General features: G+C 35.4%; 23 protein-coding genes, 1 long non-coding RNA gene and 2 pseudogenes across 38 annotated transcripts in view; 9 read left to right on the top strand and 17 right to left on the bottom strand.

Annotated features, from left to right (window-relative positions):
• Positions 1-7,374: 7,374 nt before the first annotated feature.
• LOC147287637 (cycloartenol synthase) lies at positions 7,375-16,246 on the top strand. Its single transcript, XM_086239256.1, has 18 exons — positions 7,375-7,751; positions 8,444-8,629; positions 8,868-8,957; positions 9,208-9,402; positions 9,491-9,575; positions 10,049-10,215; positions 10,574-10,762; positions 11,386-11,499; positions 11,680-11,802; positions 11,882-12,004; positions 12,073-12,171; positions 12,861-12,917; positions 13,056-13,102; positions 13,197-13,340; positions 13,809-13,986; positions 14,450-14,530; positions 14,893-14,976; positions 15,776-16,246. The coding sequence occupies exons 1-18, from the start codon at positions 7,542-7,544 to the stop codon at positions 15,887-15,889; spliced, it is 2,286 nt and encodes a 761-aa protein (XP_086095382.1). The 5' UTR covers positions 7,375-7,541; the 3' UTR covers positions 15,890-16,246.
• A 468-nt stretch (positions 16,247-16,714) lies between these two features.
• Positions 16,715-23,581, bottom strand: LOC147287636 (beta-amyrin synthase-like). The gene is made up of 16 exons (XM_086239257.1): positions 23,381-23,581; positions 21,174-21,359; positions 20,414-20,503; positions 20,089-20,286; positions 19,889-19,973; positions 19,558-19,724; positions 19,288-19,479; positions 19,060-19,173; positions 18,656-18,775; positions 18,438-18,560; positions 18,256-18,354; positions 17,903-17,959; positions 17,629-17,819; positions 17,350-17,527; positions 16,975-17,139; positions 16,715-16,834 (listed from the first exon to the last, which is right to left on the bottom strand). The coding sequence occupies exons 1-16, from the start codon at positions 23,579-23,581 to the stop codon at positions 16,715-16,717; spliced, it is 2,286 nt and encodes a 761-aa protein (XP_086095383.1).
• Positions 23,582-32,836: 9,255 nt separating this feature from the next.
• LOC147287633 (cycloartenol synthase-like) lies at positions 32,837-55,794 on the top strand (annotated as a pseudogene).
• LOC147287635 (cycloartenol synthase-like) lies at positions 35,660-37,082 on the top strand (the record flags this gene model as incomplete). The annotated part of the gene is made up of 5 exons (XM_086239236.1): positions 35,660-35,770; positions 35,850-35,969; positions 36,038-36,136; positions 36,826-36,882; positions 37,047-37,082. Coding segments are annotated over 5 exons (423 nt in total), but the record flags the coding sequence as incomplete, so codon positions are not given.
• LOC147287634 (beta-amyrin synthase-like) lies at positions 37,358-44,168 on the bottom strand. The gene is made up of 16 exons (XM_086239439.1): positions 43,968-44,168; positions 41,782-41,967; positions 41,002-41,091; positions 40,675-40,872; positions 40,475-40,559; positions 40,220-40,386; positions 39,950-40,141; positions 39,722-39,835; positions 39,335-39,454; positions 39,118-39,240; positions 38,935-39,033; positions 38,581-38,637; positions 38,273-38,463; positions 37,994-38,171; positions 37,617-37,781; positions 37,358-37,477 (listed from the first exon to the last, which is right to left on the bottom strand). Exons 1-16 carry the CDS (start codon positions 44,166-44,168, stop codon positions 37,358-37,360), a joined length of 2,286 nt encoding a protein of 761 aa, XP_086095565.1.
• A 399-nt stretch (positions 55,795-56,193) lies between the features above and the next one.
• Positions 56,194-63,028, bottom strand: LOC147287632 (beta-amyrin synthase). Its single transcript, XM_086241930.1, has 16 exons — positions 62,820-63,028; positions 60,743-60,928; positions 59,983-60,072; positions 59,656-59,853; positions 59,456-59,540; positions 59,125-59,291; positions 58,855-59,046; positions 58,627-58,740; positions 58,226-58,345; positions 58,009-58,131; positions 57,825-57,923; positions 57,471-57,527; positions 57,163-57,353; positions 56,884-57,061; positions 56,507-56,671; positions 56,194-56,367 (listed from the first exon to the last, which is right to left on the bottom strand). Exons 1-16 carry the CDS (start codon positions 63,018-63,020, stop codon positions 56,248-56,250), a joined length of 2,286 nt encoding a protein of 761 aa, XP_086098056.1. The 5' UTR covers positions 63,021-63,028; the 3' UTR covers positions 56,194-56,247.
• Positions 63,029-65,791: 2,763 nt separating this feature from the next.
• LOC147287631 (beta-amyrin synthase-like) lies at positions 65,792-71,079 on the bottom strand. Its single transcript, XM_086242494.1, has 18 exons — positions 70,876-71,079; positions 70,071-70,262; positions 69,658-69,747; positions 69,175-69,372; positions 68,991-69,075; positions 68,611-68,777; positions 68,324-68,512; positions 68,103-68,216; positions 67,836-67,955; positions 67,596-67,718; positions 67,398-67,496; positions 67,167-67,223; positions 67,024-67,070; positions 66,792-66,935; positions 66,525-66,702; positions 66,333-66,413; positions 66,124-66,207; positions 65,792-65,973 (listed from the first exon to the last, which is right to left on the bottom strand). The coding sequence occupies exons 1-18, from the start codon at positions 71,077-71,079 to the stop codon at positions 65,854-65,856; spliced, it is 2,292 nt and encodes a 763-aa protein (XP_086098620.1). The 3' UTR covers positions 65,792-65,853.
• A 3,693-nt stretch (positions 71,080-74,772) lies between these two features.
• SRF4 (STRUBBELIG-receptor family 4) lies at positions 74,773-81,206 on the bottom strand. Its single transcript, XM_086239728.1, has 16 exons — positions 81,122-81,206; positions 80,498-80,630; positions 80,302-80,373; positions 80,137-80,202; positions 79,833-79,904; positions 79,682-79,753; positions 79,116-79,187; positions 78,978-79,043; positions 78,740-78,799; positions 78,365-78,660; positions 77,638-77,879; positions 76,957-77,228; positions 76,357-76,477; positions 76,068-76,204; positions 75,813-75,969; positions 74,773-75,410 (listed from the first exon to the last, which is right to left on the bottom strand). The coding sequence occupies exons 1-16, from the start codon at positions 81,204-81,206 to the stop codon at positions 75,231-75,233; spliced, it is 2,103 nt and encodes a 700-aa protein (XP_086095854.1). The 3' UTR covers positions 74,773-75,230.
• A 3,575-nt stretch (positions 81,207-84,781) lies between these two features.
• Positions 84,782-89,234, bottom strand: LOC147287629 (Polyketide cyclase/dehydrase and lipid transport superfamily protein). The gene is made up of 6 exons (XM_086239078.1): positions 88,795-89,234; positions 88,178-88,322; positions 87,149-87,409; positions 86,689-86,770; positions 86,143-86,339; positions 84,782-85,595 (listed from the first exon to the last, which is right to left on the bottom strand). The coding sequence occupies exons 1-6, from the start codon at positions 89,028-89,030 to the stop codon at positions 85,329-85,331; spliced, it is 1,188 nt and encodes a 395-aa protein (XP_086095204.1). The 5' UTR covers positions 89,031-89,234; the 3' UTR covers positions 84,782-85,328.
• Positions 89,235-90,571: 1,337 nt separating this feature from the next.
• On the bottom strand, positions 90,572-97,318 carry ECT5 (evolutionarily conserved C-terminal region 5). 8 transcript variants are annotated; one of them, XM_086239074.1, is made up of 8 exons: positions 97,050-97,318; positions 95,886-96,069; positions 95,588-95,762; positions 95,069-95,145; positions 94,455-94,970; positions 92,543-93,076; positions 92,139-92,351; positions 90,572-91,412 (listed from the first exon to the last, which is right to left on the bottom strand). In XM_086239074.1, exons 2-8 carry the CDS (start codon positions 95,955-95,957, stop codon positions 91,041-91,043), a joined length of 1,959 nt encoding a protein of 652 aa, XP_086095200.1. In that variant the 5' UTR covers positions 95,958-96,069; positions 97,050-97,318; the 3' UTR covers positions 90,572-91,040. The 8 variants fall into 8 exon arrangements, with proteins under 8 accessions (XP_086095200.1, XP_086095195.1, XP_086095196.1 ...); XM_086239069.1 differs by having other exon boundaries at positions 95,886-95,965; XM_086239070.1 differs by having other exon boundaries at positions 95,889-95,965.
• Positions 97,319-98,833: 1,515 nt separating this feature from the next.
• NIAP (Major facilitator superfamily protein) lies at positions 98,834-103,846 on the bottom strand. The gene is given in 7 exon segments (XM_086240611.1): positions 98,834-99,143; positions 99,146-99,361; positions 100,247-100,449; positions 100,554-101,079; positions 101,857-102,094; positions 102,530-102,828; positions 103,532-103,846. Coding segments are annotated over 6 exon segments (1,491 nt in total). The 5' UTR covers positions 102,799-102,828; positions 103,532-103,846; the 3' UTR covers positions 98,834-99,104.
• A 6,799-nt stretch (positions 103,847-110,645) lies between these two features.
• LOC147287626 (uncharacterized) lies at positions 110,646-112,516 on the bottom strand. The gene is made up of 4 exons (XR_015122018.1): positions 112,443-112,516; positions 112,282-112,365; positions 112,063-112,137; positions 110,646-110,720 (listed from the first exon to the last, which is right to left on the bottom strand). It is a non-coding gene; the product is annotated as an uncharacterized LOC147287626 (long non-coding RNA).
• A 3,012-nt stretch (positions 112,517-115,528) lies between these two features.
• LOC147287625 (myb-like HTH transcriptional regulator family protein) lies at positions 115,529-120,707 on the top strand. Of its 2 annotated transcripts, none has more exons than XM_086241935.1 (8): positions 115,529-116,118; positions 116,998-118,048; positions 118,352-118,559; positions 118,747-118,823; positions 118,917-118,956; positions 119,461-119,533; positions 119,623-119,692; positions 120,121-120,707. In XM_086241935.1, the coding sequence occupies exons 2-8, from the start codon at positions 117,461-117,463 to the stop codon at positions 120,439-120,441; spliced, it is 1,377 nt and encodes a 458-aa protein (XP_086098061.1). In that variant the 5' UTR covers positions 115,529-116,118; positions 116,998-117,460; the 3' UTR covers positions 120,442-120,707. The 2 variants fall into 2 exon arrangements, with proteins under 2 accessions (XP_086098061.1, XP_086098062.1); XM_086241936.1 differs by having other exon boundaries at positions 115,530-116,118; positions 117,377-118,048.
• A 2,392-nt stretch (positions 120,708-123,099) lies between these two features.
• On the top strand, positions 123,100-125,011 carry LOC147287624 (hAT transposon superfamily protein). The gene is made up of 2 exons (XM_086240937.1): positions 123,100-124,477; positions 124,656-125,011. Exons 1-2 carry the CDS (start codon positions 123,100-123,102, stop codon positions 125,009-125,011), a joined length of 1,734 nt encoding a protein of 577 aa, XP_086097063.1.
• A 5,116-nt stretch (positions 125,012-130,127) lies between these two features.
• LOC147287623 (ubiquinone biosynthesis protein (Protein of unknown function, DUF547)) lies at positions 130,128-138,078 on the top strand. Of its 2 annotated transcripts, none has more exons than XM_086241180.1 (13): positions 130,128-130,200; positions 131,353-131,503; positions 131,623-131,725; positions 132,675-132,764; positions 133,495-133,608; positions 134,137-134,322; positions 135,053-135,190; positions 135,468-135,973; positions 136,536-136,635; positions 136,740-136,799; positions 136,968-137,060; positions 137,158-137,277; positions 137,381-138,078. In XM_086241180.1, the coding sequence occupies exons 2-13, from the start codon at positions 131,466-131,468 to the stop codon at positions 137,696-137,698; spliced, it is 1,866 nt and encodes a 621-aa protein (XP_086097306.1). In that variant the 5' UTR covers positions 130,128-130,200; positions 131,353-131,465; the 3' UTR covers positions 137,699-138,078. The 2 variants fall into 2 exon arrangements, with proteins under 2 accessions (XP_086097306.1, XP_086097307.1); XM_086241181.1 differs by lacking the exon at positions 130,128-130,200 and adding an exon at positions 130,737-130,823.
• A 1,133-nt stretch (positions 138,079-139,211) lies between these two features.
• Positions 139,212-153,206, top strand: LOC147287622 (uncharacterized; annotated as a pseudogene).
• A 7,642-nt stretch (positions 153,207-160,848) lies between these two features.
• On the bottom strand, positions 160,849-162,396 carry LOC147287621 (HXXXD-type acyl-transferase family protein). The gene is made up of 2 exons (XM_086241938.1): positions 161,938-162,396; positions 160,849-161,829 (listed from the first exon to the last, which is right to left on the bottom strand). Exons 1-2 carry the CDS (start codon positions 162,358-162,360, stop codon positions 160,849-160,851), a joined length of 1,404 nt encoding a protein of 467 aa, XP_086098064.1. The 5' UTR covers positions 162,361-162,396.
• Positions 162,397-164,995: 2,599 nt separating this feature from the next.
• Positions 164,996-166,202, top strand: LOC147287620 (uncharacterized). Its single transcript, XM_086239591.1, is given in 3 exon segments — positions 164,996-165,459; positions 165,461-165,703; positions 166,046-166,202. Coding segments are annotated over 3 exon segments (567 nt in total). The 5' UTR covers positions 164,996-165,291; the 3' UTR covers position 166,202.
• Positions 166,203-166,406: 204 nt separating this feature from the next.
• On the bottom strand, positions 166,407-168,063 carry LOC147287619 (uncharacterized). Of its 2 annotated transcripts, none has more exons than XM_086239593.1 (3): positions 167,402-168,037; positions 167,232-167,276; positions 166,407-166,618 (listed from the first exon to the last, which is right to left on the bottom strand). In XM_086239593.1, exons 1-3 carry the CDS (start codon positions 167,815-167,817, stop codon positions 166,561-166,563), a joined length of 519 nt encoding a protein of 172 aa, XP_086095719.1. In that variant the 5' UTR covers positions 167,818-168,037; the 3' UTR covers positions 166,407-166,560. The 2 variants fall into 2 exon arrangements, with proteins under 2 accessions (XP_086095719.1, XP_086095718.1); XM_086239592.1 differs by lacking the exon at positions 166,407-166,618 and adding an exon at positions 166,640-167,040 and having other exon boundaries at positions 167,402-168,063.
• Positions 168,064-168,471: 408 nt separating this feature from the next.
• On the bottom strand, positions 168,472-173,001 carry HCF173 (high chlorophyll fluorescence phenotype 173). The gene is made up of 13 exons (XM_086239589.1): positions 172,286-173,001; positions 171,967-172,179; positions 171,648-171,852; positions 171,472-171,547; positions 171,200-171,335; positions 171,000-171,104; positions 170,642-170,722; positions 169,847-169,936; positions 169,635-169,700; positions 169,278-169,334; positions 169,048-169,125; positions 168,925-168,972; positions 168,472-168,785 (listed from the first exon to the last, which is right to left on the bottom strand). Exons 1-13 carry the CDS (start codon positions 172,913-172,915, stop codon positions 168,714-168,716), a joined length of 1,857 nt encoding a protein of 618 aa, XP_086095715.1. The 5' UTR covers positions 172,916-173,001; the 3' UTR covers positions 168,472-168,713.
• Positions 173,002-173,991: 990 nt separating this feature from the next.
• On the bottom strand, positions 173,992-185,574 carry LOC147287617 (histone acetyltransferase HAC1-like). The gene is made up of 17 exons (XM_086239185.1): positions 185,107-185,574; positions 184,121-184,432; positions 182,967-183,072; positions 182,407-182,704; positions 181,841-182,329; positions 179,836-181,652; positions 179,008-179,304; positions 178,633-178,911; positions 177,842-177,970; positions 177,557-177,757; positions 177,308-177,450; positions 176,911-177,223; positions 176,342-176,481; positions 176,101-176,179; positions 175,626-176,018; positions 174,795-175,012; positions 173,992-174,675 (listed from the first exon to the last, which is right to left on the bottom strand). The coding sequence occupies exons 2-17, from the start codon at positions 184,315-184,317 to the stop codon at positions 174,561-174,563; spliced, it is 5,214 nt and encodes a 1,737-aa protein (XP_086095311.1). The 5' UTR covers positions 184,318-184,432; positions 185,107-185,574; the 3' UTR covers positions 173,992-174,560.
• Positions 185,575-188,348: 2,774 nt separating this feature from the next.
• On the bottom strand, positions 188,349-192,948 carry LOC147287616 (uncharacterized). Its single transcript, XM_086240156.1, has 11 exons — positions 192,377-192,948; positions 192,180-192,282; positions 191,732-191,855; positions 191,268-191,333; positions 190,882-190,920; positions 190,275-190,355; positions 190,106-190,153; positions 189,929-189,979; positions 189,755-189,823; positions 189,228-189,473; positions 188,349-188,955 (listed from the first exon to the last, which is right to left on the bottom strand). The coding sequence occupies exons 1-11, from the start codon at positions 192,666-192,668 to the stop codon at positions 188,704-188,706; spliced, it is 1,371 nt and encodes a 456-aa protein (XP_086096282.1). The 5' UTR covers positions 192,669-192,948; the 3' UTR covers positions 188,349-188,703.
• Positions 192,949-194,638: 1,690 nt separating this feature from the next.
• Positions 194,639-230,613, bottom strand: LOC147287615 (vacuolar protein sorting-associated protein, putative (DUF1162)). 5 transcript variants are annotated; one of them, XM_086238920.1, is made up of 47 exons: positions 230,307-230,613; positions 229,979-230,056; positions 229,546-229,658; positions 229,178-229,271; positions 227,794-227,831; positions 226,800-226,868; positions 226,383-226,444; positions 224,817-225,024; positions 223,958-224,026; positions 223,793-223,872; positions 223,030-223,179; positions 222,611-222,674; positions 221,726-221,827; positions 221,369-221,566; positions 221,164-221,291; positions 220,353-220,503; positions 219,833-219,928; positions 219,598-219,726; positions 219,025-219,083; positions 218,388-218,490; positions 211,714-211,896; positions 211,509-211,625; positions 210,727-211,007; positions 208,764-210,313; positions 207,555-208,657; positions 205,783-205,911; positions 205,545-205,694; positions 203,672-204,244; positions 203,528-203,599; positions 202,968-203,432; positions 202,647-202,830; positions 201,794-202,562; positions 201,588-201,704; positions 200,343-200,616; positions 199,775-199,888; positions 199,609-199,692; positions 198,979-199,029; positions 198,715-198,894; positions 198,316-198,638; positions 197,896-198,237; positions 197,738-197,801; positions 197,346-197,492; positions 196,475-196,579; positions 196,292-196,402; positions 196,109-196,213; positions 195,962-196,031; positions 194,639-195,809 (listed from the first exon to the last, which is right to left on the bottom strand). In XM_086238920.1, the coding sequence occupies exons 1-47, from the start codon at positions 230,395-230,397 to the stop codon at positions 195,121-195,123; spliced, it is 10,434 nt and encodes a 3,477-aa protein (XP_086095046.1). In that variant the 5' UTR covers positions 230,398-230,613; the 3' UTR covers positions 194,639-195,120. The 5 variants fall into 5 exon arrangements, 4 of the variants coding, with proteins under 4 accessions (XP_086095046.1, XP_086095047.1, XP_086095048.1 ...); XM_086238921.1 differs by having other exon boundaries at positions 219,598-219,699; XM_086238923.1 differs by having other exon boundaries at positions 195,672-195,809; positions 196,132-196,213.
• A 10,658-nt stretch (positions 230,614-241,271) lies between these two features.
• Positions 241,272-242,109, bottom strand: LOC147287614 (knotted 1-binding protein). Its single transcript, XM_086242534.1, has 5 exons — positions 242,066-242,109; positions 241,881-241,969; positions 241,658-241,789; positions 241,489-241,562; positions 241,272-241,407 (listed from the first exon to the last, which is right to left on the bottom strand). Exons 2-5 carry the CDS (start codon positions 241,926-241,928, stop codon positions 241,272-241,274), a joined length of 390 nt encoding a protein of 129 aa, XP_086098660.1. The 5' UTR covers positions 241,929-241,969; positions 242,066-242,109.
• A 4,223-nt stretch (positions 242,110-246,332) lies between these two features.
• LOC147287613 (mannan endo-1,4-beta-mannosidase 4-like) lies at positions 246,333-248,807 on the top strand. Its single transcript, XM_086240935.1, has 5 exons — positions 246,333-246,677; positions 247,128-247,322; positions 247,841-247,963; positions 248,119-248,324; positions 248,420-248,807. The coding sequence occupies exons 1-5, from the start codon at positions 246,333-246,335 to the stop codon at positions 248,805-248,807; spliced, it is 1,257 nt and encodes a 418-aa protein (XP_086097061.1).
• A 14,767-nt stretch (positions 248,808-263,574) lies between these two features.
• Positions 263,575-268,974, bottom strand: part of LOC147287612 (Homeodomain-like transcriptional regulator) — an 8,664-nt gene continuing 3,264 nt past the window's right edge. The window contains exons 9-18 of the mRNA XM_086240171.1: positions 268,915-268,974; positions 268,700-268,831; positions 267,984-268,124; positions 267,377-267,499; positions 266,799-267,257; positions 266,297-266,713; positions 265,582-266,190; positions 264,799-264,903; positions 264,495-264,711; positions 263,575-264,267 (exon numbers count right to left, since the gene is read on the bottom strand). The exon at positions 268,915-268,974 is cut by the window's right edge and continues 27 nt beyond it. Coding sequence (XP_086096297.1) covers positions 264,245-264,267; positions 264,495-264,711; positions 264,799-264,903; positions 265,582-266,190; positions 266,297-266,713; positions 266,799-267,257; positions 267,377-267,499; positions 267,984-268,124; positions 268,700-268,831; positions 268,915-268,974 — 2,286 coding nt within the window. The 3' untranslated portion in view covers positions 263,575-264,244. The remainder of the gene's footprint in view (positions 264,268-264,494; positions 264,712-264,798; positions 264,904-265,581; positions 266,191-266,296; positions 266,714-266,798; positions 267,258-267,376; positions 267,500-267,983; positions 268,125-268,699; positions 268,832-268,914) is intronic.

Here is a 268,974-nt window from a genome sequence, read left to right as displayed (position 1 = left end):
ATGAAGACCATATAATATTTCAATTGGACTACCAAATTTAAATGTAGTTTTTTAGATTAGGTCACAGACATGTTGGCCCTTTTGTTTTAGGCTTTTCCATTTGACATTTTTGTCCTTTGACCCACATATGATGGATGTTAGTTAAAATTTATAAAGTTTTGACAAAATTGTCCTTGAGACTTTTATATTGTCTTAAAAGTTAGCTAATATAGTCTCAACTTCAAATTTAGTTGTGACTGTACGACACTCACAACTTCAAATTTGTGTGACTATCTCACAATTTAGTTGTGATTGTTCGACACTCACAACTTCAAATTTAGTTGTGACTGAACGTCGACAATCACAGCTAAATTGCGAGATAATCACAATTAGGTTGTGACTGAATTGAATTTTTTTAAAGAGACAGTCACAGTCACAGCACGACAGTTCTTGCTGAGCACTTGACAATTGCAGAGCATCTCATCCTAAACACTGCAGATACACATTGCATCTGCATCCTAAAACTTGCATAAGCAAGTTCAAAATATCCTAAAAACTGTAGATGCAACTCTAAAATTAGCCCAAAATACAGATGTAGATGCATCTGCATCTTCAAAAAGTTGCAAATGCTGCAAGAATGCCAAGCGCTCGGCAGCTTTTTTTATGCTGACGGATCCGCGCATGCGGATAGAATGTCCTTTAGCTTAATTTTTTTAGGTGTATTAATTTTCAGTTAAGAACTTGAGGTTTTTGTCCTTAAATTTTTTTGTCCAAGAGAAATTAATAGTTATTGCCACAAAGGTTATCCCTTTATTACAAGTGTCACACACATTTAATGGGTTAGCAAAATATGGTCCTTGGTTGTAGCTAGCTAGTATCCACATGCATGCGTGTACGTGCTTAGAAAAATGATTGAAAGAGAGGATTGAACAACAACATTAACACAAAATAAACACAAGGCTCGTATGAGAGGGACTCAAAGCCAAATAGTTTTTGGTCAAGGTAGGTAGATGAGTCGTCGTGCATGTCTTCTTTGATTTTCTTCACAATTTGCATAGATCTCGTCCATCCATGCACATGGGTTTCATATGAAATAAGTAATTCACAATAATAGATGGTTGACGATCCAAGTACTGGAAAAAAGAAGAAGCATATAAATGTATAGTAGAGAATATATTATAATTGTCCAAATTAATTAATTAACCAAGTGATATGTCTATCACTTGTTGGTTGGACTAATTAATATTCATACCCCATCTTTTATTAATTTCTTAAAGAGTTTGCTCTCTCTCTCTCTCTCTCTCTCTCTCTCTCTCTCTCTCTCTCTCTCTCTCTCTCTCTCTCTCTCTCTCTCTGTGGGTTGGTGATTTAGCAATAATAGAGATTGATATATTCCACACTAGTGTCTGCCTCAGCTACTTATTTTATTTATCATGATAGTGACGCCAAATTGCCAACTACTAGTATGATCGATGATGATTAATGTATGAATATTAATTCAAAGTTTCAAACAACGTGGGCTGTACTTTAGAGTATATACATATATTTGGTCAATAATTAATTTATTTCTTCGTTTACTACTCCCCATTTGTACTCATTCTCGTATACGCAATCGCACATTAAAATATCTACTTAATAGCTAGCATATATATATATGCTCCTTTTTGGACGCTAAAATACTCTTTCATCATTTTGAGCTTTGATTGATGCTTAATTAATTTATACATGTTGTAGAATAGAGATTCCTACATTTGTTGTTATTAGAGCATCTCAAAGAGACTCGATCTTTAAATTTTACTCTTCAAATCCTACTTTATTGACCTAGCTGCGCTATGTGGCAATTTGAAGATTAAAAATTAAAGACATAAAGTTATTCACTTTAATAGACCATTCAAATTTTAAAAAAAAATTTGATTTTAATTATGAACATATTAAATTTTAAATGTTAAACAAATTTTAAATTAATAATAAATTTGATTTGAAGAGCCTAATTCACTTTTCAAATTTAACTAGTTGATCTTAATTGGGTCCCTATTTTGAAAAGTTCATTTGAAGAGTTTGTTGGAGTAAATTTTCCCTACCTGGCACAGCAAATGGAGCATCCAAAACTATTTGTAGAGTCTATTAATTAGAGATGCTCTTATTTTTATTTAATTTCATATTGAGGGATCTGATCATGAATATTGATCTATTGTAGTGAATTATTTAGTACTCCATATGGTGTTATCCATGGGCGGATCTACATTGGGGCACATGGGGAGTCAATTGACCCCATGAACTCGATCTTATTTCTTACCCTAAAAGTTATAAACTTGACCTCATGTTAATTTTTCCAACATATGATTGAGCTCCTTAGTTGGTCTTAGAAAACGGCATCTTGAATATGGGCTAATCCATGGTCTGACATATATATATATATATATATATATGGATCTGTTGGGAAAAGATCGAATCTTAGAGCTAGCATTCATTTTTGGGGTTGGGTTAGGACTTAGGAGGGTCTGTAACGTTGTTTATATCACATTCTACCGAGTATAACTACATGTCGTACTGTTCAGACAACGACATTGCACCATGGCAAAACGATATGGACCACCAACCAAACCTGAATCATGGCATATATATACTGACCTTTGAAATGCCAAGCCCGATCACAAGTCCATATGCCTCGGTGCCTTCGTACACCGATTTGTCCCGGCCTGGAACTTGCTCGAGTACTCCTCTGTGCTCGTCCCCCACACGTAGCACAGAGGAAGGCTGCACTTGCCAGCTCATGATCGATAGGCCTGAATCACAAGGCAGCTCGATCTTAAATCCAAAATTCTTTGGTTAGTAACTTAATTAATAGCAACTCATTAATTGACTGCTTAGACGATTTTTGTGCATCAACAAATGCCTTTTTCTTTTTCTTTTTTTTCTTATTATTGTTAATTCCCCAAGACTTTCATGATAACAAATTAAGAAGGGACGAAAAGCACATAGATTTGGAGAGCACCCTAGTTATATATATATGCTAGGTTCACTAAGGATATATGAATGGCCCTCGAAAATGATTATATCTCCCTAGCTTCATTCTCTCTCAAGTCTCAATTGGTTGAACTGCATGCGTTGATTTACTATAAATATTAAGGACAATATAACAAAACTTCATAACTACTATTGTGATTGTTTGTACATTAATTTCACACACAAAGTCGATTATTTACATTAAGGACAGTCTTCGACTGAAAAAAAATGTATTAACTTACAAGACTCGTACTATTCTAATTGTTTGCACATGCATTTCACACACAATGTGCATATACAAGTAAAAATTACAAGTAACATGGTATTACTCAAATGTAATTCCAATTATTTTGACCAATATTCTTCTATCTATTTCCTTTTAGTTATTAGCAATGTTAGATTTTGGGCATAAAGAGCTCAAGTTTCTAACCAATTGAGCTTGGAGGGTATAAGCCCCTTTGTATGGATTTGGCTCTGAGATGGTCATAAAACTAAAAACTCAATTCCAATGATGGACCACATGAGTATAGGCTAGCTAGTTGTGCAACAAAGGTACGTACAATCTTTGCCTATCTTAGTTAGCAACAACTGCTGCTAGCGCTAACTTTACAACTAGCAAGGTTGACGTCCCAAAATTTAGCTGAGATTATAATCCGCAATATTGAAAGAGAGAAATTCAAACTCTATAAATAAGAGCATCACCCATGGAGGTAACAAATATATAGGTCAAAACTGTCCTTTACTAACTTGTGGCACTTTAATAAGAAAATTTGCTACTTCAAAAATTTGTCACTCCAAAGATAAATAATTAGAGCAAATATTATTTTATTAATTTAGTAAAAGCTACTTTATTGAAATTGATGAAATAATGCAATTATATTTTTTTATTGGTTGAATAGTAAGTGAGCCCCAATTTACTCTAATTTGACATTGGGTCAAATATTTCATGATTTTTCCTTGGATAAAATTTGACAATGAGTTTGTCTCATTCATTGAAATATCATAATCTGACATGACACTACAAATAAAATTTGCCTCATCATTTGCCCCATCCATTGATGATGCTCTTAAGTTAGTGCGATATACAATTGAGATACATTTTTGCTAAGACAAGAGGTGGAGCTACATGTGGGCCTGAGGTCGTTTGATCCCAACTCACATATAGCTTTATACATATTTTAGAAAATTTTAAAAAACATTTATGGTATTTCTAAAATTTTTAGGAAAAAACTATATAATGACCCATCCAGTAAATACATATGAATTTTTGGTCCCTCTATAAATAAATTTTTTGCTCCGTCCTGGCTAAGACTAGATGAAGTAAGCTCAATATGTTCATGAAAAATAAAAACAAAAAAAGTCTCCATCTCAAGTTTCAACCACCTTTCAAATCCAACATGGAGTACTAATTAGATCTATATAGATTGTATTTTCTCCCCAACTTTATTCATAAATTAGTATTGAATTAAACTTGTCAAATAAAAATGTCAGTCGGCCAAGACTGGTTATAGAAATTAAACTCGGCCGTCTCAAATCGGCATTGTTTTATTTCTTGAATTGGCTTCACTCTTTTGTTACATGCAGTAGTCCCATTAAATTACAAACATATTTTTAAAATATATTTTCCTATGTCTCAAATATATGGTTGAGAAAATCTCTTGGTGCACTAATTGAAAGGAGGGAGAGTCGGGCTGTCCATTGAATTTTCTTTCATCTTCTTAATTAAGATTTATTGCCAGCATGCTTGCAGTTGTCCAATTGGAAATCAATGGCCGGAGATTTGGTTGTATAGAAATAGAAAAAAAAAAAATAAAAAGTTATAAAATTTTGTTGTGGGCTCGCCAATATCATCTTCCTAAACTTTTAGAACGTATATGTAAGATATTGAGAAATTAAAGACTATGTTTGAAAATATTAACCGTCCAAAATTTTTTATTTTTCTTCCAGTTTGTTTTTTTTCACCATATTCTATTGTTGTAATTTGACTGACCAGGTGATCACTTATATATTATGTTGTTGTTACAAATTTGATTAGGTAGTTTCGCCGAGCGCTTGGCGATGATTTTTTAAAACAGGCGAGCGCTGCTTTCTTCGCTGAGTTTGGAGGGTATACGTACCCCGATGGGTTCACCACATCCCCTCCTAAATAGGGGTGTCAATTCGTGTTATCGTGTCGTATTCATGTTGTGTCATTTGAGTTCGTGGTCGACAACTGCACGAACCCAAAGGATGTACACTGTCGTGTTCTCGTGTCGTGTCATATTCGTGTACTCTGTAATCATGTTATCGGGTCAAAAATTGTCACCCCTACTCCTAGGGTATAAAATGGCCTTGGTAAGGCGTTAGATTAAGGTTTAGCTCTGGAATTTTGGGAAACCATAACATAAATTTCGACAAACCAGCACCGAGCGCTCGGTGTTGCAAAATTTTACACTATCAAGCGCTCGGCAGTGGTCACCGAGCGCTTGACGTTGGGTGCGAACGTTTGCACATGAATGAGACTAAACTTGTAACTCTCATAATAGAGAGAGTAGTTATTCTTAAGAGGAATGCTAGCTACTTTATATTTTCTACTTTCTCCTTCTAATTTTTTTTTTTTTATAATTTTTATTCGGCAATGTAGTTTCATGATATGAATGTTCTTTTTCTAGATCACTTTTAATTTAAAAATTATATATGTAAAAAATTAACTAAATCGAAAATCGTTTAGTCATATAATTTATCAAATAAATCGACGGTGAATCTAACTGTTACTAAAATCGTCTATTTATTTTATAACAATTACATGACCAAATAATTTTTGATTTGATTGGTTTTTAACATACATGATCTTTTAATGATGATCTAGAAAATTAATAGTTCCATTCACCAAACAACACTGTGGAATAAGAAGATAGAAAGAGAAGATATATAACTAAAATTTCTTTTACTCTCACATCTAAGGTCAAAGTTGGTATTCAATTTTCCCTTTAACCTTTCTGTAACAAAAAAATCTGCAACCAAAACGGTGACATTAATGTCAATAATAATGGTGGCATTAATGTCTTGAATCTTGGTAATATTGGTGAAATGGTAAGGATAAAGATGATCGTAGCGACTCAATAACTCAAATGGTAAGGATGTAGTGACTATCTTGAGTGGCAATGATGCAGTGATATATAATTGGTACGTGGTGTCCTTGTTTTGAATAGGAATTCTATATATATCATTATCCAATTAGACTGCTAGTTGTTAGAGATTAGGTATGAATATTTTAAGAGGAAAGGTAGGAAAGGTAGCAGTATTCTAATGTTATATTTTTAGATAATTTTTTAAAGATCATCTTTCTAAAAGATTAATCAAATCGATAATCATTTAGTCATTTAGTTGTTATCAAATTAATAGACATTCTTCGTAACGAAAAATTATTAGATATAACCGATATACTGCAACATAGTATAACTTATCTAATGTGTGAGAGTATTGTTGGACGACATATTTATATTTGTAAGGTATAATATTAATAACATTTACTTATATTATAACACATAGGTTAATTATACCACATGACAGTATATCGGTTATACATAATAAGTTTTTGTAAGTAATAGCTAATTTACCGTACATTTATTTATTTAATAACAGTTAGATGATTAAATAATTTCTGAATTAGTTAATTTTTTATGGAGATGTGATTTTTAAAGAGTAATCTAAAAAATGAACTATTTCGATTAAAAGACTGCACTACAAAATTGACAGGAGAAAAAAGAAGGCACGAGAAGACAGTTAGGAGTTCTCATAATTTAATTATGAGAGACTTAGAGTCCAATCTATTTTATAAGTCTTTCTTAAACTAAGACCGGTAGAGATTTAGGGTTTTTAATTAAATCATTTTATTTTTCTTTTTTGACGGCTTTATATTAGGTTTTAATTCCGAGATTTTTTCTCGGAGTTAAAACTTAACATGCAGTCTTTACAAAGCTCACTCTACACTCTAGGAAGGGAAAAACCCTTCAAATCGGGGAACGATTTTATTATGAATTAAAATGATTTTTTTATAAATTAAAATGACTTTATTATGAATTAAAATGATTTTTTTATAAATTATTATGAATTAAAAATATTTTCTTATAAATTTTAAAACACCTTCGATCTCCATGTAAAAACTATTTTTTTAAAAAATTTAAACCTAATTATCTCTTTAATTATTCCCACTTTTTAATTCATTGCACCAAATATGACCTTAAAGTTGCATTTATCTTCTGAAGAATAATTATCTATTTTATGCAAATAATAATAATAATAATTGATGCGCTCAAATGGCAAAAAAAGAAAAAGAAAAAGAAAATTGATGCGTTCACATGGACGTGGAGGGAAAACCAAGCTGTTCCGACTGGCAACCACCAAATGCCCAATTTGAAGCTGAAAAACTAATTTTTCTTCTCTTTCTTTCATACTGACCCACAAAACCCACAAAACAAAAAAGGAATTCCCATAAAGAATCAAACTTTCTTGATCATTGATTTTTAAGAAACTCATTCAATCAATAGTTCTTAAAAAATAAAAAGGGGGTCAAAATGTGGAAGCTGAAGATTGGGACAGAGACAGTAGGAGAAGGTGGTGAATGGCTGAAGAGTGTGAACAATCACTTGGGACGCCAAGTGTGGGAGTTCCATCCAGAGCTTGGAACCCCACAAGAGCTTCAACAAATCGAAGATGCCCGCAAGGCTTTCCGAGACAACCGCTTTGAGAGGCAGCACAGCTCTGACCTCCTCATGAGAATTCAGGTAATTACAATTACAAACACCCACTTTCATAAAAGCCTTCAGTTTCTTGAGCTTTGATCTGGGTTTTTCTTTGTTGTTTTAATCCCTTGCTGTTTATTTGTTTGTATGGTTTATCTTGTGACTGCTGAAGCATGGCAATTTAAATCTTAGCTTTTCACAATGCAATGAAGGAAATTAATAGAACTTTGATCTTCACGTTGTGTATAGTAACTGAATGAATATCACTCTGATCTTCTGGATCAACAAATTATGTATACCAGCACTAGTATGCGGTTGAACAATGTGGTCAAATTGCATTGTAATTTTGAACCTTTTTTCTTCCAGATGATCTGTATTTGCAATACCGCATTATCATTATTCCTATGCTGAACTGCAATGCCATCCAACATTTTGCATACAATGGTCAGAGGCTCATATATAATTTTCGTCTTTTCTGTTTCTTGTATTCTCAGCTTTCATATGTAGCATCTGGGTAGATCTATAATAATTTGTTAACGGATGGCTGCTTAAACCGGATAACCATCCTTGCCATTAGTCTCCTCAGTTATGCCTAATTTCTTAATCCCCTGACAATATGAGCAAAGGATTTTAGTTATTTCGGGCCAAATCATATGAGGTTTGAAGTTTGTGTTTTTGGTTGTTTAATTACTATGTTTTCCTTTTCTTATAAATTTTTCGTTCCTGAAATGTAGTTTGCAAAGGAGAATCCTTGTGTTACTAATCTACCACAACTAAAAGTTAAAGATGAAGAAGAGGTGACAGAAGAGGTGGTGACAACCACATTAAGAAGGGCCATCAGTTTTTATTCGACAATCCAGGCACATGATGGTCATTGGCCTGGGGACTATGGGGGTCCCATGTTTCTACTTCCTGGTTTGGTAAGGGAGAAACTTGAAAAACACAATGTGCTTCCATCGATGTTTGTATGAAAACACATAAATTCCATATTTTAAGGCCAAATATGAGAAAATGTTTTGGATTCCCAAAGATGACTGCATAATCATTTTGGAACTTCATGGCCTTTGTCGTAGTGAAATGAATGAAGCGAGATTTTTTAAAGTATTTGGTCCTGTCAGTAGTTTGGTGGCTAAGTGTATGACTTACCAATTGCAACAGGTCATTACACTATCAATTACCGGAGCTCTAAATGCTGTGTTATCAAAAGAGCATCAACAGGAGATGTGCAGATACGTCTATAATCATCAGGCAAGAATGGTTTCTCATGAAATTAATGCTTTTTTGAAAAAGCTTTCCTTTCCACATAGAATTTCATGTTATTTTCTCCTTGTTTAATAATAAAGTAAACAAACTGATATGATTCATATTCACTCTCCTTCTCTTAAAAGCCAATATTGACACATTACTCAAACACAGTGAATTGCTTATACAATGGATGACTTTTTTACAGTTAATGTCGTTACATCTTCGTCCAAAGAACTGATCAGTCTTTTTGCAGAATAAAGATGGGGGGTGGGGTCTACATATTGAGGGCCCAAGTACCATGTTTGGTACTGCACTAAATTATGTTACTTTGAGGTTGCTTGGTGAAGGTGCTGATGATGGACAAGGGGCAATGGAAATAGCACGAAAATGGATATTAGACCATGGTGGCGTGACTACAATTACTTCATGGGGGAAAATGTGGCTTTCAGTATGAATGCTATGTTTATCTTGTTGGATTGTGCCAGTTACGTAATCCTTTAAAAATATTAGTTGACATGCATCTTTGATGGTGATAGGTACTTGGGGCATATGAATGGTCCGGGAATAATCCACTGCCGCCAGAAGTATGGCTATGTCCTTACTCTCTCCCATTACATCCAGGTTACTTATTTATTATTGTTACATTTAAAGTTGATGCTATAGGCTCACTCTAGGCAGGATAAAGACGAATTCAAACTCCTTTCATCAATAAATCTTGATCCCGAAAATAGATCTGCTTTCTTTTCCATTCTGACTATATAAGTGAGGTCCCATTAGCATTGTTAGGGATCTTAATACCTTCTTATGACATGTGAAACATATGAGTATTGCATTTTATTACAAAAATTGGGTGTCACACATGGAATCTCCAGAAAATCTTGATCCATGAGGCATGGCTAATTCTTTTAGAAATGTTGTTAACTGAGTAACCTTCTTATGACATGTGAAACATATGAGTATTGCATTTTATTACAAAAATTGGGTGTCACACATGGAATCTCCAGAAAATGAGGCATGGCTAATTCTTTTAGAAATGTTGTTAACTGAGTAACTTTTACTCTTTGGTTGTCAATTTTCAAATTTTCCACTTATAGGAAGAATGTGGTGTCATTGTCGAATGGTGTATTTGCCCATGTCATATTTGTATGGGAAGAGGTTTGTTGGACCTATCACACCCACAATCCGGTCATTAAGGAAGGAGCTTTATACAGTTCCCTATCATGAAGTTGATTGGAATAAAGCTCGCAATCTCTGTGCAAAGGTTGGTAAGAGACATCTGCCTCTTTATATTCATTCTTCTTTCTCCTGCCCCCCCTGAGTAAAGGATCCCATGTCTTTAAGTTTAATTGCACAACCTTCCATAGAGTAGGAACAGGTGATGCATATGATATTTATTTGCAAGTACATGTATGATTTATGGTTCTAGAATAGGAACAGGTTGGTAAGAGATTGCTTTCCTATAACTCTTCAAATACAAATACAACACATGCGCACTGCATCTGTGTATGTATGTGCATGATCAGTTTTCACCTAGCTGTAATTGTACAGGTAATCTATTATAATAATTCATCACAAATGTTCTTCGGATGCTTACATGGGATGCTTTACAAAATTGTTAGGAAGATCTATACTACCCACACCCAATGGTTCAGGATATTTTGTGGGCATCTCTTCACTATGTATTTGAACCTGTTTTTATGCGTTGGCCTGCAAAACGGTTGAGGGAGAAGGCTTTGCTGACTGTAATGGAGCATATTCACTATGAAGATGAAAATACTCGGTATATATGCATAGGGCCTGTTAACAAGGTAAGCATGGAGATATTTTGATGATGTGTATCATCATCCATATTGTTTTTTGTTTTCTGGTTTATATGTAGTAGAGAGCAATGCGTGAAACTGCAAGTTTAACAGAAGCTTCAGGAAAACATTGTTTTAGTCCATGTTAATTCTCATATTGGTGTAAAAGTAGTTTGTGTGAGATGTTTTTACCACTGACAATTATTATTTACTTTTTCTATTGTTGGGTCCATTGCTTTTGAATGACAATTAATTACAACTTATATCAAGAAAACATCCTCTTTGAGGAATATACCAATATGATCCAAAAATTTATACTTAAAAAAAAAAAACAATATATAATACCCATTGATGTGGTCAGTAACCTACTAACCTGTTACATTATATAGAAAATTTACATTCTAGAACATAAGGAGTACATGGGAAATGAAAGAAAAGAACTAGTAGCCTTCCATCAAATTTGTTATTTTACTTCTTCTTCTTTTTTCATTATTACATGGCTGCCAAAAAATCTCCGGCATCTATCAACATGCCAATGGAGCTGCATAATTGGCATGTTCTTTAGTTTGCAGATTCACTCAGCTGCACTGAATGTTTGGAGCTCTTGATTGTCTATTTCCTAAATGATGCAGGTGTTAAATATGCTTTGTTGTTGGGCGGAGGATCCAAACTCAGAGGCATTTAAATTGCATCTCCCAAGAATCTTTGATTACTTGTGGATTGCTGAAGATGGCATGAAAATGCAGGTCCAGAAATAGCATTGAATTGTCTTGGACTGATTTTAATATTCTCCCTATTTCTTCCCCCCACTCCCTCTCTCACCTCATGCAATCTCATTTTAGTCCTTTGTTGTAAGAGTTTGTTACAAATTTACAACTTTGTGAATATGTTGCTAATTTATTTTTATTTTTTATTCTTTGCTGCAGGGCTACAATGGAAGTCAGTCATGGGATACTTCTTTTGCCATTCAAGCAATCATATCAACTAACCTTGTTGAAGAATATGGACCTACTTTGAGAAAAGCACACGAGTACATAAAAGATTCCCAGGTTTTTGTGGGCAGAAAATCACTGTATCATTTAACATTTATGCTAAGTATCCTTGCTTGACTAGTATCTTGCTTTGAAGGTCTTAGAAGATTGTCCTGGAGATCTAAATTTTTGGTATCGCCACATTTCAAAAGGTGCTTGGCCATTCTCAACAGCAGATCATGGATGGCCTATCTCCGACTGCACAGCGGAAGGACAGAAGGTAGCTTGGGCACTCAACATTTTCACATGCAAATAAATCTTTTTAATAATATATGTTTCTTTGTGCAGGCTGCCTTATTGCTATCAAAACTTCCAACAGAAACAGTTGGGGAATCATTGGATATAAAGCGATTATATGATGCAGTAAATGTTACACTTTCCTTACAGGTAATCATTGGCTATATTGCATTCTGGCTGATATGGGAGTTGGAATCTCAGCCAGGACATGTTGATGGGTTCAGGAAGTTAAAACTAGGCCCATGTTGTAGCAAACCAAAAAAAATATGGGTTGACACCTTAAGAAAAGACATGATAGCTTATAATTAACTTGTGGCCGTAGATAGATTTTAATGCTAGGTTCTTGTGGTTCACTTGTTTGCCAGTTTAAGCCTTTTTGTCTAGGTGTGTAGATTTGTCTTTTGTAGATAATGAGATTTACACTAGACAAATTCCTGGCTGCATAGCAAAATGTTGGGCCGTCAGTCCTGGGCTAGCATTAGCATTGAAAACAAATTGTAATGTGGGTGATATTAAATTCTAATGTTTCTGTAATGTTTCATGATGATAACTTACGACAATATTTTCTGTTTTGTCTACAATAATAATTGGGAGTTCTAGAGAAAATCCATGATAGTGTGGTGAGAACATAAAAGAAAGAAAGTTTACATGTGAATGTTTCTATATGATATATGCACCCATGTGAGTGTTGTGAATGTTAGTTCTGCCAAGCATGTCATGATTCTTATTCAGCAGTTCTTGTGGCTTAATTAGCTGGCAGAATATTTACATATTCCTGCATTTTGGGTTTAGGAGCATTTTACTAATTCCCTAATCTTTTGTTCGTGTAAGCACTGCAGAATGGTGATGGTGGCTTTGCGACATATGAATTGACTAGATCATACCAGTGGTTGGAGGTGAGTATCATTTATGCTCTATTTTTCTTTTCTTTGACTCTTTACCCAATTTCTTCAACATTCTACTCTGTTATTCATATTGATGATGGTACGATATATGTGTGATTTTTTAAATCTATCCAATATAATTATTTTCAGCTAATCAATCCAGCTGAAACTTTTGGTGACATTGTTATTGATTATCCGTAAGATTTCTGCATGTTTCATTTTGAATGTTATACATTTAATCCTATATCATGACAAATGCCTGATGTCATCTTGACTGGAGTGGCAATGCAGATATGTTGAATGCACCTCAGCAGCAATTCAAGCACTTACATTGTTCAAGAAATTATATCCTGGGCATAGGAGGGAAGAAATAGAGAACTGTATTGCTAGTGCTGCAAAGTTCATTGAAAAGATACAAGCAACAGATGGCTCTTGGTTTGTTTTTCAAATTCAATATAATATATAGGGTGAAGGTCTCCTGTTAGACAGTCTAACATGTTACCCTTGTCAAGTAGATAGTGCATATTCAAACATAATTTCATTTGATCAATGATCTTGATAACAGTCTCTCACTATAACATGTTGGACTTTTTGTTAGAGACACTGGCTTCTTTTTTTTATAAAAAATTAATGTATATTGGGAATACCAAATTTTCAGCACTTATAATTTCTTTCATATTCAAACCCCTTTCTTCCTCCATTAGCCCAACAATTAAACTTCTGGGAGTAATGGTAAACTAATAAACTATATTAACGTCAAATAGAATATTAGCCATTGAAACTTTCAAGTTATATCAGTGCCTCATCGTTGCCCAGACACTAACCAATACCCAAGCTTTCACATTTTATTTGCATAATCATTATGAAGTTAGTTGTACTAATTTATGTGAAGATTTATAATAGGTATGGTTCCTGGGGAGTATGCTTCACCTATGCTGGGTGGTTTGGAATTAAGGGGTTGGTTGCTGCTGGAAGGACATACGAAGACTGCTCTAGTATTCGTAAAGCATGTGATTTTTTGTTATCCAAAGAGCTTGCTTCAGGTGGATGGGGAGAAAGTTATCTATCATGTCAGAACAAGGTTTAATGATTCATCAAATTTAAAATATCCTTTTCTTGTGTGGGGCCTGATACCTCTTTTCAACAAATTAGTTGATTTTGTGTGGGTAGAGTACCAATTCCTGAAGAACGTTTGGTAATGAGTATTAGTTTGATTGTGTAATATTTTACATTTGAGATGCTATTTCATTGTGATCTGTCAGTACATGCACTTCTACACAATCTGCAGTTCTCTAAGAATATTAGGGAAAAGAGAGGTCTTTTTTTAACTGCTTGGTCTGGTACCTATAACTATATGATATTAAAAATCTACCATAACACAATTGGAATAGCGCCTGCAGTATTTTTATGGAGTTTTTTTTTTTTTTTTAATGTAGCTGTTGTAACTGATTTGTCGATGTATTGTCTACAAGATGTATGATCTATGTTTGATACTTATAGTATTTGCATGACTCTTATGCCAACTATCTATGTCATTTCAACAGGTGTATTCAAATCTCAAGGACAATAGGCCACATATAGTCAATACTGCATGGGCTATGTTGGCCCTCATTGGTGCTGGGCAGGTACATTTGGATATCAATCGTACTCCTACTTTTTAACTTTTTTGTTGGGGTGCAGTTGGGGGAAGTCATTAGCTCACTAACACTGATAGGAGGGAGAGGGGAAAAGGATAGAAAGAGGGAAAAAAACTTCTTCATTCTCTGATATAAAGGACAGGACTGGGAAAGGAAATTTAACAAACAGTGTAAATTGGAATTTAGGAGAATCTTGACTTGGTGGAATTTTAAATATGTTTCTGGGTGCTACATAATGATTTGCACCAAACATGGGTTTTGGGTGCTTTTATGAATTATCTGAACTTCCATATTTTGTTGCTGACTTTAGTACCTGTACGTTTTTTTTGTTATTTTTCTTGTTTGAAAAGGCTCAGAGAGATCCAACTCCATTGCATCGGGCAGCTATAATACTAATAAATTCTCAGATGGAAAATGGAGATTTTCCTCAAAAGGTAAATCTGGCCACTTATACTCTCTTGACTGTGCCAATTTTTTTATTAGACGCTGCAATTGAACTAAGTTGTCCAAGAAACTACAATTACAGATTAACGTGGCTTTTCTTTGGCCATAGAAATACATTTGCTTCGGTTTATTAGACATGCCAACTGCAATATTCAATACATTTATCAAACATGAAGCAAACTGCACCAAGAAAAATGCATATGTGAAGAACTTAAAAAAAAAAAAAAAAAAAAAAAAAAAAAAGAAAAAACATGATCACCCCTTCACTTTGGGTAGTTTGATGGATTAATATGAAGAATGACATAGCCTTAAGGAATGAAATCATAAATATTGTAATACACGAGGTTCTTTGAAACTGTATACCTTATATTTAGTTAACTTGTCTTTAGGATGATTTTAGACTGCACAGCATAATAAATTCTTAGAAATTACATGTATAGCTTTTCGTGTAATATATAGGTATTAATGCTACTGAAATAGTCAAACAGAAAAGAAAAGAAAAAAAAAACTTGAGTAGACAGGAAGTGTACAATTAAGAAGGCAAGACCTGGGAGGTGTCTTAAGAATACAATATAAAGTTCAATAAAATCAAGAACAAAAGACTATCCCTATCCCTATCCCATATGATACGCAACAGTTGTTTCCTTATGCATTGCACTGTCAGGAAATTAACCTGAAAGGATGATCTCTGCCTTCAACACCATTCCAAAAGTAAATCTCTTTCAGGAATTTAGTAACTGTGATTTTTAATGCTACATGAACTTAGTAATTTGTGTGTTCCCCATACAGGAGGTCATGGGAGTCTTCAACAAGAACTGTATGATCAGCTATTCAGCATACCGAAACATCTTTCCCCTTTGGGCCCTTGGAGAATATCGTTGTCAGGTACTGGAGGCCCTCTGAATGATGTGACGACTGCTTGGTGTTCAATGCTTAGTGCTCCAGATAATGAATTTTTGTTCATTAACCTGTATGAGGCTCCTTGAGCTTGCTTAAATCAGTGTAATTCAATTACTAATGTACTCCCAAACTTTATGTTTAGTAATTTACAAGCATCTTAGATCTCTTCAGAGATTAAAAAAACACTTGAATTTTCTTGATGCATTAGTTGTAAACTTGTAACCCTTTTCAATTGAGATGATTTTCTAACCAAGAATATGTAATAACTCTACAATGTTGCATTTACTTGCTGCCAACTACTCCGTTGTGCTACTCATTGGGTGGAAGGGAATTGAATTTGAATCACTCTTAACCGTTTTCTACTGTTGAGATATTCTGACATATTATGTTGATATATTGTCAATCAAGATTGTGCATTTAAATATAAATTCCGATTGACAAGGGAAGGAGAAAATAACTCGAATATATCATATGTATATGTATTTATGTGTGAGCAACTGATTTTTCCCTTTTGCTTTTAGTTTGCCACTCTTCCCATACGATTGCAATTGGCATGACTTAGAGATGCATATAATCATGCACCAACAATTTTGAAGGAGAAAAATTAGCTAAGTAGGAATAGGAATGAAGGCTTTTCTTATACTTACATTATTCAGAGAAAAGCAATTATCTAAGACATGATCTGTCCAATTTAGGAGGCTGAAGCATTTGTAAACATCCATACATATACTAATGGCCGTTAAAGAAAGAAATGAACAGAAGGTACAACTCCTTTTTATGTTTTATCCTAAATGTTGGATGATTGAGCTACATAATAGAGTAAGTGATTTAGGATTTGGAAGGCAATGAAACTCGACTTCGGTATTCTGCAAGAGCCCAAAGAGGGAAGATGTTTCTATAAGCTGCATAATGCAGCATGCAGTTCCTGTTAAAGACTCCAGTGATTTCCTGCCATAATTCAGTGATTAATGGTTACAAAATATTGCAGGTAAAAATTTAAGCATGCATACAACATGGTATGTTTTTTTTCTGTGTTTGATGCTTTTCACTCATCAAGATGCAAGTCATGTAAAAGCTAAGAAAGAAACCTCTTGGGGAAAATCTCCATTTTCCATCTGCGAATTGATTATCAACTTTGCAGCCTGATCAAGAGGTGTCGGGTCTCTTTCTGCCTGTCCAGAATGAATCAGACCCATCATAGCCCATGCAGTATGTACTAAATTGGATCGGTTTCCTTCGAGAGGAATGTATTTCTGTATCACCCACCAAAGAGAAATATTTTAATTTATGACAACAGGATTAAGAAACTTGAAGCTTATAACATTATCCAGACCTAAGGCCTCATCCAAAAGTGCTAGCTGAAGTTTAACTTTTAATTCATTGGCCTTACTTATGTATCCCATATCTCTCCAGCACATAGCTGATGTGATTCAGGGTATCACAATACTCCTCTCATGGCTTACCTTTTCTGGACATGAAAGATAGCTCTCTCCCCAACCACCATTCTCTCTCTGTGTTGTGAGTAGAAAACTAACTGCTTTGCGCATGGCTGGACAATCGTTGAAAGTCTTGCCAGCAGCTGCCAACCCTCCAATGGCAAACCAGGTACCATATGTGAAGCAAATTCCCCAATTTCCATACCTGTGGAAATGTTTATTATTAACTGAGTTCTTATTCTGCACTAGTTGTTAAGACAAACATGCATTCAAATCATTTGTTTCATTTCCTAGAATAGACTATACCATGAACCATCGTGCTTTTGTATATTTTCAAGGTACTGTGTAGCATTGGTTATGAAATGTTCAATCTCTTTGTTCCTGTGCCCAGGGTATAACTTCATAAATAGAACTAAAGCCTGGATTGCAGATGAAGTGCATTCAACATATTCATACTCAATCATAATGTCCGCGAAGAATTCTGAGGGATTCAACAGCTGGAGGAAATAAAAGAGAGAGAATATATAATCGTCTGAAAGATTTTCACAAGAACATGACTCCAATTTGTTACTATTCTTACTTCTAACCACTCTGCTGCTCCTGTTGGTTCCCAAGCAGCTAAACCACCATTCTTACTCTGCAATTAGTCATAAAATGGAGCTTTTTTATGAGTACAAAGACACAAAAGACCAATGCACTAGAAAAGAGAATGTTAAATTAAATTCTTCAAACTAAAGCAGCCATTGGGAATGGCAACTGTGGGGTGAAAGAATCATGTGAAAACTCTTCCTTTTATTATGTTTTAATGATTGAAACAAGATCCAAATTTGATTACTGCAGGGCAACCACACGCCATTCAAATTCATTCCTATGACTAGAGGTGCAGAATAAGAATAATTGAAGACACTATAATCTTTGCAGGCAAGTGGTCACCTGTAGGGAAAGTAGGACTTTGATAGAATCGTATAACCGCTCAGGTTCCATTTTTTCACCAACTACCTCTGGTGCCATCTTCGACAACAGCAGGCAACACTGTAGAAGGGGTTTACAGTGAGAAACATTGAGATAACACAGGTTAGATAACTCAACTGAAGCATTTTAGAAAAGTTAGTTACCTTTAAACCTTCTGCAGTGCAATCAGAAACTTGCCATCCATGATCTTGATCAGAGAATGTCCATGACCCTTTAGAAATGTGGCGGTACATGCTTTTAAAGTCACCAGATGGATTGTCCTTTACCTTAAAAATTAGAGTGCAAATGAGTCATTAGTCTGAACCAATTAATGGATACACATTTGTATTTACAAAAAATAATAATTGAGTTATATTTGAACCTGAGATTTCTTCATGAAGTCGTGTCCTCTAGCGAGCGTGGGTCCAATTTCATCAGTGAGATTGGTAGCAAGCAAAGCTTGAACGGCAAAACCAGCATCCCACTGCTGACTACCAAAACTCTGCATATCAATCAAATATATCAGTTCATAAGGTTTTTCCTTCTCTTTTATGTGAGGTACACTTCCAATTAATGACCAAAGGAGCAAAACTCTGGCTTAAACTAAATGCATATATGAATACACAAAGCAATTTACAAAAGTGACACCCAACGAATAATTAGGAAATATTTTCATTTTATGTTCAACATTTATAGCTAACAGTAAAAATTTGAAGTGAAAACAGAAGAAGACAAATTCACTGTATAGTGTTTCACTGCTATTGTTTTAACAAAATGTGTACTAACTTGCATCTTCATCCCATCTTCAGCAACCCATAAATAATCTGGGATTCTGGCAAGATGCTTCTTAAAATAGTCCCCATTTGGATCTTCAACCCAACAAGCAAGCATACATAACACCTGTTCAAGTAATGCAAGTAAAATGAGAATCTGGAAAGTAGTAGTCATGTGTAGCCTGAAATAGATGTTCTCCATAGTCCTACATCTTCATCCTTGGTACTGCATTCACATTACCTTTTCCACACATCCAATGGTGATGTATCGGCTGTTCTCATCTTCGTAATGAATATGCTTCATTGTTACTTGAAGAGCCCTTTCTCTGATCAACTTGTTGAAGGGTGGGCGAGTGAGAAAAGGCTCTGTGCATATGTAGAGACTATCCCAAAGGAGATCCTGTATCCAAGGATGAGGGTAGTAGACATCCTCCTGCAATCAATTTAGTGTAATCAGGTTCTGTACATCAAATAATTAACTAATTCAGGCTTCAAATTAAGTGAAACTCACTTTGGCACATTGATGGCGTATTTTCTTCCATTTAATTTCATTGTAAGGTTGAGCATAAAGTTCTTCCCTCAATTGTAGAATGAGAGGTGTGATTGGACCAACAAACCTTTTCCCATATAAATATGACATGGGCATGTACACCATCCGACAATAGCACCACATTTTTGCTGCATTTTCAGGATAAAAGAGATTAAAATGAAGATTACAAACTAATCATAAGGACACTCCTAGCATTGCAGCAATCTTCAATATGGAAGACTTGTATTCTCTGTCAGTGATTGGGGGACCATTTTAAGGATTTCATTCAAGCACAGCAGGGAAGTGTGCTAACCTGGATGCATAGGAAGAAATTTAGGAAGAATCCAAAACTCTGGGGGCATTGGGTTGCTTCCAGACCACTCAAACACACCAAGTATCTACAACAAATTAATTGCAACAATATTCAATATTCATATTGGTTCAAAATACCATATGCATTTTCTTCATGCATGCAACAACTTTGATGTGGGTCTGTGATGAGCATGACCATACCGAAAGCCAAGTCTTTCCCCAAGAGGGTATGTGTGTGACACTACCATGATCAAGAATCCACTTTCTGGCTCTTGCACAAGCATTGTCTTGGCCACCATCAGGTCCTTCACCAAGAATACGCATACAAATGTAGTTGAGAGCTGTGCAGAACATGGTGCTGTGGCCTTCAATGTGTAAACCCCAGCCGCCGTCTTCATTCTGAAACATACAAAATTCAGTAGCATTCTTTATTCTTTATACATTCGTTTAACACATGCTGAAGAATTATGCACAAGTGAATAAATTTTGGTCCTATATGTGTGAGCAAGTACCAAAAAGTACGTACCTGATGACAGTATATGTAACGCAGAATTTCTTTGCGATGCTCTTCAGGGAATACAGTATTAAGATGCCCTGTAATGTACATACACATGACCTGCAAGTTTTGCAGAGGATTTTATAGTTCATTTAGTAATTTTAGCAGAAAAACTGAAATAATTTGCATTAAGCAAGACAATGTTAACAGTATATATAGGTGCAGTTCCACTCTGCCCGGTACAACTGCCCGGTACAATGGTAAGTGATAAGTATGAAATCGGGCTTTGAAGTGTCAAACCCAAGATCTATTAAAACTAAAGCTTTAATGCTATGTTAGACAATCAAAATACCGCAACATTAAACTTAAGTTGATAAGGAATGAGTTAACAATGTATCCCAAACTAATTAATAAAGTCCAACCAATGTGAATACTTAAGCTATTAGGTGAAGACACACCTAATGAGTATATTAAGATTTATTAGACATTTTTTTTCAACCAATAAGGAAATAGGAATCAACACTGATCTATACCCTTTCTACCATGAACAATACCTGGCTCCATATCCCCTGAAAGAGGAATTCCTCCAACCCCATCTCACAATAATCTTGTATTCTTGTATGTACTTTTTTATTTATTCAGAATGAAAGGACAAAAAAAAAAAGACATGCTTTTGTAAGATGGGGTTGGAGGAGCTCCTCCTTCAGAGGATGGAGCCAAGTATTGTTCTTCTACCATGTATAAAGTTCACAATGATAGTAATGATGAGTGTCGAAAGAAAAAAACTCACCAGAGGTGGAAGGAAAAACAATGGGCCAGCATTTTCAGCAGGCCAATGGCCATCACTACCCTGCAAGGCTGAAAAGAAGTGGACAGCCCTTCTCAATGCAGCTATGGCCTTTTCATCTGTGATTTTCTCCCCATCCTCAACCTTTACTGGCGGAATTGTCTGTTTGAACTTCTTCTCTCTTAGGAACTGCAGTTTAGTAAACACAGAAACAATGATACTACCTAGAGGCACTTAATTAAAGTATAAAACTATTTGTATCTCTCTGAAAACATGTTTTTTTCATTAAAATATAGACAAATAAACATAAGTACATAATATACTACAAATAAAATACACCAACTTACACTATATTTTACATTATAAAATAACACCATTGATTTTTTTGTAATCAAGAAATACTTTATTGAAGCAAGCTAAGAAGCCATACAATCAGCTGGAAGTTGGATTCAAGCCATGAATGAGCTGAGCCCACCCAGCTATCATTGAATTTAAAAGGCAAACAAAAATTAAAATTTATTTATAAAAAAATTATAGGTTTTTTTTTTTTTTTTTTTTTTTTTTTTTTTTTTTTTTTTTTTTTTTTTTTTTTTAAGTCTAGTTGAAAAATAAGGCTGATCGATAACTCAGCTTACGTGCCACAGTGCACTCTCAGCTTGGTTCACTTTAATAAAAGAAGTGTGACACGGAACCACCGAGCACTTGACACTGTTCACTATGCGCATAACCAAATAGATATTATATCCATAATAGAGAGAGGTGGAACTCACCTATTTTAAGGCACAATATATGGCAGGTCAGTATATAACATGGGTACGAACAGCCCACGTGGTTTGTACCCATAGGACTAACACAATTAAGTATCGTGATGAAAAGAACTTATTTATTCCTGTGATAGGGACAGGTGGTATCAGAGAGAGAGAGAGAGAGCCAATGAGAGAGGGGGGACACCAAGTGGTATCTCGGGGGATAGGTAAGTTATTTCCTATCGTGACATATTAAATATGAGACAAAAGGCAAACACATTGGAATTAATCGGATTGTGTTGTGGGTCGACATGACACCCATTTTACACCTCTACATTTTTTATTTTTTACATGGAATGGTTTTTAATTTCTATTAAAATAACTAAAATAAAGTGTTAAAAACAAGACAAACATACCAAAATTAAAGGTCAACGCTAGGTATTGACACTTAGGAGGTGTAATCATTTGAGATTCTAATGGATTTTAAAAAAATCTGAAAAATTCATCGAGATATAGGTGTATTTAATTCAGAATTTTAAGAATTCCATAGAAATTCAGGTGTCTACAACTTAATGAAATCCTTTAAAATTCATAAGAGATTGAATACACATGGATTTCTATGGAATCTTTAAAATTCTGAATTGAATTTTGGTGGATTTTGAACTAAAAACAAAGGCTACGAGAATTCTAACATTTCACCCTTAGATTTTGATGGATTCCATGAAATTCCATAAAAATCCATAAAATCCATGAAATATGCATGAGTTGATAAATCCTTTAAATTTATCAAAATCTCAATTGAATACTTAGACCCCCAAAAAATACACTATTGACACTCTTAATTCTCTCTAGCTTCTTTCCGTGAAGGGATATTATTGGGGGGTGGTTAGCTTCAGTTGTGGTGGATTCACGGAACATGAGTGTCATGCAATATGTACTTGTGAAAGTGAAACTTGTGATATATAGACTTTCCTTCATTTTGAGATATTTTTCTTTTGTGACCATATCACCACATCAATTCTACTCCATTTATGCCACCGTTGTTAATCATATTAGGCCCCAATATCTTTTTTCTGAATTTATATTAGAATACAAATGTAGGAATATTGCTTGCATATATCCCACATTTATGACCTACCATTAAAAGGTACATAACTATTGTAGAAATAACACAAACTAATGTTCGGGTTGATGTATGCAAACACATGTGGTTGTTGTTAGGCTGACATGTGAATTGTTTGATCTAATATCATGTAGATCGAAGTTAAAGTATGCATCAAATCCAAAGCTAATTGACAATGAATGAAAATATCCAAATTAACACAAAACTTTACATTCCAGATTGTTGTGTTGGCCACAACTTAAAAATGCATTGGGATTAAGAACAGGGATTGATCAGAGACGTTGATGAATTAATTGAGATGTTTTTAGGGTACGTAGGGTATTAGGTATATATATATACACCTGCAAACGCCAGAGAAGATCACCACTAGGCTTGAGCTGATAGCGGTTGTTGTAGAAAGTGAGACGTGCCTCCTCCACCTCCGCTCTCTCTTCTTCAGTTCCTGCCTGAGGATCAAACTCCCAGGTCTGCCTCCCCACAAACTTGTTTGTGCTGTAGATGTAAGGGTCACTCCCACCATCTGCAACCTTAAGCTTCCACATTTTCAATTTAACACAACAAGCTAGCTAGCTTTAAATTGAACAATTAAGCTGCAGAAACCTCTAGTTTGCTTACATAAATATCCTATTAGCCCCCCAATAATGCTGTGCATGCCGTGAAGTGGTTGACAAGCGAGAGAAGTGGTTGCTGGGAGCATGTGCGGAAGGGCCGGCAGCTGCAGATTGGAGAGAAAGTTGATTAATCAGCTGAAGTGGAAGCTGCATGTGTTCAATTTATTATTCTATGCTAATTTCTCTAGGTTTAGAATAATTCTGTGTTGTTTATGCTCTCCAAGATGGAGGTATAAATAATACAGAGGCTAAATACATAAATTCTACCAACTATGTTATCTTAACAATCCCTATAATTATGTAAATCACACTAATTTCTCTAATATTAATTACAATAGTTGACTTCACACTAACATTCTATACCAAGCCAATAATTAAATAAGTTTCTCATTTTGCAAAACAGCGTTTTTTTTGCCCCACATTATGCCTGTTTTCTATGAGAATTTTAAAGACAAGATTGACCAACTTGTAGAGAAGGTAGCAACTGAGATAAAAAAAAGCTCTCTCCTCCTCTCACAAAGCTCATTAGAGCTGCAAATTAAACATGGCTTTGCCTCTGCAATCGGAACCCAGTCTTGGGGACTTGCCTCAGCCGATTACAGCTTGGACTGCAGCTTGCTATATAGTCCCTCTGAAAGCTACATATATAAATGAAGAACACATTTTAATTACATGGTGAGAATTTGATATACATTAATTGTCTATCTAAGAACATTTATGTAGAGATCTATAGAGCAAATTTGCTCACAACTTTTGAGTCAGGTTCACCATTATTATGTTATCCAACTTGTGCCACATGTTATTCATGCTAAGCTTGTTAACTATTAGCAACAGATACGTACAATTAAGTTCCTCGATCACCAGGTAGTACGTACTGATGAGAGAGAATTAATTTCCCTACAAATGAAAAATATTTTTCCTTCTAATTTTTTCCTTGGACAAAATGTAACCTTAATTAATTTCATCTTCGTTATCAGATTAACATGGTTATCCATCAAAATTGCTCTTTTATTAATTAATGTTTGAAATGGAGAGTCGAAAGAAAGAAATAATATACTAAAAGTACTTTTCTCTTGAGGGCCCGTTTGGCACTGGTTTTAGGAAGTGCTTTTAATTAGTAGCGTTTTTACTGGAAGTGCTTTTGCAAAGAAGCACAAATATATTTTTATAAAAATTCTAAATGGTTCATGTAGAAGCACTTGAAAGTTCTTTCTCAGGTTCTCAAAAAACTCCTTAAAAACATTTTTATAACTTAAAAGTACTTTTATTTATTTTTGCCAAACATTATCAAAAGTGCTTATACTAATCTGAAAATGCTTTTGACATATTTCGTAAGGCGACTAAGGTTTGCACATTTCCTTTTCAAGTACAATATGATCGATGAAAGTTATAAGTTGTGTTTGTATTGTCTATTAATTGTTGGCTGTTGGGCTCTCCATGACTATATGATAGAACAAGCCAGGGGCCTGAGAAAATAGTCCCAAGCCATGACTCTATGATGATATGAATGTACATGTTTTATTTTTTTATTTTTTGAGAATCCTGAATGCACATGCTCTTAGAAGAAAGTTAATTATTTATGGGTGCTAATATTTGAACCCAACTTATTTATTTCTAGCCCTACCATTTCTACACCCGGCCAACTCCAAAATTTAAAACTCAAAAATTATTTACTACACCTAACAACTTTTTCAAAAATATCCTTACTCAAACCCAACTCAATTAGCCACCAATTCCTATTATCTATACTCAACCAAGCACACTCAAATAGTCAAATCTTATGTCATCACCACCCAACACCATCACCATTGAATCTAACACAAACATCACATCCGAACCCAACATTGAATCATGAATTTATGGAGTTGGTTTTAAGTTATTTGTTAAATAATTTTTGTTTGGATTGCAATATTTTGAATCCTAAATGTTTAATCAATAATTTGAACACATTGAGGTTGCTCTTGAACTTATTTTTTCGCAAATCGTTCTGCATTGTGCCGAACATCCTACCAGAGGTTCGGCAGCTACTTACCGAACATGTGCAAAGAAAGTTCGATTAGCATCTACCGAATACCATATTTTAAAAAAAAATTTGGGCGCATTTGGCAACTACCGACCGAACATCCTCCTTCATGTTCGGTAGCAAGTTGCCGAACATGTAACATAACGTTCAGTTGGTCACTGTCGAACGTCATACAACGAGTGCTGAACACGATGCAATTCCAATTTTAAAAAATGAAAGAATTTAAACTCAAAAAAATCATCAACGGCAAAGTTAAATAATACATGTGCCCTAATCCTATGTGGCAAAGTTAAATAATACACACCATTCTTTTGTTTTTTGGTGATTATACACCTCACCATTTATTTTTAATATGAAATTAATATCATATTTATTGAAAGACTGTCTTATCCAACCCAAATCTAATTGTCTTAATTTATACTTAATTTGTTATCTTCTCCATATTGAAAATTTGCAACACACGTTCAGATCACACACAAAATTTTGAACAGCAATATATTCATCTGCTCCCATGGATATTGTTGTTATCTTCTCCACATTTCATTAAAAACTTTAGGATTAATTATCGATTTACCACCCAAAACTGTAACTCAGTCCCACTTTGCCACCTGAAAGTTTTTTTTTGTCTCAGATTACCACCTGTAACTTACATATATACATGTCTCATTTTACCTTGTTCCGTCAATAATTCCGTTAAAAATGATGACCTGGCCATTAATGCTGACGTGGAGCGCTGGATGTGCGCCACGTGTCACATCTTGTTTTGTATTTTCTGATTTTTTGTATTTTCTTAATTTTATAAACTTTGAAAATTAATTAAAAATAGCTCCGAACTTAGAAAAATACACGAAAAATTCCGATTGACTTGTCTTGACTAGTGCTAATTTACTATGGGGTCAAAATGCCAATTTTCTCTCTAAAAATTTCCAGAAAATTTGGAAAGTCCAAATTTATTTCTAGAAAATTAAAATACTCTAGACTTTTTGGAAATTCATAGGATAATCTCCTGAACTCTAAAAAATATGAGGTCTGCACCGTTAGTCTTCTAAAAACTAACAATACCTTTCTCATGAACACTTGCTACCCAAAAGACCTCTCGGTCTTAGAGGAAAATAAATTTCCCTATAAAATGAATTCTAAAAAAATTCTAGAATTTCTGTAAAGTCTCGAAATAATTCTCTAAAATAGGCTTTTGGTAATTTTCAAAATATTTTTGAGAATTTGTCCAAGTGTTTACGAAAATTCTTGAATTTTAATTTTTTAGAAATAAATTTGAACTTTCTAATTTTTTTGGAAAGTTTTAGAGAACAAATTGGTAATTTAACCTTATAGTAAATTAGTGCTAGTCAAGACGAGTCCGTAGGAATTTTCCGTGTATTTTTATGAGTTCGAAGCTATTTTTAATTAATTTTTAAAGTTTATAAAAATAGAAAAATAAAAAAATCCGAAAATAAAAACAAAGATGTGACACGTGGTGCACATCCAGCACGCCACGTCAGCATTAACTGTCATGTCATCATTTTTAACGGAATTGTTGACGGAATAAGGTAAAATGGGACACGGATGTAAGTTACAAGTGGTAATCTGGGATAAAAAATCTTTCAGGTGGCAAAGTGGGAATGAGTTATAATTTTATGTAGTAAATCGATAATTAAGCCAAAACTTTATTTGAAGAGCAAGGTTTAATCAACTCATCAGGAAGAGAAAGGAGACTCCCTTTGAAGAATTGGCTAAACCCATAATCTCAATTCTATCATCACCCATCAATCCAATTAAGATTATTATCAAAACTCATTTTGTCTTCGTTAAAAAAACCTGCAAAAATCAAAAGCTTTCATCTATGATAACCGTGTTGAAGGGTTCAAGGGCAACAAGAATACAAAACGAAAACTTCAATGGAATTAAGATTATGCAGTATTGCTGCTTTTCAATCTAATTCATTAACGGGTCATCGTAAATCCATTCAAATGCAGGGTAGGGTAATATGAGATAAATTCCATTGTTTTCATAGTCATCGGGAAATTCAAAATTATGAACTCCAGAATTATAAAACCATTCAATCTGGAACCATCCACATATGACAAGATCAAAATAGTGAGGGGAGCTTATTAGGGTTCTAAAATTGGGACAAAAATTTCTTAAAGAGATAGAACGTACGTTTATAGGTTTTTTAATTTTTTCATGAAACCTTTTTTAAATCTTTTTTCCTTTTGTAATTTAATTAATGTTTTGTAGAATTTTAAACAAGGTTATATTAGTATTTTTTAAAACTTATGTAGCATATATATATATTATTAGATGTATTAAATGATTTCATTGACATGGAAATTCTATGTCATTAGGGTACTCTAGCATTGCCCTATTTATTACTACTCTATATATTAATGGCATGTGGTAATTAAAACTCAAATATAAAATCAAGCTAAGCTGCCCATCACTGAAGTCATTGCTACATCCTCAAATATAGGAGCCAGCCAATTTTAATATATGACATAATTTTATAAGGTACCAAGAAAAATAAGAAAAACATGGAAGATGCATATTTAAATAATTGAAAACACAAGAACTATATGATACGTACATTTAGGGCTCACCAAATAGCCCAAGGCTCGAAGCCCGCCCGGCCCATTGGGCCCGAAGCCCGATTTGGCCCGACATTTGGGCCGGCCCGGCCCGGCCCGAAAATTTCTTGGGTTGGGCTTGGGCCATCCCCTTGAAGCCCACGGCCCGCCCAAAGCCCGGCCCGAAGCCCAAAGCCCAAAGCCCGTTTAATATCTTCAATAAAAAAAAATATAGGATTTTAGCTATGTTATGAATTGAACTTGAGACCTCATAGAACAAATTTCAACTCTCAACCAACTGAGCTGACTAGTTTATTTGTCTAATTTGTGAATCATAACATATTTAATAGGTTTTTCGTTTGTTTACTCTAATAAATTATTAATATGCTTATTAAGTTATTATATAATTCTATAATATTAGTAAATAGTAATAGTTAAAGTGTAAACTATACTATGTAATACCATAAATAATAAACTTTGAAAATTATATACAACATTACAAATTTACAACTATAATAAAACATAAATGTATATGTATATATACAACTTTTATAATACAACTATAATTAAAGTTATTAAACCATGATTATTCATTAATTTAATAATTTGAACCGTTCATTTTATATGTTGATAGTCAAAGATTATCCTTACAAAAAATCGGCCAAATCGGAATTCATTTACCCATTCGATTATCATTAAAAAAACCATGATCATTCATTAATTCGACCATCGTTACGTCACTTTTACATATAAATACACTTGAAGAGTTGAAGAGTATAATTCTAATAACTTTCTCGTTGAAACCTTATTGTTTTCATAATTGTGAAGACCACAACGTGATTTCAACAATCTGAGCCGTTCATTTTCTATATTCATAGTCAAAGATCATCCTTACAAAAAATCAGCAAAATCAGAACTCATCTACCCATTCGATTATCATTAGAAAAATCACGATCGTTCATAAGTTGGACCACCATTATCTAATTTCTACATTTCCAATTGAACTAATTTTTTGCAGGGATGATCTTTGAGTGAAAAACTAAAAAATGAACGGTTCGGATCATTGAAAACTTGGAAACACGATCGAGATGTGAGCTTCTACATATAAATACACTTGAAGAGTTGAAGAATATAATTCTAATAACTTTCCGGTTGAAACATTGTCGTTTCCATAATTGTGAAGACCACAACGTGATTTTAACAATCTTAGCCGTTCATTTTTTATGTTAATAGTCAAAGATCATCCTTACAAAAAATTGGCTATATCGGAATTCATCTACCCATTCGATTATCATTAGAAAAACCACAATCGTTCATTAATTCGACCACCGTTATGTCACTTTTACATCTCTGATTAAGCTAATTTTTTGCAAGAATTCTCTTTGAGTGGGGAACTAAAACTTGAACGATTCGGATCGTTGAAAACACGATCGATATGTGAACTTCTACATATAAATACACTTTAAGAGTATAATTCTAATAACTTTCCCGTTGAAACCTTGTTGTTTCCATAATTATGAAGACCACAACGTGATTTCAACAATTTGACCCGTTCATTTTCTATGTTCATAGTCAAAGATCATCCGTACAAAAAATCGGCTAAATCGACATTCATCTACCCATTCGATCATCATTAGAAAAACCACGATCGTTCATTAATTCGACCATCATTATGTCACTTTTACATCTCCGATTAAGCTAATTTTTTGCACGAATTATCTTTGAGTGAGGAACTAAAATTTGAACGGTTCGGATCGTTGACAACACAATTGCATCGTTTGTTTATAAAAATATGTAATAAAATATATAATAAAACATATGTACATTTATGTTTTATTATAGTTGTAATGTTATATATAATTTTAAAAGTTTATTATTTATGGTATTACACTATTACTAACATAATAGTATTATAGAATAACTTAATAAGCATATTAATAATTTATTGAAGTAAACAAACGAAAAAGCTATTAAATATGTTATGATTCACAAACTTAACAAAATAAACTGGTCAGCTCAGTTGGTTGAGAGTTGAAGTTTGTTATGTGAGGTCTCATGTTCAAATCACAACATAGCCAAAATCCTATATTTTTTTTTAACATATATATGTGTCTAAGCAGGCTTTGGGCCTATTTGGGCCGCCCGTTTGGGCCTAGCCCGGCCCGGCCCTCCAAGCCCGCAAGCCAAAGCCCGATGGGCGGGCCTTGGGCTTGTGTATTAAAGCCCAAGCCCGGCCCGGCCCGGCCCGAAAGCCCTATTGGGCTTCTATCATTCAAGCCCGAGCCCGGCCCGAACCCGAAAAATTTGGGCCGGGCTAGCCCAGCCCGGCCCATTGCCGACCCCTACGTACATTTAACAAATTGTGCCTCATGATGATCTATGCAATATTTATTGTTTTGCTCAAAGCAGAGGGCATTCGCTAGATGTAAAACATGCATGCAACATAACCTTATCAATATCATGCACAATTAGTATATCCATTGTACGTCACAAAATAAAACATATCCATTGTACGTAGCTACCGGCCAATACCATGCATGCACTCATAATCATTAATATATTCCTCCTGATTTGACTACAAACTCATGGAGAGCTCTTAACAGAGAAATGGTTTATATATGATCCTCAGCAAACCTACCATATATATGTATATCTATATATATATATATACGGAAATTCTATATATATATACATATATACATAGAGAGAGAGAGAGAGAGAGAGAGAGAGAGAGAGAGAGAGAGAGAGAGAGAGAGAGAGAGAGAGAATATGACATGGCATTCCTTCAATATTAGTCATTAACCGGCCAGTAAACGACAGAAAACAGAATATGCATGCATTCCCAAAAAACACAACAAAATATAACAGCACGTGTTGGACATTCTTTAGCTTGATATATGTTGTTGTCTATTTCTTGCTAACTTGCATTTTCAAAATTTAATAGTTGATTAATATGTATCTGCATGTTGAAAATTAATGCACATTATTGAAAAATACTACAAAATTCTAGAGACTTCCTCAAAGTCCATACAAATTAAAGTTAGAATATTCTACATAATTCTACATAAAAGAAGAGTCTAGAATAAGCTTATATAAGAATGTATTAGAATATAATTAAAAGTGTAGTATAGTACTCTAGAACCTACTAATAACATGTGGCTAATAGATGTTCTAGAGAAGTCAAGTAGGTTCATCTACTCTCTATATATATAGCATGTACCCATATCTAAGTGTAAGCAAGAGGCAATACTAAAAGTCACTAGTCCTAAAGTCCTATTGTCCTAGACATCTACATCTCCACTTGTATCCTCCTCTGTTGATCAATAAAAGATACTTTGTTTTATAGTTCAAACACTTCTCATATCAAGCATAGATAGCTAATGTAGATAGCTAATAGAAGCTTACACAAGCCATTAGCTACGAGTGTCCTAAACACCCTCTAAATTTCTAACAGTATCAAAGTTTGAGTACTGGAGTTATAAAAATCCCTATACTTATATTATATGGTTACAGGCCCATTCAAGTGCGAACGTCCACAAACAAGGTTTAAGATTCAAGATTCATGTGAAATTACGAAGTGTATAAATTAATAACTGGGAATTGGGAATGGCCTCCCGCAAGGTCAGAGAAGAGAATGCCTGGATGGGGGTATAGTACTTCTCAGGAAGTTCTGTTTTGGCTTCATTGAATTCAGAAATGACCTTAATTTTCTTTGAGTTCTGCCTGTGTCAATGTGTCATATACTGTGGGAGAAGATTTTGGCTGATAGTAATGTTCATTTTTATCTACTACTTGTGTATCTGATATTCTGATAGATACAATAAGCATACTTTTTTATGGCACTATCCACAAGGATGTGTTATTATTATGCAAAAGCTAGGAGAACAGAAGGGTTGAAGTGGCTTGAAAAGGCCTTTTCATATAGCAGAACATACAGCTCTTTGAGTTTAGAAAGTTTCCCAAACATATCAGTCAGCTGTCCGTTGAGCTTGTTATGACCAAGATTTCTGAAAAACACTATGTGCTTCCATCGATGTTTGTATGAAAACACATAAATTCCATATTTTATGGCCAAATATGAGAAAATGTTTTGGATTCCCAAAGACGACTACATAATCATTTTGGAATTTCATGGCCTTTGTCGTAGTGAAATGAATGAAGCGAGATTTTTTAAAGTATTTGGTCCAGTCAGTAGTTTGGTGGCTAAGTGTATGACTTACCAATTGCAACAGGTCATTACACTATCAATTACCGGAGCTCTAAATGCTGTGTTATCAAAAGAGCATCAACAGAAGATGTCTAGATACGTCTATAATCATCAGGCAAGAATGGTTTCTCATGAAATTAATGCTTTTTTGAAAAAGCATTCCTTTCCACATAGAATTTCATGTTATTTTCTCCTTGTTTAATAATAAAGTAAACAAACTGATATGATTCATATTCACTCTCCTTCTCTTAAAAGCCAATATTGACACATTACTCAAACACAGTGAATTGCTTATACAATGGATGACTTTTTTACAGTTAATGTCGTTACATCTTCGTCCAAAGAACTGACCAGTCTTTTTGCAGAATAAAGATGGGGGGTGGGGTCTACATATTGAGGGCCTAAGTACCATGTTCGGTACTGCACTAAATTATGTTACTTTGAGGTTGCTTGGTGAAGGTTTTGATGATGGACAAGGGGCAATGGAAATAGCACGAAAATGGATATTAGACCATGGTGGCGTGACTACAATTACTTCATGGGGGAAAATGTGGCTTTCAGTATGAATGCTATGTGTATCTTGTTGGATTGTGCCAGTTACGTAATCCTTTAAAAATATTAGTTGACATGCATCTTTGATGGTGATAGGTACTTGGGGCATATGAATGGTCCGGGAATATTCCACTGCCGCCAGAAGTATGGCTATGTCCTTACTCTCTCCCATTACATCCAGGTTACTTATTTATTATTGTTACATTTAAAGGTTATGCTATAGGCTCACTCTAGGCAGGATAAAGACGAATTCAAACTCCTTTAATCAATAAATCTTGATCCCGAAAATAGATCTGCTTTCTTTTCCATTCTGACTATATAAGTGAGGTCCCATTAGCATTGTTAGGGATCTTAATACCTTCTTATGACATGTGAAACATATGAGTATTGCATTTTATTACAAAAATTGGGTGTCACACATGGAATCTCCAGAAAATCTTGATCCATGAGGCATGGCTAGCTAATTCTTTTAGAAATGTTGTTAACTGAGTAACTTTTACTCTTTGGTTGTCAATTTTCAAATTTTCCACTTATAGGAAGAATGTGGTGTCATTGTCGAATGGTGTATTTGCCCATGTCATATTTGTATGGGAAGAGGTTTGTTGGACCTATCACACCCACAATCCCCTATCATGAAGTTGATTGGAATAAAGCTCGCAATCTCTGTGCAAAGGTTGGTAAGAGACATCTGCCTCTTTATATTCATTATTCTTTCTCCTGCCCCCCTGGAGTAAAGGGTCCCATGTCTTTGAGTTTAATTGCACAACCTTCCATAGAGTAGGAAGAGGTGATGCATATGTTCGATATTTATTTGCAAGTACATGTATGATTTATGGTTCTAGAATAGGAACAGGTTGGTGTAAGAGATTGCTTTCCTATAACTCTTCAAATACAAATACAACACATGTGCACTACATATGTGTATGTATGTGCATGATCAGTTTTCACCTAGCTGTAATTGTACAGGTAATCTATTTATAATAGTTCATCACAAATGTTCTTCGGATGCTTACATGGGATGCTTTACAAAATTGTTAGGAAGATCTATACTACCCACACCCAATGGTTCAGGATATTTTGTGGGCATCTCTTCACTATGTATTTGAACCTGTTTTTATGCGTTGGCCAGCAAAACGGTTGAGGGAGAAGGCTTTGCTGACTGCATATTCACTATGCAGATGAAAATACTCGGTATATATGCATAGGGCCTGTTAACAAGGTAAGCATGGAGATATTTTGATGATGTGTATCATCATCCATATTGTTTTTTGTTTTCTGGTTTATATGTAGTAGAGAGCAATGCGTGAAACTGCAAATTTAACAGAAGCTTCAGGAAAACATTGTTTTAGTCCATGTTAATTCTCATATTGGTGTAAAATTAGTTTGTGTGAGATGTTTTTACCACTGACAATTATTATTTACTTTTTCTATTGTTGGGTCCATTGCTTTTGAATGACAATTAATTACAACTTATATCAAGAAAACATCCTCTTTGAGGAATATACCAATATGATCCAAAAATTTATACTAAAAAAAAAAAAACAATATAAAATACCCATTGATGTGGTCAGTAACCTACTAACCTGTTACATTATATAGAAAATTTACATTCTAGAACATAAGGAGTACATGGGAAATGAAAGAAAAGAACTAGAAGCCTTCCATCAAATTTTTTATTTTACTTCTTCTTCTTTTTTCATTATTACATGGCTGCCAAAAGGTCTCCAGCATCTATCAACATGCCAATGGAGTTGCATAATTGGCATTTTCTTTAGTTTGCAGATCCACTCAGATGCACTGAATATATGGAACTCTTGATTGTCTATTTCCTAAATGATGCAGGTGTTAAATATGCTTTGTTGTTGGGCGGAGGATCCAAACTCAGAGGCATTCAAATTGCATCTCCTAAGAATCTTTGATTACTTGTGGATTGCTGAAGATGGCATGAAAATGCAGGTCCAGAAATAGCATTGAATTGTCTTGGACTGATTTTAATATTCTCCCTATTTCTTCCCCCCACTTTTTTTTTCTCACCTCATGCAATCTCATTTTAGTCCTTTGTTGTAAGAGTTTGTTACAAATTTACAACTTTGTGAATATGTTGCTAATTTATTTTTATTTTTTATTCTTTGCTGCAGGGCTACAGTGGAAGTTAGTCATGGTGTTAGAAATTTAGAGGGTGTTTAGAACACTTGTAGCTAATGGCTTGTGTAAGCTTCTATTAGCTATCTATGCTTGATATGAGAAGTGTTTGAACTATAAAACAAAGTATCTTTTATTGATGAACAAAGGAGGATACAAGTGGAGATGTAGATATCTAGGACAATAGGACTTTAGGACTAGTGGCTTTTAGTATTGCCTTTTGCTTACACTTAGATATGGGTACATGCTATATATATAGAGAGTAGATGAACCCTCTTGACTTCTCTAGAACATCTATTAGCCACATGTTTATCATATATTCTAGATAATTCCACAAATTCTTAGACTTCTCTAGTTAAGATAGTTACTAATAGAATTATCTAGAATACTCTTTCTACTTCTCAAGCTATCTTATAGACTTTTAGAATTATGTAGAACTATGTGGAATATTCTAGCTTTAATTTGTATGAGCTTTGAGGAAGTCTCTAGAATTTTGTAGTATTTTCCAATAATGTGCATTAATTTTCAACACATGGGATACTTCTTTTGCCATTCAAGCAATCATATCAACTAACCTTGTTGAAGAATATGGACCTACTTTGAGAAAAGCACACGAGTACATAAAAGATTCCCAGGTTTTTGTGGGCAGAAAATCACTGTATCATTTAACATTTATGCTAAGTATCCTTGCTTGACTAGTATCTTGCTTTGAAGGTCTTAGAAGATTGTCCTGGAGATCTAAATTTTTGGTATGGCATTTCAAAAGGTGCTTGGCCATTCTCAACAGCAGATCATGGATGGCCTATCTCCGACTGCACAGCGGAAGGACTGAAGGTAGCTTGGGCACTCAACATTTTCACATGCAAATAAATCTTTTTAATAATATATGTTTCTTTGTGCAGGCTGCCTTATTGCTATCAAAACTTCCAACAGAAACAGTTGGGAGATCATTGGATATAAAGCGATTATATGATTCAGTAAATGTTACACTTTCCTTACAGGTAATCATTGGCTATATTGCATTCTGGCTGATATGGGAGTTGGAATCTCAGACAGGACATGTTGATGGGTACAGGAGGTTAAAACGAGGCCCATGTTGTAGCAAACCAAAAAAAATATGGGTTGACACCTTAAGAAAAGACATGATAGCTTATAATTAACTTGTGGCCGTAGATAGATTTTAATGCTAGGTTCTTGTGGTTCATTTGTTTGCCAGTTTAAGCCTTTTTGTCTAGGGGTGTAGATTTTTCTTTTGTAGATAATGAGATTTACACTGGACAAATTCCTAGCTGCATAGCAAAATGTTGGGTCGTCAGTCCTGGGCTAGCATTAGCATTGAAAACAAATTGTAATGTGGGTGATATTAACTTCTAATGTTTCTGTAATGTTCCATGATGATAACTTACTACAATATTTTCTGTTTTGTCTACAATAATAATTGGGAGTTCTAGAGAAAATCCATGATAGTGTGGTGAGAACATAAAAGAAAGAAAGTTTACATGTGAATGTTTCTATATGATATATGCACCCATGTGAGTGTTGTGAATGTTAGTTCTGCCAAGTATGTCATGATTCTTATTCAGCAGTTCTTGTGGCTTAATTAGCTAGCAGAATATTTACATATTCCTGCATTTTGGGTTTAGGAGTATTTTACTAATTCCCTAATCTTTTGTTTGTGGAAGCACTGCAGAATGGTGATGGTGGCTTTGCGACATATGAATTGACTAGATCATACCAGTGGTTGGAGGTGAGTATCATTTATGCTCTATTTTTCTTTTCTTTTGACTCTTTACCCAATTTCTTCAACATTCTACTCTGTTATTCATATTGATGATGGTACGATATACTCGAATATATCATATGTATATGTATTTATGTGTGAGCAACTGACTTTTTCCCTTTTGCTTTTAGTTTGCCACCCTTCCCATACGATTGCAATTGGCATGACTTAGAGATGCATATAATCATGCACCAACAATTTTGAAGGAGAAAAATTAGCTAAGTAGGAATACGAATGAAGGCTTTTCTTATACTTACATTATTCAGAGAAAAACAATTATCTAAGACATGATCTGTCCAATTTAGGAGGCTGAAGCATTTGTAAACATCCATACATATACGTACTAATGGCCGTTAAAGAAAGAAATTAACAGAAGGTACAACTCCTTTTTGTGTTTTATCCTAAATGTTGGATGATTGAGCTACATAATAGAGTAAGTGATTTAGGATTTGGAAGGCAATGAAACTCGACTTCGGTATTCTGCAAGAGCCCACAGAGGGAAGATGTTTCTATAAGCTGCATAATGCAGCATGCAGTTCTTCATAAAGACTCCAGTGATTTCCTGCCATAATTTAGTGATTAATGGTTACAAAATATTGCAGGTAAAAATTTAAGCATGCATACAACATGGTATGTTTTTTTCTGTGTTTGATGCATTTCACTCATCAAGATGCAAGTCATGTAAAAGCTAAGAAAGAAACCTGTTGAGGAAAATCTCCATTTTCCATCTGCGAATTGATTATCAACTTTGCAGCACGATCAAGAGGTGTCGGGTCTCTTTCTGCCTGTCCAGAATGAATCAGACCCATCATAGCCCATGCAGTATGTACTAAATTGGATCGGTTTCCTTCGAGAGGAATGTATTTCTGTATCACCCACCATAGAGAAATATTTTAATTTATGTCAACAGGATTAAGAAACTTGAAGCTTAAAACATTATCCAGACCTAAGGCCTCATCCAAAAGTGCTAGCTGAAGTTAACTTCTTAATTCATTGGCCTTACTTATGTATCTCATATCTCTCCAGCACATAGCTGATGTGGGATTCAGGATAGCACAATACTCCTCTAATGTTTTACCTTTTTTGGACATGAAAGATAGCTCTCTCCCCAACCACCATTCTCTCTCTGTGTTGTGAGTAGAAAACTAACTGCTTTGCGCATGGCTGGACAATCGTTGAAAGTCTTGCCAGCAGCTGCCAACCCTCCAATGGCAAACCAGGTACCATATGTGAAGCAAACTCCCCAATTTCCATACCTGTGGAAATGTTTATTATTAACTGAGTTCTTATTCTGCACTAGTTGTTAAGACAAACATGCATTCAAATCATATGTTTCATTTCCTAGAATAGACTATACCATGAACCATCGGGCGTTTGTATATTTTCAAGGTACTGTGTAGCATTGGTTATGAAATGTTCAATCTCTTTGTTCCTGTGCCCAGGGTATAACTTCATAAATAGAACTAAAGCCTGGATTGCAGATGAAGTGCATTCAACATATTCATACTCAATCACAATGTCCGCGAAGAATTCTGTGGGATTCAACAGCTGGAGGAAATAAAAGAGTGAGAATATATAGTATCTGCTAATGATGATTTCGAAAACATTTATAATCGTCTGAAAGATTTTCACAAGAACATGACTCCAATTTGTTACTATTCTTACTTCTAACCACTCTGCTGCTCCTGCTGGTTCCCAAGCGGATAAACCACCATTCTTACTCTGCAATTAGTCATAAAATGGAGCTTTTTTATGAGTGCAAAGACACAAAAGACCAATGCACTAGAAAAGAGAATGTTAAATTAAATTCTTCAAACTAAAGCAGCCATTGGGAATGGCAACTCTGGGGTGAAAGAATCATGTGAAAACTCTTCCTTTTCATTTTGTTTTAATGATTAAAACAAGATCCAAATTTGATTACTGCAGGGCAACCACACGCCATTCAAATTCATTTCTATGACTAGAGGTGCAGAATAAGAATAATTGAAGACACTATAATCTTTGCAGGCAAGTGGTCACCTGTAGGGAAAGTAGGACTTTGATAGAATCGTATAACCGCTCAGGTTCCATTTTTTCACCAACTACCTCTGGTGGCATCTTCGACAACAGCAGGCAACACTGTAGAAGGGGTTTACAGTGAGAAACATTGAGATAACACACAGGTTAGATAACTCAACTGAAGCATTTTACAAAGTGAGTTACCTTTAAACCTTCTGCAGTGCAATCAGAAACTTGCCATCCATGATCTTGATCAGAGAATGTCCATGACCCTTTTGAAATGTGGCGGTACATGCTTTTAAAGTCACCAGATGGATTGTCCTTGACCTTAAAAATTAAGTGCAAATGAGTCATTAGTCTGAACCAATTAATGGATACACATTTGTATTTACAAAAAATAATAATTGAGTTATATTTGAACCTGAGATTTCTTTATGAAGTCGTGTCCTCTAGCGAGCGTGGGTCCAATTTCATCAGTGAGATTGGTAGCAAGCAAAGCTTGAACGGCAAAACCAGCATCCCACTGCTGACTACCAAAACTCTGCAAATCAATCAAATATATCAGTGCATAAGGTTTTTCCTTCTCTTTTATGTGAGGTACACTTCCAATTAATGACCAAAGGAGCAAAACTCTGGCTTAAACTAAATGCATATATGAATACAGTTAACAGTATTCAACAATTAGGAAATATTTTCATTTTATGTTCAACATTTATAGTTAACAGTAAAAATTTGAAGTGAAAACAGAAGGAGACAAATTCACTGTATAGTGTTTCACTGCTATTGTTTTAACAAAATGTGTACTAACTTGCATCTTCATCCCATCTTCAGCAAGCCATAAATAATCTGGGATTCTGGCAAGATGCTTCTTAAAATAGTCCCCATTTGGATCTTCAACCCAACAAGCAAGCATACATAACACCTGTTCAAGTAATGCAAGTAAAATGAGAATCTGGAAAGTTGTAGTCATGTGTAGCCTGAAATAGATGTTCTCCATAGTCCTACATCTTCATCCTTGGTACTGCATTCACATTACCTTTTCCACACATCCAATGGTGATGTATCGGCTGTTCTCATCTTCGTAATGAATATGCTTCATTGTTACTTGAAGAGCCCTTTCTCTGATCAACTTGTTGAAGGGTGGGCGAGTGAGAAAAGGCTCTGTGCATATGTAGAGACTATCCCAAAGGAGATCCTGTATCCAAGGATGAGGGTAGTAGACATCCTCCTGCAATCAATTTAGTGTAATCAGGTTCTGTACATCAAATAATTAACTAATTCAGCCTTCAAATTAAGTGAAACTCACTTTGGCACATTGATGGCGTATTTTCTTCCAATTAATTTCATTGTAAGGTTGAGAATAAAGTTCTTCCCTCAATTGTAGAATGAGAGGTGTGATTGGACCAACAAACCTTTTCCCATATAAATATGACATGGGCATGTACACCATCCGACAATTGCACCACATTTTTGCTGCACTTTCAGGATAAAAGAGATTAAAATGAAGATTACAAACTAATCATAAGGATTTCATTCAAGCACAGCAGGGAAGTGTGCTAACCTGGATGCATAGGAAGAAATTTAGGAAGAATCCAAAACTCTGGGGGCATTGGGTTGCTTCCAGACCACTCAAACACACCAAGTATCTACAACAAATTAATTGCAACAATATTCAATATTCATATTGGTTCAAAATACCCTATGCATTTTCTTCATGCATGCAACAACTTTGATGTGGGTCTGTGATGAGCATGACCATACCGAAAGCCAAGTCTTTCCCCAAGAGGGTATGTTTGTGACACTACCATGATCAAGAATCCACTTTCTGGCTCTTGCACAAGCATTGTCTTGGCCACCATCAGGTCCTTCACCAAGAATACGCATACAAATGTAGTTGAGAGCTGTGCAGAACATGGTGCTGTGGCCTTCAATGTGTAAACCCCAGCCGCCGTCTTCATTCTGAAACATACAAAATTCAGTAGCATTCTTTATTCTTTATACATTAGTTTAACACATGCTGAAGAATTATATGCACAAGTGAATAAATTTTGGTCCTATTTGTGTGAGCAAGTACCAAAAAGTACGTACCTGATGACAGTACATGTAACGCAGAATTTCTTTGCGATGCTCTTCAGGGAATACAGTATTAAGATGCCCTGTAATGTACATACACATGACCTGCAAGTTTTGCAGAGGATTTTATAGTTCATTTAGTAATTTTAGCAGAAAAACTGAAATAATTTGCATTAAGCAAGACAATGTTAACAGTATATATAGGTGCAGTTCCACTCTGCCCGGTACAACTGCCCGGTACAATGATAAGTGATAAGTATGAAATCGGGCTTTGAAGTGTCAAACCCAAGATCTATTAAAACTAAAGCTTTAATGCTATGTTAGACAATCAAAATACCGCAACATTAAACTCAAGTTGATAAGGAATTATTTAACAATGTATCCCAAACTAATTAATAAAGTCCAACCAATGTGAATACTTAAGCTATTAGGTGAAGACACACCTAATGAGTATATTAAGATTTATTAGACAATTTTTTTCAACCAATAAGGAAATAGGAATCAACACTGATCTATACCCTTTCTACCATGAACATGCAATAACTGGCTCCATATCCCCTAAAAGAGGAGCTCCTCCAACCCCATCTCACAATAATCTTGTATTCTTGTATGTACATTTTTATTTATTCAGAATGAAAATAAAAAAAAAAAAAAAAAAAAAAGACATGCTTTTGTAAGATGGGGTTGGAGGAGCTCCTCCTTCAGAGGATGGAGCCAAGTATTGTTCTTCTACCATGTATAATGTATAAAGTTCACAATGATAGTAATGATGAGTGTCGAAAGAAAAAAACTCACCAGAGGTGGAAGGAAAAACAATGGGCCAGCATTTTCAGCAGGCCAATGGCCATCACTACCCTGCAAGGCTGAAAAGAAGTGGACAGCCCTTCTCAATGCGGCTATGGCCTTTTCATCTGTGATTGTCTCCCCATCCTCAACCTTTACTGGCGGAATTGTCTGTTTGAACTTCTTCTCTCTTAGGAACTGCAGTTTAGTAAACACAGAAACAATGATACTAGAGGCACTTAATTAAACTACAAAACTATTTGTATCTATCTGAAAACATGTTTTTTTCATTAAAATATAGACAAATAAACAGAAGTACATAATATACTATAAATAAAATACACCAACTTACACTATATATTACATTATAAAATAACACCATTGATTTTGTTTTTTGTTTTAATGTAGAAATACTTTATTGAAGCAAGCTAAGAAGCCATACAATCAACTAGAAGTTGGATTCAAGCCATGAATGAGCTGAGCCCACCCAGCTATCATTGAATTTGAAAGGCAAACAAAAATTAAAATTTATTTATAAAAAAATTATAGGTTTTTTTTTTTTTTTTTTTAACTCCAGTTGAAAAATAAGACTGATCGATAACTCAGCTCACATGCCACGGTGCACTCTCAGCCTGGTTCACTTTAATAAAATGAGCGTGACACGAAACCACCGAGCACTTAGCACTGTTCACTCTGCGCATAACCAAATAGATATTATATCCATAATAGAGAGAGGTGGAACCCACCTATTTTAAGGCACAATATATGTCAGGTCAGTATATAACATGGGTACGAACAGCCCACGTGGTTTGTACCCATAGGACTAACACAGTTAAGTATCGTGATCAAAAGAACTTATTTATTCCTGTGATAGAGACAAGTGGTATCAGAGAGAGAGAGAGAGAGAGAGAGAGAGAGAGCCAATGAGAGAGGGGGGACATCAAGTGGTATCTCGAGGGATAGGTAAGTTATTTCCTATCGTGACATATTAAATATGAGACAAAAGGCAAACACATTGGAATTAATCGGATTGTGTTGTGGGTCGACATGACACCCATTTTACACCTCTACATTTTTTATTTTTTACATGGAATGGTTTTTAATTTCCATTAAAATAAGTAAAATAAAGTGTTAAAAACAAGACAAACATACCAAAATTAAAGGTCAACGCTAGCTATTGACACTTAAGAGGTGTATTCAATTGAGATTCTAATGGATTTTAAAAAAATCTGAAAAATTCATCGAGATATAGGTGTATTCAATTCAGAATTTTAAGAATTCCATAGAAATTTAGGTGTCTACAACTTAATGAAATCCTTTAAATTCATAAGAGATTGAATACACATGGATTTCTATGAAATCTTTAAAATTCTGAATTGAATTTTGGTGGATTTTGAACTAAAAACAAAGGCTACGAGAATTCTAACATTTCCCCCTTAGATTTTGATGGATTCCATGAAATTGCATAAGAATCCATAAAATCCATGAAATATGCATGAGTTGATAAATCCTTGAAATTTATCAAAATCTCAATTGAATACTTAGACCCCCAAAAAATACACTATTGACACTCTTAATTCTCTCTAGCTTCTTTCCGTGAGGGATATTACTGGGGGGTGGTTAGCGTCACTTGTGGTGGATTCACGGAACATGAGTGTCATGCAATATGTACTTGTGAAAGTGAAACTTGTGATATATAGACTTTCCTTCATTTTGAGATATTTTTATTTTGTGACCATATCACCACATCAATTCTACTCCATTTATGCCACCGTTGTTAATCATATTAGGCCCCAATATCTTTTTTCTGAATTTATATTAGAATACAAATGTAGGAATATTGCTTGCATATATCCCACATTTATGACCTACTATTAAAAGGTACATAACTATTGTAGAAATAACACAAACTAATGTTCGGGTTGATGTATGCAAACACATGTGGTTGTTGTTAGGCTGACATGTGAATTGTTTGATCTAATATCATGTAGATCGAAGTTAAAGTATGCATCAAATCCAAAGCTAATTGACAATGAATGAAAATATCCAAATTAACACAAAACTTTACATTCCAGATTGTTGTGTTGGCCACAACTTAAAAATGCATTGGGATTAAGAACAGGGATTGATCAGAGACGTTGATGAATTAATTGAGATGTTTTTAGGGTACGTAGGGTATTAGGTATATATATATACACCTGCAAACGCCAGAGAAGATCACCACTAGGCTTGAGCTGATAGCGGTTGTTGTAGAAAGTGAGACGTGCCTCCTCCACCTCCGCTCTCTCTTCTTCAGTTCCTGCCTGAGGATCAAACTCCCAGGTCTGCCTCCCCACAAACTTGTTTGTGCTGTAGATGTAAGGGTCACTCCCACCATCTGCAACCTTAAGCTTCCACATTTTCAATTTAACACAACAAGCTAGCTAGCTTTAAATTGAACAATTAAGCTAGTTTGCTTAATAAATATCCTATTAGCCCCCCAATGCTGTACATGCCGTGAAGTGGTTGACAAGCGAGAGAAGTGGTTGCTGGGAGCATGTGCGGAAGGGCCGGCAGCTGCAGATTGGAGAGAAAGTTGATTAATCAGCTCATGAAGTGGAAGCTGCATGTGTTCAATTTATTATTCTATGCTAATTTCTCTAGGTTTAGAATAATTCTGTGTTTTTTATTCTCTCCAAGATGGAGGTATAAATAATACAGAGGCTAAATACAGAAAAAGAAAACTTACAATGTCAACTATGCTATAAATTCTACCAATCATGTTATCTTAACAATCCCTATAATTATGTAAATCACTCTAATTTCTCTAATATTAATTACAATAGTTGACTTCACACTAACATTCTATACCAAGCTAATAATTAAATAAGTTTCTCATTTCGCAAAACAGCGTTTTTTTTCCCCCACATTATGCCTGTTTTCTATGAGAATTTTGAAGACAAGATTGACCCACTTGTAGAGAAGGTAGCTACTGTGATAAAAAAAGCTTTCTCCTCCTCTCACAAAGCTCATTAGAGCTGCGAATTAAACCTGGTTTTGCCTCTACAATCGAAACCCAGTCTTGGGGACTTGCCTCAGCCGATTACCTGTCCGCTTCTTAAAAAATTTTGCCGCCACTTCGCGTCGCCAGGCCCCACCTGACTAGCACCCCTCAATTTCAATTCCTGGATCCGTCCCTGATTAATATTGTATAGAGATTCGAAAGGTGTGGATTGGACTGCAGCTCGCTATATAGTCCCTCTGAAAGCTACATATATAAAGGAAGAACAAATTTTAATTGCATGGTGAGAATTTGATATACATTAATTGTCTATCTAAGAACATTTATGTAGAGATCTATAGAGCAAATTTGCTCACAACTTTTGAGTCAGGTTCACCATTATTATGTTATCCAACTTGTGCCACATGTTATCCATGCTAAGCTTGTTAACTATTAGCAACAGATACGTACAATTAAGTTCCTCACCAGGTAGTACGTACTGATGAGAGAGAATTAATTTCCCTACAAATTAATGAAAAATATTTTTCCTTCTAATTTTTTCCTTCGACAAAATGTAACCTTAATTAATTTCATCTTTCGTTATCAGATTAACACGGTTATCCATCAAAATTGCTCTTTTATTAATTAATGTTTGAAATGGAGAGTCGAAATAAAGAAAGAAAGAATATACTAAAAGTACTTTTCTCTTGAGGCCCGTTTGGAACTGGTTTTAGGAAGCGCTTTTAATTAGTAGCGTTTTTACTGGAAGTGCTTTTGCAAAGAAGCACAAACATATTTTTATAAAAATTTTAAATGGTTCATGTAAAAGCACTTGAAAGTTCTTCCTCAAGTTCTCAAAAAACTCCTTAAAAGTACTTTTATTTATTTTTGCCAAACATTATCAAAAGTGCTTCTACTAATCTGAAAATGCTTTTGACATATTTTGTAAGGCGATTAAGGTTTGCACATTTCCTTTTCAAGTACAATATGATCGATGAAAGTTGTAAGTTGTGTTTGTATTGTCTATTAATTGTTGGCCGTTGGCCTCTCCTTGACTATATGATAGAATAAGCCAGGGGCCTGAGAAAATAGTCCCAAGCCATGACTCTATGATGATATGAATGTACATGTTTTTTTTTTTTCTTTTTGAGAATCCTGAATGCACATGCTTTTAGAAGAAAGTTAATTATTTATGGGTGCTAATATTTGAACCCAACTTATTTATTTCTAGCCCTACCATTTCTACACCCAACTCCAAAATTTAAAACTCAAAAATTATTTACTACACCTAACAACTTTTTCAAAAATATCCTTACTCAAACACAACTCAATTAGCCATCTATTCCTATTATCTATACTCAACTAACCACACTCAAATAGTCAAATCCTATGCCATCACCACCCAGCACCATCACCATTGAATCTAACACCAATATCACATCCGAACCCAACATTGAATCATGAATTTATGGAGTTGGTTTTAAGTTATTTGTTAAATAATCTGTGCTTGGATTGCCATATTTTGAATCCTAAATGTTTAATCGATAATTTGAACACATTGGGGTTGCTCTTGAACTTATTTTTTCGCAAATCGTTCGACACTGTGCCGAACATATATCCTACTAGAGGTTCGGCAGCTACTTTCCGAACATGTGCAAGAAAGTTCGGTTAGCATCTACCGAATACCATTTTTAAAAAAAAAAATTGGGCCCATTTGGCAACTACCGACCGAACATCCTCCTTCATGTTTGGTAGTGAGTTGCCGAACATGTAACATAACGTTCAGTTGGTCACTGTTGAACGTCATACAACGAGTGCCGAACACGATGCAATTCCAATTTTAAAAAATGAAAGAATTTAAACTGAAAAAAATCATCAACATACTTCATTTAGATATTTCCAAACCACAATTAATTTGAGTATCAATTTGTCAATATTACACTTGTTTGCACCAAAGAAGGATAATTTAGAGAGTATATTTTAGTGAGCTAGCTTAGAGTTTTTGGTTAGAGAGCTAATTAAGTGGAGAGATGATGTTGGGCATAGGTTTCATTGAATTTTTTTAAATTAAATTTCAATGGTCCTTATTGATCAATTTACGTAAGGGTACAAAGAATTGAAAATTGAATTTTCATTAAAGTGTTAGCTTAGAAATGAATTTATTGGAGCTAAATAAGAGCACCCATTATTTATTAGGGAAAGATTTTGTGCCCTAATAGGGCACAAAATACATGTACCCTAATCTTATGTGGCAAAGTTAAATAATACACATCATTCTTTTGTTTTTTGGTGATTATACACCTCACCATTTATTTTTAATATGAAATTAATATCATATTTATTGAAAGACTGTCTTATCCAACCCAAATCTAATTGTCTTAATTTATACTTAATTTGTTATCTTCTCCGTACTGAAAATTTGCAACACACGTTCAGATCACACACAAAATTCTGAACAGCAATATATTCATCTGCTCCCATGGATATTGCTATTATCTTCTCCACTTTTCATTAAAAACTTTATTTAAAGAGCAAGGTTTAATCAACTCATCTGGAAGAGAAAGGAGACTCCCTTTGAAGAATTAGCTAAACCCATAATCTCAATTCTATCATCACCCATCAATCCAATTAAGATTATTATCGAAACTCATTTTGTCTTCGTTAAAAAAACCTGCAAAAATCAAAAGCTTTCATCTATGATAACCGTGTTGAAGGGTTCAAGGGCAACAAGAATACAAAAGGAAAACTTCAATGGAATTAAGATTATGCAGTATTGCTGCTTTCCAATCTAATTCATTAACGGGTCATCGTAAATCCATTCAAATGCAGGGTAGGGTAATATGAGATAAATTCCATTGTTTTCATAGTTATCTAGAACTTCAAAATTATGAACGCCAAAATTATAAAACTATTCGATCTGGAACCATCCACATATGACAAGATCAAAATAGTGAGGGGAGCTTTTTAGGGTTCTAAAATTGGGACAAAAATTTCTTAAAGAGATAGAACGTACATTTATAGGTTTTTTAATTTTGTCATGAAACCTTTTTTAAATCTTTTTTCCTTTTGTAATTTAATTAATGTTTTGTAGAATTTTAAACCAGGTTATATTAGTATTTTTAAAAATTTATGTGGCATAGATTATTAGATGTATTAAATGATTTAATTGACATGGAAATTCTATGTCATTAGAGCACGTGCCCTAATTAGGGCACTCTAGCATTGCCCTATTTATTACTACTCTATATATTAATGGCATGTGGTAATTAAAACTCAAATATAAAATCAAGCTAAGCTGCCCATCACTGAAGTCATTGCTACATCCTCAAATATAGGAGCCAGCCAATTTTAATATATGACATAATTTTATAAGGTAACAAGAAAAATAAGCTAAGAAAAACATGGAAGATGCATATTTAAATAATTGAAAACACAAGAACTATATGATACGTACATTTAACAAATTGTGCCTCATGATGATATGTGCAATATTTATTGTTTTGCTCAAAGCAGAGGGCATTCGCTAGATGTAAAACATGCATGCAACATAACCTTATCAATATCATGCACAATTAGTATATCCATTGTACGTCACAAAAAAAAAAACATATCCATTGTACGTCAGAAAAATTTGGGCCGGGCTAGCCCAGCCCGGCCCATTGCCGACCCCTACGTACATTTAACAAATTGTGCCTCATGATGATATGTGCAATATTTATTGTTTTGCTCAAAGCAGAGGGCATTCGCTAGATGTAAAACATGCATGCAACATAACCTTATCAATATCATGCACAATTAGTATATCCATTGTACGTACCGATTAATCACAACAAAAAAAAAAAAAAAAAACATATCCATTGTAGCTACCGGCCAATGCCATGCATGCACTCATAATCATTAATATATTCCTCCTGATTTGACTACAAACTCATGGAGAGCTCTTAACAGAGAAATGGTTTATATATGATCGATCCTCAGCAAACATACCATATATATGTATATCTATATATATATATATATATACATAGAGAGAGAGAGAGAGAGAGAATATGACATGGCATTCCTTCAATATTAGTCATTAACCGACCAGTAAACGACAGAAAACAGAATATGCATGCATTCCCAAAAAACACAACAAAATATAACAGCAGGTGTTGGACATTCTTTAACTTGATATATGTTGTTGTCTATTTCTTACTAACTTGCATTTTCAAAATTTAATAGTTGATTAATATGTATCAAAGTTTGAGTACTGGAGTTATAAAAATCCCTATATTATATGGTTGCAGGCCCATTCAAGTGCGAACATCCACAAACAAGGTTTAAGATTCAAGACTCATGTGAAATTACGAAGTGTATAAATTAATAACTGGGAATTGGGAATGGCCTCCCGCAAGGTCAGAGAAGAGAATGCCTGGATGGGGGTATAGTACTTCTCAGGAAGTTCTGTTTTGGCTTCATTGAGTTCAGAAATGACCTTAATTTTCTTCGAGTTCTGCCTGTGTCAATGTGTCATATACTGTGGGAGAAGATTTTGGCTGATAGTAATGTTCATTTTTATCTACTACTTGTGTATCTGATATTCTGATAGATACAATAAGCATACTTTTTTTATGGCACTATCCACAAGGATGTCTTATTATTATGCAAAAGCTAGGAGAACAGAAGGGTTGAAGTGTCTTGAAAAGGCCTTTTCATTTAGCAGAACATACAGCTCTTTGAGTTTAGAAAGTTTCCCAAACATATCAGTCAGCTGTCCGTTGAGCTTGTTATGACCAAGATTTCTGAAAAACACTATGTGCTTCCATCGATGTTTGTATGAAAACACATAAATTCCATATTTTATGGCCAAATATGAGAAAATATTTTGGATTCCCAAAGATGACTGCATAATCATTTTGGAATTTCATGGCCTTTGTCGTAGTGAAATGAATGAATCGAGATTTTTAAAGTATTTGGTGGCTAAGTGTATGACTTACCAATTGCAACAGGTCATTACACTATCAATTACCGGAGCTCTAAATGCTGTGTTATCAAAAGAGCATCAACAGGAGATGTGCAGATACGTCTATAATCATCAGGCAAGAAGCGTTTCTCATGAAATTAATGCTTTTTTGAAAAAGCATTCCTTTCCACATAGAATTTCATGTTATTTTCTCCTTGTTTAATAATAAAGTAAACAAACTGATCGATATGATTCATATTCACTCTCCTTCTCTTAAAAGCCAATATTGACAAATTACTCAAACACAGTGAATTGCTTATACGATGGATGACTTTTTTACAGTTAATGTCGTTACATCTTCGTCCAAAGAACTGATCAGTCTTTTTGCAGAATAAAGATGGGCCGGGTCTACATATTGAGGGCCCAAGTACCATGTTTGGTACTGCACTAAATTATGTTACTTTGAGGTTGCTTGGTGAAGGTGCTGATGATGGACAAGGGGCAATGGAAATAGCACGAAAATGGATATTAGACCATGGTGGCGTGACTACAATTACTTCATGGGGGAAAATGTGGCTTTCAGTATGAATGCTATGTTTATCTTGTTGGATTGTGCCAGTTACGTAATCCTTTAAAAATATTAGTTGACATGCATCTTTGATGGTGATAGGTGATAGAATTAGAGCATCCAACCCAAAACCAATTGGCAATGAGTGGAGAGGCCCAAGACTTATAAGCACATATGCTAAGCCTTAGTTTTCCGATGTGGGACATTGCTCCACATTACTCTCAACACGCCCCCGCACGTGTGGCAAGATTTTTGAGCCTTACACGTGAACAAATTGTATTGGGTGACGTGGGAGCACGTGTTGGCGCCGTTGAGCCTTACACGCGAATAACCAAGCTCTGATACCATGATAGAATTAGAGCATCCAACCAAAAACCAATTGGCAATGGGTGGAGAGGCCCAAGACTTATAAGCACATATGCTAAACTCTAGTTTTCCGATGTGGGACATTGCTCCACATTACTCTCAACACGCCCCTGCACGTGTGGCGATATTTTGAGCCTTACACGTGAATAAATTGTATTGGGTGACGTGGGAGCACGTGTGGCCGTTGGGCCTTACACGCGGATAACCTGGCTCTGATACCATGATAGAATTAGAGCATCCAACCCAAAACCAATTTTATCATGATACCATGATATTTATTTGCAAGTACATGTATGATTTATGGTTCTAGAATAGGAACAGGTTGGTGTAAGAGATTGCTTTCCTATAACTCTTCAAATACAAATACTACACATGTGCACTACATATGTGTATGTATGTGCATGATCAGTTTTCACCTAGCTGTAATTGTACAGGTAATCTATTTATAATAGTTCATCACAAATGTTCTTCGGATGCTTACATGGGATGCTTTACAAAATTGTTAGGAAGATCTATACTACCCACACCCAATGGTTCAGGATATTTTGTGGGCATCTCTTCACTATGTATTTGAACCTGTTTTTATGCGTTGGCCTGCAAAACGATTGAGGGAGAAGGCTTTGCTGACTGTAATGGAGCATATTCACTATGAAGATGAAAATACTCGGTATATATGCATAGGGCCTGTTAACAAGGTAAGCATGGAGATATTTTGATGATGTGTATCATCATCCATATTGTTTTTTGTTTTCTGGTTTATATGTAGTAGAGAGCAATGCGTGAAACTGCAAGTTTAACAGAAGCTTCAGGAAAACATTGTTTTAGTCCATGTTAATTCTCATATTGGTGTAAAATTAGTTTGTGTGAGATGTTTTTACCACTGACAACTATTATTTACTTTTTCTATTGTTGGGTCCATTGCTTTTGAATGACAATTAATCACAACTTATATCAAGAAAACATCCTCTTTGAGGAATATACCCATATGATCCAAAAATTTAAACTTAAAAAAAAAAACAATATAAAATACCCATTGATGTGGTCAGTAACCTACTAACCTGTTACATTATATAGAAAATTTACATTCTAGAACATAAGGAGTACATGGGAAATGAAAGAAAAGAACTAGTAGCCTTCCATCAAATTTTTTATTTTACTTCTTCTTCTTTTTTCATTATTACAAGGCTGCCAAAAGATCTCCAGCATGTATCAACATGCCAATGGAGTTGCATAATTGGCATTTTCTTTAGTTTGCAGATTCACTCAGATGCACTCCCTCTTTCTCACCTCATGCAATCTCATTTTAGTCCTTTGTGGTAAGAGTTTGTTACAAATTTACAACTTTGTGAATATGTTGCTAATTTATTTTTATTTTTTATTCTTTGCTGCAGCGCTACAATGGAAGTCAATCATGGGATACTTCTTTTGCCATTCAAGCATTCATATCAACTAACCTTGTTGAAGAATATGGACCTACTTTGAGAAAAGCACACGAGTACATAAAAGATTCCCAGGTTTTTGTGGGCAGAAAATCACTGTATCATTTAACATTTATGCTAAGTATCCTTGCTTGACTAGTATCTTGCTTTGAAGGTCTTAGAAGATTGTCCTGGAGATCTAAATTTTTGGTATCGCCACATTTCAAAAGGTGCTTGGCCATTCTCAACAGCAGATCATGGATGGCCTATCTCCGACTGCACAGCGGAAGGACTGAAGGTAGCTTGGGCACTCAACATTTTCACATGCAAATAAATCTTTTTAATAATATATGTTTCTTTGTGCAGGCTGCCTTATTGCTATCAAAACTTCCAACAGAAACAGTTGGGGAATCATTGGATATAAAGCGATTATATGATGCAGTAAATGTTACACTTTCCTTACAGGTAATCATTGGCTATATTGCATTCTGGCTGATATGGGAGTTGGAATCTCAGCCAGGACATGTTGATGGGTTCAGGAAGTTAAAACTAGGCCCATGTTGTAGCAAACCAAAAAAAATATGGGTTGACACCTTAAGAAAAGACATGATAGCTTATAATTAACTTGTGGCCGTAGATAGATTTTAATGCTAGGTTCTTGTGGTTCACTTGTTTGCCAGTTTAAGCCTTTTTGTCTAGGTGTGTAGATTTGTCTTTTGTAGATAATGAGATTTACACTGGACAAATTCCTGGCTGCATGGCAAAATGTTGGGCCGTCAGTCCTGGGCTAGCATTAGCATTGAAAACAAATTGTAATGTGGGTGGTATTAACTTCTAATGTTTCTGTAATGTTTCATGATGATAACTTACTACAATATTTTCTGTTTTGTCTACAATAATAATTGGGAGTTCTAGAGAAAATCCATGATAGTGTGGTGAGAACATAAAAGAAAGAAAGTTTACATGTGAATGTTTCTATATGATATATGCACCCATGTGAGTGTTCTGAATGTTAGTTCTGCCAAGCATGTCATGATTCTTATTCAGCAGTTCTTGTGGCTTAAGTAGCTGGCAGAATATTTACATATTCCTGCATTTTGGGTTTAGGAGTATTTTACTAATTCCCTAATCTTTTGTTTGTGGAAGCACTGCAGAATGGTGATGGTGGCTTTGCGACATATGAATTGACTAGATCATACCAGTGGTTGGAGGTGAGTATCATTTATGCTCTATTTTTCTTTTCTTTGACTTTTTACCCAATTTCTTCAACATTCTACTCTGTTATACATATTGATGATGGTATGATATATGTGTGATTTTTTAAATCTATCCTATATTCTTTTTTTCAGCTAATCAATCCAGCTGAAACTTTTGGTGACATTGTTATTGATTATCCGTAAGATTTCTGCACGTTTCATTTTGAATGTTATACATTTAATCCTATATCATGACAAATGCCTGATGTCATCTTGACTGGAGTGGCAATGCAGATATGTTGAATTCACCTCAGCAGCAATTCAAGCACATACATTGTTCAAGAAATTATATCCTGGGCATAGGAGGGAAGAAATAGAGAACTGTATTGCTAGTGCTGCAAAGTTCATTGAAAAGATACAAGCAACAGATGGCTCTTGGTTTATTTTTCAAATTCAATATAATATATAGGGTGAAGGTCTCCTGTTAGACAGTGTTCGTATGATGAATCATTTGGGTATAACGACAAGTCACACAAGGCTTAACAACATGTCGTATGGGTCTAGGCCCAAAAGCTAAGCCCCTCCTAGGCATCGACTTCCTAGGCCCAAAGGCTAAGCCCTTCCCGGGCTCCTAGCCCCTGACCTCCTAGGCTTCGGCCTCCTAGGCTCCGGCCTCCTAGGCCTTGACCTCCTAGGCTCCGACCTCATAGGCTCCGGCCCCCTAAGCTCCGGCCTCCTAGGCCTTGACCTCCCAGGATCCAGCCTCATAGGCTCCGGCCCCCTAGGTCCTGACCTCCTAGGTTCCGGCCTCCCAAGCTCAAGCCTCCTGGGCCCCAACCCGTGTCAACTCACTCGGATCCTCGAGACAGGTGACATGTGGCGCTCTTACAATGCGAGTCATTACAAGGGACACGTGTCATCACCGGATTGGTTGACACTCTTCCAAAAGTACTATAAAAGAGGTACTTTCTTGTCACAAAAGGACAATTCAATCAATATTATACTATTCACTCACTCTGCTCACAGATTCTCTGAACACTGACTTGAGCGTCGGAGGAGCTTCAGCCAGTACCACACCGGTGCCCTTCCCGCTCACTTTTGTATACTTGCGCAGGGTGCATTGGATATTATTCTTTCTCCACTATTCACTAGTCGAACCCAGCTACCTGTTCCTACCCCACTTCGACGTGTCATCCACTCAGTGGTGGGTCAACGGGTTCACGTGGTTTGACTCGACGTTGACTGCTTTACCATTTTTCAGCATCAACAGACAGTCTAACATGTTACTCTTGTCAAGTAGATACTGCATATTAAAACATAATTTCATCTGATCAATGATCTTGATAACAGTCTGACACTATAACATGTTGGACTTTTTGTTGGAGACACTGGCTTCTTTTTTTTTGTTATCCAAAGAGCTTGCTTCAGGTGGATGGGGAGAAAGTTATCTATCATGTCAGAACAAGGTTTAATGATTCATCAAATTTAAAATATCCTTTTCTTGTGTGGGGCCTGATACCTCTTTTCAACAAATTAGTTGATTTTGTGTGGGTAGAGTACCAATTCCTGAAGAACGTTTGGTAATGAGTATTAGTTTGATTGTGTAATATTTTACATTTGAGATGCTATTTCATTGTGATCTGTCAGTACATGCACTTCTACACAATCTGCAGTTCTCTAAGAATATTAGGGAAAAGAGAGGTCTTTTTTTAACTGCTTGGTCTGGTACCTATAACTATATGATATTAAAAATCTACCATAACACAATTGGAATAGCGCCTGCAGTATTTTTATGGAGTTTTTTTTTTTTTTTTAATGTAGCTGTTGTAACTGATTTGTCGATGTATTGTCTACAAGATGTATGATCTATGTTTGATACTTATAGTATTTGCATGACTCTTATGCCAACTATCTATGTCATTTCAACAGGTGTATTCAAATCTCAAGGACAATAGGCCACATATAGTCAATACTGCATGGGCTATGTTGGCCCTCATTGGTGCTGGGCAGGTACATTTGGATATCAATCGTACTCCTACTTTTTAACTTTTTTGTTGGGGTGCAGTTGGGGGAAGTCATTAGCTCACTAACACTGATAGGAGGGAGAGGGGAAAAGGATAGAAAGAGGGAAAAAAACTTCTTCATTCTCTGATATAAAGGACAGGACTGGGAAAGGAAATTTAACAAACAGTGTAAATTGGAATTTAGGAGAATCTTGACTTGGTGGAATTTTAAATATGTTTCTGGGTGCTACATAATGATTTGCACCAAACATGGGTTTTGGGTGCTTTTATGAATTATCTGAACTTCCATATTTTGTTGCTGACTTTAGTACCTGTACGTTTTTTTTGTTATTTTTCTTGTTTGAAAAGGCTCAGAGAGATCCAACTCCATTGCATCGGGCAGCTATAATACTAATAAATTCTCAGATGGAAAATGGAGATTTTCCTCAAAAGGTAAATCTGGCCACTTATACTGCATGGGCTATGTTGGCCTTCATTGGTGCTGGGCAGGTACATTTGGATATACTGTCAATACGGTTGATATTCTGACATATTATGTTGATATACTGTCAATCAAGATTGTGCATTTAAATATAATTTCTGATTGACAAGGGAAAGAGAAAATAACTGGAATATATCATATGTATATGTATTTATGTGTGAGCAACCGATTTTTCCCTTTTGCTTTTAGTTTGCCACCCTTCCCATACGATTGCAATTGGCATGACTTAGAGATGCATATAATCATGCACCAACAATTTTGAAGGAGAAAAATTAGCTGAGTAGGAATACGAATGAAGGCTTTTCTTATACTTACATTATTCAGAGAAAAACAATTATCTAAGACATGATCTGTCCAATTTAGGAGGCTGAAGCATTTGTAAACATCCATACATATACGTACTAATGGCCGTTAAAGAAAGAAATTAACAGAAGGTACAACTCCTTTTTATGTTTTATCCTAAATGTTGGATGATTGAGCTACATAATAGAGTAAGTGATTTAGGATTTGGAAGGCAATGAAACTCGACTTCGGTATTCTGCAAGAGCCCACAGAGGGAAGATGTTTCTATAAGCTGCATAATGCAGCATGCAGTTCTTCATAAAGACTCCAGTGATTTCCTGCCATAATTCAGTGATTAATGGTTACAAAATATTGCAGGTAAAAATTTAAGCATGCATACAACATGGTATGTTTTTTTCTGTGTTTGATGCATTTCACTCATCAAGATGCAAGTCATGTAAAAACTAAGAAAGAAACCTCTTGGGGAAAATCTCCATTTTCCATCTGCGAATTGATTATCAACTTTGCAGCACGATCAAGAGGTGTCGGGTCTCTTTCTGCCTGTCCAGAATGAATCAGACCCATCATAGCCCATGCAGTATGTACTAAATTGGATCGGTTTCCTTCGAGAGGAATGTATTTCTGCATCACCCACCATAGAGAAATATTTTAATTTATGACAACAGGATTAAGAAACTTGAAGCTTATAACATTATCCAGACCTAAGGCCTCATCCAAAAGTGCTAGCTGAAGTTAACTTTTTAATTCATTGGCCTTACTTATGTATCTCATATCTCTCCAGCACATAGCTGATGTGGGATTCAGGATATCACAATACTCCTCTCATGTTTTACCTTTTCTGGACATGAAAGATAGCTCTCTCCCCAACCACCATTCTCTCTCTGTGTTGTGAGTAGAAAACTAACTGCTTTGCGCATGGCTGGACAATCGTTGAAAGTCTTGCCAGCAGCTGCCAACCCTCCAATGGCAAACCAGGTACCATATGTGAAGCAAACTCCCCAATTTCCATACCTGTGGAAATGTTTATTATTAACTGAGTTCTTATTCTGCACTAGTTGTTAAGACAAACATGCATTCAAATCAAATGTTTCATTTCCTAAAATAGACTATACCATGAACCATCGGCCATTTGTATATTTTCAAGGTACTGTGTAGCATTGGTTATGAAATGTTCAATCTCTTTCTTCCTGTGCCCAGGGTATAACTTCATAAATAGAACTAAAGCCTGGATTGCAGATGAAGTGCATTCAACATATTCATACTCAATCACAATGTCCGCGAAGAATTCTGAGGGATTCAACAGCTGGAGGAAATAAAAGAGAGAGAACATATAGTATCTGCTAATGATGATTACGAAAACATTTATAATCGTCTGAAAGATTTTCACAAGAACATGACTCCAATTTGTTACTATTCTTACTTCTAACCACTCTGCTGCTCCTGCTGGTTCCCAAGGGGCTAAACCACCATTCTTACTCTGCAATTAGTCATAAAATGGAGCTTTTTTATGAGTACAAAGACACAAAAGACCAATGCACTAGAAAAGAGAATGTTAAATTAAATTCTTCAAACTAAAGCAGCCATTGGGAATGGCAACTGTGGGGTGAAAGAATCATGTGAAAGCTCTTCCTTTTCATTATGTTTTAATGATTGAAACAAGATCCAAATTTGATTACTGCAGGGCAACCACACGCCATTCAAATTCATTCCTATGACTAGAGGTGCAGAATAAGAATAATTGAAGACACTATAATCTTTGCAGGCAAGTGGTCACCTGTAGGGAAAGTAGGACTTTGATAGAATCGTATAACCGCTCAGGTTCCATTTTTTCACCAACTACCTCTGGTGGCATCTTCGACAACAGCAGGCAACACTGTAGAAGGGGTTTACAGTGAGAAACATTGAGATAACACAGAGGTTAGATAACTCAACTGAAGCATTTTAGAAAAGTTAGTTACCTTTAAACCTTCTGCAGTGCAATCAGAAACTTGCCATCCATGATCTTGATCAGAGAATGTCCATGACCCTTTAGAAATGTGGCGGTACATGCTTTTAAAGTCACCAGATGGATTGTCCTTGACCTTAAAAATTAAGTGCAAATGAGTCATTAGTCTGAACCAATTAATGGATACACATTTGTATTTACAAAAAATAATAATTGAGTTATATTTCAACCTGAGATTTCTTTATGAAGTCGTGTCCTCTAGCGAGCGTGGGTCCAATTTCATCAGTGAGATTGGTAGCAAGTAAAGCTTGAACGGCAAAACCAGCATCCCACTGCTGACTACCAAAACTCTGCATATCAATCAAATATATGAGTTCATAAGGTTTTTCCTTCTCTTTTATGTGAGGTACACTTCCAATTAATGACCAAAGGAGCAAAACTCTGGCTTAACCTAAATGCACATATGAATACACAAAGCAATTTACAAAAGTGACACCCTACGAATAATTAGGAAATATTTTCATTTTATGTTCAACATTTATAGTTAACAGTAAAAATTTGAAGTGAAAACAGGAGACAAATTCACTGTATAGTGTTTCACTGCTATTGTTTTAACAAAATGTGTACTAACTTGCATCTTCATCCCATCTTCAGCAACCCATAAATAATCTGGGATTCTGGCAAGATGCTTCTTAAAATAGTCCCCGTTTGGATCTTCAACCCAACAAGCAAGCATACATAACACCTGTTCAAGTAATGCAAACAAAATGAGAATCTGAAAAGTACTAGTCATTTGTAGCCTGAAATAGATGTTCTCCATTGTCCTACATCTTCATCCTTGGTACTGCATTCACATTACCTTTTCCACACATCCAATGGTGATGTATCGGCTGTTCTCATCTTCGTAATGAATATGCTTCATTGTTACTTGAAGAGCCCTTTCTCTGATCAACTTGTTGAAGGGTGGGCGAGTGAGAAAAGGCTCTGTGCATATGTAGAGACTATCCCAAAGGAGATCCTGTATCCAAGGATGAGGGTAGTAGACATCCTCCTGCAATCAATTTAGTGTAATCAGGTTCTGTACATCAAATAATTAACTAATTCAGCCTTCAAATTAAGTGAAACTCACTTTGGCACATTGATGGCGTATTTTCTTCCAATTAATTTCATTGTAAGGTTGAGCATAAAGTTCTTCCCTCAATTGTAGAATGAGAGGTGTGATTGGACCAACAAACCTTTTCCCATATAAATATGACATGGGCATGTACACCATCCGACAATAGCACCACATTTTTGCTGCATTTTCAGGATAAAAGAGATTAAAATGAAGATTACAAACTAATCATAAGGACACTCCTAGCATTGCAGCAATCTTCAATATGGAAGACTTGTATTCTCTGGCAGTGATTGGGGGACCATTTTAAGGATTTCATTCAAGCACAGCAGGGAAGTGTGCTAACCTGGATGCATAGGAAGAAATTTAGGAAGAATCCAAAACTCTGGGGGCATTGGGTTGCTTCCAGACCACTCAAACACACCAAGTATCTACAACAAATTAATTGCAACAATATTCAATATTCATATTGGTTCAAAATACCATATGCATTTTCTTCATGCATGCAACAACTTTGATGTGGGTCTGTGATGAGCATGACCATACCGAAAGCCAAGTCTTTCCCCAAGAGGGTATGTGTGTGACACTACCATGATCAAGAATCCACTTTCTGGCTCTTGCACAAGCATTGTCTTGGCCACCATCAGGTCCTTCACCAAGAATACGCATACAAATGTAGTTGAGAGCTGTGCAGAACATGGTGCTGTGGCCTTCAATGTGTAAACCCCAGCCGCCGTCTTCATTCTGAAACATACAAAATTCAGTAGCATGCTTTATTCTTTATACATTCGTTTAACACATGCTGAAGAATTATATGCACAAGTGAATAAATTTTGGTCCTATATGTGTGAGCAAGTACCAAAAAGTACGTACCTGATGACAGTATATGTAACGCAGAATTTCTTTGCGATGCTCTTCAGGGAATACAGTATTAAGATGCCCTGTAATGTACATACACATGACCTGCAAGTTTTGCAGAGGATTTTATAGTTCATTTAGTAATTTTAGCAGAAAAACTGAAATAATTTGCATTAAGCAAGACAATGTTAACAGTATATATAGGTGCAGTTCCACTCTGCCCGGTACAACTGCCCGGTACAATGATAAGTGATAAGTATGAAATCGGGCTTTGAAGTGTTAAACCCAAGATCTATTAAAACTAAAGCTTTAATGCTATGTTTGACAATCAAAATACCGCAACATTAAACTTCAGTTGATAAGGAATGAGTTAACAATGTATCCCAAACTAATTAATAAAGTCCAACCAATGTGAATACTTAAGCTATTAGGTGAAGACACACCTAATGAGTATATTAAGATTTATTAGACAATTTTTTTCAACCAATAAGGAAGTAGGAATCAACACTGATCTATACCCTTTCTACCATGAACAATACCTGGCTCCATATCCCCTGAAAGAGGAATTCCTCCAACCCCATCTCACAATAATCTTGTATTCTTGTATGTACTTTTTTATTTATTCAGAATGAAAAGACAAAAAAAAAAAGACATGCTTTTGTAAGATGGGGTTGGAGGAGCTCCTCCTTCAGAGGATGGAGCCAAGTATTGTTCTTCTACCATGTATAAAGTTCACAATGATAGTAATGATGAGTGTCGAAAGAAAAAAACTCACCAGAGGTGGAAGGAAAAACAATGGGCCAGCATTTTCAGCAGGCCAATGGCCATCACTACCCTGCAAGGCTGAAAAGAAGTGGACAGCCCTTCTCAATGCAGCTATGGCCTTTTCATCTGTGATTTTCTCCCCATCCTCAACCTTTACTGGCGGAATTGTCTGTTTGAACTTCTTCTCTCTTAGGAACTGCAGTTTAGTAAACACAGAAACAATGATACTACCTAGAGGCACTTAATTAAAGTATAAAACTATTTGTATCTCTCTGAAAACATGTTTTTTTCATTAAAATATAGACAAATAAACATAAGTACATAATATACTACAAATAAAATACACCAACTTACACTATATTTTACATTACAAAATAACACCATTGATTTTTTTTTTAATCAAGAAATACTTTATTGAAGCAAGCTAAGAAGCCATACAATCAGCTGGAAGTTGGATTCAAGCCATGAATGAGCTGAGCCCACCCAGCTATCATTGAATATAAAAGGCAAACAAAAATTATAGGTTTTTTTTTTTTTAAGTCCAGTTGAAAAAAAAGGTTGATTGATAACCCAGCTCACGCGCCACAATGCACTCTTAGCCTGGTCCACCTTGATGAAATGAGCGCGACACGGAACCCACCGAGCGCTTGGCACTGTTCACCATGCACATAACCAAATAGATATTATATCTATAATATAGGTGGAACCCACCTATTTTAAGGAACAATATATGTCAGATCAGTATATAACATGGGTACAAACAGCCCACATGGTTTGTACCCATAGGACTAACACAATTAAGTATCGTGACGAAAAGAACTTACTTGTTCCTGTGATAGGGACAGGTGATATCATAGAGAGAGAGAGAGAAAAAAAAAGCCAATGACGAGACAAAAGGCAAACACATTGGAATTCATCGGATTGTGTTGTGGGTCGACATGACACCCATTTTACACCTCTACATTTTTTTATTTTTTACATGGAATGGTTTTTAATTTCCATTAAAAGTAAAATAAAATGCTAAAAACAAGACAAACATACCAAAATTAAAGGTCAACGCTAACTATTGACACTTAGAAGGTGTATTCAATTGAGATTCTAATGGATTTTAAAAGAATTTGAAAAATTCATAAAGATATAGGTGTATTCAATTCAGAATTTTAAGGATTCCATAGAAATTCAGGTGTCTACAACTTAATGAAATCTTTTAAAATTCATGATAGATTGAATACACATGGATTTCTATAAAATCTTTAAAATTCTAAATTGAATTTTGGTGGATTTTGAACTAAAAACAAAGGCTACAAGAATTCCAACATTTCCCCCTTACATTTTGATGGATTTCATGAAATTCCATAAGAATCCATAAAATCCATGAAATATGCATGAGTTGATAAATCCTTTAAATTTATCAAAATCTCAAATGAATACTTAAACCCCCAAAAAATACACTATTGACACTCTTAATTCTCTCTAGCTTCTTTCCGTGAAGGGATATTATTGGGGGGTGGTTAGCGTCAGTTGTGGTGGATTCACGGAACATGAGTGTCATGCAATATGTACTTGTGAAAGTGAAACTTGTGGTATATAGACTTTCCTTCATTTTGAGATATTTTTCTTTTGTGACCATATCACCACATCAATTCTACTCCATTTGTGCCACCGTTGTTAATCATATTAGGCCCCAATATCTTTTTTCTGAATTTATATTAGACTACAAATGTAGGAATATTGCTTGCATATATCCCACATTTATAACCTACCATTAAAAGGTACATAACTATTGTAGAAATAACGCGAACTAATGTTTGGGTGATGTATACAAACACATGTGGTTGTTGTTAGGCTGATGTGAATTGTTTGATCTGATATCATGTAGATCAAAGTTAAAGTATGCATCAAATCCAAAGCTAATTGACAATGAATGAAAATATCCAAATTAACGCAAAACTTTACATTCCAGATCGATGTGTTGGCCACAACTTAAACATGCATTGGGATTAAGAACAGGGATTGATCAGAGAGTTGATGAATTAATTGAGATGTTTTTAGGGTAGGGTATTAGCCTATTAGGTATATATATATACCTGCAAACGCCAGAGAAGATCACCACTAGGCTTGAGCTGATAGCGGTTGTTGTAGAAAGTGAGACGTGCCTCCTCCACCTCCGCTCTCTCTTCTTCAGTTCCTGCCTGAGGATCAAACTCCCAGGTCTGCCTCCCCACAAACTTGTTTGTGCTGTAGATGTAAGGGTCACTCCCACCATCTGCAACCTTAAGCTTCCACATTTTCAATTTAACACAACAAGCTAGCTAGCTTTAAATTGAACAATTAAGCTGCAGAAACCTCTAGTTGAACAACAAATAATTAATATTGCATAGAGATTCGAAAGGTGTGGATTGGACTGCAGCTTGCTATATAGTCCCTCTGAAAGCTACATATATAAAGGAAGAACACATTTTAATTGCATGGTGAGAATTTGATATACATTAATTGTCTATCTAAGAATATTTATGTACAGATCTATAGAGCAAATTTGCTCACAACTTTTGAGTCAGGTTCACCATTATTATGTTATCCAACTTGTGCCACATGTTCTCCATGCTAAGCTTGTTAACTATTAGCAACAGATACGTACAATTAAGTTCCTCACCAGGTAGGACTGATGAGAGAGAATTAATTTCCCTATAAATGAAAAATATTTTTCCTTCGACAAAATGTAACCTTAATTAATTTCATCTTTCGTTATCAGGTTAACACGGTTATCCATCAAAATTGCTCTTTTATTAATTAATGTTGGAAATGGAGAGTCGAAAGAAAGAAAGAATATACTAAAAGTACTTTTCTCTTGAGGATCATATATAATATGGGAAAAGAAAGTTAAAATGGGTTGCCGACATATTTTGTAAGGCGATTAAGGCTTGCACATTTTCTTTTCAAGTACAATATGATCGATGAAAGTTGTAAGTTGTGTTTGTATTGTCTATTAATTGTTGGCCGTTGGCCTTTCCATGACTATATGATAGAATAAGCCAGGGGCCTGAGAAAATAGTCCCAAGCCATGACTCTATGATGATATGAATGTACATGTTTTTTTTTTTTTTTTTTTTTTGAGAATCCTGAATGCACATGCTTTTAGAAGAAAGTTAATTATTTATGGGTGCTAATATTTGAACCCAACTTATTTATTTCTAGCCCTACCATTTCTACACCCAACTCCAAAATTTAAAACTCAAAAATTATTCACTACACCTAACAACTTTTTCAAAAATATCCTTACTCAAACCCAACTCAATTAGCCACCTATATATTCCTATTATATATACTCAACCATCCACACTCAAATAGTCAAATCCTATGCCATCACCACCCAACACCATCACCATTGAATCTAACACCAATATCACATCCAAACCCAACGTACATTGAATCATGAATTTATGGATCGAGTTGGTTTTAAGTTAATTGTTAAATAATCTGTGTTTGCATTGCAATATTTTGAATCCTAGATGTTTAATCGATAATTTGAACACATTGGGGTTGCTCTTGAACTTATTTTTTCACAAATCGTTCGGCATTGTGCCGAACATCCTACTAGAGGTTCGGCAACTACTTACCGAACATGTGCAAGAAAGTTGGATTAGCATCTACTGAACACCATTTTTAAAAATAAAAAATTTGGGCGCATTTGGCAACTACTGACCGAACATCCTCCTTCATGTTTGGTAGCGAGTTGCCAAACATGTAACATAGCATTCGGTTGGTCACTGTCAAACGTCATACAACGAGTGCCGAACACGATGCGATTCCAATTTTTAAAAATGAGAAAATTTAAACTCGAAAAAATCATCAACATACTTCATTTTATATCCAACCCAAATTTAATTGTCTTAATTTATATTTAATTTGTTATCTTCTCCGTATTGAAAATTTGCAACACACGTTCAGATCACACACAAAATTCTGAACAGCAATATATTCATCTTCTCCCATGGATATTGCTGTTATCTTCTCCACATTTTATTAAAAACTTTATTTGAAGAGCAAGGTTTGATCAACTCATCAGGAAGAGAAAGGAGACTCCCTTTGAAGAATTGGCTAAACCCATAATCTCAATTCTATCATCACGTACCCATCAATCCAATTAAGATCATTATCAAAACTCATTTTGTCTTCGTTAAAAAAACCTGCAAAAATCAAAAGCTTTCATCTATGATAACCGTGTTGAAGGGTTCAAGGGCAACAAGAATACAAAACGAAAACTTCAATGGAATTAAGATTATGCAGTATTGCTGCTTTTCAATCTAATTCATTAACGGGTCATCGTAAATCCATTCAAATGCAGGGTAGGGTAATATGAGATAAATTCAATTGTTTTCATAGTTATCTGGAACTTCAAAATTATAAAACTGTTCGATCTGGAACCATCCACATATGACAAGATCAAAATAGTGAGGGGAGCTTTTTAGGGTTCTAAAATTGGGGCAAAAATTTCTTAAAGAAATGAACGTACGTTTATAGGTTTTTTAATTTTGTCATGATTGTATGGTTGAGATATGGTTAGCTTCTGCATTTCCTGAGTTACTGACGAACTGTTGGTTTGAACATTGAGTCACCATTAATTAGGATTCAAGACTCATGTGAAATTACAAAGTGTATAAATTAGTAACTGGGAATTGGGAATGGCCTCCTGCAAGGTCAGAAAAGAGAATGCCTGGATGGGGGGGGTATACTTCTCAGGAAGTACCGTTTTGGCTTCATTGAGTGAAGAAATGACCTTAATTTTCTTTGACTTCTGCCTGTGTCAATGTGTCATATACTGTGGGAGAAGATTTTGGCTGATAGTAATGTTCATTTTATATCCTACTTGTGTATCTGATATTCTGATAGATACAATAAGCATACATTTTTTATGGCACTATCCACAAGGATGTCTTATTATTATGCAAAAGCTAGGAGAACAGAAGGGTTGAAGTGCCTTGAAAAGGCCTTTTCATATAGTACTATTACAAATAAAATTTACACAGACCATTTGGCTATTGATTAACCTTTACTTTCTCTTTTATTTCATTTGGCTCCAAGCATATGACCATGTTTCTACATACATCTGAATCCACACAATTACACAGAGAGAGGAAATGAAACCACATTACGGTATTCTGCAAGAGCCCAAATTGGGAAAATATTCCTGTAGGCTGCGTAGTGTAACATGGCAGTTTTCATGAAAACTCCCATCACTTCCTGTCATGAGGAGAAGAGAGTAAAGATGAGTAACATGCGGCTTGTACTTAGTAAGTGAACACTAAAAATCAGAAATTCAAGCATTGAAAAAATACGATATCCGTTTCTATTTTCCCCTGCTGCACAATATATATTGTTTAAGAATTGTACCTGTTGAGGGAAATCGCCACTTTCCAGTTGAGAATTGATCAACAGCTTTGCAGCCCGGTGAATAGGCGTAGGATCTCTCTCAAACTATTACCCGAAATTGAAAAACAAAAATCAATTTGAAAATTTAGCACGGTGAATAGGAGTAAGGGAATGTGTACAAGTAAAAGAACTGGGGAAGTGGCACATAGATGTATAAATCATGTACTAACCTGTCCACCATGAATTAAACCCATTAATCCCATTGCAGTGTGCACCAGATTCGACCGGTCTCCTTCAAGAGGTGTATAGATCTGTATAACCAATTAATACCCAATAATAAATTTGAGATGGAGTTTATTCTGATCAAGAGAGCTACAATATCATATACACTTTCATTTACCAATGAATCTAAGAACATGTACCTTGTTTGTACAAGAAAGGCTGCTCTCTCCCCAACCACCATCATCTCTCTGTGTATTGAGTAAAAATTCAACTCCTCTGCATACAGCCTCACAGTTATAGTAAGTTTTCCCAGCGGCCTCTAACCCTCTAATTCCAAACCATGTTCCATACATGAAACAGATTCCCCAGTGTCCATACCTGTGAAAATGCTTGTCCATTTAGTTTATTTCACCAAGTACACAAACATAAATACATGTTACACAAAATTTTATTCATGGCCAATATACCATGAGCCATCAGGCTTTTGTGTGTGTTCAATGAACATTGCAGCATTTGTGATGAAATTATCGATCTCGTTCTTTCTATGGCCAGGGTATAACTTCCTAAACAAAGCTAATGCCTGGATTGAAGACGAGGTGCACTCTGTATAGCTGCATGACTCTTATGTTAGTCTTCAAGGAATGTAGTACTCTACAGAATAAAGAATTACAGAATGGAGTGTGGGGTCAAGAATTTTACTCGTATTCAATGACGACATCCTCCATAAATTCTACAGGGTTGAGCCACTTGAGGAGAATAATTGAATATAGGCATGTCAGGATACATAACAAAACAGTGGAATTTAAAAATATTTGGTCATGTATAAGATTTTCTTGATCTACCTCCAACCATTTTGGGGCTCCTGTTGGCTCCCAGGCTGATACACCACCATTTGGACTCTGATTCAAATCATGCAATTGAGTTTATTAGTACCACGATGTACTTCTGATATAATAAGTACTAAGGAGAAAATACAAATAAGTGAGTTTCTTCATTTCAGGGATCAATATGAAAACTTCCCCAATTAAAAAGATGTGCTAGAAGACAAACTGGTAATACAATCTAATCCTCACCTGCAGAGAAAGTATGACATTGACAGCATCATAAAAACGCTCAGGTTCCATCTGTTCACCAACTAGTTGTGGTGGCATCATTGATAACAATAGGCAACACTGTGCAATATAACAATGGTAATGCTGTAAGCAATATATAATTGTTAAGGATAAGGCTCAACCCTCAACTTCTGAAAGCATATGAGTCAAAATAAGTACCTCCAGAGCTTCTGCAGTACAGTCAGAAACTTGCCATCCATGGTCTCGATCAGAGAAAGTCCATGCTCCTTTAGAAATGTGACGAAAATGGGCTGAAAAGTCACCACAAGGATTTTCCCTAACCTAGAACATTACGAGTGTATAAATATTTTAGCTGATTGAAAAATGTAGAAGGAGAAAATAAGACGCTTCATGAACAAAGTATATAGTAAACATAGGAGTACAGAAAATAAAAGAAACCTGAGATTTCTTCAGGTAATCATGTCCTTTCTTAAGTACAGATCCAAGTTCATCGCTGAGATTTCCAGCAATCAGAGCTTGAATAGAAAGACTAGCATCCCACGCCTGACTACCAAAACTCTGCATATGAATAGAAGTATCTCAGACAAAAAATAAAAAATAAAAAATAGAAAGTATCAAAATCAGTACTTTGGTGGCCCAAGTAGCACTTCCAACCAATTTGAACTTAAAACCTGAACATACAGTCGGGGGAAATAGTTATAAAACCTGTGTTGTTATTCCATCTTCTGCCACCCATATGTAATCTGCAACCCTTGCAAGATGCTTCTTATAAGATTCCCCATTCGGATCTTCAGCCCAGCAAGCAAGCATATTTAATGGCTGCCGTATTCAAATGACAGCACGTTACCAAAAACAGCATACATATCTAGCTTCAACAGATTATATATACATTCCGCCTTACTTTCCTGAACTAATAATCTGATTACCTTTTCGACACCTCCAATTGTAATGTATCGACTGTTCTCATCTTCATAATGAATATGTTCAATCGTTTGTTTTAGAGCCTTCTCTCTCAACCTTTTGAAGGGCCAGCGAGCAAGAAGAGGCTCACAAATTGTGTAAAGACTATCCCACATGACACATTGTAACTTACCATGGGGATAGTAGTTATCCTCCTGCATTGAAAATATGCATGACATAAAGTTTTCAATAACATTAAAATGCTGCACTATTATATGAATCAAAATTAAAGGTGCAAACCATGTAAACTCACCTTTGCACACAGATGGCGCACCTTGCTCCACTGAATTTTACTGTAAGGTTCATTATAGATTTCTTCTCTCAATTCTAGAATGAGAGGTGTGATGGGGCCAACAAATCTTTTCCCAAACAAATACGACATAGGCAAGTAAGTCAACCGACAATAACACAACAAATTTGCTGCAAATATAAAGTATTAATTAGAATGAGAAATTTAAGAACCATAGAAACTTGTATCTAAGTATTCTACATCTAAAGAAGGGAAAGAAAAACATCTACTTGTAACCCAGGCTACAAAAGAGATAGCCACTTCCAAGTCAAGTTACAATCTTTTCATCGAACATAAAATGGACTAATTTTCAAAGTTCAAGCAGTAAAACAAATTGTGCAAACCTGGATGAAAAGGGAGAAAAGATGGATAGGCCCAAAACTCTGGGGGCATAGGGTGGCTTCCCTCCCAATCATACACACCAAGTATCTGCCATAGAAGACAAATTTAATCATCTGAGACAGACTGCAATAAGTACTCTAGTGAGAATAAGATTACTATCTGAGTTAATACTAAAAGTGGTCATACTGCCATCCAAGTCTTTCCCCAAGATGATGAATGTGTGGCACCACCATGATCAAGAATCCACTTCCGTGCCCTTGCGCAAGCGTTGTCTAGACCCCCATCGGCTCCTTCTCCAAGTAGACGCATACAAATGTAGTTGAGAAGTGTACAAAACATCATACTAGGAGCCTGAATGTCTAATCCCCACCCACCATCTTTGTTCTGCAATGTACAAAATTCTATACGCTCAATTGGAGAAAGTGGCCAGATTAGAGCCATGTGCAATCCCACATGGAGAAAATAAGGAGTTGTCTACCTATTGGTATATAAAGAAAGAAACTACACACTAATACCCCGGCATTTCGGTAAAACCCCATACCCGGCCGTTTGGAGGTGTGGTAGCTAGAGTGAGGGAATACCACACAACAATAAGCTTTATAATCTAGAAAACAGAAACAGAAGTAGATGTTCATCTAATGAAATACATATCACACATAAGCATATTACCTGGTGATTATATATGTACCTAAGCATTTCCTTACAATGCTCTGCAGAGAAAGCAATATTAAGATGCCCTGTAATGTACAGGCCCATGACCTGCATTTTGTGGGAAAAAAGAAAAACAAAATGGTGAAAATTAGTTTTAAAATCTAATTTGCTCCAAAACCCAGATGTTAATATGATTGTTTAGTACTTTGGTTTTGGCAATTTGACAAAAGCATATTACTTTTATGGTGAAAATCAGTATACAAATCCAATTGCTCCAAAACCCAGGTTTACCAATTTCATCTACAGCATGATTTTGCTATTTAGAGTAAATTATATATGATTGTTTGGTACTTTGTTTTTTGCAATTTGGAAAAAGCAAGTTAATTTTACATGTTCTTGCATATATTGTGGGAATGAAGAGTAGTGCTCACCGTGGGAGGAACGTAAAACATAGGGCCAGCAATTAGAGCAGGCCAATGGCCATGGGGTGATTGCAAGGCAGACCAGAAGGTAGAAGCCCTTCTGAATGCAGCTGTGGCCTTTTCATATCTACAATATTCCTCATCACCATCCTCTACCTTCACATGGGGAATTGCTTGTTTGAAGTTTTTCTCTCTTAGAAGCTAAAGAATATGGTAATTGAAAAAAAAAAACAAAACTTAAATTGTGTCCAGTAACCACTAACAAGAACATAATCATGCTGTTAATCACAAACTGTAAATATGTTTTCCCAGAGGAGTTATGTTTACTATATAGGACCATTAAATTTTTTAATGTATCGAGGGAAACTAAATAGTGTTATGATTACTGTATAGAATTATCAAATAATATTTTGCACTTTCCTACCTATTAGGCTATTACCAATTTATTTTGGATTAAATCCTTAAATTACTTTTGTGATATTAAAGTTAAATGAATGGTTAATGAATAGTTAAATGGTTCTTTATCTGTATTTCTTTTTTATGTTATGATGAGTATTTACTCATGTGGGACCGTATCATCAGTTATTACAAAGATGGTTCCGTATGATCAACTAAAATAGTCTCAATAGTCAATAGTAATATACTATCATCTCATACGAGAAAAGATTACATGTAACGGGTGTCTACATTTTTTCTTTCATAATAAATAATCATATGACTAATATATATGAAGAGATGTTGGAAGAATGTAGTTGTATATATCCGTTACATGCAAGTTTTTCTCTATATTATATATATAGTTGATTGTACGAACCTGCATTCTGCAGAGGAGGTCACTGCAAGCCTTTTGCTGGTGACGATTGTTGTAAAAATGTTGACGTGCCTCTTCAACCTGGGCTCGCTCCTCAGGTGTGCCTGCATGAGGGTCAAACTCCCATGTCTGTCTTCCCACAAAGTCGTTTGTGCTGAACAAGTAAGGGTTCTTTGCACCTTCAGCTCCAAACTTAAGCTTCCACATTATTTAGTCAATCTTAATTTGATGATCTTCAGCAGTGACTAGACTACTTGTGAACTTAGAGATGGTTGTGAACTTGTGATCTAGTATAAGAACCCTCCCATATATATAGTACATGGCCGACCCATAAAGGCCATAAGCGTTAATTAAGCCATGCATTGCATGGCCAATTGGCGATGGTGACATAATATGTCTTTAAAATCAAACTTAAATTTTAGCTAGGGACAAAGTGGTGTGGTGTTGCTAGTATGGTAACAACAAGAAAGAAAAATATGCTCGTATAAACAAAATGTGTTAGTGAAAGCTTTGTCAAATAAGGGAAGGCCAAGAGTTTTAGAGATTTGTTTGTAGATTGTTAAATGAAGATAAATTTTAGGATTCATTTGTCAAATTTGATAGTGGTAGATTCTAAGTTCAAAACATTCAATATTCTCTCACTACAATTCAATTATATGACACGTACTATATTTTGATTAAGTAATTTTTTTGGGGGCACACAATAAGTAATTGTATTTATTAAAAGTTGAATAATTAGTGTGACTGACATGGTGCTACTGTCCTGGTAATGGTCCAATATAATTAAAAATTTAATGGTTTGTTGACTTTAGGTACTAAATTATAATGTTTTTTCATTTTAACTATTAAAATATTTATATCATCTCATTTTAGATACTAAATTTTAGTTTGAGATACCAACTTTAAAAAATATAGTTATCAAGGCTTAAACTTTAATGTTTAGTTTATGAGTTATACGACTTCATTCCTCAAACCTAAATCAAAAACATTAAACCTTTACAAATTTTGAATTTTTATAAATTTGAAACAGTCACAACTGTTTAACAAACCAATTTGTAACATAATTCAAAATGTCTTACTCTAGGTTAGTACCTAAACTAAAAAAAATTAGTGTCTTACTAATTTGCTGAAAAACTATTGATATTTGATATTTAATCCTAATTTTTTTAAAAATTTAAAGGTAGTGAACAAAATTGAACTAAAGACTAAATGTGATTCTACATTGGGTCATTGGGACAAAAGGGGCTATGGCCCCTGCCAAACTTTTCAGCTAGTAGCTCACAATAAGTTACATTCCATTATTTCCTTGTATGTTATCAAGTCAGGTGGAGGCTGTGGAGCTAGTGTCATGATAATGGTCCAATATAATTAAAAATTTAATGTTGGTGAACAAAAAACTAAAGACTAGCTGCGGTTCTACATTGGGACCAAAGGGGCTATAGCCCTTGCCAAAGTTTTGGTTGATGAGTTCAGATAGTCATAATGGTCCAATATAATTAAAATTTAAGGTTGGTGAACAAAATTGAACTAAAGAACAGCTACGGTTCTACATTGGGACCAAATGGTTATATATAGCCCTTGCCAAAGTTTTGAAAAAAGAGTTCAGCTCACAATAAGTTACAATCCATTTTTTTTTATATTTTATATGAAGGAAAAAGTTTCTTGTGTTATATTATTATCAAGTCAAACCGTGGATCTCCTAAAAACTTATTGTCTACATTGGATGCTTGAAATGTTCATTGTTAAATAACCACCGTGTTCTAAAAACTTAAGTTATCATATGAATTGGAGAATGGAGGATTCGCCTCCTGCAAACAAGGCTTTGATACCATGTTGGACAACCATTATGCCTCAAAAGCTTGAGTTGTCAAGGAATGGGCTAACAATGTATATCAAGCTAACATTTACATCAATGTCGAATAGTCATGATTGTATGGTTGAGATATGGTTATTCTGCATTTCATGAGTTACTGACTAATTGTTGGTTTGAACATTGAGTCACCATTTAGGATTCAAGACTCATGTGAAATTACAAAGTGTATAAATTAATAACTGGGAATTGGGAAGAGTTATTTACACTTACACCCTTTGAGATTTATCGTTTTTTCACATACACCTCTAGGATTTCAAACATTACATATACATCCCCTGAGGTTTCAAAACTGTTGCATATAACCTCCTACAGTGAGACGAAAAATGATGAGAAAGTATGCAAAAAAGCATGTCAAGGGGTGGAATGGCCTAATAAGATTATTCAAGGTGTAAGGTCCAACCTCAATACAAATATTTTCCTATTTATTTCTTTATTGTTTTCTCTTGCAGGGGGTTATATGCAACAGTTTTGAAACCTCATGAGATATATGTGTAATTTTTGAAACTCCAAGAAGTGTATGCAAAAAGACATGTTAAGTGGTGAAATGGCCTAATAAGATTATTCAACGTGTAAGGTCTAACCTCAATACAAATATTTTCTTATTTGTTTATTTATTGTTTTCTCTTGCAGGGGGTTATATGCAACAGTTTTAAAACCTCATGAGGTATATGTGTAATTTTTGAAACCTCAAGAGGTGTATGTGAAAAGACGATAAACCACAGAAGGTGTAAATGTAAATAACTCAATTGAGAATGGCCTCTTGCAAGGTCAGAGAAGAGAATGCCTGGATGGGGGTATATATACTTCTCAGGAAGTTCTTTTTGGCTTCATTGAGTGAAGAAATGACCTTAATTTTCTTTGAGTTCTGCCTGTAATGTGTCTGTGGGAGAAGATTTTGGCTGATAGTAATGTTCATTTTTGTCTACTACTTGTGTATCTGTTAGTTGATGCGGTTGTAATCTGTGTCCAAGAGCATTTCTTCTTCAAGACTCCTGAAGCCAAAAATGAATAGCACCTTTGCAGCTTGTTGTCAAAGATGTTCAGGACAAAGCAACTTAAAGGATTTAGGATCAGGAATTCCTCTGTAATAGGTGGTGAACAGTTTGTAATAGTTAGGTTGAGCAATTTGGATTAGTCTTATGTTTACCCTTGGTTGCTGCTATAGCAAGCTTGCGGCCTGTGTTTGTCTCTAGCTTCAGGAGTCCAAATTGAATATAGGCATGTCAGGAATCAGGATACATAATAAAACAGTGGTTATTTTAATTTTCTAGAAATAAATTTGGACTTCTCAAATTTTCTGAAAATTTTTAGAGGGAAAATTTGTATTTTGACCCCATAGTAAATTAGTACTAGTCAATACGAATCCGTAGAAATTTTCTGTATACTTTTCTGAGTTCGGAGCTATTTTTAATTAATTTTCAAAGTTTATAAAAATAGAAAAATAAAAAATAAGAAAATACAAGAAAAAAAATGTGACACATGGCGCACATCCAGCGCGCCACGTCAGCAATAACGGCCAAGTCAGCATTTTTAACGGAATTGTTGACAGAACTAGGTAAAATGGAATACGGATGTAAGTTACAGGTGAAAATTTAGGACAAAAAATCTTTCAGGTGACAATATGAGAATGAGCTACAGTTTTAGATAGTAAATCCATAATTAAACCTAATTTTTATTCATAAAAAAAGCAGGTTATCCCCAGCTCTTAACAGTTTGCTAACAAGCTCATTAAAAGGTTAGCTAGAAGGCTCACCATAGATACAATAAGCACACTTTGTTTATGGCACTATCCGCAAGGATGTCTTATTATATAAGCTAATAAGGTTATTAGGATAGGTCATTACCTACCATGCCTAGTCTGAATTAAATCTTTATTCAGAAACAAATTCTCAGCCGAAACAGAGTCAATTTTACCTCAATTCAGTACAAAAAATGGACAAATAACAAATTGAATTGGAGTTTTGCCCATCTCAATATCTCATTCCTCAAAAACAAAAACAAAAAAGTTATCCCATTCCTCAAACTATACTAGAACTGTGAAAATAACAAGTTGGTTGTCCAACAAAAATACAAAAGATTTTTGGATAGTTGTTTAATTAAAGTTTATCAATATTCAATGATTTGAGCTTTGAGCTAATTAGCCAGGACTCAGTTGGGGACAAAACCAAGTGTACAGACTTCCTAAATCACTCCCAACATGTTTTCTTCTGTGTTTTGTTGAGGTGCATATAACCACAATGCAGCTGCATGATCGTGAAGTAATACTTTCCTGAAATTGCCTTGTACTCTCACATCATCACCATCAATTTCCACAAAACCATTTTCCTCAAACCTGCTTCTGTCCTACAATGAACAAGACTACCTTCAAACTATAGGGCCCGGAGTTCATTAGATTTTGAGAAAACATGCATTTAGGAAATGACTGAATCTGTCTGTCTGTGTGTCTCTCATGCTTATAACATGATCTTCAAAATGCAAATCATCATCAAAAGTCATAATCACTCGCCCGACGAGAAGCTCCACCATCTCTCATGCTGCTCACAGCACTAGAGTGACGAGAAGCTCCAAGACCAAGATCCTCTCTCATGTTCATTGTAGATTGCTGAACTAACCGCACCAATGACTGCACCACCTCTGACATAGGTGGCCGGAATCCAGGCTCCGCCTAATAGATAAAAAGGATAATTAATTAATTAACATCCCGGCATAGTTAAGTGAAATTATTAGTCAAGAGCCACCTTGTCTATTTCCCAATACTACAAAAGAGTAAGTGAATAGGTGCACTTCTAAGTTCTAACCAATATTGCAGAAGAAGCTTTCTTGAATACTTCCTATGAAATTATTGATAATCAAAGTTCTAGATGCCCAAATTCAAGCTTGGCCAGGGCCTGCAGGGCATCTAATCCTCAATATATGCCTCAAAAAATGATGAGAACACTAAATGGAAGCTATGAAAGAGCATGTTAAGTCTTTACTTTCCTATATCGGTCTATGTGTTAAGTGTTTGTGTGCATTGTGCCTTTGCAAAGGAGTCGTCAGAGGTGATTGGAAAGTGTGTAGTTCTCACCTGAACACAGAGGGCAATGATATCAGCAAACCGAGAGACTGACTTGGGAGGGTACAGTCCACGCAGAGCAGGGTCCACCATATTTGACAATGCATCAAGATCATGGAGCTGTGGGGTTGCCCATCGGACAAGGCACTGCTCTGACGGTGGTTTTGAACTAGAGAAAGCAAGGAGCAAAACTGGCTAAGAATTGCATGAAAAGCTTAGTGAATAAGGAAAAATAAGAATGAGAAGTGAGACACCAGTGTAACACACCTGTCAACAGGCATACGACCTGTCAATAATTCCAACATGACTACCCCAAAACTGTAAACATCACTCTTCTGTGTATAGGCTGATGGCTTTGTGCATTCTGGAGCATTGTATCCCATCCCAAGGTTTTGGCTAGTACGCTGAGAAGAAACCAAAGCAAAAACTTCTCATCATCAATAAAAAAATGCTAATCTCTAGCTCTTTAGAAGCAAAAGGTAGTTATTTTGAAAAAAGCAAGTAGGCAATCCTAGAAGCACAAAGATGCATTGAGTTTCAATAGACAGTAACTAACCTGATGAAAGGTTGCCAAGCCATAATCGGAGAGACGAGGATTGAGTTCAATGTCAAGCAAAATATTAGATGATTTGATGTTCTTGTGAACTGCGGATGGAGAGCAAACCTCGTGGAGGTACCTGAAAACAGTTTACAAAGAGTTGAATTATAATGATTAAAAGAATTCATGGTAAACCAAAATCGTTAATTGCTTCTTTGAAAGCATGGTTAAGATAAATATAAAAATCATGTCAGAGTTACACAATTATACTAACCAACTTGGAATTTCAGTGATCATACAGATTGCTAAGCATATGGGCTTATAGTAATTCGGAGGTCCACATTATAAACATGGACAAATATATACATATATATAAAGGTGCATTCAAAATAGGGACTCAAACATATTCACATTTGTATGGATAATTGCTATCATGATGCAGAAAATTCAAATATGAAACAGTGTGCCTATGCACTCTGGCTACATGAGACACACAAACAATCAAACATGGACAAAGAGAACCCAGACCAAGTACATGATAAACAATTATTGGCTAGTAGGAAATTAAGGAAATTAAGAATGTATCAGCAATTCCAAGAGTAGTATATATTCACTTACTCGATAGCCCGGGCAGTGCCCAATGCAATTCTGACTCTTGTGTTCCAAGTTAGGGGATTACTGTAGTCATCTGACATGTGTAAGAATGCATGAAGTGAGCCATTCCTGAAGTACTCGTAAATTAAGATATTGTGCCCATGTTCTGAACAATAACCAACAAGTTCAGCAATGTTGGGATGGCGAATCTTGGAGATATTTAAAACAATGTCAGAAAATTCTTGTGGTGGTGAGCCTTGAAAAAGTGAGGAGTCGATCTTTTTAACAGCCAAAACCTGATATGCATATGGCGTAGAATTATAAGTAAAATTTGAGAGGTACTTTTAATAAGAGAGGATTATCTCTAATTACACTTAATCAAAAAACTGAGCACAACCAAGTCATAATATCAGCAATTACCAATTATATCCAATCACAAGAATGCAATGGAAATCACAATGAGACGGCCGATATAAATTCAATTAAAAGAATTTAAGGAAAATAATTGTAATAAATGGCAATGAAGTATGGATGAAAAGTGGGAGCCAGGATTCATTTTAAAAAATCACATGTATTGGCATAGATGGTAATTTGTAAAAGTTATGTGTTAATGTACTTACATAAACTATAGGTTTATGCTACAAATTATAACATGAACCAATACAAGGTGGCAAGTAGAAACTATATAGTTTAAACAAAATATACCTTCCCATCTTCATATTTAGCCCTATATACACGTCCAATGCAGCCCTGCCCAAGAAGGCGAGCTGATGCAAAGTTACCAGTAGCAATCTGCAAATCTGCCAAAGAGTAAGCTGTAGCTTTTACAGAGGTGCTTCTTCTGGCAAAGGATTGCAAACGGCCAGAAAGCGACTTAAGACCCATTGATGGAGATTTTTGAATAGGCTTTATGTCAATTGAAATGGCTGAATCCATAGGCTTCATGTCTGCCACCAGCATATCATGTAGTTAGTTGAGAGTGGTCCAACATTTACCATACTCAGAATGAGGCAAGGAATTTCAATAAGACAGTCATAGTAGAAAGTTGATAAAAAATCATAAAGTGACAGATATCAAATGGCCAGCCAATACAATATTTTGACTGCATGACCAATGGGGCAGGAACTTAGGCTTGGTGGCAAGCAATAATATAAGTGGAAAGTTCGTCACAGAAACATTTAGTTAAGTATATCTACAGTAGCTAACATACATTGTACCTTAAATGAATAACATATATTTCATTACGAGACAATTCTAGTAATAAGAGTATAACATCATTATAACGACTTCAAGTAAAAATAATTTGCAAAAAGAAAGTCCAAATAAGAGTATGTATGTAAAACTTTATCAGAAACCTATAACCAAAGACATTTTGAAGACAATTCTAGTAATATTTTCCACCAAAAAAAAAATTCTGATTGAAGAGAGCTACCTTTGTAGTCAGAATTCAAGTCTTTAGTTAATTCCTTAGATGAATAGGCAGAAAAGGATTTACGCTGGTTAAGCCTGTCATCTTCAAGGAGATGTGAACTAGATTTAGATTTTCTTCTTGAAGAAAGAGCAATCACAATTGCAAGCAGCAACAATACACCGAGAGCTATCCCAGCTATGGTTAATCCTCTGCCTACAGAAGACTTCCCAGCCTCTGATTTGGCAGACTCTCGCCTACGACGTGCACCAGGGGGAGAAGGTGGAGCTGGCCCAGAAGACCAAGAATTTCCTCCAGTTCTTCAGATAGATAATCAAAAAGTCAGAAACAAATTCTTAAGCACTGCATCCTTACTTGATAATTGAAAAGGATACTCACTTTGCTATACCCTTCAAATCCTCAGGGACCCAGCCAGTAAAGTGGTTGTTTTCAACATTCCTGCCAGCATAGTAATGAATCATTGTGTGAAAACATATTACTAAGTGTAGCAGGTACATATGGAAATAAATTTTTTTTAAATTCATGACAAAGGTTTTAATAAAAATTTAGTAGTATTTTACATTTTAATATATGAACCACCATTCATAGAATAAAATCTATCACAAAATATACTTACAATTCCTCAACAGGAGTGTACACAAGGACATTTATTGAACCAGTAAATTGATTGTTCTGCAGATACCTGCATGAAGACATAAAGGAGTTAGCAACAAGGAACCTTGAATATATTGATTTAGATTCAATTGTTTCTTACAATTTTTTGAGGCTTGAGAGCTTTCCAAAACTCTGAGGCAAGTTGCCAGTCATTGAGTTGTAAGATAGATCCCTGTACATCATTTCATGATATCATGAGTTGGTCAATTTAAGTTAAATATAGCAGCACAACTCTCTGTCATATTTAAATACAGAATACAAGAAGGAAAAGATAACTATCGAATCCAAATAACATTTCTACTGGTCATATTCTCAATAACTTTCAGGAAAAAAATTCAAAAGCTATTAGTTTCCTCTTCTTTTTATTTTTGGTAAGCATAGCATTCCCAAAGCTTAAGAGGGGAATCAGGGTAATGGACAGTAGAAGCCCATACACTAAAAGTTCAAGAGGAGTTTTAAGTTTGTAATTTGTATTATAGGGAGAGACAGAAGCACACATGAAAACTTGGTGCTACCATTCTGGGCATAAGCCAGTTTAGTTAAAACTAGACTCAAGACCCTAGCTTCAAATAATTTATTAAAAAGAAAATGTACATTTGTAAAAGAAACACACAAAAAAAAAAAAAAGAATAATAAGGCCTTTAATGAAACATTAGCAGAACATACAGCTCTTTGAGTTTAGAAAGTTTCCCAAACATATCAGTCAGCTGTCCGTTGAGCTTGTTATGACCAAGATTTCTGCATAAACCCACAAATTTTTGAGAACTGGGAGTGACTTCTGAGAAGATTATGCTAACACAGGAACAGTCCTACTTACAGAGTTTCCAGGTCAGACATCTGAGACATTGAATATGGCACGGTATTTGATAAGCCATTTCGAGAAAGATCTCTGCACATCAAGGTCATGAGATTAGTATTAACAATAATGGAAATCAAGTGAAATCTAATTATAGGATAAAGCCATTGTAACAAATTTGTTAAGAGATAATAAGACCACACTTCTTAAGAGATAATAAATTTTTAATCTGCAGAGTGTATTAAAGTTACACACACACACACACACACACACACACATGGACACACAATGTTATATAATATGAAATGTTTGTCCGTGGACTTACATGTACTTTGCATTAGGAGGCAGCTGATATGGTATATCACCGTTGAGGTTGTTCTTGCTTAAATCACTGTACTATGTCAAAAAAATGAATGGCGTTCAGGTTATGTGCTTTGAGAAGAACACATAATAAAAATAAAAATGCCTATTCTAATGAACTGGGGCTCACAAGTGGGTGACAGATGTTAAGCTTGAAAGCTGGTAGCCCATTGATCCACTGAGCCCAAGGTCAGACAAGTCTCTGCAAAAGTTTTAACAGAAAATAGATGGAACTCGTAAGTTTTAGACATATAAATCTTGTCAAATATTGAACTGTTAGCTCTCTTCACCATAGATTTGGATAATGCAAAAGAAATGAGAAATACATTTCTGTTACAGATGAGCCTGAGCATTTGATCCCTTTCCAGGAATCACCACAAGGGTCACCGCCACTTGATTTCCAACCGCTTAGTTTTGAACGAGGGTTTAAGCTGTTGTACATCACATTAAGGGCAGAGACTGCAATATACAGTAAAACATCAAAAAATTGATATAGAAAATATAAAAGCAACTTATTTTTTCATAGAAGGAAATAAACAAAATTGATAATCTAGATAGACTTCAGTTAGAGGCTTCTTTTGTTTCTTGACAATAGCCCCAAAGCCATGGGTTAGGCACTTTTTTGTTTCTTTTCAATTGATCATATGAGGAAGATCTCTCAAGGTTCTTTTGCCCAATAATGTTGCAATTTTGTTCATCTACTAAGAAATGCAGACTTAACATATGGTTCAAATAGATTTTTTTTGTTCCCAACTTTTTCAATATGAACCAGAAATTCTCATTGGATAGCAAATGGGTGATCCTATTTCCTCATAGATTCATTCACATATTCTTTATATGCTATACCTGCCAATATTCTGAACCCTCATAAAAACATTGAAACTACAATAAAAAGCTAAATACAAGAAACCACATATATTAGACTAGAAAGTTAGATTAGATATGCATACCATCTTGGGAATTGGTCTTGGAATATACACAGGTGGTGAAGAATCCAAACAAAACAACCCACAACACCAGAATGTTGTGGAACATCCTTTCCCTCACAGAAAGAGAAGAGAACCCCAGAAAGTGAAAAAGTGATATGGGTTTTGATCCAGGAAAAGAAGAAGAGGATTTGCGATGATGATTGAAGAAAATCTTGATTAACCCATGAGAAGAAGCATCCTAAACTTTATATTTGTGGGTTTTTTCTCTTTAATTTTTTGGTGAATGTTGTTGTTAGCTGGGTTTCTTGGGTCGTTTTCCGACAGAATTTTTGAGTTGGCTAAAATTAGAGAGAAGAGGAAGAGCAAGGCATTGAGAATGTAGAGTTGAAATTGGTTGACAAGGACAGCATTTTGCAACAGTCTGAGCGAAACGTGAGGACAAAATGAGAGCCTCCCGAGCCCCAACGTTTTCCGGACTCTCTCAACTTCGCGCCTCTTTCAACTGTTTTTCAAAGGGCCGCGCTGGATACCCTTTTGGAATTCAGTAGTGCTAGATATACCACATTTTTATACCATAATTTCATACCACCTTATGTGGCAACTTACATGGCATTCATACATTGGATACTAAAAAATAAAAAGAAAAACTCTGTCCAATAAAGTAATGACACGTGAGATGGTATAAGAATGTGGTATAAGAAATGTGGTAAGTATAGCATTATTCTTTGGAATTCCATCAATGCACTCCATTTCAAGAAAAAATTCGACCCTTGTACACAACTATGGCCCCCCATCTCTCACAACAAAAATTTTCTTGTATACATATTCTACTACTTTCTAACATCCAACCTCTCACGTGCTAATCACTTGATAAGCTGTTTTAATTTTAACTTTTAAGCATGTGGTTAATTTTATTTTTATTTTTTTTGGCCACTTAAGCATGTGGTTAATTAATTCTTATAATAAATGATCACTTAATTAACACGTAGCATAACGACTTAATTAAAAAAATTATTGGGTATAACTCATACATTGTTATGTGGTGTAATCAATCAAATGCATAAGGGTATTATTGGACGATATATTTACAGTTGTAGAATATAATATTAATAACATTCATTCATATTATAATACATAGATTAGTTATATCACGTAGCAGTATATCAGTTATACAAAATAATTTCAAAAAAAAAAACATTATATATGATACCGGTCATTGTACGTGACAATTTATTTTATATATATATATATATATATACAAGAATGTTCTAAAACTAATTGGTTAGCAAGTCAATACAAAGCTAACCATCATGTTAGGCCCACCGCAAAATGTAATCTCAAAATCTGAACCGTTCATTTTTTAAGCCCTACTTCAAAGAGTATCTCTGTAAAAAATCTCCAAAATCGGAATTCATTTAGTCATTTGATTATGATAACAATTATTTATATGCTTTTATCGAAAACAGTGATCATCTATTTATTTTATCACAATTAAATGACTAAATTATTTATGATGTAGTTGAATTTTTGCAATGATAATCTTTGAAGTAGAGCCTAAAAAATGGACGGTTCGGATTATGAGATTAGTTATGTGGTGGGCCCAAAAGTATGGTTAATTTCATATTAATTTGTTAACCAGTTAGTTTTAGATCATTCATCATTATATATATAGGAAAATTTTCAAGTAAGGATGTCCTTACTTTAAGAAAAGTAAGAACATCCTCTTTGGGCCTACAATTCAATGATCGGAACCGTCTATATTTTAGAGCATCATTCAAAGATCACCCTGGCAAAAAATCAGCCAGATTGAAAACTGTTTAGCCAATTTATTATAGCAAACATTATTTCAATTTTATCTGACGGACTGTATTTGTCTACACAATTTAGATGACCAAACAATCACTAATTTAACTAATTTTTTACAAAGATGACCCTTGAGAAGGAACCTAAAAAATGAATGATTCTAAACATCGAACCGCATTTCCAAATGTTACACAGAGAAGATGTTATGTGCCGGTCATCCAGTTTTTAGCTAAAGGCCGATCATCCAACACAAAGCTTTTTCGTATATATATATATACACACACACACATATATATACAGGGACCTTCCAATAAGGAACCTCTTATTTAGTGTTAAATGAAGGATCCTCATGTGGGGCCCACACGGATCGTTTTGTGTCGATTGGAACCGTCTATTTTTTACATCTCAATTGATAGATCATTATGGTAAAAAATCAGTCAAATCAGAGATCGTTAAGATATCTAATTTGGATCAAACAAATGGACGAACAACAAGTTCGTCTATAAACACATAAACTTTGACCGCTTAATCAAACGGGTAAATGGTTTCCGATTTAGCTGATTTTTTGCATGGATGATTTATCAATGGAGATCTAAAAAATAGACGGTACAGATCAACACAAAACGATCTGTGTGGGCTCCACAAGGGGATCTCTCATTTAACACTAAATGAGGGATCCCTTTTTGGAAGGTCTCTATATATATATATATATATATATATATATAGTTTTTCTCTAGGGCGGATGCCCGCAATTTTTTTTTGCAGATTTCCAGCGCCGAGCGCTTGGCACCGCTTCCTCCACCAATTTTTTAGGGTACTTTCATGACAATTCACCTCATACCCTCTTAGGGTGTATAATAGGGTTTGTAAAGGCAGCATGTTAGGTTTTAACTCTGGGATTTTCGCCTAAAATCTTGGAGTTAAAACCTAACATAAAGTCGACAAATTACAGTGCCGAGCGCTCGGGAGAAGAAGAAAATGGCACTGCCGAGTGCTCAGCGCTGGAAATCGGTGAAAAAAAATTGCGGACGTCTACCCTAGAGAAGGATTGTACACACACACACACACATATATATATTGACATTAGAAGTCATAAAGCAGCCTAGAAATTGACCTATTGAAGAAAATTGGGGTAACCATTATAAGTGATGTTATTAGCAGTTTTAGTTAAAGAAAAGTGAAACTATTTTTCAGGTTTAAGTTTACGAAAGTTCGAGCTTAATAACAAAATAGAAAATGCTATTTATACCAATTTTTTTCATTTTTTAAACGTTCGTTAGTATATCCAAGATTGTTTTACCAGCATAAAAGCACAAATGTAAAATATTTCACATGTAAGAAGAGAAAAGAAAATTTCTAATCGTTACAAAGAAAAGGCATATGCCTTTAATCCATTTCAGTTGGAAATTTTTTTAAAACAATCAAGTTATAGACTCTTTAAAAACTTTTAGCATCCCTACATGAAGAAGATTCGAGCACCACTTGAGAGAAGAAGTTTGAGCACTACTAGATAAATATTTGAGAACTACAAGATAAAAGTTTGAGCACCACATAAGAGAGGTTCGAGCACCACTCGAGAGAGGTTTGACCACTACGCTATGGTAATATTGTTCGATTGAATAAACGAGTCTTCAATGGGTGCCAAAAAGAAAAGAATTAGTTTTCAAAAATTCCTTTTCAATTCCATGAGAGGGAAAGAATTTTAACAGTAACAAGAAGGTTTGGTTGAACATATAAGAATTCATCGATGACACCTCCTCCCCCTTAAAACCAGGGGCGGAGACTTGAGTCCCTTGGTTTAATTTCCGGTGGATGAGTGTTTGATTTACCAAGAAAACCTAGAAGGATTTGAATTTATGAGGCTATCGACACACATCCTCAAGGTAATAATTAATACACAAAATGAAGGATATAAGTATAGTACACACATACAGAAAAATATCATGGCCCAAACGCCTTACCCTCGACAGTTCTGAGAGCTTCTAATGCAGCTTTGAGTTTACTGCAGAAGGCCGTCATCATACAGGAGTAATGAATTCTTCAGCCCAAGTGCAGCTACACAACCTTGTACTCTGTATCCCAAAATTCAAATAATGACTCATCGGGACTATAACATAAAAAAGTATATCAGAATCAACAAGCTTTTCCAATTCATCAGTGCGCAACCCTTGGTACCCTTACAATATAAATGTGGTAAGGGAATATATATTTACACAATTCGGAAGGCATGATTCACAGAAAATCTTTAAGGATTTACCCCCTCTTCCCCCCCAACCCTTCTCTTTCCTTCTTTTCAAAAACAGGAGACACTTCTCACTTCAAAGAAGAACATGGTAGTCAGACTTTATGGTAGACGTCCGTCATCAATAATTTATACAAGCAAACTCTACTAGTCCCTCCAAAATTAGTTGTGATGCCAACGAAGTCATGCACCTGAACTTTGACTTGATGAATCACCACGCTTATTCAGTTTGGTCAAGATGTATGCCATGGCAACCTTAGCACCCAGGCTAGAGTGACCACGATACAGGCAGGCCACACCACCAAGAAGCAGCAAGCCATTAGCTAGCAATTTCTTTGATGGTGTTCTTGACAATTTCTTCCCCCCATCAGTAGTCGGTCTATGAACAGCAGTTACTCCAGCGTTTGCTTGAGAGGTCATTCCATCTGTGGCATCTAATCCATGGGGAACCTATGTGGAGGAGAAGTATGAAGAAGATTACATATGTTACAATCTCTGCAACTAAAAGAAACCATGCATGAATAAACCAAAACTATAGATATGATTCGGACATTTCCTTTGAAATCCTTCTAGTTACTGCCTAACCAGGCTGCACAACACTACAAAATTGTACTAATATATGCTCCGGATGTAAAAGAACCTTGTCTAGGTCAACCCAAGTTTAGTCAGCACTCAAAATGCACAAGGTTGGTTAGAGCTTTAAGTTTAAAAAATAAAAAACATGAAATCCTTACGAAACAGCACAATATGGCATGATTTAGGAACCATGATGCTTACAGAGCTGTGCCCAGAAACCTAACCATCACATGGAACTTGTTTATTGCATAAGACCAAGAGAGTTCAACTGCCTCAAGGTCCTCAACTAAATCTCTAGAAAAATTAATGCATGGTTACAAACATAGCCAAGTACCTTGAGAATTGGAGAAATTCTTTACATGACAACCAAGGTATATAAACATTTAAACAATATTACTATATAGAAGAAAATTGTCCTCACCTTTTTAATCAAAGTGACAGCAGTAGCTCCAGAACTTGATTGATGACAGCTGATTCTAGAATATTTGCGTAGTGCACTATCCATCTTACAAACATAACTCCATATGCCCTTAGAAAAAACCAGTTTTGCCATCTCCACATTTAAACCAGCATCTTCTTGGTGAAACATTCTGATCTCACAGGCATTTCTACCAGGTACTGTAATAGATGATTAAAAATCACAAAACTAAACAGTTTCTGTTTCTTATTTTAATAGATAAAATACTACGTTTACAGATTTCATGCTGTCTGCTAAAATGTCAACCAAACAATACATGAAGCGGTGCTTAAACAGAAGGAAATCATTGCTTTATCCACCACCAATACATGAAGCAAAACTATAATGATCCTTGTTAGAATATTTGCTTAATTAAGCATATGCTTTGTTCAGAGTAGACCTAATAGTTCACAGTATGAGTTTCTGAACAAACCTGGAAGCAGCTCAAATTGGGACTAACTGATTTATAAAGACAAATAAATTATGAAGAGTGATTAGTTGGGAACTTGCCTTTTCTGATTTGCCAACCAGATCTGAAAATACTAACACGCACATACTTCTTCTGACGTTGTGCCAAAGGATGTTCACATTCCTGTCATCACCAAAAATTGAAAAACAAAATATCAGGGGACTGATAAAAAGAGGCAGATAAGTTCTAAAAGGATTAAGAACATCAAAAGCCAAGACAAATATGGTCTACTAACTAATAAACATATGGTCTTATGTCACTATGGCTCTTGTTAAGCAAGTTGAGAAGCATCCAATATGGTGAATAATAGTTCTACAACCTCTGCTAGCTACCAGACTAAAGCTTTGGACATTTTGAATGAATGGTGGGAAAAAGGGAAATTAAGATAGTTTGAAAGAACAAAAGATAAGCACAAAAGATTGCAGAAGTCCATTGGGAGACGTTTGGGATTAAAATTGCAGAAGTAATTTAGGTGTAAAAAGTTTTGTTGCCATCAGTTACCTTGATAAAACAGTAAAATGTTTTATTTTTCCCCTCCCACAATCTCCAAGCTAATACATATTCTCTCTGTGTCAATAGTGGAAACTTTTTTATTGTCCGGCCAACTTCAACCCCATTAGTTTTGTCCACCTGTAACTGCTCATGCTCAATCAGCATCTTGTCCCATTGTTTTCTGTAATCATTGTCCATGTAGAAGTCTCTCAGCATCTCAGGAGAGCAATTCTCAAACATTGTCACACTCAAGTATGTCACAGGACCATCCTGAAACATAGATACATGAACTCAATTTCATAACCTTAATTTTCCAAAACCAGTAGAGTAAAACAGGGAAACAAGTATTTGTGTGACCAAAGGATTCTAAACCAAGAGGTAGATGCCTCAGGCAATCTTGGGGTAACAAACTCATGCAACAGAAATACACAAGAATCATATTTTGACTTATTTTTAAAAATTGGAAAAATAAAAAACTGGTTTTAGTGAAGCGTAGAAAAAATTAAAAATAAAATGAAGAAGAAAAGTATCACGCCTAATTACAAGAAAAATAGAAACATATAAGTTACCTAGAACAGATAGTTAAAGTCCTTGATCTATCCTTGGCCAAAAAAAAAAAAAAAAAGTCCTTAATCTATCACTTTTACGTGTTTGTTAATGGGTAAAGAAAGTTTATCTAGTTGGGTAGGTGGGTAGGTGGCTTCATGCATGTCTGTATTTGTGTGTTTTGGCTCATGTCTGTATTTGGGTGTTTCGGCTCACGTCTGTGTGTATGCATGGCATACAAAAGAAGCTCTACTGAGGGCCTCTAAGATTGAACGCTAAAAAGTAAAGTCTCCTAAACTGTATAAAAAAACTAACCTAGGATGATAATGAGTTTATGTCTAATGTGAACAAAAAGCTGGAACTGGTTCAACTTGACGTGCCTATGACAAACATCCAACAAACTTAAATCATCTATAATTGAAAGGGTAAGCAGAGCAATACATAATCAATTCAAAGAATCTGAATCCCACACAGGAGTACAAGATGAATGACCTTAGGCTTGCAGCATTTAGCATTGTAGGATAGAAGATCATTTCTCTTGTTTATGACATTTTCCCATTTCTCATTCTGACCAATCTTCTCATCCAAATTTTCGATAAGAAACTTCAAGTCTGCATCCGTTACCATTTCCGAGATTCTGCAGAAGTAAACAGAACCAAAACTTAAGCAATACAATAGCAAGGAGATATCACAGCTGATCCCACAACATACAAATTTAACAAAATTTAATCCCGAAAACCAAAGTTCTACTAATTTTTCACCATATTGGAGAAGAACAACAAAAACCCAATTGGATTTGAGGTAAACCCATTTAACAAAAAGAAGAAATTTGACCAATTAATCATCTAATATCTTATAACTCGTTGAATTTGAGAAGTTAATATAGAGAAATAATATCGTAAACATTGAATCCAATAACAATAATGTAGATAATGGTATAAACTCAATTGAATTATTAAAAAAACCCCATAATGAAAAAAAAAATAAATAAATAAAACCCAATTAGCAAATATCTCAGATTTTAACCCATAAAGCACCAAACTTGAGAAAAATAAAAGGAACCCAATTGAAGATAGACAAACCCTAGGAGGAAAATTTAAAAAATTGACCTGAATTGCGGACTTCCAGAACCAGAAGTGGTGGGACCAGAATCAGAGACACCAACCGAAGAAGAGTTGGAGGAAGACGATTTCCTAACGAAGAACCTCTTGGCGCAGTGCCAACCCAAGACAAAAAGCACAGCAACGACAGTAGCCAACCCGCCATAAACGTTTTCCCGCCAAAATTTCTCCGACGATCCTCGGAATATACCATGAAACCTGCTCAAATCCATGATTTTCATCATCTCTGTTCCTTTTTTCTATTGTTCTCTTGGTTCACAAATCCACTTTCACCAACGCAAAGTCATAGACTCATGTGCAGCTCTGAGGCTGTGTCTCTGTTTGTATGTAATGTGCAGCTTTGGGTTTGTGCTTTGCGAAGAACTAAAGGCATCGAAGTCGCCGAGGGAAACTGTCGGTTGGATACCATCCTCTGCGCGCAGCTTGAATTTCTGTTACTGTGTGGAAGAGTATTATCTTTATTTTTGGGTTGTAGGGGTAATACAGTCTTTTGCTTTTGTTGGTACTTGGTGTCCATAACCTTGCTTGACACGTGGCAGTCTTTTCAGGCCATATTGTGCAAGTGCTTGCAATCCCATTAATATTTTGGCTAAGATCTACAATCTTAGACACATCCATGAGGGTTTTAAATTTAAAAAAAAAAATCAATTTGTTTAAAATTCTAATAAGTTGATTCTAAACTACAATTTAAGTTGACTATAATCTACAATTTAACTTGATGGGAGCGGATCCGTACATTCTATTTTTGACACAAGTTTTCAATTGGGCCCCCTTCATATATAATTTCAACGATCCGAACCATCTATTGTTTAAGTTTCCATTAAAAATTATCCTTGTAAAAAATTAAGTAAATTGAAAATCATTTACTTACAAAGAATAAATGGTCAACAAAATAAACACTTAAAATGTTGACCATTTAATCTTATATGATAAATAGTTTCCGATTTACCTAATTTTTTGTAAAAATAATTTTTTAATAGAGACTTAAAAAATAGACAATTCGAATTGTTGAAATCATATATGAAATGGACCCTATTGAAAATTAGTGTCAAAAATAGAATGTCATGGATCATTTTCCTAAGATGATTTTGATCTATTACATAAGATTTAATGAGTGGTTAATTTTTGTTTGTAATTTGTAATTATAGATTTGGAAAAACATAGTACTTCACAGCCTCACCATTCATCTTGTATATACATGTTGACAAAAGCATTTGAGTGATGCTCAAGAAATTAGTCCTCAATCACAGAAAGACCACACCCTTGATGTGAACCAGATTTTCTCACCTCTATTTAGAAACCACAAATGGGATTGAATGTTATCACTGTCATGGATGGATAAGGATAGGAAGATATGCATAAATTAAATTCTCATGGACTCGCACAGAAAAGACAACCCTGCCCATACAGATGCAAACCCACCTATCTACAGTCTTGAGAAAACTTTCATACCCCTGTTATGGTGACGTGGAGTCACACTTGCGAAAGAGGAGGAAGAAGAGAGAAGTTTTTCTCGCACAGTTTATAGTGACAGAAAAAGAAGAGGTATGACATATAACATACTTGACGGTTCCCAAATAACCTAAGGATTAGAAATGTATTTGCATAGCATACGTATCCCTACCATAAGCTTTTCCTAAAAAGAAAGGGAAAAAGCATGATCATGAACTGAGTCATGTTCCAGTCACATGTGTCATGTTATGTAAGTTGGGATCAGAGATTATGCTCTCATTCGATCACTGAAAGAGAGGCCATAGTTTTGAAATGAAAGAAAAGTCTCTTTTGGAATTGTAGAAGCAAATATGCTACAAAGGCAACTACAAGAGAGGCAGTATTCCTTGCAAATGATGAAATTAATCACTCAATCATGAACAGGCATAACATGGGAGTTTTTCTCCTTTTAAGGTCTTTATGTTGCATACTTTTTATTAAACTGCCTGCAAAGATGGGGAACTTTAAAAAGGCAAAACGTCAGCCAATATCTTCAAGAAAACTACTCACTCAAAATGCAAATCTTATGGAACTAATGACTACAATTGAAAAGTAGCACCCAGGACGCATATGATACATGAAGCCCATCATCGGCTTCGTAGAACTGGTAAAACCCCTTTCATTCAGATACTGATGCACCCTTTTATGAATACTGAGACATCAGCAACCTAATCACAAGTTAATCAAAAACTGAAAGTAGTATTGAAGTTTGTGTCACGTACAATCCAAGCATTCATGTCTTCCTAACTGGTCTGAGCAGAAGACACGGATGCTGGCATTGTATCTTCAAGTTTTACCCTGGTGCCTATGGATCCATCAGAAGCAGGAGTAGTTCTTTCAGAAAGGGTAGCTTCTTTACTGCCTTCATCCAAGCGGACAACTTGAGCAAAACTCTTAGACATGTGCTTGATGAAATCAGTGGGTATTTGAACAGTACTTCTGTGCTCATTTTCACCAACTACACCTACAGCAATCAGGCTGGCTTGCTGTCTGGCCTTCCGTTCTTGCATTGCTTTCTGTCGGTCTTCATAAAAGTCAAAATCATCTACAATGGACATATCTGTTTCATACTTCTTGAAGATATTCAACATCTCAATTCCCTGCTCCAATTTAACCTACACATACGGAAGCAAAACTAGGGTTGTAAGCAAAGCTACTAGACTTACCAAAAAACGGTGTTCTTAAAGATTTTTAAAATACAACTTCAATTTCTTTTTTTTTTTTCATAAATTTTATAATGAATAGCATAGATCGCATGATAAGCAGTACAATAAACCTCAGTACAATCATCTCCTTCACATACGACAAGTAGAACTTCTAGGGGCGAAACAGGAAAAATAAAAAAGGACAAAGGCTACAAATATTCAAAATCAAAGGCTTATGGTTTATAAGACCTGGGAATCACAATTTGATTTTATATTAAATAAGAAAAAGGAGGAGGAAAACAACATGAAGATTCAGACTCCAGGACCTCATTAGTTAAACAAAAAACACCTTCAGTACATCTCAGTTAGAATTTTCAGAGGGATTTGAGAGATAAGAAAAGTATTAGCATTTTGGTTAGCACTGATGTAACTGTGCAAAGAAAACCAAGAACTTTCCCAGCAAAGATAACATCTACCTAATTCACCACACTGAATAGTCCATACCTGGCCAATGACACAAAGATCAGCGACTGCAATTGATTCAATGTATAGCAGCTCAGCCAAGCTACTGTAAGTATTTGGTAAGCAAACTAAATACCTAGCTTTCCCCTGGGTTATGACTATTTGTGGAAAAAAAGAACTACGTTCATTATTAATTCCTATATTATAAAAACAGGGTTTATCACAAATTGTTACCTCTTGAGTATCCCGACTGTTGGTTACAGGCTTGTTGTCATTATTTTCAAGAACAATGTGACGAAACTGACTATTCGGGACGTCTTTAATCATATGCCACTTAACAGGGAACTGCCCACTCCATTTGTCTTGCTGCCAGTAATCCACACTCTTGTCAAAATCAACAGGTCCAACCATTTCTGCCACCCCACAGAACTGAGCACTAGCATTCACCTGAGAATTATTAAGTATAATCGTATATGAAGAAACTGGCAGCAAGGCTGGAAAAAAAAAAAAGAATGGAAAAAAGGTAGGGACAAAGAAATAGGAAAATAAGAAATCATCTAGCATATATTACTTATCTTATGAGCATAATATTTTTACACCAAAAAGATCATACATTTACAGAAAAGTTCATATCTTACCGAAAAGAAGAGAAAAATTGGGCAGCTATCATGCTTCTCCTTAACTTCACGATATGCAGCATCTAACTTTCTGTTCCCATTTGGCGTGCTAGCCCAGACACCGTATTTGATACTCTTGTGGACATTATCTTCACTGTAAGATTTGATAATAAAGAACTTAGCATCTTTGTACTCTGTTACAAAATCTGTCCGGTTGTATGATTCATCATGGACCTTGGTTGTAGAAGTGTTAAGTTTTGTGTTCTCCACAGAGCTGTCAGCAATGATTTGACTCTTTGGCTTCGAGGCCCTTGGTCCTCGGTTCTGCTCACAAAGAATATCAAGGGGGGCACTGCAACTGCATATAGGACCACCGCCCCTTACATGCCGCTTGCTATTTTCTAACGATAGAAAGCCCCGACTGTTAGCTCCAAAACTTGAAAAAGATGCATTTCCAAGGCTAGAGCCCTGATTAAAACCACTGGGCATGTAGCCTCGGTTATAAGAGTTTGAACCAGATCCAAAACCGTACAACGATCTCTGTTGTTGAGAAGCCTGAAGAAAATTAACTAAATCAGCATTTTACTAAAATCAATGAGTATAATTAATTTCAGCAAGTTTCAGATTATGATGTCAGTGACAATCAACTCACATCACTTGCATTTATAGGCTGACATCATTGCCAAGGTAGTGCATTCATAAAAGATTAGCCAAAGTTGCATCACACCAAAGATGGAAGATGACCTTGACCTAAGGGTTACACCTGACCTCCAATAATGGTAGATACTCATAGTTATTCAAATCCAACAATTTACTCACTATAGATCTTTATCCAGATCAATAAATTATACTGCATTCTTCAATGCCAGTGATATATATATATATATATATGCAGGACTTGATTTGGATATCATTGAATCCCAGGACTGAATTTGAGTCATGGCTTACAATATTTCACTAGTAAATATTGCAATAAATTTTCCATGCAGAGACAGAACTATAAAAATGAAGATTCTAGTCATGGCCCCTTTCAAACAACAATATTCAATAACCATGGATTTACAGAAAAGTGGAAAGCAGCTTTAGGAAACTGTTAAAAGGAGGGGGGGGGGGGGGAGAGAGAGAGAGAGAGAGAGAGAGAGAGAGAGAGTAAATATTTAACCCACAAAAAAATTTCCAATACTTCCTATGAAGAATTATGGATTTTGTACCATGCATTGAAAGCACAGAAAATAGGAAAAAATTTACCACGATTTATAAGAAATTCTCTGTTAACTTTTAAGATTAACTCTTGAGAGGAAGGCTTACCTAACCCCCTTACCATACTTCTTTGAGAACAAATTATTCAGAGCTTTAGACCAAGAATGTTTTGAAGAACAGACTAAAACTATCATGGTGAAGCACATTTTGAGCCGAGTCAGTCAATACAACTCCATTCTAATCAGCTTAATCAGGTTACATGCCTAGGTTGCATGCAATCCTAATACAACCTTTGGCTTCTGCATCCTTTTGCAATTCTAATACAATATTAATTTTTGAATCATCCATAAATTCCTATGACTCCTAGATGGTCATGGAACTCATCAAATAAGTTAATTTTATGCTCCCTAGGTTTGCTAGTTCTGAAGCACTTGCTCCAACATTCTGGTTTGCTTTCAAAGTGAACAAGCACGAGGATACAGTCAAATTCTATCACGTGACATGAAACCCCAAAATTCATATGTAAATTTTATGATAGATTTCATATAATATTATGGACTAAAACATTTTGTGCCCAAAATACTATACAAGTTATACCTTCCTCCAAACTTTGATGGAAAAAAAGAAACCAGAAATCATATCCAAAAACATTGTTGCAAGAAGAGTGAAGAACAAAACCAATGAGATTCCAAAAGAACATCATTAGAAGAAATGCACAGGAATGAGAACAAACCATTCCAACATTCTGCCCAAATGACCCAAGTGGGCCAATTGGCTGCGGGGAAGCTGCTGGTGATAAAGGATTCAAAGACCTCTGTCTGTCTGAGGGTTTTGACCAGTCTGACCAAAGTCCTCCAGATCTCAATCCGTCAAATCCTTGCTGCAAATCATGAAAACCATGACTACCCAGATTTCCATGAAAACTGCCTCTACCAAAGGATCCCACTGGAGTATAACCAGGCCTTGGTCCAAAAAGCATGCTGTCACCTTGTTGGTCAATACCAACTAAGGTGGTGAGCTCTGGTTGCGAAACTGGAGTTGGTGAAGTAATATATGGCATGCTATGATGACCTAGTTGCTGATAATAAGGCGGTCCAGAAAATGGAAATTGCTGGTGGGAATATAACTGAGCATCTCCACCTACGGAAGGCAAAGGTGTTGTAACTGGGGAGTAAGGCCCGTATGGCATTTGCGGATTGTAGCCATATCCAGAATGAAATACAAGAGAAGGATTCTCATTGTAGACACCCTAATCAAGATTCAATATTAAAGCAAATTACAATAAGTTAACAAGAAGAAGCAACTTTTATATGTTAATGGAAGAAATATATATAAATAAATACTCACGGGAGAACCTATCTCCAATCCTTCAGCATTGAGGTATGGAGGATATTCGTCCCACTCACCAATTCCATTTTCATAACCTACATCACAGATGATAAAAGTGTTCTATGCTTACCTTCAATATCACACAAAAAATAATATTTACCTTCTATTAGTGATAACAACAAAAGACAACCAAAAAGGACTATAATAACAAAAAAAAAGTTTCTCTAAATGACATATGTCACAAATTACCATTGTCTCTTTAAACAGTTTTAGTTAAAATAGCGATTTATGAATCCTAGGTCAGCTACAAATGTTTAAAAATCTGGAATTTACATTCCAACCTCACAAATGAATGTAAAAGAGATTTTGATTGGATTACTATACAAACACAAAGGGATCAATTCCTTCCTGGTGTAGCTGAATCACTGTATGTTGAGAAGGCCAACAAACAGTGAAGTGCATTTTCAGACACAATCCAGCTGTGAATGGTCCATTTCCATGACCATGAATCCAGACCCAAAGTAATAAAAGACTAACCTCTATAGTAGAAGGTCTGAGCCTGAGGGGAATAGACATTAGGTGGGAAAACAGTGTGATCTCCACCTGAACCAAAAGGACCCAATTGACCTGCTGCGTCTCTTGGATGACCTATTGTGGCAGCATCCTGAGAAGGATTAGGAGAAATTGACCCCTCATTTTTTGCTACATGAGGCTGATAACAGATAAACAAAGGAAAGTTGTCATGCACAGGAGGGAGAAAAGAAAAAAAGAATTGAAAAACTAAAATATATAGAAACTGCAATGGATCAGAAGAGGATTGTAGTGAATCCACAACTACCTGCTCCTTCATGTTATCTGGTTCAGCAGGTTTCTCTTCTGCATCCATGATCAGTATGCTCAGTGACATAGTAGAGTCTTAGAAACACAGGCAGTACAAATTATTGACCAACCAAAGCAAAATTCGGGGATAGGAAAACTTGAAGCTATGAATATGTGCGCACATATCCACGCGTGCACACCTATGCACACATGATAAATAGAAGTACATGAATATATTTCATAGTCATGTCTACATTAAAAGGTTTCTACTTTAGTTATAAAAGAATACAAAATTATGAGCTAGCCAACTCATTAGCAATAAAATGATGTAGCCAGAAACGGGCTTGATAGATATAAAGGTCTCAACTTCTGAAAAAGCTTCCACAGATATGACCCTGACCTCTCTCAACCATGTAATCAAAGGCCTCATTTTCTTTCTTAATTCATCCTATAAATCTTCTCTCTATATGATCCAATGTTGAACTTCCCAATTCATCCACCTCATACTACTCCAAAAACAAAATCTTTACTTTACACTTGCCTCTCCCGAGTCCCCAGTAAACCAGACCATTATAATACACATGCAAAGACCACGATAATGAAAAATGGAGGCAGTAGGATTAGCAAAAGCCCAAAGCTCTATCACCTATATAATTCTAGTTCAACATATGATCCAACATATCAATAGGAAATGGCCTCAAAGGCAACCAAACAAGAAATGGAAAATGGAACAACGAAAGCTTGCAACAATTCCTATCACCTAACAATACCCAGATCAAGATGCCTGCCTGCAACCCAGATCTCCAAGTTTAGACACTCCTCAGCCTGCCTGCAACCCAGATCAAGGTGCAGTTCTACTGACAAAGCCAGCCATAGATGCCAGACAAACTTCACACTACAAAAGCACTACATCCCCAATTCTCCAATAAAAATACAAATTTTCGCAACTAATTCCATAAGAAACAATCAAAATTCCTCCAATTCATAGACTTCACAGAGAAATCACAACAGAATAAAAGAAACCCATTCAAGGAAAAAAAAAAAAAAAAAACCCAACAAACTAAACACAGATTAAACATCATCAAAATTAAGAGGCCCAATAAGGAGGAGAGAAAAACAAGCAAACAGAAGGAAAAAAAATAAGGTCTTTTATGATATGGGTTTATCGGTATTGACGTACCAGAGGTACGATCTGGACCCTGCGGTTGGTTTGCCGCCATGAATCTGAAGAAGTAAAGATCTTCAATTTTCAAAGAGACTACCCGCACGAGAATCTAAGCAAAGACAGAGTATCTGCATCTACCTATAATCTATATGTGTACCCATCTCACCCTTTATACCAAATATAACATAACATTATTATTATTATTATTAAGAAGCAATTATATCTATAACTTACACACAGAATATATTTATTTTGCAGAAACAAGAGCTCTCTTGCTCTGCCTTTTGTATCCCACAAAATAAAGCAATTTCATTTTCATTTCATTTATATTGTTGCTTTTTTATTTATTAAAATTGTAAAATTGTGGTGAAGGACAAGTGGACAACAGAACAGTGGGGTACCCAGAAAGAGAAATGTGCACATGTAATCATGCATGCTGATTTTCTGAGTGACTTTCACTTCTGTGGGGGTTGTTTGGTCAGAAAAATGTATGGTAATTGGTAAAGTAATAAATTAACAATAAATAGGTTTCTTTTTCTTTTTTTTACTTTTTTTTTTTTTAATGTTGGCTGGTTCTTCTGAGTTTGCGGTTAATTGTTTTATGAGTTTTCAGTTTCGAATGCAACACACTGTAGTATTGTACCAGCCAGCTGCTGCACGTGTGGGTTAGAGGGTGGGTACTGGGTGAGACCTTTGGTTCTGAGTTCAGTTCTTGGGTCTCAGGTCACGGGCCAACCTGGTAAACTAGAAAGTATAAACTCTATCCGAATTAAAAAAAAAAAAAAAGTTAATTATAGATACCACCCCAAATTATATCATGTTTTAGAATTTGCTCTTCAGATTAAAATTTGTGACGCTTACCAGTTACCACCCCAGTTGACTTATGGGATATACAAGGGAAGGCCATGTTCGTAGGTAACAAAAAGTTTGATGCTTTGTTAAAAATATTGGACAAACTTATTGATGCAACCAAAGACACAGAAAGAGTACTCTTGAAGGTCCCTGATTTTGACCTTGAGGGTCTGACAAACTGTTGGTTGAGCAGACAGTGACAGATATGATTAAAATTTCTAAGGATGGCTTATGGCAACTGAAGACACTTTTCAGTTTTCAGCATTCAAACTGAATAATTAACAATTTTGGACCAACATGTTCATTCAATATGTATTCTGTGTATCAATATAATGGTAATCTGTTCCATGATATATGCTTCTTCTTTTTCTTTTTCTTTTTCCAATAAGTGCTATATTTGTTCTCTCTTTCATCACTGCTGTGCTGAGTATTACATGTCTCTCTTAGTATTGGATTCAATTTGGTGTCATTTTTGGACAAAGGAATGCTGTGGGGAACAATAGTTGAAAACTCTCACTTGCAAAGTACATCATAAGTTCATAGCTCTTACAATTCCAGTGTGTGGAAAATAATGGGAATTTCTCATCAACTTACGAGGCATTGAAGATGTTAAAATGGTTTTGATAATATTTTTAGAAGTGTATCAGATATCAGAAGCTGTATGACAAATGCACTCAAGCCTTCTAATATGGACAAATACTTCATGTTTTGGACTGAAAAGGGGTAGCAGGAACTGAAAATTCTTCAATATTTGTGGTTCAACTGAACAAATCCTCTTCCTATGCACTCCCCCAGCCTAAAGAAACCATCTTCATTTTTGGTCTCCAAATTCTAGACAGGCCAAAAGGAAGATGATGCTCTGTTTAAAATACAGGTTATCTAAACAAAAAGATGCAGCCAAAGGCAGAGAGAGCAGTATTGGTACACACAGAAGTTGCAACAGAATATCCACTAAATCTTAAAAAGTAGGCATTCATCTGCACGACCTTTCAGTTTTAACTTAGAAATACATGTAAATCACTTTAAGATCTTAGGAACATTCTTTCAAAAAAATAATAAAAATAAAGAAGAAGAAGACTACTTGTGCTGCTGAATATTCACAAGCTGCATTTGGTAACGAACAAGAGAAGCCCTGCCTAATTCTTGTTGTCCTTCATGTTTACCAAAAGGACAGTGTATAAAACTGGGGCAAAGCCCCACTCACTGTATGTGATATATTCACACAAATGCAATTACTGGCTTTGATTTTTTGGATCTGATACACTATCGCTCAATTCACAGCCCTTGGTTTCAAATGGGAAGAGCAATACACAAATCCCTGAAAGGAAAATTACAATCTCAAACAGCAGAATGGCTGCTGTTTGATGACATCCATGAACCAAAGCTACTGCCACAAGTGGACATACCATTCCACCAATTCTTCCCATTGAGCTTGCAACTCCAACACCAGTTGTTCGGACCTCAGTCGGGTATATCTACAGTTCAAACAACAGAAATAAAGATCAACACTCGGAACTAATTGTAAATGATCTTCATGGACAAGGACAAAAATCCATACGAGCAGAATAATAAGAATGTGAATCTTCAAACAAGATTCTAATTCTACCCAAAATCATTTTCTTAGTTACAGGGTTCTTTCAGATGCTAAACAATGAGTTGATTTTGTGTTATTACTACAGTTACGTTGATTTATTTAAATGTGTCATTTGTGTTATCACTAAAGTTATGTTGGTTTATTTAAATGTGAGGTTATATGCATGATCTTAAGGCCAAACCAGAAATCTGAGTGCATTTGTTAGTTAAATAGTCTACTCCAAAGTAAATCTAAACAAAAAGTAGTAATTTTAAATGCACATGGCGGATGCGTGTGCCACCTTCACCTCTCTCCGTCTCTGGCTGATGTGTGTGTATAGATTTTCAGTACAGTACCCTAAACATTATAAGCACTCCCACAATATCACCATTACAAAGAATATAATAGTTGAACATTAAAATCAAACTAGTTAAAATTCAATTAACCAGGTGAGCTTTATATATTTTACAAATTTTATATGCTTTCATGTCAACCAAAGCAATATAATCATTCTAGAGTCAATTTGTGCAATTGGTTCCAATTCCATGCCTTTCAAACATAACTCTCATGTAAAGGTATTGGCAAACATAGAAATCTTAACTATCACAAAAAAGAGCCCAAGCATTGTATAACAAAAAAAAACCAACTAATAAAAACTCTCAGATCATCTTGCATTGAAGAAAAACATGGTCTTGCACACTTTTTCCATATTTTCATCTTTGTGAGATGCTGAAAAATCATTTTCATGTCATTGCCTCTTAAGAGGATATATGCATTCACAATTTACCTCTGGAGCATATATATAGACTATTGTGAAGGTCGCTGTGATGCATATGCGAGCTCCAAACAGAAGGCTAGTTGTCAAACCCGCAGGCTGATGGATTACCAATGGGAGTAGGAAAATGCAACACAGGAAGAACATGGCTGACATCGAAATCTTACGACCCAATCTATCCACCATGGCAGCAGATACAATGAGCCCAGGTATCTCTTCATTCCAACCAAAGTTAAATGTCACTCAACCATTTTTAAGCAGAAAGGAAAAAAATTTAAAATTAAATAATTATAATACTGAAATAAGTAGATAAATTTACCTGCAAAACTAGCAATAAAAACATTTCTATAGCTAATATCACGCGATTCTTCTGACTGTAAATCAGTTGGCATGCATTTACTATGTCCATTCAACTCAGAGGTTAGAAGCACCAGGCCATAATATGAAAAAGCATTCCCAAAGAATACTACCCATAAGAGCAAGGTAGACCTGACTAATTTTGGGGAAAGAAGCATTAAAAGTGAAGAGATGGGGCCCATATTAGAATCCATCTCCTTAGGAGTCATAACTTCATTTTTTCTTGGCGAGAGCAATTGTGTATCTTCTGATGGATTCATCATTTCAGATGACCCAATTTTGAAATCAGAAACAAGAATTCCCGGAGGGAGTTTTGTTCCATTCAGTCTTGCTACTTTCTCCAAGACATTGAGTGCCTCAGTTGTTCGACCTTTTAAGCATAAATACCTTGGTGATTCAGGTGCTACCCAATAGAAAATAAGGAGAAGTGATGAAGGGAGTGAAGACAGTGCAAGTAGCCACCTCCAACCCAGTGTTGGCATGACAAACTGCAAAGAACACAATGTGAAGGCACAAATATAATCACACATATTGTCACTACAATCCCAAAACAAGGGGAAATTATAATTATCTGCAGTTGAACAAGTAATTTGAATTTAAGGAAAGCTATCTGCTTATAAAAATTTTCTGCAATTAGTTATATATCCAACTAACTAATCATTAAAAAATAGGAAATCTACGACCCAATGACTCAACTGGCTTATTATGCAAAAGTTAAGGAATGACCACAGAACCAATGACTACTTTAGTTTGTTGTGTTCATTGTATAAATTTTATTCCAAATGTTCAGGAATTTTGTATTCAAGGTAAGCATTTTTTTTGCCTGAATATGCAAATAAAGTTACAAAAAGGGTCAGACCCTCCAGTAAACATCTCCCACTCATCGGTAAAGCTATATATAGTATCAACCTCACTTGATTTCTGCAGAGTTATGATGCCAATAACAATATCTACCAACTTTCTTTAGACTGCCAAAATAGCTAATCCAACTATAAAGAAAACCACGAATGCTACATTCAGTTTAGAAGAGACAGAAGATTAACTATTAAATAAATGATAATATGTTATTTTTTCAAACTTAGATCAACTTTGTCTGCTTGTTCAAGTCACTTAACACAGTCATTAAAAACTAGTTAGTGTTAATGCCAAAATTCCTTCCACTATATAAAGATCAAAATATAAGAAAACCAGAAAGCTGCGAAATCACAATGTCATAAAATTGGTGTAAACACAATCAAATATAGATAAGGTACTACAAAACATACCCATGCAAGTGAAGCCTCGAAAATTGTTCCAACAGTCCAAAAAGCTGAAAAAACAACCATCCAGATGCCTCTGTTAGGAGCAGGAATGAACTCCAGAAACCAGGACGAGAGTACAGGGCCACCTCCCAAACCAACACCAACCAAGCAACGAAGAATAATCAATGATGTATAATTAGGGGAAAAAGCACTCAGAAAACCAGCAACAGAAGTTATCGTGGCTGTAATGAGGAATCCTTTCCTGAAGGAACAGAAGTGTACCAACAAACAAAAGAACCAGTATAATTGTTAAGTTGTGGAAAATGGGTGCATTCAAAATCACAGTACACCTTATACAAGAAAAATAAACTATCAAATGTGTATCCCATGAAGAATAGCAAAAGAAAAACAACAGTTACTACAAAATGTGAGGGTTAAAACCAAAATGCCATTTGAACTGCAGTTAAAACCATGTTGCAGAATGACTTTATATAGTCAATTGAAACATGTCTATAGAATCATCTAAGGTATTGTGACATAAGAGAAGCACCTTAAGTAAATCTAATATAATGATAAAGACATGATATTAGCAGGCACCTTTTTTACCCCAACATATTAGACAGCATCTCCAAAATGATTCAGACTGTTCAATTTAAGCACAGATAAGAAAAATAAAAAGACGAAAAAAAGGGCCCACCTACGCCCGTGTTTATCTGAAACTATGCCCCATGAGTATGCTCCAACTAGCATTCCAGCAAAAACCACACTGGTTATGAGACTTTCTTGTTGAGAAGAAAGACCCCAAGCAGACTGAACCGCTGGTCCTACAAAAGAGAGTAGCATCATCTCCATTGCTTCTGAGACCCAACCCATGCCAGCATAAGCAAGCACAAGATATTGGAAATTTCCAAACCCCATGGCCACAAGAGCCTCGTCGACAGTATATTCCGGGCTTCCATCTCCCATCTACAGGTCTGACACGACAATTTCACCTAACTAGAATCACACAGAGAATTCTTAGTGCCATATAATGTAAGAGAAAGGGTAGTTTCCCATGAAACACTTCAAAAATTTACATCTTCTAAGTCACTTATTCATGGGCCACATACAGTTTCAGCCAGTACTAAAATTCCAAAACCGTGATATCTACTGGGACATAGTGGATAACACATACATGGAGAAAGCAATTGCAAAGACAACCAAATATACTAAGTTGACCGTAAGGAAACATGGACAAGCTGATGATGTTGAAGCAGAACATCAAGAAATGTGTTAAAACTTGTTGCATAAAGTAAGTCACTCCGATTGCATAAGGTTTTGAGCTTAATTACTTTTTTGACCGTTACCATTATTTGGGAACACAGAAACTCAAATCAATTCCACAAGATTGAAGCTTTTGAATCCCAAAAATGAGGAATTCTACTTACTCAAATGTATCGTAAACAAGTTTCTGAAGCTGAACTCTAACTTTCCTCAGTAGACTCTCACTTACCTTTCTTATATACTTTCTTTTTCGGAAAAAAGATTGATTATTTTGCAAGGGGTCATTGAGAATAAAATGAAATGTCAAGAAATGGATGCCCAATTTACCAAATGGTATATTGGTATTATATATATAGACAGATCCAATGAATCCCAAAATTGTGGAACAAGAGTAAAGAAAAGCAAATGGGCAATCGCTATTAAAAGAAAAACCAACCTGCAAATTAGAGAGAAAGCTCTTCTAGTTGCTGTTGTTGTTGGGATTAGGATTTGGGAATTGGGAGATGAGAAAGTAATGAAAGTCAAAATCTTGAGGAAGTGACCTCTGTTCTGAATAAGCTAAAAATCCAAGATTTCTTAGTTTTTTTTTTTTAGTTTTGTCTGAGATTCTGAAAAAGAATGATTTGAGCAATATTCAAAGCACAAAATTCGCATGAAGAAATGACCAAAAGATGAATCTTTCGTGCATTCACGGTATCTTGGTTTTCTGTTGGGGGTTTGACGTCTTCTACGGCTTCCCGCTTCCTTGTAACCCAACTCTCTCTCTCTCTCTCTCTCGACTTTTTTACCACATTATAAATTTATAATGACCATTATTGTCTTAATGCATGACTTATGGTTTAAAGCTCCATATTTATTAGCATTAGTCTGAATTAGGGGTGTGTTTCGGCCGGATCGCATCGGAAATAGGGTGTTCCAATTCCAATCCAAAAAATTTTGGAATGAAATTTATGTTCCAATTTCCATTCCAAAAAATCGGAATTTCAACATCCCATTCCGATTCGGAATTTTCAGATTTCTCAGAATTTTCGGAATATAACATTTTCGAAACTTTCGGATAAAATTTAAAATTTTCGAATAAAAAATCAGAATTTTCACATTTTCATAATATTTTTTAGAACATGTTTGGATTTTTTCTTAGAATAATGATGAAATTAACAAACAAACAAAAATTAAAAGACAATAGATTATGATGCATTTCAATATTTATATTAAAATGTAATTAAAATATATGTCTAATTTAAAAATAAAATTCAAAATATTAATTTAAATAACATTTAGAACCATACCATCTCATACCATTACCATAAAAAAAATCTTGAAAAGAAGGAAAAAAAAAAAGAAAGAAAGATGCAATTTAGCAAGTTTTTCATTGCTAGATTATGTATGTTAAGAAATAAATTATGTATGATATATATTGTGTATGTTTAATGGTATATATTATATATCATAACATACATATTATATAAGAGAAATAAATGTCACTATGAATGTATAATAGGCTTAATAGCACATATCTTAGAGGTGGGGGATTAATCTTTGGAGCTCATCCAACATTGTTAGAATAAATGTCATTAGTAGATACATGTTACTCACATATATATATCATGTTTGAAATTTTGAAAATAATAAGCTTAAATATTTAGTAATTAGTAATTACAATTGGTAGGATATTCTAGTTGGAATAACTGTAGAATTGCTCCATATCTTCAATTCCCCTCCCTAATAAAAAAAAATAGTAATTACATGTACGGAAAATGTGGGTGCATGTTTGTGTTACCAACTTACCATTTATGTTATTATGATACACATATATTTATAATGTACATATGTTTATATTAATAGTATTAGTCATCTTTTTTAAAATATATGTTATATGTATCATACTAAATAAATGATAAAATATATAATATGGAATAAATTGGCATAATTTTGAAAATATTGGATCGGAATGCCTTCGGAACATTTCGAAATTTTTTGGATCGGAATTCGGATCGGAATCGGAATTTACATAAACATTCCAATTCCAATCCAATTTTTTTCGGAATTTTCGGATTTCGGCATTTTCGGATTCGGCAATTTCGGATTCGGAATAAAATTGAAAATTTTCGGATATGAATCGGTCGGATTCGGATTTTCCAATCCAAATCACACCCCTAGTCTGAATGCATGACGCCTGGTTTAAAGCTCAATATTTATTAGCATTAATTTAAAATGTTTTGATCAATCCACCCACCGAAGTTTCTCTCATCTACCACAAATTTTGTTGCATTGTTTTTGTAATTGAGTCCTAAGGATGATGGATATGGGTGCATTAATGCATTTGGATTTAGATTTGGTTGAAATATAGTTTGGATTTTCTTTCTAGAGTCTATTTGAACATAATGACATTCAAAATTCAGTCTATTCATGAACCATTTTAAAAAATGAATGATTTTAAATACTTGAGAAATTTTAATATTATAGCACATTACAACTTGCACTTTTAAATTTGACTTGAATCATAAGTTGGTGCCTATTTTTTTCAATTTTTTTAAATTGCATTCTCTCTTTTAAAATTTATGACAATATGACTCCTCTATTATAAATTATTAAGTGATGATGTGACAAGACCGAGCTACTATGTTGGAGGCCCTACTTTTGCTCATGAGGCAGCCATGTCAATACTACTGAGTGATTTTATATATTTTTAATTAATTTTTTAAATATTTTTTATCTACATGTGCCGCTAACAAGCTGCTATGCAGAGGGTCCCCAAACATATCATGTCAAAAAAGTGGGTTATAAACTTATAAACTTATGAACTTATAATCTTGTCCCGTGATCACTTAACAATTTACATGACATCACACAAATAGAGGGGCCACAATCTCATAAATTTTAAACATAAAGCTACAATTTGAAAGAATTAAACATATAAGAACTAACTTGTGAATTGAGTCCAACCTTGAAGTTTTAAGTTGTAATTTGCTTTCAATGTTTTTGTTTAAGTTGGGTTTTTCTTTTTGGTAAGGATTAAGTTGGGCTTTGTTATACTTCCCAGCCTTCTCCCTTTTTTAAAAGAATCATTTGCCTCTTTGCCAAAATATAGGCCCAAGATGCATGCATACCTGAAATATTTAGATTGAGATCCACCACACATCCACCACACGCCACAGGAAAAGCTAGGAGACAGTGACAGAGTGACTGCTGATCCTATAATGGCCTTTCCCAATCTCCATGAGCTAAAACTATACATGCTAAGCTAGTAGCTACCCCTCTTGCCTAAACTAATTTCCTCATCGCATCTAACCTTTTGTTCTTTCACTATATATTAATTAAAAATTTTCTTCTACCCCTCACTAATCTAGTAATCTGTGTGGATATGTACCTCTCAACTTTGCCATATCCATAAAAAGCATTCAAGTCATAAACCCTTTACATCAACAATTAATTAAATCCTAGCCGCCACCCCACTCTTTTCTCTCTCCTTAACTCTATCTCTCTCAACTCAATATTTCCAGGGGTGGGGGCAGTGACTCATGTGTTCCTTGCAGGCCAGCCGCTCCTACCCCCACCTCTCCTTTCTCCTTATCTTTTTCTTTTACTGTTTTGATTGGTACTATGAGATCTCTTCTCCTTCTTTGTGAAAGCTTTTTCATCACTCTATGTGAGAGTTTTTTCAATTCAATAGAGGAGCAGCTTCTCTGATTGCTCTAGTTTGGTCTATTTGTGTCATTGTGCGTGATCTATCCGTTATACGACGGCGGATCCTATTTTAGCGATGCTTAGTTGCTCTCTAGAAATCTTTCTTCCAGTTTGTCTCTGGTTCTTGTCATAAGGAGTTAGGATGTTACTTTATTCGCTGGTACTGGTTCTGCCGGTTATTACTACCCAATCCGCCACCTTAATCTATTATCAGACTCGATTTAGAAATGTTAGTTAGATTGTGGAACCAAACACGACTAGTTCACTAATTTCCATGGTGCCTCGTTGGCTCCATTTAGCGGCTATAATGTCTGTTCGATGCCGACGTTACGAGATCACGCCATTAGTCTAAAAAGTTGTAAGTGTTTAGCTTATTTGCTCTATTATTATAAGGCTTCCTACCATAACTTTGTATTTTCTATGTCTTTTTGGCTATTTTAATGCAATGTTATTGCTTTCTAAAAAAACTTTGCCATATCCATGCCATTAGTCTAATGTTAATGATGTTAGGAGACTACAACAATATAAAAAAATTACTCTAAGTACTACTCATTTAATTCTTGAAGATATTTATGCATGAAATGAAACATGAGTGCTCTATTCACACTCTCCGCATCACTCTCATATTCATGTTGGAGATTTAATGGGAAGTTCAGAGTTGTGTACAATAAAGTGTCTCGCATTTAATACATTATGTGACTAATACATGACCAATTCTCTAAGACACATGTTGAATATATTCACCCCAATAAGTTGTTATGTATTTATCACTCCCTATTGCACATTCTAAATTCAAACATGAAAACTCAAACTTGTCATATGATCTATTTGAAATTTTGAAGTATGTGATATTGGCAATATAGTCCTATATAAGCTTAGTTGTTATTCTATTTATATGATAACCAAGTTGGTGTATCATATATGTTTGACAATCTCGGCCACCAGCACCACTCAGTGGTAATGCAGGCAGTGGGCACTACTAATGAAGAACAAAAATAATTGCATGCAACAGCCAAAATGTAAGGTCTATTCATGCATATGTCATATCTACTAATGCATGCCTGCCAACTGGCTAGACCTCTAATTACATTGGACCCATTAATAAGTTGAAAAGTGGAATCTGAATGAACCAATATTCATGCAACTTGATTATTTCAATTTGGTGGTTTTTGCTTGGCTGACCGTAATTTCAAGTGGCTTGTCTTCTTTATCGAACTGATTCACACCCAAATGATGGATTAAGGACATTGCTGTAAACACTACAAGAAAAATGTCGATAGATATCAGTCGTGGACTGATATCTATTTGGGTAGCCGTCTGATATAGGGCGTCGTGATATCTAATGTATGGTATTTTAGATATCAGTTTTAAACTGATATGTAAACATTGTTTATTATATCATTTTTCTTTTTCAACCTGATATCCTAAATAAAAAATAGATATCCAATTTGATATTATTTATGATATCTATAAAATCCAAGTACCAACAGAATTGGTCAATAGATATCGTATTGGATACTAATACTGACATATAACTCGATATCAATATCAGGTTTGAGGTAGAATATGATATAAAATTATAGTATCAATATCAGGTCTATAGTAGAATCTGATATATATAATCTTGATATCAATATCAGGTATGGAATAGGTTCTGATATCTAAATATTGTTTTTATATCAGATCTGAGAAAGAACCTGATATCAAAGCGTTATAAAATATCAATTATTAGTCTAAAACTGATATCGTTTAGTATGTCGATTTCACAAAAGAAAATTGGAATACAACTTGCTATATCAGTTTTTTTTCACCTAAAAAATGATATGAATACATAAATTTGAGCCTGTACATAAATTTGTGCAGCCATAAAATCTTCCATGCATTCTCATTCCATATATTTCAATAATCACCAATAACAATATTCAAAGCTGCCTACATGTACATAATCACCAATAACAATACAAATATCCAACAAGATAACCATATATATATTTTTTGTTTTGTAGAGGTCTAAACATACCATGCCACCAGCCTAATAACTAAGGCAATATTGCCTAAACCCTGCTTGTTAATTAAGACCTTTACAAAACCAAAACAATGTACCAAACGCTGCCCACATGTACAAAATAACATGACAGCACCTAGCCTAATTAATCTGCAAATCAGCACTATGTCTAGCTAGCTAGCTAGTTCTATCTTCAATTCTGCCATCCTTTACAAAATAGTCATGGCAGCATGTATGATCTAATTCAAAGCACCAAATCTTCAATCTTCTTCCATGCTTTACAAAAAATGAGCATGCACGACAGCTTTCTTCTATCCACAAAAAAGGCAAAATGCACACCACCTACCAATTAACTTGTCGGTCTAAAGATAATTGTTCAGAAAATCTCCCCATTCCACACGCAACTCATCTATTTGATCTTGTGTGTATCCGCTTCGCTTGGTCTTCATATTGGACCACTGAAAACATCAAAGGAACATATATTCTTTAATTTAATCACAAATTCATTGATCTCATAAGTTCTATATACTGAATACATGCATGCCTTATTAATCTCAATTTTCAACTAAACATGCATATGCATAAAGAATAAAAGCAAGTCAGAGTAGTTGAATGGACAATAGCAGCACTAGAAAATGAGTTGATAGTGATGAATCTATACCCAATGTTGTACATACAAAATAAAAAAGTTGATAGTGATGAATATATATATATATATATATAAAGGTTTTGACCAAGGTAAAAATGTTGATTGGAAGCATAAGAAATGGAAATAAACTAAGCTTCACCTAATCAGTTAATTCAATTGATTAATATATAACATATTATCTAAAGTACATGACACTCTAATCAAACATGTGTATTCTGGAGGAACAAATGAGGAAAACAAATTCATGGGATAAGTGGCTAAAAAAATTAAAATAAGCATAAAATTCATCATAAAGTTAAAACAAAAAATTTAAATCACCTAATGAGGTATGTGGAACAAATCGAAGGTTCTTAGGCTTTAGTGAAATATAAAAGATATGCAGGTCATGTACTACAGGCTAGCTGTCGTGTCATACCTGAGAGATGCAGCCACCAAGTCCCATGCCCTCAAAGAATTGATGGAATATATATATAGCACTACTACAAAATAACTCATCTACAAAATAGATATATAAAACAATAAATTGAAATTGTACATTCCCTATAATACAATAATTGTATTTATAATTTCATTGTGAAAATACACTTAAGCATTAGGAATTATCAAGCTACTAACTATACAACAAAAATTATACTAGAATTGCAACAAATTCTAAAACCAAAGAGTTATACTTATTAATTAGAATAAAACCAAGTTGTATATCAAGTGCCAAGTAGGCCTTAAATAATAAGAAACTTGACAATTGACACTTAGAAACTTTACTTTTCCTTAGCATCTCCAAACAAAGCCCTTTGAGAGTCAAAAACTCCTTATCACATCTATCTGCATAGACATAAACAAATACTAAGTTAAATGCTAAGTTAAATATTAAGTATCACATTTATCACATTAGCTCAAAACAGTTTAAGGCTGACTGGTTATCACATTTATCTGCATAGATTAAACAAATACTAAGTTAAAAACAATCTTTAGTGTATCAAGCATCTAGAATAGCATCAATGTATGAACTTCAAGTTACAAGAAGTCACATTGTCAAAATTACAGAAAAATCTTTTGAGATTTAGTCACATATAGCAATTTACAACACCAAAGATTCCACCACAAAGGGCTTAATGTCTCACTAAGTCATTTCCAAAACTCATTAGATGTATAAGAACCCAAAAAAGATAAAAATAAAAATTAAGGGACTCTTACTGTAAGGTAATAAGTCTCAGTTGGCAAGGTATAAACTCTTTTTGGATGCACCCTCTGCTGCTTTTTGGGGTCTATTTCCTTCCCAAAATTCTTACCAGAATATAAAGGAAAAAGAAAATAGTGTTATCTAAAACATGCAATTGGAGCCACTGATAATGAGTACAATGAAAAAGAAAATAGAGTTCAAATGTGGAAAAAGTTGAAAGAATGGACAAGGTTTCAACATGGGTCATATTCAAATCCAAGGTTCTCAACTGCTCTTTATTTGGGAACTGAGCATTTTGCCTTTATATCTCATTTTCATATCATATTAATTATAGCATTAGTACTACAAAGCCATTAGTGCTTCAAGATTACATCACATGCCATAATCCAGTATTAGCTAGCTAGAACCACAAATAAAGTAGAGGAATATCCAATGTACAAGCACTCACCAAATCTGAATTTAAAAAAAAAAAAATTTATATCCGCAGCCACAAAAGAGAGGTGCATGATATTATTGTCACTTGTTTATTATGTTAATCCACAAGTATTAAATTGTGGATGGGGAATGATTGTAACAATAGGCAAAAGATCATTAGTACTTAAAAGTCTGTCAATTCTATTCAATATAAAATAAGATTTTATTTTATTTTTGCAATTTATTTTTTGCTGCTACAATAAAATAAGATTTGATTCTAGGGAGAAGTGTCTTTCTAACTATACAAGAAGGTGGAGGTGCCAATTTTCTAAGTCATTGCTTCAGAGTCAAAGTTATGAAGGAATCTTTTTTATGCAGATGAGGAAAATAGGAAATTCAAACAATTTGGACCCCACTAAAAAAGTTTTATCATTCATACCATTTAACAAAACCATAGGTTTTTGAAAGTTGAAGTCAATGATAACACACATGATTCCCCTGCTACTTAATAGATTGGGCATTAAAATGGTCATCAATTTTATCAGTGCTTTTGTTATCATAAAGAATCTATCCTGAGTAGGTGGAATGAGTATCAGAAATTGTAAAAGTATCAGGTGGAATGAGTATCAATTTTTCCAAAAAGCAGCAGATGAAACATTATGCGAATCAGAAAGAAACTTTTACTGTAAGTTAATAAGTCTCAGTTGGAAACTCTTACTCTTACATTATACGAATTAGAAGGAAAAGGTAAAAGATATGAAATAAGGTTGTCCATAACATTTTGGCCTGACCTAAAAGCATCCGACTTTACCCAAGTTCTCAGTTTCTTCATCTGAAGATGAAGAAATGGTCCAACCCACTTCTAATATCTCTCTCTCTCTCTCTCTCTCTCTCTCTCTCTCACTCTCCACTATCAAAGGCGTGACCTTGAGCTTGTCAATTTGAGAATAAGTGCTGGGCGACATGATTCAATGAAAGGAAAGAGAACAACTTGAATGCAACAAACAACCAGGATGATGGGAAGAGACTCACCGCAAGAAAACGAGAATCGGAGGGAAGAATATTAGCCAATTTCCTCAGATTGGTTGAAACCCCCTTGTGAGCAAACTAATTTACCCAAAAATTCAGAAAACATAAACCAGCACAAATACAACTAAATCACAAACCAAATGCTCAATCAAACTAAATCAAAAAATCCAGAAACCAACTAAATGAATTGGGGAAAAAATTAAAAACATGATAAACACTTACCATAACCTGTCGAGAGGATCTTCAAGCGGCAGCGGCGACGGCAAGAGAGAGGCTGGGGTGCAACTGGTCAGGTGAGAAGTGTGTCTGCGAAGGGAGAGGCTGAGAGTCAGAGGGTGAGAGAGAGACAGAGAAGTGAGAGTGACAGAGACAGACGAACTCACTAGGAAGTCTGGGAGTGGCGACAACGACGGCGACGGCAGGTGTGTGAGGCTGAGCTGAGAGAGTTTTTGCGACTGCGACTTGCGACTTGCGACTTTGCGAGAGACAGACAGACAGAGAAGTGAGAACTGACCTAGGTTTTAATTTTTTAGTATATATAGAATTTGTATTTAAGTGTTTGGAGCTAGGTTAAGTCGAAAAAAAATCATTACATATCAGGTATGTTTGGGTGTTAGGACAAGAAAATTATAAATGGTATGTTAAGATATCAGTTGATAGTTTAGATTGATGTCTTTATAAATTCTTAGAAAAAAGGAAATATTATATATCAGTTGAAAAAAACCATGTGATATCTAATAGAGTTTAGAAATCAGCTAAAAAATTAACTGATATTATAATTTTTACAATATCAGTCAATTTCAAATCTGATATAAAATTGGTGATATCTATTGACAATTTTGTTGTAGTGAAATGGAATTTTGACTAGAACACTTTTGTAGAAAACGTATGTTTATGTATTAATTTTCTTTTCTTATCCCGGAGAAACTGGAGTGAAATTTGAGATTCTTCTAATATTGTACACAGAAATAGCACAATACTATATTATGGATATAAAATTACTATTTTCACATTTTACATACAAGACACATGAATTGGTAAGCAAAAGTGTGCACAATCTTCTTCTATAAACAAAAAATGTGCCAAAATATTACCTCATGACTAGATTTTATGTTGGAGATGATTAGGCCAATATCACACCGGTGTTTCCTAAATTCAATAACTCTTCGTCCTAGTAAAAAATTCATATCAACTGTGAGATTAATGAACTTTCATAACATGTTTTATTGGTAAATGCAATTTTGAACTAGTCATTGAAGTTTTTTTTCTCAACCCTTATATTGTTTTGCATATAAAAGACGAAAAAATTACAAATAAAAAATAAATTGTGTATTTTTTAGAAGGCACATTTTTTAAATTCGGTATGGGTCGCTATATATATGATTTCTAGATCAACTGCACTCTTATAAATGCACTTTTTATATGAAATTTTAGTGTTGTAAAACATGATTATGTGTTGTCTCTTTCTTTATTTGAAAGCAACATGGGATTTATATTAGCTAGATAAAGAAAGAGAAAGGGACTAATTAATGTTTAAAAATATGACACTTGGTTGATCGAGAATATGGCGATTTGTCCCATTAATTGTTGAAGCGGTATAGAATGAATCAATGATATCGGCAATCGAGGAAAAGCCTAACCAGCTGGATTAGATTAGGATAGGAATTAGTCAATTAGATTAGATTACTTGCTGTTAAAAAAAAAAAAAAGAACAAAAAAATCTGCAAACTTAATTCCGTATACAACATGTTGATTAGGCTTCCTTTAAGATTAGGATAGGAATTAGTCAATTAGATTAGATTACTTGCTGTTTTTTTAAAAAAAAAGAACAAAAAAATCTGCAAACTTAATTCCGTATACAACTAACAGCATGTTGATTAGGTTTCCTTTTAAAGCTACCAAAAACCGTAGCTTCCTTAGAAACCAAGGTTTTCCGGAATTATACCCAAAAATATATAAAAGTAAAATGCTATACGATTACAGCCTATACGGCTATACTTTAATACTTACTGATTTTTTTTCTTTCCAACTTAAGTGTCATATACTCTTATTAGATTCTTAAGATCATAAAAAATTAAGAATGAAAAATGTAGACTCTGTCAAATAAAATTAAAAGGTTTGTATGTTCGTATATATATGCCCAAGACTTAATAGCCTATCCATATATAAACCATTAAATGGAATTAATATAATAGACACAAACAAAAGAAGCAATAAACAAATCAATTACCATAAAAAGGTTGAGTATGATATGATTGAATTTGTAGACTATGGGGTTGGGGCTGAAGAAACAAGAGAAGTCCATTAATTAACCAAGTTGCTTGTGTTTTTCTTTTCGAGATCATAGCATATCAGATTAGTATGAGAGACCCACTTGCTTCTTTTTAGCTATTACTGTTACACTCATCATAAAACTTGTTTACTATATATTCTATATATGTCGCGTTTACTAATTAACATGAAATGACTAGAAAATCAGAATGGGAGAGAAGAAATTGAAGTAGGGATAAACCATTTTCATTAAATTGTTTACTAATTATCTAAAATTAGAATGAAAATGAAGTTGATTTCCACTCATATATTTCTTAATGATCATGAATCGGAATAAACTAAAAAGTTGAGGATTGTCAAAAACATTTATATTCTTAATGGGTATTTTAGGTTATTAGAAATTTAGAAATGTTTGAGAGTAATTTTAGACTTTTTAATATGAAACTATGAAACTATGAAACTATGAGTCTATGAGTCTAGGTGAAATGAGAATCAATACTAAGTCTTCTTCAAGGAGTGTGATTGATGAAAAAAAAGAGTGTGATTCTTGATTTTGGAATAGGCTCCACTTATTTTTTGATTAAGTAAACACATGATTGATTAGAGTTGAATGAGAATAACTCGTATCATTTAACTCTCATTCCCTATAACATGATTGATTAGAGTAGAATAGGAATGACTCATATTCATTCAACTTTCAAGCTCGGCCACTTTTTTTTTAAAGGCGGGAACCTTTCTCAATTAAAAAGCCTATCTAGAAAGCGATGAGTTAAAGATGGAATAAGTCTCAAGATGATAAGCGGGGGAAAAAGTAAAATAATGACCTAAATGTTGTTCACAAAATGATGTAATAACATTTTATTACTCATTACGTGTGAGTTCGTATATTAGTACGGCACTCGTGCTAGTCTAGCTTGTATATTTGATCATGTGGTGTTTATATCGGCCCCATTTTACAATTTTTTAATCCAATATAAAACCCACACACATTGGAATTCACTTACACGTAGGTAGGCGATTGTACTTAGCATCTGCCTTGTTCATAATTTGTAATAATAATGGAGCAAACTAGGAAAGAAGCGGGGTCGGCAGGTCCCAATACAAAGCAACTTTTAAAGAAATTTTGTCAAAGAAAAAAAAGGAGATTAAGTCGTGGAATTGATTATGATTATGTATTCTATATTTCTATTAGACAATTAGTGCTTCTGTAATAATTACAAAAATGGAATGATCAAAGGTGACTAAATGAGCGAGCTCGCAACTCTCAGAATTGCTAGTGGGGCAATGACAAACAAGAAACAACCCACTTGCTACATCTGACAAATGAAAGGCCAGCTGAATTAAAAACCCAACTTCCATTGGCGCGTGCACTCACCTCCCCTCAAAGGACGCGTGACCCAAGACTGCAATCGTCATCATCTTGTCCTCTATTGAGTCCCCTGGTTGCTCACATAACTCAAACTCAATCATTTGCCCGCAGCCAAAGCCAAAGAGCAGAGGAAAGCCTAAGGCCATTAGCCACCCTACAGGCTACAGCTTAAGCTTGCATTTACAGAGATAACACTCCAGACCCAGTTGCCTGTGACCCAAGATTTATCAGATTTGGTTCATAACTTGTTACTATAGGTCTATAACATTGTATTTAGTTATTTACAATGTTAACTTTGCTTTGCCTGGTGAGACATTAATGACCTGTCTGTCTCTCTCTGTGACTGTGAGTCATCATTTCATTTTGCTCTGTTGTAGACTCTTTGCAAGTACAAGATATCTCTCTCTTTCAAGTCTCAGGTCTGTCTTTTTATCTTTATCTTTCTCTATTATATAATTAAGCTGGGATTTCATTTATTTTCTGCTTCCTTTATATGTATGTCTGTGTGTTTTATATGTATTCGATCTTTCTCTTTTTTTCTGCAAGACTTTCCATGTGGGTATCTTTTCTAAGTTGGGTTTTAATCAATTTTGTTATCAATTTTTTATTAATTTGGTGGCTTCTATCCAAATTAGTGATTGCTTTTCTTTTTCTGTGGTGAATCATTTGGCTTTTGTCTAATAATAATATGAAGGAAGATTTTCAAATTATTAACAGCTATTTCCATGTTATACTGTTTTCTTTCTTTGATTTTTGATAAGTTTTTCATTTTTTTTTTCTTGATGAATTAAAAATAATTGAGAAATCAGTACTCATCAGCAACTCAATTGTTGAAGGGTGTAGGGCTCCTACTTGTTAAGATGATTTTCAAAATAACTAATAGAGTGAACTGTTAAATGCAAAAGGGTATTTATCCCTTTTGACTGTTTAACCTTCTTTAAGTGACTAAAGCAGAATCTTTAGTTCAGCTCATATGGAGGAGGATCCTATTGTTGGGTTTGGCTTATTAAGAATTTAGAGCATTGTAAATGGGACTCTTTAAGTTGTTTTTAGGAAAATTTAATTAACAGATGGGGTGATCATTTTTCAATAAATTATCTGCTCCATAATCTTGTACATTGCCTTTCAATTGATTATTAAGGTGTTCATGAGCAGTTTTCTGTTTTTGCTATTTTAGGAAGCTGGATTTATTTTGTGTGTCAATCAATGTCTGGATTGATTTTATTTGTTTATAATTTTCCCATATCGTTACTAGATCCCACAATTCTGATCACCTGTGTTGGTGGTCTCTTTTGCAGATCTTCTACCTTAGAAGATGGTCTTCCATGTGGGAAGATTAGGCTCTATGTGTCTCCTTATACAGCTTACTTGGTGTGCTGGATTTGACGTAGTTCCTTTGGCCTCCAAGTTGTGGGTCTAATTTCTCCCTCAAATTAAATTTAACAGAGTTACTGGTTCGGGGTTTCCCATTAATGAAATAACAATCACCCTGTAGATTAAGTTCAAGAGAACTTTTATTCTGGAAATGTAGCTTCTTGTTTCTACCGATTCTTTGAGTGGAACTTGAACTTAGATGAAACTTAAACCTTGCTTGCAAGGTCTTTGTTGTTATGCAACCATATCTCGTTCTTGCTCATCTCATTGATGCCTTAATTCTAATTGTGTATCTCAATCTAGATATATAAATTTCCACCAGCAGAAGTCCAAGTTGTGGTATATTGCACCACCTATTGATGAAGGTTGGGCATTTCATCTACAATCATGAGTCACCATGGTATCATTTCTGTAACACAAAGTGAGAGTAACACAGGAGCCACACAGTCATACTGTACTTCCCTATCCCCAATACATGATTTCTTGGGTAGTGAATCAGAAGGCAGGAGTTCAGTGGCCGGTGAATGTTCATCTGCACGCCTGTCACCTTTCATACGGACAGAATCTCTTAGCTCTTCTACTAATATGCGAGCATCTACTGTTCAACGTTCCAAGAACACATTTTCTCGTTCTTCTGTTTTCTGTACCAGTTTGTATCAGTCATCTTCATCGAACTCTGAAACCTCTCGGCAGCTTGGAAATCTGCCATTTCTTCCGCATCCTCCAACATACAGCCAGTCCATTTCTGCTGTTGATTCCAAATCGCCATTGCTTTTAAGTGAGGAAATGAGCAATCAATATGATGACGAACAATCAGAGGATCTCATGAAAGACTTTCTTAATTTGCATGGAGACACCTCTCATGGTAGCTTTCATGGTGATGCTCTAGCACTTACAGAGCAATTGGATTTACAGTTTTTGTCAGATCAACTTGACATAGATATCACGGACCATGGAGAAAATCCCAGGCTTGATGTAAGTACAATGTATTCATCATTAGTTACATTATGTTCACATACAATTTGCTAGAAGAATTATAGATATTGCTGGTTTTTCTTGGGATTATGATGGGGTAAAATCCACAATGGTATGAGAACCAAATGTATGGCATTCAAACCAATTATTTGTTTACTGTCGTTTTGCAATATTCATGTGATCCTTCAGAAGAATGGATGAATTATAAATGGCTGTTTTTCAGTCAAATTTCAAATTTCTTAGGGATAATTTTCTTGTCACACACTTACTGGTACTTTGCATTCCATTATGTTGTTTGTATAGGAAATATATGAAATTCCTCAAGCCTCCCCAAAACCGGCTATAGGATTGACATGTAGTAAGAGTTGTCACATGACAACATCACCTGTTGATGCTCTTTCAAGTCACCCCTCTCCTGGGCCTTCCCCTGCACATAGACCAAGAATGCGATGGACGCCTGAGCTCCATGAGAGTTTTGTAGAGGCTGTTAACAAGCTTGATGGGGCTGAAAGTAAATATTACCCTTCTATTCCACTGCAAACTGGGGTTTAGTTCCCTTTCAATTGGAGTCCTAGTTTTATAAGTTAGTCTGTTAATAATCACAAATTTTATCAGTTAATCAAGTTAACCATAAATAATTTTGGAATATAAAAGTTATTTGAATATTAAAAAGCTCACTAGTTTACTTTGAAATGTAGAGGCCACTCCAAAAGGTGTATTAAAGGCTATGAATGTTGAGGGCTTAACCATTTATCATGTGAAAAGCCACTTACAGGTATTCATCTTTAATCTATCTGGTGATTTAAGAATACATGTTGTACTATTGGTAGCTATCTGAGCCAATATTGTTATTTTCATGTCAATGCAGAAATACCGACTTGCAAAGTATATGCCAGAGAAAAAAGAAGGTAAGGAACAGATGGGGTGAAAATACAATCATGCTTATGGTCATCCATACAATCAATCATCTTTATGAAAATCTTAAATTTTGTCGATTTTGTATTCTAAACTATTGAGCTCCATTTTACAAGTACAATTTCTCCGTTTTACAAGTACAATTTATTTGTTGGTTTTCTGCAACCTGAGAACTGAACAAACCTGCCCTGATATGAATATGCAGTTGGTTTGGAACTTTGTTCTTTGAAGGGCACAGTTTTACTTTTACCTTAGCTTAAGTGAATTAGAAACTGATCGGTTGATAGTCTTAGTTTGGGGTGTCAATTAGACCAAACTATGATAGATCCAAATGTTTATCCATCTTGCTTCATGGCTATTCATGTGTATCAAATGTCACTACAAAGTTTGACAGAATGATTATCTCAGCTAAATAGAAGATTAGATCTGCTTGACAATTATGGCAGTTGAATATTCTTACAAATTCTTGACTGGCACTTCTTCCTTTTACTCTTTAGATAAGAAGGCATCTAGCTCTGAAGAAAAGAAAGCACCTTCAAGCGGCAATGAGGGTGATGGACGAAGAAAAGGGTCAGTGTTGCATTCAATATATTTATTTTTTCTCGATAAATAACATTTATATCTTGTTTTGTTTGTTGAAACTTTCTGTCTTGTCTTAGGAACTTTCATATCACTGAAGCTCTGCGCATGCAAATGGAGGTTCAGAAACAATTGCATGAGCAGCTTGAGGTGAGATTGTGCTACCACTTTTTTTTTTTTTTAATTTCTAAAAGAAAATTGAATTAGAAACCAAAAAAACCAAAAAAAAAAAAAAATTGAATCACATAGGAAGAAGCTATAGTAACCTACCTTAGGAAAATGCTATTTGTACCCTTCTCTCTCTCTCTCTCTCTCTCTCTCTCTCTCTCACACACACACACACACACACCCACCTCAAACAAAAATAAAAAACCCCTAGAAAACCAGAAAAGCACTTTATGTTTTGTGCCAATAGTTTTGGTTGTGTACACAACTACACATGTCATTGACATAAACATAGATCCCACTTGATTCTTCCTTTTTCCTTTTGGCTGCATTTTGTTTTATGGTAATTCAGAAATTGAGCCATTAACCAATTCTTTGGTTTCAATCTTCTCTGATTCAATATCCCTGTGTAGGTTCAAAGGACCCTTCAGCTTCGCATAGAGGAGCATGCAAAGTACTTGCAGAAGATTTTGGAGGAACAACAGAAAGCCGGCAGTGCCTTGCTTTCTCCACAAGCCTTGTCATCTCTGACGACTAATTCCATTCAAGAGTCTGAACAACAGCCTTCTCCATCAGCTGGTGTATCACCACCACAACTGGCTGAGTCCAACTCATCATCACCTCTATCACTAAAGCATAAAGCAGTAGACAGTAGTGGCTCTGAGTCACAAGCATGCGCCAAAAAGCTCCGCTCTGAAGAGAAACCAGATGAGCCTGTAGTTGAAAATCCCTAGCAATAACAACTAGTATTATCCCACTACTGTAAAGTCCATTGTTTGTATGATCATGTATAGAACTTCCCAGCTTTTGTAGGTAAACTAGTAATTGAATTGAGATTTGCTTATCTCTTGACAGATAGTAGTTTGAATGAAAGAGAAAATTAGCTATTCCAAAGATTTGTGTACTGTCAGTGGACTACTTGTCCACTGCTATTGTAACTTGTTTTTCAGTTCATGTTTAATAAATTGTTATGTTTCCTATCTCAATAAAATAAAATAAAAACCAGATATTCTTGTTCAATCATTCCATTACTCACAGCGCCTACTTGGTCAATTTTTGTCTGAATGTCCCCTTTAAAATGTATTCCTTAATATGCTTAATTTTTTCAACTTCTTGTTTAAGAATCCCATATGTTACATGTGGTTTTGAATGTCTTATATATTTGATTTGGAGATAAAGCAGAGTTGAAGACTCGAAGAAACTTCTATAACAATAAACAGACATCCATGTAGAGGTGTCGAAAGGGCCGTGATGTCGGCTATACCCATTTAAGTTGGGCCTATTCATTTTTTCATAATTTGTTTTTAGTAACTCATTCAATAATCGTATTTGTGCTGATATACCAAGAAATTTGAATTTGTTTTTTGGTACACACCGATATTGAAAAGCCCAAATCCCAATTTTAGGTCTCAAGTGAAGGATTAATCTTGTAAAAAATTAGGTAAATGGTTTCCCATTTACCTAAAAAGATTAAATGATCAACAAAATAAATATTTAAAATATTAATCATTTAATTTTATATAGTAAATAATTTTTTATTTATCTAATTTTTTACAAAAATAATTTCTTAATGAAAACCTATAAAATAAAGGCTTTTTAGCAATATACTCACCTGAACTTTGACTCGATTTGCATGTTACTACCTAAATTAAAAATTGAAGCAAGTTGCCCCCTGAATTAAATTTGGTTTGCAAGTTATCACCTCCATCCAAATTCTCATGAGTTTTTTTGGCCTTTTCATAGACAAGAACTTGGGTGGGGAAGCTTTTGCCACCTCACCATGCTGAGTGGCAAGGCCCAATCAATTACAAGTGGCCACATGTACAACTATTTTTTTATTTCTCTTTTCCTATTTTTACAAACTTTGAAAATTAATTAAAAATAGTTCCAGACTCAGAAAAATACACGGAAAATTCTTACGGACTCATCTTGACTAATAGTAATTTACTATGGAGTCAAATTATCAATTTGCTCTCTGAGAGTTTCCAGAAAATTTAAAAAGTCCAAATTTATTTCTAAAAAATTAAAATACTCTGGATTCTTTAAAAATTCATAGAATAATTTCCCGAACTCCTAAAAATACAAAGTCTACACCGTTGGTCTTCTAAAAACTAACACTACCTTTCTCGTAAATACTTGCTACCCTAATAACACTACCTTTCATAAAAATTAACATTTCGGAGGTTGAATTTATTTTCCTCTAAGACCTCTCTGTTTACAAAATTTAATTCAGGAGGTAACTTGCTTCAATTTTTAATTTAGATGGTAACATGCAAATCGAGTCAAAATTCATGTGGGTATCTTGCTAAAAAACCTAAAATAAATGATTCGGATCTTTAAAATCTTATATGAAGTAAACCCAATTAAAAGTTTGTGTAAAAAATATGATATCATGATTCTTCTCCATAGAAATTTCTATGTAATCCATTTATTGTATCTTTCTCTCTTATAACCTGCTGAGAAATAGACACATAAACGGTGTGGGTCACAGCCTCACAGGCAGTACATTGCCGTGGGTCATAAGTAGCACATCAGCGCGTGAGGTACAAAGGACACAAGGACAAATGCATAGAGCGCGTGTCGTTGAAGCCCAAAAGCCGTTGTCTACCAACCAAAATTGTCCATTTCCAATTCCATTCTCTAAGTATAAACAACGAGACTGAGCACAGAGCACCTTTCTGAGTTCTCTCTGCCTCTCTTGCAGCTCCACCTTCATACTTCACATTTTCTGGTTTCTCTCTCACACTTTTTGTCTGTCCCTCTCTGCCACTCCAACCAAAGACCTACTGGACTTTGGCTGTTACAAAAACCCAACAAGGGTACAAAGGGATCCGCACCTTCACTCTTCACATTGTAAAGCCAAAGATATGGTGGTTTCTTTCTCTGTTTCTGCGTTTTTTTTTCTATTTTTTACAAAGTATAGAGATGTATTTATGTATGTGTGTGTGTATCATGCATGTGGTCACATTGAGTGCCATTTTTGTTCATGCTTACTATATACTGGTATTCTAGATAAAAAAAAAAAAAAAAATTGGGTTCCTAGTTCATTGTGTTCTGAAGTTCTTAGAGAGAGAAAGAAAATGAATAACAAAGAGGATACTGAAAATATGAGTTTGTTTATTCCTCCTTTGGTGGCTAAGTAGTGGGAAAAATGAACTCTTTTCTGTTGTAAACTTTTTTATTAGTCTAATTATTTGCTTGTTGACTTTCATCAGTTATATCATATATGTATGATTAAAATTAAAGCTAGACTTCATGAATGTGTTTGATGAAAGTGCACAGTGAACATAAAGTTAGAGACTTTGTGGAAATTTGTAGGCCTAGCTTTCTGTTACACTTCATGCACACATTGGACATTTTCAGGGTTTCTTGAATCATTTGAAAAGAGAAAAATGGATGCTAGTGGAGCCATCAATGCTGGTTCTCAGAATGGAAGCCAAAAAGATGTTGACTCTGTGTTGGCAGACACTCCACAAAGAGGAGGGGATAAGGAAACGCAGGCAGATTTAATATCTAGGAGATGCATCGGTAGATTCTTTTATGAAATGGACTTAGAATTTACTGCTGCAAATTCTTCTAGCTTCAAAAGAATGATAAATTCAATTCTTGGTCCTGGTCATGTGGACTACAAGATCCCCAGCTGTGAAGAGCTCAAAGGTTGGATCCTTCAAGATGAAGTGAAGGAGATACAAGAATATGTGCAAAAGATTAAAAATTCGTGGGCTGCTACTGGATGTAGCATCTTGTTGGATGGATGGATTGATGAAAAGGGTCGAAACCTTGTTAATTTTTTGGTCAATTGCCCTCAAGGTCCAATTTATCTTTGTAGCCATGATATTTCATCTTTCATTGGTAATATTGATGCCATATATTCACTTTTGGAGGAAATTATGAAGGATGTTGGGGTTGACAATGTGATTCAGATTGTAGCAGATTCTACAACAGGCTGGGCCGGTGCGGTGGGTAAGCAATTTATCAATAGGTGCAAAGGAGTATTTTGGGCTGTGAGTGCATCTCACTGCATTGAGCTGATGTTAGAGAAGATTGGGATGATTGGCTCCAATAGAGAAATATTAGACAAAGCCAAGACTATTACTAAGTTCATTCATGGACATGCAACAGTTTTGGAGCTTTTGAAGAAACATACTGTTGGCCGTGACCTAATTAAGCCCTCCAAGATAAGGTCAGCAATGCCCTTTATGACTTTAGAGAATATTGTATCAGAAAAGCAGAAATTAAAAGACATGTTTTCCTCATCCCAGTGGAACATGTCATTCTGGGCTTCAAGAGCAGAGGGCAAGAAGGTAGTGGATTTGGTGGAGGATCACTCTTTCTGGACTGGAGCTCAGATGGTCTTGAAAGCATCTATGCCGCTGGTCCGCGTTCTTAATTTGATCTTTGAAGCTGATAAGCCACTTGTGGGGTACATATATGAAACCATGGATCAAGTGAAGGAGACCATTAAAGAAGAACTGAAAAGTAAAAAATCCCAGTACATGCCTATCTGGAAAGCTATTGATGAGATTTGGGACAATCATCTCCATAGCCCTCTCCATGGGGCTGGTTATTATCTTAATCCAAGTCTCTTCTATTCAAGTGATTTCTATGGTGATGATGAGGTTGCCTTTGGCCTTTTGTGCTGTATTGTACAAATGGTGCAGAATCAGCCAAGTCAAGATTTAATATCCCGTCAATTCGAGGAGTATAGACATGCTAGAGGTAGTTTTAAGGAGGGTAGTTCCATTAGCCGAAGAACAAACATTCCTCCAGGTAAAATAATATATACAAATAAATGGTTAAGAAAACTCTTGCATGTTTTCTTATTCTGTTACAATTAGGCATTATAGAGTTTTCTTATTCTGTTACAATTAGGCATTAAGTCCTAATTGTAACTAAATTATGTTCAAAAACCAAGATTTCAAACTAAATTATGTTAAATTGGCTGCAGCTATGTGGTGGTCTTGTTATGGAAAACAGTATCCTGAAATGCAGAGGTTTGCCATTCGAATTTTGAGCCAGAACTGTGATGGTGCTTCAAAATATGGGCTCAAACGGACTCTGGCTGAGAAGCTTCTTACAAATGGAAGGAATCCTATTGAGCAACAACGGTTGAGCGATCTGGCATTTGTTCATTATAATTTGCAATTGCAGCAGTTTTGCTCAGGTGTGAAGAGTGGCATTGTGACAGAGGATATTGATCCAATGGATGATTGGATCATTGATGAAGCACCAGATATTGTGTCCCGAAATGCTATCAGTGAGGAAGGACCTTCCAGATTTGGAGCAAAGACAGAGCCCATGTAAGATACTAAAAAAGGTGAGTGAAAATTGGACAGGATAGGATTAAAACCAGGACATCTTTTGTGTGAATTTTCTCTCCTTTAATGTATGCTTTGGTAGGATGTATGGTTATGTATCAGCAACAAGATGTGTAAAATCTTCTTAGCAACTTACAAAGTCCTGATCTAACTCAAGTTTGTTGCGAGTTTGGGAAGGGGATGGTGTCAACGTAAAGCCTTCCTCCTATTGCCATCATTAAACAGTGTAGTGTTTATGATGCCAAAGGAAAAAATAAATAAAGTTGTCAATGATAGCATGAGTTTGTGCTGTGCTGTTTATGACCACAAATTTGATCACCCGCTTTGAATTGAGTGGTATCTTTGGTTGCATTTATTTAGACATGCGTATGGGAATGAGTCTACTGGTAAAACCTGTCCTGTCTTAATAAAAAATGAATGATTTTGTTTATTTACTAATATATTGTAAGAATGAACATACTAAAAATTTGCAAAAAGAAAGAAAATAAAACACATGGATAGTGTTGGTTGGCTTCACAGATTCTGAATATTTGGAAAGGAAGGGAGCATCTCCAAATTGGTACTGAATTGGATGTTTTCCTTCCAAATTTGGTACTCCCGGCAAAACACAAACGGAGATTTAAAACTTTTACAGTGCCAAAAATTGGACCAAACATAGGATTAGAAATAAAAACGGTACTTGGGGTATCATTTGGGTTGAAGTGGGCTCCTGCAGCTGCTGCTCTTCATGTGGGCAACGTTTGGCTTGTGGACATGTCACGTGCACACGTGGAGCAGCACGTCACGTTGGTAAACATGGGCACGAGGGTCAGCATGCTCACGTGGGTTAACACGGGCACAAGGGTTAGCACGCTCACATGGGTTAACACGGGCACGTGGGTTAGTACGCTTACGTGGGTTAATACGGGCACGTGGGTTAGTATGCTTATGTGGGTTAATACGGGCACGTGGGTCAATACGAGCATGTAGATCAGTACACTCACATGGGTGCGCAACGGTTTTTTTTTTTTTTTTTTTTTTTAAGCAATTACAGTTTTTGGTACCCCAATTCCCAAATACAACCTCCCTATTTGACCACCCAAAAAAAAAAATTAGTATTTGTACTATTTTGAGGTCCAATTGTCTAAATGGAATTCCAAATATAGAATTAGTATCTCAAATAGGGGGAGGAGCTCCCCATTGGAGATGTTAACATATTACTAACATATATAGTACAACAAATTATTCGTTTTTCCATTTATGATGAGTTGATGACAACGACAACATTCGTATTAGTCTTATTTCAATTGTTTTTCTTTGGGCAAAAAAAAAAAGAGAGTCCTTCTACTTGTACAACTCGGACAGTGAGTGATGCCTTACCAAAACTACTTTGTCTCTTTCTAGTGCCAATATGACGTACACCATGGATGTACCAAAATCACACGTGTTTTGGCATTTGACACATACATGTGTTGAGCACACTTTTTTTTGGTCAATGTTGAACAGTTAACACACACTTGATAAAGCATTTATGAAGGCTTATGATATTATATATAGGGTCCCACACTCCCACTTCCCACATATGGACAAGAGGCTTTAAGAGCTGAACATATTAATGATTAATCCCTTCAGCATATACAACTATTTTCACACTGCAAGCAAATGCCCCATGCATCTCTTCGAGGGAGCAGATATGATCATATTGGCACATTGCATGGCCGCCATTTGTCAAATAATAAGCAAACTACTTTAAGGCATTTCACATGCATACAAGGAGAGTGGGTGAGACCATTTTCGTGACTTGGTCCAATTAAGTAATGTAAACTCTCAAGGTTAGCCCAATTGATGAGAAGGTGAGAAATATAATTAGGATTGGGACAAGTCATGGATTCAATAACATGGAAATGGAATATTCTACTAGAAAATAAAAGAAAAATGAGCTCATGCCTAAGCAAGACATGAACACATTTAATGCATAACACCAGTTTAGCACATACATGAGATGGGCTTCGCCCCAAAGGACACATCATTGTACACATCCTGGGGCTTGAGTCTCCATTAATGGACACATCATTGTACACTTATTAAATGAATTAGTAAGAACACAATACCATTTTCTATTTGAACCCTTCAAAACATTATTTCATGATTTATTAGCAAGTAATGGTAATATCATTTTCCGATGATGATACTTTTCCTATTTTATTACATCTATGAGTCATCGTTGTTAGTATGTTAGGCATACTTAGGGCTACCAACATATTCGATCTCTTTTTCTTTTCTGATTTGGGTGGGGAAAAATTTGAATTTGAGACCTATTTAATTTTGTAGATAGACTTGTTAATATGTCGTATTTTAGCGTGTTCGTGTTGTGTTGCTCATTATATAGACTTTTTAATTTTTCTCAAACATTCCATTTTAACCTCTTTTTAATTTTTCTCAAACATTCTATTTTAACCTGAAATAAATCTAAACAAACTTAGAAACTAAAACTAAAAAAAAAAATGAAAAAAAAAGAGTGGACACAATAGCCAGCTCCCTCCCCACCCCACCACCAGTGACCCCACTGCGCACCTCCTCTCTATCTTTCTCCCTCTCTGTGTGTTTCCCTCTCTTTCTTTTCTTCCCTTTCTCTCATACTTGTATTGTACTTCATTGGTGTTGACGTACGATGTATCGAGTCGTTGGTGTGGGATCAGGGGCTACTAACCACCATATATATATATATATATATTTTTAAGGTTTATCTAATCTTGTTTAAGGATGAAGTTTTTTCTTTTAGGTTTAATGATGAAGTTGATATTTTTGAAATATGAAGTATAATGACTCAACTAGTTGTCTAGTTGTTAGTATAGAATCACTCTTCAACTAGTTGTTGATATTTTTCCCAAAAAAAAAAAAAAAAACCAATAGTGGAAACAAATTAAAAAAAGGGTTAAATACATTTTTGGTCCACGAACTTTGGGGTGTGTCTCAATTTGGTCCGCTAATTTTAAAACGTTACAAAAATGCCCACAAATTATTCAATTTGTCTCAATTGAGGAAAACCGTTAACTTCCATCCACAATGCTAACGGAATATTCTCCCTCTCCTTTCTCCCACACGTCTCTCTGCTCTCTCACTCACGCCCTCGGATGGACCGGCGATTTCGCCTCCATCCAGCCATCAACATTGATAAAACCAGTCTCGTTCTCTCCCTCTTCCTCTCCTCTTTCTCCCCCAGTGCTCTGATGCCCGAAATCCAACCAATAGAAAAACCCAGCCTCGTTCTCTCCCTCTTCCTCTCATCTTTCTCCCCTAATGCTCTGCTCAGCTCGAAACCCAGCCAAGAGAAAAACCCAGACCCGAGTCTGATTGTCAACTTAGGCCGAGATCAGTACAGACACCTCAAAAAAACTGGAAATCACAAAACAATACAAAATCAACGTCTCCAACACCACTACTTGCAGCGGTGGCCGTGAGACCCAAACTGAATTTTCAAGAATTCTCAACAATTGGCCAAAACCACTTTAACAGAACTGAAGAACACAAAGAGGGGAATCAATTCCATTCCTGGGTCGACGAAAACGGTCGCCGGAAAAGCCAGAAACGGCGACGGAGCCGCCGCGGCTTCTTGGTGTCGATTCGCAAGCTTTGGTGGTCTGATGGGGAAACTGAGGCCACCCTCGTGCTCAGAGTGACGAGAGGAAGCCTTTGAGGGTGGTGGGAGGTTGCGACGCCGCCGGAATCACGAAGTCAATGCCGAAGTTGACCATCGGAGCACGAGGGTGGCCGTGAGACCCAAACTGATTTTTCAAAAATTCTCAACAATTGGCCAAAACCACTTTAACAGAACTGAAGAACACAAAGAGGGGAATCAATTCCATACCTGGGTCGACGAAAAAGGTCGCCGGAAAAGCCAGAAACGGCAACGGAGCCGCCGCGGCTCCTTGGCGTCGATTCGCAGGCTCTAGTGGTCTGATGAGGAAACTGAGGCCATCCTCGTGCTCAGAGTGACAAGAGGAAGCCTTTGAGGGTGGTGGGAGGTTGCGACACCGCCGGAGTTGACTATCGGACTCGGGGGTGGGTTTTTTCTTGGCTGGGTTTCGGGCTGATCGGAGCACTAGGGGAGAAAGAGAAGAGGAAGAGGGAGAGAACGGGACCGGTTTCGTCACCGTTGATGGTCGGACAACGGCGAAATCGCCGGTCAACCCGTCGGCGGCGTGAGTGACAGAGACGAGAGAACAGAGAGACATGTGGGAGAGAAGAGAAAAAAACCATTCCGTTAGTTTTGTAGATGGAAACTAACGTTTTTCCTTAATTGAGACGGAATGGATAATTCATGGTCATTTTTGTAACATTTTAAAATTAATGGACCAAATTGAGACACACCCTAAAGTTCATGGACCAAAAATGCATTTAACCCTTAAAAAAAAGAGTGGTTACAAACTTACAAATAGAATCACTCTTCAAGTAAATTACCTTATCTGTCCCTGCCTTTTCTCATATTCCTCGTGCTGTGCTAACTGTGATGAAATATCAAATAAATGCTTACTTCACACATTTCCAGAAACAGAGTGCGATTTCACTATAGAGCTCAGATACCCATATACTATAATCAGCATGGTTTTCTGGCAAATGGGTTTTTTCTTTTCTCCTCGTAATTTCAAATTTCAAACCCAATTCTGAAAATGCGACCTTATGTGTTTGTCTCTATGCAAAACCCATTTTCCACAACAAAATTTAAATCAAGTATCATTTTTCGGCCTCACTAAGCTCTGTGCATAAACAGACAGAAAACAAACGACCATGAAAATTACCCATTTATTTTATTTGAATATGTGACTGCTAGTCAAAGGCAGGTGGTCCATTTTAGTCTTTAGCTGTTTGGAAGTAGCTCTGTATTCTCCAAACTACTTGTTTCTTTGTTTACACAAAAATCCTTCTTATTACTTACCGAGTCTTAGCTGCTCAGCCGCATCTTTGTCAATTTTTAGCAAACAAGATTTGAATTTCAGGAGGGAGAGTATGGATGATGTAACACTGCTGTGAGTGACACTCTACCCAGTTGACGTTTTAGAGAGAGAGAGAGAGAGAGAGAGAGAGAGAGAGAGAGAGAGAGAGAGAGAGAGAGAGAGAAGCATTTGAGGTCGAAGTTGGGGTCTTTTCAGGTTCTTCGTGCACTCTCTCAAGAAGCAGAACATCTTTGGCTATTTGGTGAGTCTTCCAATAGGTTCTAGTTTTGCCCCTTTCTGCTTTTCGACTTCTTTTTCTTCTAGCAAGTAACAAGTTTTAGCAAACCTTTTTATTTCTGGAGGGCTTTTTACTATTTTCACCTTAAACTACAGCTTTCTTCAAATACCCATTTGAACCAAAGAGGGGTTAGCATCTGAAAAACGGGCCTGCATGGTCTTGTTTTGTTGTGCTTGTGATCTTATTAAAGATTCAGAAAAATATGGATCTTTTATTTTCCTGGGTCAGGTTGTTTTCAGTGTTAAAAATGAAGGGAGGGGTCTTTTGGGTAATAGGGACCACTGAGATCCGTCTTTTGGATTGTATCTTCTGCCTCTTGTTTGTTTGAGTAATTTTGTTCATCATGTCGTATAGATTGGAGCTTTTGCAAAGCAAAACCCCTTTGCCTTTTTTGACTTGCACTTTTGAAAGCACAGAGATAGAACCAGTGCTCTTCTCAGTCAGGTTATGATATGTGTGAAAGCTCACTGGATCTCTTTGAGGGCATCTATCAGAAATCAATTTTTTTAATCCCAAAAAGAAGAAGAAATGGGGCAAAAGCAACCACTTCCTCTATCACCATATGAACTTTAGAAGACTTTCTGGGGGTAGGTTTGTAGATATTATTAACTCACAATGGAAAATACTTTTGACTTGCACAAGGGTTAGGGAGGTGCCCCACCTTAGCGTTTTACTCTAATCTAATCATTCTGCCCTTTTCCTTTTGGAGATATCATATCCTCATAAGCTTCGCAATTCACTGCTTTTTGATCAGCTCTAAATTTCATGGAATGTAAAATGTCATTCATTACCATATGATGGAGGTGCAGAAGGTTGTTTGCCAAATTCTCTTTCAAGATTTTAGTTGGTTGTGTCTTAATTTAAAACAGAACTTTGGGCTCCCCAATCTGTCCTGATTATATTTGTATGGTTGTGTTGAAAATGACTGGTAGCTGTGCATTCATGAGTTTGTTTGTCCTTATATGGGTTCACAGGTGTACAGTGCTTTTCCGAATTATACATCTCACTAGGCTTGTCTCCAAGCTCCACTAAGATATTAGATCATAATACATCTTGAAATTTCTCATTTTAACATGCAAAAGAGCCAGATGTTTTACATTTGAAGTGGGTTTGCAGGATTTGTGATGCTTGTTTGTACGTGAGCATAGCTTCTAGTACCAGAAGCCAAGCTGTTTTGAGGATGGTGTGATGTGCTTTATGTGATAAACGCCAAATCCCATGATCGCAGGATGTGTGACTCACCAATTGTGCAAACTGCCTTGAGCCAGTAAGGGTGCATTGTTGTTCTTTGTAGTTACTCTTCCTTTTTTTACATATATGGAGTGGATCTCTGAGCTATCTCCTTCATAATGCTTTCTTCTTTTTTCTTTCATTGCATTTCTACAGAAGTGATTCTCTTTGTAAGTATTCGCATTCTAGCTTCACTTATAATTCAGAAATTCAGTCAGATGTTGCCAAAGAACTTCAGAGCGATGACTCATTTTCAAAGGTAAGAATTGGTGGGCTTATCTTCCTTGTGGATTATAAACTTGATGTGTATATTGTAGTAAGCTGAGACGTTTTAAAAAATTATATTTATTGAATTATATTGTTCTTCTTCTTTTGCTTTTCCTCCTCGTCTTCCTTTTGGATCTCTCGTCCATGGTTGAAGTCAGTTGCTTCATATTCATGTTTCTGCTTGTAAGGTTAATTTTTTGATCTTTGTCAATTCTGTGAATTCAAAATACAATGATAATAGTAATTTTAAGTTTTTAACATAAATCCCCTTATTTTGAGAGGATTTGGAAATCCGAGGCCCCTTCTATTGAAATATACCTCAACTTAAACATGATGAGGTATGGCTTGTGGGACCCACTCCGCATTGTAATTCGATGATCGAAGCCGTCTATTTTTAAGTTTATATACAAGGATCATTCTTGCAAAAAATTAGATAAATAGGAAATCGTTTAACCATTTGATTAAAGGGTCATCATTTCAAGTGTTAATGGAATTCATATATTCGTCTATTTATTCTATCACAATTAGATGTCTTAATGGTTTCCGATTTACTTAATTTTTTGTAAGGATGATCCTTGTATAGAGACTTAGAAAATAGACGGCTTTAATCATCAAATTACAATGCAGAGTGGGTTCCACAAGCCATACCTCATCATGTTTAAGATGTGATATACCCCAACGGAAGGAGCCTCTTGGAAATCCTCACTATTTAAGGAGTTGGTAGAATTGAAATATTTATTAAATTGAGGAATTCATTTGGGTTAAAGCACACTCTAGGATAATGTTTGCTGATTGTGGATTCTGGTTAGTTTGGTTCAAATTGATAACTACATAACATTTTATTGACACTTTATTTGGTATAAATCTTAGGTGTTCTTTTATTTATGTAGTGGTCAAAGTACAGTTCAATAGGTAAATTTGATAATTTGTTTAATATTTAGGTGAGCAATCCTGCTGAAGGTATTGGAAGACTTGGATTGTGCATTAACAGCAGTGATACTTACCCTTACAGATTCCAGCTTGAAAAGGATGTAAGCTTTCGTCCTACCTATAAGTAACAAGCATTATTTGTCTCTGTATTACTATTCTTTATGCATCTTCTCTGGGGTTCAGTTAGAAAGTTTAGGGATTATAGTACTTATCAAAGAATTGATTTTATCCTTAAATAAGAGTTGTGAGTTAGGAGCCATTTGTATAACATTATCAACCAGAGGGAGAATGCTATAGAATTTTCAGTTTGCGTCCTGGATGTTTAATTCATCCATATGAACTTGGATTGTAGGACCATGTTCTCTATGTCTGTTTTCAAATCCATGGATTTCTTTTTTGTTGCAGTAGATAGCATCTTTAAAAATTTTGCTAAATTCCTCATTTAGATTAAGCTAGGTAGCATGCCATAGTTCCAGTGGCATGCTAAAGGGATTTTTCACAGAAATTAGATCTCCCCAAGTGTCTTTGCCACTGAGGATTAGTGGTAAGTTGCGAAGGTGGGGACCTGCAAAGTTGTGCCAGATTTGGACTTGGATTATGCTAGAAAGTTTAAATCTGGTGAATCTTACTGGCTTTTAGTAATGATGCCATTAACGCATTTGTTAGCTTGGTATATTTAAAATATGCTAGGTAGGATATGATTGCTGGACTTCTCTATATTGATTGGCATTTTAAGCATTTGTTTCCATAGAGCTAGTGAGCACCTCATTGTTCAAATCTCTTCAACAGTGTCATAGTTGCAATTCACCAATGGAACTGCTTCTACTATAGGTACAAAGATTGCAACAGCAGCTGCGAGAAGAAATAGAGCTACATGCTATTCTGGAAAATGCAATCGAGAAAAATCCTATTAAATTCTCCAGTCCGACACGCCTTCCTTACTATGTATGTTACCTTTATGCTGTGTTGTTCTTTTTATTTTCAGTATTTAGCTTTATCTGTTGATAAATCATCAGCTGAAGGCAACATCAAACTTATATACTATACCAGGACGTAGTTTGTGATGTGGGATTCTACATTCCACCACACTATGTTGGACTCCGTCCTTACAGATCCACATGCACCTTGTTGGTCGGTTAGTGGTTGGTTCTCACAAATTGTTCCAGCCTAGTCATGGCTCTAATACCCCAAGCTTATCCGGAAAGCAAATGCTATTGAGAAGAGACAACATCAAACTCATATACCACACTAGGGTATATTTTGTGTCATTGTGTGGGAATGGGATTCTACACCAAATGTTTGAAATATTTTAACCCATTATTTTGTTTGTTTTATAAGTTGACTTAATACTGAGAACTAGAGTTACATGAACCTATGTGTTTGTTTTCTTTTGCGCTTGAATGGTTTAACCATTGGCCAGGTTTCAAATTGGGATTTTAGGTTGTGATGAAGTCTTCTGTCTCATTTGTACAGGCTCAAGAGCTCCTAAACAATATTGCTGCACTGGAGCTTACAGTTTCAAAACTTGAACAGGAGTTGGTTGCTTTGCATTTCCAACTTAGCCAAGAAAGAAATGAACGAAGGCTTGCAGAATATCGTCTGAGGCATCCATCTCCTCAGTCAATGTCTCCTCAATCCTCTGACATTATGAAACTACCGGTATATTATCTTTTGTTATTCACATACAAGTTCTTTCTGAATATATATTTTCCCTTGTTTTTAACATCTTTTGATTTGTCCTAAATTGTTCCAAGACTGTCTAATTTCTTGAAAGAAATAGAGTAAAAATGTTGATCATGTTATTATTGATGTTGTTGCTACTGTTCTTTGTGCTTGTGAATAATTGCTTTGCAGCTGTCATATTATTTCTGATTACTTTGCAAGATTTACTGTTGCTTTTTCCTTCCTAGAGCTGAAAATATCTTTAGCTAATGCTATGAAATTGGCATGTAAGATACTGAAGTACAGATAACATTCCAAGTTGAGATCAGCTGCCAAAGTTTCAAAGTAACATTGATCGAGTCAAAAGATTTATATTCAAATTTTGGAAGATAAAATGATATTAAATAGTCAAAGGTGGAATCATTTCCAACTCCTGAAATGTAACTTTGAGAAGGTCAACTCTGTGGGTCATTCACATGTTAATCTTTTTGTGTGCTAGGGAGTTCTATTGAAAAAACCTAATGGGGTGATTTAACACCCATGAGCAGCTCATTATTTCAGGCATAACTGAATATGTTCTTTTAAATAATAAGTATGTGGTTTGTCAAGATAGGATTTGTGCTGCAATATTGCTACCAGCTGGTAAACAGTAGTAATAAGTGATGCCATAACATCTTTTATTTGTCACATTCCTTCCATTATATTTAACTGCTTTCACTTTATCCAGATTTCATCTTCTTTGAGGTGTTCAGAGCAGTCCAGTCCTGAAATGCATCATTCCTCTGAAGATGGCTCATGCCAGGAGCCAAAAGATCAACTATTAGAACCTAGTGGTGAAACATCTTCTCTACAGTCTGTAGCTGAGGTATCTGTTAGTATTTCATGATCACAGAAAAAATTGTAGTCTGTATGCTTATTCATTCTATTTTTGGTTAATGAATAAGCATATACTCATTTCTGTCTCTCTGTACTCTCTCTCTCCTTCTCTGTCTCTCTGTCTCTCTCTCACCCTCCCTCCCTCCCTCTCTCTCCCTCTATTTCTTCCTCTCTCTCTCTCTCTGTTGATTATATGTGAAGTTATGTTCACAGAGCTTAAATGGTAAACCCATGGCATAACATTTTCCTGTGATTCTTTGTATCAGAATGCAGTGGACTCGGTTGCTATTTTCCATGATATGAAAATGTCTAAGAAGATGGATCCTAAATCTTTTCAACCTTCTGAGTTCAGGAAGCTTCCAAAAGGGATGCCCCCCAAGGGCCTCTGGGATCATCCTAATCAACTATCAGAGGAGATGGTTAGATGTATGAAAAATATATTCATATCTTTGGCTGATTCAGCTGTACCATCAAAATCATTGGCACAAGAGAGCCACTGCTCACCTCTGTCACCACGAGGACATCTTTCCAATTCTTCATGGTGGTCATCATCTGAAAGGTCGATGATTTCATCATGGGTGCAGAGCCCACAGGTTGATGTACAGAGTAACTCTGAAGTATTAGCCTTAGAGAATGCCTGTGATCCCTACAGAGTTCGTGGGAAACTGAGTTGGGCGGACATAGGGAACTATGGATTAGCAACTGAAGTTTCTTGGATGTCAGTTGGGAAGAAGCAATTAGAATATGCTGCAGGGGCACTGAGGAGGTTCAGGTAAAATTTTATTCAACTCGTATGTTTTGAGTTTTTCTCATCTTCTCTTTGGCAGACTATACTAAACATTATGATGCTTATTATCCACTATTCTGAAAAATATAAAATATACTACAAATGGTCCTGATTTTGAAATGCCCTGAGAAATCTGCAGGCTTTACCTTTAGCTCGTTGTTGCTTTTTTTATCCCTCCACTTGGATAAAGTATTAATTCGAAGCATACCCAAGTTAGTGATAGATCCCACATAATTCTCCAAAGAGTTGATACGTAACTATGAATTCACAAAGATGTCAATTCACAATTCCAAAATAGCTCTCTTGCATTTGCTTTAAACTAATTGTTTCCGGAAACTATAATGTCGATTAAGGTCCCCCCATTCTAACTCACTTGAGTGGGCATCTGAGTCTCTCATAATGTGGATAGGTCAGACAAGTATAAACAATTGTAGAAGTTTTGAACCATAATCTTTGTCTTGGAATGCCTAAATTGTTGTTTGAATGTAGAGCTGATCAGGAAAGTTCTTTTTTCCTTTTTCTCTTCGAAAACTTTTTGTGAGCACAGAGTACTTGTTGAGCAACTGGCGAAGGTGAACCCTATCCATTTGAGTTGCAATGAGAGGCTTGCTTTCTGGATTAACTTGTATAATGCCCTGATTATGCATGTAAGTTTCCTCTATTTTCTTACGTGTGTAGTATGTGTTGCTTTGGTAAACTTTTCAAAGCATGCATACAAAAATCGTGGAGTTATTTATGTCTCTGTGAACAGGCTTACTTGGCTTATGGAGTCCCTAGAAGTGATTTGAAGCTCTTCTCTTTGATGCAAAAGGTCTGATCTCTTAGATAATTCTTCTCTGTAATTTGTATTTATCAAGGTCCAGATGACAGTCGAAAAATTATGCCAAGTTTTGTTATGTCATTGGATCTACAACTCAACAAAGACTTACTGGCTTTCATGCTTGGAGTGTATTCATTGGTGAGAATTCTACTTTTGCAGGCAGCTTATACTGTTGGGGGACATTCTTTCAGTGCAGCTGCTATTGAGTATGTGATTCTGAAGATGAAACCGCCACTCCATAGACCACAAATTGTATGAACTTTGCATAATGATCTCAATGAATTAACTTTTACTTTATTCCCTTAATATACTTCATTCCCTAACTGACATTTATAGTGAAAAATATCAGGCTTTGCTTCTTGCCCTTCACAAGCTGAGGGTCTCAGATGAGCAACGGAAGTCTGCAATCGATGCGCATGAACCCCTCGTAACCTTTGCTTTAAGCTGTGGAATGTACTCTTCACCAGCGGTAATTACTACAGTTCTGCAATGTGCTTAGGGATTGTTTAATTTGTATTCTCTTGAAAGTTGAACTGTATCTTGCATGTTTGACATGAAATAAATAAATGCAGGTAAGGATCTACACTGCTAAAAACGTGAGGGAAGAGCTTCAGGAAGCACAGCGTGATTTTGTTCGAGCTTCAGTTGGGGTTAGCGGCAAGGGGAGGTTGTTGGTGCCAAAAATGCTGCACTGCTTTGCCAAAGGCTTTGTGGATGATTCAAACTTGGCTGTATGGATATCACATTACCTTCCACCCCACCAAGCTGCATTTGTTGAACAATGCATATCACAGAGGCGACAAAGTCTGCTAGGTTCACGTAACTGTGGCATTCTGCCATTTGATTCACACTTCCGTTACCTATTTCTGCCCAACAAAATTCCATCATGATAATGCCTGGTTATACACTCCTAAAGACCTCGGATTAGTCAGTTCAGTTAGGGTCTTTCACCTCATAGACCTCTTATACTCCTCACGGGTGTTGTACATTTTGTTCATGGATAACAAGAGTTCAGGTACACGGTGCTTGTAGGCGACTGATGTGTATACAAGCTGTATTGAACAAATGTCGAATAAGAGTCGACCATAATTGTCTTTTGACTAGTGATTGCTTAAATGTAATATGCCCGGTTCCCACATTACACATCATAAGCCTCGAGGAATTTTGGTTGTTCCAAGTTCTTGTAAAGTTTAGTTTTGAATCCCATTAACATGGATCTGTTGTTTGACAATGTGCTGCATAAATAGGATGATGCCTGCCTATGATTTAATCTCTGATAGCACTGTATGTTTCTTACTTAGCCATGTATTATTACATGACAGGTAGTATTTGTCCATCTTATAGTTAAGTTCCTCCATTCGTCCTTAAGCAGAGGTTTAATCCCAAGTCTCTGCAACATAAAGTGATTTTACCATATAGGCTAGCTGGAACCAGCGTACCATCAAAACTAGGAATAAGAAGAAACCAATCATCAAGTTCAACTGTTCAAGTGGGGCAAAAACATTCTATTTATTAAGTATGTGGTTTATCACCAAGCCACCCTTCAAAGAATGATGGCTTAATTAATAGTGGTGCATTATGGCTTTGAAACTGTCTCCTTCAGATTTGATAGGCCACATTTTATTTAAGAGAGGCCATTTTCGTACTTCTTTTTTCTTCAATTGCACTCCTTTTAATATTTTCAATGTACTTTTATATATATTTTTATTTGTATTTTCAAATCTACTCTTTATAACTTGAAACATTTTACCCAAAGGTGTTTGGTAAAATAATTAAAAGTGTTTATTTTCAAAATTGGAGTAAAAATAAACTGTTTTGGGGGGTTTCAAATAAGTAGATGGGAGTTTGCTTTCACATCAGGTTTTTCTCATAACTGTTTTAATTCACATCAATACCATATGTGAGACTAGAGATCACTCCTTCAACATATTTTGGTCTACAGCCTTGGGTTGGACCCATTGGTGCTTGGTATTTGTTGCTTTGGACCCAAATATGGTCCATGGATTTGGGATTGCATTGGAGATGGCCGTATAACACCTTTGAATCTTACACTCATTTAACATGACTTACTCTTTCTCTTTCCAATGGCTCCTTCACAAAATGTATCTATTTGTTGACAACATTTTAATCAAAAAGAAAATACTAGTAAGGATATTATTTTAATAGGGTAATTTAATTCAATAAGTTTTTTTTAGCCTTCCCTCCCAAATAAGCTTTTTTGACCCTTTTACATTTGTTCGGACTAAAATACCCCTTATATATTATATGTAGACCGCATATTTGACAACGTACTAGACTAGAAATTCGACCAGTTGCTTCTTCTCTTCCAGCGACTGCGCATTCGACAACTAGAATAGAAATTCGACAATCTGATTCTCCTTTTCTGGCGATGATTGTACGGCGATGACGGCTGCAACTGATCAAAAAATGAAGAAGAAGACAAAGGTTGAAGAAGACGAGGAAGAGCAAGAAAAGGTTGTTCAAGTTCAAGCAGGGGGTTCTAGGTTTTCGAATCTGGACGACAATTTTTTTTCAAGGCAAAATAACCCATTTAGAGCAAACACCCAGATTTGAGAAAAAAAACGTAATCGATGCGTTGTCGACAAGACGAGGAGAAGGCACCACCTCGAACAACGATTGCTGGAGCTTTGCCTTGCCTTGAGTTCGATTGGATTGGCGGGAGAGAGGGAGAGAGAGGCCTTTACTCTCTGCAACGACACAAGTAAAAGATGCTTATTTTAGATTTGGGTTGAGAGAGAAGGGGAGAGAGAGAAAGAGAGGAGTTGATCGGTTGTTGGCTGGTGAAGGAGGTGGGAGGGTTTGGGTGGTGGTCCGACGAAGTAGCTGTTGCAGGAACACGACCGTCCGAGTTTCGAAGGCGAAGAGAAGAAGGTGGAATTTCTGGTCTACATATGATATATATAAGGGGTATTTTTGTTCGAACAAATGTAAAAGGGTTAAAAAAAAACTTCTTTGGGAGAGAAGGGTCAAAAAAACTTATTGTATATTAAAAATGGTTATTGAATTAAATTACCCATTTTAATAAGATACTTACCATACTATAGAAGTCTTTCTCTTTATGCTCTTTTAAAATTGTAAATAATGGTCACAGACTCACAGTTTACAAGTTATGACAAGGATCAATTAAGAGATGATTGACTACCGAAGCTAATATATCAGAAGTTGTATATGACTGATGTACTTGTTTTGTGTGCTAGACATACTGCATAAATATTTCATTTACCAAATTATCAAAGCTATATATGAAAAATGTACGTCCTACTAAGCCAAGCCTTTATCACTATACTTTTATAAACAATGACAAGTAATTTTCTAATCCAATTAAAACTATTAAAAGTGGAGTAATTACTTCAAACAAAATCATACTTTGACTCACAAGTCACAAACGCAACCCTGTCCTCCAGATGGAGATTGAAAGTTGGCACAAACATTGAAAGTTATTTGACCCCACAGTTTAGACCACACCACCTCCACCAGTGTGCATGCCTGTTTCATTCTTCACTACAGTATATATAATTGTAAAATCATGAAAAGTTTTTCACAAATTGTAAATTCTCAAAAATATACATTCAGAGATTGTTGATTTATTTGCACAAACCATTACATTTTACACTAAAAAGGGATATTTCTCAATAAGAACATGCATGTGATTAGGTTGAGTCGAGATGTTAGACGTGAACCGAATCCCATGCTATCTGGCTTGTTATTAATGGCCACAAATTTTGTATTATATGGTAATCCCGCTTAGTTATACTAGTCTCGCAGCACCACCGACCCTCAAACAGTCAAACAGTCAAACTAGTCAATGGATGGACACGTTACATCAAAAGAAGACCTAACCTTATTGAGAAATATCTCTTTTTAGTGTAAAATGTAATGGTTTGTGCAAACAAATCAACAATCTCTGAATCTATATTTTTGAGAAATTACAATTAATTTGTGAAAAACTTATATATATATATATTAAGAACATGCATGTGATTAGGTTGAGTCGAGATGTTAGACGTGAACCTAATCCCATGCTATCTCAAATGCATATTTCTAAATCTGGCTTGTTATTAATGGCCACAAATTTTGTATTATATGGTAATCCCACTTAGTTATACTAGTCTCGCAGCACCACCGACCCTCAAACAGTCAAACTAGTCATTTGATGGACACGTTACATCAAAAGAAGACCTAACCTTATTGAGAAATATCCCTTTTTAGTGTAAAATGTAATGGTTTTTGCAAACAAATATACAATCTCTGAATGTATATATATATTTTTATTACAGGGAAGGTGGGGTTCGAACTTGAGTGTGTAGAGGGGAGCTTTTGTCCTCGACCATATATGTTAGACGTCTAACATACGATATATATATATAATTCGTATGCGGTTAACTACGACGTTGATAACAGTGGAAATCGAATATCAAGTCTTACCTATACAGCCAGGGGCTGATCCAATTCAGGACTAGGGGGCTCAAGCCCCCATTCACTTACAAAAAAAAATTTTGTATATATTTATTAAATGACAACAAAGTCCCCTCTAATAAATGACCAAAAGCCCCATGTATTGTAAACAAAAAAAGCATTATTGATCGTTCTTTTGAAAGAAAGAACGAGAGAGACAGAGTCACATACTCTGAGTGTGAGAGAGAGAGAGAGAGAGAGAGAGAGAAAAAAAAAAAAAAGAGAGAGAGAGTCAGAAGACTACCTCGGCGGTAGCGACTAGCGAGGGCTTGGGTGCAGAGAGGGCTTGAAGGCTTTGATGAGTGGTTGAGCTATAACATGGTTGTATACATAAATAATGATATCTTGGAGGAGATTGATAATGATACAATCATGAAAACATTTCAAAAGATGAAAACTCGTAGAGGCTAATTATAAATGTACGTATGAAGTATGAACTTTATAAATAAAATATTGAATTTTTGTGGTAATTGTAATGCTATATATTTTTTATTATCTTTGTTATTTTTATCTTTTAAAAAGATTATTTAGAAGCCCCCCTGGACTAATTTCCTAAATCCGCCGTTGTGTACAGTGATACTGTAAATTAAATTTTGTGTACTTTTCATACAAAGATATATTGATCCATAATCGCTAGATTTTTTAAGCTTTAATTTTTGAATTTTGGGTTATCATATAAACCTTTAGAGTTAAATTTTAAAGAGCGATTCTACAATGAAATCAAAATGTGGAAGAAAAAAAGTAGATACCCTTACATCTAGTAGTTGAAATACTAAAGTGTCCATCGATTGGTCTTCCTATAGATTGATCGGTGAGGTTATCTACATTGTTGATAGCCGCTTTAGATCATATTTTCTATGTATATATATGTATATACATATGCAGGGTGCTCAAATATTATTTGGTATATACATAGAAGAGATGATCCAAAGATACTATCAACAATCCAAATAACCTTGCCGATATCGATCCATGAGGGAGGCAGATCGGTTGATAAATATGTTAGTATAATTAAGTTTACAAAAAAGTAACCACCGTTTACCACACGGTGTCATCTTATAATTAATTCGAACTGTCTATTTTTCAATTAAAAACCTACTAAAGATGATTCTTGCAAAAAAAAAAAAAAAAACACAACCAAATCGGAAACCATTTGATGATTATCTAACTGTGATCCAATTTTATATACATACAATATATAGGAAAAACTTCAAAAGAGGGATCCCTTTTGATCATAGTCAAATGAGATTGATGCGAGCTTCCATGCAATCCCTTAAATATGCTGACAAATCAAAAACCATTAGGACATTTAATTGTAACAAATAAATAAACAAACACAATATTTCCGATAAATATTGAAATGATCACCACTTGATAATTACGGGCCTTTTATTTGTCTATATATATTTGTGCCAGAAATGATCCATGATCGAATTAAAACTTAAAAAAAGTATACAATCTTGGTCATCAAAATGAAAAGCGGAGTGAGCCAATTTTTCTATTGTTTTCTTAGACCGAAACATAATTGAGAGGCTGTTGATTAATTTGTTTGTTCAAAAAAGGCTATTCTTCACCAGTACTGTGAGGTCGTTTTTTAACCTAACGTGACTATCCATTAATTATTCGTTATGGTACCAAACTATTCGTTATTAGTTTATTGCTAGTAGTGGTCCAGGGATAGTACCAAACTACTATAATCTTGTATTGATGAAACCGAACTATATATTGGCAGGTATATATCTTAGGCTTGCAGTTGACACATGATTTGCAGCTAGGTAATGTCAATGTCATACTGGAAATATGGACTTAGCCAATGTGGTCAGAAGGGTCAATGAACCCTCCCCCTCCTTTATTGTTCACATTTGGTCTTCCAAAATTGATTTTTGAGATAGCCTGTTTCTGCATGTGAACATGATACCCCTAGCTAATAACATGTACGTGACTGTACGTATAGGTTCACGTCTGAACTTGACATATATGTTCCTAATAACATGTGACTTGTTCATCTGTCTTTTTTATTTTCTTCTTTTTTGTTAAATATTTTTTTGGTGAAATTATTCATTGATAATGAATCATCAATATATTATGGTGGAGAAATTTTGGTATTTGTTAAAAAGGTCCTTTAGATGTGCTTCCATTTTCTCAATCAGTAGTGTTACATATACCACATTTTTATATCATAATTTCATACCACTTTATGTGGCAACTTACATGTCATTTATACGTTGGATACTAAAAAATAAAAATAAAAACCCAAAAAGGAAAAGAAAAAGTTTGTCCAATAAAGTAATGACACGTCAGATGGTATAAAAATGTGGTATAAAAATGTGGTAAGTATAGCATTATTCTTTCTCAATACCACATTTTAGAATAGGCCCATCAGCTAGTCAGCCTAGTCTAACGTTTTTAGATTTTGTTTTTTTTTGTTTTTCTGATGTCAGATAATAGTTTGGGTATGTATTAATTTGTTGATATTTACGGAATATGTCATGCCCCCTTATTAGGTAATCAAATACGTTTATTAAGTTTGTTTGTAAAACTCGTAGAATTACAACACCCTAAAATCAGGCCTAAAATTGTACAGAACCCGTATAATTAGCAAAACCCCCTAAATCTTGCGATTGCAAGAATCAACTAGTACTCCCATAGTAGACGAGTGAATTTATGGTAACTACATGTTTATTACGGCATCTACAATTGGGAAAGTGAAGTTGCAATTATGAGTTAGAACATCAAATTTTATGGGTTTTGAGGTTTGATACGGTGGAGATTTCTGGGTCGTGCATTTGACACCTACAGTGGATTTTTGTGTTTGATAACCTATGGCTAAGATACTTGATATATATGTTTGCAGGAGAAAAGTTGTTTGAAATTCTTAAGTTGGTTTTATCCCCACCATTTTTGACAATTTTTTTATTATTACTATTTGGTCTGTCACCACATGTACTACTATCCTATACCCCATATATTCCATAATTTTTGGCAAAAATTTGTTACCCACAGTTCATGTAAATAAAAATGTGTTACCTACATGCAGTTCAGTCAATGATAGCACCCTCCATTGACTTTTAAAAAATTGCAAGCTAGTTGAACTTGTGCAATTATTAACCTAAAGAATAGGTGAGGATGAAAGTTTAATGATGTTTGCAAAATATAAATGACGTTTCTTCTTAATATCTGAACGTTGGTCGTAATACACACTACAAAAAAAGATTAAGCTTAGGCCCCAAGTAAGAATTTGTTGCCTAATGTTTTGGGTGACGAAATCACGCTCAAATTTCGTCGCACTAGACCTTAAATAGGGGTTACCTTGGGAGACGAATTTTGTTTGTCTCCCCTGGTTGCTTTGGGCGACGAATTTGGTTTGTCTCCCAAAGATACTTTAGGCGACGAACCATGATTTCGTCGCCCAAAGCTACCTTGGGAGACAAATTTGGTTAGTCTCCCAAGATAGCAAATTCATCTCCTAAGGTAGATTTGAGCCACGACGGCATCATGATTTCATTGCCTAAAGTACCTTTGGGAGACGAACCAAATTCATCTCCCAAAGTTTTTTATTATTTTTATTTTTTATTATTTTTAAGCTTTTTATCCAAAACTATATAACTCAATTTTATATTTATATTCAAGCTTTGCTAAGACATCTAACTTCTTAATATTGATTTTAGTTCCTACAACTTAGTCTTTGAGAGAGATCATCTATGACATTTAATAAAGGTATAAAACTAGAGATGTGAATATTCTTGTAGATAAATTGATTTATTTAGGTTGTAGAGAGCTGAAAAAATAATAGATATGGAGAGAAAAATAAATCTGAAAAAATAGAGGAATAGATGGAGATAGAAAGCAAAAGAGAGAGTGAAGTGAACGAAATCCAATGGAAAATCTAAATGAAGAGAGGGGTATTATAAAAATATTATATGATTTTTCTATTCTCTATTGTTTGAATCATAAATGAGCATTTAGATGAGAGAGAGAGAGAGAGAGAGAGAGAGAGAGAGAGAGAGAGAGAGAGAGATGTGGAATGTGGAAGAGAAGGATAGGTGACGGAGGGTGAGTGGGTATTTGCCATTAGTAAAGTTTAAAGAGTTCAGAAAAAAAAAATTAAAACTCAAAATCATTGTGCACCCTTGGATCCAAGGAATAAAATTTCGAGTTTCGAGGAAATTTCGACGAAAATTTCGAAGATTTTTAAATTTCGACAGAAATTAGACGGAAACGATGGAAATTACTATCAAAATACGGAAATTTTGAATAAAACTTTACCATATGTTTATTTAACATATTATCTACTATATTGATAAAAAATATTGAAGAAACCAAATTATATAGTAGGTTTCATGTGATATAAGATGAATATAATGCGCGCTGAAGACAAATACTGTTAAAAAAATAGTTCACTAATTAATAATTACATAAATTTGATTGAACAAACATCTCAGAGTTTGTGTAATTTATTTTCCAGTTTTTCATAAATGAAAAGAACTTTTGAGAGCTTTGGATTATTATTATTTGTGTTTGTTTTAGTTCCATTATTACTTACATTGGGAATTTCAAAGACGAAATTCTTTGAAGGGGGATGGATTGTGAGACTCCTTTGAAGTTGAAGGGGGTAGATTGTGAAACCCCGTATTTTTTCAAGTTTTATTTTGAAAAATATTTTAAATATTTTAAAAATTTATTTGAGAAATAAAATATTTTAGGTTAATTCTATAACTTTTGTTTTAAATTCGTTTGACCCGTTCTTTGCCCTTTTGAACTATTGGGCTTTTGACTTCGATTAGTACGTAAATTGTTGAAAAGGTCTCGAACACCCGAATATGTGAGCTCAAACTATGTATTAATCGAAACTACGATTTGAGATATATGAGCATTTGAAATAATTAATGGACATTTTCGTAAATTTATAAACATGAATTTTAAAAACCCAAAATCAAATTGTTTATGTTAATTTCTCTCTCCACATTATCAATGCACGCAACCCACACTACCCACCCTGATCTCATTCTCTCTTCTCTCTCCTCCCTTTTTTTTTTTTTCCTTCTCCCTTCTCTTTTTTTTTCTTCCTTTCTCTCATTTCCTCTATCAGTAACTCCATCCCCCACCTACACCGACCACTAGCCCACCAGCCCACTATCTCTCTCTCTCTCTCTCTCTCTCTCTCTCTCACAGTATCTTCATCCCTTCAGCTGCGCCGACCACCAGCCCACCCTCATCTCTTTCTCCCAGCTCTCGCCCTCTGTCGTCGCCCCCTGCCGCCGAAACCCACCAAAACCCAGCCCCTCCTTTCTTCCTCCACATCTTCAGCTCCTCCCAAATCCCAACCTCCCCAAAACCCAAAATTCCCACCCAACCGAAAATTTTGACGAAATTTTGAGAATTTCGGTGAAATCATCGAAATCCAGACGAAATTTTGTTGGTTTAGTGTTACAATTTTCATACCTCAAAAAATTGAAAATTTCGGGGAAATTTCGCTGAAATTTACGAAACTTAAATCCTTGCTTGGATCCAATTATATATATAATTTATAATACAAATGTTATTTGCATCCATATAAGAAGTGCAATAGGACAATGTTATTTACATTTATTCAAAAAAGTGAGAGTGTGGAAAAGGGAGCGTTTAATATTTTTGTCTTAAAAAATGATAATACAGTTTTATATATCGAACTTGTAGTTGGTCTAGATACGAAAATGAGGTTAGTGTTGTCACCAAGTTGGTGGGCAGTTGGGCACATCCCTTTCAGTCATGGTCTTTGTAATTGTAGCTAACCAGAGTGCTGAGTGCAGCTAAGCTTCATCATGGTGAGATCAAACTTTAACTATAAAGTTGTTGAAACCTCGATAAGAACTATGACATATAGGAAACGTAGGACGCTTAATTAATGTTTTATACTTTGATTTGATATAGATTTAGCTACAATCGCATAAGCTGGGTCCACTTGTGTGACCAAGTCAAGTGTTGAACCTTGTATATAAGAGTCGGCCCCACATTCTAATGTTTTGGAACAAATAGTCAATGGTAGTGTATTATTGTTACTATGGCCAGCACTATACCCTTCTCAAATAGTCAAAGGGAAGGTTTCTTCTATTTGGCCGATTGATATGTTATTATTTGCAACGATATATGATCACGTGACTTGATGTTATTGTCATATTTGCATAGAATAATAGTAAAAATTAGTTATGCTGCTGTTTAATCTTTCTCTTTTAAATTTGAACAAGGATAAAATAAAATAGGGAGTAGAGTGTCTTAATATTGGTGCTATAATTGTGCCCTAATGGCATAATATTGTCACCTACGTTTTTACAAAGACTATTTTAACCTTTTCTAAAATCTTGCAAACTAAATTTAGATTAAAAAAAAAAAAAACTAAAAATGTTTCGACCAAAAAAATTCCACCCGCAAAACTTTTGAACCCTAACATCCTCTCCAACCAAATCTACTATATTGGAAGGAATCTTTTCAACTCATTCACTATTTTTATTAAGGTAAGAGCTATATGGCTGATTATCAAATCACACAACATGCACCAATCTCACACAATATAAAAAGACAATTTCCTTCAATTTTAGGGATTAGGAGAAGACGAAGGGTCATTTTAGGACAGAGAAGTAATGAGAGGAATTAAATTGATTTGTACTATATATAAGATTTAGGTTGGATAAAATAGTCTTTTAACAATAATGATATTAATATTATGAGATAATGTGTGCAAAATAATTTTGCCACATCAGATATTATGGCACATAAATCTTGTGCCCTATTAGGGCACAAAATCTTTTCCCAAATAAAATTCTAACTCTTATATGCTCCTCAACTCGCATTGATCACTAATTTAGCAACATTCAATTATTTGTTTTTTGGCCAGGAGCAACATTCAATTATTAGTCATATATATATATATATATATATATATGAGCAGAATGTATCCAAATCATCAAAATTATAAGATAGTGATTGGTCTAGAGTTGTTAAGCTGATTCATTGTGTATATTTAATTAAAAGTTTCTGTTGGCCTCCCTCAACCACATTAGCAACCAAAAATCCTCACACCTTACAACTTAATTTAGGGACCACTGTTTTGTTGTTTCCTTTTCTGTCACTGCAGAAAATTTTGCTTCACCCTTTTGAAACAAAAAAAAAAAAGGGTTATATGGGTTGTAAAATATGGGTTTGGTAGAGGTGAACTTAAGTAGATGTGTTAGTTAATAATGTATTTATGGGACTGGTCTAATTCAAATGTGAAATGTCATACCAACTGCAATAGGTTATAGGGGCATGGATAAGATATTCATATATAGGTGAGCTACTTATAGCCCCTCCCAACACGTACCATTCATCTTATAATTGGGTATTAGTAATTAAATTGCTCAGTAGGTAGTACTTACTAGCTTCTTGGTTGATATCTTAATATACATGGAAAAAGAAAGCCTATCTATATGTGGTAAAGGTCAACTACTTTGTACTACTATTACATATATATCAAATATTTGTTGAGTATCTCTAACACACTAGCCAGTAAAATTAAGGGTTGGTGATGTGATCATTAATTAAATCCCTTCTGATACCTAATCCCTTTCTACAGATTTTGTTAATGATTAGTTTGTTTGGAAGATTGTTTTTCTTTAGATTTTCACTGTCCTTAATTAATTACCTTTCTCTTTTCAGTACGTAAATCAATTAACAATATCGATAAATATCACATTAATTAGGTCTATATTTAACCACTTTTAGAAAACCTTTCTAGCTAGGTTACTTAGTTAATAATAACAAATTAACAATGCATATGGCACTTTGAAAAAAATTCAACTGGCTGCATGCATGCATGTTAAAAAAAATTCATCTGATAAAACGGCCACCAACCATGAATGTCTCTAAAATAACCGACATTTTTAATTTACAACCAACATTTAGTGGGTAATTTTACCATGAATGTCGAAAATAGACATTTTTTTCATTAGCCCTATATATTACAGCACATGAGTGTAAACAAAAAATGTTTACAATATGATCATGTATAATATTCTAAAACTTATTACAGTACAATTAAGTTGAACAACCTTAAATTTGAGGATATATGTATATATTTTTATTAATTATTATCCTTATAATAAAATTTTAATTGAGATTTGAAGGCATAGATCATAAAGTAATTTTTTTTTTTCTATATCACCGTAACATCACGTGATGTGTTGATATAATAATTTCGTAGCACATACGACAGAAAAAAAATAGATATCGACAAAAGAAAAGTCTGTTACAATTTCTTTACATTATTACATATATGTACTTTAATTGAACGTATGATGGAAGAATGTGAATGAAAGATATAACATCATACATTCATACCATACATTAAACCATCGGAAAAATGTTTGGAACAGTAGAATTAAAAAGTTACATACACACACTGCATTTACTAGCCATATGGTAAACCGTAAACAACATCTCTAGTAGAGGAATAAGACCAATATATCCCTACAATAATGCAATAATTAGTTAGTTTTGCATCAACTAGTTATTAGTCAATATACATAGTAGTATTCTCTTTTTTCATTTGTTAGATGATTTCACTTTATTAAATTAAGATATGTGAGTAAACAAAAAAATAAATTCATAACACCTTTTTAGTATATTAATTTAGAATTACGTACATTCATTCATTTATAACTTTCACATTTATAATAAATACCTGAAATAAGTGAAAACAAATACAACAGAGAATCAAAGTCCACGTACTATATATATATATATATATATATATATATATATATCACCACCCGTATAGATGACTAATTAAAACTCCTTAAACATTAAGCAAGCGAAAAGCTTGGATAATATATTGGCTAACATATTAACCATATTGCATGCAAATGAATCAAGTAGTCACCATATTTCCAAGTTGAGATCAGCTGCCAAAGTTTCAAAGTAACATTGATCGAGTCAAAAGATTTATATTCAAATTTTGGAAGATAAAATGATTAAATAGTCAAAGGTGGAATCATTTCCAACTACTGAAATGTAACTTTGAGAAGGTCAACTCTATGGGTCATTCACATATTAATCTTTTTGTGTGCTAGGGAGTTCTATTGAAAAAACCTAATGGGGTGATTTAACACCCATGAGCAGCTCATTATTTCGAGGCATAACTGAATATGTTCTTTTAAATAATAAGTATGTGGTTTGTCAAGATAGGATTTGTGCTGCAATATTGCTACCAGCTGGTAAACAATAGTAATAAGTGATGCCATAACATCTTTTATTTGTCACATTCCTTCCATTATATTTAACTTCTTTCACTTTATCCAGGTTTCATCTTCTTTGAGGTGTTCAGAGCAGTCCAGTCCTGAAATGCATCATTCCTCTGAAGATGGCTCATGCCAGGAGCCAAAAGATCAACTATCAGAACCTAGTGGTGAAGCATCTTCTCTACAGTCCGTAGCTGAGGTATCTGTTAGTATTTCATGATCACAGAAAAAATTGTAGTCTATATGCTTATTCATTCTATTTTTGGTTAATGATGTACTCTCTCTCTCCCTCTCTGTCTCTCTCTCACCCTCCCTCCCTCCCTCTCTCTCCCTCTATTTCTTCCTCTCTCTCTCTCTCTGTTGATTATATGTGAAGTTATGTTCACAGAGCTTAAATGGTAAACCCATGGCATAACATTTTCCTGTGATTCTTTGTATCAGAATGCAGTGGACTCGGTTGCTATTTTCCATGATATGAAAATGTCTAAGAAGATGGATCCTAAATCTTTTCAACCTTCTGAGTTCAGGAAGCTTCCAAAAGGGATGCCCCCCAAGGGCCTCTGGGATCATCCTAATCAACTATCAGAGGAGATGGTTAGATGTATGAAAAATATATTCATATCTTTGGCTGATTCAGCTGTACCATCAAAATCATTGGCACAAGAGAGCCACTGCTCACCTCTATCACCACGAGGACATCTTTCCAATTCTTCATGGTGGTCATCATCTGAAAGGTCGATGATTTCATCATGGGTGCAGAGCCCACAGGTTGATGTACAGAGTAACTCTGAAGTATTAGCCTTAGAGAATGCCTGTGATCCCTACAGAGTTCGTGGGAAACTGAGTTGGGCGGACATAGGGAACTATGGATTAGCAACTGAAGTTTCTTGGATGTCAGTTGGGAAGAAGCAATTAGAATATGCTGCTGGGGCACTGAGGAGGTTCAGGTAAAATTTTATTCAACTCGTATGTTTTGAGTTTTTCTCATCTTCTCTTTGGCAGACTATACTAAACATTATGATGCTTATTATCCACTATTCTGAAAAATATAAAATATACTACAAATGGTCCTGATTTTGAAATGCCCTGAGAAATCTGCAGGCTTTACCTTTAGCTCGTTGTTGCTTTTTTTATCCCTCCACTTGGATAAAGTATTAATTCGAAGCATACCCAAGTTATTGATAGATCCCACATAATTCTCAAAAGAGTTGATACGTAACTATGAAGTCACAAAGATGTCAATTCACAATTCCAAAATAGCTCTCTTGCATTTGCTTTAAACTAATTGTTTCCGGAAACTATAATGTCGATTAAGGTCCCCCCATTCTAACTCACTTGAGTGGGCATCTGAGTCTCTCATAATGTAGATAGGTCAGACAAGTATAAACAATTGTAGAAGTTTTGAACCATAATCTTTGTCTTGGAATGCCTAACTTGTTGTTTGAATGTAGAGCTGATCAGGAAAGTTCTTTTTTCCTTTTTCTCTTCGAAAACTTTTTGTGAGCACAGAGTACTTGTCGAGCAACTGGCGAAGGTGAACCCTATCCATTTGAGTTGCAATGAGAGGCTTGCTTTCTGGATTAACTTGTATAATGCCCTGATTATGCATGTAAGTTTCCTCTATTTTCTTACGCGTGTAGTATGTGTTGCTTTGGTAAATTTTTCAAAGCATGCATACAAAAATCGTGGAGTTTATATGTCTCTGTGAACAGGCTTACTTGGCTTATGGAGTCCCTAGAAGTGATTTGAAGCTCTTCTCTTTGATGCAAAAGGTCTGATCTCTTAGATAATTCTTCTCTGTAATTTTGTATTTATCAAGGTCCAGATGACAGTGGAAAAATTATGCCAAGTTTTGTTATGTCATTGGATCTACAACTCAACAAAGACTTACTGGCTTTCATGCTTGGAGTGTATTCATTGGTGAGAATTCTACTTTTGCAGGCAGCTTATACTGTTGGGGGACATTCTTTCAGTGCAGCTGCTATTGAGTATGTGATTCTGAAGATGAAACCGCCACTCCATAGACCACAAATTGTATGAACTTTGCATAATGATCTCAATGATTTAACTTTTACTTTATTCCCTTAATATACTTCATTCCCTAACTGACATTTATAGTGAAAAATATCAGGCTTTGCTTCTTGCCCTTCACAAGCTGAGGGTCTCAGATGAGCAACGGAAGTCTGCAATCGATGTGCATGAACCCCCCGTAACCTTTGCTTTAAGCTGTGGAATGTACTCTTCACCAGCGGTAATTACTACAGTTCTGCAATGTGCTTAGGGATTGTTTAATTTGTATTCTCTTGAAAGTTGAACTGTATCTTGCATGTTTGACATGAAATAAATAAATGCAGGTAAGGATCTACACTGCTAAAACGTGAGGGAAGAGCTTCAGGAAGCACAGCGTGATTTTGTTCGAGCTTCAGTTGGGGTTAGCGGCAAGGGGAGGTTGTTGGTGCCAAAAATGCTGCACTGCTTTGCCAAAGGCTTTGTGGATGATTCAAACTTGGCTGTATGGATATCACATTACCTTTTACCCCACCAAGCTGCATTTGTTGAACAATGCATATCACAGAGGCGACAAAGTCTGCTAGGTTCACGTAACTGTGGCATTCTGCCATTTGATTCGCGCTTCCGTTACCTATTTCTGCCCAACAAAATTCCATCATGATAATGCCTGGTTATACACTCCTAAATACCTCGGATTAGTCAGTTCAGTTAGGGTCTTTCACCTCATAGACCTCTTATACCCCTCACGGGTGTTGTACATTTTGTATCATGGATAACAAGAGTTCAGGTACACAGTGCTTGTAGGCGACTGATGTGTATACAAGCTGTATTGAACAAATGTCGAATAAGAGTCGACCATAATTGTCTTTCGACTAGTGATTGCTTAAATGTAATATGCCCGGTTTCCACATTACACATCATAAGCCTCGAGGAATTTTGGTTGTTCAAGTTCTTGTAAAGTTTAGTTTTGAATCCAGTAACATGGAGCTGTTGTTTGACAATGTGCTGCATAAATAGGATGATGCCTGCCTATGATTTAATCTCTGATAGCACTGTATGTTTCTTACATGACAGGTAGTATTTGTCCATCTTATAGTTAAGTTCCTCCATTCGTCCTTAAGCAGAGGTTTAATCCCAAGTCTCTGCAACATAAAGTGATTTTACCATATAGGCTAGCTGGAACCAGCGTACCATCAAAAGTAGGAATAAGAAGAAACCAATCATCAAGTTCAACTGTTCAAGTGGGGCAAAAACATTCTATTTATTAAGTATGTGGTTTATCACCAAGCCACCCTTCAAAGAATGATGGCTTAATTAATAGTGGTGCATTATGGCTTTGAAACTGTCTCCTTCAGATTTGATGGGCCACATTTTATTTAAGGGTTGCGATTTTTGCACTTTTTTTTTTTCTCCAGTCGCACTCCTTTTAATATTTTCAATGTACTTTTATATATTTTTTTATTTGTATTTTCAAATCTACTCTTTATAACTTTGAACTTTAAAATATTTTAATTCTTAAACTCTTTCAATATCTCACTACACTCAACGTACGTCTCTCAATTTTACATTTATATTCAAGCTTTTCTAAGACATGTAACTTCTTAATATTGATTTTAGTACCTACAACTTAGTCTTTGAGAGAGATCATCTATGACATTTAATAAAGGTATAAAACTAGAGATGTGAATATTCTTGTAGATAAATTGATTTATTTAGGTTGTAGAGAGCTGAAAAAATAATAGATATGGAGAGACAAATAAATCTGAAAAAATAGAGGAATAGATGGAGATAGAAAGCAAAAGAGAGAGTGAAGTGAACGAATTCCAATGGAAAATCTAAATGAAGAGAGGGGTATTATATTATATGATTTTTCTATTCTCTATTGTTTGGATCATAAATGAGCATTTAGATGAGAGAGTGAGAGAAAGACAGAGAAGAGAGAGAGAGAGAGAGAGAGAGAGAGAGAGAGAGAGAGAGAGAGAGAGAGAGAGAGAGAGAGAGAGAGAGAGAGAGAGAGAGAGAGATATGTGGAATGCGGAAGAGGAGGATAGGTGACGGATGGTGAGCGGGTATTTGCCATTAGTAAAGTTTAAAGAGTTCAGAAAAAAAAAAAGTTAAAACTCAAAAATCATTGTGCACCCTTGGAATATATATATATATATATCGGAATCCATTGGATGCAATATTAGATGTGTGTTGCTTTATAATTAAGACCATAACTAGTTTAATAGAGAAAAACTGATCAGGGAAGCTTCACATGGGAATAATATTGCTAAGAAGAGGATAAGGAAGCCAAAACATAGGAATTAAAATATTATGAAATTCAAGAGTCATGAAGGGTAGATTTGGAAATTTAAATAATAAAAATAAATAGAAATAATTAAAAAAATAAGAAAGAGTGCAAATAGAAAAAAGATGAGTACAAAAATCACCTCCCTTTATTTAATTCATTATACTGGATTATTTAAAAGCTCGGATAATTATCCACAAATCCCAAAGAGTTTACGATATAAAGGCCTAGAGCCCAATTGACATTCATAGTAGCCATAAAATGGCTTGCAAATTCAAATTTAAATCTAAACTGTCTCGACAGTTAAGCCGTGAGAGGTTATCCCCCAATTTTTCAGAGATAAACTACTCCAAGTTCATGGTATAAAGCTCGGAAGAAGTCATAACATCAAGGTAAGGATTAAAAACCTGAGTAATAGTCAATTTCCATAAAGATGAAATCTAACTTAAGCATCAGAGTCCCTATGAGGAGTAACCTCATAGAGGATGCTTAGAACTCAATTGTTCATAGTTGCAGGAAGTACAAGGAAGCTAAAAGCGGTTAATATGCAAATCTCTGACTTGTCAACCAAGTGCAAATTCGAGCCTCATCAAGATTCTATTGATTAGGTGGATTAGTATTTTAATGTATGGTTTATATTTAGTCTATTAACATAACTTAATCAGATATTTTGTAAGAGAAGAGACTATCATCATATGTATGGGATAATATTCTCTAACCATACAATTAGGCAATATATGAATACAAGATACTTATGTTGTCATACCATGAATATGAATAGTTGACTATGTTAATTTTTGCCTCTATATATAATTTAGATTCAATATGACAAAAGAATATTATACTAAACGAATGTTATTTGCATCCATATAAGAAGTGCAATAGGACAATGTTATTTACATTTCTTCAAAAAAGTGAGAGAGTGGAAAAGGGCGCGTTTAATATTTTTCTCTTAAAAAATGATAATACAGTTTTATATATCGAACTTGTAGTTGGTCTAGATAGGAAAATGAGGTTAGTGTTGTCACCAAGTTGGTGGGCAGTTGGGCACATCCCTTTCAGTCATGGTCTTTGTAATTGTAGCAAACCAGAGTGCTGCGTACGGCTAAGCTTCATCATGGTGACATCAAACTTTCGCTATAAAGTTGTTGAAACCTCGATAATAACTATGACATATAGGAAACGTAGGACGCTTAAAGGGAGTGTATTCAATTAAGATTTTAATGGACTTTTGTAGAGTTTTTAAAAGTCATTGACTTTGATAGAGTTGATGGATTTTTTATGACTTTCATAAACTCCATACAGACTTTGACAGAATTCTATTTAGAGTTTTCCTGACTTTTCTCATAGATTTTGAAGGATTTTTATAGACTTCTAATAACTTTGATATAATTTTTTATTATTTATTTTAGGATTTTTCCAATATGTTTTTTATTTTTTTGTCCTCCGTGAGTGAGTGGAATGGAGATGAGCTTCAAGACCAAGATGCATGTGTTATAAATTGTCCTAATATTGCAAACAATGTAAAAAGTTGGGGCTAGAATTGTAGGGACCAAAATTATTTTGTTCCATAATTTATTATAAGTGTTCTGAATTTTATGTTGTTATGTTGTTAGACTGTCAAATATTGTGTTTTAACGAGTTGTTAGAATTTGTCTAATTGAATTGACAGGTTGAGAACATTATATGATGTGGTAGGAACATTATTTCTCAAATTATGAATATATAATCTTGTGATTTTGTTGAGTACTTAAAAACTGTGAAGTGGTTGGTTTGAATATCTTGCTGTTACATTGCATTGTGGCAACGCTGTTGGTTCCAACCCAGGATGAGGAGTCAATTAAATATAAGAGAGAAAGAAAATTAATATAAGAAGATATAGTAATTAGAAAAAAATAAATTAAGAGGTGGGTGAAAAAATAAGATTAAGGGGTTTAGCATCACTCTTTAAAAAATAAATAAATACCATTTTTTTAATAGCTTTTTAATATTTGAAATCTTTTGAAATCTGCAGGGGGGACGTTGGAGAATTATTGACTTTGATATAACATAATTTACACTACAAAGTCCATGAAAGTCTTTTAAAGTCTATCATTTAATAAAGTCAATGACTTTTTGAATACCATGTCACTTTTATAGACTCTTTAAAAGTTTTAATTGAATACCATAGACTTTTTAAAAATATTGATTGAATACCACCAGACTTTTATAAACTCTTTAAAAGTTTTGATTGAATACCATCAGATTTTTAATTCCACCAAAGTCATTTAAAATCCTAATTGAATACACCCTACTTAATTAATGTTTTATACTTTGATTTGATATAGATTTAGCTAGCTACAATCGCATAAGCTGGGTCCACTTGTGTGACCAAGTCAAGTGTTGAACCTTGTATATAAGAGTCGGCCCCACATTCTAATGTTTTGGAACAAATAGTCAATGGCAGTGTATTATTGTTCCTATGGCCAGCACTATACCCTTCTCAAATAGTCAAAGGTAAAGTTTCTTCTCTTTGGCCGATTGATATGTTATTATTTGCAACGATATATGATCACGTGACGTGATGTTATTGTCATATTTGCATAGAATAATAGTAAAAATTAGTTATGCTGCTGTTTAATCTTTCTCTTTTAAATTTGAACAAGGATAAAATAAAATAGGGAGTAGAGTGTCTTAATAATTGGTGCCATAATTGTGCCTTAATGGCATAATATTGCCACTTAGGTTTTTACAAAGACTATTTTAACCTTTTATAACATCTTGCAAATTAAATTTAGATTAAAAAAAAAAAACTAAAAATGTTTCAACCAAAAAAATTCCACCCGCAAAACCTTTGAACCTTAACATCCTCTCCAACCAAATCTACTATATTGGAAGGAATCTTTTCAACTCATTCACTATTTTTATTAAAGTAAGAGCTATGGCTGATTATCAAATCACACAACATGCACAAATCTCACACAATATAAAAAGACAATTTCCTTCAATTTTAGGGATTAGGAGAAGACGAAGGCTGATTTTAGGACTGAGTAGTAATGAGAGGAATTAAATTGATTTGTGCTATAAGATTTAAGTTGGATAGAATAGTCTTTTCACAATAATGATATTAATATGATGAGATAATGTGTGCAAAATAATTTTGCCACATCAGATATTATGGCACATAAATTTTGTGCCCTATTAGGGCACAAAATCTTTTTCCAAATAAAATTCTAACTCTTATATGCTCCTCAACTCGCATTGACCACTAATTTAGCAACATTCAATTATTTGTTTTTTGGCCAGGAGCAACATTCAATTATTAGTCATATATATATATATATATCAGTAATGATTACTCGCTTATTATAAAGCGGAGAATTCTCCGCTCACCTAACCACTCAGCAATGAATTTCAATGATCGGAACCGTCTATATTTTAGAGCATCATTCAAAGATCATCCTTGCAAAAAAATCAGTCAAATCGGAAACTGTTTATCCAATATATTACTGTCAACATTATTTCAACCTTATCTGACGAACTGTATTTGTCTGCAAAGTTTGGAGGACCAAACAATTATTGATTTGACTGATTTTTTTTATAGGGACGACCCTTAAAGATGGACTTAAAAAATGGACGGTCCCGATCATTGAATTCTCCGCTCTGTGGTGAGCGATTGATTATTTCTGTGTGTGTGTATATATATATGAGTAGAATGTATCCAAATCATCAAAATTATAAGATAGTGATTGGTCTAGAGTTGTTAAGCTGATTCATTGTGTATATTTAATTAAAAGTTTCTGTTGGCCTCCCTCAACCACATTAGCAACCAAAATCCTCACACTTTACAACTTAATTTAGGGACCACCGTTTTGTTGTTTCCTTTTCTGCCACTGCAGGAAATTTTGCTTCACCCTTTTGAAACAAAAAAATGGGTTATATGGGTTGTAAAATATGGGTTTGGTAGAGGTGAACTTAAGTAGATGTGTTAATTAATAATGTATTAATTTATGGGGCTGGTCTAATTAAAATGTGAAATGTCATACCAACTGCAATAGGTTATAGGGACATGGTAGGTGAGCTACTTATAGCCCCTCCCAACCCCATTCATCTTATAATTGGGTATTAGTAATTAAATTGCTCAGTAGCTAGTACTTACTTCTTGGTTGATATCTTAATATATATGGAAAAAGAAAGCCTATCTATATATGGTAAAGGTCAATTACTTTGTTTTACTATTACATATATATCAAATATTTGTTGAGTATATCTAACATACTAGCCAGAAAACATTAAGGGTTGGTGATGTGATAATTAATTAAATCCCTTCTGATACGTAATCCCTTTCTACAGATTTTGTTAATGATTAGTTTGTTTGGAAGATTGTTTTTCTTTAGATTTTCACTGTCATTAATTACCTTTCTCTTTCAATACGTAAATCAATTAACAATATCGATAAAGATCACATTAGTGTTGAAATGATTGTCTGCCGTTAATGGCGAGAGTCAACGTTTGTCATTAATTGAGGTTAATTGTCTAATATGTTGTAAAATTAGATGTTTAAAATTATGCATTTGCAATTAAATTAGATTTGTAATTAAGACAGATTAATTGACTTTGTGTAAGAGCTTTAAGTTTCTCCTATATAAACCTCCATAAGGAGAAGAATAATAACAAAAAATTACCCCAAAACATTTGTTTTGACAATTAGGTCTATATTTAACGATTTTTAGAAAACCTTTCTAGCTTGGTTACTTAGTTAATAATTACAAATAAACAATGCATATAGCACTTTGAATAAAATTCAACTGGCTGCATGCATGCATGTTAAAAAAAAATTCATCTGATAAAACGTCCACCAACCATGAATGTCTCTAAAATAACCGACATTTTTAATTAACAACCAACATTTAGTGGGTAATTTTACCATGAATGTCTAAAATAGAAATTTTTATCATTAACCCTATATATTACAGACATGTGTGTAATTAAACAAAAAATGTTTACAATATGATCATGTATAATATTCTAAAACTTATTACAGTACAATTAAGTTGAACAACCTTAAATTTGAGGATATATGTATATATTCTTATTAATTATTATCCTTATAATAAAATTTTAATTGAGATTTGAAGGCATAGATCATAAAGTAATTTTTTTTTTTTCTATATTGTCGTAACATCACGTGATATATTGATATAATAATTTTATAGCACATATGACAAAAAAAAAATAGATATTGACAAAAGAAAAGTATAACTCTTACAATTTCTTTACATTATTACATATACGTACTTTAATTGAACGTATGATGGAAGAGTGTGAGTGAAAGATATAACATCATACATTCATACCATACATTAAACCATCGGAAAAATGATTGGAACAGTAGAATTAAAAAGTTACGTACACACACTTCATTTACTAGCCATATGGTAAACCGTAAACAACATCTATAGTAGAGGAATAACACCAATATATCCCTACAATAATGCAATAATTAGTTAGTTTTGCATCAACTAGTTATTAGTCAATATACATAGTAGTATTCTTTTTTGTTTTCATTTGTTAGATGATTTCACTATATTATATTAAGATATGTGAGTAAACAAAAAAATAAATTCATAACACTTTTTTAGTATATTAATTTAGAATTACGTACATTCATTCATTTATAACTTTCACATTTATTAATAAATACCTGAAATAAGTGAAAACAACATACAACAGAGAATCAAAGTCCACGTACTATATATCACCACCCATATAGATGACTAATTAAAACTCCTTAAACATTAAGCAAGCGAAAAGGTTGGATAATATATTGGCTAACATATTAACCATATTGCATGCAAATGAATCAAGTAGTCACCATATTTGCATGCTTTTGGTACAAGACTACATATACACTGCAACATTAATGCTAGCTGTTGGTAATTAAGGGATACATAATGACATAGCTAGATGCATTATACATGCATGGTAACCTAATATTGATGAAAGAGAAGTTCAATCAAATTTAACTTGCTAATTAACTAAGATAATTAAAAGTCAAAGGCCTGAACACATGAGGAGCCTCTTTCTCCATGAACTCCATCTGCCGCTTCCAAATGTGCATGTACACAACCCAGTCACCGTTCCCGGCTGGACTCGGCATTGGCATCACGTACCCGCAGCTTCCGCCCCACGGGAAATGGTACGATCCGAACACTGGTGGGCCCCACCCGAAATCCACCTTGGAGACCGGGAACCGCTGCCCGGACGACACCACGAAGGCGGGGCCTTCCTCGCAGTAAATCTTGGCCACTGCGGGCACCGGCCGGTGGGCCTCCACCCAATCTATCAACCCTAAGAAATGCTCCTTCGTCACTGCATCTTCCAAAAACTCATGCACCTCATCCGCCACCCAATTCAGTGGCTTCTCAATTAAGTCTTCGATTTTGTTCCCACCAAATGGAATAGACAACACATTTCCAAAGTAATTCGCCATTAATGTCTCTTTTTGCACCTTATTATTATTATTTTCACCATCGCTTAGTCTTTTGCGACCATCAACCACAATTCCCATTTTGCAATATTGTTTGTTCACATTGCTAGTGGTACCACATTTTGCAACCATTTTCCACAAAAAGGCACAAAAGGACTCGAGCTTGGTCCTTTTGGTGGTACCACTGCACCCATTGGAGGCAAGTTGTTGGAGCTTGAGGAGTTGGTCGGATGCGACATGGTATATGCGGCTGATCATGAGATCATCATCATGATGATCATTGTGTTTGGGGGGTGGTGGCAGAGCTGTGATGGGGATGTACATGTCGTTGAGGGAGGGGTGGATGTGGCCGGGACGGCGAGGGTTGAGCAGAGAACGGCGGAAGGATGGGAGGAGAGTGAGTGGTGTTTTTGAGTGGGCCAGCTCGGCCCATGAGACCAGAAACATGTTGGCCGAGTAGGCATCGGCTATGCGATGGTCGAACGTGCATGCCACCATCATGCCTCCACACTTGAACTCAGTTGCCTGCAGTTTAGTTTGTAAATTATAAATTTCATATTAGTATTAAGATGATGATATATCATAAATGACATGGTGAGATGATGAGCTATATATAGAGATCGATCGACAGACCTGGACCGCAAGCACCCCATGCTTCTTGTTGGGCACCAATTTTCCCTCTATGCTCTGATCTGGGTTGTAGAGGTTGAGGTCCTTGAGCTCAACATCTGCAAAGGCCTCAACAAAATCAACCCCACGGTTGTTGCACAGAATCTCAGGCTCCCCAACAGAGTTCTGCACCACCTCACCCGAGAAGGCATAGAAGGACACCAGGGCTTGGGCCATGGCCTTCTTCAGAACCCCAACCTGGGCCCAAAAGCCCATGTTCTGCTGCTGCTGCTGCTGATCATTCTTGTAGCAAAAGAAGACCCCAACATCCAATGGAGGCAGAAGCAGGTCGAGGTTGGAGAGTGGCAGCCAATGCTGCTGTAGTGGCAGAGCTGCAGCCACCACCTCTTGCTTCCTTGTAGTCACCTTGAACTCTCCTGCAACCATCTTTGATTAACTTATTTTTTTTTTCTTTAATTCTAATTAATATTCAGTTTAATTTTTACTACAACAACAAGATAGCCAAGAGGCAATAATTGTGAGTGATGAAATTAATGTGTGGTCGTTCTTGCAGGTTTGTGAACAGAAGATCTAGGCAGTGGATTTATAAGCAGAAGTTGGAGAGTGAAATGATGTATTACTCAACAACCCTCCAAATCTTACTAACTTTTTAGGAGTAAAAAAAAAGAAGGGGCTGGAGGCTTTTGGTGAAGCAAGCTAGAATTAAAAAATGGTACATGTTTCAGTCTTTCAGAGTCAACAACAATGACAAAGCAGCCAATGGGTATTATCTAAAAGAAGATTAAAAATTAGTAATAAGAAAAATGAATATAATAAGGGTTTCGGTTTAAAAAATGAATACAATGACAAAAGCAATTGTTTTTTTTTTTTCTCAATAAAATGGATTTCTATCTTGGTAAAAAATGTTGCAATTCCTACTCCACTCTTCGCAGCAATGGTGGGACTTTTTATTGCATACACTAATATTTTAGCCTTTTTTATAGGATTAGTGATCACGATTTACAAAGTTTTTTTATAGGATCTGCTCTCTCTCCTTTTTGCAACCAAATGTATTAATAGAAATGGATAGCACACATCTTAAGTAACCATTAGTGTTGCTTCATCTTTGTGATTTTCATCAGTTAATTAATTAGTAATTGATATATAGAGCAATCAATAATTAAAATTCTTAATTGTCATCTGCACATTTTTCTCGAAAGGGCATCAAGGGATAAACAATATATACATGGGATATACTTTAGTTTCGATGTCAACAGAGCAACAAATAATTGCCAAAGTACCATGTCTTTATCGCACCTAAGATACCAAGAAATACTTTACGTACCAACAATCAAAAGCTTCAACAACAATATTGAAAACATTCATGTCAATTGCTCATAAAATAATCAAAGAATCAAACAACTCTTTTTCCTCTAAACATGAATTCGTAGAGACCAAACAAGGTAAACAATACAGCAGGACATACCAATTTACCACTCTAATTAAATTGTATCAAGAAAGGTAGGTTAGAAACCAAATGCGATTCTTAGTGTTTTTTTTTTTTTTGGATTTGGGGGAGGGAGGATTAAATTTACGTGCAGAGTAAGTAATTCTACGGCCCTTCCAATTGGGCTACTCAATAATTGCAAATACGATCCTTAGTGTTGAAATTCCATCAATTGAGTCTTATATCTTCGCTTGATGTATAAAACGTACGTGTACATGTGGTATGATGTGTAAAACGTGGTCTATTGGTTTTTCATGTAATTTTACCACGTTGCTAATGGTCCAATCATGCATGTGTATATGTTATTTGATTTTATGTATAAAATGTGGTGTAAAACTTTGATAAAGAGATTGTGTATATTTTATCAAATACAAGATCATGTATATATATATACATGAAAGAAAGCCAAGCAGACGAGAGGAAGTCAACAATCACAACCACTCACCATACTTAGAACCCCTAACCTACAAAGCCTATACTTGCTTGTATGGACTAACAATCACTACAACTCATACTCAGGACTTACAACCACTACAACCCTTACTTTTTTTTTTGGCCAAGATAAGACTTACAACCACTACAACCCATACTTAGGTGTTAGGTAGTAACCACTAAACAGAGGTAACATAGTTTGACTATTTTAACATGTGGTCTAATAGTTTTTGATGTAATTTTATCACCTTAATTGCCACTTGCCAATATACTCCAAACGTGTACATGTTATTAAAAAATGTCCAATAGTTTTGTCTTCTTTTCGAAAAGTAAATATTGTATTGAAGTATTGAACCATCAGACTCGCAAAGCCCATAAGCAGCTTTCCACAAGGCAGCAGACTTTAAAAGTTTTCAGGTTCAAATCTGATGGACCTCTTTTCTGGTCCAAATCTCATGGACCAGGTAGACTTTGATATCTATGTGATCTTGTAATGCAATATTTGGAACAAAGTGTACGAAGGGACATAAAGGACACCAATGAGTGTTTGGAAAGCCTGTAGAAACTTGAGCACACAAACATGTATTTTCTGGATTGAGTTGTGAGGCTTGCAGTTGCGGCTATATATATAGGTTGGGACTTTTTATCTTTCCTTTTTATCATTGTTTATTAATAATTAGAAAGTCTTTGCATGCATGGTTTGTGTGATTATATGTAATTGTATGACTTCGATAGAAATTGATCGAGTCTTGAGTAGAGAGAGCCATGAGTGTTGCTAGCAGACTTGTGAGAATTGAGCAAGAAATTAATACATGAGGTGGAAAACGAGAAGCTTCAACAAGAGCAAATGCTGGGTGCGTTTTGGGAACATATGCCTGATATCGAAACAGAAAGAGGAGGCTGCTCCAAGAACAACAAGAGCTTCTTGTAAGGGCTGTCACCTTCAGTGTAGTACTCATGCATTGGACTATTGGAGAGGCTAGGAGAAATTAATTAACATGTGCTTAGAAACAAAGAAGCATTTGAAAATTTTAATAATTAACTAATTAATTCGATTAAATATAGATGGGGGACAAAGATTAGCAGCTAGCATAGCATCATGTAGAAGCTTATGTGTTAATGGATGTGGTGGTGTTTATCCAAGTAAGGCCACAGACGTCAAAATGGGAGGTGTTACAGACAAGGCATAAGGGACACGTGTTAGCATCAAGGGATCAGAGAAAGCATGCAACCCAACCTCATCTCAGCCAGTCAGCCTCATGTGTAAGAATGGTACTAGCTATATATGTCTTCCAGTGTCTTCTAGAGACATGTCAAATTGATTAAGAGAGATTTGGCTCTACTTCTAATTACCAAAGACGTACAACACAATCACCATCAAAAGCCACAAGCTCTCTCAGCATATTGAAGCAAAAGAAGAGATAGACAAAACCCAATAAATGGGAGAGAAGGGAAACACAAGCAGCTCTTCAAAGGGTACTACTACAGATGATGATGGTGAAGTGGGTCAAGGAGAGTTGTACTCCCCAGCTCATGCCATCAAAGTGAGAAACAAAGCAAACCCAAAAGCAGAAACAAAGCAAGAATCGTCATCATCATCATATATCACTGGTGGAAAGCTCAAACATAAGGAGGAACTTCAACTTGGGGGCCATAAAGGATAGGCTGTTGGAGAAGCTGACTGCTGCTGCTGTTCCTGCAAATGCTTTGGACAACGCACGCCACTTCTTGGAGGGCGTGGTCAAGGATGTGACCCTGGCTGCGCAGGGTCTCACCAAGGATGCCCTACACAAGATCAGGACTCATCTTGTTGACATACTACCCTCCCTCCCTCCAGCCATCACTAAAAAGGTCTCTATCCCCTCTTAATTACCTTCTTCCAGTTATGCATGCTTTTTTTTATAACCAGTAAAATTCATAGGTCACTCCTTCATTCATTACATTAGTACAAAGTTTTAAGGTAAACTTAATTCTATACATGCACTCACTCGAAAACCACCAAAGGTAGGTGGAGTTCGAATTTGGGACATCTGAATTATGAGTTATGTACGTGTTATGTTGTCAAACTGTAAATCTGAATCATTGACTAATGAACTTACGATCCTATCTGGTAAATATGTGACATGTTTACATAACCGTCCTGAGAAAAAAAATGAGAAGTTATCAGTGAACTTTGATTTCAAATGATGACAGATGGTGGATGAGGCAGAGAAAGAAGCTAACAATGGAGATCATGGGAGAAGAGAAGATGAGAGTAACGACGAAGAAGGAGATCAAAGTGGTAGTGGACGTGGAAGGGTCCCCCATGCCTCACCTCCTTCCTCATTGCTTTATGCATCAAGGCTCTAATTAATAATTAGCTCTCTCTGTCCATGTTTACTTGTGATTCCACTCCAACTCTCTTGTGACAAATTTCAAGGGCATAAAAGTAGTAGTGCATGTTCTATTTATATCAAAATATGATGTGATCCACTGCATTACATGACTCGCATCAATCATATGAGAACACATATATACTTATATATTCCACACTATCCGTTTACTTCCTTGGAAGTGGAAATTAATCAATTTTAAATTTACAATATTTGATTGAACATGCATAAATTCTTATCCCAAAAAAAAAAGGAAAAGTTATTTTTCTTTTTTCCTTAACGAGGAATAAATTCATCTAAAGGCTATACAATTGCTGCAAAACTTGATGGTTTTAATTAAGGCCCATCGTCACCATCTCCAATCAAATTACAAATGTCTGAGCACTCCACCAAACTGCAAAAGATCAAATTTCACAGAGAATTAGACTGAAAGACTATGGGTTTGAGAATTTATAGTTCCACTTTACATCACAGACAAATTATATTAACAATGTGAGGATACTAATACTATGCCACAGAAGAAAAGAGAACTAAGAGAAGTGGTGCTTCTAAGGTGACATTTGGGATAAGAACATTTTAAAGTTTGTGGTATATGTAGAACATTTGCATATACAAGGAAAATTCAATGGTTGTGTGAATGGTTTGGACTGATAGTAGGACAATCATCAACTTGGCTTTGTATAGGAGCCTAATGTTTCAATGATATGGCATATCTAACCTGCCTCTTTACTTCTTCTCTTTAGCTTACAGTTGTCATCATAAAGTTGCAGTAGAACATACATATGCTTAGAGCTAATCCCTTTGAAGTCAGACAAGCTATTGCACAAGCAGATTGAACACACAAACATGTTAAAGTAATGCATTGCACAAGCAGATTGAACATACAGACATATTAAAGTGATGCAAGCTAATGCTAATACTAATACTAACAGGATAGTATATAATTGATTGCCAAACATTAGTAGTAGCAGAAGCAGAGGTCAAATTAAAGAGGAACATGTATGTACCAGTATTGACGGCTTCTAAATCCTTGCTTGAAAACAACTATAGGTCTGCACAATGAGAACATCAAACACACAATATCACTCCCAAAATGTAATAATATGTAGCATATGTATTGAAAAGCCAGCAGAAAAGTGACATGGTAGTTGAACCAACACTAAGAATCAATCTTTACCTTCTGACATTAAAAGGGCCTTCACCAGGTGAGCCATCACCACCCCGGATGCAAGTGGTGACACACTTGATTGTGCAAGACTCTGCTTTTCTTGACTTGGGTCGTTGAATCCTTGCTTTCTTGCAGTCCTTAGGCAAAGCACACTCACCCGAGAGCGTCTGGGGTATGTTGGCTAGAGTCTCAGCACCTTGTTGATCAGGAGCTTCAATGGCACCTGCTGCTGAAGCTAGCACTGCAGCAGCTGCAAGCAAGCCTGATGCAGTTGCCAGGATGCTTCTGCTTCTGCTTTTGCTGCTGCTGCTGGCTCTGGTAAGATGGCTTCTGGTGCTTCTGATGATGATGATGCCATTGGGATTATTGTGTACTGGGAATGAGATTCTATTAAGAAGGATTGGATTTGAGCCATAAATTAGCATTCTTGTGCTGTGATTTCTTAAAACAGTGCTGGTGGGTTCATTTCAAGCAAAAGAGAGGCTTCTCTCAGATTTTTCCTTATCCCTTTACATGTGATATGGGGTCCTTGGACAAGAGTCGTTTCTCTCTGAGCTGGTCTACGTGTCAGCTGTGGTGGCCTCAAATTGTAAGTTTATGTGAAAGAGGGAGAGAGAAGAAGTACCTCTGAGTGCTGACTCAGTGGTTCCGAATCCAAGTAAGCATCCAAGGGAGATCATTCTGAATCTCTGATGCTTGTGTTTTTTGTTTTGTTCAATTTGGTTGCTTGCGTTCTAGTTTGGGATTGGGGTATTTGTACCGCTTTGATTCTAGGCTTAATTGCAATAACACCCACTTGAAATTTAGCACATCTTCTTCAGCCATATTTTTGGTATTTGAGAGGTCTGCTTTTGCTTGTGCTTTTGCAAGCACCCATGTTAATCAATACTAAACCTAAGATTGATTGTTTGAGTGATTGTGTTTTCGAATTCATCTTAAGCCCTTCTTTTTGCTGAGGTATTTGATCACCAATTGCATTTGCAGGCTGCAGGGGATATGATTACGTATTGTAACTGCAAAGTCATCCCTGTTTTTTTTTTTTTTTCCTACCTTTAGTGTTGTCACTCTCAAATCAGAAATTGAGTTTTCTAAGCATGTAATTGTATTGCTTGTTATTTACACTTTGACCCAATTTGTGACAATAAAAATTCATGCCCAACCAGGCATCTACATATGAATTTACATAAAGAAAACATTCAAATGAGCTATATGAAGGACAATTGCGTATCTGGGTTGAGAAGATACAAAGATAAACTCCATATGTAGCTTTACAAATGTACTCTTATATATCTGACGATTAGATCATCCATGCTCAGGATGATCAGGTATTCTTCTCTAGAACAGAGAGTGCTGGTGTCAAATAGTTGTTGGCTTTGTCAGGCAAATGTGCTACCTGCAGAGGATTCCAAGTGGTTACAAGCTTATATATGAAAAAGATGTGTTTTTCTTTTTGACAAATAGAAACTATTGTTTGATTTTATTTTGTTTTTTTGAGAAGTATTGATTGATTTTTCTTAGTCCTTACTACTTACCAGCTCATAAAGTTCCTTCCCTTGATCAGCAACGTATTCATAACATACCTGGACAGATACAACATTACTTCAGCTTTATGTCACATGAAAGTAATATTAAATGCAAAATAAATTGTTACCCACATCAAAGCTTTTGTTCCTTGCAGTTGAATCATGCAATGCCTTCACACAGATATCAGCTACATCAGCACAGCTGATCCCCTGAATTCAGAGATAGCAGTTGAAATTGGAAGTTCAATAATGTTATTTATAAGCCAAAAAATAATTCTTCTTTTTTTTTTTGTGTGGTGAAAATGGATTCAAGAATTGATTTCAAGAAATAGAAAGGCTTTTTAACATTCGATCATTCTAACCTGAGAAATCCTATTTCCTTGATCAAATATGAGAGCACGTTGTCCACCTGGTTCTTCCTGCATAAACCAAACATCACAACTGACTTGTTACATGTTTTTACTTTATTAAATGCGCAAAAAGTTCTAATGCATACAAGGTAATTCCTCATTTATAACTACACAGACTTAAAATTCAAAACTCAAGAAATTTAGCATGCATGGGAAAAGAATTTAAGGGTGTTACATTCTGATGCACAAAGGGATTGGAGACAACAGATGATATCATTTAGCATTGCCAAATGATTATGATATTATTTTCCAAGTACCCAAATCCCTACTTAAGTTACTAAGTCGTGACTTTTAGCGTAAGTGCTCCACCTTTAGGGGACCAGGACGGATGATTGTGTATCCAAGCCCCGATTTTCGCAATTTCTCTTCCCCAGCCTGAAGAAATTTCAACAGTAAAAGCATTAACTAAGTTAGAAATTGTATTTGACCAAAAAAGAAAGTTAGAAATTGTAAAAGACACACACACACACACACACAAAATAACCTGGTCACCAGTCAAAGTGAAAGAGAAAAGAACTAACCCTCTTGGCTTTAAGAACCTGCTCCCTTCTAGTAGGTTCTATTCCTGATCCCGTACATGAAACTAAAATGAAGTCTGTTTCTTGCCCAGTCTACAAAACATTCCATTACCACATTCATTTGAGGCTGCAAATATATGTATGCAAACCTTTTTACTGTATAAAACTCGTACAAGTCATTATGCACCTCCTTTACTATCCTTATGTTAACACAAATCAAACACACTCTGTTCCATCTCATTTATGCAGAATAACACATCAAATATAATTTTCAAGCAAACCAATGATGAAGAATGCTCCATAATAACAATTATTGAACTTCAAGGTCAGCACCTCAGTCGTAATAGATATGTTAATGCACTTTTTTCATCCCAGAATAATTTCAGAAGTTAACTATCACAAATTCATAAATGACTCAGTTTGAAAAGTTTCCTCAAAACTTGGACCTTCAGAAAATGGGTTCATTGGAAGAACGATCCATTTTGTAAAAGGTTTAACATTGGGTTTACAACTACATTGATCAAGACAATAGCTCTTATAATGAAAAAGTGAAATCCGGGCACCATTAGTAAACATCTCATGGATATTTAAGTGATTATAAGTTCTCTGTATATGCCATCAGTCGCTACGATACGGGAAATGGTTAAGCAATGAATTTAGCATTAAGAATTTCCAGTAAATAATGCATAACTCTTTTAAGTGACTTCAGCATATAGAAATTTCCTTTACAGAAGACATGTTAGAGAGAGAGCATAATTTGATAGAACAATCTGCGGTAACACCAATAAAAAGACTTACTGGTAAAGCTTTTATGTATTCTAGTATAAGCTTAAAGCTTCTCGGGTCTTGCTTAACTCCTGTACGTGTTTCAACAGCTTTCTGTGCCAAGAATAATAAATGGATTTAGCAAAAAGTGGAAATGTATTTCATCAACCTGATGGAAAATATGGATTTACCTTGCCTTTAGATTTGTGGATTTAGAGTAAGAGATTTGGTTAAGAATACCAAATGTGAGATTATACTCTAACATTATAGAAGAAAAGTAAATGCAAGTAGAAATCGAATATTCATTTGTGTTCTAATTCTCTGAAACAACGCAGTAAGGGAAAAACATATGAAACAAATTTCTTATCTTACAAGCAGGAAATGGACAAACCTGTCTTCTGGGCTCAAAACGTATGGTTAATGTATGTACAAGGAATGGGTCTAATGGAGGATCATCTGGTTTCACTGGGCGGAAGGAGGAAAATGGTACTCTGACCTGCCAATTACAGATAGGTATTTGAATAGTACCAATATATTGCAACCATTTCCAAAAAGAAACACAGATACACAAAGAGAGAAAAGGGTCCTTACCCTACAAAATCCTGCTTTTGTGCTAAATCTTGAAAAATATAATTTACTTTGAGTTGTATCTGCTGTCGGACCAGCTTCAAGAATTAATATGTAAGACCTTCCATTCCCACCAACAGAAAGAACTAGACCTTCATACCTACACATTGAAAATTTAGGTCATGGAAGTCTGATAACCCTTTGTAGTTTGGGCAATGGATGTTTCTATAAAGAATCTATCATAGCCATTAGCCAGCTTCTAATAAGCTTCCATTTGAGAATCAAATTTTGAATACCTGTCAAGAGTGCGACCCAAAGGAAGTGAAATCTTTTTTGACAGTTCAACATACCCTCCCCTGGTGAAAACATATCCTACAATGGAGAAAGAAACAGAGTCAGTTACAAGGCCTTATAATTTTTCGAGTGAACTTAATTTATGTTAGATACCAAACGCCCACTGGAGTTGTTTTACCTTCGAAAACAGCATCTCCAGTCCAAGTGAACTCAAACTTAGCATCCATTCCTCCATCATACTTAGAGGCAACCACGTCCTGGAAATAAGTCCCCTGACGAACTTCCCATCCATCCACCGAATCCTCAGACTTGAACTTTGCGATCGTAAGCTTGCTCTTGCTACTTTTCCCTGCTCGTAATTGCGCCATTTTGTTGTTATAGTCCTGCACTTCACACACTCCTCAGCTTCACCCAAGCAAAACTCTCTAAGGGCCAAACTCAAATCCACCATGAACCAATCCAAGAGCTTAAACATGTAACCAAGATATGGGTTTTACCTGAAATGCTTTGGTGATGTTGTAGACCCCTCGGTTATCAACCCTGTAGAGGTCCCCAGATATAGTAGACCGCGCAGTAGCACAATAGATGATCTTGTTGCAGCCTTGTACGGCAGCGTTTAGAGTTGCAGGATCACCCACATCCCCAATCACAATCTCCACCGACCTCGGCAACATGTCCACCACTTCCTGGTCCGCCTTCCTCACCAGAGCCTAATTCATCACCACAACAACCAAACCCATTACACATAACAAAACCCAAAACCCAAATAAACAAAACAAAGCCTCAAATTCCAAAGAATTGAACGAAATGAAAAACCTTGACCGTGTAGCCTCTGAGCATGAGCTTGCGGACGACAATCCGGCCGATGCTGGACGTGGCGCCGACGACCAAAACGGTGGTGTTTTGGGCGCCGGGGATGACGAACTCGCACATGGGACCTTCCTTGATGAGAAGGGCGTCGAGGGCGTCTCTTTCGTCGGCTCGGCTGGTCCTGGAGATCTGTCCGAGCCCGGAGAACTTGCGCCACACTTCATCGAACAGCTGGCGTGACCTCCGGCCCAGCCCGACCGGATTCACGTCTTCGAGGTCCAACCCCCTCTGCTGCTTTTTCTGCAGCTGATCTTCCTCTTCTTCTACCTCACTGTTGACAACAACAATAGGATCAGCTAATTTGGGTTTGGTTTTGGTTTTGTTGCTGTTGGTGGTGGTGGTGACATTGTTGGTTTCACTGTCCGGGGAATTAGCGCCGGAGGCCCTCGGAATCAGTGAGTGGGATGAGCGAGTTCTGGTGGTGATGGTCAGGTTGTGGGAATTGGGGTTTGGGATTGGGAGAGAAATGCGTCTCCAACATCTTTGGCTGCACCACTGGTAATGGTACGTGATGTTAGTATTACTGCAGCTGCTGCTGCTGCTGCTGCTAATAGTAATGGCTTTAGCTGCGGTCATGATGATGCTTTTAGCGCCAACAAAACAAACACAACCAACGAGCCGTTTTTATACATCATTTATCAGAACCTGGCTTTTCCATGCTTATTATTATTATTATTCTATTTTGCAATTGGAATTTCGATAATTCTGTTTTCAATCTTTTGTTAAATAAATAAATAAAAAAAGTTGTGGTAAATGGAAGATGAATGGTGGGTGTTGGTGTTTGACAATTGACCTATCAAAATCAGAGACAAGGATGGAGATTCCAGCACATACCACATCCACAAAGACATAATTTTGAGGTTTGAAAGATGGAGAGAGTCATGAGACAAAACGTGCCACGTAGAGGTTCCTTTTTCCTTTCATTTGTTGACAAGACAGAAACATCATTTACAGAGACATCATTTACTACCTAGAGATGTCATTCCTATGAGAATTGAGATGGGAAATTTTGTGAAATAACCCCTCTTAATACCAAACTTACTTTTTTGACTCCTTCAAAAGTAATTTGTTTTTTACTTTTGGACCAAAACAACAGCCACCATAAATCAAATAAATAGATAAAATTATTATTATATAAAAGATTACAACTCACAAAGATAAAATATATCCGAACATTCACAAAAAAGAACATTTCAATATATCCAAAAATCCATAAAAAAGATTAAGATTTGAGAATATGGGACTGGTGTGGTTGAGCAAGATGTTGCGAAACTTAAGCCATGGCGATCTGGATGGCAAAATTCAACTTGGTATGGCTATCGTAGTAGTAAATTTGGATTTTGAAAACTTAGATCTTAGGATAGGAAGAGAAGAATAAATTTTTTATTTTGGGAACTTAGATCTTAGGATATGAGAAGAAGAATAAAATTTTGATTTTGGTTGTAGATTATGACTTTTATATATATACATATAGAGAGAGAGGGTTTAGGGTTTAGGGAGAGAGAGAGAGAGAGAGAGAGAGAGAGAGAGAGAGAGAGAGAGAGAGAGAGAGAGAGAGAGAGAGAGATTGACTGATTGATTCAGGCTTTCTGGCAACAATTAACAATCAATTTGATATCTGCCATCAATGACGAAAATGAACTGGGACAGTATTGAAGAAGCTAACTTATTCCTTCCATTAATATAAGAACGCAATCTACAAAAAGGGTCGACATATAGAGAGGGGAAAAAAACAGGGATCTGACACTAACCTCCTTCCCACATTTCTTTGTAAGAAACCATTTAGATAAATTAGAACAATTATAGGTACACTTGCCACTTAAAAATGGCATTTGACAGATTACAAGAGGATAAAATCAAAGAATCACCAAATCAGGCCAGACCGAGACACACATCAGTACTCCTACTTCACTCCAGCAGGGGGCATGGTTAGCAGCTGTTGAAGAGGGCAGGTAAGCTCTGGTTGATAAACTTCACCCGTCTTCCTCTCTTTGGGGTTGATTGAGTCGTGGAGATAAGAACTAAAGAATTGTTCCCTAGAAAGTGAATATAAACCAATATGCTGAACCGTAAAATGCTTATCCCCTTCTAACCATCATTGCGCCACTTTTGCTGTCACCGCCTGGTTCCCAGTAGTGTGTTGGCGGAGCAGCAGAAAACTATTGTCCCCGTCCAAAGGTTCTCTTTCTCCAAAATATCCATTTATATATTTACAATTTGGTCACCCAGAATTATTGTTCAGCTCGGCAGCTCTCTGTCTCATCATCTCCATCACAGCAGCTCTTCGCCGTGAATCAGACTGCTGCTGCAGCCTCCTTAAATGCTCCTTTAAATCTCTGAAAAAAATAAGCATTCATTTAGTATTGTATAACCCTCAAAAAAGGGGGGGGGGGGGGGGGAGAGGAATTTTAAGAGAGTTGAAAGCTCATAATAGAAAAAACTTAAACCCACAAACCTGCACCGTGGCACATGACACTCAGATTCTTTGCAAGCTCGAGCATGAAGTTGAAGGAGATACCACATTTTCTTACAGAGAACACAACCTCCAGATGCACGAACTTTGCATTGAATTCCATGGCGGAAAAGCCCCTTGACCTTACGGCAATTGGGGTACTGACATTGTGCAGAACGACATTGTGATGCATGCACCAGAAGATCAAGCATTTTCCTAAGCTGCAACATTGAAAAACAATGTTACTTATACGAATTCAAACTCTCCAGGTTGCATTGTCATCCAACCCTTTCCTCCACTATTACATCCATGTTCGGTGTGTTTAAGAAAGACTAATGAAATTATTATTAAAAAAACAAAAACCATAATTGTCTTAAAAGTCATTTTGTTAATGATATCCTAGAGAAGCTAGAGATAACTAATTAACTCTAATGTAAATGAAGACTGACGAAAGATGCAGGAAAGTTTCAAAACACAAAACTCATACATACAAATACAACAAGGAGAAAATATAACCCACAAAATTAGCAGAGGCACTCAAACAGAGAATCGCATCATTTTGGTTACATGAACTCATGTCTTGTAAATGGGACTCAATTCTTCCATGTTGGTTTAACTGATGCCAACATCTAATTGTTTTTGTTTTTTATCCCCTCATCAAATAATTGTTGTTACAAAACAAACACACACAAACGAAAGCTTTAAATTAACATTTATCCTGTCTACATGTAATCATTGGCCTACAAAGGGGACATTTTTACTATAGTATTGTGTAATTTGACAACTTCTAATGACACAAAAATCTTTAATTATGAAAACACAAACATAAAGCACCTGCAAAACTCGCATTTGCCTAGCTTCTTTGTTCTGTGCATCACGGTCAGCAATGGATGGATGATTTGTCAATTTATGATGATGATCAACACCCCCTTCCTTCTGATAACAATTATTGCAAACATCATATTCAGGGCAAACTTCACAACGCCAACCTTGACCTGTTTCAATGTCGAGATGACATATATTGCATGTTGTCACAAATGCAGGAGCAGTAGGGTTATGAAGATGGTAAAGGACCATCATGGAGGAATGTTTAGCCCGCCGTAAAGTATCATACTGATAATGATTCCCTTGACAGAGACTGAGAAACGCCTGTCTGGTGTCAAAGAATTCACTCTCAAGTATCTCATCTTTGTCCTTTGTATCAGCAGGTACATCAGTAATTTCAAACTGCATACAAATGTATTGAGTATTAAAATTTGGGACAAAGAAAAAATAAGATAAGAAACTTGCAGAGCCATGAGATACATACAGGGCGTAGTTCATGTTTTTCCCTATGATTGATTGGGTGCCTCTCTCTTTCTTCCCGTTTCTGCTCTGTTTCATAACACCTTTGGTCCCATATAAAATAAATAGAACAAATCAAGTTAGTAAAGTCATATATGAGCAAGAAGGCATTTGCATGTGTTAAAAAGAGTTATACAAACAAAATTTATACTTTTGTTAAGGTGTTCAAGGGAATACAGAACAATTCAAGACTTTAGAAAACTTACTTATCACAAAGCTGAAAATTTCTGCATTGGCTGCAAGCCCAACGGTTTCCCGATACCATTAGTATACAACAGTGAGAACACGAGTGCTGCAAATGAACCATGATGAAATCTTCCTTCATAGGGCAAATGGTTTCACCAAGCTGGGGAAAAATAAATACACAGGTCAGCGAAAAAAAGAGAGAAATTATCTCAAAAGAATTTTTTTAATATTATTAGAAGTTTCATTAAAAAATAAAGTCCCTCAAAAATCACATCTTATTCAACAGATTTTATATATTAACTTTTTTTATTAGATTTCATATATTACTTTATTCTATGAAGATTACATAAAATATTTCTTTTTATAAGAAGATTTCATCCACTAATCTTTTTGTAAGAAGATTTCATACAATAATCTTTTCGTAAGAAGATTTCATAGATTAATTTATGCAGAAGAGCCATGAAAGCTAATAGCAATTAAAAATCTAAAACCTAAGTTTATTACATGTCAGGACTCTGAATATCTGATAGCAAAAGCTAAACTCACTAAAGGAAACTATTGAGGTGAAAGATCAGGGTTATAAAATTACTTTGTGCATTAGTAGCAGATCCTTTGACGCGTTACCAGAGAGATCAGTCTGGCCAGATGCCTTTAGAGCCCTTTTTGTTATAGTCTTTTTGGTTGATCCTTTCTTATTCTGTTTTCTCCCATCCTCCTCTTGACGCATCTGATAAATCAAATCCTCGGCAGCACCAGGCCAGTAGTCACCATCAAAATAGGGCAGCCTAGCTGCAGTGACTTTAGCCTTACATTCACCAGAAGTTACAAAAAAATGATCGTACAGATTAGTGAGATCAACCACAATGCTTTCCTTGGAAGCTTTCCTAAGCATCGCCAAATACCTGAAACAAAACAGTGACATCAGAACCAGGATACTTGATGCTAGTAATAATTGCAAAACAATTCACAAAGTTTTATAGGCTCACCATTCACGAAGCTTATCAGATTTTGGTGTTTTCTGAATTTCTGGATGACAATACAAAATGTAATCTTCACCCTTCAAAGGCGGACAAGCCCATATGTAGCAGCTTGCAAACCCTCGTTTCTTGCAATAATCAAGGTACCCAATCTGGAAAGGGAATCATGAACTAAGGCCAGCAGCTCCAAGAGAAGATTTAAACAAAAGAAAACAGAGATGACATGAATAACAAGATCAATAAAAGCCAAAAACTCACCAGAATTTCATGATAAACATACGTGCGGAGAGCCTCTCCAGTCACTGCTTTAACCTCAGGCCTGAAATACTTGACAGAATCCAAATACGATAGATAAACACGGCGCTGATTTGGAAATTGGCATTCGGCACCAAATTCTTGAACATACATGCCGAAAAGGCATACTTCAACGCCTTCAATTTTCTGAAACAATAATACAACCTAAAAGGAAAAACATTTAATTAGCATAATACAATACTAGTGTAACCCATTTTATTATCAACCAAGTCTTGAATATCATCCTACCTTAGATTTATATGGGAACTCCGTTGGATAATTTTCTTCCTGAAAAATTTCAAGAAACCGCTGCTTTACTTCCAATTTTTTGTCCACTGATGAAACAACTCTGATTACAAGTGATTCCGCTCCAGGGACCTAGTAGCAACAGTTATATAAAAATTAGCCAACAACACACGCAAACAGTGGGAGACTAAATTCACAAATCAGAATAACACTTTGTTTCAAAAAGCTCACAACAATGACTAAACGCCCAATGCATAGATTAGCAGCACACAAAGCAGAAATAAAGTAACTAAATCAATCACAGATATACATATTGAAAAGGAAAATCCAAAAGCTCAAGGAAGTAGACCCAAGTAGTCTAAAGCTTTGAGTGAGGTCCAAACAGAGTTTTTGATTACCAGTCAAACTACAATCACCAGCCATGATCACCTGTGTGGTTAAAATGGACAAGGACCACATAAGCTACAATCAATTACTTGATTAATTCCTGAATGGAATTCCTTCAGATTCTTATCGTAATTTATCCTAACATTATATTATCTGCAAAATGTTGGCAGTAGAGCCTGAATACACATCTTGCAAATATATGCTGATATTAGGATCAGCCATCTTAACTGTGCAGTCTGAAAGTTTTAAGGGGAGGGGAGTCTAACTAGTTCTGACTGTAAATATAGACTAGCTGGTTCAGCAATATTATTAGCAAAAGGCAAAAAAAAATAATAATAAAAAAAAAAAACCAACATGTGTTGCATCATCCTATAGCATTTCAAATAACACAATATTATATTAATCACCTCATCATAACTTTTTCCTTGCTGTCTCGCCCTTTCTTGTCTTTCCACCTTCAGTTTCCTAAATAACCGTTGTTCTATGTGGTCGCTCAGTATTGTCCTTGGCAAATCTTTGGCACCCAGAACAGCACTCTGTGGTAAAGGCTTACGCTCTCCCCTTTCAACCTCTTGTATATAGCAATTAGGGCAAGTGTATTCAGCTTGCCCACCATCATTTCTTCGGCCATTAAACAAAGCACAAATTTGATGTTGCCAAGCTTCGCATTTGTCACATTGGACCCACTGTATATACGCATGGGAGGTAAAAAGCATAAGAATGCCTGTCTAGTAACAATCAAACTATGGAACCAAAAAAAAGTTCCAGCAAATAGAACATACCCATTCTTCAGTCTCCTCATCATTTTTCTTCTTCTCTAGCCTTGCCTTTGGAATGGCAGTCCCATCAACGACTATAGTCTCTCCACGAGCCTCGTTATGGCATGGAATACAGAAATAGTGTCGTGTGTCACCAGCCCCCATTGTATAATACATTGCATTGCGCTTGATACGAGCACCGCAAGGTGAGCAGTATATAGGTGGCGGTTCAAACGTAAGCTTCTCAACTGCACACAATTGACAGGAGTTCTCACTCATTGCATGCTCCATTGCTTGATTCTTCTCTGCCTTGGCTTTGCTCTGTTAAAAGATAAGAAATAAATTATATTCCAAGTCAACATCTAGTGGAGTGTTCCAAATAGAGAATAGCTGTTTCCTCAGAAATTGTACATGCAAACAATGATAAAAGCCAGCAATAAGAGAACTGTCAGAAATATACGTTATCACTTATCATCAGGTAATAAAGCAAATATACTTAAGCAATTCACTTTTACTTAAAATAAAGCAGCCCAATCATAAATTTCAATTCGCATGTCAACTCTAAAAATTTGAACAGTAAGTAAATTAGATGCCCTTCATGCTATGTTTGTAAACATTTCCAAAGACCACCCAAGAAAAAAATATATATGATTAACCTTGCACCAAAAATAATGAAAAGGAACTTTCAACGCATCATATTTAAGAAAATAACAGTAAAAATGATGATGCCCATGCCACAGAAAAATACACACTCCAAGAAAGCTGAGCAACAGACCAAGCATGAAGAAATTCCCTAAACATCATACAGAAATTTAACAGAGAAGTAGAGATGAGAAGGAGTAAGCGACTAACCTGGCCAACCCACTGCCTGAGACCTGTTATGTGCGCCCTAACTTGCTCCGGAGTGAACAGCTCAGTCAGTGACACCCCCTTTATTTTAGGCTTCCCAGACTTCGTTCCAGCTGCATTTTCCACAGTCTGTGTAGCATTTTCTTGTTTAGCTGGATCAGTTTCTTTCTCAAGTTTTATGTTTTCTTGCTTAGCCAAACCAGCAGGCTCATTATATGGGACAGGTTGACCATCCTGCCTCTGATTACAGCTATCCTCAACACTATCTTTCATCTCATCAAGATTCCCTTGTGCAGAACTTGAAGGAACTTCCATTTTCACTTCCTTAAACTCAGATTTAATTGGCATAGAAATCTCACCATGTTGGTAATCCTGAATCTGTATATCCTGGGATACATGGGGTTCCCTAATTGCAGAATTTGTTACTGGAGAACTTACACTATCAGGAACAACAGACTGAGAAGACTGTTCTATCTTCATGCGCTTCATAGAAGGTTGTCGATCTTCAGAACTTTCAACAACCGGAGGAGTCTTTGAAATCAATCTAGCAGAGGTGTCTCCGCTATCATAGGCTTTACAAGATCCATTCATTGAGTTCGGCAAACCAGAATCAGGAACTGGATGGTTGCGTGCCTTATTCCTATGTGCATGTAGATAATTATTCACAGGAACACAAACAGGACACTTGCGGTCCTTGCAGTGCTTGTGATGATAAAGCAATATCCTGCTTTGAAGACAACGAGGAAATCGGCATTGAGGTGAATTGCATTTGTCAATGTGTTTCACTAATTTTTGAACAGTTACACAATGAATTTCTCGACATTTCCCTTCAGGAGCTTCGCACCGACGAGCATGGCACAAGAACAAAATCCATCTTTGTTGATTTAAGAACTGTCGATCCCGATTTCCATAAGCAGATCTAGAAGCAGCACTCACTGGATTTGGGGGACGAGAAGTGCTTCTAGGTGCAATGGTTTGACCAACATTAGATCCTTCTGAAGATAAATTATTACACTGGGCTTCATCTTGCACCGATATCCGCTGACGGAAATCTTCTTGCACATGCTGCTCATGTGACATGTTGACCTGTCTGTGACTCCCATCTTGCGACTGAGAATGCCATTGACCCTGTACTACTGATTCTGGAGCTCCAACAGAAAGAGAGTTGAAATCATTTTGAGACTCTGCCATCAATTGGTGAGGATGTAACATTTGTTGCATTTGTTGAGAAGTTTGGGACAATGAAGAGGAGATATCATGCTGACCGGATGGGATATGCTGAGCATTCCTTAAACGATCTTCAGCAGAGTGATGATGAAATTGGTTGTGCATCTCTGATATTTGGAACTGTTCTGTACCTTGTGAGTGCATAACTTCATTATGGTGGTCCACATCACGCTTTGCTTGACTGCTTATATCAGATGTCATCTGAGACTGACCAAAAGCATCATTGTTTAACAGATGCTGGGGCTGCTGATTTTGCTGCTTCTGTTGGCGTTGCTGATGAAGTAATTGCTGCTGCTGTTGAAACTGATTAGGTTGCTGTTGATGAGAATGGAGGATATTGTCTTTGGAAGATAGTGGAGTTTGGAAATTCATCTTTTCCAATTGATCAATTTGTTGAGGCTTTACATGGACACCTTGTTGTGCACTGTGCATATTCGACTGATTACTTATAAGCGGAGAGTTGGTCTTGGATATAGGTGTCAAGCTGACTGAATTCAAACTCTGAGAATTCATCATTGACCCAACAGGCGTTGCAGCACCATAGTAATTCCCAGACCCAAAAGAATCAGCATTATTCATTCCATAGCTATCACCTGGAAAATAAATGATTCAGTGGCCAAACAATTATTGTTGTCATGATAAACTTTTCAAATGGAATACAGAGTAACCTGCAATTGAATAGATGAAGGGAAGATTATGATTTATGCATCCATACTAGACAAATATGCACGTGCACATTCACACAAAGAAGGCGAGAGGGAGGAAGGGGGAGAGAGCATACCTTGCATTACTGGTCTCTGATGTTGATCAAAGTGCTGTTGTAATGGTTTGGAGGAGTTAGCATAAGGTGTTGACGTCAGATAGCCCTCAGAAGTTCCAGATTCATTAACCAGTGGTAAATTGTTCCCAATCAATCCCAAGCCACCATTTATAGCCCCATTCGCCAAGCCATAAGATTTCTGCTGCAAGCTAGACCTTATTCCACTACCCATTTGGCTGCCAAGGTTATGGAGTATGCGGCTGTTTTGACCACCAATATGCTGCTTTTGCTGTTGTGGCTGTGTTGCCATTGAAGTATCAACAGTAGAGAACCCACCACCATTATTAGAAGATTCCAAATTCACGTAAGACTGATTACTATTACTGTTAAACCCAGGAGTAGGAATCATTTGGCTAGCAATTCTTTGCACACCACCCATTGATGACATGTTCCCTCCAGAACCAATGGAGAAACTGGCAGGAGACTGCTGATATCCATTAGACATAGAACCTGCAAAAGCAGATTTTGTAACAGTGGTTTGAAGAAGATTAAATAATTTAGAGAAGAGATGATAAGACCTGGTTTACCATCAGATCTATTGAATGAACCTCCATGTAAGCCACCAGCTGGCAACAGGTTTCCTGTGTTGACTGAAGTAGGTGCTATGCTAGAACTTCCGCTAGTAGTGATCATAGGAGCATCCATAGAGGTGACCATCATATTTGAATTCCCACTGTGTGACATACCAGGGGTCGGTATCATCGTACCAACAGGAGAGGAAGAATTAACAAGCTGAGGATACTGTTGGTTCTGATTATTCGGAGGTGGACGCTTAATCAAATTATGCATACGACTCTCTAATGTTTCCAGGTTCATATAGTCCTCCTGAAATAGGATTTCCAAAAATCACAATCATAAGGCTAAGATGAAAATTTCTTTTATACAAAACAAGAAAAAGATCAGATAAGAACATTATTAGAATATACAAATGAAACTTTCAATAGCTGTCCAGAATGCAAAAGGTTAATCAGCTACCCATGACTTCAGAAATAATGTCAAATATAAACACAGAAACAAAAAAAAAACCTAGCCATTTACAATAAGACTGAGAAAAGTGAGAAACAAAATGAAAATGAAAATGAAAAACCTTTGTTTGAGCAGTTTTCAATAAACCCTCCTCCAAGCGTTTAACAATATCCCTAAACCTTCTTTCATCCATTGGCGGCCGATGCCGCTGTTGTATAATATGAGAGCTGGAAAGCAGGACAGTATCGTCAGTTCTCAGGTAAACAATTGCTTAATCATCAAAAGCAAAATCCTATATTCTAATCAACAAAAGTACAAGCTAGATTAACACAACTATATAATGTTAAAAAAGAAGTGAGACAAACTACAAAAAGGGAAAAGAAAAGGAAAAGTTCATTGATTGATTTTCCCTTCCAAATAAATTAATTGATAGTGCCTTATTGGGTCCACTTGGTTCTGAAGCAATAAAGAAACAAATGTAATATTCAATGTTTAGAAATCGCAAATTTTTGTAAATAACAAGCCTATGACCATCACAAAACTCAGAAAAATTCTACACTGAAACAGGAGGGGGGGGGGGGAGGAGAGAGAGAGAGAGAGAGAGAGAGATCTCAAAGACAAGACATCTAATGCTGGATAATACCATATTTTGCACTAATAGAATTCATCTGTAGTTTGAGGGAACTGAATCTCATGAGACATAAAGGATACCACACAAACATGAACTGGAAATCCACTTCAAATGCCAAAGAAAAAAAGTACATGTGACTTGAAATCCCCATAGAAGGCTTAAATAAGGCTCCCATGAGACGTATACAAAATAGCTTCTGTTTCTTATCCAAAAAAATTTAACAATGAAAGGCCTCATCAAATTTGCAATATAGGAGCACACTTAAGTCCTTGAGGCAATAGTTAGAAGGGCATCCACAGAAAAGAAAAAAATTCGTACTGAAGTGTACAGAAGAGAAATAGTATATGTGGTTAGATCGACATGAAATGATATAGTCAAATATATCTTATGGTCTTGCAAATATCAACTCTGAGATCCTCACAACAAATGTCATTTGTTTGGGTATGGGAACACATGCCATTTAATTCCATACTACTGTAAGTAATATTAATTGTGCATGGTAACAATTACTAAGGAAAAATAGCAAAGTTCCATCCAAATAAAAAGGACAAAGAACAAAATATTCAGCTAACACATACTAACAAACAGCTCACTATCCAAAAAAAAAAAATAATGATAATAACACCGAAGGAAATACATCTTACATCTTCTCTTGCATAAATGTACGTGCTCTGACAAGCTCAGGGTCCATATGGGACATAGCACGAGGCGGCCCCCCTAAATTTTGCATTTGGGGAGGAAGGGCATTGCCATTATGTTGGGGGAGCACAGGCAACTGAGTCCCTGCCTGATTGGGCACCTGCCCTGATATCTGTCCTGACATATGTGCCTGCACATTCATCTTCTTTATCCTTCACCACGCTGACTCTAACTACCAAGTACCGCATAACTTAAAAACGAAATCTTTAGAATTGCACCTCCGACTCATGCTTTATCCATCATAAACTCCCACCATACTGCATATAAAGTGACGAAACAAACAAATCATATAAATCATTCAACTAAAACACAGTCATGAGTCTCATTTTGTGGGAGAAATAGCACAAAAAGTAAACAAATTAGTAGCGGCAAAAAATAAACAGAATTATCATAACAAAATGAGCAAATTGCAGTATCAATAAGAATCCATTGAAATTTCCAAGTGAATTAAGGAGAATCTGTTGCATTTTCCACAGAAAGTTACTATTTGGGGGTTTTAGTACCCCGAAAACTAAGTAAAATTTCAATTGGGAAAGTGAGAGTACAATGGGAAACAATACATGAAAAATGTGAAGCAAATTATTATATCAATAACAAAGCTTTGAAATCAATATTGAATTAAGGAGAATCAAATGCAATTTTCAGATAAAGGTTGAGAATTTTGTACAATTACAATGAGATGTAATAGAGCAGTCAAAATTTAAGCTGGAGCTAAAGCATAAAACAATCAATCAGCAAAGAGGAAAATTGGGGCAAAGCAGATCGTAATCTAACCCCATGCAATCGTAAGGGATAATCATATAATTCAATAATTCACAAAACAAGCTGGAATTCGTTTCTAATTTATAAAACAATAATCCAGTAAGTAACCCTAAGATACGGGAATCGAATTGAATCGAAAAAATGAAAGAAACCCTAGCGGTAAACGAACCTGAAATAACGATCGGAGCTCCGAATTGATAGAGGGCTTCGAAAAGGCGCGACCTGTATCAGCGATGACGAAGACGACGATCGACGATTGCGAGAAACAAAGAGAGAACGCCAAAGACCGATTGATAGTGAGAGAGAGAGAGAGAGAGAGAGAGAGAGAGAGAGCTGGGTTCGCACCGTCCCCAAATTATCTCCCGCACGTGCAAATTGACACGCAGCACAAAAGGGGGTCGAAATCGAAGACGAAGAAAGAGGAAGAAGAAGAGGGTCCGCGACCGTGAGAGAGTCGAATTATTTCGGGCTTCGGTTTTGGGGCTCAAATCTCAATTGCTCAATTTGGGATTAATTTGCAGCGAAATTATAATTGATTTTTTTTTTTTTATGTTTTATTTGTTTATGATTTTAATTACGAAATTATTTTTTGCTATTTTATTTACCAGGCAGCAAGGAGAGTAAGCACCAAAATAATTGACAGCGGAAATTAATAATACAAACGGGGACGACAGGAGACGCAGATAGATTATAAATAGATAGAAAGAGAGAGAGAAGATCAGTGTTTCGGAAGTCCACACCCAAAACAAGCCTACCAATTTACATAAGTGCCCCTGGAATTTAGCCGTAATTTCACATGCAGTGTGTATTATCCTCTCTTTTTTCTGCTATTTCTCCAATTTTATCAGTACATTATATATCTATGTTTTTCTTATAGAATATTCTTAAGAGTTAATAATATATAGGAGTGAAAACGACAAGTTCATGAGGTTAACCAAAGTGAAGAGGAAGATGGAGTCATCATTAGCATTAAAATATGTCGGGTCTTGTTCGAAATGCAGGACAGTACTGCACGAGATAAGATTATATTTTATAAATATAATAGGACAAGTTAAGACAGACTAGTTTTACGGTGGACTACCCTTAAGCAAGAGACAAAAATCCTTAATTATTTGGGACTATAGTCCCAAACACAGTTTTGTCCCAAATTCGTGGACTACGTTTAAGCAGGAGATATAAATTCTTAATTATTTGGGACTACAGTCCTAAACACAGTCTTGTCCAAAATTCTTAATAAGTCTACCAAACATAAGATAAGGGACTACTGTCTTTTTTAATTACTTAGTCATGTCCAGTCTCGTCCTCCAAACGAGGCCTCAAGGGTTCGATTCCTTTCAATGTAACAAAAATAATAGAATTAACGATAAAAATATGTTATTTGCCCTAGCATTTTCTCCCAACTATTTTTTCTCAACTTATATGATCAAGTTTAATAAAAATTAATTGGGACAATAAGCATTTTCCTTAACAATATACATGAGAAATACATTCACATGTATTCAATATACTATACTCAATATGGGTTGCATTCAATCCTCAAAAAAAGAGGATTTAATTAAGTATCAAGGAGTCAAAGAATTTAAGCCAAAATACCAAATGAAAGTAGATCATTTTTTTTCATTCCCAAATAAGTGCATATTTTACCTGAATCTTCTTCTATAATAATACGAAACACCAATATTATTGGGATAGATACACGAATCACTTTAAATACAATAAGTTGAGTGTGAGGATTGGTTAGAATGGAGAGAAGAAAAAAAGGTATTGCACTTAAAACTTTGCAAAAAAAAAAAAATTATAAAACAAACTGGTTAGTAAGTTAATACGACGCTAACCACTTATTTGGGCTCACCACATGATATAATTTCATAACCCGAATTGTTCTTTTTTTAGGCCTCACTTCAAAGATCATCTTTGTAAAAAATCTCATAAATCAAAAGTTTTTTAACCATTTGATTAAAATAACAACTATTGATATGCTTTTGTCAAAATATAGTGTTCGTCTATTTATTTAATCATAGTTAGATGACTAAATAATTTTTTATTTGATTGATTTTTTGCAATAATAATCTTTGAAGTGTGACCTAAAAATGAACTGTTCGAATTCTGAAATTACTCATGTGGTGTACCCAAAAAAGTTATTAGTTTCGTATTAACTTACTAACTAGTTAACTTTAGAACGCTTCTCTATATTTATATATTTTTATATTTTTATATTTAGACATTTTATTTTGTACTAGTCTTATATTATATTTGTCGTACTCTTTTTATATCCTATATCATATTTGTACTATCCTTATTTCATTTTGTATGCTTCTTATCTCATATTCATACCATTCTTATATATCATATTTGTACATTTGGGCATTTCATTTTGCCATAATTTGTATCTTTAGTCATTTCATTATGTACCTTTAGCAATTTCATTAATTTTGTACCTTTAATCATTTCATTAATTTTGTACCGTTCTTATTTCATATTTGTACATTCAACCATTTCATTTTGTACAATTTTTAATCGTTTTTGTACCTTTTTCATATATTTTTTTCCCTTCGAAAATTAAAGTGCCATTTTTGTGATGTTCTAAATAATATAGACATGGATTGTTATTTATTCAAAGTGCGTATTAGAGTTCAGATTTGTCCTTTGGGACACTATAGGGCATTTTGATGCTGAATTTACTTTCCTACAAATATACTTATTATATGTCATTAGAAACCAAACATCTCAAGGTCAAAGATGGAAATATTGTACAGTATGTCATATAAACACTAACTATTAGATCGGACAACTTCAGTTTTAAACAGATTATGTTTGTCCGATATACAAGCTCGTCTAATAATTAGACCAAGTCTCGAAGATGTCAATGCATACTAGACCTTATGATGCCATGCCAACACTAAATCTACCATGGTTTAATTCCTCATTTAATAAAACCATCTTAATTAAGTTTGATAAAACTATTCCTTTGGATTTGGAAGTGTCTATTCAAACCCTCTAATCGAACTTTGAGATTGCTTATTAAATCCTTGACAGAAAATCCATACAAACTTAATTAAACAAAATATTGACTTGGATTTTATTTTATTGTTGATCCAAAATTACAACATTCCCAAACTTGTCAATTGCTTTTGGTTCATTTTTATACATCTGCTGCTCAATGAGCATACCAAGCAATTGAAATATAAAGGGGGAGTGTCATTTTTGGACCCTCCCAAATACAGTGCTGCAATGAGTATGAAAGTGTTATTTGAACTCTATATTTTTAGTAATCATGACGATCTTTTAAAAGATGACAACACTTTTCTTATTATGTCCTCTTTCAGATCAACATCCAAAGAAAAAATTTCTATTTTTGGAACCAAATTTTCTTTTTTCAAAATAGAAACCCTGAGAGTCAGTCTCACCATCTTGAGACAGTAACTAAGTGGCTATATTAATAGAGAAGTTACCATAATTAGCTGAATGCCAAATGAATTGGTAATGAACTTTACATGGGAAAGGGATGGGAAGAAGAATACAATTTTAACAAACATTAACAGAAGGAAAATACAATACATCCACCCTCCTCCCCTTCCATTAATGCCCTTTAACCTCCAGTCAAAATTCCAAGGCATGCCTCCATAGATACCCATATCCAAGAGAAGGTTAATGCAACTACACAATTTCCCCACGTCTCCCTCTGTATCTTCCAAATAGCTAACTGGACCTCTTTCCAGTGAGTTGCCTTTCCATATTGGAGGACGAACCACCAGGGGTCAGTAAATCAATTATATGTTGTAGGTCGAGGTTTAGGTGGTATATAAAAAGAATTCCCACAGTCTATTGGAGTGTGCATCAATGGGTTCCATCTATCAAATATTAATCGGCCCCCTCGGCCAATTCTTCCACGGAATTTGTAAGGTGGTGTGGATACTCCATTTTTCATTGAAGAATCTGATGGTGGTACAATGCCTGCAGCTGCCAACTTTTCTGGAACTAGAGGTCTTGTAAATAACAAAACTGGCTCAAGGGGATCCTACATGAAGCCCATGTTGTTGTTCAGATTCACTGGTGAAACTCATATTTTAAAAAAACCAAAAGGATGCATAAATAATGTACAACTTAAATTTAATTGGGTACAACTCCCAAACATTTTATATGGTATCCTACTCGATATTGAATTCATGAAAGTGGAAAACTTCAGCAATTACTTCATGGTTATATCTACTTACTGAAGGAGAGGAAATAAGAAAGGGGGAGTAATGGTAAAGGGGAAAGGTAGTCTGATTCACAAGAACAAAAAAGTACCATTTTATGAAGCCACCCTTGTGGTGCATGCCGCCGCCTGAACTCTTGCTTCATGGTTCCTGTAGGAACCATAACCATATTGGAGTCAACTAAAGGCGGATTCTGTATTGCAGGTGGTCGTGTGCGGGGCCGACTGTTTGCAACGTCATCTGAATCAACAAATTCCTCCTCACTTGAGCCAAACTTGCAAGATACAGGTGGAAATCCAGGCAGGGCCAAGCTATCTTCCAGGAGCTCAGTTTCATGCTGAAAACGCATAAGCCATACACTAATCAGCAACAGATCTTAAATTAAACCATTATGAATTACATTGCCCAGAAAATTTACATACAACCACCCAAAAAATTACTTTCCCAAATATCAAGTTCATGCATACATGTGTATGACACAGGAATAACAATCTCTAGGCAATGGACCCAGAATAACAAACACTTGCAGCAACGAACCAGAATTATGAGAGGCAACAGAAACTATTGGAGCACTGCTGTAGGTAAAGAAACCAAAGAGAACAATATGCATATGCATACCTTGTACTTCATTTGGATTATTTGAAGACTAACTTCAGTTTCCATGACTTCTCTCTTTTTCTCTTCTCTCTGCATACAATTACACAGAAGCAATCAGCAGCGGTGAGGACAAGATTAATCAACATTTGAATATAACACCACTCAAGAAAACTTTTTCCACTTCAATAATAGCACCTTGATTAAAGCCTCCAATATGGTCTTGGCTTGGTCCAGGTTGCGCCTAACCTGAGAATATTCAATTCCAAAAGAATGCTAGTGATTATGAACATCAAATATAACATGTATGAAATGAAAACATTTCTAATACAATAAATATAAGAATCAGAAAAATAAGAAATTTGAAGCACAAACCTGGCGAAGCTTTTCAAATGACTGCACATTGTTTTCCCTTCTTTGCATCTAAAAACAAGACGAGCAATAAAAAATATATGTTTGCATACATGTTAATAAACAAAACATTTAACCAAAAGACTGTTCACCCAAGGAAAAAAGAAAACATAAAAACATGTTTACCACCTACCCTTCTTGTGTGCAGTCTGTGGGTTTTCTCCCTTGGCCTAAAGACATTGTATGGGTTGGTGTCATTAACCGGAGGAGGAGGCTGTACAAAAAATGTAGATGAGAATTGAGATGTTAAATTTTAACATGACGAAGATGATCTCCAAGCACATATAGATATTAAAACACAACATCCAATTTTTCTCAGCATCCAGAAAACAGAATATGGCAATGGGATCAAAACCCTCCCCATATAAGTTTTATAGAGTACTTAAAACATTAACTACTTGCTAATAGGATTATTTAGCTGCATAGATTAATCATGTATCTCTCCAGAAAGTCTTGACTGCGTTAGAGAGCCAGCACAACATCTATAGTCACTATGCTTGATATAAAATTAGTATCATAACCAAATGGCAGAAGGAATAAAATAAGTTCAACTATAGGAAATCAAATTAGGCACTCTAGACGAACTTCAGTGTTTCTAAATGACCAAGACCAATTAGATTATGATTAATGACATTACACATCTGTAACATCTGACTTTACAGGACTCAAGTCTAAATTCCCAAATTGTTGTTCATAAAAGCAATCACAATATAAGCAGATAATCAAGTGATTAAACTAACCTGCAAACGCCGTAAAATAGGCTTCTGCCATTGTTCACGCTGCCAAGATTGGATGACAAGAATAAGTATTCATAACAAAAATTCACAAGAAAAATAATTAGCCTAAAACTGAAGTCATTAAGTATTATGCAATTCAGTGTAGACTAGCTGCCTGAAATTCAAGTCACTTATTGGGATCATTAGGTTCCAAGGGTCCATTGAACAGTATCTTTTCAGTGTTAACTAATAAATTAAAATATTACAGATACTCGTTCAACAATTTCAATAATCCTCCAAATCCAAAAAATAACACAAATTGAAGGCAATTCAACAGTTCTAGTTGATTAATTCATTCCCAAGAATGAAAAAATATCCTTTAACCTCTCAAGATTGTATATATTACTCACCTTCTCTCTCCAATAATTATAAACAGGTTGGAGAACAGCACATCTGAGGAACTGAGCTTGTAGAGCCTACATTAAAAGGAGTCAAAATTCAACTCAATATACCTTTGAGAAATGATTCAACAAGGCCACAAATTGAAAAATAAGCATGAAAAATGTAAAAATAATAGATCTCTTAAGTGTAGGAAAATATAACTTCTATCTTTAATAAAAGAAGACCAGAAACTATCTTTCTGACTTAAAAAAAAAAAAAAAAAGCTTCTTCATACGCAGAGAGAATGGAGACCTTTTCTGCTTAGGAACATGAAATATGTACCTCATGTCTCATATAGTAAGACCTAACAAGAGAACCAATTTGCAAATATAAATGAACATCACAACCATTGAGATATAGCTAATTAATGCAAAAAAGAAATATTAACAACTAGCATTGATACTGGTCAACAAAATAGAAAAACACACATCACCTCAAGAGCAACATCAAGTTGCAGAAGTACAGGGATTGGGGATGCAAGAGTAGGAGTTATAACTCCTGCTCTTTCCCGAGCCTTATGATCCAAAACCTCCAACTTAAATATAAGACTCTCAAGCCTGCACGTATAAGAACACCTTGATGATCAGCTTATTATTAACAGAAGATGGAGAAAATTACATTAAAATCATAAGATAGTAAGTTTTTTGAAAGTGGGAAGCGGCAAAATTGAAGGTTGAATGGTTGGTTGGTTGTCTACATATTCCACAGCATGAATTCTTTGCCACCACGTAACTAGGACTATCAACTTACAGCCTAAATGCATCAGATGAATTATAATGAAAGAGTTCTATTGTGTAAATTACTAGCTAAAACAGTGTGGAGAAGGGTTCTCTTGTATTTTGCAAAGACATGGATTATTATAGGTTTGAAAAAATGATTACTTGTCAGGTGCAAGAATCTTCCTCTCTTTGTTGAACTCGTAGAGCCAGTCCTCGTCCTCATTGTCTAGGTCATACTCCACAAACTCTCCGAGCTCGGCCCGAGCTGCAAAAAATGGCAAAACACAGAGCCTCAGCACAACAAATGAACAAGAGAATTAGAGCTATGCTTATGCATGGAGTGTGGAAGTCAGAGGAACCTCCTCTCGCGCGGAGATACGAAGTGGGTTGAGCAAAAGTGCGGGAATAATCTCTCTCATAAGTGTCAACAACAACAAACTGAGGAGTGGGTATTTCGGGGGCGAGTTTCTTGGTGGGGGTTGGGTGGTGCACCTCGGTTTCGGCGGCAGCGGCATCGGCGGCGAGTCGCAGCAGCTGGGAATTGCGAGTCGAGGTCGGGGTGTCATCGTCTTCGAAGTCTTTGACAGACTTGACAATGGGGAGCTTCTTGTGAATGTCGAGAGGGCGAGGCCTAAATGAAAGCCTACTCATCTCTGCTTCTGCTCATGTCTCTTCTTCAATCCCCTTTTTCCGAACAAAAGCAAAATTAGGGCTTAATAAGGGTTTGCTTCAGAGGGAATTTCACGCGCGAATTGGACACAGAGGATTGAATTGGGAATTAGGGTTGGGTTTTGATTGTTCAAGAATCAAGAATTGGGATCAATCGAGCACTAATGTGTCTCCTCCGAGAGATGCAGAGACAGAGAAAAGCCAGAAAGGGTTCAAATGGTGTTGTGGTGTTGGAGACGAAGAGTACAGAGAGAGACCAGCATGGGTTGGATCCAAATGGGTTGAGCTTGACCCGACAGCTTGCATATTTAGGTGATATTAGGCTTGACCCGAAACACCAAACCATTTATGATTATGGCCCCAAATTTTATTTAAACGGGCCCTATATATATATGGTTAATTACACTTTGCACCTTTTAAGTTTGACATTTTTATGATGAGTGGTGCTATTTTGATCATGTTAAACTACTGAGTTAATCACCTTATTTTAAAATTCTAATTTTATCCTTAAAACAAAAAATTTCAATTTTATTTATCGGCTCATTCGATAGTTATTTACCAAAATATTTGTGGTTATTCGACAGTTATCTATTGAACATTGGTGGATTATTCGGTGGATAACTACCAAATGAAAATGAAAAAAAGTATTCGACAGTTATTTACCGAAATATTTGTATTTATTCGACATTTATTTGCCGAACATTGTTGGATGTTTTGGTTGATAACTACCGATATTAAGATGGTCAACTCAGCAGCTGAGGGTGGTCTGCATAACCTCACTCTTTTATAATACATTCTAATCTTCAAAACTCTACATTACCAGAGTTCTATTGACAATATTGATGAATTTATTTGCTTGAGGTTCAGATGAGATTTCCTTTCTTCGCTATGTATCTTATACTTTTGGATTTTAATTGATATATAATATATATATTGATTTAATGTGATGAAGCTATTTTAATTAGGCCAGTGCTATTCCGACCACCCTAAATTGCTGAGTTGACCACCCTATTTCAAAATTTCAACTTTACCCTTAAAATAAAAAATTTTAATTTTGTTCGTTGGGTCATTCGACAGTTATCTACCGAAATATTTATGGTTATTCAACAGTTATCTGCTGAATATTGGTTGATTATTCGGTGGATAACTACCGAATAGAAATGAAAAAGATATTCGACAGTTATCTATTGAAATATTTGTATTTATTCGACACTTATCTGCCGAACATTGGTGGATGTTTCGGTAGATGACCACCGAATGGATCTGAGTGATTTTATCATGTTTTTACAATAAATGGTAAAATAAGAAAAAAGTTGAAAAAAATATGTTAGGGTGGTTAACTCAGCAGTTAAGAGTGGTCTGCATAGCCTCACTCTTTTAATTATTACCATTTCATGATTGCATGCATCCTAATAATCAAGGTCGATGATTGTAGATTTGCTATTGCAGAGTAGGCTGGTTTCCTTTGGATCTGGAGTCAGATTCATCTTCAATCTTCATCATCTTGTAATGTCAACCTTACGATCAGCTCTCAAGTTGAGGATAGCCACTCTTTTCCACAGTCAGTTACTGCCTGAGTCACATGATGAGACTTTTCCACACTTTTCCACACTTTTCCACATAGGCCATTTACTTACATACAGAAGTTCATAAAGATATGCTCCTTAATCCTGGATATTCCCTTAGATGATCTTAATGATAATTTTCTTTTGTTCATTTAATAATTTGACTAACAACTGCAGCCAATAGAAATAGATTGGTTTCTTGGAATTCATTAGCAATCAAACCGATGTTGCCAAAAAAATAAAAATAATAAACCGGATTAGGCACTGACAAAAAATCTCTAATGCCAATTGCCAAGCCCCACACTTCTTGCAAATCCCAGGATTATAAGAGCAGTTTTCTTCTTTACACATTCAAGAGTGGTTGTGGGACCGCCTGAACAGGTGATAAGACAAATAACAACTTTGTTTGTGCCTTTACAATATACATTAAAATGCTTCAGTAACCACAAAAAATTTACAAGTAAAACAATTATTAACAGGAATTTCCCAAATTAGGAAATGAAAAACTAACCTACATTTCTTTCTATACTGTACAATATAGTTTTTGGCTTCAGTACAAGTTACCTATCATCTACTACAAGAATTGGTACTCCAAGCCAACATTCTATTCTGTACGACTATGACATAAAAATAAGAGAAGGTTTGTTTCTGGCATTGCTAATGCTGCTTTTCTGTCGGGGGAGTTTAAAAGAAAATTGCATCGGACAAGTCACCGGTTTCTCTCTCCTTTTACCACGCTTCTGAAGAAATTTGATACTTTAACTGTAATAAAGAAGCTCGGTTCTAGACCTAGTTGATATTTTGCTCCATTGCAAAAAAGTGAGAAACTGGTCCTTCAAAAAAGTGTATAATTATGCTCCACCTCTGACCTATTTGATGTTACTTCGATGCAGAAGATACCTATAACCCCAACCTTGCTCTTTTCCCAATTCAATTGTAGACAACAAAATCTGTAACAAGTTCTCCGCATCTTCTTTGCGTGCCAGTTCCAAGTTCGTCTGAATGAGTGGAACAGTAGGATTGTTCCAACGCACTGCCCCTGTTCCACTGCTTCTTTTAGCTTGCTGGTTTTGCCGCAAAGGGGTATCTGAACTGCTTCCGACTATATGTACTACTCCTTGATCACAGTCAGCATGTATCACACTCTCCAAACGAATTTCAGAATCAATTACCCACTCCAGATCAGCAGGAACACCTCGAAATTCAGGCTTACCTAAGTCCACCAAACTTGAACAGCTTACAATCAATACAAGTCTCTCTGTAATGATGACAAATTTACCAGGTTGTCTAAGTTCCTTGCACATAACTAAAATCTCATCCTTGAGCCTCAAACAATCATCTGCCTCAACAAGCACTGATGTTCCAACAGCTTCACCCCAAGTGTATGGTCTTAAGGGAAGTTCCCTGCTTAGAGGCCTTGGAAGACGGACCCTAAAGCGCTGTTGTCCCATTTGATAGAGTCTACTTCGGTTTCTGATACTCTGTGCGGTTTTTCCAGTAACTTCAAGAATACTAGCAGCCGGTTTTGCCACAAGTCCTGTTATACCTAAAGCTATGCCTGCACCACAGATATGGAAAGCATGAAGATCAATAGCCAAGCAACCAACACTAACCATCTGTGTTTGATAACATCTTTTATCCATGAGCTGCAGATGAAAATGAAGGCAAAGGAGATTATGTTAATATTACTGCATCCCAGTATTGGATTACCTGAAAGGACACCAGGAAGACCATGTTTCTCAGCTCCTTTAATTGGTGATTGAAGAAGACCTGTGAGTCCCTGAAATCAACAAAGCGAAAACAATTGAATATACCAAAGCATCTAAAAAACTAATGCACAAACTAATGCACACTTACCTCAAATACTTCATTTATCACACCTTTGGAGTGAGATGCTATACCAATCGGTTGCTGTTCCACTCCTGAAACAGCCTGGTCATCAAATGTAAATGCCACAATGCCCTACAAATAAAAATCCAATGAATATTAACAAAGAAACTAATCTATGGACCACATGAATGTTGTTAGGCATGCAGTTACCTTGTGTGCAGCTTTGCTGAACTGAGTGGCAGCATCACTTATGGCATAGACAGTATTACTTAAAAGACTAGTGGTGCCTTGTGCCATGCCAGTAATTAGTCCAGTGGGGCTCTAGCAAAGAATATAAAATAATTATACCGCTCAAAAAAATTAAGTTAAAAAAAGAAAAAGAAAAAGACTTACCTGAAAAATGCTCCTAGCAGGCACTGACAAGAAATCTCTAATGCCAAGCCCCACACTCCTTGCAAATCCCATGGGATTGCCTATAACACCAGCAGAACCAAACACCTGAAAATTAAGCAATTTTAGGGTGATAAGAGGATTGTGAAACATCATAATGTAATGTAGAAATTTTTATCAATTAACTTTTTGATTGAGGTAAGACAACAGATTCCTTACAGCACTCATATAAAAGGAAATCTATTTAGAAAATTCAGTGCAGGATGATCAATGTAACATTTAGACTGAGGAATCCAAACCCCAAAAAGCAGCAGTCCTCACATTAGACAGAAAATTTTACACAGGATGATTGATGAGCTCGCAAGGCTAGATTACAGGCCTGATCTTTTTAAAGACTAGCTAAATGTGCTCTATATTGAGGAAAAAAAATCAAGAAAAAGAATGCTAAGTGTCTACTCTAAAGTGCCAAAATACTGGACCTAGTAGAAGCTGAACAGATGTTTAATTATGCATACAGTTGTACACATAAGTCATTATATTTATATGAGCTCCAGTATATCTTTGAAGCACGAATGCAACGAGCAGGTGTAAGTTAAAGATATCCCAATTGTAAGGCTAGTAACAAAATTAGTTGAGCACTCAGTTTTACTTTTTTGCTTAAAAAAATAAAAAAGATTGATAACTCAAATTATCATGGCTCGTACATTTATGGAAATACAACCTCGCAATGAGAGTGAAATTTACCATTGTCAACTGAATATTTAGCTTGCTCCAACTATGGCTTAACTAATCAACTGTGACTAACAGAAAAAAAAAAACTACTCACTATTAACAAGTGTCTCAAGAAAGCCTAGTAGGTAAGTTTAACATTTACCTTATACATCTCATGAAGAAGTTGCCGAGTATAATGCCTTACAAGGATCTCTTGAAGAGACTCCAAGCTAGCAATTTGATGTGCAATTGTCAACTGCTTTAGATGAATCCGCGCACCCTCAACATCAGCAAGAGCCATTAAACCTCTCTGTCATAAATTATTATTGTAAGTATGAAATAGTAAACAAATCGAATTGTATGTTTTTGGACACATGATAGCGTGGGTTCCTGTGGATGTGGGTGTTTGTTGTGTCTGCGTACGATGCATTGTATGTGTGTGTGTGCCTATGTCTGTGATTGAATGCATGTACACAGTTCCAGACAATCTAATGTTTTGAAACTCTATGCAATTATTGTATTTAACGCCTCTCTTAGGAGAACACTTATACTTACATGGATAACAGATTCACCTGTTGTAAGAATCCCATTCCTAAGAATCCACGGAGCACTGGAAAAGCTGTGCAGAGAAAATTCCTAGCATGTTAAGTGGAAAAATTCAAGATAAAAACTAAAATCGCAGATGCATTTCTACTTATGGATTACCAAGTCACCTTAAGGTAAACTTGATGGGGCACAAATCAAACACTTCTACATAGATCTTTTTCTGTCTTCTAGCCAAAAGGTAAATTTGCTGCCAAGGAGCTCCAATTGGAACTATTGAAGGTAGAGAGAGTCTGGGCTTGTGGTTTTCATTAAACAAAGGAACATTCATCAAATGAAGTTGGTTCTCTGTTGCAAAGGAATCCATTAAACCAGTATCATTGATATGAGAGCGCAGGAAAGGGTCTGATAATGGCAAGACCCTACTCTGGAACCTAGAAGATACATTTTTGATGAATCCAAACAGGCTTAATATCAATTCTTGCTCAAGCTCAAGGGAGAAATCTGCAACTCTGCAAGCATTGAACAGAAAAAAATAAGCACTGAAAATTATTAAACAATTAAACTGTTATAAATGCAGCAATGCACACCTTAAGCTTATATATTCAAATGAAACCAATGAGACATCTTTCTTCCTCCACTTTGATACAGCTAGGTAGAATACAGGTTCAAAAGAGCTGTGAGAAGTCCTTTGCAGTATTCTTTCACTTCTTGGTTTCGTGACACCATCCTTAGTCACATGGCTAGCTGGATTGCTTCTGTAATCACAATCAAAAGACAATATAACAGGATATGGGGAAGATCGCAGCTGATTATCAATTTGCAATGATGCAATTTGAAAGGAAAGCTTTTGTTGATCCAAACTCTGCACCAGATCAAATGAAATGTTCTTTGCACAGGCAAAAACCAATTCCTACAAAAGAAATAGTAGATTAGCAAAGTTTGACAAAGCTCCATGGAACCTGAGTAGAAGATACAATTTGACCTACCTGTGGGTGAATATTGATCATGGAGATACCAATGTGTTCAATAACAACTGAAATTCTTTCCATGAAACCAATAAAGTTTTCCTGTTGCTGGTCATGTTTCCTTTTCTCTTTTAAGTGAGGGACACTTGAATTCTTCATGTCATTCAAAATATGGTAACTTGAATCAATAACATGGAGGACCTGCAAGGAAGGAATGCGATTAGTAAACTAATAAGGATAAGTGACATATAATTCGCTGAATGTGCCAAGGTATAAGAAATGAACCTTTGTTGCTCCCTCAGCATGGATGGATAAATGCAATGTTCTCTCAGGTTTCTGATGACAAAAATTAGCACCAATTAACAACCAAATGGGATGTTTGTGGTATCTTAAGGTGTGTGTGTGTGTGTGTGTGCGTGCGGATGGATTTTTTTTTTTATGAGAAACAAATTTTATTAAAACAACAAACAAAAATACAAAAGATAAGGATAGTGGACAAGATATCCACCTATATTAACAACACAACAAACCACCCCAACTTCACTGGTAAATTCAAGGAAAAGATGGATAAAGAGAAAAAAAAAAAAAAAGGGACGGATAAGATGTCCATTCATACTTAAACATGCGAACCAGCAATAACAAGAATACCTTAGAACGCCTTTGTGATCAGTTAAACTCTCAGCCGATCAAGATGAATTAAACTAGGGGATATGCTTAGTAATTATTTGTAAACAGGCTTCAAAAGTGAATTAACCTGTGTTATGTTATACAAATTTTACTGGGGTTGGAGCATACAAAGTAAAAGTGAGGAAATTTTTAAACCAACTGTTCTCAAACCACTGATTTAATAGTGTTACATTACAAAACTTTAATTTTATATATATAAAAAAAACTTAATTGAGAAGAAGTAACTACCTCAGAAGATGATGGTAATTGCACTGGACTGTACTCTTTTACATCATCAAGAGCATATGACCCTAAAACACGCTTGCCAGGTACCTTACAGTACCCAAAAAAAAATTCCATCAGTAAACACAAAAAACTATCCAGTGTTAATTAACACAAGAAAAAAGGGCTGTACCTCCACAGTGAGACGATGTGGATAGCATGGTTCATCCCAGGCATAAGGACAAGATGTGTAAGAGTGAACAATAGTTTCAAAAGTTTCACACCTTTGTTGGTAGATCCTTAGCCTCTACAAAGTGGCAAGAAGTACCACAAACAATTTAGTCAGTCAATGGCATGATAAGGTTAAGATGCAAAAGGGAGTTACCTAAATTTAGAATGCATGCTTCACTTGACTGTAGGAATTTTTTCTTTTTTATTTTATTTTGGAGAAGAAACAAATTGAAGGGAAGAAGATTCACAACAATGCATGTCGAAATTTGCATATAGGCCCACACTAAATGTGAAAGCAAGCAAAAGATTGCCTTAAACCAGATAATTAACAACTACTATTAGAAAATAATACACTGCTGGCTATACTTGAGAGAGAGAGACTAAGGAACTAAATGAAAAGGAAGCCACTTTGAAAAGGATCACAAGAACAAAGAAAAGTAAAACTCAACAAAGAATGCAACTCAAAGAGCTATGCCAACTATTTTGGGATGTAACCTAGTTTCCCAATAAAATAAAATGTTATTACCAACCTCGTTAGAAAAATTATCAACTCTGTAGGGCATATACCCAGTCTCATCATCTGATATGAGAATCAAGTTTGTCCCAGAATTTCCATGGAAGTTTCCAACAATCTTTTCATCTCCCATGGAGACATCAGCATTCTGCACTTCAACCCGTATCATATTTAATGAACCAGAGAGATAATTCCGCATTTTCACTTGAGTATCACCAAGATGATCTGGTAAAAAGCCACCTGACCATTGCCATCCAGGTTCATTATACCGAATGGAAACCAGTAACTCCCTGCAAAAGGTTGAAACATGAACAAAGCAAGCGAGAGGGAAGAAAAAGAAGGCTAAGAAATAATATGAATAAAAGAAATCTCCAAGAAGTAGTGAAAAATAAGTGGACAAAATGGCTAGGAATATTCCTTGATTAGTTTAAGAAAAAAGTTGTTGCAGTGATGCCAATTTCTTTTTTTCCTTTTAAAGAAAAACAGAACTATATTAAATACAGAAATAATCAAGTACAAACACAACCAGTGGAAAAGACGTCCACTCCACTCCAAACAATACAGAAAAATCCTAAGCTAAAGGTTTCCTAATCATTACACCAAACCATCCAACATCTAACAGACAAAAAAAAAAAAAATTGCATTGGAGTTGCTCTCAGTACAAAAAATCCAGCCCAGTCAAGATGAATAACACTAAAGGGAGCATCCCTAAAGATTCTAAGGCGGTACGTCAAAAATTGTATTATTCCCGATAATAAAATGTTTTAAAATTTGTGTATAGAATTGGAAAGGCAACTCATCTACTCAAAATTTCAAAGATGTCATATATCAAGAACATATATCTTAGTTAAAGTTGAAATGGCCAAACCAAATTGAAAACTTAATCTTAATTCACAAATCTAGAGTCAGAGAGAGAATAAAAGAAGGTAAACATGTGTGGGAAATAACATGAAAAGAAAAAAAAAATCCTACGCTCATTAAATGAGAGATTTTAAAAGTTACTACGCAGAAATAAGATCCTGCACAGGTAACTCCCCCAAAAGTTAAAAAAAATAACAGAAGCCAGAAAATTCTTGTCACACTTCATTTCACTTCCAGGATGTGCAGAAAAACAGTTCAAGTTTCCGAAAAAAGTAACTTCTTAGACAATAACATACTTTGTTTTCACTTCTTAAGAGTGAAGAAAACTATTTATATTTTTAATTTTGAATGTGAGCATGCATTCAACTTAAAAACAAACTGAAGATGGTTCAGCATGTACCTGGCTGTATCCATCCAGTGAAGATGAGAATGTTCTCCTATGCCCAAATGAAAAACAAAATCAGTTCCTTTTTGCTTATAACACAAGTCCTTGCTGCATGCATTGCTGATGATGTACCTGTAAAATTAAGAAATTTTGATAAGATACAGAAATAGACTAATAAGCATATGAATTTGAGCATTGATTGCTGATATTATTATTGTTACCTGGGCTGGAAAGTGATGGCACTTGTCCTCCCAGCAAATGGTGCAGCAACTGCGCTAGACGTTACAGACATCATGAATGCTGCATTTGATGATGGTTGAGGAACAAGGACAGTAGTTGAACCGCTAGGTGGAACAAGGGAAAACGGACTTGACCATAGAGAATTTGGCATCTTTTCTGTTACATATTCAGGCAGACACCTGCTCGCTCTAACCATAACTTCACTAGCAGAGGAAATGGGATTAGGAGAGAACATGCATGCCCTAACTCTTCCACGCTCATAACCATTATAGTTGGAATCTTTTAAGGTCAACTGACTGCTTGAACTTGACCTTTTTTGTGAACTGTAAGAAAGAGAATTTTGACGGTCTAAATCACTCTTGCTTGGAAGCTCATGAAAATTTGCTTCAGATTTCGATGAGTTCAAAGGTTTGCTAAGAAATGTTTCTTTGTGTGGATTAGCATTCTCTCTAATTGAGACAATGTGAATTCTTGAGGAAGAACTCCCCAGATTATGTGACTCTGTAGCATGGGGATTATGGCTAGAAGATACCAGACCGAGACCAATTTTTTTGTCCTGAAGTAGTACTTGTTCAGCCATATCATAACAAGAAGGAACAATGCAGCTTACTCCTTTCATATCACTGGTAGATTCTGAAATGTAGAGAGGAAAACCAGTGCAATTATATAACAGAAAGGGAACAAAAATAAAGAGTTCCCTAGCACCTGAAAATGCATCCATCACCTTTTCCACAGTAACATATATTGGACCTAAAACAAAGTAACACCATATCATCAACAATTCACCAGCATAAAGTTACTTTCAACAAAAAAAATAACCAGTATATGAATTACCACTCGATGAGTCTGTATCAAAGGACACAATTTCAGATAGTGAAAACTTCGCCCCACTAAACTTAGCCATTTTACAGAATGTTTCGGTACGCGGGAAATTTAAAATTGCTGGTTTGAAGCCATGCATATTGATCTCCAATCTCAGGTGATGAGAAGGATCAACATTATGAAAGGAAGTTTCCACCTAGGGGCAAAAAAAAACAGAAGATAAATAAAACCCTCTTGAAAAATGGTATAAACCTTTATAAGGATGGAGAACAACAGAAGGTATCACATTATTCAGTTAAAAACAGATCTACTTAGCAATATCAAATTACAAACCTCTGAAAGAAATGCAGTCCGAGTAATCCCACCACTTTCTATTGTCAATGTCAGTGCCTTAGGAAGGTAGTTATTCACCACTAAAGGGATACTAAGGGTCACTTGGTGAACAAACTGCTTCTTTGACTCCTCTAACTTGTGCAAAACTTGATCCCGACTTATAACTGTTTGCTTTAAAGTACTCTTGAGATGCGGAGAAAAACTCTTCCTTGACCTAACAGATGAAGGTAAGCTGATATTTCTAACTGAAATGCAACATCGAAAGGGATCACTATTTGGATGAGCTGGATAGCAAACAAAGGACTTAAGAAATCCAATTTTACTCTCCTGCGAAAGCAGGTTCGAGAGGTTATAAACTTCACTCCAGAGATAAGAATCTCCAGTTGGACGCCATCTAATCCTACCAGCTTCAGCCAAATGTAGAGGCAGTGGTAACTCTTGGCCAGGGTAAATTGGATCTAAGATCTGAAAAAGTAAAATGCATACGACATTGTTAATTATATATCATGAAAAGAACAAAATATCATGTCATAAAAAAAAAAAAAGTTTTTTGCACCTACCATTGGGGACACACCAAATGGAATATCAAATCTAAGTTCCAATGGCATTGAAGTTGCATTTGAAAGCATAACCTGAACATATGAAGCGTAAGGGACATACGATAAACATATAATCATATATCATAAATTTAGTTGGTGCAATACCGTTGAGTATAATCGTATTAACTTGCTGTAACGCTGCACTGAAACATCAAACACAACAGGAACAACAAAACCACCAGTGGTATTTGTTCTATTATTTTCCACATTGTCATCGTAAGCCATAGAACAATCCACGTCCAAGTAGGAAAGTCCTACAAGATCCATTGAAATAGGACCAGAAGGTGCTGATGTTCCATCAAATTGAATGGTAATATACTGATGATGAACCCCATTTGCCTTCTGTTCAAAAAGTCTCTCGGAAAAGTGTGCTGGCTTAACATGAATAAGTTGTTCCTCGGGAGTATCGTTGATATATATTGGAATAGAAGTACCTGGTTGCACATATTTTCTATTCTTCATTTCTGAGACGGAATACTCATCAGGATTAATTGGGCCTTGATAGATGTGATATATTAGAGGCAGAGATGTCAAATTTTGAAGTACATAAGGAGCATATTTTCCTTCATATTTATATTCAGCATATGGAGAATTTAATAATTTTTGGCTTTCAGGAAAATCAATTGGACCCATCAGAACCCAAGCATCCTTAATCATCTCAAATGTCCTGAAAACACACTGTAAGGAACAATAATGAGATGTGTTACAAATTTTACAATTTATTAAAACCAATGTATATATATATATATTTTTTTTTATGAGAAACAGAAACCTTTCATTACACAGACACCAATGTAATTTTTTTTTTTTTTTATGAGAAAGCATAAATTCAGTACATAAAAAATAGCAAAGTCACTAAAATGTTTGTAATTTCCAGATTTGTTCCACATGTCAATATAATTCTTGCATGGTTTCAAAGGTAAAGGGAGTCTAAAGTTGAATTCATTTTTAATTAGGACCATTGCTTTTAGGGTTGCAGTTGTTTTAATGTGTGGAGGCAAAACTGGAATCTAAAACGAGGGATCCCTGTTTTAATGAGTGGAGGCAGAACTGAATCTAAAACGAGGGATCCCTCTTTTAAAAAAAAGAAACAAACGCATGTGAAGCCCACCTCCAATGTGATCCAATAATCTGAACCGTCTAAGGTCTTCATTCAAGAACCATCCATGCTATAAATCAGCCAAATCATAAATCATTTAATCATCTAATTTTGATCAAATAAATAGACAATGAGATGATCACGATTATAATCAAATTGTTAAATGATATCCAATTTGGCCGATAATTCTTAAAGGAGGAAACTAAACTATTGACAGTTTGGATCACTGTACCACATTGGGGTGGGTCTCAAAAATGTATATATATGGAATCATGGTACCTGCATGAATTTTCTATGGCATGTTTATACAGCGGGCACAAATGCATTTCAAGGCAGTATTTGAGAGGAATACAATTCCATAACTAACAACAAAACCAACAATGGAAATGATAGCCATAATCAAAATTGATGACGTGAGATCACTTTTTCAATTTTCCAGAGGTAGGTGTATGATGTACCAATTTTTTTCAACAGTACATGCATAGGCCACCATTTGCATTCTTTCCAATGTGTCTTCTGGTTGTGCAATTAATAAGAATGTGATTTGCGTTCAAATTATATGAAACGAAGAGTGCTCTGTTCACACAATAATGCCCACATAAAATGTTTAAGACTTTTAGTTGTGCAATTAATAAGAATGTGATTTGCGTTCAAATTATATGAAACGAAGAGTGCTCTGTTCACGCAATAATGCCCACATAAAATGTTTAAGACTTTTAGTTGTGCAATTAATAAGAATGTGATTTGCGTTCAAATTATATGAAACGAAGAGTGCTCTGTTCACGCAATAATGCCCTCATAAAATGTTTAAGACTTTTAGTTGACATGTACTGCAAATTAAAGGATATAACAGGCTAAGGGATTTAATGAAGTTCAAACCTCTATAAGGGATTCAGTGAAGTTCACATTAAGGTGCGCAGTTGATTTGAGATGGATATCCGTCAAAATGGAGCTGTTGAGACTCATCTCTTGTTTTCTAATCACATTAACCTCAAACTGCCAAGGCTCAATAAATGGCTCCCAGAAGACCTTCAGTCATTAAAGCAGATACAGGAAGCTATTAGAATATCATTTGTACTGAAATAGGTGTGGAAGTAATGGTTTGTTGATAATATACCTTGTGAATGTTATTGTAATTCACTTGAATGTCACCAGAGACTGAACCTTCGAGGTTCTTTTGAGTTACATTAACATGCAGGAGGATGTTCCTCATAAGAATTTGAAACAGGGGTCCACTACAACTCCACTACATCAAAGGCAAACAGGAATCATCAGCATGGCAAGCCTCATACATTTAGAAGACAGATTAAGAGCCCACCATTATATACTGGGTAATCAATAATATAAAATAAAAAAGTCAAGGAAAAAAAAATTCAAAGTCCGTAGTCAATGTATAAAAGAGGACTGACAAAAGTTCAAAAATAAAAGCTAGATTGATATTATCCTAGATGCATGATTCCTTATTTAATAATAAGAATGACCCCATACACAAGTTATTGAAAGTAAATGAAATATAGTTAAAAAATGCTAATAAAAAAGTTAAATCAAGATGCACCTACATGAATAGATTTTTCATTATCTTGGTCAGACACCCATATGAATAGTTAAGTATCAAATATTCGAAATTACCAATATACAACCAATTGACAGAAAATAATATGCTTCAAGAAATAATCAAGGAGCCTACTATTTTGTTTATGCATTACGAAGAAAATTGGACACCAAAATCACAGCCACAGGGGATCATGGGCCTTGACTACACATTTATTGAATAAGCTCAATTGAATTTTGGTTAAATAGACAAATTAACATATAGTTTCTCTCTAGAAGACTTTTAAATCACTTTATAAGGGTCAAAGGTATTGTAACATAAAGTTGCAGATCACTTTATTAGGTTTCATAATGTATATGTGTCCGAAAAACTCTTTCCATGGCTGTAAAAAATATATCCAGAAACTTCATACTAAGCATCATTTTATGAGCTTGAATGAAAAATATATCCAGAAACTTCATACATACTTCTCCCCCTTGTAGTGTTGAATGCAATTAAGAGAAGCTTTAAAAAATAACCTTAATTAGGTTTCATAGTACTAGATCTTAAGCAATTGAATTGCATATGTGAAATTCAAACAGAAAAGTTTATTTTAAGGAGACATAATAAATCAAAATTAAGAGAGAGAGAGAGAGAGAGAGAGAGAGGGTTTAAAAGTCAAGGAAAAAAAAATTCAAAGTCCGTAGTCAATGTATAAAAGAGGACTGACAAAAGTTCAAAAATAAAAGCTAGATTGATATTATCCTAGATGCATGATTCCTTATTTAATAATAAGAATGACCCCATACACAAGTTATTGAAAGTAAATGAAATATAGTTAAAAAAATGATTCCTTATTTAATAATAAGAATGACCCCATACACAAGTTATTGAAAGTAAATGAAATATAGTTAAAAAATGCTAATAAAAGAGTTAAATCAAGATGCACCTACATGAATAGATTTTTCATTATCTTGGTCAGACACCCATATGAATAGTTAAGTATCAAATATTCGAAATTACCAATATACAACCAATTGACAGAAAATAATATGCTTCAAGAAATAATCTACTATTTTGTTTATGCATTACGAAGAAAATTGGACACCAAAATCACAGCCACAGGGGATCATGGGCCTTGACTACACATTTATTGAATAAGCTCAATTGAATTTTGGTTAAATAGACAAATTAACATATAGTTTCTCTCTAGAAGACTTTTAAATCACTTTATAAGGGTCAAAGGTATTGTAACATAAAGTTGCAGATCACTTTATTAGGTTTTTTAATGGAATGAAAATTAATTGATATAGCTTCAAAACCTAAGGTCACATGAAAATAATGAGTTCGCTACATACCCTTCCATCACTTAGCAGAAAAGAAACCTTTCTTAGTTGGACTTTAAAAACAAGTCCACCATACGAAAATTGAGAAGGCCCTCCTTCAGTTGCATTGAATGGTACACCATGCAAAAAGTAGAGAATGCTATGTGAAATCCATATGTCTAAATAATCACATTGAACATCCACTTCAGCATGCAGAAGCTCCATCTGTTTATCATTAATCTCAGCTTCCAAAAAAACCTGACATATCTGAAAAAGAGGCCAAGATCGAACACTTTCATCCTCACTTAGCAATAGCATGCCATTCAGTTTTTCCATGTTAGACTTCACTTTCACATTTCGTCCATCAACAACAAGTTCACTACTTTTACTGTGCAAAGAAACTGCAAGGGATCTAAAGTTTTTTCCCTTATCTGTGTCAGATGAATCATTTGGATGGCCCTCTCCATGACCTTCATCTACCTGATATTCCCCCCAAGCTCCATCACCAATCCAGACAGGAAAGTGAAATGTAACACAAATATTTTCTGACCTCACAATCAGAACATCAGCCTCCTGCTTTATGTTGTCAGGCTCACTCATGGATAATTGTCCAGGATAAGATTTGAAAAAGTCAATAGCCTCAGTCCAGTAAGACAAATGTAACCATACATCAACAGAAGGAAAAGAAATCCATAGTTCATTTTCACCGTGATTTTCTTTTGAAAGAGAAAAATCAAGAACTGATGAGGTTGGGCACGTGGACTTGCATCTTGCTAATACAACAGAATTAGGCAATGAATATAATCCTAGGGAAGAGAAACTAAGAGCTACACTTAAGAGAATGTCATTTTTCAATGATATAGAACACATAAATTGCATTTCAGCCTTAGCAATGGGTTCTTTTGAGTCTCTTCTGCAGCGATTCAACTGGATCGACAATGAATTGAAATAGCATCTAACTTCTGTAAGCGTAATGCTTGAAACAACAGGTGAAACTACATTATTCCGTTCTAGGCCCCTCTTTATCTGAAGAAACTGTAGAACATCAGATTTGAAACATTTAGATAGATCAGAAACCAAGGAAAATCGATTTACGACATCGATTAGTCCCTCAAATCCATAAAAAACTTGAACATCTGTAAAGAAGAAGAGAATTGGTCAATAACTTCATAATGCCACATAATAAGAAAATAGTGAAATGATTTTGGTTTAAAACTCGAATACGAAAGATGAAACTCTCACCCTCAGCCATAAGTTGACAGTTTGCAATCCTCGCCATGATACATGTGGTTGAGAGAGAACTTTTACTTGAGGATTCATTTTCGCAAGGTATCCTCACCCAAACATCAGCACATATGGGTGCAATTAACAGAATATCTTGATCAAACTTTAAGCAACTATATCCATCATCCTTCAAAGACAGGAATGATAGAAACAAGTCTCGTCCAAATAAATTTAAACAGTGATTTCTTTTGGCAAGTTTATGTTCAGGAACCCAACATTCAGGAGGAATGTCCTTTGCTACATTATTTAAACTGCTGCTCTGAATAAAACTACAATACAACTGCTGAAGTTCAGTCTTTAGAAATTGACCCTCATTGCTTTCCACAGGCAAAATCAAAGTCGAGTCCAGTATCTCAATCTTATATACAAAGGAACACTCATTTCTAGTTTCAGTGTATTCATGCCCTATGGTGACAGGCTGCTCATTTGAATCTGAGCTCCAATCAGACATCGAAAAATAACCAATTATTATGGCCAGATATTCAGGAGGTAAAATTAAATATACATGCTGAACACTGAAGCATATTTCAAAACGAGAACTCAATCCCCTACAGTTTTCTTTTCTCACACGTATATTTACAATAGGAGATAAACTCGGCAGTGAGGGTCCCCACAGAAACTCCTGTAAGTTCTGTGACCACCAAGATGAAGTGAGAACTAATCCCTCTGTAGAAATCAATATATCGAAGCAGTTTTCAGAAATGAATACAGAAGAGTTAGACGTAGGCAGGGTAACCATTCCAATGGTGCTTGAAGAATCATGAAAATGTACTCTGATTCCACAGAGATTTAAATCAACAATAAACATACTACTAGTGTCAGCAGAACTCCCAGACACAACAGATGTGGACTTTAACGGTGGGGCATGAAAATTTTTAGATACCTTCTTTGTGCTGAATTGTGGACTGATGATTCTGCTGTCCCTTAAACTGAAATACTTTCTCCACTCATGACTGGCATAAAGCAAAGAACTTTCAAGGCTACCAAGGGAACCAACATTGCATAGCGTAACAAAAGGAAAACAATCCAAAGGTATGCTTGCGTGCTCAGAGGACCCGGTTTCTAAAAAGTTAGAGAAACCAAACCTTTGAAACCCAAAACCAGAAACCTTTTTTGGATTCCCAGCATCCACAGATGAGCTAAAGGAGCTCGTACCATGATCATGTGCACCATATGTAGATAGTTTATCAAAAAATGCAATCAGAAGCCTGATCACATATGGGTAGCAATGGAAATCAGTGTTATTCAAGCATATTCTACATTTTTGTTGAACTGACTCCTTTTTAGAAGATTCATACTGAAAAATAAAGCATGCTTCATTGTTTACAATGCTTTTGGCGAAATCATCACTTCTGTTGCTAATATCATGTTGATGTAAAGCACTAGTAGAGGATTGATTTCCGGATGAATACAGAATATGGATATCACTTTCACCAGTCAAAGGAGAAGTGGAGATGCTCAACGCTTTGATAAAGATCCAGCACTCTTCAAATTCTGCAAGAGCATAGCTGCATTTTGAACAACGGAGCATCAAGTTCATTTTTCAGAGCAAAGGGTTAGTCATACAATTTTATAAAAGTAAATATGCAATCTGAATCCTCAAATCTTTGGGCCACTGATATTAACTGCTTTCAATTAAAGGGGTATAGACATTATAATAATAATAAAAAAATTATACATACTGCAATTTCTATGGAATGGGTGCTACAAGCAAGCACCATTTTTTTTATAAACATAAGATTTATTTACCAAAAAGAAAGAAAACAACAAATTGTAAAATGGTCTGGCACCTCTGACATGCAATTTTGCTACATGTTCATGGAATGAATGAGTGGTAAAAAGTGCAGGTGTGTGTACGAGTGCATATGCATATAGGCAAGTCGACGTGTATGCACTAATACAAATAAAAAAAATAAAATACCTGATATCCAATTGCCGGAAAGCAAGCATGATAGATGAGATATTTTCTTTCTCATTTTCAAGTGCTACTTGAAAGCTGACCGTCTCCAGTTTGAAATGGGTAGAGAAACCGAAAACAGGAGTCCTTGATCCATTTGATGTAACATTAAGTGAATTACTAGTTTCCAAGGATAGAGATTCAGACTTCGATTGCAGATTACCCAGATACACAATCAATCCCAGAATTGCACCATATATAGATGGAGAAAAGTGTGCATGAAGGGATGATACAATGATATATACCTGGAATCAAAAGAAAAAAAACAACCAAACTAAAACATAAATGTTATTCCTGTATAGGAAATTACACTAGAAAAAAAAAATAGAACAGTTTCTTGATGCTAAGAAGTCTACCAATTGATAAACTTAGTCAGTTTACCAGTGCTTTCAAAAGCTAAAACTATTAGGATGTGAACCAACAATGATTTCATATTCAATTTCTCCCACTCACATGTGGGCCATTTCCCACCACTGGAGAACTCAACAAGTGGATTCAAGTTATATTGGGAAGTTGCAATAAGAGGATTCAAATTTAGGATCTCTTGCTCTGATACCTTATGATAGGTTTGTGGGTCCACACTATTCCCAAAATGTGGAATTCCATTATAAAAAACCCACAATAAGGTTCTCAATAATTAAAAAAATATGAAGTGCAATGGTAATACTTCTGAATGTCAATCAAGACAGAATGAAGTTTTATTTTTTCAAAATAAAAAAAAAACAGTTATTTTCTACTGTACATACCTCCAACTGTTTCAACATTGATTCATCTGCAATCAAGCAATGTGCCAAGGAGATGGAAGCACTAAGTTTCTCCAAGATAGGGATTGGAAAAGAATGAGAAGGCCCAGATATCTTCATCTGCACAATAGCATTATTAGCACTAATTTGATCCTAAGAAATCTAACAGAAAATGAAACGAGTACAGAGTATCTAACTAGAACCTGACCTCGAAATCATTTAACTTGACCTCAAAGCGATTGTAGAGATCTTGAAGTTGGAAGGGCAGATCAAGATTACAATTGGAAACTGAAGTTAAGAAGTTCTTCAGAGTATATGATTGCTCATCACCTGATGGATGAGATCCCAGATCACATCTAGTCATAAAAAGAAGAGACCCTACTTCAAATACCTGTCAAAAATTGCATTGGAAAAGAGACATGACAAAAATTAAAGAACTTCAGTTTACTCTAAGACATCATTAAGCAATAAATTGGTTTTTTCAAATTTTAGTTAAATAAATAATATCAACGATGGAGGAATTATTCTCACAAAGCACATACAATAATGAAAAATACACACCAAGTACTTGTATTGCAACTTCTTGCAAGTGGAAGACTATTTGGGTATTGGGCCAATAGAAAAGTGATCACCCTTTGGCAGTGTGCAGTATTGGCAGAGAGAGAGAGAGGGAGAGAGAGAGAGGCCAATACAATATTCAGGAGCAAATATTTATGACAGGACTTGTATTTGTCTCATCCCAAAATGTCCAGATGCAGAAGAGTTGTGGAATTTAGACCAAGCAGATTGATTTCAATTTTGTATGACATTATCTCAAAGGTATTATCTTAAAGATAGCGGGATTTGTTAGGTGATGCAATTTCAGCTTCACAAGGGGATTTTCAAGGTGAGACAAATTATAGATCGGTGTTGATGGCTAATGAATAGGTGGAGAAAGTGAAGAAAATGAAGATAGAAGGGTTGCTTTTCGAGATTGAGTTTGAGAAGTTGTATATCATGTGGAGGGAAAAATGTTAGTTAGCGTGTATTAGTTAGCGTGTATTAGCTGTAATTAGTTGTCAATTAGCAATAAGTTAGCAGTTTTAATTGTATAGTTGACTTACCATCTTTGGTATTTGTATCCTGTATAAATACACACAGTATAATGAAGATTATTCATTCAGCCTAATTATAATTCTCAATTTGGTATCAGAGCCGATGGCTAAAGAATTTTCTTCCGCTGCCTAATCTCTATTCTTGCTGAAAGCAAACCCTAAATTCTACAAAATACTTAGAAAATACAAATACTAGTATTTTCTGTACCTACATTCATCTGCCCAGAAGACGACGACGACCAGCAGACGCCGACGCCACCCAGAAGTTGGCGACGCTGCTGCCCAGAAGACGACGACCAGCTGACGACGACGCCGCCCAGACGACGACGACGCCGCCCAGACGACGACGACGCAGCCCAGATAACGACGCCGCCGCCATCCAGGAACGCCGTCGATCCTTCCTGCTTGCAGCGCCGTCGTTCCTTCCTGCTTGCAGCGCCGCCGATCCTTCCACGGTTCTTTCTGACGCCGATCCTTTGTTCCAACAAGTGGTTTTTGTTCTCTGCTTATAACAGAACCCAGATTGCACAGGGTCCAGAAGTTGTTTCTGCGTGGCTGGTTTTGTGATTTCTGCTTTTAAATCAGTGACTTTTGTAACTTCTGTTTTTCACCCTTCTGGTTAACAGAATTAAGCATATCTGATATGTCTGACGGAAAAATGACTCCTGACAGCAAGATGCCAACTGCTGTGACCATTCAGGATAATTCCTCTCAAATCCATATGAAATTGGATGGTACAAATTATCGTGTTTGGTCTAAAATTCTAGAGATGCATATTGCAGGTAGAAAAAAGAAAGGCTATATTACTGGAAGGAAAGTTGCGCCTGCTGTTGATGATTCGGCCTATGATGAATGGGAAGCTGAGGATGCTATGGTAAAATCATGGCTTATTAATTCCATGACACCTAACCTTATGTCTCATTTTGTTCAGTGTGGAACATCAAAGGAGGTTTGGGATGCTGTTAAGAGGAGCTATTTGGATGTCTCTGATTCTTCTCAAGTTTATGAACTGATGAAGAAAACTTTTCAGCTACGTCAAGATGGTCGGACTCTCACAGAATACTACAATGAGATGAACTCCATTTTTATGGAGTTAGATTATCGAAGGCCTAATGACATGGAGTGTACGGCTGATATTGAAAAGCAAAGGAAGCGCATCGCCGAAGATAGAGTTTATATGTTCCTTGCAGGTCTTGATTACAGTTTGGATCAAGTTAGCAGTCGGGTTTTGGCAACTTCTCCTTTGCCCAGCCTGGAAGAGACATACTCACTGGTTCGTCGTGAAGCACAACGACGGGTTACAATGGGAACTGAAGTTTCTTCTGAGGCATCAGCCTTGGTAGTCCAGAAGGGTAGCCTTCGGTCAGCCTCACCTCCTGCTCCTACTTATGGTTCATCTGACCCTCTTACTCGTCGCTGCACTCACTGCAATGGTACCAGACATACCGTCGACGTTTGCTGGAAGAAGCATGGCTACCCGGAGTGGTATAAGCTGAAGCAAGCTGAGAGGAAGAACAAGAAATCTTCTCAGGCTGCCCTTGCTGACACATCTCCTTCTTCTGCTTCTCATGTCTCACGAGTGTCTTCTCAAGGAGGTAATTTTGGTTTAGCCTTTATTTCTTCTGCTAATAACACTTGGGTTATTGATTCAGGGGCTACTGATCATATGACTAGTAATTCTTCCTTGTTTGATTCTCTAATATCTCCACCTGTTAAGTCTGTTCAGGTTGCTGATGGGACTCCCATGCCAGTTACAGGGGCCGGGAATGTCTCACTTTCTCCCACGTTCTCCATGTCTTCTGTCTTACTTGCACCTACTCTCTCTAATAACCTTCTTTCTATTAGCCAGCTTACCAAGCGTCTCAACTGTTCTGTAACCTTTCATTCTACTCATTGTGTGTTTCAGGACAATCTCACGAAGACGACGATTGGCATTGGTAAGGAGAGAAGAGGTCTGTACTACTTGGAGGGGGCCACGGCATTGCAATCCAAATCTAGTCGCGGCTTTCACGTAGAGAGAGAGAGAGAGGTCTGATAGGGAAAAAATTCTTTTATGGCATTGTCGTTTAGGTCATTCTTCATTTGCCTACTTAGAACGTTTATTTCCTAAGTTGTTTTGCAATGTTTCTATTTCTAGCTTAAGATGTGAACAATGCATTTATGCTAAAAATCATCGTGTTCCTTTCAAACTCAGTTCCAATAAAAGTTCGAAACCTTTTTCTTGTGTTTATACTGATGTTTGGGGTCCTTTTTCTACCCCGTCTGCTTCGGGTCATAAATACTTTGTTTCATTTATTGATGACTGCACTAGGGTAAGCTGGGTGTATTTGCTAAAGTCTAAGAGTGACGTTATCCATGTTATTCCTCAATTTTACAAAATGATTGTCACACAGTTTCATACTCAGGTTCAGGTTTTTCATTCTGATAATGGTCGTGAATTTGTGAATCAGTCTCTTGCTGATTTCTTCAAACTCCATGGCATCCTTCACCAGACAACGTGTGCCTACACACCACAACAGAACGGTATAGCAGAACGTAAGAACCGGCATCTCCTAGAGGTAGCTAGGGCCTTATGTTTTACTATGCATGTTCCTAAACGTTTCTGGGCAGATGCTATCATGACTGCTGTTTTTCTTATCAATCGAATGCCTGCCCGTATCATTGACTACCAAACTCCTTTGAGGATGTTATCACGGTTCCACTCTATTCCTTCTACCCTTAATCTTTGTCCTAAGATTTTTGGTTGTGTGTGTTATGTTCATGTTCATTCTCTTCATAGGGATAAGCTTGATCCACGTGCTATTCGGTGTGTCTTTCTTGGATACTCTAATTCCCAAAAGGGATATAAGTGTTTTCATCCCCCTACGGGCAAATACTATGTATCTATGGACGTTCAATTCTGTGAACGAGTGTCTTATTTTTCTGGGGATGTGTCTTTGATTCCTCTTCCGGGGGAGATTAATAGTAAGGAAGAGGAACAGTTATGGTTGGCAGAAAAAAGATTGTGGATTTCAGGTAAGGGGGAGGATTCAGCTACTTTGGGTGAGGGGGAGATTTCTAATACCCCAAATCTTATGGAGACTGAATCCGAACCTGAAGAAGGTAGGGGTGAAAGGCCAGCACAGTTGTTCCAAAAACACTATACAAGAAGGAACAAAGATGCTACTGCCGTGCCTCCTTCTGATTCCAGTACTTCTCTTGATGATACTACCATGCCATCGAATGACTCTTCCAAGATTAATTCTGAGGTACATGTCTCTTCTCCTATAACCTTTGATAATGATTTGGACTCTAATCCTATAGTTTCAGATTCTTCTTATTTGGATCCTACCACTGTAGCTTCAGATTCTACTGACTTGAATTTACAAGTCGGTGGTCAGGGTAGGAAATATCCTCTCGTGATCGTAAAGAACCTGATAGGTTTGGTTTTTCCAAGTCATCTTCTAATGTCATTTATCCAATGTCTGATTTCATCTCATATCATCGGTTGTCTAAATCTCATCTAGCTTTTGCCCTTCAGTTGTCTTCTGTGTCTGTTCCTAGTCATTTTCAGGAAGCCCTTGGAGACCCCAAGTGGAAGAATGCTATGGTAGAGGAGATGGAGGCTCTCCAGAAGAACTCTACTTGGGAGATGGTCGAGTTACCTCGAGAAAAGAAGACAGTAGGGTGTAAGTGGGTATTTACGGTGAAGTATAAGTCAAATGGGACAGTGGACAGGTACAAGGCTAGACTAGTAGCCAAGGGTTACACCCAGACTTATGGGATTGACTATCAAGAGACCTTTGCCCCTGTAGCCAAGATGAACACTGTTAGGGTCATACTCTCTCTTGCAGTTAATCTGGACTGGCCGCTACGACAGTTTGATGTGAAGAATGCATTTCTTCATGGTGATCTGGTAGAGGAGGTGTATATGGATCCTCCTCCAGGATTTACACCAAAAGGAGGTAAAGTATGCAAGCTGAAGAAGGCGTTGTATGGATTGAAGCAGTCGCCGAGGGCTTGGTTTGGCAGGTTTAGCTACTCAATGAGAAAGTATGGCTTTAGGCAAGCTTTGGCAGATCACACTCTGTTCTATAAAAGGGATGGTGATAACATTACCTTGCTTATTGTTTATGTTGATGATATGATTGTTACAGGCAGTGACATACGTGAGATAGAGAAGCTTCGGAGCTATCTGGCCAGGGAGTTTGAAATGAAAGACTTGGGAGTTCTAAAATACTTCTTGGGCATTGAAGTATCTCGATCCAAGCAAGGAATTTTTCTCTCTCAACGGAAGTATGTATTAGATATCTTGGCCGAAACTGGTAACTCTGCCTGCGAACCTGTGGATACTCCAATTGAGGTGAACCATGGTCTAGCTGTCTACGCTCATCAGGTTCCAACGAACAAGGAGAGGTATCAGAGGTTAGTAGGGAAGTTGATCTATCTAGCTCATACTAGACCTGACATATCATATGCAGTTAGTGTTGTGAGTCAATTTATGCATAATCCGAGTGATAGACATATGGATGCAGTGAATCGTGTTTTGGCTTATCTGAAATCCTCTCCAGGTAAAGGTGTTATGTTCTCCAGGCATGGTCACCTAGATATTGTGGGATATACTGATTCTGACTTTGCTGGATCCAAATTGGATAGAAAGTCTACTTCTGGGTATGTGTCATTTGTTGGGGGCAACTTGGTAACTTGGAGGAGTAAGAAACAGAAGGTGGTATCTTTATCTAGTGCAGAAGCTGAATACCGTGCCCTTCATCATGCGACTACTGAGCTTGCTTGGCTCAAAATTCTCTTGGATGAACTCAGGTATGGTCCCCAAAAACCGATGGTGCTCTTTTGTGATAACACAGCGGCTATTGAAATTGCTAATAATCCGGTGCAGCATGATCGAACCAAGCACATTGAGCTTGACAGAAACTACATCAAGGATAATTTAGATTCTGGTGTGATTGAGGTTCCTTATATTAGGAGTGCGGATCAGCTGGCTGATATGATGACTCATGCCGTGACTAGTGGTTCTTTCCATACATCGCTATCCAAGTTGGGCATGTGCGATATTTATGCACCAACTTGAGGGGGAGAGTTAGCGTGTATTAGCTGTAATTAGTTGTCAATTAGCAATAAGTTAGCAGTTTTAATTGTATAGTTGACTTACCATCTTTGGTATTTGTATCCTGTATAAATACACACAGTATAATGAAGATTATTCATTCAGCCTAATTATAATTCTCAATTATGTTGATGTGGTGGCCGTGTTTTGGCTGCTAATCTACTCACTTGCCAAGGCTCACTTTTTTTTTTTTTTATGAGAAACAAAACTTTGAGCAAACAGAAGAAAGAGAACAAAACAGTGGACAAGGAGGTGGAGGTGGAGGTGTGATGTGGCTGTGTTTTGGGTAGCGTGGCTTGAGAGAAATAAGAGGATTTTTTTACAGCTTCAGGGAAGAGGAAGTGGAGAAAATGTGGGATAACTTCAATCCTGGTCCTCCTTGTGGAAATCGATTTTTTTAGAGTTCAGGGATATACCATTTTTTGTTATACATGCATCTCGAGGGGACTCTATAAAGGATGGGCTGCTATAGTAATGGAATATATATGCTTTGATTGGTAGCTTGTTAGTTTCACTGTCAGATGGCACCTTGTCCTCTGTAACCTTGTGTAAATTATGTTTGTACTTCTCATTTTGTTAATAAAATCCCGTTTCTCATAAAAAAAAAATACAACAATCATAAAAAAAAAATGTCAAAAAGCAAAAAAAAAGATTTTTTGTAACGTGTTAAATCAAGTGAATTACCAAGTTATGCTGCTTGGATAATGCATCTCTCCAAGGAAAATTTATGATAATATTGAAGATACTAACATCCCACACCACTTTCCTATGACTTGATACAATGTATCTGCAAATAATAACATTTATATAACAGGTTATAAGGGAATTCAAAGGATTTATATAACAGAATATAAGGGAATTAAAAGATTTTATATAACAGAACATAAGGATATTCAAAAAAAAATTTATAATATTTATCCCGTTGCTGTGGGATGTAAGGGCATTGAAACACATAGGCAAATTTTTGTGTCGCTCTCGTTCAAGGCTTAGGTTTTTGGCCAAATCCCTTAACCCTGACCAAAACCCTAAACCTTAAAAGAGTTTCTACACCCTGAAGTCATCAAACTTGTTGGGGAAAACTTTAAAAATGGCTAAACCTGCAAAAATAGCAATGTTGCAGAAAAAATACATGGGCGTTCAAATGCCCTTGCATGGCATTCAAACACTCAAGCATCCTGCAGCAACGAGATCCCACACTTGAAGTGGCTGAGGGTATAATATATATCAGTTTGTATAAATATAGACAACATCATACACGTCAATAATTCTTATAGGGAGAGAAAAGCAATGGAACACTGCAACTAGCAACAAGAAAACTTACTCAGCTTTTGATAACAGTCGACTATTGACATTTTCTATACCATTTAGCGACAAGAGGACCTGCAGCAGGTCATATTTCAAATGTCAGGAATGGAAATGAGAATCCTTAGTCACTTATAAATGTGGAGAGGGAAGCAGTTCCTCAAGCATTGTGAATAAAATATTTCGGACTTGAATCATTTTTCCTTGAGAAATGCAAAACAGAGAACATTGCTAAAATGGTATGTTCTATATTTATTGCCAATTTATACTGCGGTCAGGTTTATTATTTTTGTCCGGAGATAGTTATCATGTGTACTAATTTTCAAATATATATCATGTGATAATAACTATCAAAAGCAAATAAAGCAGGGCATAAAACAAACCTCCAAATGTCAACAAGAAAAAAAATTTGGAAAAAAATTGGGAATTCAAATTTAGAATCAACTGATGCACGAAGGATAGAAAAAATAAATTTTAAAAGAGAGAGCGAGAGAGATGTAAATCAAATCTCAACAGAGTTAATCATAATTATGCAAGGAAAGGGCACCAAAAAACAAAACAGAGAGAAACAAATGTATATATCAATTCTTACCCGTCCATGCTGACTTTCAAAGGATTTTAAAACTCCAAAAAAATCCATCAAATTTACAAAAAATTCTGCATCAATAGTAACTTCCAATGGTTGAAGCATGCCCTGAGTAGATGTGTTGCCATAGAGCAACTGTCAATAGAAAACTTCCAGACTAATGATAATCACCAAATTATATCCAAGAGAGGACTGTTAAATAACCTAATTGATATCTCAGAGAAATAGATGGTAACAGTACCTTAATGGACAATTCAACCTCAAGGTTTGGTGACACATCCACTTGCAATCTACACGAAGGGTGCTCATTGTCCAGTATGTTCTTCTCAGTAGTAGGCTGAAAAGAAAATGGTCAATCACAGGAACTGTCCTCTATAAGACTGCCTAATAGAAGAACTATGGTACAAGGAACAGTATCCCAGCACTCATGTGTCAAGAGAGGCCATTCAGGCACGTGGTTAATTGGTTTGAAACAGTATCCCAACACCCATGAGTAGTAAAAATTCTGAAGTTAAACTGCATCGAACTTTGCATTTCTTTGTAACTTAGCATGTTGCCCAAGTATAAAAGACCAATGGAAAGGCGAGTTGAATGGGCTTGATCATCTACATAAGTTTTACGAAATCACTTAAGACCTAATATAAATCATTTACTCCCCAAAAGACGTAGAGTCCAATAATAGAGAATGTCTGCAAAGTTTCCACACAAAAAATAATAAATAAACTCATAGAAAAGAGCAAATGAAAAAATAAAATACAAACCCTTTTCATATGCAGAATGACTTTCTTGCTACAAGGATAAATTATCTCCCCTGAGTTGACAATGGCAACAATGGTTGCAGACTCCTCCCAAAATTTACACTCTATGTTCACCCCATTCAACACCAACTCAGCAATTTCTTGGTCATACTTCCTGACAAATTAACCATACAGTACCTAAAGTGTGTGAACGATAAAAGTAATAATACCACAAAAAAGAGAAAAGCAACACAACTAATGCACTTTTTGTTTAGTAGGATTGAAACCATCATCTACAGAGACAGATATTTTTTGAAGAGACAACTACAGACAGATGAAATATCTTTTACATAAACAACTAATGCAAAAAGTAAACCGTTTGACTAGCAAAATATTTCATACTGAATAAAACTTTTTTTTTTTTTTTGAAAAGGAACAGATACTTCATAATGCCAATTGTTATCATACTGTCAATCGCACATTATCAATGGTTCGAATTCATAGTCTGGCAACATCTCATGTCAAACCATCTGGCAAGAGAACATTTTCCAACACTATTAAGGATATTACTAGTTAAGCTTACCTACTATTTTTTAGTTCACCAATCAAGATACAAGGTTTTTTTTTTCATATAAGAATCAAGATACCAGTTTTCAGTTTAAGGTTACATATAACACTAAGGTTAATTTAGTTCTTACCAACAATGAAAGACACATGCAGAAATAGCATCCAACTCAACGCCAAACTCAAACAGCCATATCTTTGACCAGTTAGTAATTTAGTATTGTTCTTTAGGCAGATAAAGTACTGAAAAAGTGAAAATAGGCTCTCATACATGTTACGCAGTATTGCAGAAATCCGATGAATGCTAAACTGGAGTGCACATATATCGGTCTTATCATTTGTAGGAGCATCCCCATTAGATAAAATTGGAGGATTGAACTTTGTCGCCTCATATATATCCTGTACATGTAATAAAAGAAGGTATTTAATTTCTAGTGACAACAATGTTTTCAGCTACCTAATTAGATAAGAGATACCTTAATAACTTCATCAGATACGACACCAGAAAATTGACCCGAATCATCTGTTCCTCCAGCACCAAGCATGCCAAGGGATAGCCAGTTCAGCCATCCACGGGGTTTGCCCACTGGGCGCTCGTCATTAGGTAGTTTCTCCACAGCAATACTGGCACCATCTTTTTTTAAGTTCGAAGTTGAAGAGTTCAACAAAAACTCCTGCAGGCACATACGATGTGGATAAAAAAAACTAAATTACAGACAGGAAAATCTGTCCTTAGTTAATCACAAATTTGACTCTAGGAGAAGCTAGATGTAATGGAATATGATATAATATGCTGATATGTGTCATAGCCTACACATGAATACTACTCATACCTGCAGCTCACATTCGGCAGCAGACCTGTAACTTAAAATATCATCTATATCTAATTCTTTCTCCATTTGTTCCAATTCCCATCGAGTACTTTCATCAATTGTCTGATAACGGAAAACATAATTTGTCACTAACAAGTAAGAAACCAACCTTTAAATTGAATGTCACACTACAATGATTAAAAAGAAGATAATGCAAATACAGAACCGGTACAAATTTAACATCAACCATGTCCAGAAGAACATGGCCTGAAAATGAAACAAAAGGAAAAGAAACAAAAAAGCATTTCAATGTGCAGGATACTAATATTGCTTCAATTTCAAGATTTCTATGCATAGGACATACAAACTGAGATTTCAAATAAAATCTTATTAGATTTCATTACTTTTTTACATAAATATAGTACCAAGGGAGACAAAAAGGAGAAAGTTCAACTATCATATGTAACTACAAAAATCACACTTTTACACAACCAGCCTTAAATTGAAGTTTATCTGTCATGTAATAATTCCAGTTATCTTTTTTCAACAATGTCATTGTCCAGGTTAACCATAAGCACTCCAAGGGTAAGAACTCAAATTCTCATTAATCTCTTAGGCCCTCATGAACTTAAATTCAACTTTACAGACCTCTAATGTAATTATCCTTCAGGTTTGAGCTGGATCCCTTGATACCATCAGAGTAGACAAATTGTTTCAACAAAGACAACATCATTTCACCACACTTCCTTTACAGTGTAACAAGATAACCCATAATTCTTTGATAAATAATCATACCAGCAATAACTAGAGACATTCACACATTTGCATGTTCATTGAGAGCCATGACCAACATTATCAAACCATATACAAGACTGCAAGTGTGTGTGCAACAAGTACAACAATCACCTGATCATGGCGAAGAAAAGCCAGCTTAGTCTTATACAGGTTAACATACTTCCGACAAGAACTTCTGCAATCAGGAATTTATATTACACTGTTAAAGCAAGCAAAACTACCTGGAAAATGACCATCATGTAACTTTACATAAGATAACACCTTTTATTTTATAAGAAACAGGAACTTTATTCATGAAATATATATAGGACTTTTCTATAGGACTTTTCAGATGTGCGACATTGCACATCAGCACACAATTCTGACTTCCTCGAGGAGACAGTGACGGCGAAAATTTGGACAAAATTCAGTATATGTATATCAAATATGAAAAAATTGTGTAACTAAAAAACCAAACAGAATATAAGTTTACTTCTTGATGTTGCACTTTGTATGAAAGAGGGTAAAATCTAAACAGAAACTGAGCTTACAGTCTCTGTCCAAAGTATCTCCATGAGGTTTTCTTTAATCTCTTATGAACATCTGATAGGACAGATTCTTGCGCATAACGCCACCACAATATTTGCCAACCCTTCATTTTTTTTGATAACGGACTACACCAGGGACGATAACGCCCATACCTTCACAATTCAATCACCAGAGATCAATTAAAAGCCACTTGAGATTTTACTGATGCTTGCAAGTTTCAAGTTTCAACCAAGAATGCCTCACCTGAGTATAAGTGTTATAACAACAACAACAATAACACCAACAATGGTATCATGACGGTGAGAAAGCAAGGCAAGAAAAATATAGAACAAGTCACACACAAAGAACATTCTTTTCTTTTATAGATAGGAGTCATAAACTATCAATTCTTGTACACACATTTTTTGATAAGAAACAAACTTTCATTAATTAAAGATGAAAGTTACAAGCAGAGGACATGGAGTCCACTAATCACAAAGTCTAAAACTAATAACGATAAAACGTCAAAGGATTACAATAAAGCAGCCAAAATAAAAAATAGGCTACAACACAACAGTATTCCAATGAAAAAAGGATAGCCTGAAAAGAATAATCTCTAAATTCCAAAGATATCGACACCCAACATTTCAGTTTATAAATCACACAAAATTTCAGTTTTTAGTTGATGGTGAATAGACAACAGCAGAATTTCTTACAAAATTTCAGTTTATCAACGACAATGATCATAAATATAATAGCTAAAATTGTTATGAACAAAAAACTTACTTATTTCTCAATTCACATGTGCACAAATAATCTGACAAAATTAAGATCTGTTGCAACTGAACCTCATTTAAAGACAACACCTGACATGCACATCATGAAGACAGATGAGAAGCTAGTAAACCAACTGAACTGAAATAATATACACCTTAGAAACAATTTACCAACCAAACCAGTTATCTCAGCAGTGATAGAGTACTGTGGATTATTGTTATCAAGCTCTCCAGATCTGTTGACCTATATTAAGAGCATGTATCTCAAATTCAGTATACAGGAAAAAATCTACAACTATGAACATCTGTTATACAATTACCAATTTTATTTTGAGTAATTAGAGACAAAAATGAGGTTTCTTTTCTTTTTTATAAGAAAAATGCGGTTTCTTTTGAACTAAAATATAAGACAGATCACCATTCAAGAGGACTCTCTCCCACAGACACAAATACATGCACACACATGCAGACAATGCAATAAAAAAATAACTTACCAAAGCATAGAGTGAAAGCAATAATGAAGCACAAATGAAACTTCAGATCATGCTATCCAAAGCTTCTCAAAGGTCAAAATTCCTTTTTTAAAAAGAAACATATTTTATTGGTCAAAATATCAATCTATTAAGAACAATGAGTGCCATGGAGTTTCATCTCTAATTCTCTATTATATACTTTCCAGGATTTGAAAAAATTTGGTAGTTGATAAAAATGCATTCATTTCTGATTGTTTGGAGATGGAGGTTGGTGGTTCTTCTTGCATTCCTATATTTCAGAGCCTACAATTGGGAATTCATGTTGGTGGAGGAATTTTTTAAGGTTTTATTTGGGATGAAAACAAGAACTTCTTGAATAACCAACCTTACATTCCAAGGACCAAATGCATAAAAAAGAAATGAAATGCTGTCAAAAATCATAAACAAACCTAAGAACAAGAAAATTATTGCACAACCCAAAGAGAGAGAGAGAGCTCATGAAATACAACTGCAACTCCAATGATACAAAAACGAAAAAGAAAAAAAAAATGACTTGCATACCGAAAGTGACATGGAAACATCACATGGTGACAATATAGAGTCATATTTTTCCCCTTCGGATCTTGTATCATGCCATAATTTTGAGTCCCCACCATTGTTCATGGTCATCAATTCCATCTCTCCGTGAAATGTACCACAATAAAACTCCAAACCCATAATCTCCACAATTTTGTTAACCCGGCCCCCTCTTCCCCTTGCAACTGATGACCTGAGATATTAGAGGATGATAAAATTAAAAGCCAAATGGCAGTACAAGTTTACAACTAACTAACCATATATCATATGAACATAACAGGTCCAGACTCCACAGACATATCCTTTTTTTCAAAAGAAACAAATTTTTTACTATACATCTCAAAAGAGTACAAAACTGTGGACAAGGAGTCCACCTCAAGAGTACAATACAGATCTGAACTGCAAATATCAAACCCGAGCTACACAAATAACATCTAACAAACAGCTGCATTCCAATCTGAAAGAATAGAGGAAAAGATAATTCCTGAAATTCTACAGAATCTGACACCCACAGTGAGGACCAGAAACTGACTCTATCCCTGCATTCTTCCACCACAACCCTACAAAAAACTCGAATACTCCTCTATCTCTGTATCCAAATACCCAAAATATCTTTTGTTCTATCAAGGACCAAAAAGAGTACTCAACAAGAGATAAAAACAAAACAATAATAAACACACAAAGGCAGTGGCAGGTAATTGGACGCAACCCATGTATACAAGAAATATAACCAGTAACATAAAGATACAAGGAAAACCTAAAGGAAGTACAAACTTTATCACACATACCCAATATCAATCACTCAACCAGGACCCCAACAATCCACGCTTACTATTCACGCCACATCCAACCCACATACATACCCCATGATGACCCCCATAACCCAAAACACAAGCTCATAGTCCACAGTTCACTACCACCACCTATGCCCACAAACTCACCTACTTGGCACCATCAATTGAAGTTTTTGTTGTCAAATCACAGCCATTTTCTAAGGCATTAACATCATTCACACGTAGGTAACCCCCACTCAAACTATCGATATCCCTTCTTTTTATATGTCAAAGCTTCAACAGATTTATACAAATTTTATATAAAGAAAAAAAAAGGACCTAAAGTCTGTATACTACTGAACATGAAGACGTAAAAAATGTCGAACTCAGTCAATTCCAGCATCTCTTTTCTTCTAATTTTCTTCATTCTGCAACTTTGGCAGTTTCATCAAAGGAAGACACAAATGGAAATTCAGTAAATTAAGATTTGTTTTGCACATGTTAACAGAAAACCATCCAAGCATTGTATAAATCAGTCACATGCCAGACTTTGTTCATATAAGTTGAAAGGGATTGAAAAGAGGGGTTGCAACTATGAAATTCCAGCTAACATTATTGCAGTTAAAAACAGTGTGGGCCAAATATATACAAAAAAACACCAATGAAGAGTCCATATGCCTTTTCAGAGACTCTCCAGAGAACCAATGTAACATCCATAAAGGAGAACCTAAGAAAAATAATCAAAACTACCATTATACCAGAAGAAACTGTGAATTACCCAAAAGGATTTTGCTTCATTATCCTCAAGCTGGATAACTTTAAACCGAATACAGTATACGCCTGGGAAACAATTAGCAAGAATGAAAAGTTAGGCTTTGTTATTCAAGAAAAATAGTTGTGCAGATAAGAAAGCAACTTTAAATACTAAATACTATCCGCATCTTAGCAAACAGCAAAAGAGCTGAAGGTTTTTCAATAAACTTTTACTCATAAAAAAATAATGAATTACAAATACATAATTTCTTTTTGATAGGAAATACAAATAAAGGAAAAAGATAAAATATGACAACAAAATCAACACCAAAAACCAGTAATAAAATATCGTTAAAAAAAAAAACCATTAATAAGATAAAGTACAGCTTGTTGCGGCAAAAATAATAAAATTAACAAGGTCTATAACATAGAAAAAATTTACCGAGTCACTCAGCTTGTCAAGGTACAAGACATGAAAATCTCTGATTGACACTTGGATGTTGTCAAGAACCTAGGGGGTAAAGGAATGAACATTAGTGGTTTTCAGTTACTGAAATTCAGTACAGATCACAAATCCTGAAAATCAAAGAATGTCTTCCGCAGTACTGAAATAGACCTTTAAACTCTCTCTTTCAAAAGTGTTTGTGGAATAATAAAGAAAATATGATACCATTTCTGCAGATTGTTTTAGTGATAATGTAGGCACCATTTCATTCCAACCTTACAGGAAGATTTGGAAATCAAAAGCCTCACCCAAGGTGAACGTTCTAGCTTGGATTGTAGTACACAGAAGAGCTAACACCTGAAATTTAATCCAAAGGAGGCCCTACGTGTGTCTTTCTCCACACTGGTGTATGTTATGTAAAAAAAGGAGGGGGGGGAGTATGATCATGTGTTTCTTTTCTGTCCTGTTGCTCTAAAGTTGTGGCAGAGATTACTTTTGGAGGTTGGGGCTAGTAACATAATTCCTGGGGATTTCTTTGCTTTGCTTAGTGAACAGCATAGAGTGTTGGGGAAAGGAAAGAAAGCTAAAGTCTCATAGGGTTGTATGATGCTAGTGGTCTTTTGGGTTTTGTGGTTGGAAAGAAACCAAAGAATCCTTCAAGAATATAAGGGGGCAGGAGTGGAGAAGCTTAGGAAGAAAGTCAGACTTTGGGCAGCTCTTTTGGCTTCAGTCACAGAAGAATTTAAGGACCTTTATTTTTCTACTATTTATCTAGATTGGAGGGCTGTTGCGTATTAATTTTAGTTAGGATGCTCTGTATTCTTTCTTTAATAATGTTTTTGAAGCTCAGCAGATATGTTTAGGTGGACTTCTGTTCCACTGTTTGCACTCTTTTGTTTCCTCCTAAATAAAATTTGTGTTTCTATATAAAAATACCAAAAAATCAATCAATTTGAGACAAGAGCAATGACTGATCACAAGGTGATGTCACCTTTGCAGTAATATATGATATAAGCCCAGCCTGATTTTCTGCAGAAAAAAGAAAAGAAAAATAATACATTACACCTCCTCTCAAAAACTAGAACTAACATCAATACTAAGAGAACTACATTGACAAGAATGAAACAAAGGCAATCTGGCATAGACAGCGAATCAGTGCCCATGAAATGTTGCCAATAATGTACATTGGTGTAATTTTTTCCTAAATAATATTATTTTCATCATCGGTCTTGTTTGATATATCTCAATGAATTTTTTTCAGAAATGCAAATTTTTATGTGAACGGAATGTAGAATGAAATTTATGGCCCAGAATAAAAATGAAAGTTATGATATTTTAAATTTTGGGAAAATATAGTAGTAATTATATTAAATACTTTGACAATTATAATGGCATTAGTGACATTTTTTAAATAATTTATAGTCAACCCGTAAAAATAGACAGATAAATCATTAAACGAGGGACCTAATCCAAAAGAAAAAAAGTTATTGAACTTATTCTAATTATTCTTATAGGCTAAGGACCCTGATTTAAAAATCCCTTTTCTCTCCCTTTCCCTTTTACAGTTGTTCATTCTGCTTCTTTCTGTGTTGTTGGAATTTCCCACACTGTTCCATCAGCTGAAAGCATCCCCTTAAAGCCTGTGCCTCACCCTCATCCAGTTTTACATCTTTTCCAAACTTTAACCCACATGTCTAAAAGAACCTCTACTCAGCCCATTCAAAACCAACCTTTGCCTTATAGCCCAACCTGGTCCATGGTCCAAACCTAATCAATCTCAAGACCCTAACCCTTTCCTACACATTAGAAGACTCTAAATTCCTAGCTTTTCTAACCTTAGTCCACCAAATAAGCACTCTGTGCTAAATCACAGGGCAATTACTCTAAGCTTGGGCAGATTCTAAAATGGCATAAAGAAAACAACTTCCATAACAATTAAATAGATGTCTCCCAGTGGAAAGGCAAGGTTATATACTTTAGGTGTGTGCACAAAAATACTAAAGCCAAAAAAAAGTGTTTCTGCCTCCAATTCGGAATGATTCTTGGAATACTAAAAGTATTTAGAAAAATGAAAAATGGGAAAGAAAAAGAAAAAGTAATCGGAAGTTCAGAATATTATTTAGTAAACAAAGCTCTTTGTTCATTCCGTAATTCTCTTGTAAGCCAACCCCACCCCCCAAAAAAAACCCTCCCACTTAGAATTCTGCAATAAGGACCCTTCATTTCCTTGGTAAAATCTTCACACAGCTAATAACTCTAAGCCAATATATAGTGCACGCATACAAATGAGTATATTTTCTCCACAGAAAAGAAAAGATCATATATATAGGAGCTGATCATTGTTGCCTCATGTAAGTGGAATTTTAAAAGCTTACCGCAAACACGCCTTGACAGTTTTGCCAGCTCTGCTGCAGCAAGTTTGGCTCTTTTGCCAGCAAACTCTCGCCTCTCAACTTCATCCAAACTCCACTACAACAGATAAAAATAATTTAAGAATAAAGTTTCTAATGAAATTATCCCTTTCCAGATACTTTATTAATTGCTCCATTCTGCAATTTACATGATATAGGATACCGTTATTATCTGTAAAACCAATTTGGGGCTCATGATTAATTCTATTTTTTTCAATGTTTCATAAGTCGTATGATCTATTTTCTTTTTCCCGATATATATCAAAGGCTTCTAATTGTCAAATCCAAATGCATTTTCTTTTCACACAAACACATCTGAGATTGAGATTTACCTCTTGATCATCCCGCTGGGATGCACAAAGAAAGACATTTTCTAAAATAACTACAATGGGGTCCCAACCAAGGCTTTTCCATGGAATTTTGATGCTTAACTTTCCAACCCGACCTATCAACAAAATCCATGATTAGATGTAGTTAGACAACAATAAACACATGATCAAAAACTAAACTCCTATATGTAACACGAAAACTAGGTAGTCAAATTTAACAGAAAAAGAAAGCAATAGAATCAAGAAAACACAAGTGCCAGCGACAGTGACATTTTTTGACATTCATTTCTCGTGTCGAATGAATTTAAGTTCAATACTCAGACCACAAATCACTGGTTCATTTGGATACAAATTAACAAACAAGAAAATTCGCAACGTCCCACATGGAAGAACTTTTAACAATAACAATGCTAGAAACAAGAGGAGGCCAAAATACCATGCTTTAGAGCAAAAGGCAGCTGGAGATAATCAAAGGCTTCAAGACTTAGCTCCACATTTTCCAAGAACACTTCCTCTGCATGACAATAAATGAAATTCAACTTCAACACCAATCTTTTAAAACCCAATACCTAGGCCAAATTATCTATGCTAAATTTTACCAAACCTGCTTGTGTGTGTGATGCCCGTGTAATTTTCAAGTGGGCAATGCATAGAAAAACAGCACAATTCAATCAATGATCAGAAAACAAACATGAAACAAATACCAAATAAACAAAAATTAAGTACGGAAAGAAAAGTTGGGTTTGTGTCAGTGTGTGATATACCATTCCAAAGTGTGATGTTAAGCTTCTGAAAATCTTTGACGTAGCGACCTAGGTAACCCTCAAGCACCTGACGAAAAACTCTATCGAACATTGCCTCTTATGCCCTCTCCCGCTTCTCGCTCACGCACCCATTAGAATTGCGATTAGAACTCGCAGTGACTAGTAGACTGAGAGCAAGAGGACGAATATCGACTGAGAAGCGTTGATAAAGAGGAAGAGAGATGAGAGAGGCTTCGCGCAGAGCCTACCAGAGAGAAATTTCAGAAGGAGATGAAGAAGAAAGAAGAAGAAGCGAGCACCGCCGAAGTTGGTTGCATACGATAGCGCCAACCCGACAAACCGAAAAATAGAGCATTCGAGTCACCTGCGGCCTAGGGATGGCAACCGGGTGGGTTTGGGGCGGTTTGCCAATACCATACCCACCCGCCCTACCGGGTAATTGGGTCCCATTGAGAGTATTCGAAATCCTTATTATTTTTTAAAAAATAATTTTTTTATTAATAACATACTAAATTAATATAAATATATAATATAATAAATGAAATACATTAAAATTCATCATATTATATTACAATAACACTAAATCATAAAGATAACACTATTAAATTTTAAAGACATGCAACAAAAATTAAGATAATAAATTAAAATATAATTATATAATATAATTATATAATATAATATTTTTATTAAACAGGTATACTGAGTGGGCGGGGACGGGGATGGGGATGATATTACCATACCCGCTTAATAGGGGCGGGTCCCCACGGGGATTTTTGGGGGCGGGAAATTTTGTCATCCTTACACCTGCCCAACCCATTTATTACTTCTTCTTTTTTTTTCCAACGGACTATTCATTACAAAATTTGATAACTACCGAAATTAAAAAAATAAAATAAGAAATAAAAATTTTTCAAGCACAAAATAAAAAGTTAATGATTTTAACACCCAGTTTTGGGCATGGGCTTCCTTTGCAGCTCTAGTGGTTTTGTTGTTTTCTACTTCGGCCTAGTTTCCTCTTTGCCGGCCCATTTAATTTTCTTCCAGTCCACTGTTTTTTTTTCAAATGCCATTTTTACCCTTATTGTTATAAATCGTTATATTTGAATGTCGCGCTGCGATCATAGTTGCTCTGTGTCTTTGCTCGATCAACTGAGCTTGGTTTACTCGATCGATCAAGCTTTTTCTACTCGATCTGGTATGGTTTTTTTTTTCTCTCTCTCTCTCTCTCTTTATCTCTATCTTTATCTCTCTCTTTCTTTCTCTTTCTCTCTCGGTTTGTGCTTCATCTGGTATGGTTTTTGTATTGTTGTTTGATTTCAATTTCTGTATTTTTAGAATTTTAGATTGATTGAAGATTTTAGATTCAAAATCTGTTTGTTTTTTGCTCTCTGTCTCTCGGTTTGTGCTTCATCTGGTATTGTTTTTGTATTGTTGTTTGATTTCGATTTTTGTATCTTTGGAATTTTACATAGATTGAAGATTTTTACGTTCAGAATCTGTTTTTTTATTTTTTTATTTATGATTTTAGGGTGTGGCTTTTGTTTTATTTTTTCATTGTGATGTTATTGTTATGAGAATTGGTATTGTTTGAATTGTTATTGTTATTGTTACTGTATGTGATTAACTTTTTAGTTTTGCTTTTTTTTTTTGGTTTTTTAGGTATCACGAATTCAAATCTTGTTGCGAAGGTTATTTACTCTTCTTAGATTGTGGTTTTGCCACTGTCTGTTAGTTGGAGTTTTTGTGATTTGTGCAATTCGATTTGCTTAAAGTTTAGTATGTTGAAGATTAGTTCATTTGTGTTTAAATATGTTCTTGGTGGTCAATCTAGATGTGTATTGGCAGTTAATCAGGACTTGAAGATGTTGTTTTGTCATTATTCAATTGTCAAATAGTTGATATTTTTGTTACTAACAGTGGTTCTAGTAGCAAATCTTTGTGTTCTGCTGATAGTGGTGGGATTTCTTCTAGTGATTCATCAATTGTTGAAAATGATTATCTAGGGTGTTATAAGGCTGAGGAGGAGAAGGTTTATTTGACCAAGGCTTGGGAAGGGTATATTGAAGGTGTTGGTCAAAGAGTTGAAGGTGGTGTCATCGAGTTTAGGGAGAAGTTGTGCAAGTATGCTATTGAGATGAGTTTTAAGTTTGTGTATATTAAAAATGAAAAAACTTGTGTGTATGCTGAGTGCTTTAAGAAGCTTTCTGATGGTTGTCAGTGGCATGTAAAGGCGTATCTCTGTAGAGTCAATGGTTCTTTGTACATTAGGCATTTGGATAATGTTCACACATGTCGTGGTGTGATTCGGGAAACAAAGTCTGAAAGATTGGTTTCTCGTGTTGTGAAAAGTATTATCGTTGATGATATTAGGTTTAATCCTAGGAAAAGGCCAATTGATATTGTGAAAGACATTAAAAATAGCTATGGTTTAGATGTGTCATATCGTACTGCCTGGTATGCTAAAGAGTTGGCAAAAGATGTTGTTTATGGTGATGACAAGGAGTCGTACAAGCAACTTGTTTGGTATTTGAAATCTTTGGTATTGAGTAATGATGGTACTGATGCGAAATTGCAAGTGGATGGTGAGACACAACGTTTTCAAAAGCTATTTATCTATTTTGGTGCTTGCAAGAAAGGATTCATGGCATGTAGATCGATGCTTTTTCTTGATGGTACTTTTTTGAAAAACAAGTTCAAGGGGTAATTGCTTGCTGGAAAGAACCGAAATTAAGGTAATTTATTTGCTTTTAATGTGATTGTATTTTGTGAATTTGGTTTGTTTTCATTTTGATTTGAAGTGTTAAAACTGTCTGATTTAATTGCTACTGTCAGTTAGTAGCTTTCTTATAATGCTTTGTTTTTGCAGGTTTCTATCCTCTTACCTTTGGAATTGTGGATTCGGAGACTGAAGATAATTGGACATGGTTCATGGAAAGGTTGGCTGATGTTTTGGTTCCTCAAAAGCGGATAGTTACTTTCATTACTAATCGAAATGTTGGTCTCATCAACGCTATTGCTACTGTTTTTCCAGGTTGGCCTCACAGTTTTTATTTTCAGCATTTGAAACGTAACCTTGCAAATAGGTATCCGACAATGCACAATAAGTATATGCGTGAAAGAGTTTTATATTTGTTCATGTGTTGTGCTAATTTGTGAGATTCTAATTGTTACTACTAGCCAGTAACAATTAGAATCTTACGTATTTGGCTACCTCTAACAAGCCCACTTACTCCACTTTTCAGTCTTAAGAATCCTCACTCTTTTCTCTCAGTAACAATTCAAGTGTTATACTGTTTTTAAGTCTAACTCAATGCCTCAGTCTCTAAATCAAAAAAAATGTGCAATACATAGGCAGTGTCAATATATAGGCAGTGAACATATCTAATTTGTGAGATTCTAATTGTTACTACTAGCCAGTAATAATTAGACTCCCACGTATTTGTTATTGAAAAATCTGCATAGGCAGTGCCAATATCTAATTTGTGAGATTCTAATTGTTACTACTAGGCAGTAACAATTAGAATCCCATGTATTTGACATTAGGGAATATTACATAAACATACGCAATTTAACCAGACAATGGCATATATTATCAAGCAACCCAATAGTACTTGGTAGTCAGTAGCTTCTTCTTCTTCTTCTTTGACAATGGTGGTCAGTAGTTATTAGGGTTTCCTTTCTCTTTGCCCAGATCTCTTGTCGAGAATGAGTCTGAAAAATCATTAAAAAGCAACCGTTCAATAAATATCGAAATGAGTTTATGACTATTAGTAGATATTGATAATAATGTCTTTCATTGAAATGGGTCTAGGGTTTTCGATCAAAATTGTTTTTGGTACTCGGTTCAATACATAATGTTTTGTAGAAGAAATTGTACCTGGAAGTTAGTAGCTATTGAGGTAGAAATTGGGTGTTGCTTCTTCTTCTTCCTCAACAATGGTGGTCAGTAGCTACTAGGTTTTGTTTCTTTTTGCTTGAATCTCTCGTTCAGAATAGGTTTGTGGTTTTTTATTCTACAAGGCAATCGAAGACGGTTTTTGTTCTGGATGTTTTTGATTCCAGAAGGCTCTTTGATTCGTTAGTTTTTTATAATCATCTGCTAATATCGTTTAAAGAGGTTTTAAGAGGTTAATTGCAATTATGGCAATTAACGGATAGTTAAAGGACCCGGTGGCAGGAGCCGTAAATTTGCTGCTTTTTAATGGTTTTTGTTACGACTCTTCCGGGCCATTTTAAAAGTTGGCCGCGTTAGTACCGCATTTTTGCAACTGGGCCGCACAATCATTGTTATTTTATAATTGGGCTTTAAAAACAACCCCAAAATAAATAATGGCCCAATAGGGCCTGTATAGTTTTAACCCAAAAAATAGCTTATTTTGACTTCAATTTTGAAATAAACAGTTTCTAACAACAAACCCCACCATAATTCATGGCTTGGGTTTATTTTTTTCTGTCATAAGAATGATTGCATGACTTAGTTGATGAATGTTGAGAATCTTGAAGATTTAATATAACATTGATTAGGCATATATATATGAGTGAGGCTATGCAAACCACCCTCAGCTACTAAGTTGACCACCCTAACATATTTTGTCAAACTTTTTACTTATTTTACCCTTTATTACAAAAACATGATGAAATTACCCAAATCCGTTCGGTGGTTGTCTACTGAAACATCCACCAATGTTCGGTAGATAAGTGTCGAATAAACACAAACATTTCGACAGATAACTGTCGAATATCTTTTTCATTTCCATTTAGTGGTTATCCACCGAATAATCCACCAATGTTCAGCAGATAATTGTCGAATAACTATAAATATTTCGGTAAATAACTGTCGAATGACTCGACGAACAAAATTAAAATTTTTTGTTTTAAGGGTAAAATTGAAAAAAATTTTAATTTTGAAATAGGGTGGTCAACTCAGCAGTTTAGGGTGGTCGAAATAGAACTGGCCTATATATATATATATATATATATATACCGAAAAATATTAGCAATCTGAATATGAGGAATGCTAGTTGCCTACTTTTTTAAGCATTGTCTTTGTGTCTTTTCTATTAGGGAAAATTATAACAAGAGAACTTCAATTATACTTATATTTTCAGTTGAGGATTCCGTTTTCACTTTGATTCAATCAATAACTATAATTAAATGTTAGCCTCAATCAAAGAATTTTTGTCAACATTTTTGTTAAAAATTAATCATGTACCAAGCACATGACCAATTTTAAAGGTAAAAAATGTCTATTAATTGCTCTAAAAAATAATTAAAAAAATCAATCTAAATAATTATAAAAATAAGACTAAACTAATTAAACAAATAAAACTAAAATAATTTTAAAAAATCAAACATACTAACTAATAAACTAAACTAAACTAATTCAAATAATAATAATAAACTAAAATAATTAATTTAAAATGAAAAATAATTAAACTAAACAAAACTAGGTGGAGGGGGTGCGACGGGGATGGGGAATTAAGGTGGGGCGGGGAAGGGCTGGGGGGGTTCTGGCTAGGTGGGAGAGAGAGATGAGAAAGAGAGTGAGGCAGAGAGAGATGAGACGGGCAGGCTGGTTAAGGGAAGGTGCGACGGGAATGGGATGGGAAGGGACGGGGAGTGGGTGGAGGGCAAAGAGAAAGAGAGGAGATCGAGGCAGGGTTGGATGGGGGGAAGGGGCGAGGCTGGGTGGTGGAGGGAATGGTGAGCGGGGTTGGGTGAGGGAAGGAAGAGGGCCCCATTTTTTTAACTTTTTAAAATTCAATTAATTTATTTTTTATAATTCTTTTTTAGGAGAAAAGACTTTTTTTCCCTTAGAAATTGGTCACGTGACCCTCACCTGATCAATTTTAATGGAACTTTTGACAGAATTGACGGAATATCTTTGATTGAAACACTTCGTTAATTATAGCCTTTGATTGAATCAAAGTTAAAACGGGATTTTCAACTGAAAATAGAGGTATAGTTGAAGTCGTTTTGCTATAATTTTCTCTCTCTATTATCATGTTTATTTTGCAGCATAGTGTGATAATTCAAAACTCTTCATATTATAGACCAACCTTATCTATGTCAAATTAACCAAATCATAAATTATTCAGTCATCTAACTATTATGATCAAATAAATTAAAAGATGGTTTTGTCTATTTTGCATTATAGTGTTATGATCGAGACCGTTCATCTTCGAGGTAAACCTTTAAAGATCATCCATATATGTAAAATAACCAAATCTAAAATTATTTAGTCATTTAAATGCTATGATCAAAATAAATAGATAGTTTTAAGGGGATTTTTTTAAGTCCATTTTTAAAAATCTACTGTTCATCCGGCCCACCGGCAACAGTGAATTACTGTAGCGGCCCACTTTAAAAAAACTGATGCTATAGTGACTCAGTTACTGTAGCACAATATAGTGTTTTTTCTTAAAAAAAAAAAGCCATTTTTTTGTCTTCTATTTTTTTTTTTCATTTTAATGCCAATTGGTACATAAACAAAAAAAAAATCATAATTTAGGTATTTTTCATTCCATTAACATGTTAAATAATAACCAACATATATAAAACACAAAAAATCAAGATAAGACATCCATAATCTTTTGCATTTTAATAGTAAATATAATTGTTACTATCGAATGGTAACAATCACTTATTGCTACTGTCTGACAATAACAATCATCTATTGCTATTGTTTAGCAATAACAATCACCACCAAAAGTTTATGTTTTGACTTACATTGATAGGCAATAACAACCATAGCCTCATTTACATATTGCTACTGCTTGTTAGTAACAATTATAACCTCACTTACATATTGTTACTGACAAGCAGTAACACTCATAGCCTCACTTACATATTGTTATTGACAAATAGTAACAATCATAGCCTCACTTACATATTATTACTACTTGTCAGTAATAATCATATTCCCACTTACATATTGCTTCTACTTGTTAGTAACAATCATAACTCCATTTACATATTATCATAGTCTCACTTATATATTGTTACAAAACAAAGCAAAAAAAAAAAACAAATTGACTAATTAGATCAATGTCTTCTAAGTTCTATGTTTCCAATGATCTGATAGGAAGAGAGTAAGGCACCATTTGATAGATACATTGCTTTAATTTAGTTTATAGTGAAATTCAAGTAATTTAACCGGACAAACCACTATAAGCCATAAGCCATCATTAAAAGTCAAAAGAAAAGTCTTACCCAACATGGAAATTTTAAATAAAAATAAAAATATACAAAAACCAGTACCCAATACAAACTCTAGAAGATGAATTTCCTACAACAGTGACCATAGTGCTCTGAGATGACGTCGCAGCCACAATACTTCAACTACTGTACATCATTGATTTTGTTCTAGTTCATGACTCTTAGTGACACATCTCATAAGCCATAATTCCGAATCCATTCACCTCCAAAATCTACAAACCAGCATCAATCATAACCCAATTAAAACCACAAAAAGAAGGCATTTTATCCTTGTACCCGGCCGACGATGTAGATCGACCTCATGAGTGGTACAAATGGACCTAGATCACATTTCAACCCTCAACCCGTCAACACCTACCTCGCCGATCGGACTCAAAACAGCAGCTCAAAGGTGGCAGCGAAGCCATTGAACCTGGCTGCTCTGAGATCGGCACCACAACGTTGTTCGAGCACCATCGCTCAACCTCCGAGGAGGAGAGGGTGGCTGGATGTGAGTGAGGAGAGAGAAATGAGAGAGGGAGTAGAAGAAAGACTACGTACAGAGAGAGAGACGGAGAGTGGATGAAAAATTAAAAGTGGGCCGGAAGAAAATAAGGTGGACTGGCTGAAAAATTCAATTAAATAGGCGGGTCTAAGAGGGAATAAGAGTCTAGAAGTGGACTTTATAATCATTTAGTTTAGTTTTAATAACAATTACTTTACCATCTAAACTTTCCTTTAGTTAATATTAGGCTTGATTTGGGCAACCAAAGACCCGTTCAATTAATCTTTCCTTTTGTAATTGTAATCCTTTGTAGGATAGGTTTCTTAAGTTCTCTGCAAGTCTTGCATGGCTTTGTGAATACCAGTTTTCACAAACCCCCTCCCTCATTCTATAAAAACCCCTCAGCTCGATCTCTTTCCTCTTCAGCTATTCCACAGTCCACAAACCCCAGAGCACGTACGACAACTTGGACCTTTAGAAGCGTAGGTACGTACTCATGGAGTACCTGAAAAATTTGGAGAGAAACCTGGCCATGTTACGTGGTGAACCCCATCCCCTCGAGAAAACCCTAAAACCAGACTCATCCATCATCCAGTCCTTCCAGGACGACCTCAACAACTCAGTACTCCACTCCGAAACCCTAACCCTAACCCACCCGGCCGAGGACATTTCCTATGAAAGTCCCCCGGGCGTTGTTGGTGGTCGTCTTTTCTACTCCCATAATGGGCATACCATGGATTGCGCTAGTCTCAGCATGATCGGATCAATCATCCCCTATTATATCGACAGGGTTGTTGACATCAAGAGTGATGCATGCATTGTTCATCCTCCTTCTTGACAGTCATGAGACTTATTTTCGATTGGTTGAAGATAAGTTTTACGACCGGTTTCCATGCATTATTGTCAAGACACGTCGCAGCGGACGGGGACAACCCGATGTGGCAACCATGCTTTTCTTGAGAAGGTTAAAGATGGAGTTGAAGCTTCCCGTATTCGCCTTTGTGGGCACTGATTGTCCAGGTGCATTGAAGGTTTTATCTGCTTACGGACTTGATGTGAAGTGGTTGGGTATCAGACCGAGTGATTTGGAAAAGTATGAAATACCAAACAACTGTAGGATGACTATGACTAAGAAGGATATTAGAATATTGACACAACTGTTAGATGAAGATTGTGTGAAGAATAATCCGGTTAGGGTTGAGGAGCTCACTCAAATGATGAAATCCAAAGAGAAGGTAGAAATCGAGTGTTTGGCCGCGAATGGAATTCAATTCGTGTCTAAGGTTTTCTTGCCTCTGAAACTACAGGAGAAGGATTGGATATGAGTCCTAGGAGTTTGGAGATATTTTTGTTAGGGTAAGTCACTTCACCTAGCAATGATCGTATGACTTGGTTTTTGTGTGGATCGATCATACAAATTAATGTACGTTGTTAAATTAATTAATGCAATGATCTATAGATTTGCCCCTTGTTTATATATATAACTCTCAAGCATGTGGAATAATACAGGCTAGGCCAGCTTATTCTTGTTCATAAACTATATATATACACAAGGAAAGATTATTCTTGTGCAACCATTTTTACCCATATTGCTTCTAAATTTTGATCTTAATTCAATAGTGTGCTCTGGGTCTATCTAGTGTAGTATAATTGCAATTTTAAGTCTGTTGCAACTTGCAAGAACCCTGGGACCCAATTCATCCTGATGCATATATTTAGATCTTGATTCACTATTTCCCATTTTGTTTTCATGATTCTGATTGCTTATAAGTTTGGTTATTACAACTTTCACCTGTAAATTAAGTGTGGTTGGACCTCCATCAACCTCATGGAATACAAAATGAGAATTCCTTATGCACATTGGATAGCAGAAATTGGAATGTCTTAATATGCTTTTGCAAGTGTTCTAGCTGCAACTTTTTGAGAAACAGTCAAGGAGATGTGCATGTTTAATTGATCTAACCTAGAATGTCATTTTACAGCAATTATAAACACTATCATACACAGATTGGTAATTGGACCGGAATTGTGCGCTATCATTTGGATATATTACATGTTCATTCCAATGATGTATATGCAGAATCATGTCCATATATACATATTTGGAATTCTCTATTATTTATGAAAAGAAAATGAAAACGACTTGTGATTTCCTATCATGTATAATAATGATATTTTTGGATATCGTCTGCAGAATGGAATGGAATTGTTGCTAAACAGGGAAACAGTACGAGGATCAAAGACTAAAGTTTTTGTCACTCCTAGAAAATTTATCCATTTCTTGAACTAGGTTTTAGAAGACGGATTATCGGATTCATATTTATTATATATCACAGTGCATTTTTCTAACTGTTAATTGTGCTTCACTAATACTAGCTTAAAACTTTGAATGACCTCCAAAAAGTAATGAATTTCAGTGAGAGTTGGAAAATTAGTAATGTAGTGGCATGGTTTTTTGCCATTTTAAAATGTTTTAACAATACCCAGATGAAAATTTACATAAGAAACCAAAGTCAGCAGCAACAATGAGCTTCAATAAAGCAACCAAACAAATCAAAGGAATTTCCCACACTAACAAATCAGACAATATTCAGATGAAATACACATCAATTAAAAAATGAAAATTTAACACTGATGAGTTGACAAAGGGACTTGGTCTTAAATCTTGAGAGAAATTCAAGGAACTGATCTATGTTTAAACCAATACAAATATCAAGGCCACAGCTAAGAGTAAATCTCATGTAAATGCCAATAACAGATTAACCATAAGAATTTGTCCATCCCAAATTAGGCTAGCAATTAGTTTAAACTACAAAAGCTTAACATTGAAATTGTAGCTTGTAATTAACTGCCCAACATAAATGGAGACATGCCCCTCCATTTGAAACTAGCAGAATGAAAATCCTTGGTCATCTATGGCCTTGAAAAACCTGCATATTGATAACCAGAAAACTAATTTATCAACCAGCAAACTTCATAAGGAATCAAGCTGGCCGAATTCAATCCTGAGTTTGAAGATCACTTGTGAAATACGCACAACACTTCTCTCAGCAAGGTTTCTAAACAGAAAAGAACTCAAATCCAAAATTTTAATCTACTTTTTCTGGTGCTTGAGATACTCAAATTTTACAACCAGCAAGGTTTCTAATAAGCCATATACAACAACAGAAGTTCTTGTCACATTGGATGTCCAAGTTTGCAGGAATCTGTTTGTAAATACAGAAATCAAAATGATGAGCACATATTTAGTATTAGAATCACCTTCAAGAATCAACATGAGGATTCTGAAGTAGATATCGAGCATTATGCAGAAGAGCATTGGCCTCCTCATTCGAGGCATCGACCAAACGCAACTCTTTGATCTCCTCCTGCCATTTCTCAATTTGTTCCTTGTGTATCCTGCAAAACACCTACATTTCAATCACCCAAAACACAAACACAAATAAACTCTCACCTCCACTGATTTTGCAACTCACTCACATAATCATTCGCTCTTCGAATTCATCGCTAATCTCCTTGAACATTGTCTTCCCTGACTCCAGAAGCTCAGAAATCTATCAATGTACGAAAAACCCCAAATATCACATCAAAACCAACAAACAAAAATCGCAAACACAAGGATTCATCAACACTACAATCAAACGGTTACCAGCTGAGTGAAGCGTTCGGTCTTTTCGAGAATGTGATTGATTGCAAGCTCCATCTCCTCAGATCCTGCAACGTTCGTCTCAAACTCTTCCTTCTCTGCAATCTCCGAGTCCGAGACTGCTCCACCTCCTTCCTGAAACTCCAGCAAACAATCAGATTTCAGATACAAATTAACACAATCAGAATCACATACATACAAGACATGGATCAAAGATGGCACGCACATCTGGTTTCAAGCGCTTCCTCGAAGATTCAATTCCTTCGCTCTCCATTTGATCGATTTTCAATTCAGCGATCGATCGAACAAAACCTCCTTCAATAATAGCAATCAAAGCATTAAACTAAACATGAATTAATTGATTAATAAGGATTAATAAGCTAACTATAATTGATTAATAAGCATCCGTACCTTCAAATCTCAATCTCAATGTCAATCTGATTGACTGCGATGAAGACGACGATCGCGACCAAATGACGAACGCCTGAACTCGATTCAAATCTTTATGTCCTCCAAGTTTCAGATACGCGGGAACTTTTTGTGCGGACCAAATTTAAAACTGAGCGTTTTGTTTATGGGCCCAAGTAGTTATTGGGCCCAACCAACCATTGGTTGGGCTTTCTATTTAGTTTGATGTCGGAACGGCCCAAATGGGGTTCGATCAAAATTTTAACATGATCTATTAAATAAGATTTACTCAGTAGTTTATTTTGATCTTTGGTTAGGGATGTTTTGTAGTACCAATTTATAGAAACAAAGGGGGATATTATTTAAAGTTATAAAAACTGTGTGTGTAAATTAAGTCTATATATTCTTTTTTTTTTCACCCATAAGACATGGCTTTTTATAACAATTAAAGGGTTTTCAGAATACCTGGCCAAAAAAAAAGGGGTTTTCAGAAATATCATATTTGAATTAATTACAGCTAGAAAACTTAAGTAAAAAATGAATTGGTGCAACTTTGCAGAGAGTTGCAACGTTACAACTCTCCAATTAAAGTTAAAAGAAATATATATTATATATAGGTAGGGTATTTCAGCAAAATTTACAAATAACACTCATATACTCTCTCTCTCAGAAAGGAAAAAAAAAAAAAAAACTCACAAAATAACTTAAAGAAGTTAAGTAGTATATGTCTATCCCAAATTTTTATTTCTGTTTTGTGTTGTATTTGTTTTTTAGTTTGATTTTAGTCAGTTTGGAATCAATTCCCAACATGTTTATAGGCAATATTCTCTAGCATCGTTTCGGATTTGAATTCAATTTTTTTTTTATATAATTTATTGTTATATAAATTTTAAATTTCTAACATTGATTTCGGTTTTTTTTTTTTTACATAATCATATATCATTAGGAGCTAAATTTGTATTCCAAATTATATGGGGTGAGATCTCATGCCCCCAATATCCTCCTATCCCTCTCTATCTCCTCTCTCAAATTTTGAAAATCTCTCCTTAATGCTAGTTTTACTTAAAAACAAAAATTATTTTTAAAAAAAATTTGAGAGAGGAGACAGAGGAAATTGGGGACGGGAGATCTCAACCCTCATTACATATGCAGTTTTACTTATTATAAAATAAATGAGCTTTATAGTGAAACATGTTTGAATCAATAAGATATCAATACATCATTTGGGATCTAAATATAGGATACAAAATTTTGGTTTATAATACTGTTTTTTTGCATTAATTCATCATTAAATGTATCGCCGGGAGAGGTAATATTGCCGTGATGGACAAAACAATACAAGCATAATGTATTAATGTGCATGCAATGGACCACTCAAACACTTTGTACACGTACGTAATTGGCACCAAACAAGAATATGTGACAATGGGACCAACAAACTAGAGACATAAATATTTTTTAAAACCTACTATAAATAATGGGCAATGCTATGCTAATATCTGCACTCTTAAGTTATATTTCTACACTCCACTAAAATTTTGCATAAATAAGTGAAGAGTGCAAATAACATTTAGTCTTCGAAAATAAATAATATGATTATTTATTTTATTTTTTTCATTTGAAGAATGGATATTCGAACTTGAAACATCTTTAAAATTATAGAGAGAAAGACCATTAAATTTATAATTAGTTGGTATTGATTATACTACTTATAATTAATTCATGTTTAATACAAACTTACCACTCCTTCAATTCAGTCTATTTTTCTTAACTAGCAAAACATGTGGCGCTCTTAATTAGTTAGTGTAGTCCTGGTCCATCCTAAATTCCTAATTATACACTACTTATTATTTAGTGCACTAAAAAATAATTAAACTCATATTATATTGTCATGATGTGGAAAGGAAGTGCATTTGGAGACTAATTAGATCAATTAATACAAGAGAGCAAATCAAGCACAAATATAGTGCATAATTTTAAACCCCCAAGTTACAGTAAAAATTTGTTTTCGCCCCCCACCTTTTAAGAACTCTCCTAAAACCCCTTAACACTTGCATTTCCTTTTCTACCCTGCTATTGGCCCATGCATCAGCTAACGCAAGCCCACTACCTCTACTCTTGAGCTCACGCCAAGCAACTAGCAACCTTACATTAATTTCTTATTATTTTTTTAATTTTTTAACGGACATTATGTCTGCTACCTTAAGTTGAGTAAAAAAATTGCTTTTGGCTTCAACTGGGAATTGAACCCGAGACCACCAGAGGCATTTAACAGTCACCCTACAATGGAGGTTTGTGACTTGTGTGTTAATATAGATAGTTAATGATATGTATAAACATTTTAACATATTTGAAATCTTTCTTATTTCAATGTTTAATTTTATAAATTAAGTCTTATTATTTTTTATTACAAATTTAGTGTAATTTTTTTCATTTTAATATAGAGTAATTTTTTTATTGAAAATTTAGTGTAACTGTTTTTAATTTTTCAATAATTGATTTTCAGTTTCAATGATCGATTTTCAGTTTCAGTGACCGATTCAGTTTCAGTGATTTTTTTTTTTTTTCAGTTTCAGTTATTGGTTTTTTCAGTTTTAGTAATTATTTTTTTAGTTTCAGTTATCAATTTTTCAATTTTAGTGATCATTTTTTTTAGTTTTAGTTATAGATTTTCAATTTCAATTATCATTTTTTCAGTTTCAGTGATCAGATCAATTTCAATTTCAGTTATCGATTTTTCAGTTTAAGTAATTATTTTTTTCAGTTTCAGTTATCAATTTTTCAATTTTAGTGATCATTTTTTTCAGTTTCAGTGATCAGTTATAGTTTTTTCAGTTTCTGTTATCAATTTTCAATTTCAGTGATCGATTTAATTTCAGTGATTGATTTAGTTTCAGTAATCGATTCAATTTCAGTAATCAATTTTTTAATTTTAGTTATCGATTTTTTAGTTTTAGTGATCAATTTTTTTCAATTTTAGTGATCGTTTTTTCAGTTTTAGTTATCGATTTTTAATTTCATTGATCGTTTTCGCTGGCCCGTCCCATTGACACACTAGCATAGTCTGCTACTTCTTGAGCCACGTACTTCTTGCCACATAGGCTCTACTATATAACAAGCCTTTATGTGCAAAAAATTATAAGAATTTGCACACAAAGTGACTCGAACTCAAGTCAAGCATGTACAAAAAATAGTTACACTACTTTGTAATAAAAATAAATAATTACACTATTTTGCAATAAAAAAATTAGTTAAACTAATTTGCAATAAAAATAGACAAATTAGAATTAGAAATTAAATATCTATAAAATTGTATAAATATAGTTAATTCTACTACACTTACACAAGTTGCAACTTGGTTGAGTTGGTTGGCTGTGGTTCCCACTTGTACAAGGTCTTGTGTTCAAACCTTGATTTGTTCAATTAATTTTTTAGATATGGGATGGAGATGGCGCTGACCAAGCTGCACCAGGGCAATGTCATGCAGCTGAGCGATATTAGTGCATGGATTATGCAGCTGAGTGATGTTAGCGATGTGTACATGTATCCATTGACTAGGAGGTTTAGACAAAAATTTAAGTAAAATAGGGGATTATGAATTAACTATAAAAATGATTGGAGGCTATGAATTAACTAAAGTAGAATTAGGGGGTTTATAATTATTTACTAGCACAAATATATCTTCAAATTTGAATTATATTTATAAAATTCAAAAAACTGGCCAAAAATTGAATAAAATGATATTTAAAATCTAATATTTAAGGAGGAAAACAAGATGTTTTCAAATACAAAATATAATATATGCAGGAAAAATGTTTTAACGTATGTATATATATTAAGGGCATTAATTTTAAGGATTCTTAAAATCTGAATTTTTAATGATGCTGACTCATGAAATTTGAAATGAAAATTGGGTGAGTTGGCAAATAGTCAAATGGGTAAATTCATGACAAGAAAGTCACATGAGTTTTTATATAAGGAAAATGAATTAATTTGAAGGGTTTTGTCACATTTACTACTATATATGTACCATTCACTTATGCTCTCCCCCTCTACCTTTCTATAAACTTTTCCAATTCTTCTTGTTCTCTTCATTTTCATTCACTCTTCATTACTTATATTTCAGAAAACACCCTACTAGCTAGCTATTACAATCAAAACTACTATATACTTCATTTCAGTGTAGTCCTTGCAATATCAAAAGTTAATATATATAGAATACCATTTTAAGGGTTTTTTAATTTTTTGCATATATAGGTAGCAGCCAACCATGTCCGAAAAGGGTTTGTTCTACAACTTTGTTTTGTTATCTTTTTGGGTGTTCTTGATCATCATCAATATGCAACAGGGAGATTGCAAGGGTGGCTCTAGCTTTGGTCGAGCGAGAGGAACCCGTTTTGTTATGAATGGGAAACCATTTTACATAAATGGGTTCAATGCATATTGGATGATGAACATGGCATCCGACCCATCTACAAGGCCCAAGGTCACATCTGCACTCCAACAAGCCTCCAAGTATGGCATGAATGTTGCTAGAGCTTGGGCTTTCAGTGATGGTGGTAATTACCGACCCCTTCAGTCTTCTCCTGGTTCTTATAACGAGGTCATGTTCAAGGTAGATGTACCAAAATATTCTCTTATCCGATTGTGAAATTAGACTGCATATTCAATCAATAATCAAGCTAATTACTAATCTAGATTCAAAATCTGATAATTTGCCAAGCTGTTTGATAAATGAACAATACCATTAATTGCGTATACTCATTAAATTTGTTACTACCAATTTTTTTTACTAAATTATACGTCAGTATCTCATTTATTCAAATTTGAACTATTATAAACTTGATTTATTTTTAACAAGTCTAACACATCATCTTGTAAGCTGATTAATTTGGTGACTGTAACTATTGATACGTATGGCCTTTTTTTCTTATTACATTAGAATAGATCGAACTATTAACTTATCTTTTCTAAAATTGGAATTATAAACTTAACTTAATCCTAATAATATATATCAGTTTCAATTAATTTTGTTTTCTTTTGTGGTTAATGTAACTTTGTGTAGGGATTAGATTTTGTGATATCAGAAGCTAAAAAATATGGAGTATGTGTGATACTGAGCTTGGTGAACAGCTTCAGCGATTATGGGGGTAGAAAGCAATATGTGGAGTGGGCAAGGGAGCGTGGTCAATCCGTCAGCAGCGACGATGACTTCTACAAAAACGTTGTCGTCAAAGGATACTATAAGGATCATGTTAAGGTATGTACATATATGTAGCTCATATATATCTTTTTTTTTTTTTTTTAATTACAGGGGAGGGGGAAGGAAGGGTTCGAACCTGAGTGTGTAGAGGAGGAGCTTTTGTCCTCGGCCAACTTGGCCAACTCCAATTCACAAATCATATATATCTAATTACCTATTCACATTAATTAATAAATAATATACATGCATTTCTAATAAGTAATTAAGGATAATAGTTTCCCCCTACACACTCGAATTCGAATCCTTCCCCCTCACTTATAATAAAAAAAAAAAAGTATTAAAGACGGACAAACTGTTCAAACTTTGTTGACAATCTGTTAGTTAATTATATACATTTTTAAGATGTATAGCTGCATGCATATATATATTTCAAATTCAATTAACAAGTCTGACAATTAACAATTTGTTAACATAATATATACACCCTAGCAACCATAGTTTTTATTATATATGTTACCTCCTTATTAGAATCAATATTAGGTTTACATTTTTTTTGTTTTTGTGTGGGAATGCAGACTGTGCTCACAAGAATCAACTCTATAACAAAGGTGGCTTACAAAGATGATACAACCATTTTCGCGTGGGAACTAATGAACGAGCCTCGTTGCGAATCTGATGTTACCGGAGCACTTCTTCAGGTCTCTTTTTCAATAGTGTTTTTATTCAATAGCTTTTTTAACATAACCACATACTTTTGAAATTTGGAAATATTGTCTTCTAAATGATCGATTCAATGTTCCATGACTTCTTTCTAAATGATTTAATGGTCTAAACACCTTAATTGTATGTACAGCAATGGGTGAAAGAAATGGCTGCACACGTTAAGTCCATTGATGGTAACCATTTACTAGAGATAGGGCTTGAAGGATTTTATGGGGAGACAACCCCAGAAAAGAAGCAGTACAATCCTCAAAATCAAGAGTATGGCTCTGATTTCATAGCCAGCAACTTGCTTCCCGAGATCGATTTTGCCACAATCCACATATACGCTGAATTCTGGTATGTATCTGTATAATTTTTTCTTATATACGCTTGATTAATAACTTAAATCGACAGTCTAATATCATAATATATCAAACTCTGAAACCAAACAGGTTATCGCAGGAAAGCGAAGAGGCTCAAGCTGCATTTGTGGACAAATGGGTGCAAGCACACATTGAAGACTGTAATGCAGTGGTGAAGAAACCACTGATTATAGGGGAGTTTGGCAAATCTTATAGATTGCCCGGGTACAGCATAGAAAAGAGGAACGCCTACTTTGGAAAGTTATACGACGTCGTATATAGCAGCGCCAGAAGTGGGGGCCCATGTGTAGGTGGGCTTTTCTGGCAGCTGATGGCCCAAGGAATGGACACCTTCAGAGACGGATACGATGTCGTTTTGCAGGAGAGTCCTTCCACTGCCGCTGTCATCGCTCAGCAGTCTCGCAGGCTTCGGGGATTAAATACTCGAGGAATTAATAATGTCACATCCAGTACTTGACGGTACAGATTGTAATGCTGGGTACTCATCAATAAATTGCTTTTAATTGGATGATTTTGTTAATTAATTATCTGATCTCATACTTAAATCTTTCATGGCATTCACGCAAATGTTTACACCCGGCTTTTGAGTTCGAATATCCTTCCTCCCAGGCTCCCAATATCGTTTTATTACAAAGAAGAATGTTGCATGTGCAAATCTATAAATCTATTATCCTTATGTCGTCAAAACCTTCTAATCCAATCCACAAATTCTTCAACTTCACATTTGTCTGGTATATATGTTGAGTGCCTCTTTGGAAGTACTTTTGTAGGAACTGCTTTCACTAAAAATGTTTTTGTTAAAAATTTATAGATTTTTCTTTTTTAAAACTTTTTTTAGAAAGTGCTTTCAAGTGTTTTTAGAACCCAAAATTGCTTCTTATTTTTTTTGTCAAATATAAACAAAATCGTTTTTGACTATTTGAAAGAGGGCTGCTATTTGCACACCTTTAAATTTCTTTTTGCACACCTTTTCTAAAAGAAATAAAAAATATCAAAGGAAAAAAACTCTTCTCTCCTTCTCTCACCAAAGCCCAATTCCATTTTCTCTCTTTGCACACCCCCATCAACAGAAAAAAAAAAAAACAAAAAAAAAACAAACACCAGCCAGCCCATTTCCCTCCCTCACCCCGACCAAAAAAACACACACACCAAGCCCGACTCCCAACTCCGCCAGAAACGGAATCAACGTCGGCGTGGTGCTTTTGGTTTCGGCGTCGTCGCTGGTTTTCTGGGTGGTTGGTGGGTGTCTCGTCGCCTGGTTCGTCGACGAACGCCACCGGGCTGAAGAGATCAAGTTGCAACGAAGGTTCGATGGGTGGCTGCCGAAGGCAACTTGAAAGTTCGGTGGGTGGCTGCCGAAGGCAACTCGAAGGTTCGGTGGGTGGCTGCCGAAGGAAACCGCCGGTTTCGGCGGATGGCTGCCGAACGAACCCGTAGGTTTCGGCAGATGACTGCCGAACGGCCTGCGAAGCTCATCCTTTTGGCTGGCACTGCGGCGTGGTCATGCGAGCTGGGCAGAGCGAGGTCGGGCGTCGGCGGCGTGGTCGGACGTTGGGGCTGTGCGAGGTTGGCATGGTGGTGGGCGTGGCTGTGCGAGCTGGGCAGAGCGAGGTCGGCAGCGTGGTCGGGCGTTGGGGCTGTGCGAGCTTGGCATGGTGGTGGGTGCGGGGAGGGTGGTGTAGCAGGGAGGAGAGAGAGATGATGAGAGAGAGAATGAGAGGGTGGTGCAGCAGGGTGGCGCATGCAGGGGGTGGTGCTGCGCCGGTGTGTGAGCTTGGCATGGTGGTGGGCGCGGGGAGGGTGGTGCAGCAGGGAGGAGAGAGAGAATGAGAGGGTGGTGCAGCAGGGTGGCGCATGCAGAGGGGTGGTGCTGCGCGCGGTGGTGGTGCTACGCCGGTGTTGTTGACAGAGAAAGAGAGAGAGGGAATGAGAGAGAGGGAAAAAGAAAAATGGGGTGTGTGAGTGTGTAATGGAATGAGGGTATTTTGGTAATGGGGTTAGGTGTGTGTTGAGAGGTTTTGAATTTGAGATGAGTGTGTAGGGTGTGTAGGAGAAAAAAATAGGAAAAGGGTGTGCAAAAAGAAATTTAGGGGTGTGCAAATAGCAGCCCTCATTTGAAAACACTTTTAAACATTCTAAAATCACTGCCAAACAAGTCCATTTAAGTACCAAATTACAATGTTTTTCTTTTTAAATATAAAAATTCTATATAATTTCGAATTACATAACAATTTTTAAGTTTATATAACAAACGAACGAACGATAGCTCATAAGCTTGCACTTGTAACCCTGTCCCTAGAGAAAGATTTGTATAATGTTAAATAAGGGCATAGTTGGCATAATCCCTGTTGTTTGCAAATTAATAAGATTTCACTACATTTCTATGAATATGAATATATATATATATATATATTGCATATGGTAATCTTTGAATTTGTAAGAAAAAGTTCAGATTAAATTAAACAAACAGCCACTTCAAGAATCCTCACCGGCATACATTGAATATATATGTTTCACCTTGCTTGATTATATGTTTGTCACTGGAAAATTACCCATCAAATATTCAACTATATATTGTTCTCTTATCATTCAAGTTAAGCTCCATGACCAAAACAAGAAAAAAACAAAAGAAAACAAAAATCACTTCCAGCTTAGTTTAGGCCCAATGCTCCCATTGAAAGGCAAGTCATTGTTGTATTAATTATTCAAAATTGAGTTAAGACTTAAAATCGAGCATTTTTTATATAATCCAATTTATAATAAATTGTAAAACAAATTAATATAAATATACAACTTCATTCTTTTGAGACTGATAAGAAAAGTAAATAAAATAAAAATATATTTTTTTATTTGAAAAATAACACCTATCTTGATTATTGTCCCAATTAAAAAATAATGACTTAAAATAACTTATGACTCTAATAAAGCAACATGAACTTTTGTTTTCTTTCTATTTGTCTAGCGAAAAGACATGACTTATTTGCTTCACACTTAGGTAAGTGGCCATTTTCGCACTAAAAAGGGTATAATAGCACCGCTATTTTTGCCACATTTTGTATCCTAACTTATTGATCGAAAATGATTATGTCCGTTTCTTATTAATTATTATAAATAAATAAGATTCATAGTGGTCTATATATGAATAAATGACAAACTCCTATATAAGTTGGAATTTATAAAATTAAGATTTAAAGTGGTAACCGTAGCACTACCCTTCAATTTAATTTACAACTATACAAACATTTCGAAAGAGGGTGCAAAAACTAGCTATGAAGCAAAACCATTTAAGAGTAGTTATGTTGATAATGTTGGGATGGATAAATCTTATCCAAGTCGTAGTGCAAGCAGAAGATGCCTTTTCCCATTCTTTTCCTCCACTTCCTTCCTCTTCAATCGATAGGGACTTGGATCCTCTGCCAGACTGTTTGGTACCAGACTGGTACCAGACTTCTAATCTAAGCCCTTCAATTTGTTTTAATGGTTGAGATCTTTCTACGTCTTAACTTTTATATTTTCATCCAAATAATATTAAAACATTAGGAAAAAAAAAAAAAACTCATCAGTCCACTGCCCAGTGCATACCCCACCCCCGCCTGACGCCTTCTTCCTCCCAATCACCCTAAAATGGCTACTATAAGATGGGGAAGAGACTGACCCAGATCATGGTGATACTCATAGGGGTTCCTCATCATCTTCTTCATAGCTGTATTGTACTCCTCCATCGCATTCTTGGAATTGGAGGCTCTGTTGCTTGTGGGGTTCTTTTCAATTCCACTCTCAAGCAACCCACAATAAACTCTGTTCAATTTGAAGGAGTTATTGGGCACCATTAGACAATTGCAAGCAGTTTTCTTTATCTTCTTCAAAAGCACATCGTTTTCAAGAGGAGCTATGAAGACTGAACTCAAACAATTGTTGCCAACACTTGCCATTTCTCCACTTCCTTCCTCGAAGCTCACGGAGAATCACCCTCCCCATCTCCTCCCCTTTCTTTCTCTCTACACTCTCTCTTCCCTCCACGGTCTTAGGTGCTGGATAATTTTCCAGCCCTTCATCTCTCGCAGGTTGTCCTTTTCTCCACCAGAACACAACTCCATCTTCTTCTTCCTCTTGTAAGCCTCATCTATTTCTCTCCAAATTAATGGAAATTATTCCTTTGTAACCCCCACTTTCAACACAAGTTGAGATATACCCATTTTGAAGATGAGAAAAGTTTTGGCTGAAGCAGAAAAGATACCCAAATTGGGGCAAACTTGGGCTAGAAAATTATCCAGCACCTAAATTCGTGGAGGGAAGAGAGAGTGTAGAGAGAAAGAAAGGGGAGGAGATGGGGAGGGTGATTGGGAGGAAGAAGGCGTGAGGCGGGGGTGGGGTATGCACTGGGCAGTGGAGTAATGAGTTTTTTTTTTTCCTAATGTTTTAATATTATTTGGATGAAAATATAAAAGTTAAGATGTGGGAAGATCTCAACCATTAAAACAAATTGAAGGGCTTAGATTAGAAGTCTGGTACCAGTCTGGTACCAAATAGTCTGGCAGAGGATCCAAGCCCAATCGATAGATTTCAGTTTACTATAGCACCACTAAAAAAATTGCATAAATCTGCTAAAGCATCAAGCAAAAAAGTTCATATTATTCATCAAGATACTCCATATTTGAAGTGCATTGCTCGAGGTACTAAACATTGTACAGAAAGACAAGAAAAAGAACCATTTCCGAAATGTATGGATCTTTTCTTGAAAATATGTAAATATTTTCATTAAAGACTTCACTCTCGCCTTAAATTCTAACCTCCTGGTAAATTTATCTCTCCATTATAATTCGCTTCTGGTAAAAACTTCACTTCCTTTCCATTGTAATTCGCCTTATATATTGTACTGTAATATTCCATTATTGATGCTACTTCTTGTGGTATGGTTTAAAAGAGTGTAAGAATTAAATATTAGGGTTAATTAGAGCAATGACCTCTAAACTTTACTCTGATTCTCACTGTAATTCTTAAATTCATTTTTAAAATTCTACAGCTCTCGAATATCTTCACATTAGTCCATTTCGTTTAATTACAGTAATGTTAGCCAAACTTTGAACCATATGGTGCCTTTTTTTTTTTTTGGCCATGGAAAATAGCTGCTTCATTAAAATTAACTGTATATGCTGCCTTAAGCTAATTAATTAATTCACAGTTAAAAAAAAGCCCTGTGTATGTGAGTTTTTTCCGGCAGCCGCGCCCCAAGGAAGGCAACTTCATAGACGGATACGACGTCGGTTTGGAGGAGAGCCCTTCCACTGCCACTGTCGATGGCTCAAGCTAATGTCACGTACACTGCTTGACAGTACACATTGTAAGGCTGGTTATACTCATCTATAAATTCATTTTTTTGGATGATTTTTTTTGTTAAATGTCTCTCATAATTAAATCCTCCATGCAAGAAATTAACCGTTGGATTACTTTAATACAAGTATGCTTTTAAATTTTACAACCCAACAAAAAGGAGAAGTTATGCAAATATATATTGCAAGGTCATGCAATTGGGAGGGCTTATAATTTTAGCGGTAAGAGTATTTGTTCTTATGGTGAGTTCAAATTTCTTTTTCTCCAATATCATGCATTTGATTGATAAAAAACAGTTGAGAGAAAGATTCAATGTTAAAAATGTGAGGTCTTACATAGTGATTTATAATGATTTTGGGCTACTCTTCGTATTGTCATTTGGTTTTGAATGGATGCCTAAATTTACTCATGATATCAGAATAAGCTAATAAGGATCGACTTGGGCTAACTCATTCCATTGTGAAATTAATAATTCATTAAAGTTAATCTGGCCATCTAATCATTGGTATTGTTACTTACTTATCCCTCATTTTAAATTTCTTAGATCAGCATTACTATACTATGATCTTTAGATTTATAATACAAAGTTTAAATTAAAAGTTAAATAATACTCCGACAAGCAAAGAAAGCTAGAGCTAAACAAATTTAAGGGCCCATTTGGCACCGCTTTTAGAACTCTCAAAAGTGTCTTTTGAGAAGCACATGTCAAGTGCTAGCTTCACTTCCAAGCGCTTTTGCATGAATTATTTCGAATGTATTTTTATAAAAATTTGTATGTGATTCCGAGAAAAAGCATTTAGAATTTTTATAAAAAAAAATTGTATGAACTTTTGAGCAAGCGTTACTAAACATAAGCATTATTTTCTAAGAAATAGTATCGGGCCTAAAAATCCTCACCGAAAATGATGCTTAATTCAAATATTCCACTTTTATTGATTAATTTTGTTTGTCATTTCGGAAAATAAACCCCATCAAATATGCAACCGTATCTTGTTGTCTCACCATCGTCTGAGCTTGAAGTCGTTTCCCAAGCTCAATTTAGGCCCAATGCTTCCATTAAAAGGCAAGCCATTAATTGTTGTATTAATTAATTAGTCAAAATTGAGTTAAGAAATTAATAAAATCGAGTACGTTTTTATTTAATGAAATTTTCATACTTGTAAAACAAATATACATATAACAACTAAAGGTTTTTTTTGTTTTTTTCATTTGGAGAATGATATAAAAAGTTAAGCTTGTTATAAAATAAGAAAGAAAGAATAGAGAAATATGGAGAAATCAAAGTATATATTTTTATTAGTATAAGTCTATAAGTTCTCTATCTATAGGCACTATGATGACCAAAGTCTCATATTTTATATGAGATTGAAATTCTCTGTAATTATTTACACAATTATCTTTTAGATAAATACACTAGATAATATTAAATAAGATTTGTGGACAGCCACATAATAGTAATATTTACAACAAAATTTTTTTTTTGGCCAATTACAACAACGATAAAGTTTGCAGTTACCCTAATGGTGTGTTTGGATAGAGAAAAAAAACTCGGAATTTAAACAAAACTTAGCATTTAAGAAATTACATGCTCCAATTTCCTTGTTTGGGTCAATTAATACAGAATTTTGTAAATTCTAGATGGAAAAAAACTTGGGATTTGAAGGCTGTAAATTCCAACTTTAAATTCCACCTAAATTGGTGTCATTTTCAAAATTCCAATTTTTACAAAAGAAAAATAAGTCGTGTCGACACTACCATCACTGCCGCCAACGTCACCACCACTAACACCACCACCCCCGCTGCCGCTGCCACCTCCATCACCACCAACACCGAGACTGCCACCACCGCCGCCGCCGCCGCCACCACCACCACCACCACCACCACCACCATCACCGTCACCGTCACCGTCACCGTTACGTTACCGCCGCCACCACCATCACCGCCATTGCTGACACCACCACCACCGCCACCGCCAACACCCCAATTTTAGCCACCACCATTTCTCTCACCGCTTGTGGGCCATCACCCGTACCAATATGGTCAACTCACCATAAACATCATTTTTATTATTGCCACAATCACCTTCACTCTTTTGAATTGATGCATCAAAAATTAAAACTATCATAAATTCTGTATTTAAACTCTATTATGTTTACATGTTATCCAAACAAGAGAATCTACATATTCTAGAATTTTAAATCACATCGTTTTAAATTCCGTCATTTGTAAATTCTTTAGTAATTTCAAACTACTGCATCCAAACGCACCATAAATTTATAAAAAAATAAAAATAACACTGGACAGGATTAGCTAATAGTTTAATGGTATCTTTCCACTATATTGAAAGCGGTCTCAAGTTCGTTTCTCCACTCAAAGAGCTTCTTAGATTAAATTATATATATATATATATTAATTGGTCCAGTTAAAAAGCATGGTTTAAAAAAATTAATTTCTGACTCTCATAAAGTGACATGAGTATCTTTGTTTAATTCTTTCATTTTGTCTAACGAAAAGACATGACTTAACCAAAGTAAATTATTATGCTTAGTAAAAATAACAATATATATTAATGAGTAATTTTTATTTGGACCATGAGAAATCCTTTTTTAATTAAAAAATTCTTCACACTAGTTAAGTGGCCAAATAATTAAACTATGTTTTTCACTATTATATATAATTTTCTAATATTGAAAGAGGTTCTAAGTTTGAATCTCCTCTTGCCCAGATAAAAAAGAAGCTAGTTAATTATAATTCTCTTTGTTCGAAGCCAAGTTCAAATCCCCTCGATCAATTGTTAGAGTTATACATTCAACTTTAAAACTTGACATGCAAACATTTCAAAGGAGGGTGAAATATAAGCACAGTTCGAATCTAGTAACTCACACCAAAGCCGCTTAGCTTAATTACAATAATACTGCCCAAATATTTTAATGAATTTTTATGGGGAGTGCTATGGTGCCTCAATAAATTGTGCCTCAATGATATGGATTTTCCATGTCAATTCTAGTATTTAAATTTGTTAAATACAACTCATATTTATTTGCCACATTAGTCTTTTTAAAGGTCCGTTGATTTTAGGTACCAAATTATAATGTTTTTTCATTTTAACTACCAAAATATTTATGTCATTTTATTTTAGATACTAAATTTCAGTTTATGTACCAATTTTAAAAAATATGGTTATATCAAGCTGTGACTGTCTAACAGTCATAACTTTTTTATTGATTTGTTGTTTTTTCAATATTTGCAAGGCTTAAACTTTACTGTTTAGTCTTTGAGTTATATGACTTTATCCCCCAAGTCTAAATCAAAAATATTAAACTCTTAAAAATTTTAAATTTTTATAAATTTGAAACAGTCACAGTTTAATCACAACTGTGATTGTTCGACAGTCACAACTATATAACAAACTGATTTGTGACCTAATCCAAAATGTCTTACTCTAGGTTAGTACCTAAACTAAAAAAATTAGTGACTTACTGCTTTATTGAAAAACTATTGATATTTGGTATTTAATCCTAATTTTCTATCTTTTTAAAGACTTATATCTATTCTTTTAAGAGATAATTATGTTTGGATTTTTTAGAAAAACAATTTTTAGATAGAGACCGGAAGTATTTAAAAATTTATAAGAAAATCATTTTAATTCATAATAAAGTTCTTTAAATTATAAAAAAAAAATCATTTTAATTCATAATAAAGTCATTTTAATTTATAAAAAAATCTTTTTAATTCATAATAAAGTTCTCCTCCGATTTGAAGGATATTTCCCCTTTTAGGGTGTATAGTGGGCTTTATAGAGGCTGCATGTTTGGTTTTAACTAACCCAAAATCCCGAAGTTAAAACCTAACATAAAACCGTCAAAGAAAAAAAATAAAAAGACTTCATTAAAAACTCTAAATCACTATCGGTTTTAGTCTAAAAAAGACTTATAAAATGGACTAGACTCTAAGTCTCTCATCTTTTAAATCTTAAAAAATTTAAATGAAATTACAAAAGATTAAGATTTAAAAATCCTTAAATTAGAAAACCCTATAGTTAATGATCTCTAAAACAAAAAAAACAACTTCATCATAGAAAAAAGGATTTAACAAGTTCATCACATGAATGTTCATTGCTGTAGGTTCGTATGAAGTTGAGCCCCACAATTTTTTTAATGATTTCATCACTCTAGGTTCATTGAAACAAAAATAACGATCTCTAAAGAAATTTAGCCCTAATTTTAGAGCCTAAAACCTATTACATCCTCAATCTAACTAAACAATTCATGAACCTCCAACTAATTAAGCATAACCCCATCCCTAATTTGCGTAGATCAATTCAACCAAAAAAAAACCTCAACCTTAATTCACCTTAATCTAACTATCTTCCTTTCCCTATCCGTGTATTAATATTAATAATAAAGCTGTTTTTGATAGTGATGGAATTCAATTGATTGCCCAGTTTCGCAAAGCTCGCTCTATCTTTTTTATATGGCTCAAGATTTGCCTTCGACTCTGTTTCAAGTTCCAGATAATTTCCAATGGGTTTGCTCCATTAATTCCCAATAAAAACTACAGAAATCTTACTCAAAAGAAAGAAAGAAGAAAACGCTTCTTCTGCTTAAAGCCTTGAACGGTTAAACCACTCAGCCACTCAAGCTTTTAATCAAGCAGGTGGTGGGCGACTGAGCATGCTGGGCAGCAAAAGGGGTCACCGGCCAGAGGTCAAGGGGTCGTCGTCCAGATGTTTGGGGGGTCAACAGCAGCTGAGAAAGGTGGTTCACGGCTAGGAGCTCCGGCATTGGGGGGTCGCCCGACCCCCTTCCTCCCAACGTGCATCCGTCCTTGTTAGCAGACTTGCATTGGGGTATTTAGCTTTAAGTACTTAAGTGTGGGATTGACTGATGATGACAACATTCCATGAAAATCATTTTCATACGCCAAATGACCATTTTTATTTTGATTAATTAATTTATTTTAAATCCTTCAACTGTTGTTTACCTTTGTATCCTTTTTTAATGAAAATAAGCAAAATATTGAACTGTAACATTTTTTTCTTTAGAAAGGGTATTTTTAATTAGGGATATTTATAAATTTACAAAAAAAAAAAAAAACCTTATGGCCGAATTTATAGATACAGAAGATTATGTCGTCAAAGTCTTCTAATCAAACCAACAAATTGTTCAAATTGACCTTGGTCTTCTCAATAAAATTGAAGGAATTTCGGATTCTCAACTTTTCTTTTTATGAGTCGTGTATTACATATTCAAATTATTCTCTCGTATAATTTAGGGTTTAATAGTAAAAGTATTCAAATATATATGATAATGGTTAGATTTATAATATAAAGCTCAAATTAAAGTCGATTAATTAATAAGAATCCTCACCGAAGTGATGCATTGAATAAGACTATAAGTTCCACTTTTCTTGATTTTTTTTGTCATTTAAAAATAAAAAAATCAAATATGCAAACTGTATTTTGTTGTCTCGCCACCTTCAGAGCTTGAAGCCCTTGTCCAAAGCTCACTTTAGGCCCAATCCTCTCATTAAAAAGCAAGCCATTATTGTATTAAATATTAATTAGTCAAATCGAGATAAGAATTAAAAATTAAAATTGAGCACTTTTGATTTAATGCAAATTCTTACATATTTTAATTATAATAAGAACAATAATAATATTATTGAAATGTAAACAATACATATAACAACCGAAGTGAAGATTTCCCTATAAAAAAAAATGAAGATTAAGTTTGCATCGATCATTTGACAACAGTTGTGAAGGCCAAAAAATATATATATATGGGAGTATGAAGTACAAATTCATTTATCAAAGGGTAATTACAATATATTATATATATGTGGTTACTTTTCTTTCATTTTGCACCGAATAATAAAGACATGATATTAACAAAACGGAATAGTTTTTTATTTGATTGTGAGATTTTGTTTGATCAAACGTTGCTTCACTCTTTGGCCAAAACAAAAAAAACGTTGCTGCTTCACTCTAGCTACTAGCTAGGCGGCCACTCTAGTACCAAAACAGGTAATTAACGTATGCTTTCAAGTTTCAACCATTATATAAGTTATTAAGTGCCAGTTCGGTGTTCAGGTTAAGTAGAAAAAAAGTTATTTTAAAATGAAGTTTTGATGAGACTTTACTCTCACAATATATATGTGGAACCCAATTTCATATAATGAGACCCACATATATGTTGTGAGAGGGAGATCCCATATAATGGTCATACAGAAAAATTTCTTAATAAGTGATAATAATCATGAATTAGATGAAATTACAACACAATTTTTTATTTTGAAATAATCTAGTATCATATGATTATTCAAATTACTAATGGTATTCTTGAAAAATGTACATAATGGTTGATAAAATGAAATTCGGATTCGCTGCTTGTATTGTTTTTGCTTGTTTAATTCTAATGTATAGTATAAATTTAATCATTTATGTAATTGCATTCACACTCAAAAAGTGCTACATATCCATTTTATCATTTGCTTTCTACTATTGGATAATAAATATACGCATGACTATGATTAAAAGTCGAGTTAACACAAGTCTAGAAAAAACAAGCAGATGATCTGAATTCGACAAAATGTGTTCTCTTCCTAATTGTATATATAAATAAGCAGTACTATATAGTTATGTATTTTTATATTTGCATATTTATTACAAATCGTATCATACATGTACACAACTATACTTATTAAATTTGTCATTTCTTAATCGTATAAAGTTTTTTGTTTCAATCATTATATTCTTTTAAATATAATAATTTACGAATGAAGATCTAAACAATATATGGTCATATCATTGAAATACAATGCGAAATAAGTCCCACAAGTAATCTCTTAAATGAGATTATTTAAAAACCTCTTAATAGAAGCTCCCTAGCTCTTTATATATATTTGAAATTTTTTTCGCCTACATATGAGGCTTTATTAATCGTTGTAATTATATATATATATTAACTTGAAAACTAGACAACATTTCAAAAGAGAGTGTAAAGGCTAGCAATGGAGGAAAACCACTTGAGAGTAACTATGTTGATAATATTGGGATGGATAGCTCTTATCCAAGTTGTAGTGCAAGCAGAAGATGCTCCTTCTCCTTCTTTTCCTCCTTCACTTCCCTTTCAATCTCTTCCTTCCTCTTCAATTGACAGAACTCATTCTAGTATTCCCAAATATATGCAGTGTCTTGCTCAAGGTGCTATATATTGTTTACAAGAACCATTCAGGAAATGTTTGGGTTTTTCCTGGGAATTATGTCAACATTTTCTTAAAAAGCCTAACAAAACCCCTATACCCAAACCCTAACCCCTCTCCCAGCACCTTCTCATCTTCTTCAAAGTCTATATGACCTCTCTCTCTCTCTCTTTGTGGATTCTCTGCTAGCTACTTGCTATGGTTGATATTGGGGTGGATGTTGGTTTTGGATGGAGGAGGGTATCATAGTGTAATATTTTGTTCTTGGTGGCTTAATGAGTAGACTAGAAAGGAAAAAAGACTTAGGAGACGAAATGATTTCAATACGCACTTCGGCACTTGTAAGATTTAAATATTATATTTTATAATTATATATGCATGCTACATGCTTTATGTATTACAGAATATATCAATTTTGTTATGTACTCGTGTTATTGCGCCACAAGAAATTTCAGTCTTAATTTTGATGTGATCGAGTTGTGAACGTACGGCCCAAAAAATTGTGAGTACATAGGGAGTACAAGTTAATTTACCAAAGGGTTTTTTTTTTGCCAGATCGAATTTACCAAAGGGTTAAATACAATATTAATGCTGCCTAATCCTTTAACTGATTCTTAATGGTAATTAAACTTTAAAAAATCTCAGTTTGGATTCATTAATTTGATTTGTATGTTTAGTAAGGACTAAATATCCACAATCTTTTACTAATCTGAAAGTGCTTTTAACAGTTTTATAAGCAGTGTAACCCTTAGTTATTTGCTACCTTTGTCCAAGGGATTGACACCCCATAAACGGATACTTCATATCATCGCCTGCTCAGCAGTCTCACAAGCTTGGTGGCTTAAAGACTCAAGCAATTAATAATCCCTAGGATCCCGGCCTTTTGATTTCTTAAAGAAGCTATAATGTAAACATGTAATTTAATGCTGGTTACACACTTACACATAAAAAAATGGGTTTATTTCATATTTAGTACCTAAACTTTGACCCTTATCTTAATGTGGTACCTAAATTTTTATTTGTCCCAATTGAGTACCTAAACTTTTATTTTGTGTCTAATAGGTACCAAAATGAATTTTTGTTAAAATTGTCAATAAAAATTAGGGGCAATATAGTCAAAGTATATTTTAATTATTTTCTTTATATGTTTAAAATTATTAAAAAAAAAAACACACAACAAACAAAAAAAATTAAAAATTAAAAATTAAAAATAAATTTTTTGAAATGACTATATTGCCCCTCACTTTTGTTGATAATTTTAACAGAAATTCATTTTGGTACCTATTAGACACAAAATAAAAGTTTAGGTACTCAATTGGGACAAATAAAAATTTAGGTACCACATTAAGACAATAGTCAAAATTCAGGTACTAAATATGAAAAAAAAACCTAAAAAAATATTGCTTCTTAATTCGATGGTTTTGTATAGTTGTATGAGTATCTCATTATCCATGCAAGAAATCGTATGGCCTAATTTGTTATTAGCGGCTCTTTATGGTCGAAAGGTTTAAATTTTAATACAAGATAATATTTGCCCAATGTTTTTTTCTAACTTATATAGCATTTATGCATAGGACTCTACAAAAATGATAAAAAACTTTAGAAAAAATGAAATAAACTCAGTCAAGTAATTGAATGACACATAAGTTGAGAAACAAAAGTTGGGAACAATGGTTAGAACAAACAACATTTTCTTTTTTGGGTTTTTCTTTTTTAAAGTTCATTATAGAAAATAGGTTTTTTTTAAGGCCCACTATCAAAAAGCAAGTCCCAAATTCCCAATGCAATCCACTTTAATGAAATCACCTGAAAAAATGCACTCGGCATAGAGCGCAGTGCGCCCAGCCTTTTTTTATTTTATTTTTATGTCAGAAGAATTGTCATTGTCCAACAGTGACAATTCCCAGCGTGCCTAGCCTTTTCTCAGCACGCCCAGCCTTTTTTTTTTTTTTTTTTTTCGTGTCAGGAGATAATTCTCATTGTCCAACAGTGGCAATTTTCATTATGCAACAATACCCAATAGTAACTGTTCGATAGTAACAATCACCCAGAATTTCTAGATCATGCCCAAAACTTCCAGATCGGAGGTTGCTGGCCTCCTTCAAGACTCCGATGTTGAAATATGGTGAAGAACACCGAGAGAGAAATAGACAAAGAAATCGGCACAAGATGAGAGAGAGAACAGAGAAAGAGATCGAAGATAGAGAGATAGCACATAGAAAGGTAGGAGAAGATCGTAAAAGGGAGGGGATCGAGCGAGATCGCAAGGGGGGAGGCCGAGAGGGAAGAGAGAGAGAGAGAGCTTATTTTTTTAAAAGGTGTGTTTAAAACTAATTAAGTGAACAATTTTATCATTTGGATAAAATAAGTAGGTTAGTTAAAATAGACTTTATAATCATTATCTGTTCTTTTTTTAAAATTAATGTCTCTTTTTTCAATTTTATTAATATTACAAATCTGAAAAAGATTGAACGTTTTAGTGAGAAATAATTAATCACTCGTTCTTCACCTAAAAAAAAAAAAAATAATCACTTCTTTAATAACATTGTTACATCATATCTCATTCCCCTCTTTCTTTAATATATTTAATATTACACACTAGTCATTCATATTTCTCCTAAACTCAAGTCTTTCCTATTGATTATGTAAGGATTAATATAACAAAAATAAAACATGGAGTAATGTTAATTTTGGGCCAATCAATTGCCAATAAAGATGGGATTCCCTCTTACAAATCTCACCCGTCGCTCGCATTGTCCAGGCTCAAACCTGTACATCACACTAGACCAACAAGTCTTTGGCACCAAACTAGATATGGTTAAAACTAAAATAACCATACAGTAAAGATGGCTTTCAACTCTTCTAAACTTCAAACAAACAAAATAAAGAACACTACCAGTACCTTTTTTCCTTTACAACAATTTACATTGATAAAATTTTATTCATCTTTTGGAAAACTAGAACAAGCATAAATCGACAAAATCTGGAACCTCCATTGCCTGAGACAGTAGGGCTGCGAAATTTTCTACAAGAGAAGATAGAATAAAAGTGGGGATATTTCACTGGAGTGCGCTTCCATGATATAGAACTTGTATGTATGAAACGTCCAACTTTCCTCAATGCTGTACATCTAATCACTCAATAGCCTAATATAGCAACAACTAAAGAGAAAATTCTTATTTAAAAAAAAAAAAGTCAAAAGCATAGCTTCATACAAAGTACTGCCATTTCAAAGCCTGCAAAAATTTCACTGATTTGGCAGTAGGCATATCGGCCGAGTACAGTAGATGAATCAATGCTCCTCAATCCTTTACAAAAATGAAGGTTTGAATTCGCATAATCTCCTGACAAAGGTGGGGGTTATTGCTTTGGAGCATGCTTCCCTGAAGTACAAAGGAGTTAAAATTTAAATATTATAATACAATTGAGAAGTCACTAAAATTCAAGAACCAAAATCTGCATTTTAATTTAGATAAATCATTTTTCAGCCTATCAACAACTTCCAAAATCATAACCGAAATATTGAGAAAGATAACAGTTATTCCTACTAGAGGAAGTTTTATATTTCAAACCATACATTACGTCACTAGAAGAATAGAGCAACCATTACCTCTGGCACTGATTTCTTGCCTCTCAGAACGGGCTCTTTCCAAGTACAGAGCAATTAAGGCATCCAATTTCACCAGCCAGAGTGCAACTGCAGATGTTGTATGGGGCATAGATACAAAAGACGCAATGATGTCTTCACCAACATTACAAGAACCTTGCACAATAGTGCATTCACACAGCCATTCCTCGTTGATGGCAGCAATAAAATCAGCAAGGACCTGCAAGAACAATAAAAAATGAAGCAGCTGGTTCAGACTAAAAAAAATAAAAAAAAAAGGTAATGCGAAAAGAGAAAGATATGAAACCTGCAAAAGCTCAGCCAAAGATGAGGTCCGTCTGAGCCGTTTCACCCATAGCTTATGAGCAGATTTTTTCCAAGCACCGAGCAAGGCATCTTCAGGCATAACTGCCTGCATGGAGCAGAGCAAGGTGGAGATAAATGTGAAAGCTTATAAGATTTGGGGTGAATAGAAATATTTCCATACATAATCTAAAAAACTTGTTTTAAAAATCAAATTATCAAAAAAGTTCAGGGCCCAAAATCCACTTAAGCATAACCCCCATTATTTGGGTTTCCCACCAGATCCCAAGCTAACCAGAAGGGGCAGGAGATACTATGTTATCTTTCTGCTCCACTTAGAGCAGTATACTTTTTCCAAGCATTAAACCATTCAGCCACTTCTCAGTAACACGTGCCCAATTGCTCTTTTGGCCTTGTTTTCTCTCAAACCCTTCATCCAAAATCATACTGCACTTTAAAGAAAAAAAATCGGATTTTTACTTTTAAATTTTATAAGAAAGCTATCGGATTTGACTGCACTCGAAACTCACTTACCCCTAATAATTTTCAGCACAAAATGTTTTTCTAATATATCTGTGCCACTTTAACTCTCTAGTCACATTCTAATTATCCAAGCCATCAACACTTAAATTCACTCTTAGCTTGACCCTCAGTTGAAGTCCTATTTTCCGCCAGTATATCAAAGACATGTTTAGCTTGAAACCTTTAAACTGGAGGAAATTTCATTACTCTACTATAACAAACACGTATCGGCAAATGTAAAGTTAAAATCCAAATGACAGGTTACCTCAATTGCATGCATTGCAGCTTTTAGTGATTGGATCTGTGATGAGAGGACCTTATGCTTAGGGAAAGTATCATTTGCCTCTTTCTCCCTACATGTGGCTGCATGGATGGCATACCTTTCTTCCAGATCAAAATGAAGCTCAAATGTTGTATGGCAAATCCTACAGTGCTTCTCATCTCTCCAATACAAATCATGACAACTTTCACATCTAGTAAGTGTCTCAAAATACGACCGTTTACCATGTTTAACAGCATTAAGATCTAAGTAGAAGGAATTCCATAACCATGAATCAAATGCTTGGATCCGCCTCCATTTCTGTGTTTGTTCTCCCTTCTTCCTAACTTCAAGAACTACAGCTCCAGATAAAGGCAAAGAACCATTTGCAATCTCCGATAAGTTGTCTACATCAGATACTGGTGAGAAATTGTCTTCCCTAACATTATCCAGCTCAGATTGATCAGATTGGGTCAAATTTTCAATTCCATCACTATTTACCATTCTACTTGACATTGCTTGGCACAGAAATGCCATCCGTTTCTCCAAAGATTCAATAAGTTGAGCCTCTCGTTTACCCCTGTCATCCAAAACTGACAACAACACACACAAAGCCTGCATTCCGTTTAAGCAAAAGCAAGTAAATATTAGAAATTATAAAAGGTCAAGCAATATGTACTCTGATCACATTGAATCAAAATACAAAAGCTGAGAAGATTACCTCTTCGGTATCAATCACCTCCCAGTGACCATCTTCTGAAGATTCAAAATAAACCCTTCTATGGCCCGGATCAAATTCATTACAAGGACCCAAGAAAAGCCAGTATCTATTGTACCTACGATCAGACCCCAAAAACACAGATTGCATTGGGTGTAAATCAAACCCCATGTCTGTTTCTTTTCCATCTTTTCCTTTTGTAGAGAATCTCTCTTGACATAATTTTGAGATTGATGCTGAAGAATCTATCGGGTGAAACTTTGAATATGTATGATCGTCTTTTACACCATCCATATTTCCAGCATGGACCCAGGATGGCCTGGGCACACTATGTTGTTTAGCTGATAACCTCTTAATTTTCGCTCCAGAACCAGAATGAAGACTGTTAGGAATGCATTCAGCAATAGCATTTGTAGGATCCTATAAAGAAATAAGCACACTATGGTTAGAAGACTCAACTTTTAAGAACTTAATTTATATGTCCATGCCAGATTCAATAGGTTACCTCCATTCTGAAACTGGATCCTTCGTGAAGAAGATCAATTAGAGCCACTAATGCGTTCAACTTTTCTTCAATGCTAAGATCTGAATATTCACCTTCCATCAGTCCTAACAACCATACTTCTCCTGGACGGCTCTCATCAATTTCAGTGTATACAGTCAGCATGTTATTTTTACTTTTACGACGGTTCATACAATTCAGTTTTCTAATAATGGAATTTCCTGAATTGCACCCAGAATCATCATCACTGCTACTTACACCACTGTCATTGAGGTCATCATCAACTGCTCCAGAGTCTTCAGTATCTGATTGGAATTCCTCAACTTCTTTTTCAGAAGAATTAATACGTAGACGATAAGTGGATGATGAAATCTTTTCAAATAATGTAATATCACTTGAAAGAGTTGAACAGATTAAAGACTCTAGTTCCTCAATTCTGCCGGAAAGGTTCAACTCAGCAATCTTCAAAACAAAAACAAAGTCCATTACTAATTCAAGTGGAATGTTGGGCTTGTTTGGTATGAACTTAATGATTAAAAAAATGATACAGACGATGATAACAACAAATTCCAGAAACTGACCTGCAATGACTTCGCCAACTCAGAAACTTTCAATCCATTAACCCCTTTCTCTAGCAGAACTCTAAACAACTCTCCCTTCAAAGTACCAGGACGTAAACCATACTTTGACATAAGGCTCATTTCCTAGATACACAGATATGGAAAATTAAATTTCAAAATCCAAATTTCACATCTATACATAGATTTATGTCTCAACAAATAAAGCTTAATAATAGTAGAAAATAAAAGCACAATACAAAAGAAAACAAAACCCCCTGCAAATTTCTGGTCATTAAAGCAATAAATGTCATAGACAAGCAAAGACAAATAAATACGTACTCAACAGATTATCTTAAGGCACGCACAATAATTAGGATCTCCTAGAGTTCACTATGACCAAATGGTAGTGACAGATCTTAGGTTTTCATCTTACTATTAAACTATTGCCAACAAGCCATTGAATCCTTAAGATTTTTTGTAATGAGCAATATTGGTATCTATAGTACTTGACTTGTGGAACAATCTAAATATAGATTTGTCGATGATAAAATATATCTTAGACTCCTGGATCCAAAATAAAGCTTAGTTCAATCAACTGCAAACATTGTACTTAAATAATTTAGAAGACCTTGCTCAGGGATTCCCTCTGCATTGCACCTTGCTTTGAACCAAAACCAGCTGCAACCAGTACTTGACGCAGTATTTCTGCCCATGTTAAAGGGTTTAGAGATCCCTTCCAGAATTCCAGAGTGGACTCTTGATTTTCAACCTGCCAAACCATTAATAAAGATGCTTAGTTATTGACTACTTCCACTCAATTTTATCATAATAAATTAAACTAACTATTGAGTCTATTGACTTAAGAGATGGGCAAAGCTCTAAAAGAGTTTCACAAATATCTTTAATCAACTTTCTGTTACAAATTTAAACATGAAAATATACCACAAAGTGCAAATGAATCTTCAAGAAAATTTATTGTAGTCTTAAGCCATTTATCAGGAATTCTAGAGTGCACGGCATTTCTGTAGTCACACCAAAATTTTTTATTATGAGTTAATATCTTCTTTTCCATATTCTTCAAATTTTTCTGATATTATATTGCCAGGTTTCTGCGGTTGGTGAGATTATTTTACTTTCCCATAATGAAACATTTCAACAGTCATTTCGGTTGCGGTTGCATTTTTGTTGGCAGACATTTCCGTAGTAATAAAACAAAATATAATATAAGAGGTGATATTTCTAACAAGGTTATTCACAATGGTGGCATGCTATATATGAGCATAGAGCAACTTCATAAATTAAATGAGTTGTTAATGGCTGTGATGTTTTTTTTTTATAACTCACCGAGTGAAGAAATGCAAGAAAATTGCATGATTTGCTCAAATGAGGTATAGATCCACAGCAAAGCTCGGCTTCAACATTAGATAAAAGAAGCTTCAGAAGGGCCACATGAATTTTTCCAAGTAACCAGGAATCCTATAAGGCATGTACAAAACAAGGAAGATGAGCAAGTAGAAGAACCAGTAAAATTTAATGTTTAATCAAAAATTAGTTAGAACCTTATCATGAAATGCTTGAGCAAACTCATCCAGAGTGAAGGAGCTTATATCTACGATAAC

Source organism: Dryas octopetala, chromosome 4 (assembly GCF_963921425.1).
Source record: "Dryas octopetala chromosome 4, drDryOcto1.1, whole genome shotgun sequence".
Lineage (NCBI taxonomy): Eukaryota > Viridiplantae > Streptophyta > Magnoliopsida > Rosales > Rosaceae > Dryas > Dryas octopetala.
This window is presented reverse-complemented; position numbering and strand designations above follow the sequence as displayed.

What these genes read in the sequence shown, in the direction of transcription:
- LOC147287619 (XM_086239592.1), bottom strand. Translation starts at nt 167,817, where the DNA reads ATGCTAATTTATGGCTCAAATCCAATCCTTCTTAATAGAATCTCATTC. An exon ending in GGCCCTTTTAATGTCAGAAG is followed by an intron (nt 167,277 to 167,401) that starts GTAAAGATTGAT and finishes CTCATTGTGCAG; the next exon opens with ACCTATAGTTGTTTTCAAGC. An exon ending in TTTAGAAGCCGTCAATACTG is followed by an intron (nt 167,041 to 167,231) that starts GTACATACATGT and finishes CTTGTGCAATAG; the next exon opens with CTTGTCTGACTTCAAAGGGA.
- LOC147287621 (XM_086241938.1), bottom strand. Translation starts at nt 162,360, where the DNA reads ATGGTTGCAGGAGAGTTCAAGGTGACTACAAGGAAGCAAGAGGTGGTG. An exon ending in ATGGGGTGCTTGCGGTCCAG is followed by an intron (nt 161,830 to 161,937) that starts GTCTGTCGATCG and finishes ACTAAACTGCAG; the next exon opens with GCAACTGAGTTCAAGTGTGG.
- LOC147287616 (XM_086240156.1), bottom strand. Translation starts at nt 192,668, where the DNA reads ATGAGTAGGCTTTCATTTAGGCCTCGCCCTCTCGACATTCACAAGAAG. An exon ending in AAGATTCTTGCACCTGACAA is followed by an intron (nt 191,856 to 192,179) that starts GTAATCATTTTT and finishes TTATACGTGCAG; the next exon opens with GCTTGAGAGTCTTATATTTA. An exon ending in CATTTGAAAAGCTTCGCCAG is followed by an intron (nt 189,980 to 190,105) that starts GTTTGTGCTTCA and finishes GAATATTCTCAG; the next exon opens with GTTAGGCGCAACCTGGACCA.
- LOC147287636 (XM_086239257.1), bottom strand. Translation starts at nt 23,581, where the DNA reads ATGTGGAAGCTTAAGGTTGCAGATGGTGGGAGTGACCCTTACATCTAC. An exon ending in GTTACATATACTGTCATCAG is followed by an intron (nt 20,287 to 20,413) that starts GTACGTACTTTT and finishes TGTATGTTTCAG; the next exon opens with AATGAAGACGGCGGCTGGGG. An exon ending in TACGCCATCAATGTGCCAAA is followed by an intron (nt 19,480 to 19,557) that starts GTGAGTTTCACT and finishes AATTGATTGCAG; the next exon opens with GAGGATGTCTACTACCCTCA.
- LOC147287623 (XM_086241180.1), top strand. Translation starts at nt 131,466, where the DNA reads ATGTGTGACTCACCAATTGTGCAAACTGCCTTGAGCCA. An exon ending in GATTCCAGCTTGAAAAGGAT is followed by an intron (nt 132,765 to 133,494) that starts GTAAGCTTTCGT and finishes CTTCTACTATAG; the next exon opens with GTACAAAGATTGCAACAGCA. An exon ending in CGACACGCCTTCCTTACTAT is followed by an intron (nt 133,609 to 134,136) that starts GTATGTTACCTT and finishes TCATTTGTACAG; the next exon opens with GCTCAAGAGCTCCTAAACAA.
- LOC147287617 (XM_086239185.1), bottom strand. Translation starts at nt 184,317, where the DNA reads ATGAATGTGCAGGCACATATGTCAGGACAGATATCAGGGCAGGTGCCC. An exon ending in TCAGAGACCAGTAATGCAAG is followed by an intron (nt 181,653 to 181,840) that starts GTATGCTCTCTC and finishes TTTATTTTCCAG; the next exon opens with GTGATAGCTATGGAATGAAT. An exon ending in ATCTGCTACTAATGCACAAA is followed by an intron (nt 176,482 to 176,910) that starts GTAATTTTATAA and finishes ATTTTTCCCCAG; the next exon opens with CTTGGTGAAACCATTTGCCC.
- SRF4 (XM_086239728.1), bottom strand. Translation starts at nt 81,206, where the DNA reads ATGTTCCACAACATTCTGGTGTTGTGGGTTGTTTTGTTTGGATTCTTC. An exon ending in TTAACATCTGTCACCCACTT is followed by an intron (nt 80,203 to 80,301) that starts GTGAGCCCCAGT and finishes GACATAGTACAG; the next exon opens with TGATTTAAGCAAGAACAACC. An exon ending in GATTTGAAGGGTATAGCAAA is followed by an intron (nt 78,661 to 78,739) that starts GTGAGTATCCTT and finishes ATCTATCTGAAG; the next exon opens with AACTGGAGGAAATTCTTGGT.
- LOC147287624 (XM_086240937.1), top strand. Translation starts at nt 123,100, where the DNA reads ATGGATGCTAGTGGAGCCATCAATGCTGGTTCTCAGAATGGAAGCCAA. An exon ending in AAGAACAAACATTCCTCCAG is followed by an intron (nt 124,478 to 124,655) that starts GTAAAATAATAT and finishes AATTGGCTGCAG; the next exon opens with CTATGTGGTGGTCTTGTTAT.
- LOC147287625 (XM_086241935.1), top strand. Translation starts at nt 117,461, where the DNA reads ATGAGTCACCATGGTATCATTTCTGTAACACAAAGTGAGAGTAACACA. An exon ending in TATGCCAGAGAAAAAAGAAG is followed by an intron (nt 118,957 to 119,460) that starts GTAAGGAACAGA and finishes TTTACTCTTTAG; the next exon opens with ATAAGAAGGCATCTAGCTCT. An exon ending in GGTGATGGACGAAGAAAAGG is followed by an intron (nt 119,534 to 119,622) that starts GTCAGTGTTGCA and finishes GTCTTGTCTTAG; the next exon opens with GAACTTTCATATCACTGAAG.
- LOC147287615 (XM_086238920.1), bottom strand. Translation starts at nt 230,397, where the DNA reads ATGTTCGATAGAGTTTTTCGTCAGGTGCTTGAGGGTTACCTAGGTCGC. An exon ending in ACTGTCAAGGCGTGTTTGCG is followed by an intron (nt 227,832 to 229,177) that starts GTAAGCTTTTAA and finishes TTTTTTCTGCAG; the next exon opens with AAAATCAGGCTGGGCTTATA. An exon ending in CTGCCGAATGTGAGCTGCAG is followed by an intron (nt 221,567 to 221,725) that starts GTATGAGTAGTA and finishes ATGTGCCTGCAG; the next exon opens with GAGTTTTTGTTGAACTCTTC.
- HCF173 (XM_086239589.1), bottom strand. Translation starts at nt 172,915, where the DNA reads ATGACCGCAGCTAAAGCCATTACTATTAGCAGCAGCAGCAGCAGCAGC. An exon ending in CAAAAGCAGGATTTTGTAGG is followed by an intron (nt 171,105 to 171,199) that starts GTAAGGACCCTT and finishes TGTAATTGGCAG; the next exon opens with GTCAGAGTACCATTTTCCTC. An exon ending in AAGGAAATAGGATTTCTCAG is followed by an intron (nt 169,126 to 169,277) that starts GTTAGAATGATC and finishes CTCTGAATTCAG; the next exon opens with GGGATCAGCTGTGCTGATGT.
- LOC147287637 (XM_086239256.1), top strand. Translation starts at nt 7,542, where the DNA reads ATGTGGAAGCTGAAGATTGGGACAGAGACAGTAGGAGAAGGTGGTGAA. An exon ending in AAGATGGCATGAAAATGCAG is followed by an intron (nt 11,500 to 11,679) that starts GTCCAGAAATAG and finishes TCTTTGCTGCAG; the next exon opens with GGCTACAATGGAAGTCAGTC. An exon ending in AGTACATAAAAGATTCCCAG is followed by an intron (nt 11,803 to 11,881) that starts GTTTTTGTGGGC and finishes CTTGCTTTGAAG; the next exon opens with GTCTTAGAAGATTGTCCTGG.
- LOC147287634 (XM_086239439.1), bottom strand. Translation starts at nt 44,168, where the DNA reads ATGTGGAAGCTTAAGGTTGCAGATGGTGGGAGTGACCCTTACATCTAC. An exon ending in ACTTCATAAAGAAATCTCAG is followed by an intron (nt 39,241 to 39,334) that starts GTTCAAATATAA and finishes TTAATTTTTAAG; the next exon opens with GTCAAGGACAATCCATCTGG. An exon ending in AAGTCCTACTTTCCCTACAG is followed by an intron (nt 38,638 to 38,934) that starts GTGACCACTTGC and finishes GACTAATTGCAG; the next exon opens with AGTAAGAATGGTGGTTTATC.
- LOC147287631 (XM_086242494.1), bottom strand. Translation starts at nt 71,079, where the DNA reads ATGTGGAAGCTTAAGTTTGGAGCTGAAGGTGCAAAGAACCCTTACTTG. An exon ending in GGTACATATATAATCACCAG is followed by an intron (nt 69,373 to 69,657) that starts GTAATATGCTTA and finishes TGTACATTGCAG; the next exon opens with AACAAAGATGGTGGGTGGGG. An exon ending in GTACTGCAGAAGCTCTGGAG is followed by an intron (nt 67,497 to 67,595) that starts GTACTTATTTTG and finishes TATATTGCACAG; the next exon opens with TGTTGCCTATTGTTATCAAT.
- LOC147287632 (XM_086241930.1), bottom strand. Translation starts at nt 63,020, where the DNA reads ATGTGGAAGCTTAAGGTTGCAGATGGTGGGAGTGACCCTTACATCTAC. An exon ending in GGGGAAAGACTTGGCTTTCG is followed by an intron (nt 59,541 to 59,655) that starts GTATGGTCATGC and finishes AATTTGTTGTAG; the next exon opens with ATACTTGGTGTGTTTGAGTG. An exon ending in CCATTGGATGTGTGGAAAAG is followed by an intron (nt 58,741 to 58,854) that starts GTAATGTGAATG and finishes TTACTTGAACAG; the next exon opens with GTGTTATGTATGCTTGCTTG.
- ECT5 (XM_086239069.1), bottom strand. Translation starts at nt 97,089, where the DNA reads ATGGCGGCAAACCAACCGCAGGGTCCAGATCGTACCTCTG. An exon ending in GGGTCCAGATCGTACCTCTG is followed by an intron (nt 95,966 to 97,049) that starts GTACGTCAATAC and finishes TGTGTTTCTAAG; the next exon opens with ACTCTACTATGTCACTGAGC. An exon ending in CAATTTTTCTCTTCTTTTCG is followed by an intron (nt 92,352 to 92,542) that starts GTAAGATATGAA and finishes AATAATTCTCAG; the next exon opens with GTGAATGCTAGTGCTCAGTT.
- LOC147287629 (XM_086239078.1), bottom strand. Translation starts at nt 89,030, where the DNA reads ATGATGAAAATCATGGATTTGAGCAGGTTTCATGGTATATTCCGAGGA. An exon ending in TCTGGAAGTCCGCAATTCAG is followed by an intron (nt 88,323 to 88,794) that starts GTCAATTTTTTA and finishes TTACTTCTGCAG; the next exon opens with AATCTCGGAAATGGTAACGG. An exon ending in CTAAATGCTGCAAGCCTAAG is followed by an intron (nt 87,410 to 88,177) that starts GTCATTCATCTT and finishes TCTATGTTTCAG; the next exon opens with GATGGTCCTGTGACATACTT.
- LOC147287613 (XM_086240935.1), top strand. Translation starts at nt 246,333, where the DNA reads ATGTCCGAAAAGGGTTTGTTCTACAACTTTGTTTTGTTATCTTTTTGG. An exon ending in TTACCGGAGCACTTCTTCAG is followed by an intron (nt 247,964 to 248,118) that starts GTCTCTTTTTCA and finishes TTGTATGTACAG; the next exon opens with CAATGGGTGAAAGAAATGGC. An exon ending in CACATATACGCTGAATTCTG is followed by an intron (nt 248,325 to 248,419) that starts GTATGTATCTGT and finishes GAAACCAAACAG; the next exon opens with GTTATCGCAGGAAAGCGAAG.
- LOC147287614 (XM_086242534.1), bottom strand. Translation starts at nt 241,928, where the DNA reads ATGGAGAGCGAAGGAATTGAATCTTCGAGGAAGCGCTTGAAACCAGAT. An exon ending in GGAAGCGCTTGAAACCAGAT is followed by an intron (nt 241,790 to 241,880) that starts GTGCGTGCCATC and finishes CTGGAGTTTCAG; the next exon opens with GAAGGAGGTGGAGCAGTCTC. An exon ending in CCGAACGCTTCACTCAGCTG is followed by an intron (nt 241,563 to 241,657) that starts GTAACCGTTTGA and finishes GTACATTGATAG; the next exon opens with ATTTCTGAGCTTCTGGAGTC.